We start from the raw sequence: 286,099 nt of genomic DNA, 5'->3' as shown, positions 1-286,099 counted from the left end.
TAGCTGGAACGTGTGACAGTGGACCCTGCTTGTGGCCTGGAGCCCACGCGGACAGCAGGTGGGACTGAACTCGCAGAACCTAGACCCTCGTTAGAGACAGGAGTTTACCCCCCAAGGCTGGAGGGAGCCCCGGCCCACCGAGGGGCCGCCGTGGGTGCAGGTCAGGCTGCGGGAAGGGAAGGTGCTGCTCTGAGAGCCCAGGGCGGCGCGGGCAGTGTGGAGGGCCGGCCTCCGGAGGGTGCCCTGTGTGGATGCTGCCTGCTGCAGAAACACTTTCCTAAAGTCGATCCCTCAGCACCCCGCCCAGCTGTAGAACCCCGTCAGCATTGTTCCCATGGAGGAATGAATCCGGTCAATAACTTACACCCCTAGGATTTGAGTATTCCCCTCAACATCCCGTTTGTTAAATTTTTCAATGAGAACAAAACCCCCCAAATGAGACAGTTTCCCTATTCTAATCACAAACGCACGTTCCTCTGGGCCCCCTGGTACAACAATGCGGAACATGTTATCATCCTGAAAAATCAGACGGCGAAGTCCCGGTTCTAAAGCTCAGAATTAAGCACCTAGAAAGGAAAATAACCTAGGATATTAGAAGTCGAGGGTCGTTTCCAGTGAGGAATCTTCCACAGCCCTGGCCAAGCGGCGTTGCGAGTCGGGGACATTGGCGGCCTCGGCCCCACGTGGCCAGAGCCCACGTCAGCCTTGCTTCCGCCCGTGAGACTCCAGAAGCAGTGCTCAGAAACTGCAGAGAGGTTAAGGTGCCCCGTGGAAAGTATGTGTGTAATGAGGTGCCGGAGAAGAAACAAAATAAACACCGATGGAGAACCTACTCGGTGTCAGTCATCGTAACAGATGCCCTTCTAGAGTTTCAATCCCTAAAATTGCTTGCCCGCAGCAGGTGGTGATTGGTCTGTTTCTCTCCTGAGCTCTGTCGGTTCTTGCCGCGTGCATTTCGGAGCTCTGTCGTGAGGCGCACACCTTCATAAGTGTTAAGTCTTCCTGATGTATTCGTCTTTTTATCATAAGATGTTATGTGGCCTTCGGTTGTTTTTGTTCTAAGATCTAGTTTGCGTGATGCTAATAATACCTCGCCTGCTCTCCCAGGCTTAGTGTCTGCTTTATATATAATTTATGACTGATACATATATAATTTATATGTATCAGTTATATATACACACATACATATATTTACTTTTTATTATGGTAAAATATATACAATAAAAATTTTTCCATTTTAACCGTGTTCAAGCATACAACTCTACACTGTCAATTACACTTTAAATCTCTTACAGTTCACCGCTATTTCCAAAATTTTTCATCACCCCCAACAAAAGCTCGGTACCCAGGAAGCAATAACTCACCTCGCCCTGGCCGCCGGTAACGTCTAATCTACTCTCTGACCTTAGGTATGTGTATTCACGTAAGTGAAATACTGTGTATCTACCCAAAAGAATTGAAAACGGAATCGGACAGATACTCGTACATCAGGTTCATAGAGTTCACGGCAGCTTTCTTCACAACAGCCAAAAGGTGGAAATAGCCCCGGTGTGCCCAACAGGGGCACGGTTAAACAAAGTGTGGTCTCTCCGCACAGCACAATGTGATTCAGTTACAGGAAGGAAGCCTTCATTTGCTTTTATCCTAATGTTGCCTTTGCTTTTAAAATGTGCTTTTTGCCCAGAGCATCTGGTTGGGTCTTGCTTTTATTTTTTTAATTTTTTTTTAATGTTTATTTATTTCTGAGAAAGAGAGACACAGAGCATGAGTGGGGGAGGGGCAGAGAGAGGCGGAGACACAGAATCGGAAGCAGGCTCCAGGCTCCGAGCTGTCGGCACAGAGCCCGACGCAGGGCTTGAACTCACAGACGGCGAGATCATGACCTGAGCCGAAGCCGGACTCTCAACTGACTGAGCCACCCAGATGCCCCGGGTCTTGCTTTTAAAGCTCAGCCTGCCAACCTGCCTTTGGTGAAGTGTTTATTTACACTTTGATGCCATGACTGAGACGTTAGATTGAGGTACGCCGGCTTGCCGCATGTTTGCTCATTTTCTCATCCATTTTCGTTCCTCTACTTTCTTTTTCCTGCCTGCTTTTGGATTCATGGAGTCTATTTTTGTATTTCATTTCGATTTCTCTGGTGACCTGGTGGTGAGATCATTAGGGGGCCCTACCATTCGGTGGCTGCGGTTCAGACTACAGGAAGTCTTGAATTGTCACGGTAGTTAAAATGTCCTGCTTCGCAGCCTGCAGAAACCTGGGGACAGGGTAGGCCCGCCTCCCTGCTGCTCTCCTTCCTGTTCTTTCAGGTGCATGACCCACCCCCCCCCCCCCCCCGACCCCACAGGCACCTGTTCCTGTTTTGTTTGCACTGAGTCACGTTGAGCAGAATCCCGGTATCTGGGCTCTCTCTCTGTCATGGATGGTTTTCTTTCATTCTCCTTCATCCTAAGGACTTTTCTGGCAGTCTGCTTCTGACACATGCTCTTGATTTTGACTTACCTAAAATGTCTTCATGTTACCAGTGCGTTTGAAGGGTCATTTCACTCGGTGTGGAATTCTGGTTTGGCTCGTCTTTCAGCACGCAACTGTCCATCTCGCCTTCGTTATTTCTGGCGGGAAGTCCACTCCCGTTTGTATAATTGTTCCCCTTACGTCCGACATGCTGTGTATCTTTGGATGCTTTTATGATTTTCCCCTTATCTTTGGACGTGCCTGGGGACAGTTATTGATTGAATGATTGTACGGACCCTACTTAGCATTTCTTGACCCTCATGGATGTATACATCAATGGTTTTCATTAACTTTTGGGAACATTTTGGCTACTATTTCTTCAAATATTTTTCTGCTCCATTCTCTTTCTTCTTTTTTTTAAAAAAACTTCAGTAATATATGTGTTAGTAGGCTTGATATTCTCATTCGTGCCTTTGAGATTGATATCCCATACGTATATACACGTATATGTATATATATTTATTATATGGATGTATAATATTTATTTATTTAGAGAGAGAGAGAGAGAAAGCATGAGTTGGGGAGGAGCAGAGACACGGGGAGAGAGAGAGAATCCCAAGCAAGCTCCACACTGTCAGTGCAGAGCCTGGTGCAGGGCTAGAACCCACACACTGTGAGATCATGACCTGAGCTACAGTAGGACGCTTAGCTGACTGAGACACACAGGCACCCCAAGGTTCTGTTTTAGATTTGCAATCCCTTTCTTCAGACTGGGTTATTTTTGCCAATCTGACTTTAAGTTCAGTCTTTTTCCTCTCCAATTTTATGCCTTCCTAGTAAGTTTTTCACTTAATTTCTGTACTTCTTCGGTTCTTGATTTTTCACTTTTAAAAATAGTGTCTATACCTCCTGGGGTTCTCTGTTTATACATTGTGTATATATTTTCCTTCAAGTCTTTGAACATGCCAGCGTGTTCAAAATTATTGTTTCCTAATTGCAACACAGGGGCATATCCATGTCAATTTCTTTCTTTTTTTTTTTAAGTTTATTTATTTTGAGAGAGAGAGAGGCAGCGTGTGAGCACAAGCAGAAAAGGGGCAGAGACAGAGGTAAAGAGAGAATCCCAAGCTGGCCCTGCACTGTCAGCCCAGAGCCTGATGTGGGGCTCAAATTCAGAACTATGAGATCATAACCTGAGCCCAAATCAAGAGTCAGACAGTTAAGAGACCGAGCTACCCAGGCATCCCTCCATGCCAGTCTCTACAGGCTCTTTTCTTTCTTGAGATCGAGTCACATTTTTGTGTGGCTATTATTGTGGTTAGATGCTGGGCATCAATTATGTTGTAGAGACTCGGACCTTTCTGATGTTCCCTGAAGGGTGATTTTGTTTTAGTCGACAATTAACTCACTTGGAATCAACCTACAATCTCTGTTTCCTCTGTGGTGGGAAGCAGCATAAATCTCAACTCAGTTATCCCGATTCTTAATCCTTCTTTTCTGCCAGTCCCTTCCCTCCACGTGTGTGTTTAGTTTGCTGGTGAGCCAGGGGTTTCCTAGATCTTATCCACAGGTTGGGGGGTATGTTTCACATTTTCTAGTGACTCCTTCCCTGACTGTATCTCCACACGGATTTTATGGCTGCTGTGTGAGCTCACATTCTTTCACAGTCACTGTCTCACTGGCATAAGTGGTCCTTCTGCCCACACCCCCGACCCCCAGCTGCCACTAACTATAGCCTTTCCTCAGTCCACAACCTGCTTGTGCCTCACAGCCCTCACCCACTGTGGTTCAGTGCTCCAGTCATAGACTCCCCTCCCGGTGCTGCTTTGTTGGGGTCTTTCTCCATTGCTGCAAAGAGTAAGATTCCTTAAAAGGTATTTTTAGTCCAAATGTTGTGATTATTATCTGCGAGCTAGCTAGTTTGGCTAATCTAATATTTCATTAACCTCTGGTAGATTTTTGCTAAAGACCTGATCAAGTAAGCAGATTCTGGATTCTTTAGAAAGAAGGTTTAAAACACTATATTTTGGGTTTAGGAAAAAGCTGGAAGCTCAGCGTAGTGGCGATGATAGACTTAATCACTTACCTTCACTTGTTGGCTTAAAAAATCATTCTGTGACTGAATTATGAGCTAATAAAATCAGAGCATAATTATTCTACCCACAAAATGTTGTTAAGGTTTTTGTATGGTTCCCTGGGGTTTCAATCAAACTATGTCAGAAACCATTCTATCCATTATTTTGGTGCTTGGACTCCTTGATAGATAGATGTTACCTTGTGAGCTAGTCAATTGCTCTTTGGGGTCCGGATTCTGCCTTCATGAATCACAGGGTGACCCCAAACCGTGTGTGCCTGGGAGCTCCTTCCCAGAACAGCAGAGGGTTCTGAGCAATGAGCACCCTCTGTTTATGGGACGCCTGGGGGACCCACCGCACCCCAGGGCAGGAGGGGCTGACATCCGATGTTAGCCCGGTGAGAATATGAGTTGTGTATCCAGCTGAGGGGGTGGGACTTTGTCCTGCTGGCTGGGACACCTCCACCAGTTGGTGACAAGGAGCAGTTGGTGGATGGAGACATTCGTATTTTTGCTAACTTACTTTCCATGTTGGTCCTTCCAAAGATGGAAAAGACGCTGCCGTATCTGGTGAGCAGAGTGATGTGAAAGGACCATCCAGTGATAAAGGAGCAAACATGGAGACAGGCTCTGGGAAGTGGCTAGGGCATGTGGGATCCAGAGCTTGGCTGGAGTGTGGACCCCTCCGTGGGACGAGGGCGTGGCTCCATTTCCAGGGAGGCGGGAGGTGGAAGGAGGACGCAGAGCAAGATGCTAACAGGTGGGAAGTGGGTTCCTGCTTCGTGTGTGATCGGAAGCACCTGCTCTTCCCCGTGGGTCATGGGGCAGGTGGAGGAGATCCCTCCCCTGTGTTGTTGTTCAGAGGTTAGGACAGGACCTCGAGAAAGGGCCAGAGTGAGTCCCCGTTTGGGATCTGGGGGCGTAGGGCTGCAGTGTGGTGCCCTCCCGGGTGGTTCGGGTGAAAGGTCAACGGACCTAAAAGGAAGAGCGAGTCAACCAGACCCTCCCGGAACCAGGCTTCTCTTATATTCATGGAGGAATAGAATCTGCCCTGTTAGGGCCAGGATGGCCAAGGTGGATGGTGGCGGTGGGCACATGTCCCTGACCACTGGAGGGGGGACTCAGACCCTGCTTGGTTTGGACGAGGCTCCTCATGGCCCCTCGGACCTGGCCCGGGCTCTCAGGCCAGGAGAACCGAGCTGAGATGGTGGATGCCCCATGACTCTGCTGACCCTCGTCTCATGCCCGGCTGGGATTCCCTGTCCCCCCCACGTGGGCACCCAGTGGGCACCCCCTCCAAGCAAGGCTACACAAGGCGCTGGGGACTTTTTCTCAGATGGATCTGTCATCATGACTCACTTGTAGGCCATCCCAGGCTCATTCTCTGCTGTGTGTGACAGGCCAGACTCTGTCCGCTGTCCGTGTGGGAGCCAGTCACCAGCCTCGCTGCGTCAGTCCCCCTCTCCCCTCAGATGAGAGCCTCCTGGGCTGCCAAATCCAATTCCTTCTGACCATTCAACTGTCGGGACCAGAATCTCAACATCTCTGTTCAAACCCGGCGAGCTTAATCTTTCTCTTCCTCGTTGCTTAAACATCCCCTTTCTCAAAGGCAGGCTTCATTTGCTCCCCTTTCTCAAAACAATGTTCCAAGTCATTTCCCAAATTGTTTAAAGAAACCTGTCATTATCATAGGGACACAAATAAACATCGTCTCTCTTTTTTCCTCTTCTGGAGGGAAGAAGTCTTAGAAGAGGCACGATTTGTTTTCAAGGAGACCAAGGAAGACATTGTGGAAAAGGGGCAGGGTTTGGGGCCAGGCAGGAAGTGGGGTGATGCCCGGGGGAGGGGGTGCCGGGCCGGTTCCAGAGGAGATGTCCCCTGTGCGACGCAGACCGGCCTGCAGGTGGGGACTGCAGGTGCCCAGGGGCCTGTGAATGGACACATGCTGGCCAAGGGTGGGCCGGGGTTTCCGAATGACGGCCATCGCCTCTCTCAGTGCTCGGAATTCACCCTTGGTCTGGGCGTGGTTGGGTGGGACCTTTCCTTTGAAGCGTGGATGGGACAGGACTCCCTCTTTCCGCTTTAGTCCCCTCTCCATGCCTTCTCACTGCCCGTTGGAGCAGGGCAAGTCCAGCCGTGGGCCCTGGGTCTTGGCTCCGGGTGTGGGTCTTGCTCTCCCTCCTCATGGTGACACCTCACCCTTTGTTCCAAGGCTCTGAATCCTGCCAGCCTCTGGGTCTCCAGACCCCTCTGCCTTTCCCCTTGTCAGACACAGTCCCCCTGGGTCCAAGACTTGTGTTTTCACTTCCCGCAGGCGCACCTAGGAGCTCAGACTCATATTGCACCAGTGCCCCTGCCTGGCGGGACCCCTGCTCTGTAGTTCAGAGCCACGGTCACACGCGAGGGCAGGCTGCCCTGGGCCCCGCTGTGGAAGGTGAGACGCAGGGCAGAACTGGGCGTCTGCTAAGGTGCAGCCCACCCCTCCTGGGCACAGTGCATGCCTCCGACTGTCCTGTAACTCGGTGACTTACACCCTCCGGCCCCAGACCCCTTGCCCCGTGGGAGAAGCCGTGTGTTATGTGACTTTGTACCTCTTTAAATTGTAGCACAGGGGCGCCCGGGTGGTGCAGTCGGTTGAACGTCCGACTTCGGCTCAGGTCGTGATCTCACGGTTTGTGGGTTCGAGCCCATGTCGGGGTCTGTGCTGACAGCTCGGAGCCTGGATCCTGCTTCGGATTCTGTGTCTCCCCTCTCTCTCCCCCCCCTCCACCTGCTCATGCTCTGTCTCTCAATAATAAATAAACGTGAAAAAATGCTTTTAAAGAAATAAAATACAATAAAATAATAAAATAAAATAAAATAAATTGTAGCACATCATTCATAGGTCAGTGATAATCAGAATGTTTTCCTAACTAAGCTTTGACAAGTGTCTGGGCCAGTTCAGATGCCCAGGAAATCAAGCGCTCTGGCCCCTAGTGACATAATCATCTATGCCTCGTTTTAAAAAACAGAGCTGTGGCTGCTTTTAAATTGTACGTGAGCATCAATTCTGACCGAGTAAGAAAAACGCTAACAGCTGTGACGGCCCTGTTGGAAGGCAGCTTCATGAACTGGGGACTGACAGGTCCTTTCCACCTTTCCCTGCCTCTCTCGGCCTCGTGATCCCCAAATCTGAGGGCTAAGCCAGGGAGACACTTGGGTGGGGGAGGGGGGAGTTCCATGTCTAGTGGGAGCATCTCCTGAGTTTTTCTTTCCCCCTCACGCCTGACCCTCCCCACGTCCCTGTTGACTTGGTAGGAGGTTACAGCCCCCAGAAAACAGGGGCATCGCACCCGGAGATAACGTCCCCACGGAGACAGGACAATGTGCGGTGCCGTGCTGGACGGCCTCACAACTGGCTTCCGTCGGGCTGGGTAGTCAGAGAGCGGGAGGCAGAGTGGAGGGACGTGGATTTTGCCCGGGAAGGCACGCCGGCCGGCGAGTAACTGCAGAAATGAGGGTTGCGTAGAAGCTGTGCCCGCCTCTTGCCACCCAGGGGCAACCTGAAGACCAGGTTTAATCCGTGAGCAGATGGGCAGAGAACAAAGGTGGGTGGCATCCTTCCTCTTCTCTGTCCGCCAGACTGCACCCGTGGGCCCCGAGGGACCGCGTCTGACACAGGCAGGAAACAGAAGCAGCAAGGGGTGTACGAGCACCGGTCCCCCAGGCAGGACTCCACAAAGTGACCACACCGGGGCCCTCCAGGGTTTCTGATGCTGGCTCAGGGTACAGTCTGCGGGACGTGGTCACGTTTAAGGCTCGCGGGGGACGCGACCTGTTGTGGCCCCTTCCTTGACTCCAGCTGCCGAGCTTCTACACCATTGATCCCCGGAGCCCTGTGCGCCATCAAAAGGAACCCTTAATCCTGTTGTCCCTGTGCCTTCTGGGGCAGACCTGTCTCCTCTACTTTGTGCAGAGCGGCACAAAACTCATGTATCCTAACTCGTTGTAACATGGTGTCCTCCCCTATAAACCACGCTTCCCTCCCCTGAAATTACGGAGGCTAGAAGGGCTTTGATGGCGTTGATCGAGGCTTTGAAGCCTCTGGTTTCTGGCTGCCTACAGCGAGTCCTCTGCTTGAATCTTCACGTCCTTCCCGGGGCTGCTGGCCCCAGAGGCTCAGAGCCGGCTGGAGGTGCGTGTGTGGGCGGATGTGGGGGAGGGGGGCCCTGACACCCCTCCCCAGCACTGCCCTTCTCGGCACAATGTGGCCCCAAGCGCCCCTGCACACAGAGCGTGCCCGCGGGATCCGCAGGGCACTGCACTGGGGGGAGAGGGCTCTGGCCTGGACAGTCCTGGGGTGAACCCCACGCCCGGCGAGAAGCTTTCCTCGGTGTTCAGACTATAAAGCCGTGTCCTCGCTGGCTCTGCGCGAGAAAGAAAAGAGAAATACAAGCGGTCTTGTCTTCCCTTATTGGACACAAGATAGACACCAGCAGGGAGTGAATTCTGGAGAAGCATTTGGTGGAAATCCAGATTCCGCCTGTTAAGCTATTTGAGTCCAGCAGATTTACAGTGGTGACTTCTTTCTTTCTCATGAAGGCCTCCAGAAGCTCTCGGAGGGGGCAGCCCGGCCACACCACAGCCGTTGGCGTCCTGGCTTTGCACAAAAATGTAATCAGGTCTCACAGTCAAGTTTGAAGGAAGTAACATTGAACGGAACATCTTTTTAGTCTCAGTAGCCCAGCTGCTGGTCACGTCCCTCAGGTGTCCTATGGTGACGTGATGCTGTGGGTACCGGCGGAGGCAGGGCTTGTCTCTGCCCCCTCCCCGGGGGGCAGGAAGTGTCAGGAGACACATCACAAAGCCCCTCTTTCTTGCCACAGAAGGTTGTGACTTTCAGATTATGTCCCTGGAGAAGGGGGCTAAGAGAGCTCCCCGGTGCGACCGTCGCCGTTCATAAGTGGTTCTACATCTTGTCACATCAGCTGGGCCCCCGTTTTGAGGACCAGGATCAAGACCAGAGACCTACATTCTGACGAAGCCCCTGGATTCTCTGCACTTGGGCAATCCACCATTCGTTCCAGATGCTTCTTGCCTAGCAAATTTGTGCTAAAGGATCTTTTTGTTAATATCCCTTTCCTCCTGCCGGACCCGTTCTCTGCCAGCCTAGCAGAAAATTCCATGTGTCCTGGCCATCTATCCTGAAGAAATAAGAACCCGTTCTGAGAAAGATTGTTTTCTTTGCATTAATCAATATGTTATTTAGTTATGAAGTTAAATTGCCTGTGCGCTGACCTTGAGGTGCTCAGATATGGATGGTTTATATATGCTGGAAGTGAAACACGTAACAGACTCACAAAGTAACACGTCTAAATCAGAAGTTTTGTGATAAATGAATAGACCAAAAATAATTCGATATTTATGGCTATTTAAGGGCCTGTTTTGTGCTGCCAGCCACGAGGAGGGAAATCAGGTTCATGCTCCAGAGAAAGAGCGCTGAGCCCCTGCCAAGGCCTTGAAGGCGTCACGTTCTAGTCTCACCGAATCAGGTGGGTGCTCCTGTGGGGGAGCAGTGAACAAACCACCTTTCCCGGGGCCCCAGCCCCAGAGGGCATCTGCCGCGAATTCACGGGGCGCTTGGAGTCAGGGCAAGGGGGCAATGGCGACCCCACCCGGCCGGAACTCACGCCGTGATCCAGACGTGTTCTTCCCACGCGCTGTGCGGCCGGTTAACTGCGCCCTGCAAAGTGCCCTGTCCCAGCTGATGTCACAGAAGTGTGGGTGCTGGAGGAGGGAGTCACAGCTCACGAAGAACGGTGTTGTCCATGGCCTCATCTGGTCCTCCAGCAGCAGGAAGAGCAGACGTGACACGTGCAGAGGGTAAACTGAGGCTGAGAGGTGCTCAGAGGTTTGCTCAAGGTCACAGGGTGGTGCGGCTAGACCCTGCAGCATCCTCACGGGTCCCGGATCACGCAGACTCGTCCCGAGGGTTTGTATCAAATCCTGGGACCAACGGCCTTGCTTCAATACATGGAGAGAATTTGAGCTACATTGTGATTCTGGGAGGGACCACTTCGTTCATTTTTGAATGTGAGGCTTTCACACAGGGCTTAGTGCAAATTTCACGCAATGCCCATTTTGTGCGTTGCTCAGAACCATGTGAAAAGCCCTTTTGGCTTGCATCTTTTGTGCTGCCTGCCAGAGCACCCAGACGGTCATCGGAGCGACTTTGCCCGCAGAGAGGTGCAGAGAGCATGGTCCCCGCCCCCCTTCCGCGACGGGAAAGGCTCCCTGGCTGATAAACACATGAGACGATGCTCAACACCGGGGAAACGCAGTAGCAGGTGTGGAAGGAGTTGGGTCCACAGGACTTCCCATCTAATGCTGGTGGGGTATTAATTAGTATAATTATTTTGGAAAACGGTTTGGTGTTATCTCCTAGAGTCAAACACTCATATGCTCTCCTCCACAGACATTTCCCTCCCAGACAAACACCCCTGGGGAAGTCTCGCCTGCGAACACCTGGACACACGCATTAGCATGCTCTGCGCAGCGCCACTGACAACAGCGACATCCTGGGCACGAGCCAGAGGCCCGCCGGTAGTAAAACGATGAGTAAGCTGTGGTATCGACAGACAGTGAGCCGTTTTCTAACAGTTGAGGGGAAGACACGTGATGATGCTTAATCTTAGCAAGACAATAGTAAGTGAACACTTAAGTCCCACAAAGTTACATGCAGGAAGATACCATTTTTATAAAGTTAAAAATAATGAACACAAAACATAATTTTAGGAAAAATATATACAGTGGAAAACAAAGGATCGATGAGTTTGGGGTTGATGTTTACTTCCGGGGGAAGGAGGCAAGGAGGGAATGAAGCCCCTGCTGGTCAGAAGTAGACTTTTTTTTTTTTTTGGTCAAGATATTATTTTTTGTTTTGAATAGTGGATTTACAGGTGCTTGTAATACTATAAAAGTGAATAAAAATATAACTGAAGGAAAGGGCTACATGTTCTAGTAAAAGCTAACTCTCACAGAGCCCCACCTACTACGTACAAAGGAAGTTGTTTAAGAAATAATTTATTTAATATCACAACTTTCTTATATGGTAAAAACTCTAAATTCCAAAGGAGAAACACGACACTCTCTCTGAACCCAGGCTTCTCAGAACACAGAACCTAAGACACAATGTATGTGCTCATCCATAGCTGAGGGGTGTCATCCCAGGGTGGCAAGAGGGGGGTAAACAGGAAAACAACAAAAAGCAACCAGCAGGGGGTTCACCGCCACACTGGCCTTGACAGGGGTGAGTTTTGCTTGCGGGTCCAGCTTACCTGGTCCAACCACAGAGAAAGCAGAATGGATGTGGGGAGGACCTATGGTGCATTCAATGCAGGCAGGGGAGATTAACTAACCTTCCTGAGGTCACAGGGCTAGGACTTGAACCCCGGCACTCTGGCTCAAGAGCCCACGGCCTTCCCCACTACACCATTTTGCCTCTGGGGTGAGATAAGATCTTCGTTTCCTCGGCAGTCAGTGACTCCATCGAGGGAGAGCTGATGGGGTGGCCGGCGAGGGGTAAGGACCTCTCTGAGGAAGAAGAGCGACCCTTTCCCTGATTCCTTGGCCTGAAGCTCCGGTAAAGTTCTCCTTGGCCAGTGTGATTTTTTCTTTGCTTTGTCTTCCCGGCACCCGACACGCACCCTTTTAAAAATCACAACACGGTGCTACAGTGATCTGTTGTTCTGTTTTCTCCAGTAGACTAGACTCCCTGGCTCCATTTTACATGCATGGTGATGTGTCCGTGGGTGAAGAGGAAAAGAACGTGTGCGTTTCTGGGCGAGATCAGGGACCCCACGTGTGGCACCAGTGGTGGCCGACGGCGATGGTTCTGGAGGCAAGCACGGCTCCACCAGGGAGGCTCGGCGTCCGGCTGCCCCGAGACGGACGCGCCAGGCCCCTTCTAGCTCACACTGGACCAGCACAGGCACTCACGGGCGCATCTGGGCAGAACTCTGCAGACCAGCTCAGCTCCTCCGTTCGGCACGACCGACCATGCCGGACACCCTGTGAATAAACAAACCTCCCGATGCATGTCACTGGGTTGGCAAAGAAGTGAAGAGGAGCCTCAGAGGCAGACGCTGAGGGAAGCAGGAAATCAGAGAAACAAGTCACCTTTGAGGCCACGGCTGCTGGACAACATGGGCCAGCCCCGGTGACCTTGAGCATAGGAGACGACGGACAGAAGGCAACCCACAGGACGAATCTGATAGGAGCCTCCTTCAGAAAGCCAGGAACTAAGGGGCGTCTGGGTGCCTCAGACTTCAGCTCAGGTCATGATCTCGCTGTCCGTGAGTTCGAGCCCCGCGTCGGGCTCTGTGCTGACACGTCAGAGCTGGAGTCCGCTTCGGATTCTGTGTCTCCCTCTCTCTCTCTGCCCTTCCGCCGCTCGTGCTCTCTCTCTCTCTTCCCTCAAAAAATAAATAAACATTTAAAAAATTTTTAAAAAAAGAAAGCCAGGAACTAAAATGGCTATGATTTCTGTAGAAGAATTAACTAGAAAAAAAAAAAAAAAATAAGTCACTCTTCCAGAAAAGAATATAAAAAACCCACACAGCACGTACACTACCTGCATATATGTTATGGCCTTGAACGCACGCTATTTAGAGATGGTCCAAAAACATCTTCAGTTAAAGATCTACTTAAAAGTGGTTTCAGTCTAGTGGTGATTCCAAGTGTCTGTCGGTAAACAGATGTAAACTGCCTGGGGCAACACGCCTTCGATCCAGGCCACTAAGGATTCTCGTGGTAGGGCTCTATCAAACACGAGCTTACGGTAACCAGATAAAAAGTATAAATTGCACAAACATCGCGAGTAGGAGCTCTCAAATGAAAAAGATCAGGGAAGTACATTTGCAAAGCTTGCAGATGATGGAATTATCGAAAACCAGGTGAAATCTGATGTGTTTTATTTGTTTAAAATAGTAAACATAAAGACAGGAGGCACTGAATACTTGAGCAAGAAATTGTAAAAAATTACAAATGGCGAGGCAAGTTGGAGAACTAGCTCAACAGAACATCAGGCGATTTTTAAAAATATGAGTATTTAAAACTTGGCAAATGAATCAAACGATAAAAAGGAAATGAGTAAAGAGAACATTTAGTGACCTGGAAAAGGGATCCAAGAGGTTACACGGAACGGACACGGAAGACAAAGGACCAGAAAGTGTGGAGAGAAGAGACGAGCGGGAAGTTCAGAAACAAGGGTGCTCAGAGCTCCAGAAGGCGGTGATTGACGGAATGAGGAAGGCTATCTGGGAGACAGCAGCTTATATTATCTACGACTAAAGAGGTACCAACTAACATCTTCTCCAAAGTATTATGAAGTCATGGGAACCAAGTATTTTCAAAGTAGGGTAACTGAAAAATTATATATATACATATATATATATAATATGTTATATATATACACATTATATGCATGTAATATATATGTAATGTGCATGTATGTTATATATGTATGTATATAATGTATGTATGTGATATGTATGTATGTATGTAATATATATGTAATACATATTGTAATATATATATAGGCACACAATACACATATATAATGTAATGTATATATCTCCCCATCAAGTCACAGCTGAGTGAAGCCACAGCAAATTAATTAAAGAGCAAATCTTAAAAGCAGTCAGAGAAACACCACAAAGGGAAAAAAGTAAGATTGATGGCCGTTTTCACAATTGCAAGAATGGAATCCACAAGAAAGTGGGGAATGTCTTCAAAGTGTTGAGGGGGAAAAAACAAATATTGTAGACACAGAAAATTCATTGTTTGGAAAAACCATATTGAAATAACTATTTTCAGAGGGATAAAACCAGGAAGTTCTGCCCCCTTGAGCCGTGCCGTAGGGAATCCCAAAACACGTCCTTCAAGGGGAGGAAGGACCAAATGACCTCCGAAGGATGGTCTGGAAAGCAGCAGGGAATGCTGTGCGACAAGACTGGCAAATGTCATCAGATCTAAATAAAAATGGACGGTGTGAACTTAACAGAAAAGCTCGATTTCTGGCAGCCTCACAGACCTGGACCGCTGGAGAGCAGCAGCAAATGGGGCAGTGGTCAGAGTGCAAGTGTTTTAAGGACTCCGCGTTGTTCGGGCAGAAGATAAAACCATTGACTGACTTGCGTCTTTGCTCAGTGTGTGGGGGGAGATCTCCAGGACAGCCACGGACTCCAGGACAGAGGAGTATTGGTGAGTTGGCGGACGGTGGGGTGGCCTGGGAGCCGGGAGTTGCCCTGTGGTCTGGGGCCCCCAGACCAGACTGGGAATCTGCGTCTTTTAAGCTGCTGGATGAGCAGCTCCAGTACCAGTGAGTGGAGAGCAAGGAGAACGGCCTTCCAGAAGGGTCCGCCGGTCAGGGCCGCGGGTGGGACCCGGGGGCGTCAGTGGGTCCCCTGGAGGAATCCTAAGCTCTGTGAGCAGGAAGCACACACCTCTCCAAACCAGACATCCTTTGGGCATCTCTGAAAGCGTTGTTTTTCTCACCTTAAGCGTAAGGTTGGATTCTCTTTTCTAGCAGAGCAATGGTGGTGACAGGTGATTTTGTAACACATCCCCATCCCTAAGCTGTAAGACGACGTGCTCTGAAATCGGAGACCCTGCTCCCGCCCCTAAATACACCCACTGCAGACCCCTCCATTTCACCCCTGTGTCCGTTATTAATGCCACAGGGACTGGAGTATCTTTTATATTCTAAGGCTTTGTAAACTCCAAGGACAGAGTCCTTCTGCCCTCCTTCCTCCTACAGCATTGTCAGCAGAGAGGAAGAGGAACCTGAATCAATGATATCCTCTCGCAGACCATTCTTACCAACCTTGGAAAGGGTTTTTTGTTGTTGTTTGTTTGGTTTTTATTTCCGCTTTGGGAATCGTCTTCTTCAGGGTTTTGGACCCTGAGGCGGTGCGTCGAGCCCTCAGGATGACATTGTGGGCAAAGTAAACCTCATTTGTAGTCACCCAGGAGCTAATCATCTTTAATTATTTTCAAACATAATTTTCTCCCAAGAAATATTATTTATTTCTTCGTATACCAAGCTGCCAATACAAGTGACTTGGAAACTGGAGGACGCAAGGAGTCTTAGCTTGGGGAGAAAGAAAAACAGAGTAAATGGGAAGATGGAGTGATTTGTGTGTGTGAGTCAGGGCGCTGCACCGGGACCACAAACAAAATGTGGATGAATTTCTGAGACATGTTTCCTCTGGTCAGAAATGGTGCTTTTCTCTTTGGCCGGCAAGATACTGTCTGTAAGAATTTATGTGTCTGAGGACAGACCCTTGTCCATAAGGTAAGGATCATACTGGTGATACCTCGTGATGTCGTTACTGGGATTAAATAGCTCATGTGAACGGAAAAGGTGTGGAAAGTCCAATTCTAAGTAACTGGTGATATTTAAAAATCAATTGGTTTTGAAAATTTTCAACATGATCATTTTCAACATCCAAACTCAAGCCTATGAAGTCTCTTGCGGTCCCTCCGAAGGACCAAGTCACCCCCTGATTCTGAGCAGCAGTGTTTTTGCCGTACGAACAAAATCCGTCCGGGAGACACCTGCTCCCGGGGCCACAGTGGTCAGACTCCATCTGCTGCGGTCTTCACGTTCGTGTTCCCTCAAAATCCCTGTGCTGAAACCCTGTCCCCAAAGTGGGGGTGTCCGGAGGGGGGCCCTTGGGGTGATTAAGTCGTGAGTGTGGAGCCTGCTGTTAGGGTTGGTGACTTTAGAAGAGAGGCCCCAGAGAGCTCGCTGTCTTGCCCTCCGTGTGAGGTCCCAGTAAGAAGGGGCGGGCCATGAATCAGGAAGCCCCACCCCCCGCCCTGCTGGTGCCTTCACCTTGGACTTCCAGCCCCCAGGACTGTGAACCATGTACGGGCACTGTTTATAAGCCCCGACTCTGTGGTGTTTTGCGGTAACAGGCGGAACAGACTGGGCCAGTACCCGAGCTGAACTTCCTGAGCCTCGTCACTGGTCACTGTACGGACCTGGTTCTAGTTGTCCGTCTGCCGCCCTGGCTTCTGGAAGCTGCCTCCGTCAGGCTGCACTGGCCCCGGGCTGCCAGCACCTGCCCACCTCCAAGTGCTTGGACCACCGTGCCGTCGGCTCACCGGGTGTCATCACGGGGCACCGGCTGCCTGTCAACGGCTGTCCCCAAGCTGCTCCACTCCTACATCTCAGGTTCGCTGGGGTCCAGGACAGGATGGATCTAGAGTCTCGGAGCCCACACAGTGGCCCCGTTAAGTGAGCGGCCACTGCTAAGTGGAGACATGGGGTCAGCGGCTGCCCTCAGCTAATTAGCAGGACAGTATTTCTTTTTTTTTTTATTAAAACGTTTTTAATGTTTATTTATTTTTGAGAGAGAGAGAGTACGAGTGAAAGAGGGGCAGAGAGAGAGACACACACAGAATCCGAAGCAGGGTCCAGGCTCCGAGCTGTCAGCACAGAGCCTGACGCGGGGCTCGAACCCACGAGCTGTAAGATCGTGACCTGAGCTGAAGTCGGACGCCCAACCGACTGAGCCCCCCCAGGAGTCTCCAGTGGGAGATTATTTCAATCCACTTTATTCTATAAGCAAATGATACAATTCAGTTTTCTTTTACAAAAATAATTTTATATCTTCAAACCATGTAATCACTTAAATTCTATTAATTGATTCTACAGGCAATTTTATTTTATACATGTGGTAATTACTTTATACAGACAAGTCAGGAAATATTCTAAAATTATATAAATTTAGAAATTACTTACATGGTACAAGTGAGGCTTTTTAGAGTTCATATTTTACAAATGTTAAGGCACATGGCCTATGACATGCTTTTCTTATTTTAAGGTTATTTTCTGCCCAAGATTTAACAAATGAGTATTTAAAAGGGGACTCGTTCAGCCGTGGTTTAAGATAATGCAGGTGATGGAGGGTGTTCGACAACAGGTGGGCTTTCTTCGCTTGGACGCAATGGAAGCTTCCTTTGGATAACGGAAGAAAAACTGGGATGTGTAGAATGGACTCTGGGGCTCACCGCACTGGTGATGGGTTGACCTCAGGCCTGACCGATGCCAGGAGCAGGAGCTGGAACCAGGTCCAGGTGGCAGGACCTGCTCTGGCCAAATCCTATCCCTGCCATCATGGGGGCCGTGGGTGGGAGCCTGCTTGGCCTGACCCCGGTCACCCTGGCTCTCCACAGACTGTGGTCCCTGGTCAACAGTCTCACCAAGACCTCAGAGAGTGTGAAGCTTGCTCCCCTGGGGGAAGGAGAGTCTGGACAGCAGGGGTTCTGGAACATTCCCTTGAGGGAATCAGGAAGAGCACCCGATTCTGAGCGGCCAGACCCAGGCACGCGGACCGTTTGGACAGACAATCAGTAACAGGTTAGGATATAGGAAATGAATCATTTTTCCGCAACTGCAAATATAATTAGGTATCACGCAAAAATATTTACGCTACAAAACGCGTGGTTGGCACCATGATGAGAATCGTTCGGGGGTGGCGGAATTTTCTTAGTTGTTCGGTCATTTCCTTTGTGTGGATTCTCACATTTATCCCTAAATTGTCACTTTGTGAGATTAGAAGGCAAACTGGAAAATACTCAACATGATGTTTAGGAGTTGGGAGATAAAGTTTGTGAAAACGGACCCGAAACGATTCTCTGATCACAACCCTTCTTGCACCTGACTCTCCTGCTTGTTCACGTGACAGGCATTTTCTTGGCATGTCCCCCCTGCATAAGGTTGAGGCAACGTTTAAATATATTTATATCGGGGTGCCTGGGTGGCTCAGTCGGTTAATTTTGTGGGAACAAGAGAGGTTTCTTCCTTTTGCTTATCTTTGTGTGTGGGATGTTCCTTCTTGGTTATATTTTAAACAAAGCAGATATACAAAGTGTGCTGGGGCAGAAATAGACCCACGCGTGGAGTTTTTGCAGAGTCATTTTGACCCTGGTCAATGTTCAAGTATAGCTCTCCTGGGAGCCCAGGAGCAGGGCCCACAAACATTAAAGTTGAGAATTTCCTTTATATTATCATGTATCACATCTTGGAATATTATGCAGCATTTAAAAGGTATGACCAGAATTGGGGTGCCTAGGTGGCTCAGTTGGTTCAGCATCTGACTCTTGATTTGGACTCAGGTCATGATCCCAGAGTCATGGGATCAAGCCCCACGTCTGGCCCCACACTGAGCACGGAGCCTGCTTAGGATTCTTTCTCTCTCCCTCTGCCCCTTTCCCCGCTCATGCATTCTCTCTCTCTGTCTGTCTTTCTCTCTCTCTTAAAAAGAAAGGAATGGGGCACCTGGGTGGCTCAGTCGGTTAAGCATCCGACTTCGGCTCAGGTCATGATCTCCTGGTCCGTGAGTTCGAGCCCTGCGTCGGGCTCTGTGCTGACAGCTCAGAGCCTGGAGCCTGCTTTGGATTCTGTGTCTCCCTCTCTCTCTGACCCTCCCCCATTCATGCTCTGTCTCTCTCTGTCTCAAAAATAAATAAACATTAAAAAAAATATTTATATCTATTTCTATGTCTATTTATCTCCCTACCCGCCAACTGTCAACCCCCCTGACCTCTGGCTTGACTACCTGTTGGTGCCAGACACACACCTGAAGTGTCGAGTCAGTTCCCATCCGAGGTGTGACAGGCAGGTCCCAGGGCACAGAAGAATGCAGACACCCCCGAGTTGGCCGAAAGGAGGGACTCCTCTCCTGCACGTGGGCTGGAGCAGGTGGGGAGGGCCTGGGACATAAAGAACGAGGCAGATTGGCTGCACGAAAGGGAGACGGGAAAGCACTAGGTGGGCACAGCGGGAACTGTGGCTTTGATGTGTGTAGAGGACAAACTGAGCCCGTCCGGCTGGAGTGCTGCTCGTATTTTGACTTCCAACCGCACCCAATCATTGATCTGGAGAGTCCCGACTGCCCCTGTCCCAACGGGCAGGCCCCAAGCGGCATGGAGACTCGCCCAGCTGAGTGTCTGAAAAGAGCTTTGGTTTCAGAGATTTGGGCCTAGAAGGAAAAGAACCAGGAGTTGGCGGCGGGGGGGGAGTCAAATCGAACACTGACGTGTCTGGTCTCCGTAGGTACTGAGCCCCGGAGGCACAGAAACGTGGTGACGTGAAGGCCATCTTGTTCCTCGACCTCGCCACCAGAAGGAGACACGGGGCCCGTGCTGCCTTGGGTCTGTGCACGGCCCCTGGAAGACGTTAACTCAACACCTTTGCCGAGCAAAGTGCTGAAGCAAATCGGTGCTGGCTCAGTGCCAACTGGCAGACCGTTCCTCTTATTTTCCTCCCGAAGCAATCCGCTGAACATGCACCCTCTTGCATTTTGGGTACACTGCCATTATTTGTACCTGATCACTTAAAACGAACAAACACGCGGGTGTTTGCAGCTTTTGGGGGGGAGACGCCCCCCACCCAGGGTGCAGACTTGAGCTCCAGGTCCCCTGCAGCCCCGTCTTAACTGCCATTGTGGGACCATGCACTCCCTTCGGAGCCGGCAGGGCCGGCGCGGCTGTGGGCTGTGTCCCCGACCTGATGGGCGTCCGAGCGTGTTCGCGGTACAGAGGAGGTGCTCGTTGTGGGGACAGCGCTCTCCTGTCCTTTCCCGGCCGAGAGCCGAATGCCAACACAGCCGCAGCAAACGGCCCAAAAGCCCGCTCCGCCTCCAGACAGTCCTGCCCCGTGCTTGCTGCTCAGCAAAAAGGCCCCAAGTGGTTGCTTTGTAGTTTCTCAAACCCCAGCAGCTTCTTATTTACGGTGCGAGAGCTAATACACCCCCACTGTCTCCTTTGCAGGGTGTCCCTGGGAGCCGAGAGCAGGGGCTCGGAAGGAATGTCACGTTGTCGCTTACAGCAACACTTGGCACACGCAGCCTGTCCTGGGCGTGGGCGACGAGGCCACATTCCCCCCGGGGGAAAGGGCAGCCACCCTCAGCGTGGGCCGGTGTCTGAGCCCTCTGTCCAGCCAGGGCACCATCTGCTGAGACCCCAAAGTGCCACCAGTGGCCCAGCGGCTTCAGGTGGGATGTTTGAGGATGAAGGGGCGTCTGTCCCTTTGGTGAGTGCAGTAAGCTATGGGGTAGAGGCCCTGGGCGGGGACCCGGGACACGTGGGAGAGGTCAGGTGTGTCTGTCCCCATTCCGGAGCCGGTCCTGAGCCAGGGGCAGCTCACCTGTGTGGGGCCTGGGACACATGTCCTGAGGTGGTCCCCCAAGCAAAGGCAGCTCCCTGTCCGGCCAAGACTCCTGTTTACGCGCCGTAGGACCGGCTCACTCAGGCCCATGTTTCTGACCCCAACAGGCCTGGAGGGTGTGGCTGGTCCTTGGGGAAGGAGCCCCCGAGAGCCAGGCTGGCCCCAGGGGGACGCCGGGTTTATTTGGGTTACTGGAGAGAGCACTTGGGGGTCTCAGGCCTAGCACAAAGCACTTACCGCCCTTCACGCTGTTCGCGACCTTGATTTTGACGATTCCGTGACCGTGGCTGTGGTGTCACGAAAACCACTGACATGCTGCACAGTAGCCACTGTCCTCCCACGGTAGGCTTCGGCTCCCTGTGCCTCGTCCACGGCTGGAGTCACGCTTCCCCACGCTGCACGTCCCCTGTTCTCCCGGGTCAGGGAAGCTCCTGTGCATCCGTGGTGACAGTGATTCTGGGGCCCCCGGGGCATTGCGCCCCAGTCCTTGTCCCGGTCCGGGAGCCACGGCCACACTGTCCTGACCGGGACCGGCTGCACCACTCTGTTTCCCTTCAGCCTTCTCCCGCTGGGCCTTCGCGCCCTCCTTTCTGTGCCTTTCCTCTGCCCGTCGCTGTTCGAAGGCACACGTCGAGTCCAGGACCGTCCTAGCTTGGCTGTCACATGACCCTGACATCAGCCCCCAGGAGACGTCTGGGACATTCCTGACGTGGCCCTGGAGATGTGACTACAGCAGACGTGGTGCGTCTGTGTGTGAGCTCTGGATGTCTGCGCCATGTATAAAGTGAGAAGAGTTTCCTTGTTCCCCAAGAGCATATCCCGTGGCCCCGTCGCCCCTGTTGAGAAGGCGCAGTGGGACCAAGGGCAGCTCCAGAAACGGGCTGCGCTGATGTGGGCAGGACGGGGCTGGGGGGAGGGGGCCCCGGGAGGACATCGGGGCCTGCATGGGGCAGCCTGAGGGGCATACTTTTTCCCGAGCTGTCCCATCAGCCAGAGCCTCCCCTCAGGCCATTCCTGGGCTGGAGACACTTGCTTTAGGAGGGCCCAACACAAAGGGCTCTAGTGGGAGCAGCCGGTCACCTGTCCCCTGCATTAGCTCACCTCCCCGAGGAAACCCAGCCGTGCCATAAACCCACTAGAGCCGGTACCCACCTCCCCACTTCCCTGGAAGAGAAGGAAAGTCTCCACGCGAGCACAGGGCCAGTCCGAGGGGGGGGGGGCACTCAGACCCAGGGAGGGCGTTTGCTCTGGGCTCACCAAGGGTGAAGTTGGACGGACGTTCTTAGGAGCAGAAGGGAAGTGGGTGTCATGTAAATCAGCACATGCGTTTCACACAGTGGCCCGGCTGGGAAGGACCACCGGGGACGCCACAGCACGGGTCCCGAAGGAGCCCATAGGGCAGGGTGAGCAAAGTTCATGGTTGCCCTCCCCGTCCGAGACAGGGCAGGATAAGGCAGATGTCTCAGGCAGATCACGGGAAGTGCCGGGGACCCCAGAGGAGAGCGGAATATATCCCTATGAGGGGGGAGGGTCCTCGGAGGTGGGATCCTGAGAGGAGCCTCCAAGGGAAGCTGTGGTTTCTGTTCTGCACCCCCAGTGGTTCCCAGCCCTGGAGCTGGAGAGAATTCCAGAATGAGAATGTTCTCTGGAGGGTGGTTGCCAGTAACCGGGGACCCCGAGACACCCCCCAGAGGGTCAGCCTGGCGAATGGACCCACAAAGGGGCACCGGATGGAGAAAGTGCCTACCATGGTTCTTCCCCACGGGGCTGTCCCCGCCCCCTGAGGAGGGTCTTGCCGGACGACAGGGTCCAGATGCAGGACGGTCCCTCGCCTGTGCCCAGCATCACACCCATCACCTTCTCTGGGCCCCGGCCGTGCAGCAGCCCTAACTGGCTGCCCTGGGACTCAGGATGGTGTATGTGGAGACTGTCATATCCAATAAGTCACTCTAAAAGCTCATCGGGTGACACTACTCCCCCAAATATCGTTTTTTAAACTTGGCACCAAATGCTGTGAATCTCACCCCTTGCACTCCGCCCCCGCCCACAGCCTATCATTTAGGAAGCATTTCAGGGAAAGGACAGATTCAGACACCGTTAGCTTGCATTAGTGTGATGTTAGCACATGAGGCTTAATGGCACATAATGGAATCCATCCCGCCCACAGCAGGGAAAGAGCAGGGCAGGTGCAGCCATCCGTCCCCATCCCCCAACGTGTGCCCGTCCCGGAGTGAGGGGGGGGGGGGGCGGGGCTGTCCTGCAAGGCTGGGGTTGCACCTGCGGGCCCCCCGTCAGGGTCAGGAGGGCGGCCTCGTCGCCTGGAGGTAAGGAGCCACCGTCAAGGGAGTCCGGATGGGACGTGAGACCAGGAGCAGCTTGTCCAGGACGGGGCTGTGATGCCCCTGAGGCAGGACTGGCCCCAGCTCCACGGGACGGGGAATTTCTCTAACGCTCAGCAGCTCAGAACATCCTACGGAGCCGAATGCCGTTCACGGCATGTGGGGCCGTCGACCGCTTTACGGACGCGCTGGGCAGAGGCTGGCCCTGTTGGAGCAGCCTTGGTTGGGTGGACAGAAAAATCAGACACTCCGAATGCTTTCCTCCTGGAGGGACCTGCTCCGGCCCACCCCCCGGCGTCACCCGCACCACGCACGGCCCGCGGGTTTTGCGGGCTGGCAGGATGAGAGCCAGTGTGCAGGACTGTCCTCGGCCTGGCGTGCACAGCCCTTGGGGAGTTTCCACACAGGCTAATTTACGGGAAGCTGTTTGGATTTCCTTCCCAAACTTTACAGCTACTGCGCCCTCTTACCTGTCATCTGCCTTGTTGCCAGGGGCCCCACGGGACGCTGGATTGCCCGAGCCACTCATCTGTCACTGCCACACCCGCCCAATGCCCAAACACCGGGGCCAGGGCCTGGGCTGCGGCTTTACAACAGGGTCACCCCGCGTGCTGGCTCCAGGAGGCTCCACTGTGACGCCCCGTGTGCCACCGTGAAGATCCCCAGCCCCGGTTCTCTCTCTCAAGTGCCCTGGTTTGAACAACAAAGCATAAGAGCCTCCACGGATGACACAGTTTTGCAGGTGGGTCTTTCTGGTCAGAGCTCAACAGCCCAAGGCTCCAAGGGAGGGGCTGTCCAGCCCGTCTCACCTCAGGACCCGGTTCCCGGAAGAAGCACACGAGCAGAGAGAACCCACTCTCCGCACTGGGGACTCCCGGGGGGCCGCCATCCGGGTCAGGCCACGGCACAGCCCAGGTGGCGAAGCTACTGAGAACCATTGTAAGTGAGGTTTTTTCTCGTTTCCTTGCCCAGGGCTCATGACCAGCGGGATGTAAAGCTGTGTGGAGACAGGGGTGACGGGATCGGCCTCAACTTTGACTTTCCGGACCGTATTGCTGCTGGCAGCTGAGGAGGACAGCTGCCGGGTGGGGGGAAGGGAGGGCGAGGCCAGTGCTCAGCGCATCCCGGGGTGGGGGGAGGCTGTGGGGTCTGAACATGGAGCCCATGTACCCACGGGTACCACCCAGTGACTGTGCAGGGGCGCGTGCGGGCGGGAGGCCCCTCAAGCCGGCAGGCTCGGGATGGCCCCGTGCTGGCGGCAGAACTGGGAACGTCGGGAATTGTGGGAGTGAATCCCAGAAGCCTGGAGCCCGGACTGGGAACTCGGCCCCTACAGACCCCCAGATGCCATCAGAGAACCAGCCTCTGGCTCCGGCACGGCCTCGCGTGGGCACGCAAGTCCCCCGCCGTGTGGCTGCCTGAAGAGACCTAAGTTCCAGGAAAATAGGTCCGAATCCACCTGATTGAAAAAGAAATGAGTGCTTTGGCTCTTGCCATCGGCTCAAACCATGAAATCACACGTGCGTTTTGAGGATGGGCCTCCTGAGCTGACCTCAGGACAGCTAGGAGCTGCGTGGACCTGGGGAGGCCGTCCCACGGACGAGGCGAGACTCGGCGGGCCCTTGATTTTCCGGAGACCAGAAAGGCCGTTAGAAATCCGTGCGGCCGGCGCTGAGGAGAAACCACCCCTCGGCTGTCGTAAGAAGGAAGCTGACGGAAGAGACTTCTGACCCGACTGCGCGGGCTTCTGACGTGGGGCCAGGGAGCGCCAGACCAGGAGCCCGGCCGCTCGATTTCTGGGCCCTTCTGTGGGCGGCTGCGGGGCCTGCAGCCGACACAGCCCAGGCCGTGCCGCCCGGCCTCCAGGGGCCGAGCCCACAGAGCCAGCGCTCTCCCCCAGCTTGGGCAGAGCGCCTGACTGGCACCGAATTTGCCCTCACAGGAATGTGCGTGTGGAAAAACCATTGCACAGCTGTGTTTGCAGGGGTGTCACGTTTCCTTTTTATGCGTGAGAGACAGCTGGGAGGACTCTGACACGTGGGCACACGCCCCACGCTGACCCCACAATAGACACAGCTCACACACCCCCTTGAATTAGACCACGGATCCCGGATTACCAGCCGGGATTCCCATGAGGGGTCACGCTCTGCCTGAGCATCCCTGGCTGCTTGTAATTTGCTCCAATTTTACGTACTGTCCAAAGTGACAGCGATGGGGGCGCCTGGGTGGCTCAGTCGGTTGAGAGTTCGACTTTGGCTCAGGTCATGATCTCGTGGTTTGTGGCTTTGAGCCCCGAGTCAGGGGCTGTGCTGACAGCTCAGAGCGTGGAGCCTTCTTCAGATTCTCTATCCCCCTCTCTCTGCCCCTGCCCTGCTCACACTCTGTCTCTGTCTGTCTAAAAAATAAATAAAAATTAAAAAAAAATAAAGTGACAGTGATGAAAAAGTATGAAAAACAGAACTTTTTATTTATTTATTAATTTTTAATGTATATTCATTTTTTTGAGAAACAGAGCACAAGCCAGGAAGGGATAGAGAGAGAGGGAGACACACAAACCCAAGCGGACTCCAGGCTCTGAGCTGTCAGCACAGAGCCCGACGTGGGGCTTGAACTCAGGAGCTGTGAGATCATGACCTGAGCCGAACTCAGACACTTAACCGACTGAGCCACCCAGGCGCCCCAACAGAACTTTTTAAATAAAGGTACCCAGAGCCTTGGTATAAACAGGAGTACAACTCAATCTGAGACAGAAGCTGTGATTCAGGTGTAGACGTGTGAGTGATCAGAGACGCTGCCCTCCTTCCAAGAAAGCAACAACCCTCTTTCGTTTCCGTTATAAGCCGCCCAGAATGCCGCCTTGGTTTCCATTCCCTCCCCGGATTCCCAGCCCTGCAACATCTCCGTTTCCCGAGGCTGTGGTTTACTTGCCACCCGCTCACCCACCCACCCACCCCCCTGCCAGCCAGGCGTCGGGACGGGGCAGCCCAGGTGGAGCCGGGGCACGAGGGAGGGAGGACAGCGAGGGCTCTTGTCTCTCCTTGTTCTCGGTTCCGTTCCACTCACTGGAGGGGCACAATCCACCCTCGGCCCTTTCTGGACGTGTCCCGGGTTGGCTCCTGTCCAGGGAGGGTGCTCAGCTCATGACTGTCAACATCGCGCAGGCACAGGTGGCTTTCTCTGCTCCTTCGCATTTTCAGTGCCTTCCTCACCTACGCTTCTCTTATTGATTTACAAAGTTCTAACACTGGAGTATTGACTTTCAGATTTAAAAGCTGCTCAGTGGAAACAGGTATTTGTGTAGTCAAATTTTTGTTGTTTGTGTCTCCTCTAAGTAGTAAGGATGCTCCCTGCCTGTTCCGTTCTGCTTGGGCTCTGCTCGTTGACGGCAAATTGAATCAGGAGCTGGTGTGGCTAAAAAGGCAGGGTGAGGCGCGGGGCAGAGGCCACCTGTGCGGTGCACCCGTGTCACGGCCGCTGGACGAGGACAGTTGATTCTGTGCTCATTCATCTCCGCCAGGAGCTTCCACAATCGAAAAGCAATCAGCGCCCTGACCCCTCGGCAGCAGCTTGGGCTTTAGAAGATGGCGTTCTCTCCCTTGCGTTTCTTCTTTGCCCATCAGACACTCCCACGGGTCACCGGGGAATCTCTGCTGATTCTCAGGGACATCTGCGGCCAGGCTGGGGGCACCGTGTGGCTTCTGAGGTTGGGGGGACATGGCAGTGATACACACGGGGACTCCAGGATGGCCTGCGAACACGGTCCGCCGGCACCCCGCCTGGCAGGCCACTGGCTTTTTGCCCACGGCCACGCAGGAAGAGAGCTGGTGGTTACGGAGAACAGTCTTGACTTAATGTTGCCTCACTTGTGTCTCAGGGCAGCCTTCTGGAGGCAGGTGTCCCTGTCCCCCTTTACAGAGGCACAGAGACGAGAAGTGACCTCCCAAGGACACAGAGCTGGGGTGACCCCAACCCAGACTATTCCCCTTCAAGGAACAACCTTGCAGCCTGAGTCACAGGGGGTGCCTGCACTGTTTCTGGGACAAGTCCAACAGCTGGAGCAGTGCTGACTCAGTAAGCTTCTCCGTGCCTGCCAGACAGGTGATGGGGCTGGAAGGAGGCCAGGGTGTGGACAAGCGGGGGTGACGGGGCTGGAAGGAGGCCAGGGCGTGGACAAGCGGGGGTGACGGGGCTGGAAGGAGGCCAGGGCGTGTACAAGAGGGGGTGACGGGGCTGGAAGGAGGCCAGGGCGTGGACAAGCGGGGGTGACGGGCCTGGAAGGAGGCCAGGATGTGGACAAGAGGGGGTGACGGGGCTGGAAGGAGGCCAGGGTGTGGACAAGAGGGGGTGACGGGGCTGGAAGGAAGCCAGGGTGCAGACAAGAGGAAGAGGCCCTCCAGATGGGGGCAGGGAGGGGAACAGATGGGCATGAGATGCTTCCCCCAAAGGACGGAGTGCCCCCCGGCCCCCGTGCCGCTGGGGAGGGAAGACGGTGAGGGAGGTTTGAGGGCCATCCTGGAGTCCCTGTGTGTATCACGGTCTGGCCTTAGGTACTAGAGAGTTCCAGAGTCCCACCTGACATCGGGAAACGCGAAGCTGCGTGAAATGACCTCATCTCTGTTGAGGGAATGAGGCCGTTTCAGGCAGACCCCTCTGCCAATCCAGAAGGGCAGTAACACAGGGGGCACTGAGGTGCCTGGTCCCCAGCCTTTCCCTTCCATCCACAGAGCTCTGTCTCGGGAATCCTGCAGCAGAATGTGACCCGCCCCCCCCGGCCCCTCTTTCTCGTCACATAACCCTGATGGGGTTTGGGCAGTGACACGCCTGCTTGGAGATCAAATCAGGATCCGTTCGTGTTGGTCTTGTGGTCTGCTTCGTCTACACCAGACCTGGGTCTGAGACAGCACGTGACCCGGGCAGCAGGTGAGAAGCAGAAGTCTGCTGAATGCTTCTTTGAAGTATACAGGATTAAATTTGAAATAGCTTAAGACTGACACGAAGTTGCAAAAACCATAGGGAGCTCCTGAATACCCCTCCCAGCTCACCGCAAGGGTGCGTCTTACACAATCACAGGGCATTTGTCAAAACCAGGCAGTTGGCATTGGTTTAATACAGTTGACTTAAATACAGTTCCTAATTGGATTTATCTGCTTTTACCTAGACTCTCCCTTTTTTAAACGTTTGGCACTTACGGGAGACTGGGTGGCTCAGTCGGTTGAGCATCCGACCCTTGATTTCGGCTTGGGTCACGATCCCAGGGTTGTGGGACCGAGACCCACGTTGGGCTCTGCCCTGAGTATGGAGCCTGCTTGGGATTCTCTCTCGCTCTCCCTTTGCCTCGCCCCCACTTCTAAAATAAGAGAACTTGAAAAATGTTCGGCATAGAGTCCTATGCAAACCGACCACATGCACGGATTCAAGTCGCCATCCATACAGTGAGGATACAGAGCTGTCCCGCCACGACACAGAAGCCCCCTTGAGCAGTCACATCCTCCCACATGCTGACCCCAGGCCACCACCCTGTATTCTCCATCCGGGCAGCTGGGTGACTTCTGGGATAGTACAGAAATGGAATCGTACAATGTGTAACCACTTGAGACTGACGTTTGTCACTCAACCCAAAGCCCTAGGGTCCGTCCGGGTTGCCCGCACTCCTAGCTCATCCCTCTCTGTATTGCTGAGTAACGTTCCGTCGTCCGGATCTGCCACAGTCTCTCTATCCAGTCACCGCCTCAAGGGCGTTTGGATTGTTTCAAACTCAGGGTGGCTACGAACATTAGGAGCCTCTGTGAGCAGCAATCTGTACCCACACAAGCTTTCATCTTCCTAGGGGAAAACGCAGGGCTGCGACTGCTGGGCCCCCACAGGAAACCACCACTTTGCAGAACGGAGGCGCCATTTTGCATTCCCACCAGCGACACACGGAGGCTCCGGTCTTCCACGTCCGTGTCGGCACAGCTGTCCTCGGGGTTGGCTATTTTGTCCGTCCCAGCTGGCGGTAGAGACAGTTCATCCTAGAGGTAAGTCACCCACTGCTCATGACTGGTGACGCGAAACATCTTTCCACGTGCGAATCCAACATCCAGTCCCTAAAGAAGGGGCGTCTGTGAGTCTTTGGCTAAGTGTCTGCTCAAGTCTTTTGCCAATTTTTTTGATGGGATTGCTTGATTTCTTACTATGGCACTCTGAGAATCCTTTCTATATTCTAGAGACAGTCTTGTCAAATATGTGACTTCAAAGTATTTTCTCCCAGTCTGTGGCTTCTGTTTCCATTCTCTTAATAATCTCTCACGGAAAGGGGCACCTGGGTGGCTCAGTCGGTTAAACGTCCAACTTCGGCTCAGTTCATGATCTCACAGTTTGTGAGTTCGAGCCCCGCGTCGGGCTCTGTGCCGACAGCTCGGAGCCTGGAGCCTGCTTCGGATTCTGTGTCTCCCCCTCTCTCTGCCCCTCCCCTGCTCATGCTCTGTGTCTCTCTGTCTCTCAATAATAAATAAATGTTAAAAAAAATTTTTTTTTAAATCAGAGTTGAATAATCTCTCATGGAAGCAAACATTTTTGATGAAGTTTCACGTGTCTGTTTTTGTGTGGATTATGCCTTGGGTATCATGCCTAATACATCTTTGCCCAGCACCGGGTCAAGAAGAATTTCTCTTATATTTTCTTCTAAAAGTATTATAGCTTTCCGTTCTCCGTTGAGACCCATGATCCATTTTGAGTTTTTTTTGTATAAAGTATGAGGTACGCTTTTCAGAAAGCTCTGCCTCCCTGAGTTATTCAAGAATTACCACTGGATGGGCTGTTCCCACTTCCCTTTCTTTCCCGGTTGTGGACGTTACCACAAAGATGTGACGGCAGGAGATGTCTGGGATCATGCGGCAAAATGCTTCGGGGTGAACAAAACCATGGCAAGAACGGGGGAAAAGTCACCAAACCCAGGCTGGGACCTGGGACCTCGAGGTTTCGTGTTGAGTAAATGTCCTTATAAACTTAAGACATCGTTTGGGTTTTCTTCCACTTATAGATGCCCCGACCCGGTCAGAGAGGTGCCTGGTATACGTGCATTACTCATCACCTTTCAGTCCACAAGTTTACACAACAAGCCTGAGAGAAAACGCCGGTCCTCACAGAAGCCAGCTGTGTGTGCCTGCCTGATGGGGAGTGGATGGAGAAAGGGCGTCTGAGGCCCCAGCCATCAACTGTGAACATGACAGCACCCGATGTCTCAAAGTAAGAACGGCAGATGAACCGAGGGCTGGAGGTATGGCACTGGAGGGGCACAGAGGGGCACACAGGGTCCCCTGTCAACGACAAAGCAGAAGGCTGGGGCAGTCGCCTGGGCAGGGCTCCTGGGTGCAGCTGACTTTGACTCTGCCCAGCTGGGCTCTGTAATAAAGTTTCAATTCTGGACCCCTCCCAGCCCTTCTTGGGACCGGGATGGTGGCCAATCCCGGGTCACTTTGCTGTCCCACCAGGTACCGACCCCGTGAGACAAGGCACTTTCCGGAGAGGCTGCTGCCTCAACGGATTGCCAGGATCCAATGTGAGCGCAATCTTTGAAAAGCAGGCTGCTTCTCCAGAGACGCAGATCTGAGTTCACCGCGTGGTTAATTGTGGTGAACAGAAAGTGGTGGGCATGCGCCAGTATTTATGCAAATAACGAGGCTGCTGGGGGGGGGGGGGGGGGGGGGGTTGTGCCCTGGGGACGTTAGCTCAGCGTGGCCACCTTCCAAAGAGGACATGCCCGTTTTCACGGGCAATTTAGATGTCTTTGCATTTTGGATGGAGATGCATTTTGCACATTAATGCTAATGGTGTCAAAGTTCTTAATCAGACTCCAGGGTCCTGATTTTAGACCCGCAGGGGCATCCTTGTGAGAGAACAGGTGGGGGGTGTCTACAGCCATCATCGCGGTGGGGGTTGATAGGTCGGCTGCTCACCTTTCTGGCACCGGGAGCGCTTCGCGTGGGCATCCGATCGAAGAAACGCCCTACGTACATCCCCGGGGTCTGCGAACCCTGCTGGCTGCTGCGGGCCCAGGTCTGGTTCCCCCGAAGCAGCACAGGAGACAAGATTCGGGTTCAAGTGATGGATGGCACGCGTCCCTCTTGAGACACGGGGGTGGGAGAGGGCGGGGAGGGCAGGACGGGAGCTAAGTGAACACGGTCCCTGTGACAGGCCAGCTTCATCCCAGTGAACCCGGGGCAGCCGGGGCAGGTGCACCTGCCGGTGTGGCACCAGAGGGCCGTTGGAGCCCGGGCCCTGCCCCGCCCCCTCCCCCTGCTCCTCGAGCGCACACAGTCCCCGTGTGGCTTCTCCAGGATCCTTGCCGGTTACAGTTCAGGGAGCTTATTCAGAGCAGCACCTAAATCTGCTCTTGAACTACGGCCGTCATGGCCCCTTCCCATCTCCCTCCTCCACCACGTGGATCCCTCTTTTCCTGGCCAGCACTCTTCTTGGTGGCTTGCTTGGTGAGGTCACTGGCTGTCATCCCCAAGGGGTCTGAGTCCTGGGTTGCCGGGACTTTGTCAGGCTGTGAGTGCCGTACTTCCCATGTGGAGTTTAAAGGGGGCTGAGGGGGCTCACCTGAGTGCCCGTGTTTCCCCCGTTCCCACTGCAGGCTCTGGGGAACCACAAGGACGGCGGGGGCAGGCTCCCCCTTGTCAATGCTGGTTGACACCTGCTGACCCGCCGTGCCAGGATGGTCTCCTCATCTTAGTGGACTTGCCCCAGGCAGAGGCAGGAAGGGAAACCAGCCTGCACTTTTGAGAAATGACCGCAGAGAAGAAAGACAAACGATTACGAGCCATTTCTTTAACGAAAGAATGGAAAGGGGGTTTGAGGGGCCGGACTGTTCGCTGTCCTGGGAGAGTGCTGGACCCTCCCCAGTCAGCACACCAGCACCCCAGAAGCCATTGTCCCCTCGGCACCCTGGGAGCCTCTTTCAGATCGAGAGAGATGGAGAAAACTTTCCCCCGCGTCTCCCTAGCATCCGGCCAGCCAGCGGGGACTCCACTCAGACGTGCCTGGGGTTTGCTGCCCTGCCTGGACGCCTCTGCCGTGTGTTCCTGAGGACGCCTCAGAGGGCAGCGGTCGGGACGTGCAGAGACAGAGATGGGGGCAGGGAGCAGGTGCAGGGAAGGTCAGAGTCGGAGGTACAGGGGGCAGCACGTGTTCAGGCCCCTAGGTCAGCACTGGGAGGACCCTGGCCCCTGCACGGTGACCCAGCTCCCCCGGCCCGGGAAAGCCGCACCCACGGACCACAGCACGTCCCCTGATAGAGCCAGGATGGGGTCTCCCACACAGGGTGCCGGGAAGCCGCCACCCCTCGCTGGGGTGGGCAGGTGAATCGGCAAATCTAGACCGCGAGAAGCTACGGAGGCTTGTTAATCTCAGAACAGTCTGAGATTAAGGAAGCAGAGGTAGGGAGCACCGCCAGGGAGGACTGCAGTGGGGTCCACTGGTCGGGCAGCTTCAGGAGAGGAAGAACCCGGTGGAGGGGGAGGAAGGGCGCGGCGGAGGGGTGAGGAAGGGTGCTGTGGCAGGGCCGGGGGGCTGTGGTTGTATGCCGGTGTGCGTGATGGGGGAGGCACCCCTAGGACCCCCTGTGGCCCTCCCCACAGCCAGGTGAATGGAATCAGGGACCGTGAAGCTGAGGAACCCCTCCAGAAGCAGCTGAGTCCAGTCTCCTGTGTGACTCCGCCGCTCCCTTCCGGATGCTTCTGCGCAGGAGGGAGGGTGGGTTCGTGGCGGGAGAGGAGCCTCCAGGGGATTCTCACCAGTGCCCCTGCCCCACCCGCCACGTGGCTAGTAGCCAAGGAGGAAGGGGTGCAAGGGCGCCCCGCTCTGGCTGCTGAGAAGCTCACACTGACCCCCCGAGTGGAGGAAGCGTCTCTTCTCCACTGAGAAAAGGCACGTGGCATTTAGAAGGACCGACGCCTCAGTGCTTCTCATTTTCAGAAGCTGGCACTGTAAGACTTACCAGAAGCTTCCGGTCCCCACTGCACTGTGCTGGCCTGAGAACTGGGTGGGGGGGAGTCGGGCCAGGTGGCCACGGGGGCGCCCAGTGTCTGCAGGCGGTCGCTGTGGCTCCTGGGACCGTCCCCGCCTGTTAGCCTGGTCACCGTGTCCGTTGGGTGCACCTGCCTTGAGCAGTGTTACAAAGCTGGTCGTCAAGAGCCTACAGCGCCCTTCCCCAGGACCTGGGCAGGCCTGGGGTCACGCTTCTGCAGAAAGATGGTGACACAGAAGGGACCCGGGTCCCGGGGGAGTGAGCCCAGCCTCCGCTGGGGCACAGAAGCGGCTCGTCCAGCACAGCCCGGGTGTTCTGTCAGTGCAGGTGAAGGGGTGGGCGGGTTGCTCGCCCCTCTGCCGGCCTGGCTGCCAGCCCTAGGAGGCCACAGTCCGTTCCAGGTTATGGGGACCCGTAAGGAGTAGCAGGAAACCCACATTGCCCCTGCTTTCATAGTCGCCATGGCAACGAGAACAGATGTGTTCATCTCCCTTTGCCATCCTGCTGGAGCACTTGAGTGGGTGAAGCCGAACTCCTTTTTGATGACTTACCTTTAATACGACGCTAATTATAGTCACGGAAAGGGATCACAGGGCGGGAGGAAGAAAGCCAGCACCTGCTGAGAGCCCCGGCGAGCCCCGCCCGCCGCTGGCACGGCTGACCCCTGATGGCTGGGTGTGCCCCCCCTGCGCCTGGAGGGGGGTGGGGGCTGCCTGAGCCCAGAGCAGGCCAGGGCACCCACACGGAGGTGGCAGGTGGGTCCCTGCGTCCTGTAAGGCCTGTTCCAGTCCGTGTCCTGCCATCGGACTGTGGCGGTCTCAGCCACAGGCGCCTGTAGTGTAGGGAAGGCCACCGTGTCCTTCGTTAGGCGTCTCCTTGGGACTTTGAGAGAGAGAGAGAGAAAGCAAGTGGGTTGGTGGTGACAGGGAGGAGCAGAGGAGGAGGGAGGGGAGGAGGGGGGGGAGGAGGAAGAATGGGAGCAGTTTCTTGCTTCAAGTTTCCACTTTCGGCCTTTACGAGCGTCCTGGAGGTGCAGCTTATAAATGAGAGCTAGAGAGATTCTGCGAGAACAACCACTAAGTAAGGAAAACAGTAGAAACTCACACCGGAACACGTGACTAGGAAAATGGAGCAAACATCCTATTTTATAAAAACAAGTGTGGGGGTTGTGTCCTGCTCCCCGCGGGTCATGGGCAGACTCCCTCTGGAGGCAAGGGGTTGGCAAGCAAGATAGGGCTCCACCCGCCCCTCCTCCAGCTTCGTCTGAATCCCAGCAGAGCTGAGGGACTGTAACCCTAAAATATACGCCCAACTCATTAGTCATCGGTTAAAATCACGCAAATGGCCAAAGGTGGGCTAGAACTTCAGTTTTGTGCTTATTTAATTTTTTTCCTGTTAATCACCAAGATCAGTCACAGATTAGTTCCAACTTATTATGAAACCCAAATAAATCTGTGTTTTTCCTACTTGCTTTAAGGCCCACCTCAGCGTGATCACACATCTGAAAGAAATCAATTTGACCCCAAAAGCCTCAAAGGATAGAATGAATATTCATGAGAGGCTTTCCTCTGGGGCACGAAGAGAAGTTGAATTGCTCATCACATAGCAAATCTTCCCCCACTTCTCTGTGTCATTAATCTCCGCACCGTCCCGAGCAATCTGGGCAGGTGCCCCCCACACCCTCTCACTGGATACGTCCCTCTCAATAGTATGTCCCCAGACCGCTACCCTCCTTGTCGCCCCAGCCCTCGTGGCCACCTCCACAGACACGTGGCTCAAGAGTGCGGTCCGTCATAGTCCGGGCGGCTCTGCACTGACTTCTGGGGTTCCCTGGGGACCCGAGGAGTTAGGGGCCCCACAGCACGCTTTCCCCGGGCCGTCACTGGAAGGGGAACAGTGTGGGCGAGACAGGCTTCCAGGACGTCCCCTTGACGGATGGACACCCTGTGCCTGGTGCCTCTGTCACCTGGGCCAGGGTCAGAAGGCCACACAGTGAGCGCTGTCACCATGTCCTAGACACCAGGTCTGACCTCGTGCAGGCACGGCAGGCTTGTCCACATGGAGCCACCACTCTCCTGGCTGAGCAGGAGGCTGGGGGCAGAAAGCATGAGGCAGATTGAGAGGAACCACCTGCCAGAGAAGAAGGAGAAATGGGAGAATAGGGGAAGACGGACATCCAGAAAAGCAGCTTCCAGAAGAGGAGTGTGGGAATGCTACCTGCAGGAAGCCGCTGCTTGGGCTGGGGGTGTCCACTGTCACCGTGGAAGGGCCGAGACAGAAGGAAGGAAGGAAGGGAGGAAGGAAGGAAGGAAGGAAGGAAGAGAAGGGAAGGGGGAGGGAGGGAGGAAGAAGGAAGGAAGGAAGGGAGGAAGGGAGGAAGGAGGGAGGGAAGGAGGTAGAGAAGGGAAGGGGGAGGGAGGGAGGAAGAAGGAAGGGAGGGAGGAAGGAAGGGAGGAAGGAAGGAAGGAAGGAAGGAAGGAAGGGAGGGGTGGAAGGAGGGAGAGAAGGAGGTAGAGAAGGAGGTAGAGAAGGGAAGGGGGAGGGAGGAAGAAGGAAGGAGGGAAGGAAGGAAGGAAGGAAGGAAGGAAGGGAGAGGTGGAAGGAGGGAGGAAAGGAGGTAGAGAAGGGAAGGGGGAGGGAGGGAGGAAGAAGGAAGGAAGGGAGGAAGGAAGGGAGGAAGGAAGGAAGGAAGGAAGGAAGGAAGGAAGGGAGGGGTGGAAGGAGGGAGGGAAGGAGGTAGAGAAGGGAAGGGGGAGGGAGGGAGGAAGAAGGAAGGAAGGGAGGAAGGAAGGGAGGAAGGAAGGGAGGGGTGGAAGGAGGGAGAGAAGGAGGTAGAGAAGGGAAGGGGGAGGGAGGGAGGAAGAAGGAAGGAAGGAAGGGAGGAAGGAAGGGAGGAAGGAAGGAAGGGAGGAAGGAAGGGAGGGGTGGAAGGAGGGAGGGAAGGAGGTAGAGAAGGGAAGGGGGAGGGAGGGAGGAAGAAGGAAGGAAGGAAGGGAGGAAGGAAGGGAGGAAGGAAGGAAGGAAGGGAGGGGTGGAAGGAGGGAGGGAAGGAGGTAGAGAAGGGAAGGGGGAGGAGGGAGGAAGGAAGGAAGGAAGGAAGGAAGGAAGGAAGGGAGGAAGGAAGGAAGGAAGGAAGGAAGGGAGGGGTGGAAGGAGGGAGGGAAGGAGGTAGAGAAGGGAAGGGGGAGGGAGGGAGGAAGAAGGAAGGAAGGAAGGGAGGAAGGAAGGGAGGAAGGAAGGGAGGAAGGAAGGGAGGAAGGAAGGAAGGAAGGAAGGAAGGGAGGGGTGGAAGGAGGGAGGGAAGGAGGTAGAGAAGGGAAGGGGAGGGAGGGAGGAAGAAGGAAGGAAGGAAGGGAGGAAGGAAGGGAGGAAGGAAGGAAGGGAGGAAGGAACGGAGGGAGGGAGGGAAGAAGGAGAAGAGAGGACAGTCTCCCGAAGGAAGAGTCCGGAGGGTTTAATTTTAGGCGAGGGGATACCCTCACCATACACCAGGGATCTGTGTGTGTACGCATAAGTTACTCCTTATCTACATCCCAAAATTGTTTTGAGGGGAAATACGAGAAGGGCCCCATACAGAGAAAGGCTGTAAACACGAGTGAACAAACAAAAAGAAAAGCAGTGAGGAAAAACACATTAAACACCTATGATGATATTTTGTCCCGGATCCTCAAAGTGTTCAGGGGCTTTGATCCAGCAACCCAGCTCTCGGACAATGTTTAATCGGGGGTATTTGAAGTTAATCCAAATGCTCCACGGTGAGAAAATGGGTAAGTGCCTGGTTCCACAGACCGAGCGGAAGGCCACAGTCACCGCAAATATGCGTTAGAGTTCCTAGTAATGGGAAACGTGTTTGTTGCAGTGGGCGAGAAAAGGTTTTTAAAAAACCAGGCGTGCAGCATGATTTCAAATATCTGGAAAACACAGCCAGTGGGAAGGAGGAACCACGTGAGGCTCCCCTGCGGTTGGTGGCCTTGGTGGCCTGGCTGCAGGGCGGGGGGGAGGGGCTCCTGGGAAGGAGGGGGCGGGGCTGCCTTGGGGAAGGGCACCTGTTTTGGGTTCCCCCCTGGAAGGATGACACTTGCCCAGAAGGGGGGCGGCTCTGGAGTCTGACGGGTCGGGGGGAGCAGAGGGCCCCGCGGGAGGGCCTGCACACATGCTGCCTGGACACGGATGGTCCCCAGAAGGAGCCCCGTGAGGCCACCTCAGCGCTGGGCCCCGTGCCAGCTTTTGCCATCCCTGAGCCTGGGGCAGGGGGGACCCCCACGATATGCTCACATGCCCAGGTCCCTTTTGTAGAATTCGTAAAAGTTCTGCGGCCCTCCCCTCCACGCACGATGGTGGGGGGTCAGATGCGTATTTTTCGGGTGCAACTAAGGAGGAGTTAAACTGGAAATCATGAGCTTAACGAGGGATATTTGTGGGTTTACAGCTAGCATCTGTCCTGGTGCAGGGATGGCTTTGTGGGAGCGTGCCTTCCCGGGTGACGACCGCACAGGCACGGGGACACCGAGGTGCTGGCATTCTGGACCACATGAACGTGGCTCGTGGCACCCAGCACTGGCAGCATCTGGGTAGCGGAGGAGGAAGCAGGGGTGGAAATGTAGAGACCGAAGCTGGCCGGGGACGGGGGTGTGGGTGGCAGGAATCCCCAACTGTCATCTGGGGAGAACTCCAGGAGGAGAATCTGCTTCCAGGGACCTGGAGAAAAAGGAAGTGCTCTCTGGTCAGGTTATACTCAGTGACTGGGTATGTACAAGAAGATTGTGTATATAAATGTGCCGTAGATATAGATTCTCTGTGGATAGACCGACAGGCAGGCTTTATTGACTCTGTACATATTCTGTTTCATATAATTCAGTAAAATAATTATGTGTACAGTAGGTCTACACAAACCTATGCATGTATAGAGAAGCATATATAATTAGTTTGGACTAAAATAACATGAAATCTAATTTATCAAACTTGCTATTCTATAGGCACAAATTAGCAGGACTACAGGGGCGCCTGGGTGGCTCTGTTGGTTAAACATCTGACTTCAGCTCAGGTCATGATCTCATGGTTCGTGAGTTCGAGCCCCTCATCGAGTTCTGGGCTCACGATGTGGAGCCTACTTGGGATTCTCTCTCTCTCTCTCTCTCTCTCTCTCTCTCTCTCTCTCTCTCTCCCCCTCCTACATCTCTGTCTCTAGTCTGGCGCTAACTGTCTAGGGTTAGTGTGGACACCACACTGTCCTCAGCAAGACTGTCCTCACTTCAGGGACCAGCTGCAAGTTCCGGGGTCCCCAGTCCCCCTGCACTTCCAACCAAACTGGCTACAAATCTGAGTGTTTCCTTACCTTTTCTGTTTCAGTAATTCACTAGAATGACTCAGAACTCAAGAAGGTGCCGTGCTTTTGATTCAGTCTTGTTATAAAGGACACCAATCAGGACAAGCCTCACAAAAAGAGGTCTAGCGGGGACCCTGGGTGGCTACGTCGGTTAAACGTCCGACTTCAGCTCAGGTCGTGGTCTCACGGTCTGTGAGTTTAAGCCCCACATCGGGCTCTATGCTGACAGCTCCGAGCCTGGAGCCTGCTTCGGATTCTCTCTCCCTGCCCCTCACCCACTCACACTCTGCCTCTGTCTCTCAAAAATGAATAAATATTAAAAAAAAAAAATTTAAAAATAGAGAGGTCTGGCAAGGTCCCAAACATGGAGCTCACCCCCTGGAATCAGGACAGACCAGCTTCCTGCCTGTGATGAGTTCACCAACAAAGATACTCACCTGACCCAGGTAGCCAGAGTTTTTACTGGGGTTTCATCACACGGGCATGTGTGGTTGAATCCTTGGTCATACACCTGAACCCCGTCTCCGGCGCCCCTCCTTTCCCATGCATCGGGGGGTAGCTGGTAGCCCCCCGCCCTGTAATCACAGTTGGTCTTTCCAGCATGGCCGCGAGTCACCTGACTAGCACGAGCTCAGATGTAGTCCCAGGGCCTACCATGAATAACGAAGATGTCCACGCTTACCTCTCAGGAAACCCGAAGCGTTTGAAGCTTCCTCCCCACGCTCAGAGATAAAGAGCAGACACGTTATTTATTATGGACAGTTATTCCAAATGCAGTGGACATTGATTTCTTGTTCACTGTCATTTCTAGCGAATCACGAATTATTATACCCTTGATTCTCTCTAAAACTACGAAATAAGTTTTGCATGGCACCTGCATTTTCCACGTATTAACAGTGCTAATCCCAGTCGCTGGGAGAGCACAGACCCCATAAGGCAGTAGGAGGAGAGAAAACTACACCTCTTCATGCAGATGAACATAAAGAAATTGACACATTTGAGTAAAACACAAATGCAGTGTATCCGATACAGAAAATCCTGTTTCCGAACATGTATTTTTCAGCCTAAAGATAGTAACTTCCCCCAAATTGTCTAAGTCAGCACGTGGGGACGTAGCATCACAACCACGGGGGAGTGAGATTGTGTTCTCGTGGATCAGCGGCGGGATGGCGAGTCCCGCGGCCGCTGTCGCTGTCTGCGCTCAACGTGACCACGTGACAAGAAATGCAAAGGAGGGAAGAATTTGTACGGGAAGTGTACAATTTGCCCCCAGAATTACTTCAGGGTAGAATCTGACTTTTGTTGGGACAGACAGTTGGCCCGAAGAAATCCTATAACACGGAGGCTCCTCCGGCAAGGTGGGAAATTTCAAACCCATGGGCGCCTCCGTGGCTCTGCTGGTTGAGCGTCCGACTCTTGATTTCGGTTCAGGACGTGATCCCAGGGTCGCGGGATCTGGCTCCACATCAGGCTCTGCACTGAGTGTGGAGCCTGCTTGGGATTCTCTCCCTCTCCCTCTGCCGTTCCGTAGCTCACACACATGTGCTCACTCTCTCCTCTGCCGCCCCCACTCTCTCTCTCTCTCTCTCTCTCTCAAAATAAATAAATAAACAAATAAATTGCAAACTTTATGACCCTTGACGATTATGATTTACGTGTAGAATGCCTGAAATGCTCCAGAACCTCCTTGATTTTTGTCCTAGGCTTCTCCTAGACCATCTCCAGGATGGAGCACTGGGTTTTCAGCTTCCGGGACACAGCCCCCTCCATTTACAACTTCTGCTTGTGAGAGAAAATAAATAAGTTCTTTTCCTGAAGCTCCAGTTGACGTGAGTTCTAGTTTAGAGGAAGTTTGTCCTGATGGACAAACATCATTCGAAAGAGGAAAACGGGAGCCCCTTGCCTTTATGACCAGCGGTAGGAATTAAAGAAAACGACTTTGCTGTTACTGGTGCTTCCCTCTTATGTTTCTTTGGATGTAATTGAGGAAAGCGACAAAAACAACAACAAAAACAAACCACACAAACACAACAAAATCAGAGTGTCTGTCGGATTTACTTTTGTCCCTGAGTGTGACAGGATCCGAAGGCAGGGGGCTGTTTGTCAAGGCTGTTGACAACTGAGGCAGGAAGTAGCTTGTCAGTCTGGGCACCTGCATAAATACACTGGATGGTACCGTCCTTTCAGAGGACAGTAGCTCTTTTCAAAAAGACTGTGATTTAAATAAAGTTCAAGTTGGCCCCAAGGCAAAAATCTGGCTTGGAAACACCCTGGGAGGCTGCCCAGCTCAGGCCAGGGGAAGCTGTCAGGTGAACTTGGGAACAATGGTGGACCCTGGGTCTTGGAGAGAAGGGCTCTGCAGATGGGAGCCGAAGAAGGGAAAGGCCGCGTCCCTGTGTCCAGAAGCAAGGCCATCTGGCGGGACGCACCCAGGCAGGCTGCCCCTCGTCACGTGGCCGGCGGAACCTTCTGGCGTCGTGTCAGGCAGCTAGCTGCACCTGCGGCTCGTGATGTCCGCTTCTGCCGTCACAGAATCCGTGTGCTTTTGTGCTCTGTGTCTTCTGCTTCGTTCTTAAACTTGAAAGGACGTACGTGTCTTTGAAATTGTGAAAACTTTCTTTTCAAAGAGTCACTTTGACCGGAGGAAGATCTCAGAGTTCAACACACAGAGAAGACGCCTCCTTGCATCCGGCCCCGCGTCTGGCTCTGCTGCTTTCGGTGGAAAAACTCCTCCAACCATCGTGTTTCCTCCCATTCCTGATGATACGTAAGCACAGTCAGTAATCTGGAAAGTGTCTCACGTATGACCGTGGAATTTATCAAATTCATAAGAGATTGTCTGGAATTACTGCCTTTCAAAAGATTTCTGTCAAGATACGGAAGTAGGGTATGCGATTTTTCTCATCAGAAATCCTTTGCTTCTGGGGCATCTGGGTGGCTCAGTTGGTGATGCGTCCGACTTCGGCTCAGGTCATGATCTCGCGGTCCGTGAGTTCGAGCCCCGCGTCGGGCTCTGTGCTGACAGCTCAGAGCCTGGAGCCTGCTTCCGATTCTGTGTCTCCCTCTCTCTCTGACCCTCCCCAGTTCATGCTCTGTCTCTCTCTGTCTCAAAAATAAATAAACGTTAAAAAAAATTAAAAAAAAAAAAAAAAAGAAATCCTTTGCTTCTTAGGGAATCCGTTCTTCCTCGTGCACGTGGCTCTGGGGGACAAAAGGAAGAGTCGGCTCTGAGAAGCTGTGATTCGTGGCTTGGCTCCGTCGGTGGATTTTGAGCTGTGAGATCAAAAGCCCTCCCGTCACTGTGTTGACTGCGGCTGCGAATCTTCCACGGAGGAGAGGCTCGTCCTGCTTCAGAAACTTCAGGGCTGCCTCTCACGTGTTCCTGCAGGCAGAAATCAGGTGGAAAGTTCTTTCTATGTCTCTTTAAAAAGGAATCTGAGGCCTCTTCTGGCAAGATGGAGGGGCCATACTCTTTCTCCTTATGTACCCTCTCAACGCAGCTAAACACCCAGGTGTTATTTACATGCAGACCCAACAGATCTCTGCCAGGAAAGACAGGAAGCTGGACTGGCCAGGCACCCGGGGACCTAGGAGACAACTAGCGGGTTGTCTCTGGGTTTCTCTTTGCCTCTCACACCCCACCTGGGAACTGAAGAAGCCGGCAGCCCACCCAGGACCCGAAGCCAGGTGGGGAGCCTAGACTCCCACCCTCGCCTGGCTGCAGCGAGGCTCCTGGGCTCCCTCTCCTAGGTGTGTCCCAGAAGGCCAAGTTGGGAGCCACACTTGCACCTCACGAGGCTGTCCCCAAGCCTGTCCCTCCCCATGTGGTCAGCAGAGGCACCACTCTGTGTGCTAACAAGATGTCCTTCATAGCCCCTCTTCGCTGGGGTGAGGTGGGGGTGGGGGGGACTTTGACCACCCTCCAGAGGTAACAAAGCCGCCCCCACCAGGTGCCATCAGTGGAGGTCACCTGCGGAGCAGTAACGGGGATTCCTACCACTCCTGGCCACAGAGGGACCCAGTAGGAGACAGAACCTCCGCCCTCCCCCAGCCTTCGGTAAGGTCCCCGCCTTGTGCATCGATGGAGCCCAGTGGGAAAATGGACTTCTGTCCCCGCCTATTAGTGATGTCAGCGGAAACCAGCTGAAACAGAAGAAGACTGAAATAGTTTCTAGAATCTCAAAACGTAATACTTCAAGGGCCAGATTCCAATAGAGGATCCCTCATTATACCAAGAACGTCTCAAACTGAATTAAAACAAAATCAATAGATGAGATTATGAACACTCCTCAAGCAAATGGGAAAATAGAAAGTTTTAGCAAAGAAACGGATGATTTTCAGAAGAAACAAAGGGAAGGTTTAGGACTGAAAAATACCATGACAAAATGATGCCCTCGGCAGCAGAACGGAGGGGGGCGGAGGGAAGAATCGGATTGTACCTAGAAGGTTCTGTGCCACGTGAATGCGGCACAGTGCATCATCTAAAGTGAACAATGGAGAGAAAATAGACTAGAAACAGTGCGCGGAGGCTCAGGGGCCCACAGGACAATAACGAAGCTTAAACATCCGTGTCAACAGCTTCCTGAGTTGACAATGTGGGGTGAGCTGGAAAGGTGCTCAAAGAAAACAGGGCTGAGATGTCCCAAATTGGTCAAAAGACAAAAGTATAGATTTAAAAAGCGATCTCAAATGGGATAAACTCCAAGAAATCCACACCGAGATGCATCATTGTCAGACCCTGCAAAACGAGAGACAAAGACAGTTATTTTAAAGGCAGGAAGGTGAGCGGACGTTTTACGAGTGGGGGTAACGACTGGGATGCACGGGCTTTTCCTTGGGGGTCACAGGGGTCACAGGAGGTGGGTCTTCAGTTTTCCCATCCCGACGGGAAACAGCAGCCAATCCAGAATCTGCTATTGGCAAAAATCTCCCTGGGACGTGAAGGGAATGAGGTCTTGTCCGTCCCAGGTGATGGGACACGGAGCGAAGGTGTCACCCCTACAGAATGTCTGAAGAGAGCAGTAAGAGAAGAGTGTGGGGAAAGGAGCTGGAACAGACGGGGAAAAGTACCAGCACAGACAGTAGACTGTTTGCTGGTTTCTTTATTAAAAAAAAAAAAAAAAAAAAAAGAACTAAATATGTAGCTCCCAGGTGACCCAGCAATTTTACTCGGGGACGTTTATCGCAGAGAAATGAGGACTTCGGTTCACACCAAGATCTGCACCCGCACATTCGTGGGGGTTTTGCTCATCACGGGCCCAAACTGGAGGCAGCCCGATGTGCCCAGGTGGGCAAATGAGCGGACGGCCGTGGTCCTCCCCCCTCCCGCCTGTACCACGGGGCACCGATGGCAGTGAGCAGGAGTGAGCTGCTGTGACACACAGTGAGCTGTATGAGTCTCCAGAAAATCGTGCTGAGTGGAAAAAAAAAAAAAAAAGCCAATCCTCAAAGGGCACACGCTGTCCCCTTCAAATTCTGGACGGGGGGTTTGCAGGGGCTCGGGGGGAATGGGCACGCGGGGGAGCCGGTGGTTAGGAGGGTGTCGCGTGAGCTGTGTGATGCCGGGACCGCTCTCTGTCTCAGCTCTGTCGATACTGATGTCAGTTATCATTGTCGGGAGAAACAGGCCCTCTGTGCGTGGGATCTACAACTGTCTCAAAACACAAAGTTCACCCGAGAACAGGGGGGTCTGTGGGAGCCTGGGATTCCGCCCAGCACCTCCTCTGTGCGTTTCTGAGACTTTGGTCCTCGGCCGTGCGCTGGCGAGGGAAGTGTTCTCAGCGGCAACCTCGCCCGTCGGACCCACACTGAACTCCAGGAGCGCTCTGGCTCTTCGGCAAAAACAGACTCTCCTGGAAAACCAAATTCTGGAAGCTCCACGTGTATTGCAAATGGCGGTTTCGAAAAGCAGCGTTTTCGGGACTTACTGCTGCAAGATGCAAGGCAGCAAGGACGCCAACGATGTCAGGCGTCGTGCTGTCTGCCCCCCCCCCCCCCACTGGAGCCCAGTCCGGGGCGGGGGAGGGGGGCCCATCCACGCCTCCTGCCGTGCACGGCTGACGTCACTTTCTGGTGCTACGGGCCCAGCTGAGATTTGTGTCGATTATTTGACAAGAATCGGAAGCCAAATTGTGCGCGAGCGAACGACAGCTGCAGGCTCTTTCCTGAGACACCGGGTCCCCTGTCTCTGTTTAGGGTGGCAGGGTCCGATGCAGCGAAGCACAGGGACACGCACGCGAGCTGTTCTGGGCGCCAGGCGGTACATCAGGTTTTCGCCAGGGTCTCCGAGGCCCAGGCCGCACGACGTCAGCAAAGAGCCGCTGAACTCCGGGACTGCTTCAACTTCTAGTCCCAAATTTCCAAAGGGGAATTCTCTGTGGAGCATTCATGGCAGGCCTGCCCGAGTACGACGCGCTTGAGAAGAGAAGGACAGCAAGGTGCCGCCGTCCCCGGAGAGCAGGAGCTCCGTGTCGGGCTTGAGGCACGTTCGCGCACAGAGGCCCAGGTGTCCCCATTCACGGCGTCCCTCAGGCGCTGCCCTGCGTCCCCAGCATGCGTGCTGGCCCGCGCTCGGCTCTCCAGGACACGGGCAGCAGCCTCGGTTTAAACGGCCCGGCTACCAAAAGACCAGAGGCGGAGAGCCTCCTCCCTGGGTGAGCGAGGAGGCCCTTGGCTTCCTCGGCTGCGAGAAGAGGGGGGAAGGAGCCATCGCCCCGGGCTCCAGGCGCCCAGGCGCTGAGACCACGCGTTCCTGGATGTGCGGGGAGCACCCCCTGCTCCTCAGGCGGGACCCCGTCTCGGCTGTCGGAGCAGACCAGGTGGCCGCGTGTGGATGACGGGCTCTCGAGGACGCCCCGGGCCAACGTCGGGCTCGGCTGTAGGAGATGCGCTTCCTGAGCGCCTGGACTGTAAAAAGCAGGAGAAAGCAGCTCAGCGTGTTCAGCAAGGCCACGTGTTCCGCCAAACAGCGGCAAAGGGTCGTGTTCTCGCGGGGAGAACACGGCGGGGGGGTGGGGCCCAGGACCGTACCCCGCCCCCTCCGTGTCTCCGGGATGCTTTCACCGGGAGCCCCTGGGGAGCCCTGCCCGTCTGCACCGGGAGCTGTGCCGTCAGGGACCCGCCACAGAGCTGCAGGACAGCTTGCTCTCAGGCAGGGGTTCGGGGGAGTCGGCCTCGGGCCCAGACGGAGCCAGCGAGGAGGCACAGGCTGGGCTGAAGGAAGGTGGCTGCAGGGGAGCGGAGGCCCCAGGGGCTTGACTTCAGCCACCGAGCCCCTCCTTCCCCCACCCCCACTGACCCCAGGCACTGGGAGTGCCTCTCCTCCCCCTCCCCTTTCTGAGCTCTCTGCTCCCACACATGGCACAGCCCGAAGCAGTCCATTTATGTGCCCACACTGCTTCCTCTGCCTGGAGCTCCTGCCTACTTCCTGTGCACCGGAAAACTCCTATGTGTACCTCAAGACCCAGCGCAAACATGGTCTTACTTTAAAAGTTTTTCCAGATTTCCTCGGTGCCTGCCTGTGTCTCCACCAAGTCCAGGGCACTGGGCTCACACCCTCGCTGCCACAAAGAGCATTCGTAAAGACAAATATCCGTGAGCAACCTGACCTTCGCTGGATTCAGAGGGCCTCCAGGGGAGGGCCTCCAGGGGAGGGTCTCCAGGGGAGGGCCTCCAGCAGCTGGGGTCTGGCCCCCACAAGGAAGGTCTTGGGGTGTTCTACAAGGGAAGGAGGAAGGAAGGGAGTGTGGCTGGAGGCCACTTTCGCATCCCTGGGGCCAAACACAGAGTGGCTGTAGGCAGCCCAGACGATGGCCCCAGGCCTGGGGACATGACCGATGCTTTGGCAGCTGGAGGCATCCCGTGGAGAATGCAAACCACTTCCTGCCTCTCAGAGCCATCATGTGGGTCACAGCCGGGCAAAGTCCCCACCTGTGGCTGGTCCCCTCCCTCTACTGAGGGCCCCGGGGTGGCTGAGATGGGAGGGAATGGGGAGCACAGATGGCAGTCTGTGCTGAAGGGGTCCAGAAGCAGGGGTGGAGCCCTGGGGGTCAGTGTCTGACCTTCTGGAGAGAAAGCTGGATGAGTACCCCCCACCCCTCGCTCCCCCAGGCCCCAGACTTCCTGCGGAGCCTGCTGGGCCGGCTTTAGCTACGACAAGGGTGCCCTTTCAGAGGCCAGTGCCCAGAACCTCTGTCCCAGAAGAAGGGGCCTCCAGACCCGTGGACCCACCTCCCTTGTAAGTCTGGGCGGAGCTTCGGGCATCCCTTGACCCGACGTGGGTGTTGTGCGTAGGAGTCAACGGGCAGCTTCGGTTTTGTTCCCAGAACAGGCCAGAGCGGTCTCATTTTGTTCTCCTGGAGTCACAAGCCACCCTCTGGCGCCCCACACTTCAGGGGTTGCAAAACTCCTCCCATCCGTGACCTAAGTTAATCTTCCTGTTAATTCTACCCACCGCACAGGCAGAGAGGGGGCGGAGTGGGGGGGGGCTCTCGGCCGCTACCCCAGCCTTACAATCGGCAGCCCGGATCTGGATCCGGGCAGCGCTGGTCGCTGGTCGTGGCTGGGACTACTCTCCTCGCAGAGCGTGGGGCTCTCCCTCCTCCCAACGTGCCCAGGCGCTGGCGGGGGGGGAGGGGGGGTGCTCTCTGGAAGGCACAGCGTGAACCCCAGAGCATCAGGGGTGGGAGCCCCTTGGTGGGACAGGACCCCGTCTCTCCATCCCTCCAGAACTGTCCCTTGTGAGATTCCGGGAGCTGTGACTGCCCAGTGGCTGAAAACACTTAATTTCACAGGAGAAAAATGAAAAACCCAAAATTGTGTTTCAATCATACACATAAAATAAACGGAATAACAATGAACCAAGAAAGGGGAAAAACAGCCCAGAAAATTAAGATCTATAAATGTGTAATGATGTATGATGAGTTGCTCCTTTAGTCAATAGGGAGCAGAACAGAAATATTTGGTTTGGGCGGCTGATGAAGGCCGCAGTTCTGGAGGAGCGGATTTTAGGGTGAATTTGGGGTTTCGAAAACTCCAGTGCGCTAGCTGGCTCAGCTGTGGAACCCCGTCCTGCTCTTTATGAGAGGCTTGCGTTGGCTTCCTCTGTCGTATTATTTTTGGAACGTGATATACACTCGTGAGAAAGGACAAAGACGAGGCCTCCAGGGGTAAAGCACGGTTACCTCCACTTGCGTTTTCTTCTAGTCTTATGCACATATATTTACATAATTGAGATTATACCGTGTGTGCAAGTTTATCTCCTGATTTTTTCACTTAATATTCTGCAGTAAAAAGTTTTACGAGGCGTTGACAATTTTCAAGAATTATTTTAGTGGTTATGTAATTATCTGTTGCGGGATCTAGCACACTGTAATTATTCCCCTATTGTGGGACATATGATTTTTGCATTTTTTCACTGTTGTGGATAATATTGCGATGAGCACCTTTGTGAGGAACTCTTTGATGGTCACTAAAACTGCTTCTTGAGAACAGATATTAAGGCCAGGCGTCACCAAGTCAAATTATGTAGGTCAAGGACTCAGTGCCGATGAATCCCGAGGTAACAGAAGCAAAGCGCCTGCACTCTTCCCTGAGGGGCGATCGCTATCTCATTATTTGTCAACTTTTCTCATTTAGTAAGTAACAAATATCTCACTACTGGGCTGAATTGTGTCTCCCTAATTCTCCAGCACATTTAAATCATTTTTATGTTTTTTTATCAATAACCCCCTTATAAATAATTGACACACTTCCTTCCAACACTTTTCAGTTAAGGAAAATGAAACACTTCTAATTTATTAATTGCTCGTTAGTTTTTAATTTTTTTAACGTTTTTATTCATTTTTGAGAGACAGAGAGAGACAGAGCATGAGTGGGGAAGGGGCAGAGAGAGGGAGACACAGAATCGGAAGCAGGCTCCAGGCTCCGAGCCGTCAGCCCAGAGCCCAATGCGGGACTTGAACTCACAAACCGTGAGATCGTGACCTGAGCCGAGGTCGGATGCTCCACCGACTGAGCCACCCAGATGCCCCTAATGGCTCATTAGTTTTTGACTCTCAGAAAACTGACCGTTTGTCTGGCATTTTTGTAGAAGATTCTCCTCCCTAAGTCCTGCCCCTGGGATTGCAAATCATTTCATATGCTTTTCAAGTAATGTTTCAAATATTCATCTCATCAATAATCCTCGTGTGTGTGTTTTTTTTATTGTTTACATACTTCACAACCCAACACACATCTGACAAAACCTTCCTACCCATCCAGATCTCAAATAACCTCCTAACGTTCCTTCTCTTCCCTCCTCTGGGCTGCGCTTCAACATTCAGCCCGGTGTGGCTTTTATGTGGCACAACCACGTGGTGTAAGAACCCAACCCGTCTCCCCCAACCGCCCCCTCGGCTTTTTTTTTTTTTTACAAAATAAGAACTCCCTTGACAGAGCATGTTGAGGAACACATCCCTTCCTGACGGGAGGGTGGTTCCCACTGCGTCTGAAGCCCCGGGGGCCGGTCTTACCTGTCCCACCGACCTCCCAATTCTTCCCAAAGCATCGCACCCCTCCGGGGACTACAGGGTTAGGACATCTTAAGGTCTAAATAGGCCCGGCCGTTCTCGCCTTCTGATTGTATTCTGACTCATGTTCTCTAGTAGCCAGCTCCAAGTAACTGTCCCAGGGGGAACGAGAAATGAGTGTTGCCCCTCCCCTCGCCTGGAGTGCACTCTCACAGCGACCTGACCGCACGGGAGCGGGTGCTGGGGACAGGGGGATGCCCAAGGCCTCCTTGTCCAGCTCTTAACGCACTCCCCACTTCAGGGCCGCCTGCCAGGCCCCCTCTGCCCCTGGCCCTGCAGGCACCGCACCCGTGGAAGCTCTTCCGGGGACCCGGGGCCGCTCTCCTCCCCTGGGGGTCCCCCACCCTCTGCACGTGAGCCCTTGAGTGCCACCGGGAGCATTGATAACGCCTCCCCAAGGATATCAGAGGCTCGGGAACCAGGTTTAAGAAGCACAGTTCACAGGACACGGTCCCTCCAGGCATGTGATCTCGGCCGCTGGGCGGTGCCCTCGCTTCTTGGACCTTAGTTTGCGGGTCCCCGAGGGCGCCTCCCGAGGCCCGGAGTCATACTTAGAGCACCTCTCTTCACGCGGACCGTGACTGGCGTGAGTCTGGACAGGGGGAGGGGGAGGCCCTGATGCAGGAAACAGTAAGACTGAGCAGCCACACGCAGAAGGAGCGGCTACGGAACCCTGAAGTGTGGATTTCCACCGGGAAACCCGGACACCCTTGTAGGAAATCCCGCCTTCCAGTCGCGGCACTAACACGGTGACGTCAATGCTCAGGACCAACGGTGGTTGATTTAAAAAACGGGAAAGAGACTGTGTACTCCACATGCGTCCTTAAGTCGGTTCGCAAGAGGGGACTTCGGGCTTGACCAGTGCTGATTCCATGAAGAAATGTTGTCGAGAGCTTTGCGTGCAAACATTCTGAGGACAAACGCAGGAGTCAGGGCGATTCTCTGCGCTCCCGTGTCGGCAACTCAGAGCACGACACGCGCACCGTTACTCCAGCAGGCGGACTGTGACGCCGGCTGGGCCCGTAATCTCCAGGTCTGGTGTGGGACGCGTGCTCGACGGATGCTGGGTGAAGGAACAGAAGGCAGGCGTTGTTCTAGAATTCAGATCTCCACTGTGTACGGACGAGCCTCGCGCGTCATCCGCCGGGTCCCCAGAAGCGGGGGTGGGGGTTGCTATTCCACAGACGTTCGTGATGGAGGAGCCAACCTCCGCTCCGCGAGAGCCCCCCGGGACCCCCGGGACCGCTCGGCAGCCTCTGCCCCCACCTGGAGCACCTCTGGCAGCAGATGGGCTCCGCGGGCGTCCTCACCAGGAAGAGGCGCCCTGGGTTGTGGGGAATCTCTCCCCCGATGACACCCAGCCGGTGGCTGTGTGGGGTCCCCAGCATTGAGAACCCCACCTCTGAGTCTCTATAGAGCCTCTGGGCCAAGCGTGAGGCCCCCCCACGCCGAAGTGCTGACAGGTGGCCGCCCTGTGGGTCCCGCCCCTTCTGCCCAAGCCACAGTGGCTGAGGCTGTGCTGGCACAGCGGGGACAGTGCCCTCTCTCCAGGTTTCGACGGACAGGGTGGGGGTGGTCAGCCACGGAGCTCCCCGGGAAGCTCCCAGACCCGGAACAGCAGGTGCAGGGCGAGCGGCGCCGCGGACAGTCTCTGGGCCATGTCCTGCCCCTTCCTGCCACATTCACCGCTGCAAGAACAGTGGGGTCCAAGACGGAAGGAGAGCCCTCCGTAAGACAAGCCCAGCGTGCAGCGCTCGACCTGGGAATTAACAGCACAGCTTTGTAAAGAACTGACCCTGACCCATCCGTGAATTCAGACGGCACTTAGACTCACTGGGCATAGCAGGTGTTCATCTAACACCCGTCCCCGCAGCCGATGGGCGCACGGCACGGCACACTCTCCCGGCGGAAGTTTCCACGGAAACTCAGCATCCTCGGGGACCACTTCCACCCGAGTGCGCCCACCTGCCACGGCGGGACCCAGGTGCGTGTGGGACACAGACAAGCTGCCGTCTCAATTCCTACCCCATCTTTTCCTCTTTCTGCCAGGTGGACCCAAGTCCCCCACGACCAGTTCATGATCGAAACAGCAACAACAAAAATGCTCACTTAAACAGGAATCAGTTAAACAGTAATATTCTGACAGGAGAAAGTATCCTTCAGTCCCACAGCCGAGCGCGGCCTGCGGAGAGCGCCTGGTGAGACAGGTGCGCCCCGTACCCTCACCTGCGGGGCAGCGAGTCAGACAGGAGAAGCCCGCAGAGGCCCAGGAAGGGACCCCTCCGTCTGCCATGGCGCACAGAATCCCCGCGAAGCCCAACGGAATCGAGGATGAAACTAAAGTCCCTAAAACTGAAGCTAAAACCAAAACTTAGAAAAGCAAACAGATTAAATAGTTGTGTGAAGTGTCAGGATATAAAATTAAAATAACGAATAGCCTTCACACAATGACTGAATAGAAAAGATAATGGATAAGAGAACACCATTTATGCGGCAATAAAAAGAAAAAAATACATAAAAAATAAACTTAACAGAACTGTGAACTTATGGGAGAAAAACTGAAATGTCTCCTGAACAGTAGAATTAGACTTACCTACATAGAGAGTCACCCTCGTTCCCGGGTAAGACAATTCAAAATTATAAAGATGCCGTTTCCTCTGGCAAACGTATAAATTTCTGAGATACCAATAAAAATGCTAATTAGTTTTTTTTCTGAAGCCAAACAGGTAAATTCTCAACTTCATATGGAAACGAATGCAAGATATCTTTAAAAAAAATATCAAAAGCAGGGCAATGAAGGGAGACTTATTAGATCTGAAAAGTATGATAAAGCCTCTGTGATTAAAACAGTGTAATACTGGAACATGAATCAACACACCAATAGGAGAAAATAGAAATCCATAAAGAGACCCAATTACCTGAGGAAATTGAGCATGTGTTCACGGCAACACCTCTCAAATCCTGGGGGAAACAGAGGTGTTTTCAGAGGTGCGAGAGACCCGAGAGCCACGTGGGGGCCTGGACGGGTCCTCCCAGCACTCGCCGCAGCCCCCGGACGGGCCCCACGGTAAAAGTGGGTAATTGGAGAGTGAGGAGAAGGCAGGGTGAACTGCTTTTTAACCTGGAGGTGGGAGAAGCTTTTCTACGGGGAACTCAACATTTGGAAGCAATAAAATGCAATGGCCTCCTTTTTAGTCGTGTGGTAAAATCACCACAAATGAATCCAAGATACATCGCAAACTGCGAGAAAATATCTACAACTTTGCTCACCATGAAGGATAACGCAGTAAAACCTGCACAAGGTTCGGAACGTAGGAGGCAGAGCAGACGCCCCGCACGGGGACCGCGACACCCGAGGACCCCCAGTGGCGGGGAGCTTCTCTCCGCCGACACCGGGGAGGACCCGCTTTACTTCTAAGTGAGAAAAACGAAGTGCAACAGGGTGTTCATAGTGTGCAATCACTCACTCTTTCGGAAAGAACCACAGGGAGCATCAAGTGTGGAAATAAGGTGGAGGGGTAGGAACGATGAGACTTCTCTGCTTAATCGGGTTACGGCTTTAATTTTCAACGACATAAATACCTTACACATGCAAAAAAGTTAACTGAGAAAGGATGACCGGGGGGGGGGGGCATTAGGCACCTGGGTGGCTCTGTGGGTTGAGCTTCCGGCTCTTGATTTGGGCTCAGGTCATGATCTCGAGGTTCATGGGATCAAGCCCGGAGTTGGGCTCCATGCTGACAGCACAGAGCCTGCTTGGGATTCTCTCTCTCCCTCTCTGTCTGCCCCTCTCCCTGCACATGCTCACTTGCTTGCCCTTGCACTCTCTCTCAAAATAATTAAGTAAACTGAGAAAGAAGAAAAAAGAAAAGGAGGAAGGAGAAGGAAGGAAGGAAGGAAGGAAGGAAGAAGGAGGGAGGGAGGGAAGGAAGAAAAGGAGGAAGGAAAGGAGGAAGAAGGGAGGGAGGGAAGAAAGGAAGGAAGGAAGGAAGGAAGGAAGGAAGGAAGGAAGGAAGAAGGAGGGAGGGAGGGAGGGAAGGAAGGAAGAAGGAGGAGGAGGGAAGGAAGGAAGGAAGGAAGGAAGGAAGGAAGAAGGAGGGAGGGAGGGAAGGAAGGAAGGAAGAAAGAAAAGGAGGAAGGAAAGGAGGAAGGAGGGAGGGAGGGATGGAAGGAAGGAAGGAAGGAAGGAAGGATGGAAGGAAGGAAGGAAGGAAGGAAAGGAGGAAGGAAAGGAGGGAGGGAAGGAGGGAGGGAGGGAGGGAAGGAAGGAAGGAAGGAAGGAAGGAAGGCAGGCAGAAGGAGGGAGGGAGGGAGGAGGGAAGGAAGGGGGGAAAGGCAAGCCATGAACTGAAACGGAAGTCCATGGTCCAAGTGTGTATCATCAGATTCACAACAGAAGTCACACCAGAAAGTGACAAACAGCTGTTACATAGCAAACTCTGTTCGTCCTTAGTGCCATCCAGTCTGGAGCAGTGACAGCAGAGTCTGAATTCCAGCTGACAGGTTATCGTTGACGCAATGCGATGCCAGCTCCGAGATGTGCCGCTTGGTGCATGTGGCACTTGTGGTGGCCCTGGGTGTGGGGCTGCTCGTGGGGGAGACGGGGGGGCCAAGCGCAGGTGGCGGAGCCATCAGATGAGCCCGCGATGCTGCCCTGGAAGTGAAGGCACCAGTGTGAACCACGGTTTTTAAAGATACGTGTTTAGGGGCGCCTGGGTGGCACAGTCGGTTGGGCGTCCGACTTCAGCCAGGTCACGATCTCGCGGTCCGTGGGTTCGAGCCCCGCGTCAGGCTCTGGGCTGATGGCTCAGAGCCCGGAGCCTGCTTCCGATTCTGTGTCTCCCTCTCTCTCTGCCCCTCCCCCGTTCATGCTCTGTCTCTCTCTGTCCAAAAATAAATAAATGTTGAAAAAAAAATTAATAAAAAATAAAGATACGTGTTTAAATTAAAAACCTACGTGTAGAATTCCATAATTAGCTAGTATAATCACAGGTTGTGTGTATGATCTCCTATGTCTGCACATTAAAAGGAGTCGGGGCTCCTGGGGCGCCTGGGTGGCTCAGTCGGTGAAGCATCCAGTCGGCTCAGGTCACCATCTCGTGGTTGGTGGGATCGACTCCCCGTGGGGCTCCGTGCTGACAGTGCGGAGCCTGCCTGGGATTCTCTCTCTCCCCCTCCCCCTGCCGTGCTCTCTCTCAAAAATGAATAAACATTTGGGGCGCCTGGGTGGCTCAGTCGGTTGGGCGTCCGACTTCAGCTCAGGTCATGATCTCGCAGTTCGTGGGTTCAAGCCCCGCGTCGGGCTCTGTGCTGACAGCTCGAGCCTGGAGCCTGCTTCGGATTCCGTGTCTCCCTCCCTCTGACCCTCCACCGTTCATGCTCTGTGTCAAAAATAAAATAAAACATTAAATTTTTTAAAAATAAACAAATAAATAAACATTTAACAAAAATAAAAAATAAACAAAAGGAATCAGGGTTCCTGACTCCAGCCCCGCAGAGCACTTGGTGACCCCACATGTCTCATTGCCTGCGAATGAGAAGGAGCGTGTGCACGAGGACACAGACGCCCCCCCCACCCCCGGAAAGCCTTCCCCTGGCCGGACCCGGGACACTCGAGCATCACAAGGAGTACTGGCAGCAGCGGCCGTAACACTCTGAAACATGTACTTTACAAAGACCGTGAGAGAGAAAAGGGGCGGAAAGGGACTGTTCTTTGTTCTAACGCTGGAGTGCACTCTCCAGACTTGGCCACCGGTCCCTCCGGTGAATGGGCCACAGCGATGGAGGCGGGGTGCCAGGGACAAGGTGTCTGTGCGGACTGAGCGTGTGCCCCCCGCCCCGGAGCACACAGCACCACACAGGAAGGGGGAAGGGGAGCCATTTCCAGGCGCACTGACAGCAGGACCAGCAAAGCGCAGCGGCCTCGTGGCGCTGTGCGTGTCCCCGGAGGAGGCGGTGACAGGACACGTGTGGCATCTGGGCAGAGATGGGGCAGCAGAGGCGACTCACGGAGAGGTGATCTGCCCATACCAGTGCTGGCACCGGTCCTCCACGGATCCGAGGCCAGGAGAACAGACGGGATGCTGGGAAGTCCGGATTTTATTTTCTTTAAGGTTTATTATTTATTTTTGAGAGAGACAGAGACAGAGCATGACTGGGGGAGGGGCAGAGAGAGAGGGAGACACAGAATCCGAAGCAGGCTCCGGGCTCCGAGCTGGCAGCACGGAGCCCGATGCGGGGCTCGAACCCACCAACTGCGAGATCATGACCTGAGCTGAAGTCAGACTGAGCCGACTGAGTCACCCAGGCGCCCCATGGATTTAAAAATGTTCAGAGTGACCTGGTGACCAAATCTAACGAGTAAAATTTGGTTGGATCCTGGGCGAGAAAAAGTATAAAAGATACTTTGTAAAACGAGCACAACTTGAGTGCGGACGATTAGCTGACGATTGAGTTATGTTTGGAGAATCTTGGGTAGACGGTGGTGTCTTGGCTGCGGGGACGGGACTGCTTGCTCTTTGGGGACACATGCTGTGGTACTCAGGGGTAACGTGTCTTAAATTCACCTGCAAGTACCTGAGGGAAAAAATGTGTGTGTGTTTCTGGCTGCGTGTGTACGTGTGTGTGCACGTATGTGCCTACAGAGAGAGCTCACGTATGACATTGTTGCAAAGTTACGAATCTGATAGGTGTGGCAGTGTTTCTTTAACGATTTTTAACAATTTAAGAATAGAAGTTGGGTAACAAAGAATGATTATAAACACACAAACTGTCCATTTCCTTTAGTCACGGCTGTGAGAGTCGAGTCAGAGCTGGTTCTGGTTGGGAAGCAAGGGACCCTCCGATAGCAGGTGCCTCAGGACACGACCGCATGGGCCCGGGACCGCCCCTGGGTCTTTCGCACCCAGAGGCTCTCCGGGCACATCGTGGATGGCCGCGTCCTCCGCCGGTCATGGGGACGCCTCTAGGTCCTTCCATCCCTGCCCCGGGCTCCGCGGTCAGCTCGCCCCTCTGACCCCGGCTGCGGTTTGTGTTCGGGGCCCAGTCGGAGATTCCTCAAAAACATTCACCTCCTAAGCCACATCCCTTGGAAAAATATGCTTGTAATATTGTTCCGCTCGGATCTACACGCTCATGGTCCCATTTATACAACAGCTACATGATGTTCCATGTTTATGTGCTCATTACAAAAAATTTTACAGCAAAATAAAATCGATATTTCAAAAGGACATTATACGTTTAATGATTTCCGTGCCCCAGATGATCTCACACTTGCGTTTCCCCGTGTGTGCAGGTGTGTAGAAGCGGGGCACACGGGGTCTCTTGGTGCACAAACACAAACCCGGGCCCTGCCACGCCACGGCCTTCAGTCCAACCTTGTAATCCAGTCCTGGTCACACCGCCCTCCTGCAGCACTCTCGTTCCTTCCACGCACACGCACATGCACACACGTGAGTCCTTGCCCCGGGCTGTTCTCCGTTACAGGTGCACGTTTAGCCTGTGTAGCTAGGACCCTACGGTGTGTTCCTGCAGCCTCTGTGCGTTCAGATCACGAGAGCTCAAAGCACCGTGACCCTGGTCCTTGGTTCCAGTGGGGCAGCAGTCCCTGCTGCCTGATGGCCCACACTCAGTTCTTGCTGCCTCCAGCCTGAACCCACCCCTCTGCCAGCCTGGCCCAGGTCCGCTGCTGCTCACCTGCCGTCTAGCTCACTGAAAAAAGCAGAATAAGATGGCTGGGGAGGGGAAGGCTGTCCCTGTGTGTGTCCCTGCGAGCCGAAGGGACCGCTGTGGCCCCGAGGACGGGCACCCAGGCTGTCCATACCGAGGGAGGAGAGAGCCCCGACCGGGACCGAGGATTCCACCCGGAAGCAGGCTGCTCCACGGTGGGAGCTCCCAGCTCGGTCTGGGTGGGCGGGGCAGCCCCCCAGGGCACAAGTGTCCTGCTTGGGACCCCTGACCTCTGCCTCTGGCTTTACTCCAGCCTCCAGGCACTGCTAGCTCCTTTCTACAGAATCCCATGGCCCATTCCATCCTGACGGGAGGCGTCTCTGAGCACTTCCTAACAAGAGACCCTCGTCACCGGGAAAGCGCCTGCTGGCACTATCGCAGATGCGAAGGCCCCTCGAGGCTGGGGCTGGGCACCCTCCCACGGTGCCCTCCCCCGACCTCGACAACCCGCAGACACCTCCCCGACCGCAGGGCAGGTGCTCGCGGCCCCGACGCGGCCCTGGGAGGCAGCCTCCCTCACGTCCGGGCGCGGGAGTCGCAGTGGCCGCTCCGTGGGCTCGGAAGGGCCTGGATGTTCCAGGGGCTCAGCACACCCCGACTGCAGGATAATCTGCCCCCCCCCAAGCCCCCGCCCCCGCTGCAGACGGGAGCTCTGGGTCCAGGGGCTTCGGACAACATCCTTTCCCCGCGTCCCTAACTTCAGCCTGACCGACGGAGCCCCCGATGCATTTCTGTCAGAGAACGAAAGCATCTATCAATTAATCGATGTTTTGTACCACGACTCTGCTGAGGCTATCGATAAATGTTTCTAAAGATGTGAATTTTGTCATTTCATTATTGGACTTTGCTCACAAATGTATATTTTGAGTAGCTGATTCTAAAACGAGGAACGCAGCAGGAAGGCGGCCGACCTTGAGGGGCCCAGGACCCCACCTACGTCCGCAGGGCCACACCGACGGGCCAGGTCTGCAGGCGCTGAACCCGGCCTTCCCAGGGCAGCAGACCGTTCCCACCCGGATCTCACCTCGGTGAAAGCCGTCTACACCGCACAGGACAGCACGAGGGACACAGGCAAATAAGAGCCAAGCGCAGCGAAGCAGCCAGTTCCACCTGCTCGGGGTGGGACTGCGCCGCGGGGGACGCCAGCTCGGGGGACGAGGACCGGGGGCCGGTGAGCGCGCCGCGGCCTCGCTGAGAGCCCGTCAGCACCGAGACCCTGCCGAGCAAGGGCAGAGTCTGGGCTCTGGTGCCCACGCCTGCGCCAGTTCCCAGAGGGGCGCCCGGGTCCCGCCGCTGCTCGTGGCCGGCGCGGCCGTGCGAGACAGAGGGACCCTCCTCCCTTTACGTCGGGCCCGTGGGGGCGGGCCTCTCCACTCCGAGCCCCCGGACGGGCACGAGGGCACCGGCAGCAGGACACCGATGACGCCCCAGGGCGTGACCGCGGTGCCTCGCGTGAGCTCCGGACCCTCCTCTGTTAGCACTGACCCCAGAGCCCCACGGGCGGGGGTCTGAGGTCGGGACCGCACAGGGAGGGGGGCACCCGAGGGACCCAGCTTCGGGGTCTGGCGGCTCCTGATGGAGGCGTGGGCATCTGGGGGGCGATCCTTCTCTGCCCGCTCTCCCACGTGCATGAACACCCCCCCGAAGGCCCGGCTCCACCTGGTTGAGCACCCAGAGGCCCCATCTCGGTACGTGCAGTGTTGTTCGGGGCCACAATGCACGAAGGCCGCCCCGTATCCCTCCACCCCGTCCGGCTCCTGCATGAAGCCCCCCAGAGGTGGCCCGAGCCTGTAGGAGCTGCAGGGTCTCCTCGCGGCCCCATCGGGCACAGCGCCGGCAGGCAGCGCCCCTCCCCGCCCCCATCTCTGTGTGGTGGCAGGACTTCGGGGAAGGTGGTTCATTCACGAAATTCGCACAGAGGCTTCATCAAGCCCCGGGCCTGTTGCGGGCTGGGGGCCTCATCTGCTCCCCCAGCTGTGCTGCCCAGGGCCACGGGGACACACGTGGCACAGCACGACTCCCACGAGGACACGGGATTGGCCAGCTGTGGAGCCCGGGCCACGCCCCAGTCCTGGCCGGGACGGTCACCTTGCCTCTCTGGGCCTCCGCTGCAGACCAGGGTACGGACCGAGTGACAACGAAACAAATCAGATGAAGGCCTCTCAGAGACAGGTGGGGCGGGCAGCCTCTGTGTGGGGCCGAGAGCTAAGTTGCCATCCAGGGGTCCGACCTTTAAGGTGAGGCGTGGACGAAGGTGGTGGCAGCCAGTGGGTCACCTCCGCCCGCCCCTCCTCGGCCTGGGGGGGGGGGGGGGAGGGGCTCTGGACGGTCCTCTGCTGGGGCTGGAGGGACGCGGGTTGGCAGCACAGATGGTCAGCCCTGGCTGGCTGTGGGGTCAGCCAGCCCCGAGCTTTCTGAGCAGAGGGGACAACCGTCCCACTGCTGTCCCCTGTGACACAGGGAGACCGGCCCCGGGAATGGGTGTGAGTCGGGCTCAGGCGAGGCAGCACGTCTGGAACCGGCAGGTGGGAGCATTTATCACAGGCGGTTGGCCCCACAGGTGCGGAGGCTGGGCAGCAGGGAAGGAAAGGGGTCAGCGGGACCACCGGGGCGGGGCCAGCTCCCCACCTCCGAGCCCCCATCCTGGACAACAAGTGAGCCCAGGGCAGGAGGAAGAGGAAGGCAGGGCCAGGCGAGCCGCCGAGCCCACCGGGCGAGCCAGCGGGTCAGTGGCTCCAGGGTGCGTGATCCCCAAGCTGCCAGGAGCTGTGCTGGGAGGGGACCCAGGAAGGCGGTCCGGCTCAGCTGTTGGCACAGTGCACCCCCCATCACAGGCTTTGACCTTGGCAGACCATCCTGGAATTCAGAGCAGAGGCTTAGAAATGATGGAATCTGAATCTCAGGCACAGGTGCATGGGGAGTCGGAGGCCCGTGGAGGGGGAGGCGTTGATGGCTGACCCTGCTGCTACCTGCTGCGCCCCACCCGGGAAAGGGGGTTCTGCCGGCTGGCGTGCTGGGACGGGGAGCTGGGGACAGGTTCTGCCCGCAGCCACCAGCCCCCGCGTGATCAGCGACCTCCACGGAGCCCACATTGTAGCCAGTCTGCTTTCTGTGGCCGAAAGGGACTTTTAAATCCTAAATATTTTCATGTAAATTTGTCTTTAGACTTATGCTAAAAACACAATACTGTCAGAAGGGAACACATAGCTAAGAGGCTGATTTTTTTTTTTCCTGAAGATATTTTCATTATTTGATAAGGATTTAAATGGATTTTAACTACCTCCCCAGATAGTTCTTTTTAAATGTTTTAATTTTAAGACCTTCCTGGCTTAATACATTATATGGTGCATAATCAGGTTATATATTCTCTGTCCTATCTCAGCCTGAATAATAGGAAAATGGGATTATAATAATACCTCTGCAGGGCAATTAAATGCAGCAATCACGGTGCAAAGCTGGTCTCCTCCCAGCTCGAGCTGGCTGGGGGGCGGGGGGGGGGTCTCCCTGCCTCCCACATCCCCACACTTCTGCCTCCACAGGGCCCAGCAGCGGCCATGCCTGGGGCAGCCCAGACCCAAGAGTCCTTTCCCGGTGACAAGGCCGTCATGCGGGTGGCATCAACGGAGCCCGTGGTGTGCCGGCCATCCTCACACATGGCCCCTCTCCCTTAGGGGCTCCTGCAAGACGGGAGCCGCTGTTCGGCGGAAGAAACTGAGCTTCTGAGAATTTCACCGGCCAGCCCGAGCTCACCCACTGAGCACCGACTCTGACCCCACAGACTCCAGGTTTAAACAGCTCTGCCCATTCGCCGACCCTGGAGGGAAACTGAGGTCGGGTGGGTGCTAGATCTGTGGCCCTGAGCAGGTGGCTTCTGCCTGAGGAGACGCTGAGTCTAGACGGAGCGCTTAGCTCAGAGCCTCGGGTGATGTCACCTGCCGTCCGTGCTGCTGGGGGTCCCACTGAGCAGCGTCTGGACACGGGGCCCTTGAAACAGTCTGCCTGAGCCCCTGCCCCAGGTCAAATGCTCACTGCCCTTCTGTGAGTCAGTCTGCTCATCTGTAAAATGGGGGCAATAATCTCGACTATCTGGTGGGTCCACGTAGGGATTACATGAGTTGTGCCTCGAACCGGAACGCCTGGCGAAGGTCTGCGGTGAGGACATCCGAGCGGCATTGTTGCCCGGAGTGTCATTCCAGCCCAGGGCTCGGCGTGCGGGGCCAGCAGGGTTAACTTCCCCGCTGCTGCCTGAGCTCCACGGTGAGTTCCCGGGGGCGCGGGGCCTCTGTCTGCCCCACGCCTGAGTCCCCAGAACTTACCTCAGCAGGGACGCACCTTCGCCAGCTGTGACCTGCTCGTTCTGCCGTCCGCGAGTAGAGACACGGGGCATTCGGGCAGCCCGTGACCCCACCCGCACAAGGGACTCCCAAGTCAGTAGCCCAGGGCTTGCTGTCCTGGCCTCATGGGAGAGCCCCTCGGCCAGCAGAGCTCAGGCCAGCGGAGGGGAGGGGACGGACGAGGGGGGGCTTAACGACTCTGCCCGAGGACAATTTACGGCGAGCTGCTGCACCGGAGGCTGCCAGCGGGGGCCGGAGACTTCATTCTGCTTCCCGGCACCCGGCGACGTTGATGCAGAATCGTCGGGACCTTTATGGGCCGTTTCCAGTTCTAAAATACGGCACAAGTGGCAAAGTGATCATGCGCGTGGAGAGAACTATTTATTACGTGTGGGACCGTGATAAATATTTCTTTTATATCCTAAATAAAACCCCCAAATCCTGGGTGTTCTGTGGTCCTCTTTTATATCTTCCCATTATGGCCCTGGCCCTGGGATTTAGCCAAAATTTAGTGGCAGTGGACATGAGCTATGTGGAGCCCCCCCGACCCCGGCAGGTGTCAGCACGGGGTGCCACCGGCTGACTCGGCCGCTTTTGTCCAGAAGGAAGCCCGGCTCGGAGGGAAAGCGGTCGGACACGGCACAGAGGAAGAGCTTCTCAGAACACGGGCCCCTCGGTTGGACACGCCGCTCTCCGCACCCAGAACAACGGCCCAGCACACACCCCTTTCCCGAGAGCAGCGCACGGCATGCGTCCTAAAGTCGGTGAGGACCGTGTGCAAATACATTGGATCCAGACGGCATTTCAGTTCTGTTAGTCTGAGCTACGAAAAATGGCGTAGATCCGGCTCTCGCATTCAATGCGCACGGCGAAGGTAGAGGAAGTCCCAAGGGCAGGGGAAGTGGCGCGTTCCTTGGCACACCTCGCCGGCAGGCGACTTGTCGAAGGGAGCATCTGAGACGCCCACATCTGGAGACTCCCGGATGCGATCAGAGGACTGAAACGGAGCTCCGTCTCGGAAGGACATGGCTTTGAGAGAACGTGAAAGAGATCCGTCCCTCCTGGGGACGGCATCCCGTGCTTCTCAGGTCCCTGCCTTCTGTCCGCTTGGGGTCGAGGCCACTTTCCAATGACGGTCCCACATCCGGGTAGGTGCACAGGGAGAGCCACAAATTTGGATGATCCCCAGGGTTCTGTGGAGACACTTGCCGTCCCAGAGCCTCCGAGGGAAGGACAGGGCATGGGTGAGTGGGTGACGGAAGGTAGACAGAGGGGACAGTCTGGAGGCACAGGTGCGCACACCCAGGCACACACAGACACAGGCACGCACCCCACGCACCTGTACGCAGTCCCGCAGGGCAGCGCTGGCCTCGGTGGGCGAGGAGGGAGCAGCCGTGCCCGGCAGGCTCATCGCCCTTCTGTGGAGTGTCAGTTCTGTCCCCAACTCCACCATCGGGCACCGGGCACCCAGCCGGCTACATCCAGCCCTGCCTCCAGCCCCCTCAAATGCCAAGGGGATATTTTCCCGGATAATTCGGCACAACGCCACTGAAAAGAAAACGTTTGGAATGTCTCTGCCCTGCGACCAGGCAGCTGGTCCTCGCTCGACCTCCTCCGAGACGGTCCCGGCCGGCTGCGGGGGCCCCGTATGTTCCAGGACAGAGGGACAGACTCAGCATGAAGTCCTCTGCTGGCCCGAGCTGTGCCCGGCGAGCTCCCGTCCTAAAGATAGCTACGTCCCAGGACATACAGCAGGTCAGCAGAAGCAGAGAAAACAAGAGCCCAAACTGAAAGGACCAGAGAGTCCCTTTCCAGCCGCCGCTGCACTGGCCGGCCCGTGGGAGGCGAGTAGGGACAGTCGGTGGCAAGAAGGTGCTCGTTTCTGTGGTGGGAGTAAACCTACGGGAGAAACACCCACCCCTGGGGTTCGAGCAGCAGGGCTGTGTCGTCAGGTCGGAGCCCCGGAGCTGGAAAAGCTCTGCTGTGTGTGCTGGGCACTGGGAAAGGGCAGGGCCGTCTGTTCCTTCTCCCCCAGCAGGTGGGAGCAGGGCGGGCTTTGGAGGAGACGGTGTTTGGATGGAGGCGAAAGAGATTCAGGCCCCGGAGGAGCCGGGAAGCGGGCCCTCCGACCGGCCACCCCAGACAGATGTCGCCGCCAGACAGGCCTCCAAGCTCCAGAGTGTCGGTGTCCCCGCCGGACGTCACCCGCACCCCCACACCCGGGCACCCGCTGGGGTCGCCCTGCCCTGGCAGGAGCCAGCGTGAGGCTCACCGTTTGTCAGGGAGCAGCACCTGTGGGGGGGGGGCTGGGCTGCCGTTGTTCGGGGCCACGTGGCTTCCGGGGCCAGCCGGCCTGGGAACCCCCCCGGGCTGGTAAGGGCGGCCGCGAGGTGGAGAGACGTCCCCCTGGGTTACGCCCAAGCTGCCAGTGCAGGAGCGCCCGTGTGCCCCCGAGAGCTTTCCTCAGCTCCTTGCCCACCAGCGGCAACTTGGGCATTTCCAGGAGCATGTGATTTCAGAGCAGCTCCCGCCAGGCTCCACTCACCTGCATTGCTGCTTGATCGCGGTAATGAACCTCCCGCCCATCAGTGAGCAGCTCGCGAGGCTTCCTTCCAGGGGCGCCTGGGCCAAGAGGTGACTCCCCCGTGCCCTGGGGAGTCTCGGGGCCGGGGGCCTGGGCGGGGGGGGGGGGGGGGGGGGGTGCGGCCTGGAGCACAGATTCTGGAGTCAAACGGACTTTTGGGCAAGTCCTGGCCGCAACTCTCTCCAGGAGACTTTGAGCGGATTGCTCGATGCCTCCAGACTTCGGGTTCTCTGTGAGCTGAGGACAGTTAACAAAACCCACCTCGGGGGATTGTTGGAGGCACGAAACGAGGCAAGGAACCAAGGCCCGGCGGAGAGCGAGCATTCGTCAGATCTCCCGTTAGAATGACCAGGTCTGTGATTTATAGGTCAGGTGTCACGGTCATCCCGAAGGAGGAGCTTGTTGGAGTTTCGAAGCCTGCACAGCAAGTCGCTGACACCGGCGGGCCTGCAACAAGGGCCACGTCTGGATTCGCTCGTGGGCCTGCCGGGGGGGGGGGGGGGGGGGGTGGGGCTTGGGGAGGGGGGCTGGTGTCTGCGCCCCTTGGGGTCCGCGCCGCCCCGGAAGGCCGGGAGCTCCACGCTTGGCAGCTGACGCCGCTTGTCACCAGAGACCCCAGCCAGAGACGAGGGCCGCGGCACCTTCCCCTCCCCACCCCGCCAGCCTGGGCTTCCCCGGGTCACGGTGGCTCCCAGGGGAGGCCGCCTCCGCTCTGGGGCCTGGCCCGGCAAACCCCGCGGCCCCGCCTCTGCCACGGGGCCCGCCCACACCCCGCCCCTGGCAGGCTTGCCCGCACGCGGTCCGGAGGGCATGCGCGGCGGTGCGTGCGTGTGCGATCGTGCGTGCGATCGTGTGCGTGCGTGGTCATTTTCGGGACGTTCGATCCACCACAAACTTGCACCAGACGCGTGGACGCAGCCCAGCGCTGCGGGGGGGGGCGGGGGGGGGCGGGGGAGGCCGCCAACGCCCACGGGGGGCTCGGTCCACAGGCTCCCTCACTTTCCTGCAACAAGCAGGTGTTACTTCGATGATCATTAGACATCGCAATGTTTAAAAACGTGTGATATGGTGTTTAAAGACTGTTTCTTGGCAAACAGAAAGTGGAGACAGAGAGGGTTTATACCACATGACAAACATCTCTAAAATTCCATCCAAACAACTCTCTGCCTCAAATTCCTCTCCCTCCCCCCGAGCAGGCGTCTCCACCCTGCGCTGGCTTGGGGCGCCCGCCAGCCGACCACCGTCCTCCCACGTCACCCCTCCACGTCCACCGCTCTGCCCTCCTCACGGGCTGTCCCACCGGTTGTCCCGTCCAACACGGCAGTGTTTATAGGCACTGACTCTCCAGCCATTTTCCCCCACCACTGACCCCAAGGAGGCATGACTCCATTATCTCAACCACCTTTCTTGAGTGATCAGGAAGCTTTAACCTGTTCACACTTTATTATTTTTTTTTTTAATTTTTTAATGTTTACTTATGTTGAGATTAGAAGAGAGAGAGAAAGCAAGCCAAAGGACAGAGAGAGAGAGAGAGAGAGATGGAGGGAGAGAATCCCAAGCAGGCTCCACAGCACAGAGCCCAGCCCGGGGCTTGAACTCATGAACCTCGAGATCGTGACCTGAGCCAAGACCTAGAGTCGGAGGGTCGACCAACTGAGCCACCTAGGTGCCCCTGGTTCACACTTTAAATACCTTATGGGGAAAATGTCAACCAAGCAAAGGTTAAGTATTTGGGGACAAAAGACAAATGACCGACTTTCTCCCGCTATTGCTGGGGGATTATTTGGAACAGATCATTCAGATGAAGCAACAGGAAAGTAAATAGTAGAGACAATAAACACTTCGTACAAAAATAAACCTTAAGCAAATCCAGGATAAGAAATCTGTCACTGCCGTCATCGATAAAGAAGCCAGTGAGAACGCATCCGTGTGCTGTCCTTTTTATTCATTCACCAGCTCCACAGGGATCCCTGCTGCCCAGGGCCCAGGGCACCTGCTGAGGCCCCTCCCTGCAGGGCCTGGGGGGATGGGGTGGTGAGCTCTTCGAGGGGCTTCCGCCCACAGCAAGAAGATCTATGTGGGGAGCACGCGACAGATGTGGCTTCACCGAGAAGGCAACGGAAACTGGGCAAAGAGAGGAAGACGGGGCCCCGTGGAACCAGGGGCCTGCACACCAGGACCCACGTGAGCGCGACAGTGCGTGGCAGGATAGCTGGGCGAAGGCCGTGGTCCAGTGGGCGGTGACTGGCTGGGTGACGCTTGGGGAGACAAGCAAAGGGGGTGAGAGGCGAGTGCTCTGGAGGTCGGGGTGACGGACGGGACTCAGACCCCATGGCCCTATTGGGAAGCTCTGGCCTTTGGGGCATGGAGGGTTAATCCAACGATCAATGACAGTGACCCACCACTCCTGCGTTCGTCTCTTGACTGGATGCATTTTTACCTGATCGACAGGCACTCAGTTTCCTGCTGGGTTTTAGCAGCTCAGAGGGCACGACTGAGTTGCCCCACGTTACCCGGTGGTGTTTCCAATGAAAGGAAAAGGTGCAAAAATCAAGCAAAGCTGCCATTTAAAAGAAATCTTCGTCTGTTGTCTTCTTATCATGTCTTAACTACATATCGATGGCTTAAAAATGGATTAATTCCACAGCCCTCAAAGTGGGCAAATGTTTGAAATACAGATCCCAGACACCTAGGAAGCAGCTTTTTCTCAAGCTGGTTCCCCTTCTTCTCCCTGAGGGTTTCCCTGATTACGCCAGAGTTGACCTTTCATCTCCAACCGCATGATGACTGACAGACAGACATGAGCATAAACATGGATGTCGATAGACTATCTGTCTACGACCTTCAATAATCTCATTTTCTGAGATTCAAAATCACGGTCAGAGGAACGAAAATGAAAGTTCCCAAACGTCTGGGTGAAAACCAGAAACACCTGGAACTTCCCATAGGGGCCAGGAGGTGCCTGTGTGTTTCTAGGTGCTAACGTCATGGATGTTTTCCACCTCCTTCCAGCACAAAGTCTGGGCTTGTGTGATCTCCTATGTCCTCCCACTGATACGGTTTCTGGCGTAATTCTGTGCCGTCGTGAGCCTCGGATAACTACCCTTGGAGTGTGATGATGGTGGTGATTAAGTCGTGCTGACAGCAAACAGATGGCCCGCAGCAGGAACGACTGAGCAGGGCTTAACAGAAGGGCCGTTAGGGGCGCGGGAGCAGCTATGGTCAGCACGCGCGGCCGGGTGCCCGGGACCAGCCTTCGCAGGGACTGTCCTGCTGCGGGCCTGAGGGAGCAGGACGCGGTCCTCACCCGAGCCGGGGCCCCAGGAGGCCCCCAACCGGGCCGAGCAAGTACCCCAAATCCGCTGCTGCCCACGCGGAAGCACCGAAGGCCAGAGGTGTGGAGGGGAGGCTCCGGGGCCACCGGGCGGGGGAGAGGATCTCAGGCAGCGAGTCGGCCGCCGGGCCTGCGAGGCGCTTGCTGCCGTGGGTGTAGACAACGCTGTGGCCCCAGCGTGGCAGACAGCCGACCCAGTTCCCACATGTTTGTGGGGTGAGGCGAATGAAATCAGTCACGTGTCCGAAACCCACAGCAGTCCCTGACCAGGAAACAGTAGGGGCAAAGAAGGGAGAGAAAACTTAATGGAAAAGCATGGCGCTCAGCCTCTGCTTCTGCAGACGGTCACGGAGCCCAGATGGCGATCGCACCTTCAGCCGACCCCGCGGTGCCCCTCGCCCCTCGCGGCACCTCGGACCCCAGTCTGCTCCCCACAGGCCCTCGGTGTCTGGCAGGCCCAGCTGTGTGCTGACTGGTACCCCGGGCGCCCGCTGAGCCCTCTGGCCCCGGACACTGTCCCTGTCCCACGGGATCCCGGAGACATAACTTGCCCTCGGCAACTGGGGTAACTGCCCAGCAAGCGTAGCCGCCGTCTTCTCCACCCGATGTTTCCGCGCCACGAGGCGTCAGAAGGGCCAGGGGCCCGGCTTCAGATCGCATCAAGATGGTGCGTTCTGCACTTGGGCCACGGGTTCTCCAAATCCACTAAGCCCGGGTGGCGGGGATGAAGGTTATCGGGTGGCATAATGAGAAGGGTCGCTCCCGTCTCCCCTTTTTGGGGGCCAGTGTCTTGCCCCGTGATGCCAGGGAGACGGCGACATATGCCAGCTGCTGGTTTAAGGCCAACAGGTGACCCCCGCAGGACCCTACCCGACCTCGCCCGACCTCGCCCCGGAGATGTACTGTGCCTTCAGCAGGCCGTCCCAGCACGGGACCAGCCAGCTGCTTCTGGGCCTGAGGGTTCATGGGGGTGCCCGTGGGGCCTGGGCGTGAGGGTTGGGGGGGTGGGGGTGCCCGCGGGTCCTGGGCGTGAACCTATTGTTGCGATGACTGTCCCTTAAAATGCATTTCCTGGTCAAGACCACACTGTGTGGGAAGCCGTGTGGCCCAGCGGCCATTCTGCGAGAGCGTGGGCAGTAACTAGGGGAAGGGAAGGAGCATCTGAGATTCACTTTTGTGAGGGGGAGTTTCTCCCCGGAACAATGGGGGGATTTGGGGGCGCCTGGGTGGCTCAGTGGGTTAAGCATCCGACTTCGGGTCAGGTCATGATCTCACAGTTCGTGGGTTCCAGCCCCGCGTCGGGCTCTGTGCTGACAGCTTAGAGCCTGGAGCCTGATTCGGGTTCTGTGTCTCCCTGTGTCTCCGCCCCTCCCCCACTCTCGCTCTGTCTCTGTCTCTCAAAAAATGAATAAACGTTAAAAAAACAAAAACAAAACCAAATGGGCGGATTCATGGGACCAACCCGGAACAGGGGTCTGGGTCGGTGCACACAGACCAGGAACAGTGGGGAGGGAGACACTGGCCGACGGGCCCACACACCCAGGACCGCCCACCTGGTGACCCGGTCTCAGAGCTTCGTACAAAGAGTGCGGAACGTGCGAACTCCCAGTGCTGCATCCACCGCGCTCCCCTCACCTCATCGCCCACATCCCAGTCTTGCGCCTCGTAGACCCCCAACCAGCCGGCAGTTCAGCCAGCCCCCAAATCAGTGTAGACGTGCCCCGGGCCCCCTCTCGTCTCCCAGGCAAGTTTACAGAACTGTCGTTCGGTCTAGCCTGATGCTCCCCCGTGGGGACTTCCTTCACCTGCCCTCGGGGCCACTCCTGACCCGGGGGTGGGGGCTGAGGCCAGCACAGCAGGACGTGTGACCGCCACTCTGGGCCTGCCCCTTCCTCCTCAGCTGACGGACGGCAAGGAGCTGAACAGGGGGAGGCAGCAGCCAGGGGAGCAGGGGTCCACCGAGGTCTTCCAGAACCACTCAGGCTCAGCCCTGCCGCTGGCCTCTCCATCTGAGGTTAAATGCTGCCCCGTACGTCCGGCTGCATGCCGAAGGGGTCAGGTCACACTTCACGCTGACAACGCGGGTGCAGTCACGTGGGATCTTGTGGCCAGGCAGCCGGCCTCTCTCGGGGCAAGCAGCCAGTCAGCTGGCTTTCCAGTGGACGGGACAGATGGCAGGAGGGCCGCTGGCCTGTGTGAACCTCAGGGGTTGCCGGGGGTTCCGTCTCTGTCCCGGCTCCGCGTCCCGAGGCCCGCACAGCCCGCCGTCTCTCCGGGTGCTGTTGGGCGAGGGTACGCCACCAGACCCTCCACACGAGCCACTTTCCCGGCATCTTAGAGGGGCGGGCTCCCGGCGCTCCCAGAGCCACAGCCGCGCCTTCTCCAGGGAGGTCTCCATCTCTGCACGGGTGGGGGGGCTCCTTCCGTGGGGGCTTCTCTGAGCCCTGGGGGTCACGTCTGCTCCTGTGGCTGTCGTCTGTGCGTTCTTTGGCGGTCACCCGGACTCACCAGCCTCATTACCCGAATGCCTTTATATGTGATAACTCTTTCCATTAAATTTCTCTGTTCAGTTTACAAGGTGGTTTCTACTCCAGATTGGACCCTTACCGGAGGGTCGGCCTCCTGGCCCCTGCCCCGGATGCCCAACCCCACTGGCTGCTGCCTGAACCCAAGTGATGGCCCCAGAACCCAGATCTAACCCAGAAGCTAGCCTCACAACACTGGTGCTGAGACCAGGGCTTACCCCAAAGAAGAGAGAAACCCGCCCAATTACGTCCTAATACGCGTGGCAGAGAGCGTGTTCACCGCACTGAAGAGGGACCGGGGAGGCGAGGAGGTGTCGCTGTGCCCTGGGGCAGTGGCAGCGTATCTGAAGAGAGGCCCCGTAAGCCGCGAAATAAACAGGCGACAATTTAGAGAACGCGGTTAATTAGCTGGGTTTTAGCCACCATCGCTCCCCCCAGAACGGGCAGGTTGAAAGGCAGGACTTTTGTTTGTGCTCGCTCAGCCTTTGTGTGCGTTCACAAACACTGTCAGGAGTCTTTCAAAACAGACTGTCTTCAGTTGAAACACTGCTTTGCCGCTGGAGATCGCAGTGGAAATCTTACCACCAAAACACACTGGTTTAAAATATTTATTAATTAAAAAAAATTTAAAATTCTTTTTATACAAAGATGATGAGAAAAATCTCATGCAAACTGGGCATACAATAAAAATAACTCAACTATTCGTATGATGGTTTTGTACAAAATAATCCCATTTTGAGTAGGGCCCCCGACAGACGTCGCGGCCGCCCTGTCTGGGGCCCGGCGCCCCCTCGGACTGCTGCGGGGGTCCGGGGTCCACGTGTGGAGGCGCTCGGGGTCGTCGCTATGACTGGTGATGATGATGCTATTGCTACTACTCGGGACACGGGACGGACACCCAGCACTCGGAAGGAGCCCCCGCGCCACGGGGCTCAGAACCCAGGGAACACACAAAGGTCTGGAGAAAAGTTTCGGGTACTCAGATCAACTCATGAAAACACCTCGAGAGGGATATAGATACTTCTGCTGAGCTACAAACCTGCGGTGGGTTTATGATTTGTACAGGTTACAAGTACTTTGCATAATTAAACAATTAAGGGAGCGACCTACCATGGCAATTCGAAACGCATCAGACTCGGAACGCCGTACAAAAGAGAGCTTCAATATGAAACAGTAATCCTCCGAGAAGTGCTCCGCTCCGCACCTGTCCTACTGCGCCTCTCACACGCTCATCTCATCTTCCGCAGCCGCAGTCGGTTTTCCTTGTCCCGTTTCTTAAGGATAAGTATGAATTGGTTGAAGAAATGCTCCTGGTCCTTCTTTCTTTGAACAAGACGAAACCTCTGGTCCCGGCCGTACTTCTCCGCAAACTCCTTAAACGTGGTTCTGAAAAACAGGAACTTTCCTGAGGCCTGTCTGCCCGGGAGCGGTTTCCGCACCTCCTGACCCCCGCAGGCTGGCATCACCTCCAGGGGTGGACAGCGGCTACCACCCGGTCTAGCTGTCCTCGGGCCACAGGGAGAGGACATGGGGAAGGTCGGGGACAGGGGCGGGACTTGGGGCAGGTCGGAGGAGAGGGGCGGGATCTGGGGCAGGTGAGGGGATGGGAGCGGGATCTGGGGCAGGAAATGGGCATCCCACACCTGCCCCAGCTACTCCTGTGCTGGGCGCCACTCCCCGTGGGGGCCCTTGGGATCCTGACCCCACCGAATACCCGCATGGCTACCTCTCCCCAGACTCTGGAGATCAACCCAGACTCTCCGGCTTCTTCAGCCTCCCTCACTCGGAGCTCTCAACTGCCCACCTGCGTCCACCACTGCTTTGGCCACACGGGTCCCCTCCTGTCCCCTCTTAGGATGTCCTGGCTGCCACGGGCCACTCAGGCAGCCCCTCTGCCTGGCACACCGTCCCTCACGTCTGCTCTCGTCACTGGCAGTCGGGCTCCGCGTGTCTTTTTTGAGGAAACTCACCCTACAGACGGGGTCCCTCGCAGCCCTCGTCAACAGCCCAACCGTGGTAAGCCCAACTGTGCCATCTACTCCTCCCCGCCCCCCGCTCCACTGGAGGCTCTGTGATCCGTGTTGTTTCCCGCCAAAGGTCCCGGGCGCCCGGCGGCAGTGGCCGGCGTGTGGAAGAACCTAAGGTCAACTGAACGGGCCCGGGAGTCCGACGCAGGGTCTGGGCGGCTCAAAGGGCAAGTGGGTAAGCCCCTTGCAGGGACAAATGGCACCTTCGCGAGCACCGGTCCCCACAGCCTCCCCCCTCCCGGGCCCGAGCTGGCAGCCGGGAACAGGCCCGCAGGGCTACGTGAGCTCCGTCCGGGGACCCAAGGTCCTCCCGCTTCTCCTTGTGGAGGACTTCATACTCCGCTGTGGACATTTCACTCTTGTATCAAAGGGTTATGATGTAACAGCTGTTTCACACGTAAACAGGAGGGCTGCACTGACACGGCTGTCAGGACCCCGGACACATCCCCACCTGCCACCAGCGTCCCTCTTCCTGGTCCAGCCCCACAGCCTCCTGGGTCACGCCCCGGGGTTGTGCCTGCTCACGGGCGTCTCAGAAAGAAAGCGCTTCTCTCTGCTGCCCTCCTTCCTTCTTCCCTCTTCCTCCTTCTCTGGACTGAAAGTGTACATCCCCCAGGATCCTAGGTGGACCTCCCGGCACCCCCCGGTGCTAGTGTTGGGGGGGGGGGGTCAAGGCCTTTGGGAGGTGACTAGGTCACTAAGGGCTCACCAGACCCTGAGCCAGAACGCTGATCTCGGACTTCCAGCCTCTAGAACTGTGAGGAATATCCGTCTCTCGAGGCCCCTGGTTTGTGTTCCTGGGAACAGGAGCCCAAATGGACTAAAGGACTAAGGCCCTTGTTTCATCCTTCCTTCCTTCCAAGATGAGAATCACAGGGACTTGTTAATCTCTTCCCTTGTCTGGATAGCAGCCTGCATATCTTCCATTCAGAGGCCGAGCACAGATCTTGTCTACAAGGTCCTGCTCGGGGCACTTCTGAAAAGAAGTGTCCCCGAGAAGAGAGGGAGAATTACAAATCTGCGGCCCCCCAGCCATGCCGTGGGGGCATCCTGGCTTCTGCTGGGCCTTCCAGTGGGCCGGGGGAGCCCCTGAGTCACGGGCACAGCACCCCCCTTTTCCCTCTGGCAGCTGGGGACACAGCCCACCTGCACCTAAAGGAGGGAGACAGTGTGGCCTTGGGAAGAAGCACAGAGTGCAGACCCCACAGCCTGAGCGGCAGACCGAGGGGAGGACCCCCGTGGCCCCTCGCCCCATCTCAGGATCCCCCAGAGCTGGGCAGGACTGGGAGCTGGCTCTGGCTGTCCCCGTGGCTGTGGTGGCAGGGTCAGAGCACAGTGTCACTGGCAGAGCCGCTGAACCCCGAGAGGCTGCTTCTAGGGTGCTCAGATGGCCTGTGCTTAGCTCACCTGGCCACCCGTGTGCAGCGACTTGAACTGCACGCATGCTACTAGGATGCCTATGGAACAGTGAGAGGAGAGGGTGAAGCAGTCTGTAAAGTCTTGACGATGTGGCAGAATCAGCCATTCTGACGTAAAAATGGTTTAATAACCATAAAAGTACGTATGCACGGTGCACATTTTTAACACAGCAGGCAGTTTAATCTACCTTTAAAGAAGAGTAAGTTTAACTTTCTGATTTCCATCAGTCATTTTCCTTCTGCGCGTATGTGTGTGTGTGAGAGATCTTTCTCCTAATTGTCAGACGCGTTATGAGTATGTTCTCCTTTGTCTTCATGACGGGAAGGGGAATGTGTTGACGTATTGTTAACATTTTACCAATGGACAGATTGAGAATATTTGATGATGATGGTGATGATGGTGACGGAGCTGGTGGTGGGGATGGCGATGATGGCGATGAGAGGCATCTCCGTCACCAAGCTCCTTCTACCTGCCAGGTGCTATGTTCGCTTCCACGTCTGCACCACCCGGGGAGTCTGCCGTAGCCGAACTGCCCACAGATGATGCCGGAAGCTCAGAAAGGTGCAATGCCTCACTCCACTGCAGGGCTGAGGAGGGCTGGGGGGGCTGTGCCCTGAGGCAGGGGCTCCACACCAACTCCTCTCTCCTAGGGTCACCATGTGGGGACACAGAGATGCCAGTGTTCTCATCTCTAACCACAGGAAATCACAATTTACAAACGTTTAGATGAACATTTGCTCTTCTAGATTAGCCTTTTGTGATGGGGGTAATTCATGCTACATTTTTCCCCATTCAGAAAACATCTGTCCTTCAAATACTTGCAGAGGTTTTATAAGGACCATATAACCAACATCCAATTATTGACCAGGTGAACTAAATAATTATCAATCAAAACATGGGAGCCTACGTCTTCACAGAAAGCAAACATCAATTAATGTTTTTTAAAAAAAATTAATGTTGTATTTATGCATTATTACTAAAATGTCAAAGTGCCCGCATTATTATTAAAAATAATAATGCATAAACGTCCGTTCAGATGTATCTCAACCCCAAATAAAAATAAACCGAAGTCAATTTTTTTGGCTTATAAAAGTTATAGTCCTATATTTCTAAAAGTAGTACAATGTTCATTACTTCTTAAATATTAGCCAATTTTGGGGGTGCCTGGGTGGCCAGTCAGTTAAACGTCTGACTCTTGATTTTGGCTCAGGTCATGATCTCACAGTTTATGAGTTTGCACTAACAGCATGGAGCCTGCTTGGGATTCTCTGTCTCCTCTCTCTTTGCCCCTCCCCCTGCTTGCATTCTCTCTCTCTCTCTCTCTCTCTCTCTCTCTCATAAATAAATAAACATTTTTACACAGAAGCCAATTTTAAAGAAGACTTAAGTTCATGCATTTTTCTAAGTTCTAACATCCAGTTTCCTATTGGTTTATTTCACGGGAACAGTGCCAGGTTATTTTAGGTGACTTTGGCAGCAAAATTACTTGGCTCATTTGCCCTGGTGTGTGTCCCTTCTCTCCACCCTGGCCGACTGGGAAGACGTCTGCAACCAACGGTGAGGTTTATTTTACTGCTGCTGTTCGGGCTCTGTATGCCTACTCTCCGAGTTCGTGTTCCGTGCGCTTACTTTCTGATCCCTAGATTCGAGGTTAGCCCTCATCTTGAGTGCTGACCTACTGACTAGTTATTCAGGTCATGGAGTCAGGGTGGCCACGCTGGAAAACCAGGCAGGGCAGCAAAATGGAAGGGTGTGGGGAGCAGAGAGAACCGTGGGCCGCGCAGGCAGGCAGGGCTGGTGGCTCAGTCACCCACAACTTCACCATTACGCTCGTGAGGTCTCCGCGATGGTAGGTTACACGATTTAACCAGAACAGACTTTAAAAGCCCTCTTACAGTCATCGGTAAGTCTCCCGCCCCGAAGTCACCCGGCATTTCTGTCTCCATACCTGGGTGACACCTTAGATTCCTCCAGAAGTTTTTTGAATTCTTCTTTGGCGAGCAGCAATTTGTTTTTCTTCTCCTTATATTCTTCTTTTATCCTTGTCTTGACAAACTGTTCAAATATCTTGAAACACACACATACACACACAGAAAAGTATTACAGGTTGCATATCAGAAATGAAATCTTGTGCCTCAAACACAACACAAAAGAACAGCAAGCATCTGTGGCTAAGCCTTTTCTTTTCCATAAGGTGGAAAGCACAGTCCCTCCAGGGAGGGGCTCTCCTGAACCAAGCGTCTACATAAGTAAGCCTGGATTCCCAAGAGAATCTCGGGTCAAACGCTGAATCAGCCCCGCTTGGGGGCGGGGGTGGGTCCTGTTTCTTGTTTCGGAATTCCGTGAGCAGCTTCTAGGGTCATGCGCTGTCTGGCTGACCTTCACATCGCTGCTGGTCGTCCCAGGAACACATGAGGTTTTGTCATTTGTTCTAGTCAATTCCTACAGTGACACAATTGGTATCTGAGCCTCCAGACGTGATTTTAACTTGTGAAAAGAAAGTCAACCCAGCATCTCTGATCCCCCAGCCTCTAGTCTCTAAGAAGACCACTTGTGGTCTGGTCATCAGGGCGGGGGCGTCACGCAGACACGGCAAGCCTCTCCTGGGGGTGTCACGGAGCCTCTGGGTGGTCAGACCCAAAGCGAAAACCTGACCCTCGGACACTGCGTGATCCCCAGTTGGACAAGAAGTGGGTTTTGAGCAGGAGAACCCCATCCCCTAGCCTGAAGGATACGAGTATCGTCTGGTGGGCAGGTGCATCATGGCCCCGGGACCCTCTCCCTTGTGAGCTGTCAACACAGAGACACGACACCGAGGACCCTCTCTGCAGCCGTCAGTCCGTCAATGGATGGGGGCAGCGCATCGTTGTGGTATGAGGTGCCATTTACAAACCGGAGCCTGAAGGAGGTAGGGACAGCTGCTTCATTCCTAATGCTATCCGAGCCTCAAGAGCATTAAAAAGAAAATACCAGAGATGACTTGAAAGTGTGCGCACACATGAATAAAAAGATCAATACAATTTTCACGTGTGACCCTGGAAGGCCTATAAACAGCAACTCTGTCCCAACCGGACCCAAGGCCACTGCCGACATTAGACTTTGACCCGAGCGCTCTGGGGGTCTCCTGCACTCCTGCCCCCGAGGGGGAGGCGGGGAAGACGCGGCCAATGCAGGAGGCTCTCTCGGCTTGGACGGGGATTTCACACTGCCTTTCAGTGGCCACTCGCCTTACGGGATTATAAACACCCAATGCTCCCCTGTCCTGAAGACTCTGCACGGAAAGGAAACATTCAGGAGCAGGACTTAAATGGAGAAGGTGTGCTTATATATTAAAGTAGGACTATATCGGCTTATTTCACCTTCAAGGCAAGTGGTGTGCAACCTCGCCGGCTGTCTTAGAATTTAAACTAATAAAACAGGTGAAGGAAGGGTTATTATCCACATAAAAGTGTGGGGCTCCATCATTAGAGCTTTTGCTCTACTAATTTTAAGTCTGGACAGAAACCCTGCCTGGCCGCGGGAGACCCGCTTCTCCTACCGCTGAGCCGCCCACCCATGGAACCCAAGTTCTTGCCTCTCCCTCTGCCCTGTCGCTCTAGTTACGCCGCTGTAATTTAACATAGCGGCGTTTTTCTCCCCGCTTTGACAAATTACACCAGCTTCACTCAAAGTGGGGCACGACTTTTTAAAAGAGATACCACTGGCCATTGTCTCGCTATGGCGTGTCCTCCCATAATGAAAAGGAAACACTATCTGTTACCGTGGAAACAGGTCTGATGAGCGTGGCCCGACCCCTCGTCTCTGTTTGGGCTCAGTCACTTCTCCTTTGCAGCCCCCTGTGGAGGACGGGCCATTGGCGGTTTGCCCACCATGAGCTCTAGTTTCCCCATAGAAACATGTGACAGCGGGGCCGGTACAGATTCTAGCCGGATGCTTGCCATCAACGGTGGGGGTGGGTGGGGTGGGTGGGGGTGGGGGGTCCTGTGAGGAGCACTGGGGTTTCGGGTGGCCTGGATATTGCCTCCTTCTCCGGCGCGGCTCCAGCACCAGTGCTCATAGGAGCTGCGGCTTCCCCGCGTCGTGGGTGGTTTCTGATCCCAGGGCTCTCTGATGCTGCTCTGTGTCGACCGCCAGTGAGGCCCAGTTCCCGCTCTTCCTCCCGGGGCCTCCGGGGCCACGCTGCAGACTGGTGACCCTGAAGTTTCCTCTGTCTGATGGTGTCCCCCGAACAGCGCACTCTGGTCTGATCTGATCTGGTCTGATCTGATCATATCCAGGCGTGGGGGCCCAGACATCCCAGCCCAGGTGGCCACAGCTGCACCTGCTGCCATGGGCAGGGGAGGGGGGGGCTGCCATGGGCAGGGGAGGGGGGGAATGCGCAGCCCCATGGTGCTCACACGCACGAGTCTCATGCAGGATGCCCCAGAGCAGTTCAGCAGCACACCGAGTGCTGCGTGCTCCCATCAAGTGCGGGGGGGGGGGGGGGGGGGGGGAGGGCGGGGGGTAAGCGTAAGATCCTGGCGGGGGGGGGGCGGGCTTCCTCAGCTTCCTTCAAAGGGTCTAACGGTCTCTAAAAACACCCTGAACTGGCAACAATGGTGCTGACCGCGCCATCAGCGAAAGCACGGTCCGCAGATGGCCAGCGTGCGGGTCTTAACCAAGTAAGGCATTCTTCACAACAACAAGCGGACTACGAGTGCTCACAGCCGAGTAGTCTGACCGTTTCCTCTTTAATATCGCACAGAAGAGTGAAATATTACTGATGATTAAAGTCTACAGTTTTTTTCAGCTGTGTGCACGCGTGTGTGTGTGTGTGTGTGTGCGTAATCTAACCTCCTCTGACTCTGTTGTAACTTTTTTTTTTTTGGAGCCACTGCTAACACGTTTCACGCGTTTTCAGATGTTTCCTTCTGGAAAATACAAGCCAGCTGGAATGCAACAAAAAGGTCATTAATTCTAAGTTCCTCAAAGGTCTAAGTTCCGTGTTCCAGTGTGGCCGACCCAGCACCATCCCGAGCCCCGGCGTGTGCCAGCGGGGCCCTGCCATCGGCGGGACGGGCAGGGGTCCGCAAGCCCGAGGCTCCGCCCGCTCGGTGTTTCGCTGATCGTGCCGGCGCGTGCTTGAGGAAACTTCAGGACCCACGACAGAGCTGGAAACGGGGTTGCCCTTTCTGTCCTCTGGGCCCCGGGCTCTGCTGTCTGATAGCACGCGGGCCTTGGAGACAGAGGCCACGTCTGAAACAGCTCTCCGGCCTTCTCTGTTTCCAGCGGCCGATCCGATGACCCACTTTCCATGTGCGTCATTTCACACTCAGAAGAGTGCAGACAGAAGAGGCAGGACTGGAGCAGGAACCAGAGACCCCAGAGACCTCCGGGGAACACCAGACCCCGGCCGGGCCGTGCATCAGGGCCCAGGCCCTCAGCCGGCAGTCAGCACCGCCCGTCCCTCTGTCCGTCCGCTTCGTCTTGGAAGCCATATCGGCTCCATGATCTACGCTGACAACGAGCCAGCGCAGACCGGCCAGGCTAACGTGTCCTCCAGGCGAGCTGCCTCTCGCCCACCTCTGCCCTTTCTGGGGACCTGCCCTCTGGACCTGCCACCCCTTCCCTCATACACCCTCTTACTGTTTCCGGGACCCTCCTCTCGTTCAATGTCATCGTATAAGAGCTTAACTGAGTCTTAACACAGCTATCTGGGGTGCGGCCAGTGTTCCCAGCACGTGCATTTTCATCTGTCCTGTGGGGTCACCCCCAGATGGTTTGCTAAGACACTGAGGGGATGACCGTCCCCTGCACCGGCAACCACTGCCGCGCACAAGCTCACACGCGAGACCACCGGGTCTACCCCTTCCCCTCTGACAAAATGAACGTGACAGGCGTGTGCGTGTCACGAGCGTCAGGAGGAGCGTCCCGCTCGCGCTGGGTCTCCAGGGCCCGCCAGCCCGCCACCACGTTACCTGCTTCCGCTCCTCAGAGTTTAGCAGGAGGTAACGCGGATCAAACACGATTTTGTGTAATTCTTTCTCCCAGGTAGAAAACGCTGACACCTGAAGAAAGATATTCAACAGAGTTGTTTTTAGCATCTAACACAGAGCCCGAGGTCATGCTGAAATCATCGATGGGGGCAAACAGCATCGGGGTGCCGTGGGCTCAGCGACGCAGCCTTGCACGAGAGTGTTAGGCACGCCAACGTTCCAGGAAATCAACACCTAGAGCGCCGGGAAATTAAATGCTACACTCGTGCCACTATTTCTTCCCTGGATTTCTTCCAGGGCCACGTGCCGCTGATCTGAAGCCCCCGTTCTATCTGTGCAGCTGGAACGCCATTCTGGAACGTCACATCTTGAAATCAGAAATAACGGTAAAAACTTTCAGAACCCCGCAGACCACGACAGAGGGCGATTTCTTGTAGTCTGCACTTTGCAACAATTTTAGTTGATTTTTAGTCAATATTTAAATCTTTTTAGGTACGCCATGTTTTTAAAAACGAACCATGTTACTTTACAATAGTTTTAGATTTACAGAAAAGTTAACAAGAATATTACAGAGTGACCACATATCCTACTCAGCTTCCCATACTGTGAACATCCTACGTCAGTATGGATGCCAGATCTGTCTACACGGTTGTTAACAAAAGTCCACATTTAAGACTTCTTTAGTTTTGGGGGCACCCGGGTGGCTCAGTCGGTTAGGCATCTGAGTCTGGCTCAGGTCATGATCTCGCGGTTCATGGGTTCGAGCCCCGCATCAGGCCCTGTGCGGACAGCTCGGAGCCTGGAGCCTGCTTCGGATTCTGTGTCTCCCTCTCTCTCTGCCCCTCCCCTGCTCACACACACTCTCTCTCTCTCTTAAAGATAAATAAATATTTAAAAAAATAACAAAGAAAAAAAGGCTTCCTTAGTTTTGACCCAGTTTTCTTTTTCTGCCTAGGATCCCACCCAGGACAGCACGTGACAGTGTCATGTGAGTTTCTCAGACTTCCCTTGTTATTCGGGCCTTGACGGCTTTGCTGGTCAGGAGTGTTGTAAGATGGCCTCTATTAGGATTATCTTTTAGATAATTAGATGATTAGACCAGGGTTCTGGGTTTTGGGGAAAAGCACAGAACAAGGTGCTGTCTTCATCCATCACATCACAGTACTTCCTGTCACCGTGACTGACAACACTCGGTGTGGACCCAGACCACTGGGCTGAGGCTGTGCTCAATAGCTCTGTCCTGTACACACTCACTCTTTGTCCCCTTCCCGCTGTGCTTTCTGGGGGGAAGTCACCGTGTGCAGCCCACTCTTCGGGTTATGTTCCACCTCTTGGGGGGGGTATCCCAATACGAGCTATTTGGAACTCTCAAGGGGATATTTATCGAGTCCCCCACATTTACTTATTTATCCCATCACTTACTTGTATCATTACAGGCTCATGGGTATTTCTAACCTGGGTTATAACCCAATATCATCCAGATGCTTTGTTTTTGCCCACATTCTTCCAGCTTTGGCCGTTGAGAGGTTTTCTGACCGGCTCCTGCGTGCCTTTGGCGTACCCCATCGTCGTTTTGGGGGGCCCTTCCTTATTTTCTGAACTTCAAGGTGCCCTGGCCTCATCTTGTGTCTCTCCTGCCCCAGCCCTAGAGTCAGACCATTCTCCAAGAATCGCGGTTCCTTTCGCTGGAGAACAAATCAGAACCGTGACCTGGTGCGAGTGGTTCTCTGCCGTGGGACACGGAGCTTCTAGCTTCTCCCCGCTGACAGAGCGAGGAAACGTTTACGTCATTTACACGATGACGTATCCACTTAAAAGCATGGACTAGGGATTGCCTACGCCCTAGGCCCCACGCTGCGTGCTGAGGACTCAGAGAAAGTCAAGGTCCTGACATCGGAGAGCCCGTGGCCTGGGGCAAGGCAGACAAGCGAGCTAATGATCCCCTGCGAGGCATCTGTGCCATACGAGGGACACTCCCGGACACGGAGAGGCCACGGCAAAGGGACATCCCCATCCCCAGGGATCAGTTTCCAGAACACTGACTATTCTGGAACGTGGACACTCCTCAGGCTCCCGAAGTGCCGGGGGGTCCAGGAGGGGCTGTCTGGGGTGCAAAGGCGTGCTCGTGAGCCGGGGGTATGTGACAAGTGCCAGCGGCAGAGCACGTTGGGGGGCAGGGAGGGGTCGGGGAGAGGCGGGATAGTCCCAGGCTGACGGAGGACCTACACTTGACCTGGGGAGCCACGGCGGGCAGTCACACGTGCTGCGCATTTGAGGGAGGCTACTCCGGCCCGCCGGGCGGGGAATGAACCCTGGGCCCAGAGGAGACAGCAAGCTAACGGTGGCTTTACAAAAACAAAACCCGTTCACCCTCTCACCTCTGAGCACATTGACGTGTTGCTGGTAGAGACACTATTTTACTAAACAGGTGCTTACTTGGTACACCTTAACGTGTGGGGTTTTTTAAATAGACGCTTTCTACCTTTACTAACAAAAGTCAAAACCCCTTGTTAATATTCATGAGCTCCGTTACTGGGCGGGATGACCCAGGCTCCACCGGGGGACTTCTTCCAAGGAGAACATGGTAAAGTGTGGACATGCCCCAGGGATTGGGGGCAGGGTTCCTGGGGAAGCATCCAGGCAGAGCGATCCCATCATTCTTTGGCTCCCGACCACAGCACCGTTAGGGCAGCTGTGGAGAGAAACTGTGGGCCGCCTCGGCTCAGCCCAGGCACACAGGCTCCTGTCCACCTGCTAGGGACCGGTCTCTCAGCTCGCTAGGGAGGGCAGAGGATGTCACAGAATCGGTGTCACGTAACTAACTCTACCAGGATTATGATAATTTGGGGGATTCTAGACGTATAATAAAATCATTAAAAATTAACGGTATATGGTTGCCTCCAAAGGAATTTGCAATCTGTAAGAGGAGATAAGCCGCGTCTACAATGACTGTAACTCACAGTGACAGAACAGGTGTTGTCACATTACCTGAGAGCCATGCTAACAGGTGCTGCCCAAGTTCAGAGGATGGCGGCCGTGGCTGCGAGAGGGACAACCAGGTGTGGGACCCAGGGCTGGGGATCAGAGCAGATGGGACGGATGGATGGCCATGTTGGAACATTCGCCACGTGTGGGGGCACAGCCTTGTCTGTGAGACCCAGCTGTTCCCAGAGGTCCCCGGATCATTGCCGTTGGGATCGATTACAAGCATCGCTGCAGACAGAGCCTGATCTCACCAGGCCTGCGCCTCCCACGTCCCCAAGGTCATGTCTAGGTAAGTTCATTCTACGGGGCCGGGAAGGAGGTCTCCCCGCTCTTGCTGGGTGCCAGCAGGAGCCATTCTCAGCCCCAAGGCCGCCGCGTTCCCTGCCGTGGCCCCCCACCCCATGCCAAGTGGCTGGCTTCTCCAACACCCACAGGAGAGTCTGTACGAGCCCCGGCCTTACGTTATATCATGTGACGTCCTTCCGGGTTGACCCACCACCCTATTCACGGGCCTGCCCGGTCTCAAACGAGGGGGTTACTCCGGGGGTGCCCCCGGGGGTGGGGACCTTGGGGCTGCCTCAGGGTCCTGCCCACCCGGCGGGCCCAGGACCGACTCCAGCACATGGCTCTTTCTCTCTCATGTCCAGCCCACACTTCCCGACGCTTTGGCACTTCCCCGAGATTTCGTCTTTGAACGGTGGAGTTTTTCAGCAATTTTAAACCCTTGCGCGCAGAGTCCTGCCGTCCCTCTGCAGCCGCGCGGTGTTCTGTGCCGATCCGGTCTCCCCCGCGGGGCCGTGTTCCGTGGTCCGCGATCAGCTCCCGACCATCAGCAACTGTGATCCAGGCACGTCTGAGCGCCTGGGTGTGCCGGCCACCAGGAGGCTCTGCCGCCAGCCTCTCCTGGGCCCCGCGCACGTTCTCTATTTCATCCACGCTGGGGTGTCGTCGCCGGCCAGCGTCGTGGGCACGTGCTGGACGGGTCACTGAGTGCTGGGCCACGGCCCTGCCTGCTTCCCGCACAGCCTCCTGCTCCTGGCGTTCCTCGGGCACACGCCCTCCCCGTCGTCTCTAGGTCCTGACTTGCTGTTGGTTCCCTGGCGTCTATGCTGCTGAGGACACTCCTGGCAGACGCAGCTGTAAGACAGAACTGTGGACAGGCCTTGACCTCCGGGCGGGGACCAGAGGTGCCACATGGCTGGCTGGGGGGGGGGGGGGGGTGTCCCTGTGTGGCACGTCTGCACCCACAGACGTCGCTGCTGGGAGCGGCAGGGGGAGGAGGATGAGACGCAGGGGAGACGCTGGCACCATGGCCGCAGGAGCCGGGCCCTCTTCCAGCCGCTGTCAGTGTGCTCCCCGCGAAGACAACCTCGCTGGGAAAACCCCCGAGTGTTTTGCAGGAACCAGCTGCAAATGGAGGCTGGTCACTGCAGTGCTTGGAGACGGTGGTCTGGTCCCCAAACTGCTCCCCGTCCTCCAGCGCTTTTTTCCCTGGACCCCAGCACCCACCCTCCCGAGGGCTCCGTTTCTTGAGATCTGACTGGCCAGCCATTCGTTCAGCCAGGGCCCCCGTGGCGGCTTCTTGGCCAGCCAAGCCCTGAGCTGCTCCCGTGCAGGGCCCATCTTCCCTGAGCGAGGGACCTCCTCGGCCCCCTCCACCTGCTGGGCACGGGCGAGACCCACCCTCTATCAGAAGCCCCCTGAAGGTGACCAAGGTCTTGTGCACGAGGAAGAAAAATCGCCGATGAGACTGTTTCTGACCTCAGCCCCAGCGTCACCAAAGCCTCTGAAACCGGAGGAAAATGGTCTCACGTTGCGTTCCGGCCGGAACGCCGGGTGATATGCCAGCAAGAGCCTCCCGGGAGGCCGTCACAACCAGAAAGGCCCCCGCAGGCAGGACGCCGCGAAGGAAGCAGGCAGATGCTGCTTTTATCTTCAAAGCCAAAGGCCATTTCACGAACTTGTCACTCACTGGATCACACACAAGACCAGGGACCCTGAGGACCAGAGAAAATGAAGGAAGGCTGGAAACGGATGGCTTGTGCCCGGCCCTGAACTTGAAGGGTCGGTTGGCAGGGCGGCGTGCTCCGGGGCACACTGGGGGGTGGCAGGGCCACCGGGGCTCCCCTCTCATGCCCTGTGGGCAGACGATGAGCCTGTGGACAAGTGGTGTGACTGAGTTGCCTGTCCGTCCACGGCACCGCCCCCCCCCGCACCGTCCTGTCACCTCCTGAGGGCTCTGTCGGGGTGCCCTGGCTGTTGGCTGGGCTCAGGAACACGGAGCTGGGTGGTCTCAGGGTCTCAGGGGCAATTTCCATCTCAAATACGAAATGCACTTATTTCAGAAGCCAACGGTTTTGCCCAAATTTGATTCTCAAACACGTCGTGTTTACTCTTTCCTTCCTCTGCGTTTGTAAATGTGATACGGAGCCTGGAGGGTGGACGGTCCATCCGTAGGGTGGCTTTTCCCTCTGGTTTTCACGGCCTCCACGCCCCGCAGAAGGGCATCTGTCACAAGCACCTCCCAGTTCTGTGACAAGGACACAGGCCTCTGAGACACGGGCTGCACCTGCCTGGCCAGTCGGCTCTTGTCTCAGGCTTCTTCTGCCTGCACACGGTGTCTTGGTGCAGAGAGGTGAGCGAGGCTCCTGTATGACGTCTCCTTATGTCACGTGAAAAACCAAAGAAAAGAGAAACAGGAGAGCGAGACCCCTCACAGGCGTGTGAGGGGACGGCCTATTCTCGCAGCTGCTAAGCAGTGGGCTGGGCTGGGCCCCGGGGACCCACCATGCTCCCTGGCCCCTGGCAGGGCCCCACACTCCGCCATCGCTGGTGCCCTGGGCTCAGGCAAGTTCCCCAAAATATCCATCGGGGCAGCAAAAGGTATCTGTCACCAGATGGGAGGGAGGCGGGGAGCAGGTGCAGGGGTCTCCCAGCCACCCCAAGACCACTGGGTGCAGGTGGACGTAATGTTTGCCTAGCCACACCGGAGGCCCAGTGGCCCCTGGAGAAGGGTCAAGAACCTCCCTCTGGCCTGAGCCCACTGACCTCTGCCTCCAGGACCAGAGGCTGGAGACGCGGCCCCTTGTTTAGTCTGTGTCTGCGTAGGGTGTGCCTGCCAGTCTGTCCACGCCACTCAGGAGCCCCCAGCCCCAGCTCAGCTCCCCACCCAGTCTGCCCACGGCTCCCCTCCCAGGACCGGTTCCTCCTGAGCACCGCAGTGCCCCCCCCACCCCCCGCCAGCCATCTCCCACAAACCCGGGTGGCATCAGGTCTATGCGAACGAGTTCTGGTTCCGAGAATTTGCATAGCTGCCCTCCACCCTTGTTCCCGTCCTCCCTCTTCCCTCCTCTCCCGCTGCGTCCCACAGGCTCAGGCTGATACCGAATACAGTGTTCGCTGTAATTAGCGATACCATTACCCTCTTTACCCAATTTCCTGGAACGCATGGCTGTGTCTTCTGGAGCTCCTGACAATTAAAGGCAGCGTGAGAGGCCAGAAGGACAGGCGTGCTCCCGGCTCGGCTCGTCCTTGGTGGGGAGGCACGGGCTTCCCTGTAGGCCGCCGGGATGAGGCCTGGGTGCAGGCGGTGTGTTTGGGGGGCAGCCGCAGGCATGCTGGGAGGAGAAAAGCCAAGGACGCTGCACAAATGAGCAGGTGACCACGGCGGGCCACCGGCAACCTCGGAAGACTCCCGTGGAACAGGCCCACGGCTGCCTGAGATTTGTCCCGCGTAGGATGGAGACGTGGGGGTTACCTCCTGGTTGAAAACCATCCACGGACATGTCCAATCTCTAAACCTAGACATGGGAGCGGTCCACACGAGCCCAGGTGAGCCAGATGAGCTACAGGTGGGTCCAGAGGTGAGCAAGGGGTCTGCCCACTTCCCCTGAACTCTGGGCACTTCGACTCCCGCCCTCACCTCCCAGTGCTCATGGGGCTTTAGCAACTGCAGCTTCGTTCTTCTGTTTTGACAGATGAACAGAATGTTGTGCCATCGTTGCACAACATCCTCCGCCGATGTGATTTACGTTTGCGGGTTGTTTTCACCTTAGCGACGGGCGGAATCCTGCTCCGGCAGTGAGAGGGGTGGTCCGCCTCCCTCCCCAAGGGCATCTTCATGATTAGAACAGGGTCTCATCGCTAACCACACGGTATCTGAAGATCCGGATTGCCAAAGGCCACGGCCATCAGTCCAGGAAAGAGGAACCACAGCACAGGAGCGAGGCAAGACATAAACCCCAGGCAAAGAGCTTTAGTATTCAAAAAATGGTATTTACGTTTCTTACTATTCAGTGCTGCTGGGGCTGCTGGGAAACGCCGTGTCAGGAACTCTCAGACGTGGCCACCGAACTACTCTTCCCAGAGCAATTTAGTTTATCGACCACATGTTTGTAGCCCGTAGGAAACAATTCCGCACACAAAGTACACACGTCCATATGATCATCAGAATATTATTTGAAACAGCAAATTTGGAGAATATAAGAAATGAATGAACATGCAGGATTTCTGAATTGACAACGAATTGAATATTATGACCTCATCCAAGTGTTTTCCAAAGGATTATATGAATGCTTTTTAAAAATGCTGGAAAGGGGTGCCTGGGTGGCTCAGTTGGTCAAGCATCTGACTTCGGCTCAGGTCATGATCGCACACATGGTCCGTGAGTTCGAGCCCCACGTCGGGTTCTGTGCTGACAGCTCAGGTCCTGGAAACTGCTTCGGATTCTGTGTCTCCCTCTGTCTCTCTGCCCCTCCCCGCTCATGCTCTGTCTCTCTCTGTCTCTCTCTCTATGTCAAAAATAAATAAACATTTAAAAATTTTTTAATGCTTGGGGCACCTGGGTGGCTCAGTCGGTTGAGTGTCCAACTTCGGCTCAGGTCATGATCTCACGTTTTGTGAGTTCGAGCCCCACGTCGGGCTCTGTGCTGACCGCTCAGAGCCTGGATCCTGCTTCGGATTCTGTGTCTCCCTCTCTCTCTGCCCCTTCCCTGCTCATGCTCTGTCTCTCTCTGTCTCTCAAAAATGAATAAACGTTAATTTTTTTTTTTTTAATTTTAATGCTTAAAAAGGAAAAACAGTACACAAATTTATAAGTAGGTTAAACCTCATAAAATCAACTACATTAGAATGTTTGGTTGAACCATGTTCAACTACAGTTCAATCCTGGTTATGTTCTAAGACAAAAATACTTATTATTGATATTTTTAAGTCTAGTTTTAGGAACAAAAGACTGGGAAGAAATGTATCTGAATGAAAATAATGATCTCTTAGGACAGACAGGACTTGGGGTGAATTATTAGATATTCTTTTTTGCAAATTTTCTTTCCATGCACACGTCACTGTGCGGCAGGACTGTGTGTTATTACCGGTGTGACGTGTGCCCTGCGGGGTCCGCGGACTTGCCATAGGTCCACGAGGAGCAGACACCGCAGGTGTCCAGGCTGGGACTCACACAGGTACCTGAGACGCGTCGCCTCCAGGGCCGTCTCGCCTACGTCGGCCGCTGGTCATGAGGATGACGGAGCCCTCCCGCGTGCGTCCGGAGGCAACGCCATGTGCGTGTCTGAGAGCAGGGGCGCCAGACACGGCTCACGGGGAGGGAAGCGAGGTGGCGCTTCCTGCTGCCGGGAGAAGGCCTCCCCCGCCGCCCTGTTAGCCAGAAGGCACCCAGTACTGTTACTTTACGGCAACCTTGTACGACAGCATCATGGTGGACGGCCAACCCAGTGCAGAGAGAGACCGGTATGGCCGGTGGGTGTGAATGTGTGGTCTGTGACTCGGATCCCAACTCCACGGAGCTCAGCTGCACAGTCAGCCACCATGCCAGCCAGTCTCCCCGAGGCCACTCACCGCTGGGAAGCTGGCCGAGGGTCACCCACACAGGGACCCCAGAGAGCACAGCAGGTCTGGGCCGTGGAGTCCCTAAGGTAGGATCTGGGACTCTCCAAAGGCCCTTGGAAAGCCGTACTTCTTTTTTTTTTTTTAATGTTTATTCATCAAATTCACCTGAAGCAGGCTCCAGGCTCCCAGCTGTTGACACAGAGCCCGATGCAGGGCTCGAACTCACCAGCTGTGAGATCATGACCCGAGCCGAAGTCGGATACTTAACCCCAGCGTCCTAATGGCTAGGTGCCCCAGCCGTACCCACTTCTAAGGGATACTTTGCAGGAGGAAGATGTTCTCAATAAAATGTTTCTAATACATTTGCCTGAATAGGAGGGATCACATTAATAATCTGCTATTCGACGAGACCTGCCCCTTCACAGGCTGAAGTTTTTTTTTTCTTTTTTTTTTTAAGGCTCTACTGTGGTTTATACAGTAAAGCAAAACAAAAATAAAACCTTCCTTGAGCCGTCAGATACATATTACAAACACGCAAAGCCACAGGCCCTTCCCCAATCCGTGATCCCCATGGAAAAACCCCAAACATGCCCTTGTTAAACTACGAGAAACCCACAGGACCTAGCTCCATCGTTCCGTAAGTACATGAATTTCTGGACTGAAGCATTGTACAAATGCAATAAAAAACATTATTAATCACTCAGTCCATGAAAAGAGTGACCTTTCTGTGCCTCATTTTCAAGCAACAGGAAATCTTATGGGCTTAGCTATCAAATTCTCTTGAGCACTGAGTAACTTATAAAATATGCTGGCATATTTTATAAAGTCAAAAAGCCATAAATGGTGGCATTGCTTTATGACATCAGCAGTAAATTCAGGTTAATCTTTTCTATTCATGAGCTGCGTGTGGGATCCTTGCAAAATCCTCCTAAGACAGGGGTTCAGGCTTCGCCCAGGTCTCTTCTTTCCAGGGAAAACTCAGAACTCCGGGTGGGTACTTGGCATTTCTGTGTCGTTTTGGTGATTCGCATCTACACGACCTACACGAGGTGCTCATGCAGAAGAATCTACGAATCAAAGGCCGAAAGGAATCACCCACCTCGGTGAGGCAAGAGCGTAGTGAAAATCTCATTAGTAAAGCTGCTCGACCACAGCCGTTGGGGTAAATTCAAGAAACCGCACAGCCCTGGCTTGCCGGCGGGCTTAGCAAACACAGGTAGGTGTCTCAGGCAGCCCTGGGCTCTCCCGGGGGTCGGTCTGAGGCTGTGCTGGTGAGGCCGGGCTGGTTGGCTTCCCAAACAAAGAGGGGGACGTGCAGACGAGATCAAATACGTTCCTGCCTCCATTTCTCCAAGGCTCCTAATGCCATCACGTCTCAGGGAAGAGGGGTCACGTCTCCTGCTGGCTGGGTCAACTGGAACAGACTGGCCAGGTCGATGCAGACACTGAGTTACATATATTTCTGTGCGTGACAAGGGCAGACAGCCACCCGCGTGTTGATCGACGCCTAATGAGACTGGAGACAAGCCTCAGGAGTGTCCACGCCTATGGCTTCTCCAGAGCAGAAGCAGCCCATCCTGGCGATTCTGTCGGGGGAGGAGTGTGTTTTATCACTTCTCCCGAGTGATGCCGAGACCTGTCCCGCAGACGCCTGGTGGCCACGCGAGTGGGGAGAACAGAACGGGGAATGACAGGTGCTTCGGAGACAAGCCCCTTCGTCACGGGCTCGGCGGGCGGGCTCCGGGACCGGCGGGTCAGGGGGCACGTGTGGCGACACCAGGGCCAAGTCCCCGATGGCGTCCACGTGGACACTGAGGGAATCTCGGGAGGTCGTTCAGCGCCTGCTGCACACCAGGCCCTGGGGACCCAAGGGAGCATCAGGCAGTCCCGACCCTGCAGGAGCTGAGGCCTCTCACGGCAGCTTGGACAATGTGGAAGGGACACAGGAGTCACGTGGCATCCTGTGTTAGCCAGGGGACGGGCGGCAGGGCAGGGGACCTGAGGCGAGAGTGGAAGGCGGGCAGGGCGTGGGAGAGACAGGACAGGGTGGTGGTCGGTGGTGACACTGGGCCATGAGGCCAGCCGGACCGTCACAACCCGAGCAGCCCCAGGGGTGGCGGTGACGGCATAAACACGCTGTTGGCAGCATCCGGGACCCCCCGGGAGGAAGGGGAAGCAGCCCGCAGGCCCGCGTCCCCAGCGGGCCCAGCTGAGCAGAGTGCAGGACGAGGCCGAGAGCAGAGCGAGGCCCCAGTGAGGGCCGTCCCGGCTCAGCGGGTCTCTCCCTGTCCCGTCGGAGATACGCAGCCGCCCGGGCGGGAGCAGGGGGCCCACTGCTCCCCGGGCCATTGCACACGGCAGGATTTGTTCCCCAAAGGGTCTCAACGTCTTGAAAAAATTGTTTGCGGGGGGAGGCAGGAACTGACGTCCTTTTGAAGATAAAATTTCAGCCCAACACCTGCAGGTTCGAACATCGCGTCTGTTCAAGTAACCCGTCGTCATCAGCGCACGCAGGCCGGCCCCCACGGGCCTGTGCCCCCGGCCCCCCTCCCGGCACGGCCGTGTCCCCTCGCATCCGTGCCAGTTTGGGCTTCGCACACCCCACCGCGGTTTTGACTTCATGAGGCGACTTCTCCCTCCAGGCCCTCACGGCCAAGGGCTGTATTTCATTTGTAAGTGAATGACAAGACCGATGAAGTGATGCAGACGTTAAAGCCCATGGTGCGAAGGAAGAGAGGCCCCCGCTGTGGGCCACCTCCGTCCTACCTGTAACACTTAAAGCTGACACGCCCCAGTCGCCCTGCATCGCCAGGGCCTCCTGCCAGCCTCACTCTGGGGAGCCCCGCTCGACCTCCCGCTCCGGGGGAGGTGGGGTCTCCCGACACCCGGCCTCAGGGCCCGTGGCACCTGCTGTTGGGAGGGGCCAGCCCAGGAGGCGGCCTGGGGACAGCTATCGACCAGGGAGGGAATCTGCTCCCTCTGCCAGGCCTCCCAAGGCCACCAGAGTGTCCGTGATCGTCACCACCACACAGGGCCCCTGGTACCGCGTTCAGCCTCATTTTGTGAAGAAGTCCAACTGGGCTATTAGAGCTGACTCATTTTATACCCAAGAGCCAAAGCTGGAAATAAAAGTCATTGGAAGGAGATCTGGTTCTAAAATGTTTCTCTCTTAAATTCAAAACAAGGTTCACAAGTCAACTATAATGAAGACATCCTCATTTTACTAAAAATAGTTGAACGGATCCACAGGTGTGACAGTCCCGGCTTGTCCAAGTTAGAACAGGGGACGCCCCTCTGGGGGGCACGGACCCGAGACCTGGCCGGGCTCCAGCAGGAAGCCTATCAACACAGGTGCTGTCTGTACACAACGCCAGTGCCCGTCCCCCATCCGCCTCTCCGGGGCCAGCATGAGCGGTGGGGGGAGGGGGTCGGGCGACAACCACAGCCCTCAAGACCAGAAGCAGGGGTCCCTTTTCATGTCGCTTCGGCCTCAAGTCTTTTCGCACCTGAATTTCACTCAGCCCGATTCCCTGCACTCAGTGTGGGAGGAAAAGCGTCCCTCGGGCTGCGGGGGGGATCGCTCGGCGACTGGCTTCCGAGGGGAGCCGTGATCTGCATTCGGGACCCGCCCCCTCGCTCCAGGAGCACATCTCCGAAGCGGTTCCTTACCCCTCGCTCCAGGAGCATATCTCGGAAGTGGGTCACCCTCTCCTCCAGCGGCAGCAGGATCTGGGGAGGCGGAGTCTTGGTGTCCTTGTCCGCTCCTTCTGCCTCCTCTGGCCCAGGACTCGCGTGGCCTTCTGTCCTTTAGGGCACGAGACACAGACAGTTAGCCGTGCCCTTGGAGACCCACCTGCAACCCCTAAAAGTCCCCCAGGAAACTCTTTAAGAAGCAGACGCTCTGAGAACCTTTCAAAGCCTGGTGCAGGCAGCCCAGCAAAGGTGGCGATTTTTGCTCTGGGGCGAAGACTGCTTTGTTGCGTTTGGGGCAGAGCTGAGGCTGAGACCCTGACCCCAGGGGCGCCGGCAGGGAGCGAAGGCAGCGGTGGGTGAGTGCGAGGGCCCACGAGGTGGGAGGAAGCCCAGAGTCACCGTTTCACTGCCTAGACCCGGCCGTCAGAGGAGGTGAAGAAGCCTTTCCATCTGACAAACCACGGGAGCCCACACCCGGCTCTGTTCCTGTTGTTTGGGTTTGTTTCGTTTCAGGGAAGACCTTCCTTTTGGACAAATGCAGGAAGACAATTACCGGAGACCAATCCATCGACACTCTGGGTACAGAAAATGCCGTCCCGGGGTCTAGCCCGACAGGGAGATTTCAGTGACAACAGGGGGACCTCGACCCCCACCCCAGGCAGTCTGCACAGGGATCGGTGCAGAGTGGGACCCGCAAGCCCTGGAGCTGTTCCCTCCCTCCGGTTCCCCCCGGCCCACAGCCACCACCCAGACGCAGTGGGCAGCGTCGGGAGCGGGCACAAGCCAGGGCCCGGCGGGCACCAGGGGATCCAACAAGCCACCTTTACCAGGCTGGCGGCCGACAGGAAGGAAAGAGCCCACTCTCGCGAAGCACCAACCTGGCACCTGCCTTCTGTTACATACCCGGCCGCTCGATGGTGCTCTCGGGTCCACAACTCATTCCAGCAGCATTTGGGAACCTGCTTCCCAAACACCTGGGCATTCGTTGCTGCAAGATGTTCAGGGAACCGCAGACATGGCTCTCTCGTGATGCCCCTCTCACCCCGGACCTGGCCCGCACGGGAGGAAGCCCGTCCAGCCGCCGCGCCTGCCCTGCCTCACAGCCTGGGCTCTGCCCTGAGGCATGTTCTCCCCCTGCCCCGGCCTGGCGAGCCACGCGCTCTGACCCCACGGAACCCTCTGCTGGGCCTCCTTCTGGCCCACCCTGCCCCACGCTTCCCCACAGTCAGGTCCCACGGCCAGTGACTCCCGCAAGGACGGGTGCAAATCCATTGTGTCCCGAGACCCCCTGGTTCAGAGAACCTTCACTTCTGATGCGCTTTGGTCAGGTTAGACCAGCAACTGTAAAGAGAAGTCACCTGGGAAGCGCCTGGACTCAGCACCTCCTGCGGGCCCGCCAGCACCTACATGGAGACGTCAGAGCAGAGGATGTGCCCCTCAAGAGCACAGCACGTCCCTGCTTCTTCGCAAACCCAGCCTTACCCTGGGAGTTAGTCAGCGAGAGTCACTTACGCCAGATACAGGGAGGGGCTTCCTGACACAGGTGTGGCACGGTGCCCCCCCCAGGGGGACTGCGCTCCTGGGGGACGCCCAGCGGTGCCTGGAGACATTGGTGGTTATCACCGCCGGGGAGGCGCTGCTGGCACCTGGAGATGTAGAGGCCGGACGCGCTGCTAAATGCCCCGCATCGCACAGGACAGATGCCCGTGAGGGCTTGTCCGGCAAATCTCCACCATCCACGCATTTGGGGAGGAAGGGGGCAGGCCCACTGAAGGTCATACCATCACTTAGTGGCCGGGACCAAGGTGGTCCCTGCCTCCTGACACCTGCTTTTTCCATCACTGTCTATCCAAGATACCGCGGAAATCTGTTAGTTACCGGCTTCAGGATGTGCCGAGAATATACAACGTTCTATGTCTAACACTCACCAGGGTTGCGCTACGGCTTAATCCAACCTAATACAAAATGTGCGAAGGGAAAAAAAAGAAAAAACATTGGCTCAGCCCATTAGGGAATCTTATTTATAGACCAACGATTTCAGGAGAACTTACATTCTTTGCTGCTTATGTGATTATGTGGAATTTCAAGAAAAAGAAAATTACCAGTGGGTTTGCAATTGTATCATAATCCAAAGGGTATAATTAGGAGTTCTTTGTAGTAAATTTTCATTAGTTAAAAATAGAAGTGTGGAAACAAGACATGTATTGTAACTTGGAATAAGATTAATAGGAACGTTGTAAGCCCAGCAATGATCACATTTTACTGCTCATTCAACACAATACTTTGTTCAGAGGTGCTGGGTGCCTTCCATATTGTGAAGCTATGGGTTCAATTAGAATTGGTCAAAAGTAATGCAAACTTGCTAAATATATTTTTAGTAGTCTCATGGCTGAATGAGTGTTGTACCTTTACCAAAAAGCAAATTCTAGTACTTGGGATACAACTAGCTTCAGGCCAAATCACCAGGGACGAGAGGCAGAAACCCCAAGGACACGGTAACTGGTGCCCACGGGTCGTGCTGGCCGGGTGGGTGGGAAAGGCCTCTCATCCGGAAAGAGTTTTGCCGCATGGCAGACCCCTCGCCAGGTCGACACCCTGCTTTGGGAAATCTTCCAGGTCAAGTGCATAGGTTGAGAAGGGCCTGGTCCTGCCCAGCCTTTCCCCCAGAGCAGGGGTCCCCAAGTCTGGGCCGCGGTGCTGGGGTCCCTTCACTCTGCGGGGCAGCTCCCTGGCTCCCGGCTCCCCCTGCCCTCTGACTGCTACTGAGCTTGTCCAGCTGAACCGCTAATGGCCTGCGTACGTGAGCACACGTGGCGTCCACCCGGCCGCTGAGTCTGTAGCGACAGGGTTTGCCGACCTCGCCCGTGTGCACAGGGCAGCAGGCTATTTGGTAAAACTCACCAGACGCATGCTCTGTGCAACCAGATTCTAGACGCGGCACGTCTGGTCACTGTTTCCTTTTTGTGGATGACAACCTTCAATGAGCTCATCTGAGGCTGAGGGAGCTCAGGCCGCGGGACTTTGCACATCTGCTGTGTGCCCAGAGGCCACCTCGGACTCGCAGACGCGCCTCTCTCCAGGAGAGGAGGGGAAGAGGCCCAGAGACGGCACCGTCTCCGTAGCAGGTGCGTGCTGGGGGGCATGGTGCTCAGCACGTCTGAGGCACCCGCTGTTGACCCCAGTGTCCATTCGCCAGTGTGCCATCATCCTGCCACCCCACGGGGAAGCTCACGAGGGGCTGGACGCATCAAAGGCCAAACCTCGGTTTGCACTGATGGACTGAGGTCCGCACACCTCAGGGTCCTCATGTGGGGCGATGACAGTGCTCACCTCACCGAGCTGTAAGGATTCGTGAGATAACCTGTGAACCCCACGAGCACCCGCCCCCCTCCCCTCTCCCCTCCCCTCCCCCTTCTAACACTATCACGCGAGAGGCTGTGCACAAATAGAAGGCATTCACCATAACGCTGCCCCGACGGCAGTACCGGAGCAGGAGGGAGGTGAAGGCCGATGCCTGGTTCTGGAGAAGAAGCCACACGTGGATGTGCAGAATTCAACGTGCTTCTGAGCCTCCGTGGGGACTGCTTGTTGCAAACTCTTAGGCAAGTTATGGAAGTTCTCTGGACCTTGTTTTGGTAAAACCAGGTGGTTTGGACAAGACGATCTTGACACGCCTCAAAGCACCTCCATTCTGTGATGCAAATGGGATCCTGCTCGCTTAGTCCTGGTGAAATAGTCCAGCACCTGGATTCTTCCATAGATTAGCTCTGCCTCCTGGTTTTGACTATAAATTTGGTAAGAGGCTTCCCACATCTTCATCCAGATGGTCATAAAACGTGCAGCAGGAAGTGCCCAGGGCAGTGGCCTCTGGAGGGACCCACCAGCCCCGCCCCGCGGCGACCCTGCGTTCTCCCAGGTGGGCGATGGGCAGGGGGGCGGCCACGGTGGGAGCAGTGTCCTGGCAGCACTGTGTCTGCACGTGCCACGGCCACCACTGGGGTCCCTGCATGAGACGGCCAGCCTGCGGTGCTCTCCGAGGTGCTGGTGGCCCATCTCAAGTGACCTTGGTTTCATTTAAACCACCTCTCTCTCCCTCCTTGTCCTTGGGTCCGCTTCCCAGGGGGAGGGCAGCTTGGATGGCGTTTCTGCTTTACCACCATCGTCTGCAACCGGTGACCACTTGGTGCCACACTCTGCCGAGGGCCGGCTGGCCGGGCGATGAGCTGACAGGGGTGGTTCCATCAGGTAATAAAGACTGTGTCTGGTCTTTGTCCTTGCTTTCTTTGTGAATTTCCTGAGTGACTGGGGTGTCCTTGTTAAGGAGCTCGTTTTGGCCACCCCTGAGGTTACGAGACACAGTGACTCGGGGTGTGCCTTCAGACAGGTTCAAGGGAGGGCCAGGCCCACTGGAAACACCAGCACGTGAAAAGAGGGCTGGAACCCTCAGGAAGGGAGGGGGCTGGAAGCCGAGTTCGGTCACATGGCCAGTGATTCAATCCGTCCTGCCTATATACTAACACCAGTGGGTTTGGAGGAGCCTCCTGGCTGGTGGGCCGGTGTCCCAGGAAGGAGGTGCACCCCAAATCCACAGGGACAGAGGCCCAGGACCCTTCCAGAACTCACCCTATGCATCTCCACCATTTGGCTGTTCCTGGGTTGTGCCCTTTATGATAAAACCACAACCTGAAGTACTGTGCTCTCCCGAGCTCTGTGAATCATTCTAGCAAGTCATCAAACCTGAAGGGAGGTTATGAGAACCCCCGGATTTACAGCCAAGTCAGACAGAAGTGGGGACAGGCTGGAGACCCCCCGTCTGCTGGTGTGTGGAGTGGAGGCAGTTTTGTTTGGACGTCACCTGCGGGGTCTGTGCCGACTGGGGGTAGTTACGATCAGACTCGAGTGTGGGACACCAGGTGACTCTCAGAGAATCACCCTCAGAAGGCAGGCACAGGTTTTTGGGTTTTTTTATTCTGTCAGCAGGTGTGCCTGAGGGCCGGCTGTGTCGCCCCCAGTGGCCAGGGCAGGCCGCATGGCTCCTGGGCTCCTGGGTCATTCATGGCAGACCCCCCCCCAACCATGCAGCACTCGGCCAGGATCACCGATGGGTGCCTTTCAGAGGTCGAGAGACTCTGTCCCAGTCCCTCCTGGCTTGGTGGCTCACCAGCTATACCTGGTGTCCATTCGCCCGTAGAGGCATCCACCAGGTCTCTGCCCTCGTGGTCCCATGGCGTTCCCCCATGTGCATTCATGTCCAAATGGCCCCCTTTTTTAAGGACACCAGTCATTTGATTAGGGCCCACTTTAATGACCTCATCCTAACTAATTACCTCTGCAACGACCCTATTTCCAAATAAGGCCCCATTCTGAGGTTCTGGGGCTAGGACTCCAACGTATGAATGGGGTGGGGGACACGATTAAACCCATAACCAGGTCCATCCTCACCGGGCAGGAAAGTGCCACACCCTCCAGGACGGTCCAGGTTTTGTCAACGCGAGAAGCAACGGGCTGGAAATCGGGGGCCCGAGGTCTCCCTGTGTGTGAAGTGGGGTCCCGACATGCCCCCCAACCCAGGAAGCACCACACCAACCTCACTCTCCCAGGGATGGAGACCGCCTGGGTCATGGCTTTTTTTCTAAGACGTTCACGTTGGTTTGTGCAGAGAGGTCTCAGCTTCTCCAGGACATGCCTCTGTTTGCCCACAGCCCACGCAGGTGTCCCCTGCGAGCCTCTTGGTGGCCTCACCACAGAAGAGCCACGTGCTTTCTCAGCTCCTCAGGCTGCCAATCGGTCCACCTGCCTCCTGTCTTCATGGCTGTCTCACCTCTGTGCCTTCGCCATGAGGCTTCATCTTGACACCTGCTCTTCCTGCCCCTTGTCCGCTCACAGGCCTGGCTTGGTTTCCATCTGGTCACCTGGCCTGCACGCCATACCTTACCCTGAGTGACTGAGCCGCTCTCTCCTCTGCACTTGCAGGTGTGGGGTTCCTGCAGCAGGTGGCCCGGACACACGATGCTTTCGTCGGAGCCACCTGGGGATCTGCCTCTCTGGCTGCCAGGCACGTCCCTGCATGCAGCATGAGGGCTTGTTCGTGTCTTCTTCTCCAGCCCTAGGCACGTGCTGGGTGCCCAGAAGGCAGTGGCTAAACTGTTGACTTAGATTCTGTGGTTGAGTTTGTTCCCTGCGATTTCCTAGGAGACACATTAAATGCAGGAGAGCCTCAGGTCTCACTTCCTAAAGGGGACAGGTGTTGTGGTCTTTAGACGTCTTTCTTACAGCCACAGAATGGTGCCCTTCTGAGCGTTTCCTCTCGAATTTGTCCAGATGTAATTAACACATTTTTGTAAGCCTTCTGAATGCATGGCTGTTCTCTCTGAGAAGAGTTGTCAAAGGAATTCATAAAACAAGGTTGTTTTGTAAATGTCCTGTGGTTTGGTATCGACCGCTCTGTGCCATGCAAAGTGGCTGAGAGCAACGCTTCAGGACCCAGGCAAGACTAGAACCCCTCCATGGCTCACGGTAACTGTCTTCTGGATATTCATTAGCCTCTTCAAGCTTCATAGTCCTTGTCCTCAAAAGGGGAGGAACACGGAGGAAGAGGAGGAGAAGGAGGAGGGGAAGACAACAGAGAAGAAGAAGGAGAAGGGGAAGAGGAAGAAGGAGAAGAAAAGGGGGAAGAGGAGGAAGGGGAGAGGGAGGGGAGGGGGAGGAATGGATGAGGGGAAGAGGAGACAAAAGAGAAGAAGGGGAAGGGGAAGGACAGGAAGAGAAAGAGGAGGAGGGCAGATCTACACTGTAGGGATGACACAGGAGGCAGAGCGTTTGTTGGGCAAGTAGTTTGACCTCAACAGACTTGTCTTTGAACTTGGACTTTCACCCAAACATGCTGTGTATTTTCAGACAAGCATCATCATTTTCCTTTTTTTTTTCATCTGTAAAATTGGAATTATAATAGTACTTGACTCTTAAGATCTGTCGTAAGAATTAACTGCAATAATATGAATACCTGATATTTGTTGACATTCTGTGTGTAAACCTTATCCTCCTACTTTGCCTACATCACTTCATTCAATCCCAGTGCTACAGGGTGACATGGTTATCATCCTCACTCTACAGATGGGAAAACTGAGATGTTGCCTGAAAAGTAGTTAGCACAATGGCTGCTCTATACATAGTGCTGCTGCTGCTGCTGCTGCTGCTGCTGATGGTGGTGATGATGATGGTGATGGTGGTGGTGGTGATGGTGGTGGTGATGATGATGATGGTGGTGATGATGGTGGTGATGGTGGTGATGATGGTGGTGGTGATGATGATGGTGATGGTGGTGGTGGTGATGGTGGTGGTGATGATGATGATGGTGGTGATGATGGTGGTGATGGTGGTGATGATGGTGGTGATGATGGTGGTGATGATGATGGTGATGGTGGTGGTGGTGATGGTGGTGGTGATGATGATGATGGTGGTGATGATGGTGGTGATGGTGATGATGATGATGGTGGTGATGTTGGTGGTGATGTTGGTGGTGATGATGGTGGTGGTGGTGATGGTGGTGATGATGGTGGTGGTGGTGGTGATGATGGTGGTGATGGTGATGATGATGATGGTGGTGATGTTGGTGATGATGGTGGTGATGAGGATGGTGGTGGTGGTGGTGATGATGATGATGATGATGATGATGGTGGTGGTGATGGTGGTGATGATGGTGGTGATGGTGATGATGATGATGGTGGTGATGATGATGATGATGGTGGTGATGATGGTGGTGGTGGTGGTGGTGGTGGTGATGGCTATGATGAGGATGGTGCCACGTGATAGTGGTGGTAACAGTAATGATGATTCTTCACTTTCATTGTCTCTGGCAGCCTCTGACCATGCACACCAACCCTCCGAAGACTGGGATCCAGTCCTCTATGTGGCTGGATGATGCTCATCTTTTATTTGATTTAATAGAAGGGGAGAACTTGTTCTTTCTCCTGGCAAAGAAGGCTGGGAATTCATCATCAAAATACTGCCAGCCTGTAACTCTGGTGTTAGACACAATACGAAATTCTTCAGGAATCAAAGTCTCTGTGAACCTCTGCCTTGTGGGGCCTCAAACATTATGTTGTGTGGTTGTAACAAATAGTCTTCAGATGAGGCAAACTTTGAAAGATACGTATTCTCTGGTCTTTAGCCCTGACGCCGAGCGTGGTAGCGTGCCCCTGGCCACTGTCAGAACACTGGCACATCGATCAGGGTGGGCTTCAGGTCCCTTGACGGGGTGGGAGGGTGCAGGGGTGCCGGCTCTTCCAGCAATGCCCTTCACATGCGGATGGTCGGGATCCAGCAGCGGCCTCGAGCAGGGTGCCTCTCCCGGATGAAACGCAGCCACGGGCAGGATCCTGGCTGCGGGGCCTCAGCACTGGTCCCGGGCAGGATGGAGTGAGGAGCCGTGGGAGCACAGGGATGTGGCTGTCCCTGCCTGCACACAGAGGTGAGGCTCAAGGCTGATAGGGACACAAGGTGTGCCCGGAGGAGCAGGACTCAGGCTCCAGGCCGGGCCTGGGACCTCGGATTCTCAGCGCTGCCCTGCTCTGCCTGACTGACCGCGGACCCCCTGGCAAACCTCTGTGTGTCTCCTCGCCCGGCCCCACCTTCTGGCCCTGATGACACCTTCAGGGGGGTGTGGGCTGGGGACCAGCACAGGCACCCCGGCTCTGCCGAGGCCAACCCCTCCGTGGCGGGCTGACCACTCAGCCGTCCCCTTTCTGTGCACACAGTTACGATTTGCCAGTTACCAGCCAGGACCTCCTACCACACGATGCTCTGCTGGCCACGGCCTTCGGAGGGACCGAGGGGTGCCAGTTGCAGACTTACTTGTCAGCCTAAAGGCCATCTCTGCACTCGAAGGCCGAGGTCCCCTCCGTGGAAAGCAGCGGCTGAAGGCTGTTTTCTGGCTCATGGCAGACGGCCCCATTCTGGGCTGCATAGAGCTCGGACCCCTGTCTCCAGAAATGGGTCAGTCTGGTTGTCAAAAGGGCAGGTTCTGAGTGGAGTCCCGCTTCACGACCCAGCTCCGTGAGGTGCCATGCTGTCCTGGCTTCAGTGCTTGTCTTGGAGAAATCGGAACAAATTCCCAGCAGCTGGGGGTCCTCAAACGCCTCAACGGATCCTGTGCGGTCTCATCTGGGAACGCACAAGGCCTCAGCGCCCAGGACCTGATCTCACACGATGGCAGCACAGGGGGCCCGCGGATGGGTCCTCGCTGTCCCTCGAGCAGGTGTTTCCTCCTTGCACGGGGCTGGTGGCCCCGTGCTGAATCCTGAGCACGTCCAGGCTTGCGGGGGGTGGGGGGCGTCCTCGGCTTGGGGGACGTGGGCCGGGGCCCACGGAGGCTGCCGTGTCACTTGTATTGCAACAGTCACGACAGAACTTTGGGGAAGCACCAGAAGGAACGCATCAGCCCAATCCCAGGCACCTCGGGACACAAGACTCTTGGACATTTGAAGCTTTAAACCACAGGAAAACCTCCTGACGTGAAACAAAGCAAAGGCAGAGAAGTTCTCAGTGTCCCCAAATCCTCACGCTACAGCAGGCCGTCAGGACCGCGGAAGACAGCCCGCAGACGACGTCTTCACAAGTAGGGCGGAGGCTTCCCTGGGAACTCTCACTGTGGCGGGCACAGCCAGGCCCCAGGGACCAGCGGGCCCTCGGGTATCAGTGACGGCCCCAGGAAGCAGGGAGGTGGCGGAGGCCCAGGGAGCCTGATGTGTCCCCGGGGCTGAGAGGCAGCCACGGGGCAGCGGCTGCCCAGAGGGGTGGTGCTGGACCTGGAGGGGCTCCGGCTTCAGAGAAGCCAGCATGGTGGCCGGGCTTGCGAGCTAAGGGTCCCTCAGGTTAAAACCCGGGACAAGGACCAAGAGAAACTGGCGTGAACTTATCGGAATTACACAGAGACACCAAGGAAAGGGAAAGGAGGGTGAAAGTGGGGGGCACCGTGGACAGGCTCCAAACACAGGGGCACATCCCCATGTCACGACAATGAGACGGAGTGTTCCAGAGCCCGGTGACCAGGAATGCCGCCTTGGACCATCTCCCCAGCACCCTCTCGTTTCACTCGAGCTGCAGAAAAATGTCACCATGCAACCCCACGTACAGGAGTAAGAGAACAATGATGCCCCTGCAGACAGAAGGAGCAAGGCCCGAAGTCAGCCAAGAATCTGATGAAAATAGTAACCACTTGAAAATGAGCTAACTTTTCTTTTCTTTCTTTTTTTTTTAAGTTTATTTATTTTGAGACACAGACAGCACGTGTCGGGGAGGGGCAGAGAGAGAGGAAACAGAGAATCCCAACCAGCTCCCAAACTGCCAGCGCAGAGTCCCACGAGGGGCTCGAACCACGAACCGTGAGATTGTGACCTGAGCCGAAACCAAGAGTCGGATGTTCGACCAACCGAGCCACCCAGGTGCCCCGAAAATGAGCTCACTTTTCAAAGGCTATGGTGGAGGTTATAAAATCATAGCATATATCAGAGTAGATAATTCAGGGGGAAAAGGGCATGTTGTTGCACCAAATAAAGATCTGAAAAGAGAGCTGGATGATGCGGGAAATTACAAATTAAAGGGAAACAAATTAGAAATGAAGCATAAACCAGAAGGCGCACAAACACGCCTTAAGATTAACAGATAAGAACGAGAGGGAAAAACCTAAAGAAACCAGGAAAGGTACAAAGAGGATGTGAAAGAAAGTGACATAGAAAGGCAAAGAGCTACTTGTGTACTTGGAGTGGCCAGTAAGGAGGCTCAAAGCATAAAATGGAACAAATTCTTAAAAAAAAACAAACTCAAGAAAAATCTCCTCGTATTAAAAAGACGTTCACCTACATTTTGAAAAGGTACATCTCATGCCCGGGGCAGTCAAGCAACAATCACCAAGACAGGGACAAGCGCTTCGTTGTTGTTGTTGTTAATTTTTATTTATTTTTGAGACAGAGAGAGAGAGAGACAGAGCGTGAGCAGGGGAGGGGCAGAGAGAGAGGGAGACACAGAACCCGAAGCAGGCTCCGGGTTCTGAGCTGTCAGCACAGAGCCCCACGCAGGGCTCAAACTCACAGACCGCGAGATCAGGACCTAAGCGGAAGTCGGACGCTTAACGGACTGAGCCAGCCAGATGCCCCTCTTTATTTATTTTTGAGACAGAGAGAGAGACAGACCGTGAGCAGGGGAGGGGCAGAGAAAGGAGGAGACACAGAATCCGAAGCAGGCTCCGGGCTCTGAGCTGTCAGCACAAAGCCCGACATGAGGCTCGAACTTACGAACCATGAGATCATGACCTGAGCCGAAGTCAGACGCTTAACTGACTGAGCCACCCAGGCGCCCCAACAAGCTCCTTGTTTTTTAAAGGACAGGACCTGTAACAGGTGGAAACACATGAACTGTTTAACTCTGGGAACTCATCGTGAGTTCATCACCTTTGCAGGACACTACCAAGTCAGCACAAGGCTTTGACAATGAGCTTGGAAGGGGAAGAATCCAGCTTTTATCCTGTTTTCTATCTGGGTTATAACTTAAGGGAACCAAAAAGTTTATGAGGCCATTGCTCTTTGTAAAGTGTTCAATCCAGCAGGTGCAAATAAACTGGGACGACTCACACACTGGTGTTTAACAACCCTTACGGAAATGACAGTCCTACACAAATCACCCGCTCACGTCACGAAAAGACAGGTGACCAGAGATGCTGAGGCTCCTGGCGGAGGGAGCTCAGTGCTGCCGTACGGTTTTCTTACCAAACGTGGACCAGACCGGAGCTGGGACGGCCTGTACGTGTGGCTGCACGCACAGAAGCTCAGGGGCGGTGGAGCCCATGGACGTGAGGTCACGGATGCGGGACTTGGGTCGGGGGAAATGCTGATTTCTTTCAAAGCAAATGAAGAAAACCAAACTGGGGCAGGAGAGGAGAAAACCACAGATTAAAACAGACTCAGGAAGGTGATCAGCAGGGTGTGGAAAGCAAACCTGACTCGGACGCTGGTGTGAAAACGAAAAGAGTAAGAGAAAAGAAAACCATCAAGGGAATTCGAACAATGTCCGGGCGTTGATTTGATCACATTAAGGAATTATTGTTTGCTGCTTGTTTTCAGGCGTGACTACGGATAACTTCTAAAAATCTGGTATGTTAGTCCTGCGCCCTGAAATACGTCCAAACGGAATTTATATGAGACCTGGGTTTGTTCCCAAATAGTCTGAGTGGGGGGCTCAGACCAGACATGAGCTGCACTGGCCGTGACGTTACTGAGGCCGGGAACGTGGCCCCGGAGGGCGGATGTCCTGCTCTGCTTTCTATACTGAACTTTGCCCCGTTGAAAAGTTCAAGGATGAACTCAGGGCTGGGTCCGCTGAGTTGACCTCACCCGCGTTTTCCCCGCACACAATCCTGCTCTCATCCCGGACCATCCTCTTGAGGCCGCACCTGCTCTGTGTCTGTCACCATAGAGGCAAACGCCGCCCTGCCGCCGCTCCAGCCACCTCCCCCTGCCTCCCGCCAGCTGAGCGATCTTCGCGGCAGACGCGATCGTCAGAGGGCGCAGAGCTGACCCATTACTTTTCCCAGGTCTGCAGCACGTACATTCTTGCTCATGGGACACGAGAGAAAAAACTGCCTCGGGCTGTCACACGTGTACACCTCCTGGGGTTAGGGAGGGAGCCCAAATTCTTGATAGCCAGTCTGGAGAAGAGGGAGGTGAGACGTGGGCCAGCACGTGGCGACGTCTCTCTGTGTCCCCGCCGTGACACCGCCATCACGCCGCCGTAAGGGTCAAGTCGACTGGACGGAAGGGCTGCAGGAGACAGGCTCACTGTCGCAGCAGGCGCCCGGCTCCAGGCCGCACCCCCTTCCCCTCACTGGCCGTCGGGCACGCCCGCACAACAACGTCTGCTGAGGCAGAAAACGCATTTCCCCTTTCCCCTTCGAAGGGCTGCAGTGACTTGGGACATCCTAACTGCAATCGAGGCAACGCATGCAGGTTGCTGATGCTTGGTCACTCGTTCGAGCGGCTTCTGGGGAGCAGCTGTAGCCGCGATGACCTCTCGGTAGGGACAGCCACCCTGGGTGCGCCACGGTCAGCGGGATGGAGAGGAGTCTGGGGATAGGAAACTCCCTGGATTCCGTTTAAGACGGAGAGTTTGAGAGTGGGAATTTTGAGGAAGAGGTGGAAATTGAAACTGTCTTCTCAAATCAAAGACCATCTCCAGGAGCGATCCCGTCCTAGGCTCCCTTGGGAGCGGGCGGCAGAGGGCACCGCGCAGGGGTCCCGGGGAGGCCCCCGGGGCTCATCGTGGCGGAAGGAGAGAAGGGCCAGAGTGAACCCAGACCCCACACGTCTCCTCGGGCTCCTCCGTCCTGGGTAAGCCTGTCAAAGTCCTGATTGTTTGAGACTCTGCTGACGCCTTGCCTCCCTGACCACCCGATGTCCGCGTGGCCTTGCAGGGACCCCCTGAATGCTTTCTCAGGGAAGGCAATGCAGACGGGCACAGCTCCGGTGTCGATGGCCCGTGTCACGCCCGCGCTGGGCCCTCCCTTCCTGAGCAGGGACTCAGATCAAACAACAGCTGTGGTTCTGTCATGGAGAGGCCCGAGGAGAAGCCAGATGCCCACGGAGGGACAGACCGGAATCGGTGACTGTGCCCGGCCCCGGTGCAGGGGCGGCAGGCGGTCCCCGTGCCGAGGGGAGGGGGCTGCAGCTCAGCCGTGGTTATCGTACACCCGGCAGCTTCAGCACAGAGACACAGGATGGCAAGTTCCGGGATCAAGGGCTAGAGCGGGGAGTGCCGACATGGTGGCACCAGGGACGGAGACATTTCTGCTGCAACCAACTGGCCCCGGGGTGCCCCAAGCCAAGGAGGAAATACGGTTGGTCCAGCGGTGCCGCGCTGCAGCGTCTGGGATGCTGGGTCCGTCTGGCGTGGCCTTAACACTCCTGTCTTCCTGGGCTAGAGCTGCCGGAGACGGAAAATGACACCCAAGTGTTTGTGTGTCCCTGGGCCCCACACAGCAGGTGCAGTGGGCATCTGCTCGGCGCACGCCCGAAAGACAAGGGGGAGAGCCAAGGATTGGTTATAATCTGGGAACGTGGCCACCTGTTTGTCCGTCCATCCGCTCTGTCTGTCTCTCCAGGAGCCATGGCCTTCCGTGGGAGGTCCCAGGCCTCCTATGCATGACCATTTGACAGACGTGGGCCTCATCCTGTCCCTGAAGTGTCCATCCCACCACAGAGATGGGGGCCATGGGAAGCTCCCAGACGGGACACCGGGGGCCCGGGCACACAGTGCAGCACATACAGCAGGTGCTTAGCATTTGACGGATGCATGGGCCAGAACCTAGCTTCTCTCTGCTGGCCTGCCTGTGGGCGGGTGCCACGTTGGACTTAGGAGGTCACGGCAGGCCGGGAAGGTCCCCAGGGTCTCCTGTGCACCCTGCATGTGGGTGTGCTCTCGACGGCATGAATGGACCCCGTGTGGAAGAAAATTCTCCAGCAGTCCCTCCCCCATGTGAGGGAAGACAGACTGATCACAGACATCAGTTTTATCTCAGAGTTCAGGCACCTGCTGCAGCACTAGAGGTCCCCGGAGACCCCCGGCCAGCCCTCCCGCGCAAAGGTAAGTGATGGCAAACCAGAGTCCCAGGAAGGAAAGGTAGGCTGAGAGTTCTGACGAAGAGCCAGCGAGGGAACTCTGGGGGGGGGGGGGGTGAGGGCTCTGGTCAACTCGGCCTGGCCTCCTGCAGGCCGGATTTCAGATCTCTCCATGGGAGACCCTTGCGTGACGGGTGACAGCAGAAGTCTGCCTGTTCACCCCAAGGCAAGGGGCAGCGCCCACCGCGTCTGCGTGCAGCTGGTGTGCAACACGGGTCTCCTTACCAATGCTGGTATCTGGTCACCCCTTCAAAAACACAGAGGTTTATAATTCTTTTTGAAGACAAAATAAATGGCAGGAATATGTGTGTTCCAGTTCAAAAAGACAGTGAAATCCCAGCACAACTGATCACTCCATCCCAAAGCCAGCTGTCACAAGGTAACCTGTGTGGGACGCTCTAGTGACCTGTGGCACAGGTTTCTATACAGACCCCACTGGTCAGCTGAAATCATGAATTATGTACGAAGAGTAGCAGAAGGGCAGTGGGCGTTAATCGTTTGTTTTCCATGCTCGTCAAAGACCACAGAAAGACGACGCACTGTCCTATCTTACGGAGTCGCCTGGAGAAGAACGCGAGACTCCCACCCTGACCCTGGAATGCGGATCATTCTCGTTCTATCAGGGCCAATTAAAGATACAGTTTTATAGCAAGTTTATTTTTAAGCCCACCTATTTTCTAGCATTATCTGATGGCATTTCAAAGAGGCGATGCTCTCACTTTCTCAACAGCTAACCTCCGTGGGATTCGAGAAACCCGGTACGTAGAAAGGAAAGAGCTTGGCTCCTGGTTGTCTCTGTGGCGCGATGCCCCCGCCGCTGCCCACACTTACTGATAATCGTTTGCCTGTGCGCCGGAGATCAGCGGCTTTCTGACTGCGGTAGGAGGGTTTCCTTCCACCTGCCACAGTTGGCTCTGTCTGGATACGGGCTTGACTGGGGAACAGTGTCAGGGGCAGTGTCTGCAACACCTCCACACTTTATATTAGGCTTGTCTTTTGGATGGTAATTTTTTTTCGTACTAGATGGATTGTCCCAGCCCTAGATTGCCCCCAGGTGGGGTGTAGAACTCCAGGAAGACGGATCATAACCTCGCGGCTCTGGGCGGGGCACCTCGGGATCACGTGTGGACACGGAGGATGGGGGTGCCTCCTCAGGTGACCCCAAAGATCCTTCAAGACCCAGCCTTGTCCAGAGGCCCTGCTTGGGGCGTGCCTTGGCCACGCTGGTTTGCCAAGAGAAAATATGCGGGACGTACTTGGGGCAAACAGAAAAGGGACCGGGCACTTCCTGCCGATTCAATGTTCTCTTAGGTCTCCAGCCCACGCTGCTCACGACCCCAAGAAAGCGCCCTATCGATACGACTTTTTTATGGGATGAGGCCAACTTTACCCCTTCTACCCAAAGCCATCAACTGGGCATCCCCAAACTTACAAACTACAAAATTTACAAACTTAGAAATAAGCAATACTCCAAGCCAAGAGACTTCTTTTGGTCACCCACAGGATAAAAAATCTGCGCCACAGCTGTGGGGCCAGTGGTAACTGAAGGAGCAAGGCCACCCTTTCGTGCTCCAGGAAGCCGTTAGTGAGGAGGAACCCGCAGCCCGTCAACTGGTAAAATCAGGCACCTTGTGAAAGAGCTAAAAGCCACACATATCGTTGACAATTTCCTGTCTGATGCATCTTGCGGATAATTTCATTCTGATGTTTAAACTGCATGACGCAGTCGCTGGATCCTTGAGACCGTACCGTCCAATCACCTGACATAAACCCTAAGTTCTTAAAATAGACCGCACATGTGAAAAGCATGTCTGAACTTAGAGAAGACCACACAACCAGAAACCGGCAAAACCCGTAGACACTGCACAAAACGGCAAAACGGGGAGGCACGATCACTTTCCCACTTCCCAGCCCCGGGGAAGATGCAGGGTCACATGTCACGGGCGCATCCCATTAAGTAGTAGATAACAAGGCGCTTGAAACTGCTCACCAGGTCATGTAAAATATTTTAGTAATTTGAAAGCTTGTCACTGGGACGTATTTCTCTTCCCAGGGAGTTTTGGGAAAAGTATGATCTAGACCCGAATTATTGGAACAACGGAGCTGATTCCATCTGTGGAAGAGTGTGCAAGATGTATACGAGTCGTGTCGGGGTTTGGAAGAAACGCAGGAGCAGAAAGCAACGTCCAATGTTTCCTGAACATGGCGGCTGCTGAGTCACATGCCGTGGGAGGATTTGACACGCTTCTCGATGACGAAAAATTTCATTAGTTATACAATAAAGGTAGGTCAGAAGGGACTGATTTCAGCAGGTCCTCTGAAGGCTTGTTCTCTTAATATCTATGCCAGAATCCGCCAATTAAAAATACACAAATGCAGTCAGGAGCTCGAGAAAAGCCCGCACTCACTGACAATAACCTTCCCAAAGACAGACACGGTGCACGGAGATGCCGGTGGTCTGGCAGCCCAGGGCGATTAGCTCTGAGCAAATGACACGCGGATCAGGCTGTGGGGGGAGTTTGGAAAAACCGCACAGGAGTGAGCCTTCCAAACAGAACATGCGGTTTGTGTAAATGGCTCAGAGATGAATGACCAGGACAGGTGAAATATTCTAGAAGCCCAGTCCAGATGCATTCACTACAGAGGAAGCACTTCCTGCCAGAGCTCAGCGGGAGAAAAGCGTGGCCAGGACAGGGACCCCCAGCCGGGGAAGGAGTCTGCAGGAGGAAACCGGGGCAGCAATGCCCACAGCTTCTGGGTCTGTTCCAAAGCTGGTGCTCATTTGCGGAAATCATTCAGACGGGTAAGACCAAAATTAGTGTTCTGGCGTTGCTTGAATGCCAGCTGATCAGAATTCAAGGCCAGTCCCATGGGAACATGAGTGAAATGGGGCCACGTGTAGGCAGATGTCCCAGCTACTCTGGACCCCATCCAGCGTCTCCTCCAACCCAACTCCAACATCATCAAACGGGGGCTCCATGTGCATATTTCTGGTGCCTCGGGAAGCTCATTTTGTTTTTCAGATCGTGGATACATGGATGCAAAGACCAACAGAGACCGGCTTGGCCGATCCCCATGGTCTAAACATAAAAACAAAGACATGACACTCTACTCCCTTTCCTGGAGCCGTTGGCCCCGTGAAAGGCACATGGCTACAGGGAGCCTCTGGCTGTGCGGACCGGCAGCCCTGGTCCCCTTCGTCCCAGGGAGGAGCCATCCCTGAACCCAGACAGCCCCCTGTCTTGGGGAGGACAGTGCTCACCATCCCCTGCAGTGTTTCTAGAAAGTTCTGTGCTGTCTGCTTGTGATCAGTTGAAATTACAACCTACCTGGGCCCTGGTCAGCAAAATGATTTTTTAAGGGGCGCATAATAGAGAGAGACCCAAAGGCATCGACATGAAAGGAATGGGGACCACACAGGGCTAACTCTGCCGGTCTGGGTCTCCAACCTCACTGGTCCGTCCTCAGTCCCAGAGAAGAGTCCCATCCCGACTGGGGGTCAGGTGTCAGGCGCCCGGTGCCCAGCGCTCGCTCTCCCTCCCTCCCTCCCCCTCCTTCCCTCCCCCTCTCCCACCTTCTTTTGCCAGGAAGCCACACCTAAGGGCTGAAGAGGCTGGGATGGGCACAGGCTGAGACAAGACGGCATTTTCCTTCATCACTGTAAACAGGTGTCACTGCGGGAGTCTTACTTCTAAGGCACTTTTTTTTTTTTTTGGTAGAAATAATATTGAGAGTGTATTTTTAAGACTGTACAACATAAGGCTAAAGAAGAATCAGGTGAAAGAAGGGCGCCTGGCTGACTCTCTCGGTGGAACATGTGACTTGATCTCAGGCCCCATGTTAGGTGCAGAGATCACTTATAAAAGAAAATCTTTAAAATGTTAAAAAAAAAAAAAAAAAGAATAATTGGGTGGCATGAAAATGGTGACAGATAATGGTTTTCACCAAAACACATAGATCAGTGATGTGGGGTCTATTTTCCTCAGATATATAAACGATGATTTTTCTTTGCCACTATAGTGATCACACTTTCCGTTGTGATGCTATTAAAAAACCACCAATTTTCACAAGTTGGCTTTGGAGTCTTAGCCAGCACCTTCCCCTTGTCTCCCTCGCCCTCACAGCCCCGATGGCAGGCTGGAGCCCGCCCACCCGGCCATCTGCCTCCCTTGTCCACACAACGAAGCTCTTCTTTGCACTGTTTCTGTGTCCAGAGACTCGTCTGAAACGCTTTCCTTTCAAAATGACTTCAAACGTGAGGCTCTTTTCTGCGTGAGCAGGGTGGGGGCTGGGCTCTGTCTGCAGCACCTGCCTCCTCCGTGCTCGGGTTCTAAGACACATTGTGTAAGGAGAACGTACCCACGGTGCTCACCCTCCGGGGGCACGCTGATCCCTGCCCCCGGCCGAGGCCATCCCGTGAGAGGCGGGACAAGGGGGCGGCTGGTGCGTGGCTGGGAGCACCCACTGGGCCACGATGAGGGCTGGGCTCTGGCAGGACATGGGCACCCCCTGAGCTCAGGAAGCGGCCCGTGACTCACTCTTCACGGGTGGCCTTTTATATCCCCCTCCTTCTCTGCCAGAGGCGGGTGCCGGACAACACGGCCACGCCTTCTGCCTGCTTCCTAGGGGCTTAGACACACGGACCCGGGCTTCACCCCTGACGTGCGGGTCAGAAGGGAAGGAGCCACGGAACCGGCCCAGCAGGAGGGGCTGCAGGGGTAGCAGTCAGAGGAGGGTCCCGCACCTGCGTGTGCTGCCCGCACCACAGCCACAGGGTGACAAGCACAGAGAGCTGTGTATTCGCTAGTGTGACCACAGTCACAAGCCCCCCCTCCCCAATCCTCTGTCACCTTACGCTGTCATCGGGAGCTTCCGCAATCTCGCGCAGGTGGGAAATCTGAGGTCAGGGTGGAATTACTTTGCCCAAGTCACAAAGCAAGAGGCACCCAACTCCAGCCCCAGACCTGCCTGACCCACAAAACGGTGTCCTCTCCTCCCCCCACACCTGGCACCTTCCATCCACGCCTTCAGGGCTCCGGGTGCCAGGCCAGGGCTGAGCACGTGGGCACCAGGGAGGGCCAGTGCGGGCCCGACGCTGGCCATTGCCCGAGGTGCCTGGAGCCCTCCCGGGCACCTGCCTGCCGAGGCACAGGGCACCCGGAGCAGCCACTGAGGAGGAACCTGGGACCTCCTGTTGTCTGTCTACTGGTTACACCTCTTCATTGCTCACTCGGCAGGGCCAGAATGATCCCTTTTCTTTCTACGCCCCCCAATTACCCACTGAGGAGAGACGCAGGAGCAAAAGGCATCGTCACCTACCGGTTCCTCTTGGTTCTCATGTTTCGGTCTTCCCTGCCATCCTCAGACCTCGACCCATCGCTGTGGTCGGCTGGAAGAAAACCAAGTTAACAAGATTGCCGGTCAGCGCCCATCACCCTGGCAAAGCCCGGGCAGCCCCCACTTCCAAGCGGAGTCAGCTGGAGGGTCAGGAAACATATTTCCCACAAAGACTGATATCAAATCCTGGAACCAACCTTCCCTTGGTACTCGCTCCATGTTCCAGCAGAAGAGAGATCTGATTCTCTTTCGTGCGGAGAAGGCATCTCTAGCCGCCGCCCGTGTGCAGAGGCTGCTAGATCGTCCAGAGAAGCCAGAGGCTGGGGACTGGGAAGCGGGCATCACCCCACCCCCACCCCCCCAGCCCCGGCACCTTGGGACTCAGGCCCTGGATAAGCCCTTCTGTGTCACGTGCCCCTGCAGGTTCTCACAAGTGACCCGAGAGACCTGGTCCCCCCTCTGTCCACTGCAGTGAATCACCCCACTTTCTTTTTTAATATTTTATTTATTTTTGATAGAGAGAGACAGAGCACAAGTGGGGGAGGGGCAGAGAGAGAAGGAGACACAGAATCTGAAGCAGGCTCCAGGCTCCGAGCTGTCAGCGCAGAGCTCGACGTGGGGCTCGAACTCACAAACTGCGAGATCGTGACCTGAGCCGAAGTCAGAAGCTTAACCGACTGAGCCAGCCAGGTGCCCCTCTTTATTTTTGAGATAGAGAGAGAGAGACAGAGCGTGAGCAGGGGAGGGGCAGAGAGAGAAGGAGACACAGAATCCGAAGCAGGCTCCAGGCTCCGAGCTGTCAGCCCAGAGCCCGACACGGGGCACGGACTCACAAACTGCGAGATCGTGACCTGAGCCGAAGTCAGACGCTTAACCGACTGAGCCACCCAGGCGCTCCGTGAATCACCCCACTTCTGCACACGGCATGTACCTCACTACTGGCCATGCAGCTTCTTCAAAAACCCAAACTGATTTTGAAGACAGGCCCCCTATTTCCATCCTGAGGAGGCTGGCCTTGTAAATATTTGATGAGCTTTTGGAATGAAAAAGTAAAAAGGTGCTTCAGCATTTCCTATTTGTCTCCAAAAGGGAAAGAGGAAAAATGAGTATCAGGATGCTTCCAGAGCATTATTATTTCAGTCCTGACAGATGAATGATTTCCAAACGCTCCCTGGCTTCACAACTGATTTCTGCCCTGCTTCTCATTCTGTGTCCATCGTGCACAGGAGACCACTTTCTTGCGCCCGTGTCCCGTGTGGGCAGAGGTGCAGGGGGCTGGGCTCCGTGGAGCATCCCGGGTCTCCGCGTCCCCCAGCCCACCTGGCTGCCTGAACTCCGCCCTTCCTGGGGAGGCTCTGCCATGAGAACGGGGCCACGAACGATGTGCTGTTTGGAATCCCAGCGAAGCCTCCGCCCCCCACCTTTTCATAGGCTTCTTTTTATGTTCAGTGTGGGGCTGCCTACAGGAGGAGAGTCAGGTTCTGGAAGCTCCCGGCTGCCCCAGCCCAGCCCTCGTCCTGGTTGGGGTTCCTCCCACGCACAGCCACCCACGCCAAGCTGCGTGCACTACACTACGCCATCACGGGACCAGTGGGCGCTTGCCAAGAACCTTCTGGAAGCACCTTCTGGAAGAGGCTCGCCCAGGAAGGAGATGTTACAGACACGGACATTGTCCAAATGAAGATGGGGAGCAGGGCTCCTTGTGGGACAGTGGGGAGGGGTGTTCCAGGACCTCAGCCCCGGCAGCCTCAGCGGCACCTCGGGAGCCCTCGCGCAGGGAGCCTCCTGCGCTGGTGACGCTTGGGGCTGGACGTGCTGTAGGTTGCTTAGCAGGGGGGACGGGTCCCAGGTGCGACAGCCAGAAATGTCTCTAGAAACTGCCGAACACCCCCTAGGGAACAGAAGCCCCCTCCTGGTTGAGAACCAGGTCTAGAGACGAGAGCATTTGTGACACCAGCTGATATGGGGAGGAGTCACCGTCTTCACGCTCCACACTCTCTTCCCACATGGCCCGTCCAGGGCGCCAACAGTCAGCCCTTCTAGGCCGCTGCTCCAACAGGCACACGCACCTCCCTGCCCCTACCCTGTCCTCCCCACCCGGCCTCTCTGCTTCAGTGGCCCACGGGCACCCCAGCCCTGCACACTCAACCTGTCCACCGCTGTACCCACTCTCACCTGTCCCTGCCTCCATGCCTGCCAGACCCCTGCACCTGAGATGCCAGGACTGGATCCCGGCCCCTCTGCCCCGGGGGGACAGGGGTCCCCCAGGGGCTCCGCCTCAGTGACCCCAGAGCAGCCGCGAGCCTGCCCGGCTGCATCTCAGGGTGTCTGAAGGTGCACCTCCTTCCCAGAGCGCCTGCGGGGAGGGGACGCTGCAGCCAGGTTTCGCAGAAAGAGAGGGACCGTGTTTTGCCATCTGCTGGCCTTTTAGGCAGAGAGGACGGGGGTGACGGGGAGCAGGCAAGGTGTGGCCAGAATAAGAAACCAAGGGGAGCAGAGGCAGACCACGCCCCTTGCTCCACTCCAGTACATACCTGAGGGAGGGCAAAGGGTAGACGTGAAAAATCAGAAGTTTTTTCAGGAAGAATGAGGTCATACAGTTATAAAGCTATTGATTATTTTTGAAAGATCTTTTGTTGGTTTGTTGCGGATAGTCTCGTCGTGAGGAAAGTAATCAAGACACAGAATCCAGAAGCCGTAAAGGAAAATATTCGTAGCTGCGACTGCCTTTAACGGTACACGACCAGAAGGAAGATCACGCATTCGGCAGAGCGGGGGGCGCTGGGGTCGGCAGCTCCTCCGGATGCCCACTGAGCTCTGGATTCGGACGAGACCGCGGAGCCGCCCGGATGAGCCGCCAGCCTTCAACAACCACAGAGATAATAACGGAGCAGAAACTCCAGAGGCCACACACAAGGACCACACGTTTAAGAAAATTGTTTGGAAAACTCACAAACGGATGCCTCCAGTTCTCCACAAGCAGGAACCAGAAACCCGAGGATAGGAGAATCCGTTTCCCAGGATTTCCGTGTAATAAACCCAGAAAGTCCAGTTCTCAACAAAAAATTACAACCCATACAAAGAAATAGGAAAGCGTGGCCCATTCACGAGAAACAAGAATTGGACAGAAATCATTCCCGAGGAAAATCACCTCCGGACGGATGAGAGAGATAAATGTGGGAGCTAAAACCATAAAACTCTTAGGGGAAAACACAGGGAGACATCCTGACAGCAGATTTGGTAATGGTTTCTTACCCATGACACCAAACCACAGGCGATGAAAGGAAGAAAACCCGAGAAATGGGACTTCATAAAATTAAAAACTTTTGTACATCAAAGGACACTGTGACCACACAATGGGAGCAAATGTTTGCAAATCACATATCTGCCAAGGGATTAGCACCCGGACCATGGGTAAACTCCTCCCGCTCCACAACAACACCACAAACTAAGACAAAAACAACCCAATTATAAAAAGGACAAATGACATGAAGGCACGCTTCTCTAAAGAAACCATACACGTGGCCAAGAAGCACGTGACAAGATGCTACACACTCTTAACCATCAGGGAAACGCCAGGCCAAACCAGAATGATGCGCCACTTTACATGCACTAGGGTGGTGATCACAATAGCAGTGACAATAATACTAACGATAAAAACGAGATCAGCGGGTTCTGACAGGGATAGAGAAGGATGGGAAGACCCCCGTGTTGGGAACGCAAAGCAGCGTCACTGCTGTGACAGAAGAAGTCTTGGCCGCTCCTCAAGAGGCCAAATGTAGCACTGCCCCTTGAGCCAGAAATTCAACTCCTCGGTATAGACACAGAAGAACTGAAAACAGGGACTCAAACAGATATCTGTGTGCCGATGTTTATACTAACACAATTCATGGTAGCCAAACGGCAACAGCCAAGTGCCCATCAACCGACGGATGGACAGGAAATGGGTCCATCCACACGATGGAATATTATCCGGCTGGAAACAGGAATGAACGTCCGACAGAGGCTACAGCCTCTGTGGGTAAGCCGAGAAGACACTAAGCTCGGTGAAGCCAGTCAGACACTAAGGGGGCAGGACCGCCTGGTGCCACTCGCACGAGGCCTATGAGCCGGCGAGTCCACAGCCGTGGGGGGCGGGGAAGGGAGGCTCCCGGGGCTGCGGGAAGAAAGTCACGGGGACTTGCTGATAATGGTTACGGAGTTTCTGTCTGGGGTGAAGACAGAGCTTTGGAGGATGTAGTGATGGTTGTACGACAATATTAAGGAAGTTAATGCCACCAGATCGTACACTTAAAAATGGTTACAAAGACAGACGCCAAGTTACGTATATTTTAGTACAATCAGAAGAAATTCGGGACCGATTTTTTATGGAAAAAAAATCAAAAGATGAGGAAAAAAAATACTGTAATCGTGCTGTAGCCCAAATGCTGATATCTACAACACTCCATATATTTCAATAAAAGAGACAAAGACTTAAGCATGTCACGGAATACAAAACAAAACAAATGGCCAATAAACCTGTGAAAAGGTTCAATTTCACTCAAAACTTAAAAAACGCCAGTCGAAACAAAGAATGGTTTTAAAATTCAAATGTGGATGATCTCTGGGGCTTGCAGAAGTGTGCAGAATCTATTAGTGGGTCTGGGAGCTGGGCTATTGTGGAGGAAAATTTAAAAGGCATGTACCTTTTGACCCGGCAGTTCGAATAATATGAATCTGTACAATACGAATGCTTGTAAAGATGCTCCTAAGATAAATACATGTGCACAAAGACATTCTTATCAGCAAGTCCAGCTGAGGGAGAGGGAGCGGGGGAGAGGAGGGAACCTTGCACAGAGGACCTGAGCACTCTGCGGGAGAAGACTGGGCCCCGGGAGCCAGGGTCAGGGCTGGCCAGATGTCCGAGTCCCGCCTACGGGACTGCCCCACGGGCACGCCCGGAACACGAGGCTCAGCAGGCCTGTCCTTCGGCTCGATGGGGGCCAGGCTTTGACGGGACAGCTGCACCCCTGACCTGAGTTCTCTGCCAATCGCCCTGGGACAGCTCTGTCTGCATTTCCTAAAATCCCTGAAATTTGCAACGAGTGAGTCATTCACTTGAAATCGTTGCCCCAGGGGCGCCTGGGGGGGCTCAGTCGGTTAAGCGTCCGACTTCGGCTCAGGTCATGATCACGTGGTTTCTGAGTTCGAGCCCTGCGTCGGGCTCTGCGCTGACGGCTCAGTGCTTCCGATTCTGTGTCTCCTTCTCTCTGCCCCTTCCTCGCTCGTACTCGGTCTCTCTCTCTCAAAAATAAATAAAACATTAAAAATAATAATAATAAAAAACACATAAAAGCTGCTGCCCTGTGCTCTTCAGGACTGCTGCTTGTGAGCCAACGGGAAGAACGGGCACCCCCGTTCCCTCCGAGACACAGAGGAGAAGCAGCCCCCAAGACCGTGGCTGCCCCGGGGCGAACGGAGGGGCAAGGCGGGTGCACTTTCCCGCTTGGCCGCGAGCCCCGAAACCTGTCCCCCAGGCTGGGTCAGGGCAGCTGGCAGAGGTGGGTGGGGGTGTCAGCGCCGGGGGACACGAGGGAATCCCGGGGCAGATCTAGGGCCCTGCACCGTGGCTCCATCACCTCCACCAGCCGGGGGGGCTCCTGACACCGAAATTGGTCTCTGCATTTCTTGTTTGTCTGCAGGTGGTGTTCGGTTTACGGCCTGGCCGCTGGTCTGGGACTCACTTTGCTCCTCCCCCACTGCCCCTGGGCCCCCTGCTCGCTGCCGGGGGCCGGGTGTCAGCCCCGTCCCCAAGTACACAAATGACTGGTCTGGAAAGGAACTAATGTCCTCCTCCTTCCCCTTCCTTCCCTTCCTCCTTCGTTCCTGGGTCCGCAGTCAGGGGGTGACAGCTTGAAGCATTAGGTTCTGGGGAAAACCACTTTGAAAAATGCTCTTCCCGCGTCTCGGGGTTAACAGCTGCACAGACGGGACCCAGCCCCTGCATCAGCGCTAACTCAGCAGTGTTGCTGACCCCGGTTGAGCCTCTGCCCGGCCGTCCTGGCCACCCAGCTGCAGGAAACAGGGAGGTGACTGTGACGGAGCCTCATGAAGACCCCTGCTGTGATGCCTGTCCCAGCCGCCTGGCACATTCTACTAGGAGTTCAGGCCCCCTGACCCTGCTTTCTGGAGGCATGACCTGTCCCCACTCATCTGCCCCATCTAGGGTCTGGGTCATTCATCCCGCAAAGAGGAGCCACGGGAGGGGCCCCCACGTGTTGTCAGGTGTGGGACACATGTCACATGTGAAGGGCAGCGTCCCCCCCAAATAGCCGGGAAGGCTGAACTCTGCTTGGGGCGGGGGCTCTGCAACCTGATCCCCGGGGACAGGTGATGCCCACACTGGAGTGTGGAGGACGAGTCGCTGAGCCCGGCCACCTGGTCCCCCTGTGGCTCGGAGATCCTCGTGCTGTCCCTGGGCAAACAAAGCCGGGGAAGTCACAGCTGTGTTGACTCACGGGGATGGTTCCACGTCCTACTTGGCGAAATGAACGTCATTAGCATTGTACATCTGTCTTGAATATAAATGACTAAAATGTTTACAAAGTAATTGAAGCCAAGTGACGTCCGTGCCCCCTCTGCTGCAGGTTGGGGACAAAGCGGCATTAGAGGACAAAGCCGCCTGCACCTGACTGTGGGTGTGTCGGGCACAGGGGGCGGTGCGTTCCCCTCACAGGCTCGCAGCTCACGAGAAGCCTGGTGGAGTCGGACCCACCACGGTGCAAATCCGGGCCCCCCACCCGACAGAAGCGTGACCTTGGGCCATCTCTTTTTTATCCCCTCTTCTGTCAAATGGGTATAAAGCCAGTGGGTTGCAGAATGATGACCCCAAAGATGGCCGTGCCCGGTCCCTGGAGCCTGTGACTGTATCAGGTTAGGCTGCAAAGGGAGATTTGCAAAGCATCCTTCCTTGAGATGGGAGAGCATCCCGGGTCGTCCAGGTGAGTCCAGTCTCACCAGAAGGACCCTGCCGAGCGGAGGAGGAAGGCAGAAGAGTGTCCAGAAGGATCTGAGGCGCTGTGCTGCTGCCTCTGTGGTAGAGCAAGGGGCCCGGAGCCCCGGAAACCAGGCGGCCAGAAACACGTCTGCCGACACCCTGGGACTTAAGTACCGTGACAAACTGGCGTTGTGGCAAGCTGCTAAGCGTGTGATGGTGTGTCCCAGCAGCGACGGGTAGTTCACACAGACGGCGCCCGCCCGGTGAGGCTGGGGTGGGCTGGGGCCACCGGGCGACGCACCCCTGTTTTCCGTGCGCGCGTCCCTGCCCTCCCCACCCGTGCCACCCGCAGCCCAGGTGCGAGGCCCGGACGGCCGGGAGCCCTCCACCCGGCACGAGAAAGGGGGGCTCTGGTGCCGCAGGTGAATGCGGCCCAAGAGCCGAGCGTCTGATGGGGCCGTGGACACCGAAGCCCGTGGACGAGCGCGAGCGTCCTCTGAACCGAGGCCCCGGCCAAGGCCCCCGCGCGGCCGGCGGGGTCGCAGGTGCGGGCTGAGGCTGGCGCCTCTCCGTTCACTCCGGTTCCGCAGGTGTCTACTCTCAACGAGCCGTGGACTCCGAGAGCCGAACCCAATCAGGACACGCTGCCAGACGGGCAGGAGACGGTCCCGGGCTCTGTCTGACTCTCTGAGCGATGCTACCAGAATGAAGGGGCTCTGCTGCTCGTCTGCTGACTGACGAGCGGCTCAGCACTTTCGGCAGTGCTTTGTCCTGGACCCCGAAGCCGTCTGGCACCATCAGTCCCTGCTTGTTTGCCTCACGTCCCCGGCAGGCACACACGCTTCTAGAACCATCGCAGCTAGATGTGGCAGCTCTTTCATAAAACTCGTGTATTTCATTTGCCTCTTGAAAGATAATTGGTATCCGCTGGAAGGCTTAATTGCTCCATTCCAGACCAGAAACAGGTATTCATATATTCAAATCCATAATGACTCACAGTCGAACAAAATGTGAAAAACAAAATCCTCCACCAAGAACAATCTCCCCTGGAGCCGATTCTTATAATAATTAGGGTCAGATCACTGATGAGTCATGATGGATGAACAGCCAGGGAAAAATGTCACTTGCTGAAGGCTGGAGGTCATCAACTCTGCCCACTAATCGCTAATTAATCCTCCAGAAACACCCTCTGTCCTAATTGTTTTGCCGCAAACACAACAATTTGGGCGGGTGGGTCTTAGGAAATTAGAAATTACGCACGTAAATGTCAATCCTACCCTGCGACAGGAAGTTGCATTGAGGTCATTTGCGTATCTTGAAGATTCAGGTTAAAAAAATACTGGTTTAAGAAAATCTCTTCCTCTCTTTACAAGAGGAAGCAAGGTGAAAACTTGTTTTGTAACTACACATAATCTTAGTAATCACATATCTATCTAGGTAGAGTAGTTTGGGTCATGGTAGCAGGTTAATGGATGACAAAATATCCTGATATAATAAATCTAAATTCATCAGATATTTCTGCTTGTGTTTGTCAGACTTAAGACTCAATTCTCTACCTTTTTTAAGTCTAAAATGAGATTCTTGTTAGGAGACTCAAGTGGAGCACTGATCTATGACCCACGTAACTCAGATCCCTGCCGTTAAATTAATTAAACAAGGAGGCCACCAGGCTGACGTGGCTCTGATTCCTTGGAGGTCTACTTAAGCAAACCGAAATCTAAGCCAGTAAATATCTCAGGTTGCAACACCAATCAAAACACTAAGGATGACCGGGGCGCCTGGGTGGCTCAGCCTGCGAAGTGCCCCACTTTGGCTCAGATCATGATCTCGCAGTTTGTGGGTTCGAGCCCTGAGTCGGGCTCTGTGCTGACAGCTCAGAGCCCGGAGCCTGCTTCGGACTCTGTGTCTCCCTCTCTCTACTCCTCCTCTGCTCATACTCTCTCTGTCACAAATAAATAAACAGTGAAAAAAAGTGCTAAGGATGACCAATCACAAATAGGCACCTGTGTCTGAAGCTGCCGCCAATCAAACGGTTTCCCTTCTTCGCTTCCCCACCTTGTCTGTCCCCCCTTGCCGCCCCGCCCCCGCCGGCAACCATCAGCTTCCCTGAACTGCTTCTGCTTTGGTACTCCCCAACTGGAACCGGCTTCTGCTCAAACAAATTCTTCAAATGTTTAATATCCCTCAGCTAATCCTTAACCCTGTCCTCCACCTACAATCCCCACAAGCCTTGAAATGGCAGGTGACTCAGCGGGGAGCTCTGTGCATGCCTCTGTTTCTCCTAGACCTGGCTTCATTCGACCCAAAGGACAGAAGCCACAGGGCAACCATGCGTTGACTGTTAATGAGCTCCTTCCTCATGCCTACCAATACTTCGGGTGGGGGAGGGGGGAAGAGAAAAGGGAGGGAAGGGAGGGAGACAGGGAGGGAAGAAAGGAAGAAGGAAGGAAGGGAGGGAGGGAGGGAGAAAGGGAGAGAGGGAGGGAGGGAGGGAGGGAGGGAGGGAGGGAGGGAGGGAGAGAGGGAGAGAGGGAGGAAGGAAGGAAGGGGAGGAGGGAAGGGAGGGAGGGAGGGAGAAAAGGAGGGAGGGAGGGAAGGAAGGAAGGAAGGAAGGAAGGAAGGGAGGGAAGGAGGGAGGAAGGGAGGAAAGGAGAAATAGCACCCAATTACCTAGAAGTACGTAAGCTAAGGACACTGCCTGCATTATCCATCTTCTACCAATCAAATAAAATCACGGCTACCACAACTGCACCCCGTGTTTCTAATGGGACTGGGCAGTCCTGTGAGGCCCCAAGGTGTGCAGTGTTTTGTGGTCCGTGAGTCAGGGGATGGTTTTCTAGAGGATTTGTTTGCAGACCTTCTGTCAAGAAAATATTCCCTGTAAAAATGGACACCACTCAGTCAAAGGAGGAAACAAAATCACAAACCCAATTCGTAGTGTCCCTGAATGCAGCTAAGTTTTTACAGATTCAGTTCACGATGCACCTAAAGCACTTGTCTTTTCCCAATGTGGGTTGCCCCAGGCTCTCTGGAGAAGGGAGGGCTGTCTTATGTGAAACAGGCATGTCACACCGTCACCTCTCAATCCTGAGGACCACCACCAGCTCCTGAAGGGCAATACTTTCCAGGCTCTCAGCGCTGTTAAAAATGCTAAGAAAGCTTTTATAATACCGCTTTCTAAAGTTGTACTTAACGCCTCTGCCTCTACCTTTGACTAAGAACCGTGGGCAGGTGCTGGCTTGTGTTGGCCCCATGTGATGGAATGAAAACCATCGATAAGCTCAATAAAGCACCCCATAAAAATAAAGACCCCTTTTCCAGGGGTCAAGATCCAGTTTCCTGGCCTCTCGGCCAAGCGCGTGCATCTCAGGTCGGGACAGTGCTGCTGATTTCAAGGTTCTCCAGCGTAGCCAATGCTATTTTAACCCACATGCTCAGGGAATGGGGCTTTCCCAACACCGCAGCTAATAAAAAAAATATATGGCATCTAATCAGAAAGTATCCTTGCTGAAAATGCTGAACGTTCTTCTCAGACTCTGGGGAAATGAGATTTACATGGGTTTCTTCAGACACCGTCACCTCCCTGCCAAGTACCCCGTCCCCTACAGCAGGAACGCAGGAACGTCCCCCCCATGCCCACCTCTCCCTGGAATTCAAGCACCCCTGAAACAAACGATGGATAGATTTTGTTCAAGGCTCTAAAACGAAGGTAGAAGGAAGTTTGCTCTGGTTTGTGAGCGTCTGGTCTCTCAAGTGGGGCTCACGAAACAGTTGGAATAAAAATTCAATGTTGGCTGACAACGATGCCAGAAGCTTCCAGAGGCGGACAGAAGGCCTCTCTGAGTTCACAACTTTCCATAATGCGGCAAGGAAGCCCCAGCCAGCCCCCGGGAAGGACGTGCCCTCAGCAGAAAGTGCCATAAAAATTTAATTCCTAAATTCTAGAGTAGCCAAAACAATTCTTTAAAGATAAATTTCCTGCATAACCGGGAAAACCCCACTTCCCATCACGACCATCAGGAACACGCAGTTCAAACACTAGGAAAGAGGACGCAAACGGCCCCGCTGTTAGTCACCTGTCGGGGCCTCCAGCTTGCGCTTGTGGGGCGGGTCCTCGATGATCCTGTTGAGGTCCCCACGGTTCTTCAGGTCCATGGGCTTCTCCCACACGGACAGCTGCATCGTCGGGTTGAAGAAGAAAACCCGGTCATCTCCCGTCCACACCACACACCTGTTTGAATGGAAAACTCACCTCAGTTACCCTCAGAGACATTTAGTTAAGAAATCATTGGCCTGCACCCTCACCCAATAATAAACCCTGTACAAATAATGATGACCGCGTCTGGCTTTTTAGGGGTCCTTCGCAGAGATTCTCGTACTTCCCCATTTGATTCACAGGTCGATACTATCCTAACCATCCTTTGACAGACACCGAAGTGGAGCAAAGCAAGCAGCCTGACAAGGTCCTTGGAGGTCCAGGCTCCTCCTGGCCAACAGTCTCGGCTTTGACATAGCTCGGACCCTGTGCTCTGCCCCAAGGACTGCATACTTTGCAGGGGGCTTCCCGGTAAACATTCTTAAGTACCGTACACGTGGGCAGATTCATGGGCCGTCGTGGCCCAAGGGAGTCCGCATCAGAGACATTAAAAGGGCTGCTTTGATTAGCAACTTTGGCCCTCGTTTCCTGGCTTGTTTCTAAAAGATCAAAGGGTGAAGCTTTGTGTTTTCATATGTAGGAATCTAAAACCTCCAGAAGGAATAATATGCAATTTTAGGACCCCGTATCTGGGGAAGGTTATCAGGCAGGAGAAAAGATTAAAAAGAAAAAGAAGGGAAGAAAACAAAAGAATTTATTTCACCTGTTCCGAAGGAGCGTGCGTGGGTCCGTAAGGACTTGGATCTGGGGTCCCAAAGAACGCAGCCGCTCAAGGCCACCAGCCCAGCTTCCAGCTCTGTCCCGAGACTCGTCCCGGGACGGGGCAGGGAAGCAGCGGTGTGCTAGCCTGGGCTCCCAGAAGCTTCCTCTCGGACAAGGCCTCTCCCCTCCCTGGGCCTCAGTTGCCCACAGTGGTCTCTCAGCACCCTGCAGCCCCAGGCATCTCGGACTCCCGGTGCTGGGGGCTGAGCGGGAGAGCCCACGTGAGCTGAAACCCTCTGGCTATTGATTGTCCCCTGAGGTGGGGGCCTCTGCCCAACGGGAACCCGCCTGCCAGGCACGGCCTTCGTCTCCGATAACCAGCTCCTCCCCTGCCCAGCCAGCGGCACGGAGCCGTCTGCCATCAGGATAGAGCCAGCCGTCGCCAGCCGCTCCGCTCTGCACAGAGGAAACCCCTCCGGCCCTGAATGTACAGCCCAGCTCACCCAGGAAGACGTTTCCCACGGGCCGCACAGAGGGCTCGGGCGCTGAACCCATGTTCTGGGAACTCGGAACAAATCAGTCTCCTTCCCGAAGGTGATGCTGAGATGGTCTGTTGGATTTACTACCCCAGCCAGGCCAGGTTCAAGGGTATGGTCGGCAGAATGGTGGCTCCTAAAACGTCCACATCTTAATCCTTCAAGCCTGCCAGCGGGTGACCTAACATAGCAAGGGGGGCTTTGCAGATATGATTCAGTTAATATCTTCGGATGAGGGAGGATCCTGGATTGTCCGGTAGAAGAGCGAGGCAGGAGGGTCCGAATCAGAGGGGGAGACGTCATGGAACCAGAGGTCAGCCGCGGGAACCCGAGAGACACAAAGACCTCCTGCGGCTCTCAGGCGGAGGAAGGGGCTCCGGAAGGCAAGACGCTCCAGAAGCTGGAAAAGGCAAGGAACAGACTGCCCCCTGGAGCCTCCAGAAGGAATGTGGCCCCACCCACATCTGCACTCAGTCCCGTGACACCAGGGTGGGACTTCTGACCTCCAGAATGGTGAGGTGATACATTTGTGGAGTTGAAGCACCTGGGTTTGTGGGAGACCGCTCAGCGGCTCGCCTGTGGCCCCTCTCCGTCCTGGGCACCAGCATCGGGACCCGCCTCCAGCCAGCAGTGACCCAGGCCCCAGGCACCGGGCCCACAGGCACTGGCCACCACTGGCCCAGGCATCCCAGGAGGAAGAAGACAGCAGCCTGCCCTCTGGCTGACATCTTCAGCTCGAGACCTGTCCTTAACCTTCAGGTGACCTTGAGAGCTTCCCTCACCCTGCCGGCCTCTGTTCCATCATCCGTGTAGGAGGGGGTTGGAAAGGAAGTCTGCATTATTCCAACACCCCCCCGCTACGGGGACGTGAAAGTAAGACGTCGGGGCCCCTGCCTTTGTTAGAGGCGGGAGGGCTCCCGGGCCCACAGGGGTGCTGCCCGCGCTGGAGCTGGAGGTCCAGGGGGAGGGCTGGCAACCAGGAACACAGTGTTCCCATCCCTCCCCTGCCCCAGGAAGCCTGGGCGGGCCTTGCCTAACCCCTGCAGGCCGGGAGGGGGGCGCATGGCTTTATAGCACGCAACTCGAGGCATAGAGCTTTTATGGAGCGTGAAGCCAAAGGTAATCACGCTGGCCATAAGTGATGCACAGTTCAGCCACCGCGTGAGCTCCCCAGACGGGCTTCTGGGCCAGCAGGGACCATAAACCCTGTCAGGGCCTTGAGCCTCCTTCCCCCACGGATGCGGCTCCGGGGACAGAAGGCTCCCCGCCCGTCAGGGGGCCTCGCTCCTCACCACACGCAGCCCTGGTCTGGGCACCCCCACGCCCTGGCCTGTGACCTCTGGGGACTGGAGGGGGCTCGTTTTCCTGTCATCACGGCAGCTTCACCTGGAAAAAGGCTGTGGGTCAAGCCACGTCGGAGGCCAGCTCCGTGCGGGAGGCGATGGCGGACCCCCGGCCTCTTCCTGCGCGCTGCCCTGTGTGCCTTCGGGCTCGGGGCGCACACGGCCCACACGTGGTTCGGGAGCCTCCTCGGGCTGGGCTGTGGCTGGAAAGGGAGCTGCAGGCCGCAGCGTCGTGCATGCTGTTCGACAGCACGGGGCCTGAGTGGAATGTTCTAAAGCATCCCTGGCCCCTGCGTTCGTCTGCTCACTTGACATAAAAGAGGGGCCACGTGGACCCACAGCGTCTCCCCGAGCCCTGACCTCACCTGACAGAGAATAACCTCTGTCAGCTTGGCTGTGGCTGACACACCTAATGGGTCCCTCGGCGCCCGGCAGCCGGGCGTCCCGTCCCCACCGCCCCCACCAGCCCCGGGGGGCCCCGCCCCCACGCTGACTGACCTGTTCCCTCCCCTAGAGCCATGGAGGGAGACGGCACTCAGCTGGGAGTCCAGGGGCCTGGAGACCTGCCCTCCGGGGCGGCTGTGCCTCTGCGTCTGTACCACCCGAACCTGTGGCTTCATGCCTCAGCGTCCTCATTTTTGAAAGAAGGTTGGCGGACTGGGATCTAGTCCCAGACGGTCGTGTAAGTCCCTCCAGGCTTCGATTCCAGTTTCTAGACTTCTCTCGCAATTTTCCAGGTTGGTGCCAGGACCCCAGTCACGGTCAAGCTGGTGTCCCTCCCCTCAGACCGACGTTCCGGGCAGGTGTGCCCATGCCTGGCTCCCTGAGCCTGGCAGCCTTGGGTCACGGCCGCACAGCCGAGGTAGCTCTGCTCAGCCAGTCGCAACCTCACCCGGGGCAGTCTGCAGCCCCCCACTTCAGCTAGGGTCAAGGGGCGGGTGTGGTCCGTGGTCCAGGGCCCCCAGGCTCGGCCTCAGCTGCCCTGACGCTTTCCCTCTCCCCTCTGCCTGGAAATCACTCCTTGGCAACACAGACATCCAGATCCCTGCCTGCCGCTCCTTCTGGGACATCTGATCCGGACAAAGCCCAAAGGGGAGGAAGGACTGTGTTCCAGGAAATGTCCCAACAGGTGAAACAGCAGGTGGTGCCTGTGCCGGGGACACGGTTGCCCCCCTCTGCCCTAGAAAACCTGCACTTTGGGTTTTCAGAACGAAGACCTGATCCCACCAAACACAGCACTGTCATCGTTACGGTGGCTCAAGGACTCAGGCGTGAGATGCTCATGGAGAAATGGTTAACTAGGGCCTGTGGATGTGACACGGTCCTGGGGCACATCAGTTTGTCCCACAAGTAGCTGGGCCATTTCACATGAGAACTACTGAGGAGCAGGCAGCCTCGGAAAGGCAGGTGCCCAGTGGCTTGGAGCAAAGAGGGGGTGGCATTGGCTCCAGGCCAGCCCCCCAAGGTCCATGACGGGGACCAACCTCAGATCACCCCCAGGCTCTCTCACCTGGCTCTGGGAGGCTGTCCCACTCACGGAGCGGATGGCCTCCTAGGTCGTTGACTGTAAGTCACTGGTTTCCCAAAGGCCCGGGCAGCGTGCTGGGTCCTAAGAATGTTCTGGTCAACAGCAGGGAGGAGACTTGAGAACAAGAAGCTGAAGACAGATGAGGGAAGATACCCACCACTCCTGGCTTGGGCAAGCCCACAGCTGTCATGCGGTGCCATGGGGTTTAAGAGAGATGGGGTTTCAACTCTGGGCCCTAGGCTGCCACTTGCCCATATCATGTTGTCCTGACATTAGACTGAAGGGAGGCCCGTGGGTCCAGGCAAGGGTCCAGGCAGGGGTCCAGGCAGGGGTCCGAGCAGGTGTGTCTAGCAGGTGAGTTTGGACAGTAGGTTCAGACAGGTGGCTTATGGTCAGGTGGGTCTAGGCAGACGGGCTTGGGCGCATGAGTCTGGACAGGAGGCCTGGGCGGCTGGGTCCACGGAGGGGTCTGGACAGGAGGCCTGGGCCAGCAGGGGGCTCTGGGCAGCTGTGTTCAGAGAATTAGGGACTCCGCTGAAGCCTACCCCAGATAGGCTAAATGGCGTCAGAGGGACCCCTGGGTACCCAACCTCCTCTAGTGCAGACAGCAAGGTGGGAGCTGCCCGGGTTGGACTGACCTCCAGCAGAGCCTGTGGGACCCTGCCCTGAATTCCTCCCAGTGTCTCGGTTTCCAAAGAAAACCAAATAACACTCCAGCAGGGATCAGGGCAAGCCGGGAAATCTGGTTCTCTCGAGAGCCGCTGCTGAGGGCTGACAGTCTGACGTCCGGGGTCCTCCCTCTGCTGCCTCTCCTTTCCCCGGTGAAGCCCATGTACAGAGACGCTAGAAAACATGTGCTCCAAAGAGCCACACGATGGCAGGACCCCTGATGTTCTCCGTCAGGTGGACGCGGCTCGTTTTGTCCCGAGGGGCTTGCAACCAGGCTCCAGGCACCGCTGTTACCGCCAGGAAGAGACTTCACACCCGGGGACTTAATTGGTACCATCCTCCCCAGCTCCTGGGCGTGTCCCGTTCCGGGGACACGCTGACTCCGTAAGCTCCCGGTGCCGGGTCCAGAGACACCCAGCTGGCATCCGAATCCCGGGAAGGGCCAGCACCCTGACTGCCCCAAAGTGTAGAAGCAGTCACTGCCCCCTGACTTCCATCACCGAGCGTCCAGCACAGGGAAAGACGGCGGCTAATGAGACCCTTACTAGGAGATTATTACCAGGAAGAGAGCCGAGGGACAACAATGAACATGGCACCCACTTCCCATCCAGGCTGCAAAGAACCCAGTTCCTGTGCCGTAGGGACACGTGTGGAATGGAACCAAAGAGCTGGTGGCAGGGTAAATAAACCTGAATCCCCAAGAGAAATCTGCCCATCCACTTGTCACGGTTGGTTTCAACTAGAGCCAGCTGTAACATGGAAAATTAATTTTATGTACCATTTCATGCACATTTTAAGTAATATGTATACGTTCGCCTTCTTTAATCATGCTGCATAATTTTTGGATAGCTGCCATAGTCCCTCTTCTCCTTAACTGTCCCAGTATCCCAGAGGATGTAATTGGCACACCACAGCTATTTAAGTCTGGTACAGAACATCCACACTTAGCAGCCCTAACAGACGAAGATCCGGATCCCGTCGAGTGGAATCTGGGCTTGCAGCTGTGGTGCGCTGAAGGGTTCCCACGGTCGCCTTTTGGACGGCGAACCCCCAGGGCTGCAAGCTCCAGGGGTGAGGGGTGTTTCTGCTTCTCTCTCCAAGCATGCCCGCCCTCCTCCCCACATCCAGGCAAAGACTCGCTTCGGGTCCCTGCCTGTCCCAGGAGGACTGTCCTGAGGGGACAGAGCCTGATGTCCCTTGCACCTCACCCCCAGGGCCGAGGGCTCTGGACTGAAAGGCAGGGTGTGGGTGCCCTTCACTCTTCCCTCTCTGTCCTCACCGCCCCCATCACGTCCAGGAAGGGCCCTCTGGCTGGCGCACAGGCGGCTTGGATGGGGTGACAGGTTCAGGGAGGAGTAAAACCTTCCCTCTTGTGATAGCGTGATGTGGATCAAGACGTGCACATTCGGTCTTGTTTCTGGCACAGGGTTCCTGAAACCCTAGGCGTTTCCTACGAGGTGAGAGCAGAGACAAAAGGCGAGATGGCCTTCTTGCTACTTGAATCACAAGCCCTTTGTGCTAATGAGGTGACTTTGGGGCAGCCCTCAAGGATGGGGGCAGGTGGCCAGGGAACTAACCATGTGACCAGAGGGTTGGAACTTTCAACCCCGCCCACCCCCTCCTCGAGGGAGTGGAGAGGGGCTGGGGGTTGAATCCATCACCGATGGCCGATGATTCAGTCAATCGTGCCTACGTGACGAAGCCTCCATAAAAACCCAAAAGGGGGAGGGTCGGAGATCTTCCAGATACTGGTGAACACGTGGAGCCTGGGGGAGAGTGGCCCCCGGGAAAGGGCACGGACGCTCCTCACCCTCTCCCCACACCTCGCCCCTGCATTTCTTCCACCTGGCTGCTCCCAAGTTGTATCCTTTTGTAATAAACCAATAATCCAGAAAGTAAAATGTTTCCTGACTTCCATGAGCCGCTCTAGCAAATTAATTGAGACAGAGGAGGGGGTCTTGGGACCTCTGATCTATAGCCAGAAGCACAGGGGACAGCCCGGACTTGGGATTCGGGTCTCAAGTTGAGGAGGGGCAGTCTCGGGGGACCGAGCCCTTGACCTGTGGGATCTGAGTGGCCTTCAGGTGGGCAGTGTCCCATTGAGTTAACCTGCAGGACACACAGCTGGCGTCACCGAATGCTGGGCATGGGACAGTCCACCACGGCAGGCGTCGTGCTCTGGGGTCTCGTGACCCCAGCAGACCCGGGCGCGTGCTTCTGTCTGTACCTCCTCGGCCTGCTCTCCACCCCACGGCGCTTACTCAGGGAAGAGCCCACAGGTAACCAGGTGGACACCTGCTACTCCAGACGAGGGCCCGGCCACGCCCCGCAGGACCTGTCATCGTGGGGAACCGCTGAGGACGGCTCGTGTGCGCTCAGCTCCAGGACGTGGAGGCCGGGCCATCTCTCCTGCGGAGGCCGGTCAGACCGGTGAGACCCCACTGTGACACCAGACAGGTCGTCCCGCTGCTGGGAAGGGGTGCCGCCCAAGACGCCGAGGGCACACAGTTCACCCACCGCGACGCTCGGTGCCCTTCGTCCTGCCGTGTTCCTGAGGGAGGAACGAGGCTCCTGCCCCCCACCCTGTGCGGGAGGCTGAGCGTGTGCGTGAAAAGACAGGAGCAGCGGGGGGTGGGGGGTGGGGAGGGCAGGAGTGGCCGCTCCCAGGCTCCGTCCTCTCCGCAGCCCCCACGCAGGGCGTTTTCGACGACGAGGGTCCACGGAACCGGTGCGTGCCGGCCTGTGCTCCCGACCACAGTCACTTCCACGTCTTTGCAGAACTCCTGAGAGCACCCGTCTGTCCTTCTTTGGTTACTGCACGACACCTCTCTTCCCATTTTCAGATGAGCAGCACAGAAGCACCAGGAAGTCATCGGCAGAGCTGGGCTCCTGCTCCGGGGACCCGGCCTGCTGTTTGTCCGGCCTCTCGGAGAGGAGACGAGGAGCCCCAGGAGGCTGGCTCTCAGCTGCGGAACAAGGCCCAGGACCCCCAAACTGTCTTCACACAACAAAGGCCCTGGGAACCCCCATCCTGACCATGGCCGAGGCTTCCCGACGAGTCTGCCTTCACGGAGATCCAAAGCGCCGCCTCCCTCACTGTTGCGGGCGCAGGACCTTTTCACGGCTGTGAGTGCTGGCCACTCGGTCCCCTGTCCGGCCAGAGATGCAAAGAACCGGCAGCCTGCCCCGCGCAGGTGAGGGGCCACGGCAGCTCCTGACACGACACTCCATCCCCGCCTCGGCATCAAAGCGAGGCCGCCTGAAGACTAATAAACCTAAGCCAAGAGCAGAGCAGAAGCGGCACGTCTCGCGCTCCATTCCGGGAGCCGCTACCGGGAGGCCTCTTAAGTGCAGATCTAAATGGCAGCCTCCTCGTGCGTCTCCTCCGTCTGCCTTAACGAACCACTTTGACATTTCACTGAACATTAGAATCCCCTCCCCGACAAGTAATGTCTCACCTGTCCCCTCTTCCACAAAACGAAAGGCTCGAATGTGCTAAGGGGACGGCGAGACACTTGGCGTCTCTTCAGTGGGACGTACGCGAGGCAGCGACGGTGCCCGGGCTCCGGGCTCAGCTGCCGTGACCGCGCGGGACCCGTGCGCACGCCCTGCGACGCGACCAGCCCAGCGCCCTCGGGGCTGCGTTTTCCACTACTCCCCTCTTGCCAAACATCATCCATGCATGTGGTGCTTTGGGGAACGTTCCTTTCTTTCTGGAAAAGCGCTACCAACTTCCTCCAAGAACTTGTCTTTTATATTAATTCGTTTAAAGCCAAAAGCGTCCACTACCCAGATTTAGAAAAATCTGGAGAACCTACTTTTAAAACATCACACTCAGCAAGTTAGGAGTTTTGAGTGAATGAAGAGACAGCACCGATAGGTGCTAAAATATCCAGTAAAGTCAGAATAAAAAGCGTGGCATTAACATCAAGTCGGGAGGAGCAGGGAGCGCCCCCCGGGATGCCGCACCTCCAGTCACCTGTTCCAAGGGGGGCCGCCGGAGCCTGACGCGCACAGTGGCTCCACCAAGCACGTCTCTCAGTGCCTCCGGGGCCTGTCGCTACTGCCTGACCTCTCGCTCCAGGGCAGAAGGCCACAACCAGCCAGCGGCTTCCCCGTGGCCGCACCACGGCCACGAACACGCACCTCTCGCGAGACCACCTCCGTCCTCACGGTAACCGCACGGAAGCCCGGCCGCAGTGGCACCTGCTGTCGGTGCCGGCTTCCTGACCGTGAGCATCCCCTCGTCTTTGAGCACACCGTGGTCTCGTCCCACGCCGCTGGGAAAGGACTTCCCGTTTTGCTATGACGGCATCGCGGATGGAAAACTTGTACTACGTCCACCCTGGCATTTTGGGAAATGGTACTATTTCAAAACCAATGTTCGTTTTTTTTTTTAATTGTACAAAAATAGTGAATTACTTGTAAACCCACAGTCTTCTCAAGAATTTTAAAACGTTAATCGCCGGCTTTGGCATTTATTGTCATTTAAGTGAAAACCTCATGAATTTTACACTTTGTTTGATAGTTACTCTTGACTTTTTTCCGTGTCTTCAACAATTCCAAGGAATATGTTTTAATTATTTTCCAATAAACAGAGTAATTGCTATGTGGGTCGAAAGCCAAGTTATAAAAAAGGAAGAGGAGGATGGGAAGGAGAAACAGAAATCTGGAAGACACTAAAGAAGACTGTTCTAGAATTAACACACCCGGAAGCAGGAGCAGATTGGGAAGGACAGCTCAGATGACGCCGCGTCTCTCCCTCTGGCTCCGACTCCCACTTCGAGGTGGATGGGGTGTCCCTTTTTATGAAAGTTCACACAGTCTTCATTTTCTTCTTTCTCCTTAAAATACCATGCCCCCAATTATGCCATCCTTAAAACCTCCCAAGGGCATTAAGCTAAATGAGCCTCTCAATGGCAGAGTTGGCCGAAGAAATTTTTCTGGGCTCTGAAACCACGTCCAGTGGTTAAGCGGGCACACACTCTTGTCCCCGGTGTCCACTCAGTGTCAGGGCACTGACGTGGCATTTCTGAAGGGCTTAGCATGATGCCAATATTTTTAAGAAGGCTGTACATCTGGCCGTGTCTCCTGGCAGCGCGAAGAGCAGAGAGAATCTTAGCCGGGTGAGGACAATTAAGGAGGCTGTTGGCTCGGCGCTTAACGCACACCCATGAGTCCCCCTGCCCGGGAGGAAGCAGTGCCTTCTCCGCTCTCACTTCCAGACCAGCGTTCGCACCGTCAGGGTCTTTGCTGACCCTGCTTCTTCCTCCCACACGTTGAATTTCTCAGCTCCAACTGGCTAAAAATGTGACCACAGTGAACAAGGCAACAGTAAGAATAGTTTGATTTCCATTTTACGTGTTTTGAGTAGATTCCAAAACTTTGACTTCTTTATCGTGATTCCAGCTTCCCCCTCACCCCCAGCTCTGCAACGGTCAAGAGGATCCTTTCCGAGCCCATTTGGGCTGCACCACTTACCCTGGATCCTCGAGAATCTTCTAGAAATCCTATATTTTCTCTGGAGAACGTTGGTCCGAGATTAAGGCTCAGGTTCCATAGGTGATGTATAATTCTCAGATCTGACCAGGGCTGGCAGGCTGACCCCTCACCCTTCCCTCCAGAGGAGGGTCTGCTCCCCAAGGCAGGAAGGGGGCCTTTTGACCCAGGGCACCGCCACGCAGAGGGTGTGCCTTCAGAAACGAGATTTCTCAAGACCTGAGCAGGGAGCCCTGGGCATTGGACTGTGACAAGAGACCCACTTACGAAAGCACAGAGCTTCTTGGGGGTCCCTGAAAGCACAGAGCTCCTGGGTCACCTGAAAGCACCTGCCGGACACGCCAACACCCCCCACTCACCTCCAAGGGACCCAGTCACACCCCCCCCAACCCTCCCCGGCCTCCACCTCACATTAACCCCTCCTGGAATACTCCATCTGGGTGAGGGTGTCCTTAAAGCACCAGGGGCAGGTTCAGATGTCCAGACACACAAGTGGCCGGCGAGCACGACGGGTGATAGAGCCCGAATCCCTCACCCGCCGTGGGTCCCTCTACCGCCTGACTGCCTGAGAAGCCGGCTGACCCTCGAGAAGGGCCGACCACCAGCAAACCCCAGCACGAGGCCGGCAGTGGGCGGCTCGGGTTAAGCTAGTGAAGCAGACACGGCTCCTCCGGGCGGGAGAGCATCGCTGCCGGTGACAGATGGCGGTGTCGGTAAAGAGTGCGGTTACAGAGGGTCCCACACGCGCGACGCCACGATTAGCAGACCACTCCGCTCGCAAAGCCCCCTCCCAGCTGGAGAGTGAGAGAGTGGGGGCCCTTTCACCCAGCAAGGTCGGAGGTCCGTCCCCATTTGCAGGGACGTGCAAACCCGGCCCCTAGGGTGTGGAGGGGGGTCCGTCAACACTCACATCCTTCACCCAACGGCGGCGCCACGAAGCCCAGAAGCTCCGCTGCAGGCGGAACAGGGTCGGAAGACACAGACGAGGCGGCAGATCCCGACACATCGATGCAGTAACACAGGTTCCAGCCAGCGAGTGTCATTCTGACTCAGAAAGTGCGTCCCCGAGGCGGGCGGCCCGTCCCTGCACGTGCATAGGGCGACCGCGCCTCCGTCCAGCCGGTGTCCTCAAGGCCTGTCCGCCCCATCCTGCCGGCGAGGCGGCGAGAAGACGCCGGAGCCTGGGCCCCGCTGCCGGCCGCTCGGCCGGAGGCCCGGGAAGGGCACGCGCCGACGTGTAATTTGCGGGCCGAGGACCCACCCTGCAGCGAGCGATTTCCCCGACCCCGCTTAGCACTCTGCGTCCAACACGGTATGACCTACGGGGCAGACAGACCACGGCTTCACAGTGAGAAACGCCCAGTGCTCAAGGTCACACATTCCACCTAATTATAACCCTGCAAGACAAGGGCAGCATCCCCAGCTCGGCGTGACAGGGCCGCTCCCCTGTGCTGAATTTACCCCAGCCCCCTACACACGACTTGTAAAGTGCACCTGCCTTAGACACACACCGGACAGAGTTTGCTTACAGAAGGCCCCAAAAGGCCCCGAGCAGCACGTGTGGCATAATAAGAAAGAAATGTTTGGTCTTCGTCCTTCACTGCACTCCTGGCACCGACCTCCTAAAGCCCTTGGGATTGGCTGAGTGATCGGAATACCTTTTTTTATTCGCCGGGAGCCCCTCTGACCACCGCTGGGTCCACGCAGACGAGGTGACTCCTGGGGGACGGGGCAGGTCACCAGAAAGACCAAGCAGGTGATTCGAAGGTCGGTCCTTCTGTTCCACCCCCAGCCGCCAGGGAGGGGCCGCAGATGGGAGTCCAGTCCCCCGGCCGGTGATGCCGGTGATGCAATCAGTCATGCCTTCGTAAGGAACCTCCCGGAAAGCCCCCGGAAGAGCGGGGTCCGGGGAGCTTCCTGCTCGTGGACACTCCTGCCCTGGCGGTGGCGCTCTCCGGGGCACGGATGTTCCTGGACGCCCCTCCCCACACAGCTCAGCCACCAGGTCTCTTCCGTCTGCCAGTCAGAGCTGTATCCTTCCTGATCAAACTGCAACCGTGAGTAAACCTTTTTCCTGGGCTCTGTGAGTCATGCTGACAAATTATCAGACCTGAGGGGAGGTCGTGGGAACCCCTGAATTTGCAGTCAGCCAGACCAAAGTGCGGATGGCCCGGGACCCCATTTGCATCCAGATCTGCTGTGAGGGTAGCACTGGGGGACTGAGCCCTTAGCTGTGGGGCCTGGGCAACTCTGAGTTGGAGTCAGAACTGAATTGAATTGTAGGACGCTCCCTAAGTGTTGGGACCACTGGAGAACCGGGTGTGAACCGTGTGTTAGCAGAAGGAGGCTCTTCCCCAAGAGGCGTTTTCAGGGCACACAGTGGCTGCGGCTGAAGACAGAGGGCGGGAGGCCGCCAGGTGCTGGCCGACACTGACCGCCGACCGCGCAGAGAAGGAATGGATGCCCAGTGGCTCCAGTTAAGACCGTTATTTACCACAACAAGCAGGTGATGGGGGCATCGGTGGTCACGTCAGACGGGGACGAGCAGCAGGTGGCTTTCCTACCCAGAAGGCACGTGAAGCCGACCCAGGGCGCTGTGTGTGCTGTCCGAATTAGCTGCTCCTTCCAGCTCTGTCCTACCTTCTAATCTTCAGGTTTTAAAACTAATTTTTATTATAATAACCTTTTTCTTCTGCTTCCAAATTACTCCATTATAAAAGGACATTTTAAAAAACCAAAGACAGTGGCTCCCTCGTGGAGGCTAGTTTGAGCACAGCATACTCAAAGATCAGGAATCCTCACAGGGCAGCTGGAGAGAGCCAGACACATCTTTAATTAACAGCCATTCAGTTACTAGCTTCTTGGAATAGAGGGAAAACAGCTCTTTGAAGCGTAATGCGTGCTACGTTTTCTTCAGACACCGTCTTCCACTGATAGATATGCAACAACTTATTATTCTAACACAGATTTGCAAACGCACGGGAGCAGGATAACTTATCACTTAAATGCTACTTTTCTTTCTGCGGCATTTGACAACAGTATGGTGCTGGTACCTGCCATGAGCCACAAATTAATTTTTTGAAGCACGGCATTATCTAAGGAACGTGCACTTTCTCTTTAGTGCCAACCAACCATCGCTCCCATGGCTTGAGGCATCTTACCAGGGGGATCCGGGCACCGGGGTAGAGGCCACGGGTCTGTTGCCCTTTGCTGCGCTGTCCTCTCTTGTGACTAGTATCGACGGAGGCTCCTTTTAACAGAAAGAGAAGGAGAGCACTTTTTTTTTTTAATTTAAACACTCGTCTTCAATTAGGCAACCAAGTGAAGGGTAACACGGTTCATGCAGACACCCGCTGGATAATGACCCGCTCAGTACAGCTAAGCCAATGGGACTGAGCAATTATGCCGAGAATATGGAATTTAAGGCACAACAGACCGTGCTGAGGAATTCAGACCAAGGCATCTCCCTGATCACCCCAGATTGGCTAGACTGTCTGCTTTTGTAGATACAGAGAAAGGCAGCCCCACCAAGAGATGGCCTGTGGATGCCTTAACATCTCACGGGCAAAACATCACACAGGATTCATCTCCAGAAATGGGCCGACCCAGAGGCTGGGGTCCAGTGCTTCCAAGACTGTGCGCTCTGGGAGGGAATCTAGAAGCTGCAAGGAGGCCTGGGTCCACCCGGACTTCCTCATCTGGGCCCCTGAGGACGGGGGGCGGGGGGCACGAGCCCACGTCCTTGTAGCCTCTGGTGATGTTCTCTCCTTCCCGAGCACCTAGCTGGGGGCGGAGATGGGGGGTGGTGCAAGGGATTCTGGGGCAGAGGTGGGTTTGAAAATCACTCTGTGTCTGTGGCTCTATTTAGAAAACAAAGAATGTTTGAACGTTACACCACCTAGAAGAAAATGAAGATGTATTTTCTAATATTAAAAAGGAAAAAAAAAAAAAAACTTTAGCGGTGTGGTAAGGACATGTTTTTCCTCTCCCGGCTGTCTCTACAGTTTTAATCTCAAACTTAGAATAATAACACTGTGTTCTTCTCTGAAAAAATCAGATGAGATTAAAAAACACCAGAACGTTACTCAAAGCAACAACCAGGCTCTCAGAGGAGACTGTCATTTGCAATTAAAGCTCTGGATTCATTGAGTTGAACTGAATTGAATTGAATTGAATTGAAGAAGGCCATCCTAAAATTCCGGGATCTCTATTCCCACCACTGTTCGTGCCAGGACCTTATGGGATGAGACACTGTAGGTGAGGTGATCAGCGGCCCGTGTGGGTGACGGGGCCGGGAGGTCAGCGCTGCACGTGGCAGAGCCGGCCAGCGGGGAGGGCGCGGGCACAGAAGTCCACGCGCTGATACGGGCCCTGAGGGCTGCACCCCCTGTACATCGCGTCAGCCTCCCTTCACACACAGGAGCTGGAAAGGCAAACGCTAGATCCTGGGGGCACGGGAACACGAGATCCAGACAAAAAGCCAAGAGAATCCCAGTGTCTCCAAAGGCCGGGCCGCAGTAAGTCCCACGCACAGAAATGTGGCATCTGCGTGGCTGACCCTGTTGCCATCTGCTCACCCACGAGCTGGGGACAGAATGGCCCACGTGGTCGGGGGTGAATGGCTGGCCGAGCGGAGCCGGCCAAGAGGAAGGACACAAGTCGTGGGATGAAAATGTTCCCCCGGAAGAGTCCCTGCATGGCCTCCGGGTGAGGGCAGAGGGCAAGGCACGTCTCCAACAGACCTAACGCCCAGGAGACAAGGGGTCAGGATGCCTCTTTCGCACGTATGCTTCCCTGCTGGGGGCCCCCTGCGACCCTTTGCTCACCCGCACAGAAAATTTCACTGAATACATGAGGTTTAATTTATATAATTATCCTTAAGTTGTACAGTTTAAGAATAATTTCTTTTAGACTTTTTGGGGAGTAGAAGATGCCTTTCCTTCCTGTGAGGGGGGGAAAAAAAAAGGTCAGGATAAATAATGAGGGTAACGGGAAGGACTCAGACAGTGGTGTTAAAAATATATATATATTGAGACCACAGTTTCCATTACTAATCCAATTAGAAAAACGAGGGGAGATTTTCATTATGGAGCTAATTGAACAGTAGAAACCCAATGAGAGCCTCTGAGTACTAGATTACCCCAGCTAATTACTCGCGCAGATCTGGCGCGGCGTGATTTGTGACGGGGACTAACGTTCAAATGTGGCAATGCTGGGATTCTCTACTGCTAATTACCAGGGTCTCCTTCTTGTCGCACGCGCCAGTTACAACTTCCTGTTGGTGATGAAAATGGCTACTCGTGGCATAAAACCCCCTTTCCATGCTACAGGAATGAAACTGAATTAGAGGTGTGGAGCCCAGTGATGAAGTAGTTAAGGCACTAGAAAGGGCATTTGTCTAATAAACACGTACTACTGGCACGGATGCTGATCTCTTCCAGAGAAATCCCGCATCAGGGAGCAAAAAAGATGTCATCTGCACTAACATTCGTGACCCACTTACGCCATTTAGCGCCGGCCCTAAGGATGAGAAGAGGCGCCGTGTCCGTGACGGTGCCCCCGACCGTCCCTAAGGGGGGTTACCGGCAGGACAGCCGGTGGGTACAGGAGGGTTCGCGGGGCCGGCGGGAGCAGAGACGCACCCGTGGAGGTGAAGTCAGAACGTTCACAGGACCCTGGGGCGACCACAGGCCTCCGAGATACCTGACAGCTCGGAGCGAATGAAATTTGTGATTTTCAAAGGCAGCGATAAAAGCTAGTCCCTCGGGTCTTTCGTGGGAAGGTAAATGTGCCGAGCACATCCACGGTCAATCCTTAAAATGCCACTTGGCAGAGAGGCAGAGAGAAGGGCCTGAGACTGGAAAGTGTGGAGAAAAAAAACGATGTGTGTGGGGCTTGACGCACACGAATTTTAACCATCCGGAAATAGGCTCTGGCTTTGCCCTGTGGGGTCCGTGGCCCTGCAGCCCCGTGGCGTCTGGGGCCCTCTCCCGAAAGCGGGCGCGGCACACCCGGAAGCCCAGGTCACCACACGGAGCCCCGGCCTTGCGAGGCCTGGAGCCAGGACCCGAGGGGAAGGCCTGGCGGCTTTTACCAAAGCCCGGGGCACCCACCCCTCTCGTCTGTGATCTGGAATCCACATTCTCGCTGGATTTGACTCCGCTTCACAGAGCGGACCCCAAAGCATCAGCGAACGACAGGAGGGGTGAGGGGTAGGACCCGAGGGGTGCTCTGGGCCCCGTACCCCTGACCCCAGGGTTCAGGCCTGCAGAGCACAAGCAGAGTCCAGAGACCAACCTTGTCTTCTCCGTCCCCGGCCCGGCTCTTCCTGTCCGCGTGCAGCATCAGGCCGGGAGGACAGGGCGCTCGGCCGCGCTCTCTGCTTTTATCTGTTGGACCAAAACAATTGTCATTAGCATCCCGTCTGTCACATCAATTTGGAAAAACAGGGACAAAAAGTGGCCTCGGACGTTCAAACTGGCTGCACACGGTGGACCTCCCGCAGAAAGGCCGTGCTGGCACAGGCCCTGACGGGGCCTTGTGACCAAGTCCCTCCAACGACGCTGAGGTCCCTGGCAACTACATCAGAGCCTGTGCACCGGCCACAGCACTACTGGCCACAGCTGACGGACCAGGCCCCGGGGGGTGTGGGTTGACGGCCATAACCTGACGGACTTTTCCTCCTTGACGAGGAAAAGGGTCAACATGGGGCCGAAGAACCAGGCTTTCTTAGGCTTTGGGGGCTGGTGGCCATGATGGGCCACCCTTGGCCCCCATCCTGACCAGGTGACGGGCGGGGCCCACGACGGTCACACCCCAAGTCACCACAGTACACGACCCACACAGCACTTTGAAAAGTAGTTGTTTGCGGTGAGGGAGGGGGAAAATGGCAAAAACACAGATTCTGGATACAAGAACAGAGATTAGATTTCACCTTCTTCTAAAATGTCCACTCAACCCTCAGACATTTGCAAGCGGGAAACAGGTGCAGTGAAACACAGCAAGACTAACCACTGTTTTAATACTAAGAATTTTAAAAATCCCAAGCCATCTAACCACACGCCAACCTAACAGATTCATCCTGGAAGGGGCTTGAAGGTCAGGACCCCGGGGCTGCTGTCTGTCCTGAAGTTAGGAAGGCCCTGGCTGATCGTTCCCTGGGGAAGGGAGGAAGGCGTAGAAACAGCACCACTTCACACGTGTGTGTGCGTGCACGTGTATGTGCACACACACGCACAGAGCAGGGGCAGGGAAGGTCCCTGTGCTCACAGGGCGGGGAAGGGAAGGGCGGAGCTGGGAGGCCAGGTGGGGCCACCTACCTCCACCCCACCTTCCTTACCCTGCTGCAGACTCTGGCTTCCTCTGCCGTTGATCCCAGCAAGGAGGCCACGGGAAGGGGCCACACGGGCGGGGACCCCACATGGGCCCTGCATCTGTCCGTGGCGGGCGTCTACACCTGGAACCCTTGGGGCCACAGACCCGGGTCCTGCAGGGCAATCTGTCCCAGAGCCCAGAGGCGGTCAGCGCTGAACACCGGGCCCCGGGGCAGCCAGCAGGGGACACGCGTGAGGGCCCGGCAACCCCCAATATGGGTCCACCTCCGGATCAGCCCTGGGGAGGAACCATCAAGCTTTCATTGAACTGGGAAACCGAACCTGAGTCAAGAACATTCCAAGCTCACGGGCAGTGGACACATTTTATTGTTGCTCATGGAGATAAGCAGAGCCCAGGGCCGCGCCGACATCTCCAGAACCCGTAGGGATTGCCACCCAAGGCCCGTTTCTCGTCCAGGCGTGAGGAGCAGTGGGGAGCCTGGGCACCCAGGTCTCTGCGGGCCCACGCAGGCCTGTGCCGCCACCCGCACCCCCAGCCACACGGCACGGAAGGCGGCGGGGCCTCACGTCCACGCAGAGGGAGCGGCTAAATGGGGGAAATGACAGACGCGGCAGCAAAACACAGCAGAAAGTGAGGCGCTGCCCGGGAAAGCGAAGGGGAGACAAGCAGGACTCAGTTTACCGAATGTCTCAGGAGGGTGGGTTTCTCACCCTGAAATCACAGGACCACTTCCGTCAGTGTTTTCTGTCGTACGCGGGGATGACGCGTCCTCACGTTAATGATGCCTGATTCACCAGCGTCAACGTCAAAGCTCCTTCTGTGCACACTTCCTCCCGCGGCTGCGCACTCCCCCCTCTACTCCGTGGAGACCATCTGTGCGCAAAGACTCATGATCTAAACATCCGGCTACCTCAGCCATGTTGTCTTCCTCCGCTGGAACCAGCCAAGAAGCAAGTGCGGGCGATTCAGCTAGATCACGGGCACACTTTCCGGATACCCTGTCCCCCGCACCCATCCCAGGGGCCCCTGCCTGTAACAAGACCCCAGACCCCAGGGATCCCCATCTGGGCTGCAGCCCATGGCCCCTCGATCCGGCCACCCACCAACTGTGCTCGAGACGGGAGAGGGCTCGTCCAGGAGGCCTCTGAGAAGCGGGTCTGGAGCCCCCAACTCCTCTCCCACCAGCAGCGGAGGAAACAGGGTTGGGAGAGAGCGTGCAGCCAAGTCTAGGTGTGGGCGGGGGGGATGTCTAGACGGGCCAGAGACATGAGTGGGCCTGTGTCAGGGGGACCGTGGAGGACAGGAGGACCCACGGACGGCGGGTGTCCCAAGGAGCCAGGAGACGGAAGCAGGTCGCCCACCTGCACTGCTGCTGAGCCCTCGGGGAACGGCGTTAAAGGGGCTCCCAGAGCCGCCAGGCGGGGCCCCGGACCCGTGCTCCTTGTCGCGCGAGGGAGGCCACAGAGTGAGCTGAGCCCACCCTCCTGTGTCCCCGTAGAGACCCAGCCCAAAGCAGGCCTGAGGGGCAGAAAGACTCTGACGTGGAGCAGAGTCCCGCTCTTCGGTGATGGCCCGGGACTCCACCTGTTTAGCTACGGCACCGAGCCCGGCTTTGTGGCCAGAGATGAGGGGACGGAGCCAGGCCTGAAGGGGCTGTGCAGGGAGACGAGATCGGGTCTCATTGTGCGTGACGGACTCCACGCCTCCCTGTGGTGTCTCCGCAGAAGGTCACAGCACTCGTGAACCAGGACGTGCATCGCTGACTTCTCCGCCTGAGAATAACACACACACCGTGGAAAGTGTGCTAGGAGACCTGACCACGGGCTGGGGTTCGCCCAGCTAATCTCAAATGCAAGTTGCCTTACTGAGGTTTGCTCCTTCGTTATCTCAACACAACATGAAAACAGTTGAAAATAGTTGATCTTGGTGAAAATCAGCTTCCGGAATCTGGCTTTGGAGGTAATGGATTTGCACGGCTCCCTGTGACTGGCTCTCTGAGGCCGGTGAGATCATTTCAAAGCCCCGCATCACAGCCCCAGACCCCAGACTCTGCAGGACATGTGCTCCCACAGAGTCTGCATCTTCTAACAGTCCTGGGTTTGCAGCCGCCCGCGGCACCGTGGGCTCTCACGCGTGATCGGGTCGGCGTCTGGGCCGTTCCGCCGTGGAAATGCTTGCTCTGCGGCTCCCCGTGGGCCCTTGTGGGGTCTGCTCTGACAGGTTCATGGACTCCCTGCTCTGGGCCTCTCCACAGACTCCGCTGATGTCATAAAACACTCCCCAGGGTGTCAGAGAGAACGAGTTTATGGAGGAAAATGTACCAGCCGTGATAGCAGAGGCACCGAGGCCCCCGGGCCCGGGCCGTGTTTCGCCCACGGAGGGAGGCGGGTGCTCAGAATTTCAGGGCTATCTGCCTATTAATCATTCCCAGCTCCGCGATTTGAAGTGTTCTCAAATGGCCTGCGGTTCGATTTTCCTCCCAGCCGGGCTGAGAGGCGAGTGGGCCTGGAAGGACGGACGGAGGAAAGGTGTCTGCTGAAAATCGCCACGTCCGTCCACTGACAAGTAGTTATTTGCTGCTTGTGTGGAGTCCGCACAGCCCTGGTGCTGGTGGGGGAGGTGCGGGGCAAGTGAGGTGAGCAATTATACGTCCGTCAGGGTGACCCGAGGAGACCACGGAGGAGGACTCGGAAGGCGAGCAGTGGCGGTCATTAACCCCTTGGAAAAAACCGAGGTTTCCGGCCCCAGATCAAAGGCAGCTCTCAGGGCACAGGATGGGGCAGCAGGCCTGCTGGGAGCTCTGCCCTCCATTCAGCAGATGCTACACATATTAGATAAAGCGCTAGGCTTTTTTAAAAACATTCAAAAAACTGTTTTTTTTTTTTAAATTATTAAAATGAACTGCAGACAAGTAAAAGTGCCTAACTTATCAAAAAGATATGAGAAACGGATCAGTATCTCCTCATCCACAGGAAAATCCTACATTCAGTCTAGTTCCAACTCAGTAAGTACTGACCTCTCTTGCTCTGAGTCTCTCCACCTACAAAATAAACTAACCTCCTGAGTGTCTTCCGGTCTGGGGACTCGAAGAGTCATCTCCATGCTGGGAACTCTTGGGGGTATATCTCAAGGAAAGAGAAGTGACCTTGGGGGGGATGGTGAGAACAGTTTTTGGGGTTCCTGCTGGGGAGAAGGGCCAACTCTGGAAAATGGATTAACCCCAAGGAAGAGGGCAGGAGAGATAATGAACCGTTTCTATTCTGAAAGCCAGTAATGACCTCTGATGGACGGTTCCTTTGGAACCCACCCTCTCCGATGGATTTGGAATTAAGTGGGAAGTCTCCTCGTAGGCCGAGGGACCCCTAACTCACCCACGTCTCCCCCAGGGTGCCACGAGGTTGAAGGGGACCGCGAGACATCCTGAGTCCTCTGGCCGTTGCAGACCATTGGCCGTACAGGAAGAAGATCCACATCACCGACCCACCACGCACGCCGGCCTCAGCCTGCAGCATGCTGGACGTCAGCCGTGAGACGGGTTCAACAGAGGCCCACGGCGGGGGAGCCGTGCCTACACACAGGTGTCTCCCCCCAGTGGCCTCCACTCCCGAGAAGCCTGTACATGTGGGTGTCAGGGGACACCCCTGCAGTCACGGCGGCTCCGCTGTCTTTGTTTGCCACAGTCTGGTGACCTCATTTCCGTGTTTGAATGTTCTCACCTCCGAGAACAGGTAGTTCATCACGTGCAAACAGCAGTGTCTTATGGAGAATAATGGGTGTTATTTCCACCTTGCACACGGTCTCCCCATGAGCACCATCTTGAAATTATCTCCCCGACGCTCGAGCAAAGCAGGGGCGATCATCTCGTTTTACATGTAAGGAAAACAGACCAGGTGAGCCGTTTCCCAGGTTACAAAATAACCCATCAGGGAGGGCAGACTTGGTTTGTCAATTTAAGTGGCATTGGGCTCCCCTAAATATTTGACAATAAAATAAGGAGAAAAGTGCAATTGATGGTTACAATAATAAAAATGACAGACTCCGGCCTGTCGTGCATGGTTCCAAATGAGGCTGGGAGAGCACGTTGGTTTTCAGAGTCTGCTTCCGGGGAACTAACGCCTCGAAGGGAGACCCCGCCCCTCCCCGGGAAAGTGGGGCTTCCCCTTGACTGCTGCCCCGTGGTGAGTCAGCAGGGGCTGCCGGTCCGGGGTGCCGACGGACAGACAGATGCAAGCAGGAGAGGCACGGACTCCAGAGGCTGAAAACAGGTGGGGTCCCAGCCTCGGCAGAGTGACGGGGGAGCAGCTGTGATGGCCTGGAACAGGAGGTCACTCCTTCCGTCCCTCTGCCCTTCATCGTGCCACCGGCCCCGAGGAGCCCCTCACCCCGTCCCTATGGGCCTTAACAAGGTCACCACGGAAGGACGAGCCCTGCTGTGAGGACTGTGCGTAAAGGGCAAGGCTGAGCGGCTGCCCTCGGGTTCTCAACCCCCAGCTCAGGAGCCGGAAGGAGGAGACGGAGACCCAAGTTCCTGGGCACCTCCCCGCCGTGCCGGCAAGCTGGGCAGTCAGCGTGGCCGCGCACAGAGGAGGCAAAGGTGGGCGGTCACGGGGATCCCGTTCTCCTGTCCCTTCCTCTCACCAGGGACACCCAGGCCGGGTCTCCCACCCTCTCAAGCCTCTCAGGCCACACAGAGCGGCCGCCACGGCCAGGATCGGGAGGCCACGAGTCAATGTCCCCGGACACCTGGGAGTGTGGCTGCCTGGGTGTGAAGACGAGGCTGCGAATGTCCACTCCCAGCAAGCCCACCCCCCGGCAGCAAAGGCAGAAATCCTGAGACTGCTCAGCGAGTCTCATGGGGACGGAAAGACCTGGTAGCTGCCGGGCAGCGGAGCCTCGGGGATCATGACCTGGAGCCTGCTCAGCGGGTACAGCATCGGGAGGCCGGGACAGCACGTGCAGGGAGGGCCTAGGGTGCAAAGGGTCACTCAAAGGGTCCAGGGGTGTCAGAAACCTGCCGTGTCCTGGCCCGCCTTCCGGTTCCCCCAGCAGAGGCTGCCACATGAGGTCTAAGGGCACCTTCTGGAACTCTGCTGCAACTGAAGACTATTTTCCTATAAACGGCAAATCATTTCTGAGTCCTTCTAAATTTTTCATGGACAGTGATTCCCAGAGTTGACAAGCTGCGGAGAAAACTCATTTTCTACCCGTTTGTAACATCCTGGATCTCACTTTGCAGGAACAAAGGGTTTTAAAACACTCAGTTTAGAGGCCGTGAGCTTGGCTGTGACAATGGCTTCACCCCGGTGACGGGTTTCTGTCCCCTCCGTCCCCCGCCAAGCTCCCACACCTGCACGTGCAGATTCTGCTGCTGGTCTGTGTGGGTGAACAAGGAACTGATGTCTCTCCTGTGGAGATGATGGGTCATCCTCACCAGATGATTCTAGAATCCGAGCCCCTGCAGCTCTCGGATGAAGGCAGGCTTGTGATGGGGCACGCCCACCTTACAACGGGATTACGTGGAAGAGGCCAGGCTGTGGAATGCTGGTGGGGACAGCGCGGCCCCCCTGTGTCCGGCAGGAGGCAGAGAGGAGTGGGCAGTGCCCCTCTCGCCTGGACGTGGTATTCTGGCCCAAGGGGAGGTCGGGGTCTTCCAGAGGAATGGCTCCAATGCTGTGCCACGGCCGGAGACCTACTCCAAAGTCAGCAGGGCCCCGAGCAGAGCAGGTCGGCACCCGGGAGCATCTGTGTGGGGAGGGACCGGGAGGGCCAGTGCCCGAGCCACCTCGCTGACCCCAATTAAAGTGTGTTCAGTGAGCGACCGAGTGACCTACAGGTGAGTCCCACGCAACTTCAAAACCTATGTCCGAAGCTATAATTATTATCCAAAAGTAAGGATATTAAAGGCAAGAGGGACACAGCGAAGGAGAATTTCCATGAGAAAGGAAGCTGCGAGCCCTCTGTCCACTATGCGGTGGACTTTGCCACCGACTCGGACCAGGAAGAGGACAGGAACGGAGCAGGTGGAGACAGGGGTGCGGAGGGGCCTGTGGGTGGCACAGGGGTGACGTGGAGACAGGCAGAGTGGGGGGAAGAGAGAGAGAGGGACTCCCGTCGCGCGCAAACCAGCGTTCACGTCCCCTCGGGCTCCCGTAGAACGTGCCCCAAAAGCCCAGCGTCCGAGCTTTTCCAAAAAGCGCGCCCGTTTCACAGTCCGGCTGCATCACCCTCGCAGCACCGACCGTCCGGGCCGCGCAGAGTGATGGCCTCGGAAGGCCGAGGTCACCGCCTCGCTCCCTCCACGCGCACGCGGGCCGTTCCGCCAGACTGGCCCCGCGAGGTCACGGCAGCGCTGGTCACGGCGGTTGCTCCGGGGACGTGAGCTGCTTGGGTGCCCCCTGAGACGGACGCTGCCCCCCTCCACGCAGACGTGTGCGCGGAGACGAGGCTGGTTTGGGGATGGCTTCCTAGCCGTCCCAGAGGAGACATACGCTGGCCGCGGTCCCCTGCTCAGTCAGTAACTCTCAGGCCCACACGGCCGGAAAGGAACGGAAGAAGAGTTGTCTCTGCTAGGAAAACCACGCATGCCACGCGCTGCTTCCGAAACACAGACGACATCTGTGAACGCTGCCCCAAAGCGCGTCTTTGGCGGGAGCCCCTCCTCTGACCCCGAGGGCACGCGCCACGTTCTCTTGCGCTCTTGCTTCCTCGGTGGGTCGGGGGCAGGGTGCGCGGTCCCACTCACATCCGCACGCCTTCCAAGGCCCCAGCCAACACCTGCTTCTGGGGCGCCGAGCGGGTGAGCAGGCAAGGGGCCCGGGGACGTGACCCCACAAGGCTGCGGGGCAACAGGCTTCCCCTTCCGCACCCCCGTCGAAGCCTTCGAGACCCACCCTTCTGTGTTCTTCAGTCTTTCACGAGGCCCGCACCCCAAACGGTAGCCACCCAGCCCCTCCGGCCTCTGGGGTCAAGCAGTTCCCCTTGTCTCCTCTGCTGACAGACCTCGGCCTGTGGCCACCTCTAACCTGACCAGCCTGTCCGTCTGGGACAGCCGCCCCCGGCCCTCCGCCCTGAGCCCTTCTCAGGCTTCCTGGCGGTCTCCTCGGAGCTTTCACAAACCCAGGGCCTGAGGTCGGCCCCTGGGCCGGCAGACCCTCGCCTCACCCCGGTGGAGGTTTCCCGGGCTAACGCAGGAAGGAGAAAGCTGGCGCGAGGCCCTCGAAGTGGCTTTGGAAAAGGCCGGCTCGCAGCGTGCACACCTCTTCCCGTCAGCCGAGCCGCGATCGATGTGAAAATGAGCCTCTTGTGGCTCTGGAGTGCTGCTTGAAAGGCCGGGGCTGAGTGTGCTTCCCGGGGCCTCGCCGAGAAGGCGGGGCTCCCTGACCTCGTGCACAGGACACCCTGCTCTCACAGGCTCTCGCCTGGATTCGGAAACTGGCCGTGGAGACACCGGGGCACGCGGTGCGGAAGCCCCCAGTCGGGCAGACGCGCTGCTAAGCACCCGCCTCGGCATAAATGCTCCCAGGTTGACGATCCGGTTTTCCACACTCGATGGCTCTCTTTTATCAAGTTAAAGAACAGAATCAACAGACGGGACTCTGCTGCACACTCCAAAGAGCCACAAATTAATTGTTTAATGAGAAAACAAAGCAATTCTGATAGAGCCGCGCAAAGCTCCGCATCGGACTCAGATGTGCTCGTGAACGCGTGTTTGGGTCCCGCAGGGACGTGCTCCCCTCGAGGGACAGGAGTCCAGCCCTACTGGCAGCCAGTAAGTGTCACGTGTGGGGGCTCGGGGCCCCCAGGATCACACGGCCCCTGGCTCTGCCCACGGTAGGAACAAAGCAGGTCTGTGCAGGGTGAGCCAGGCCCACCCCGCACAGCAGGCTGGCCGCCACGACCCTGCGGCCCCCTGGGCTCTGAGCCGCACCTGCGGGTGGCCCGTGGCCAGGACGCTCTGTTTCCTTCTCCGGGTTGTGGAGACAATCCGTGCCATGATTACGGGCAGGACTGGCTTAAGTTATAAACAAAGAAGCATCAAAACGTGGATCATTTCAGTCGGTTTTCAGACTTTTCTTTCAATTTGAGAATCGCTAAACAGGGGTATGAAGAATGAGTCCCTCAGAGCGCCCCGTGTCCTGGAGAGCATGGCCCCTCCCTCCCCCAAAGGCCACAGGCAGCCTGGGGTCCACCCTGGTGGTGGCATCTCCAACCTCATGACCCTGAAAGTTCAGGCAAGGCCTCGCCCACCAATGGGGCCACCACGGACAGCTGGGGTTGGGGGTTCCCAGCAAGCAACCTCTTCCAATCCCAGGTTACTGAGCAAGGACCACACGACATACTCGATTTGGGTTTTGAGGTTCATGACAACTTTGCCAGTCTATGATCTACAGCAAGGGAACAGAACCCTCAACAATACAGCACCATGAGTTGGCGACGGTTTATGGGATGGTCTCTCCGTGAGGTCACAGCCCACACACCCCTGGTGGTCCCGCCACAGAGGGGTGACCACCATTTTCACCTCAGTGCCCCCGGACAGTGGTCCTCCCCAAAGACAAAGGGTTTACTGCTGTTTCTTCCTCTCTTGCCCCGAAGCTGGCGCCCGGCACTGCCCTGCTCTAAGCACCGCATGAGGCGTGAGGGGGAGCGAGGGACAGGAAGGGCACGTCTGAGGCCAGCGTGAACTTCGGCGGTCAGCGGTGAGTGGCCAACCGACGTGTCGCCAGGGCACCTGGGGGAGGCCAGGCCAGTGGGGCGGGCAACTTGCACACACAGTGAGCACGGAGAGAGTCCCCAGGACGTTCCACGGAGACCCCAAGATGGGAAGGCGTGAGGACAAGGGGGCAGGAGCGCCACATGGAGACAAGGAAGAGCAGAGGCAAAGTCCCGGAGCCAGAGTCCCCTGTGTCAGCTCCGACCCTGGGGCGGGGCGGTTGGAGGGGCGGGGCCAGCGGGGAGCCGGCCCCCCGCCGCCCAGCGGAGCAGTCCCCTCCCCACATCTGCACGTCCACGAGCATCAAGAGATGGAAAATGTGAGGACAGTGACTGGGGCCAACGTAGACAATGCTTCCAGGATACATCACGCATAGAATGTTCCTGTTTCTGCACATAACAAAAGTGACTCAGCTGTATTTTCACACTGAAAATTATTTTTCAAGCCCCCTAATTACTGTTCCTATTACTTCCCAGATAAAAGGAACCTCGAGGGGGGCCTATGACATCCGCGGCTGCGTTCTCACAATGCGGGAACCGAGTCTCGCAGCCATACGGTTCAAATAGTGCCTTGACGCTGTGGTGATGCGGGCGCGGGTATCTGAGGCTTCAGGTGTTCAAACATCTCCAAAGCACCTTTTTGTAACCTTTAGTTACAAATGGAAGAGAAAGCGTGACTCAACATATGCATACTTTAAATTACATCATTAAGTTTTACCAAACAGGAACATTTCTGTAGAACGATGGGATCCAACATTAAAGCAATTGTAACATGATAGGGAGGTTTGCGCTCCGTATTTCTGGAACAGGAATCATGATCGCTGAGTGTGTCCGGTCACGGCCGGGCTGTGGCCGCAGGCTCAAAGTGAGTGTGGGGCTGGGTGTCTGGGTTCAAGAGCGCCTGCTGGCTGTATCTCCTGACAGGCCCTTCCGCGCTCAGGCCAGGAAGGGCATGGCGCCCCCCCAAAGTCACTGCCCCGTGAAACTGACCGGTCTGCCCCCCTACCCCCCACTGCTCCGGGTCGGCCCAGCTGGGACTCCCCAGTCCTCCAGCCCCACCACAGACGGAGCCCGGCCTGGGAGGACAGAACTGCACTGGGGCTCAGCGAGGAACCCCTCCCCCTTCACCTGGTCGAGGAGGCCCAGGAATCAGGGAGGATAGGGCAGCGGCTGACGCATCCTCAGGGACCAGACTGGACAGGGGCTCAGGACCCAGGCTGGGCCTGGGAATCAAGGCTCAGCTCAGCCACTTCCTACCCCGAAGTATGGGGACGAGGGGCGGAGGGCAGGCCACCAAGGAATGTGCCCCTTTGGCGTGTGGATTATTTCGAGCCAAAGACCATTAAGGCCCAAGGAACAAGAAAGGCCGTTGATCTCCCCCTTCACTGCCCTGGGGAGTTTAAACAGGGGTCTGTACCAGGAAGACAGCTCTTCCCAAAGGTTTTTACATAAGAAAGACTTCTCCTCACAGGGCCCTGCAAACACCTGGGATTCCCACTCCCCATGAACTGTCCTCCCTTGGAAGCTGGACCCCACCCCTTGTCCTTAGCTCAAGGGGGCACGTAAGCCTCTACTGCCTGACGCTGGAGGGGCCTCTCGCGTCCTCGTGGGGCTCCGGTCCGCACAGGATCAAATCTGTGTTTCTCCTGTTAACGTATTTTACGCCAATGTAACTGTTGGACGAGCCAAGGACACAGAAGGGAAGGTCTTCCTACTCTCCAGGGAGAATCACGTCCCTTCCCTGAGTTTCAGTGTTCCCAACAGAATGGGACAAATAATGTTCGAGCTCTCATATCAGAATACCACACGTCAAGGGGACGTTCCAGAGGCTGGGAGTTCCAGATCCAGGTGCTGGCGTTGTGGGAGCCTGGGGGAGCCTGGGCCTGGCCGGCAGGTGCCACCTCTTGGTGCGCCTTCACACGGCAGAGGAAGAGCGCTTTCTGGCGACTCTTCTTACAAGGGCACTGATGCCATCGTGAGCGCACCCCCCCCCCCAAGACCACATTTAAAGCTAATGAGCTCCCAAGGGCTCCACCTTCAAAACCATCACCCTGGAGGCTGGGGTTCAACAGGCGAGTTCGGGGAACACGGGCATCCAGTCCATACACAACCACAGGGAAGATCCCGGTGACAGGCAGTCCTCGGCCACGGCCGGCACGCACGCAATGGGATTCTAGCAATTGTGGCGGCAAAGTCATCCTAGAGCAGCTTCATCTGGGGTTGGGCGAGCACAAAGGACCCCTGTGGGTCCGCAGCAGAGGGGCTCTCTGGGCCCCGGCTCCCCCCATGGAAAACTCGGGCCCCTTGGGCCCTTTGACAAATGCAGCCTGTGTCTCCAGCGGGGTCTTTCAAAAACTTGTCGTTGCAACTGTTGTATCACAAAGAGTTTAAGGGAAACGTTGACAGTTCCTTTCAAATGTATTGGGAAAGAGCACCCAATCCTCCCAAAGCATCCTGGCTGTACTAAAATGCAGCTGGGTATCAGGACGCAGAAACCAGTGGTCCTCTGACGTAGCAGTGAGTCTAACCGTGCGCAGGTGCCAGCTTTCCCAGGCTTTGAATCAAGCCACCTGCGGAATGTCCTAGACCCTTCCTCTGGCCCCGGGGCTCCTTGTGAGCAGACATAAGAAGCAAGTCCTGAAGAATTTTCTCACGTGTCCTAAGAGCCGCGTCCGGCACTGGCATCGTATGGCAGAGATGAAACACGTAACAAGGGGACATCACAAGACCGTGGGAGGGTGCCCTCCTCACCCGGCGTCTTTCTGGTCCCCGCGCCTGCCTGGGGGTGGGGGTGGGGCGGGCACCGGCTGGACCCCATCACGTACATAAATTGAAAGGATTAGCGTTTATTTAAAAAAAACGTCTTAGCTATAAATCATGATTTGTGATACATTCGTCCCGACCGAACTCATCTGCATGGTTTCAACGAACAGGTACTTACCAGGGTGTATGCCCTGTGCACAAAAGTTGTGTTTCTCGTAACTCTGTGTGCCTGAAACAGCAGGAGACAGTAAAGGACGGTCGGGGGCCACCGCACATCCGATCGTGGTGGCCCGGCTCACGTGCCTGCCGCCCCAGCACTCGCAGTCAGCTTCTCCGAAGAGCTGATTCGGAGTCCGCTCGGACTCTGCAGTCGCATCTATGTGAAAATGCAGCCCTCACCTAGCTGATTTATGCTCACGCTTAGATGTAATAAAATTAATACTGCACTTCCCATTTCAGTTGATGAAACTAACTCAGACTTTCTAAAAAACCCAACTTCCTTCAAGTATTTTCTTTATTTTCAGAAGGGAAGTTATTCCAGTCATTTGATACAAATGGCTTTAATTAGTTTGAAGGCAAACATAACCTTTAACGAATACAGGCTGGGGATCGCTCGTCGTGTGCTGAGGGATAAAAAGCAGTGCTGCGCGCACAGTGATTTGTGATGTGAGCCTGTGTGATCTGATTCGGTGGCGTCAGAGTAAACCCCCGTCCCCCGAAAAGAATGATCCCCCCCCACCCCCGCGGAGGCCACGGGAAGCCGGCCCATCTGCTCACGCACACAAACCCAGTTTTACAACAGGGGGCGCCGGGAGCAGGACACCCAGCACGTCTGTGTTCTGCGCGCTCTGGTGGCCTGAAAATCAGACTTGCGCTGCCTTGGAGAATGGTAGATGCCTTCTAAGGAACCTGCATTTTTAATGACTTTCTTGTAAAGGTATTAAAAATTAAAAACAGTTAATCCTACCCTTGCCATGAAACACGTGGTAAAAGGAAACCTTCATCTCAGAAATACTCAAATGAAGTCTTGAGTTGACCTTCCCCCGGCTCCCCTGGGCTGGTACCACAGAGGGCAGCTCTTCGTGGACTAGAATCATCGACCAGCACATCTACTGCACGTCTGACCGTGGACCCTTTCAGTGGCACCCCCTCCTCTCAAGACAGACTCGAATCCCCTCCCTTCCCCTTCAGCATCTTGTTCTCTAGAAGCCCCCGCTGCCTGAACCCCCTCCCCAGAACAAGGGTTCCAGTGCTTTCCACACCTGCTCTGTGCAGAATGCCTTCCCCACCCCTCCCCCGCACACAGCTCAGCTCTCCTCCTCCCTGCGACTGTCCGGGACTCTCCACGGTGAGCCGACATCCTCGCTCTGCCCTCCGCTCTATTTCTCACGTCTTTACAGATTGTACTAAAATTGTTGGCTAATGAATCTCTCCTTCTTGGGAGATAAACTCCCAAGGCAGAAACCATGTCTTAGCATTTTTGTCCATCATGCACCTGCACGGGAACTGGGGGTTTCACGGGGATCCCCCAGCTCCGTTAGCCAAAGTGACTTTTCTACCTCGGTGACCATTCCTTCTCTCTGCGTCTGGCCAGGCCGAGCTGTGGGCTTTTCCATCTCACCCGCTATCTGTGCCTGTGTCTGTGTCTGTGTCTGTCCCTGTCCCTATGTCTGTTTCTGTGCCTGTGTCTGTCCCTGTCCCTGTGTCTGCATCTATCCCTGTCCCTGTGCCTGTCCCTGTGTCTGTTTCTGTGTCTGTGTCTGTCCCTGTGTCTGCATCTGTCCCGGTGTCTGTGCCTGTGTCTGTGCCTGTCCCTGTGTCTGTGTCTGTCCTGTGTCTGTTTCTGTGTCTGTCCCTGTCCCTGTGTCTCTTCCTTATCTTTGTCTGTGTCTGTCCTTGTGTCTGTTTCCGTCTCTGTGTCTGTGCCTATCCTTGTGTCTGTTCCTGTGTCTTTGTCTGTGTCTCTCCCTGTGTCTGTGTCTATCCCTGTCCCTGTGCTTGTGCCCGTGTCTGTGCCTGTGTCTGTCCCTGTATCTGTCCTGGATGTTACTGTTTCCTAGAATTTGTCTCCCTTTCTGCCTGACAGCCCTTGTCCTCTCTGCAGTAGAGAACGCCAATGCTCCTGTCCTCTGCAAAGCCTTCCCATAGATGGCTGCACAGAGTAAAGACCTTATTGTCCTTCTGTATTTTCAAATATATATATTTCTATTCTAGCATATCACATTTAAATGACTCATTTCATGTCTGTGAGCTCTCCGAAAACAGAAGCCATGTCTTTTAATCTTTAAATCTACTTTAAATCAACTGTGTGACAGATGCAAAATAGATGCTTAATGAATGCTGGATGGCTGATTACACTTATACTCAAATGAATGAACAACCACCCTCTGGAAGAGAGAAGCGGGCTTATCCATCTGCCCCCTCCCGTGTGCAGAGCAGTCAAACAAAAGAGAAACAAATCAGCAAATAAACGAGAAACTGGACATAAAATTCTGCAGAAGCCAAGGCAGCTAGTGTGGGGATTCTCCATTCCAGAGAAACACCGATCGTTCACGGGTCCCACCACCGAATGGCTACCTCCCAGCACACCCAAACTCCAGCAAGATCTGCCTCTGGACGCTCCCTGAGGAGACCGAAGTCGTAGTCAACTTTGTACCGGCTGACTCCGAAGGCCGAACGGGCAGCCCGGGGCTGCCAGACACCTGAGCACGTCTGCGGCACGAAAGAACGAGGCCACCCGTGGGACGCAGGTCGGGGGGCAGCGGACCTCACGTAACGGAGGAAAACGTGAGTGTTCTTATTAGGGTCTGCTCGTGCTTTGCATGGCGCCCTCAAAGGGGGTTAAGAAACTGCTGTATCCATGAAACAAGAACAAAATGCTGCCAAAAATAACTCTCAGAAAACATAACTAACCCTGGGAACAAATATATAAAGGCGGTAATACACGTTATATTCTATTACGTATAGATACACACACACACACACACACACACATATATATATATCTTTCCTAGTATATTTACGTAAACTTCCATTTCAGCTTCCACCTATATGTGTAGTACAGATATGACTTTATATTAATATATGTGTACATACATAAGAAAGACCATATCAACTATCTCCAAATAGAGAAGGATGTGACTGAGACTTTTAAAAAAGACAGAAATGTGACCTTGGGTTTGGCAGTGGGTTACTGGCTAGGACACCAACAGCATGAGCCACAAAAGAAAAAAACTGATAAATTGTACCTTCTCCAAAATGAAAAACTCGTATGCACCAAAGGACAGTGTCAAGGACGTGACAAGAGCCACGGGATGGCAGAAGGTATTTCCAAATCACTTCTCTGAAAAGGGTTGAGCATCAGAATATACAAAGAACTGTTACAACTTAACAAGAAGACAACCCAATTCAAACGTGATTTGCTCAGAAGGCCCCAGACCTGCCCGCCTCTCGGCACTGGGAGCCCCGCAGGCACCCTTCCCTTGCAGCCCACAGCCTCCCGGCACCCTGACACGCGCTCCGGCCCCCCCACAATCACGCACGCCCACCAGACACACACCACAGCACCACAGGTAACCGGAAGGACCGGCCAAAAGCACTTTGGATGGAGGACCCATGCCCCTTAATACAGACGACAGTGACTTCAGTGACGGCAGGGTGTGCCGGTCAAGGACGCCATCGCCCCCACCCAGCCACCTGTGCAGGAGGGTGTGACACACGGAGGGGCGAGGACGGGAGTGGCAGGTATTTGCTAGGGCTCGTCCAGGGTCGTCTGATGTCCAGGGGGCCCGGCCGTGAGCACTCGGTCTGGCGCTCTGCTCTGCTGATATTCAACCCCATGGCCTTGTTAAGGACTGGCCCTCATCCCCACCCCCGCCACCCCTGCTCAGTGCAGGGTGTTTGCTAGGAAGAGGTGTGTGTGCCCTGCGTTCTGTCCATTCCACAAGGAAAAACTAAAGGCCGAGATAATCTGCCCCTTGCGGGTCTCCTTGGTTCTCCCTTGAATTTCCCAACTTCCTTCCACCTCCCCCCCACCCATCACCCATCTGCCAGCGACAAAACAGCCCTGCGTGGGATGTCTGGGCCACGTGAGCGCCCCTGCGGGCCCATGCAGCACCTCTACGAAGCGCTGGGTCCCGCTGCCACTTTGGGGCACTTGGGGTGAGCCCGTCAAAAGAAGCCAGAGAGCCACAAGGTCCCCGGCAGAGGGCAGCGCCCTACGCGGCCCGCACAGCCACTGCCCCTTCCTGGCTGGTCTCCGGCCTGGAGGGGAATCGGTCTGGAAGTGAGTCAACGTACGCTCTCCTCCTGGGAGGCATCGTCTCCGCTCCGTCCCCAGCACACACCGTCACCGCCCACCTCTGGTGCGATTAGAGCCCTGAGCTCGCGGCTTTTGACAAGAAGGAGGACTCGGCAGTCCTGGCGGTTAATTGGCGGTGTTATTTATGGGCGTTGAATGCTCTTGAAGTTCCCTGGCCGTTTCTGATGCAATTAGCTTCACTGGTGGCAAGGTTTATGAGTTGAAATGGTGGAAATCTAAGTGCCGCCTGGTACAACAGGACACGATAAAATATGGGCACGCGCTGCCACTTTCCACGCAGAACGCCGAGAAAACGGGCTTCAGAGTTTTTACGGGAAGATAAAGAGGCCTCTGGCTCAACTACTGTATCCACACTGGAGACGCACAGACCACAGCCAGAGGGCGACGAGCCTCCGAAACACAAGGCAGATTCCGCTTGTAGCCAGCCCCGCATCTAAGTGTCACAAAAACAAATCTGAATTTCTGTATTTCGGTGACTCCTACATTCAGTAACGGGCACATGATTCACATTAATCCAGGACAATTATTGCAGAAAACTCAAAAGACGTTTCACATAAATGCTTAGATAGTTTCGACTTCGAGTGTTTTGCATGTGACAGTTACATATGTACGCGAATGCGGGACCTGATTCCCTACCTTTCTTTTTTAAATCAACTTGTTAATAGATAATTACCCAAGGCCTAACTATTCAAATTCCAAACAATACAGAAGAATATAATGGGAAATAGCTCCCTTCACTCCTCACCCCAGACACACAACTGTCTTTGGAACCAGCGGGTGTCAGCCCTGTCTTCTGTGAGCTTCCTTGGGTGTTCTGTGCATTTACACACGAATACGAGTGCACCTGCTTTCTTGTTGTTTCTGTACACAAACATACAGTCACACATACTTGCGTTGTGGCTTTTCCCTCAAATCTAATAATGTATGTATCTTTGAGATCCAGGTAAAGGAAGTCTGCGTTACCCTTGGGAACAGCTCTAAATAGTCACTGTATGGATGACTGAAGTTTGCATAGCACTCGCTCCCTCCCCATTTCTAGGCGCTCTGCATGAAAATTAGCGGAACGTGCTGATTTTTATTGTGTTCTATTGTTTTGGGCATGAAGATTTTTCCAGTCTTTTGCTATCACTGCTATTATTGCCCCCGCAGGTAAAGCCCCAGAGGCCAGTGGCGGGGTCAGAGGCCATGGTCTCTGTGATTTTGACCTTTGCCGAATTGACCATCCCATTTCTCATTTTTAAAAAATTTTAAATGCTTATGTTATTTTTGAGAGAGTGCGCGAGAGAGAGAGACAGAGTGTGAGCAGGGGAGGGGCAGAGAGAGGGAAACACAGAATCTGAAGCAGGCTCCAGGCTCTTAGCCTGTCAGCACAGAGCCCTATGTGGGGCTCGAACCCACAAACCCTGAGATCATGACCTGAGCCAAAGTCAGACGATTAACCAACGGAGCCACCCAGGCACCCCCCATCTCTCATGTTAATCAGTGACCACACCTCCCACCGAGGGGAGTGCCTGGCTGCCTGGCTTCCTGGCCACACAATGGGGCATCAGGTGCCGCCCGGGGCCAGTGGGAGACGTGATGCTTGTCTTAAGAGAGATCGCTTTACTTTGTTTCCTCCATTGAACAAATGTTTGTGGAGAACCTCCCCGAGTGCTGAGTGCCGGCCACAGTTCTGACGCTGCCGGGGAGTGCACGGGGAGCAAACCACATGAGATCCCCTGCCCCCCGGACGTCCGTTCTGATGCAGACAGACCTGGCATCATTATGACTGTGGACAGCATGGCCCCCGGACATCCATTCTGTGGGCAGCACCTTCCACAGCTGCCCTTCCTGCAGCCAGCGGCCCCGCACACACAGACACAGACACACACACGTGCGCACACACACACACACACACACACACACACGCTGTTTTAAGATCAAAGGGCAAAGAGAGCTGATGGTGGAACCTGGCAGACGACACACCCATGTTACTAAATCCGACCCCCCCCCAACATTTTTGCTGCCCCTCTTCCTGGGGTCCTGCCAGCAGCAGAGACCCCCCAAAGCCAGGGCCTCTGGTGTCCGTAGATGATGCCTACGTTCCCGCTGGCCCAGGCGAGTGTCGGGGTCAAGCAGCTGGGAAACTGCCCCAGCAAGCACGGGGACGGTGGTGAGACGGGGAGCAAGTGAGTCCTCTCGTCACATTGGCCAACCTCCCAGGAGCCTGGACCCCTGAACGGTAAGCCGGGACCACGCCTGGCCGTCCTCACGGGGCAAGCGGTGTGGCCGTCCTCCTCGCGTGAGCTGCACATCTCCGCTCAGAAACCACAGCGGGACGCCCACAGCAAGGCCGATCATCCGAAAGGCTCAGGCCCCTGTGAGTACAGCCAGAACCCGGCTTATGAAATCAAGCTCAAATTGAAAAAAGGAAATCCCCGATTTTCAAGGTTGATTAGAGTTGGGAATCCCTTCCTGAAATGGGCGCCATTTCAGGCGCGAATGCAAGCTTATTCCTAGGGATGTTCTCCCGGATGGTCTTGCAGCTCTGCTCCTCCCATGGCTTCCGTGGTAGGGGTGGGGTGGGGGCAGCACAGGACCAAGAAGGAACCCCCTGCCTGGTCCGGAGCGCCCGTCAGAGGGGCTGTGGTCCCACCCGTGCCGCCTGAAGCTGCCACACAGGCAGACACGCCTGCTGGGTGCAGTGATGCTGAGGGCTCTGCCCAACGGCACAGGCATTCTGGAAAGTTCTGCCTTGTGGTTTTGTGGGATTACCATGGGAAGTCACGGTGTGCTTGCCATGTACATGCTTCCTGATGGAGTATATTCAGACAGGCTGCTTGTTATAAATAAATCCTCACCGGGGTGCCTGGGTGGCTCAGTCAGTTAAGCATCTGACTTCAGCTCAGGTCACGATCTCAGGGTTCGTGGGTTTGAGCCCCGCGTCAGGGTCTGTGCTGACAGCTCAGAGCCTGGAGCTGCTTCAGATTCTGTGTCTCCCTCTCTCTCGGTCTTTCCCCTGTTCACTCTCTCAAAAATAATTAAACATTAAAAAAGAAAAAAAAAAGGAATGAATCCTCACCTTACCATTGTACACATCTGAGGACTGAAGGACGTTTTCACCCACCTGCTTCCCACCTGGTCCCGAGGGACTGGGCACCCACATGCTTCCCCCGTGCAGGTGAGAGCAGAGGAGGCTCCCCTGGGAGCCGTGCCCCCCTGGCATGGCTGGCCCTGCCCTGCCGGAGGCAGAAAGGTGCCTCCACCGCACCTGCCACACTAAGCGAACTCCCCATTCACTTCCCCACGCCGCATCCCGAGCGCCCAGGAGCACCCCACCCCCGCCCTGCAGAAGAAGCCGAGGAGGGGTGGTGGGGAGAGACGGCACACAGCGCCTGTATCTTTGCAGAGTTGAAGTGAGCACAGGGTCAAGTGCACACAGTGCCAGGAGCTCCCCGGGGGTCTGGGAGGAGCCTGAGGAGGGGGCCCTGGAGCTTGGGCTTCATTCAGGTCTCTGCAAACCCGTGGCTGAAGCAGCAGGACTGTTTGTCTTATCTGCTATTTTAACAGACCACGTCCATGCTTCCAAAGCCCTTCACGACACGAGCATGATTTTAATAGCTGCCTAATCTCTCAACAGAAACGTAGACTACAATTTGCTCAGTCCCTGCTGTTGGACACTTAGACTTTTATTATTTCTGATTGCCCTATTTTACACCATATTCTGTGGCTGCAGACCTGTCATCATGTTCTAAACTTTCAGCTGCCATTTCAAGCTTGAGCTGGACAGGTCACTTTGCTAAGGAGCCTGATCCCTACCTCACCCCATGTCCAGGCGAGCCCCGTGCGAGTGGTCCACTCGATCGGCTGCTTTTTAGAGGGGAGGAAAGAACGGATCGAACAAGAAGGCGTCAAGCCCCAAGGCTATGCAGGAGTAGCCGGCTCGACCAGTCCAGGGGGCTGCAGCCCTGTCCTGGATTGCTGACAACAGGGCTTCTTAGGACCGGGTCCCAGGATTGCAGCTGCTGGGCTCAATTATTTGTAACATTAAGCATCTTGATTGATATGAACCCATTTCTTTCTAGAAGCATTGTACCAAGTTACATTATCGACAGCTACATGATACTTTGCCACCTGCTTGAAGAAGCGTGTAGAAAAAACTCACCAAGGACTGTTTGTGATGGGTCCACATTAGGAACACTTTGTCCAACAACAACAACGTATGTTTACGCCCATACCACGGAATATAACAAATACGTTTATGCCCATACCACGGAATACTCCTAGAGCAGTTAAGATTGGAAGCTCTTTCTGTGTCACTGCATTTTGATCTCCAAGGTACGTGGCTAAGTAAAAAATTAGAAATACCTGCACTACAGAACCCCATGCAAGACAAGCATTCTCCACACAATCGTGAATGAAAGCGTGTGCACATAACGCATTCAAAACATTCTATCACATGAACCTTCTAACAGACGTCTCTTCTGTGAGAAGAACAGGGTTGAGAGCAGGTAGATTTCTATATGCTTCTAAATTGCTCCCCTTTCTTAAACAGAATATATTCACATCTTATACTTTAATTAGAAAGAAGCAAACATTTAACTAATCAAGTCTCTAGCCCAGGAGACCCACACCTCGTTTGAGACTGCCTGACAGAGCAGACCAATCAACCGCCACCCTAAGCGGAGGTTTGGCCTGAGAGGTTTCTCTGGTCCTCAGACGATGGGAGAGTGGCGACGGCCCCACTGGCAGGCACACGTGTGACGCAGCGCGCCGATGCCACTCAGGAATGCAAGAACCATCGCGACAACAGCCCCGGAAGAATCTGGAAGAGCTGGGGCAGGACTCGTCAAGGAGCCGCAGTGGGAGTGAGTGGTGCTCACACTACATCAAGGGCCCCCGGACCCTGTGATTCCCTGAGTGCGTCTGCGGCGAGAGGCCCCTTCAAGGCGGCCGGTGCGTCCCCGCAGAGCGCCGCACAGCACTCGACGTGGCTCATTCTGGTGAAGGACAAGGGACCGGGCGTTAAAGGAGGTTGATGGCAGAGAAGTGCCAGATTGCTCTTTTGTCATCGGCCAAACCGTTCCTGGTAGATTCTCTAAATTGGCCCCACCCACACGAACGCGTTTCTACTTTAAGGAAACGCGTGTACAGGACTCACCGGCTCTCCCTGCCGTGTGAAACCGCTCGAGTTTGGAGATGATTCATCACTATGTCAGAACCCATCAGCGTCAGCGACGACGACTCCTTCCTTTTCGGGAGCCCGCCATCCCCAGAGCCTCGGCGTGGCCGGGATCGGAAGGAAGGCAGGGGATTCGAGGTGGGGGACACACATCCCCTTCCCGGCTGCCGTGCCAGGGACCTGACGCTCATCACTTCTGCGTACGCCCCGCTGGTTGGCCTGGCCGCCCGAGCCGCCCTGGCTCTGGGTGTCCAGGGCACCGCAGTCTGGTCCCAGGAGCCACTTCCCAGCTACAACAACACAGCCAGAAGGGACAGCTGGTGTCTCCACCACAGCACGGCTGAGACGGCCGCCGGCGGGCGGCACATTAGGCCACAAACCAACACGTGGGCTGGTGTGACCACCCTACCTGCCAGGTGACCACAGGTCATCAGGCTCCCGGATCTCAGCTCCACCAGGGACCTTTGGGAATCCCTCATCAGGGTCCTGGTGGGGGTCTCCTAGAGTCCAGGACGAGGGTCCTGGGCACCGACCTGGCACCCTCTCTCCTCACACCGTTCCCTGAAGGGGGACAGAGTTTTGCTGCCATGGAAAGCTGGCTTGCCCGGGGATAAAGTGAATGCTTTCGGAGGAGAGGATTAACTATAACGTTTGCTCTTGATTACAGCCGTTGTAATCGGGTCATCTGGCCCTGGGTGTGCTGCCACCACCAAGTGTGGCCTCCGGGACATCCCAGAGATCAGTAGGATTTTGAAATCCTCTGGTGGACTTCACCAATCTTGAACACTTCTGCGCCCTCACGGGCTGCCGATGCTGCTGCCAGGCCTCAGCAATAAAAAGCCGACCCTGCAGTGGGAAGGGTCCTGGGGGGCCCTGGCTGGGAGGATCAGCCTTCCTGGATCCCAGGACAAGCCCTTCCCCTCCATGGCCTGTGCAAACCGGAAGGAAATAAAGGGGCACCTGGGGGTTCCAGGAAAGAACATGGATCTCGACTCAAACCCGCCACTGGCAGGCGCCAAAAACTAGTGACTTGTCCTCATAACCTCCATACACGTGGCCGAGCAACGGGGGGGATCACGGTTAGATTCTTCCCCTGCCCCCCCCCCCCCACCGCCAGGTGCCAGGAAGCACCTGTTGAGCTCTTTCCAAAGGGAGGAGTTTTCTCGAATGCCAGCTGACCCCCACTGCTGGCTCACCGCCCATCAGCTCCGACGCGATGCGGCTCTCAGGTAAAGCGCATGCCCGTGTCCTTCCACGGGAGCCATCTGTCCAACGTTCTTCCTCTGGTGGCTAAAACGAACCACGGAAGCCGCGATGTGATAAGGGGAAATTTGTTTTCAGAGCAGAAGGCTTCCCGTAAGGGAGAAGCCCCCTTGGTAGGGGACTTTGTCCATCAGCCTTGTGCTTCCCAGGCCCCCAGTCAGTGGGGGGCCACAGGCCAGACCTGTGACCGCCCAGCCGGTGAAGAGTCCCCGCGGGAGCAGAGAGGAAAGCCGCGGCAGGACGGTGGGGGAACCGGGGGTCAGGGAGGGGGGCAGGACGTCCTGGGCTGTGTCACGTACATCACACACTCTCCCAGTATTTCCAACAAATTTCACTTTGCTCATTGTACTAGTGTCCTGGGGCTTCCTGAATAAATTAGCACAAACTGACTTAAAACAGCAGAAATGTGTTCCCTCGTGGTTCCCGAGCCCAGAAATCTTAAATCGAGTGTCAGCAGGGCTGTGCTCCCTCGGAGGCTCCAGGGGAGGGTCCCTCCTGCCTCTTCCCGCTCCTGGGGGCTCCAGGCATCCCTAGGCTTGTGGCTGTATCGCCCCTCCCCCAATGCGGATCCCTTACTCTGGCCATGTGGCTCTGTTCCCCATTTGCGCGTCCTTCTCCTTTTCTTGAAAGGACACCAATCATTGGATTTAGGGCCAGCCTAAATCCAGCCCAGCGTCCTTGTGAAGTGGGTTTCTTTTTAGAGGATGCTACAAAGTATGGTTCCTGCTTCCAAGTTATTACAAATTGAAGCCACCAAGGGGTTTGCGCAGAAGATTCACAAATGTATAAACTGAGATACTCAAAAGCTTAAATGTCATTTAGTCCTTTATACCAAGAGAAAGTCTGGGAATAATGTCACCCACCTCCCGACTTCGCCAGTGGATGGAGGGAGAGGTCTGCAGGCAGGCTGGAGACGCTCCAGACCCCAAGCCCAGCATCACGTCCGTGGACCCAGGGCTCGGCCGGTCCACGTCCAGGGTCTGGCCCGGGGCCAGGCTCCGTCTCCACACTGGCCCCCGTGTTCTCTCTGGGGCCGCTGTGGGAAGCCAGCCGCGTCACATCAAACGGCTCATTTCGTAACCAGACCCATCCTCCCTCAATCCAGTCTCATCAGACCTGATTTCATTGCCTTTTGTGCTTGATAAGTGGCTCCCTTAAAGAGACAGAGAAAATGTTCACCTTAGCACTTGGTGCTTTCATCCCCGCAGACCTCTTTGGAGGGGCGCTGCATAATTAAACAGGGACGCAAGGCCCGGTCGTGAGGCACGAATCAGATGCGTCCTGGCGACCTGGCAGAGTCACTTACCTCTCAAATGTGAAGCTATAAAACCTAAACGGGCTTTCAATTCCTCCTGACGTCAAAAAACAATGGCAATAAAATCAAAAAGTGAGGGAAAGGAAAAGGGAGGCAGGCTCTGGGAGCGGCACCGGCCACGAAACCACATCAGACGCGAATCATTCCCACGATGATCCCGCGGAGCGGCCTCGTTCCCACGTGGCTCCCACACGGACACTCGTCAGTGGGCAGAACGTGTATTTGGAAAAAGAATAGAAACTTCCTCCTCCGCAGCTCCAGCTGCAGAGGGCACCTCTTTCCGTGGCCTCCTGTGTGGACCTAATGAGGGCCACAGCCTGGAACGGTGGACCTTTCCCCGGAGCCTCCACGACGACGCCCCCGGGGCCTGCAGGCCCAGTTTTGCACAGACCCGACTGCCTTACAAGCCGTGCTCGAGTCACCAGAGGCACAGGAGCCCGAGACGCAGAGCCGAGGACGTGGCTGCTGTCCTGGGGCCGAGGTGATGGCCCCCGCCCCACCCACCCGACCCCCAGGGGCTGCAGATCTGACCCTGCAGACATTCACGGCCCCCACCATTCCCATCTGGGCAACTGGCGGGTAGCCCTGCGTTCTAGAATAACCAGCACAGGCAAGGTCGCCAGCACACATCCAGCATCAACTGCCCTGCCCTGCCGGGTGTCCAGCCAAGGTCAGGGAGAGAACCCTCACAAGAAGGCTGAGGGGCCCCCCTCAGAAGGACCAGGTCTGGCGATGGGCGTGATGGCCCCACAGACAGCTGTCGACCTGGGGTAGACTGAAAGCAGCGGGGCGCAGCGGAGGGTCCTCTGGGTGGACAAGGAGGCGGTGTGCTCAAGCACGGGGCACGGGGGTTAGGGATGGGCTGGGGGGCTTGTCACTGCCTCCAAAGCCGCCCAACATCCAGGAAGGACAGAACTCGGGACGGGACACCAGCCCTCCTGGACAGGCACCTGGGCAGCAACCAGCCATCAGCGCGAAGGGCAGCTGCTGATCCGGGCGGCCACCAGGAGGGGCAGAGCGGTGGACCTTTGGTGCACGCGGATGCGGCCAGCACCTGGGAGGCCGATAGGGAGCCCGGGCAACGGATGAGAGTCCATGAAGACAGGGACCCCCATCGCTGGGCTTACGGCCCGCAGCAGGGGGAGGGGGTGAGGCAACCGGGCCTTGTGTCCCCATCAGTGACTGAGGGCCGGACCATCGTGGCTCTCGGAGCTGGGGGAGACAGGTGGGCACGGTGCGGGCTGGAAGGGGGCGGGACACAGCCTGGGGGGTCTGCACGTGAGGGTGAGGGAGGGGGTGCCTGGCCTCCGCATGTGGTCATGCAGTCATCGCTATGAATCAAATTCTGGGCATAATTTTAACACAGGGACCCTTGGGACCAACCCCAACCACAGAGCCGGCCCCACCTAGCCCCCCAAGGACAACAGGGCACAGGACCCGGAGGCTGGGAGAAAACAGATTGACCTTCCTAAGTGACCTCTGATCTTCTTGAAGGTCCAATCCTGCACCCTCCTCTGAGGGATCCCCCACATCCTGGACCCTTCCCTCAGGGATGCCCCAGATCCTGGACCTCCCCTGGGGGATCCCCAGACTACTTCCATTGGAAAGCTCTGAGGGCTCTGTCGTCCGGTCGCCCTGGCCGCCATGCCCGGGAGGGGCTGCTGGCCTTCCTTCCTCTGCTCCCCCTGGGCTCTAGCTCCCCGGTGCCAGCAGGGACACGACCCAGTCCAGGACCACAAGCTCCACGGGCATGTGCTCTGGCCAGGCAGGAATGGCGGCGTGAGCCCCCCGGCCACCGAGAGACCCCGGTTCACACAGGGCCTCTGTTGCCGCAGCACCGTCTCCACGGTCTGTGTTTTAGCGGACAGATTTTCACCGTAGGAGTCAAATGCACACAGTGGGGATGCACAAACCCTGTGTGATCCGTCCGCGCCCAACCACCGCCAGTGAGGAGCAAAGGCCAACGTCCACCTCCAGGAGGGCTCTCGGCCCAGCCCTCACAGCCCTGCAAAACCATGAGCCTTTTCAGTAGAAACGAGAACAAAACACAAAGTGGATACTCGCCTACCGTAATTAGGATAAAAAAAATTGGAGATTTGCTTAAAAAGCATTCGGGGATCATTATTAGAACTCTGAGGAACAGACATTTTTCTACGCACATGGCTTGACTTGTAAAATAATTCTATTATCACAAATGTGACTGTTCTAGATAAACGTCCTCATAAATATAAAAGGTACCATCCTCTCTGCCTGTGCGGGAGCCAGCCTCCTCCAGGATCGTCCCTGCCCTGCACGTCCCGGCAGCTGAAGGCCCATCTGTCTTCCCCCTAAGCTGACCAACACCCCGGAGCAGCGACCCAGGAATCATTACGTTTTATAATCATTTAAATTCTTACGACAACACATTATTAAATAAGCCATTTTATAATTATCTAAATAAATATCAGCAAATACTTTTAAGCTGCAGGAAGACTTTACGGTTTTAATATTAATTTTCAGAGGTAAATGCTTTCTCAACGTTATTGTCTAATAAATCAGAATCTCGACAAGGCAGCTCCCGCGGTAGCAAGATCCCAAATATATTCCCACCTGCAAATGCAGCTTTCATCGATCAGAGCTTATTGGGAAGCTATCGTTATTTTACCGGGCCGGCCACACCGACAAAAGTGACGATTAAAAATCTAGAGGATGTTGGGGCGCTTGGGTGGCTCAGTCGGTTAAGTGTCCCACTCTTGGTCTCGGCTCAGGTCATGATCTCCCGGTTCAGGAGATCGAGCCCTACGTCAGGCTCTGTGCTGAGAAGACCCTGCTTGAGATTCTCTCTCTCTCCCTCTCTCTCTGCCCCTCCCCTCCCTCCCTCTCTCAAAATAAATAAATAAACGTTAAAAAAAAAATCTAGAGAATGTTATCCTTTTACTAGTTTTCAAAAATGTGTTTCTGGTTAAGCGAGGAACATCAGTGAGGTAAGACCGGCCGGAGAAAACCCGGCCCGACCCGAACTGGGAGCTGCGGGAGCCCACTGCGCAGATGGGGACACGAATGCTGGAGGTACGCGGTGCCCCCAGCCTCCAGCTCTGAAGCAGGTGTCCGCTCACAGATGGACACCTCCCAGTCCCTCGCGGCCCCCCAGCCCGCCACCACCTAAGGCAGAGCTGAGAACCTGCCCAGCTCTCACCTCACCCCCTGAGGGGACCACAGCCCCGCAGAGCCCTCTCCAGCAGGGGACTCCCAAATGATGGGGACTCCATGGGCAACATCCAGGAGAAGACAGGAGAAGTATGATCGTCTCCGGGTGGGGTCGAGCTGTGCCACTCACGAGTGCCACTTTGCCCAACAGATACTAAGAAAACTAGAGCGGAGCCTTGCAGGATTCGATTGCCTGTCAGGTCTGTCCTGGGGGCACACCCTCCCTTTCCTCCGCCTACGGGGACTCCCTCCCCTCCCCCACTTCTTATTATTCTTTCTTCCAGCTATGCTAACTACCCCATCAGGCCCAGGTTGCAGACACATTTTGCTTATTAATAATAAATTATATCTGCAGTCAATAACTCATTTTCCAAAAATTAATTTAGGAGCTACAGTACACAGTTCCCCATGTAAAATCAAGCAGGCATTGCAAGCCACTGAAACCCCAAGTCATTATATCATGTCCTTCCCATTTTCTCATTTTCCTCCAGTGAAGATTTACAATTTCCACAAGGAGCTGCCATGCACTTTAATGTTTTAATCAAAATAAAATGCCTAGAGACGTTTCGTTCAATCTGCCCCTCTGACTCACACCCACCTGGGGACACTCTAAATGCCGGTTTGCAGACGTTGCCCGCCGTGTAGACACGTGTGCTCTGGGAAGGGCCGTGGAGGGTCGTGGGGTTGACGGGGAGACAGGAGGATGCCGTCTGGGTGCTGGAGCGGTCAGGGCCACAAATGCAGGGATCAGGCCAGCCTGGAGGGACAGGGGCCACCCTGGGCCTTCAAGGTTTCCACAGGTAGGACTCTACTTAGACTAGACTCCCCAAATCAGGACAGAGTCCGATGAGCCTAGAGAATCTGACTGGGCCCTTGAACATGCAGCCAGTCACAGCTCTATCTTACTGACCCCTGTGCCTGGGGTGGGGGCGGGATTCCTACTGCGATTCCCTTCCTGGCGTTGTGGACCCATGCGGTGCTGGGTCCCCGCGTCTCACTGTAACACTCCTGCTACCACTGACATGAGTCACCGTCGCCACCATCACCACCACCGTCACCTTCACCGTGGTCACCGTCCTCACCACTGCCATCACCATCATCATCACCGCCGTCCCCACCACCATCACCGTCCTCAGTACAGCTGCTAACACTCGTGGAGTCTTACTCTGTACGAGGCCCTACGTTAAGCATCCTTAGATACGGTGCTTCGCTTAATTCTTCCATATACCTCTGCCCTTCACAATCCGTACCTTCAACTGAAGAAACTGAGGCTCAGAGAAATGAAGGAGCTTCTCTAAGATTAGATAAAGCTAAATTTTGAACCCCAGATATGTGCCTTCAAGGCCATGGATTCCAAGCCCTCAACCACTTAGGGACCTATGCTGACCAGGGCCATCCTCCTCGCCTCTGGGCCACACATCTCTTCTCCGGTACCGGCCCCGATTTGGGGAGGCTGAGGCTGCCACCCCCAACCCCGCTTAGCCTACACCCTAGACCCCCATCCAGGCCCCATTCGTGCCCCCCACCCCCCAACCCTTGCTCTTGCTGGGTCCTAACCGAGCTGGAGGTGTCACGGTCCACTGGACAGCAGCTGGCTCTCCTGGAGGGAATAAATGAAATAGAGCCAGTTCTAGAAGCCCACCCCACCTCAAGTGGCTTCTCCTCCGAGCCTCCCCAAGGCTGGGCCGGGTCACGCACACTGCACCGTCACACTCACGTGCGGTCCCCTGGAGGCAACCCAGCGCCAGGGACCGAGCGTTGGAGCCACAGGGTCAGGGAGGACTCAAGATCCAGGGAAGGGAGGAGCCACAGAGAGTCAGGGAGGACTCAAGATCCAGGGAAGGGAATGTGACTGGAAGCACACACAGGCAGGGCCCCAGCCTAGGACTTAAGGGCCAAGAAGCAAGAGCCCACCCTCCGCCCTCAAGGCCCCGCAGGGGGCGGTGCTCCAGGACGCAGAGCCAAAACGCACAACACGAAGGACAGGTTCCCACGGAGTGTCCCCTGTGCTCAGCCTGCTCTCTCCCCCGCCCCCCATGTCTCTGTCTCTGTCTCTGTCTTTCTGTGTCTCTCTCCTCCCTCTCTCTGTATGTCTCTCTCTGAGTCTCTGTGTTTCTGTCTCTCCCTGTGTCTCTCCCTGTCTGTCTCTGTTCCTCTCTGTGTTTCTCTCCCTGTCTCTCTCTCTGAGTCTCTCCCTGTGTCTTTCCCCCCCACCGTATGTCTTTCTCTCTGTCTCCCTCCTTCCTCTCTCTCCTTGCACTGTGTGTCTCTGTGTGTGTATGTGTCCCTGTCCCTGCCCCTTTCTGTCTCTCCCCCCCACTGTGCGGGTCTGTGTGTGTGCGTCTCCCCATGGCACCCGCTCACCTACGGACACCGCCCGTGGTGGAGAAAAGCGGAAGGCCGGGAGGCAGTTTCCCCGCCATAACCCACCATGAACCATCAGCAAAAGGAGACATTTTCAGAATAAAATTAACTAACGTGCAAAGGGACAGAGAGCCACAGTAATTATCTGCATCTGCACAAGTTCAGATCCATCCCTGGTGACAAGCCGGCCTCCTTTGACGTCATCAGGTGTGCTGGGGGCGTCCCTGTGCCTTCCTGCTCAGTGCTCAGTAAAACCCCTCAAGCACTCTGAAGTCAGACACCGAAGAGTAGAGGCTCTCAAACGGAGGAAGCGGAGGGCCAAGGCCATGGGGCAGTGAGAAGTTCATGGACGGTCTCCCATGTCTCAGAGCTGCCACCGAAATGGAAGGGCTCAGGGCGGTGACAGTGATGCTCGGGTTCAGATCTGACCAGGGAGTGCCTGGCTCAGCCTGGGAACAGAATTAGGACGTGGATGCAATTTATTCCGCCACAAAACCTTTAAAAGAAGGATCCGTGGTGTGAGTGGTGTAGACCGATGGGGCCTTGGGTGGTAAAAGCTGGAGGGGCCAGAACTCACACCGGATCTGGCGCAAGCTCTCACGTCTGACGAATGGCACGACAGGAACACCCTGCTACGTGGTGACGTCTTCACTCGCCTCCCAGACAGTGAACGGAAGCCAGGTCCTGTGTTTCAGCCACAGGAAGACATTTGCCAGAAAGATCACGAATGGCCTCTCTCATGCATGTGATGTACGTTATTAACATGTAGGGCTTCAAACTGCACAGCCAGAGAAAGGGCATCACTAGGACGTGGCCTCAGGCCTGGCAACGGGGCACACCCCGACAAGCCAGAGAACTGGCTGCCCACCCCCAGTAGCCTCTCGAATGCACAGTGACTGGTGGCAAAGGATTGTCCGAAAAGGTTTCTGTCTCGCATCTGTCTCTCTCTCTCTCAAAAATAAGTAAACGTTAAAAAATTTTTAAACATAAATAAATAAAATAACCACTGTGCCAAGGTGGCACATTTGGGGGCAACCTGCCCTTGGGCCCCACAACGCTGAGAAGGACCTTTGAGATCTTTTCCTTAAGACCCTGCAAAATAAACCGTGTTGTGGGTCTGGGAGCACGGGGTGGGGGGGGGTGGGGGGGGAGGGGACAGCCTTCTAGCCCAGTCCCTGAGTCTGTGTCAAGATGGTGTCAGCAGGTGGAGAGAGGGGACAAGGAGGCTGAAAAGGATTGTGCGAGGATTGTAAAACAGCAAAGTAATCCAATTAGCAGAAATTTCCACAGCATTAATCCTAAGTGAAACTGTCTTTTTGCCTTTGCTGGGAAGCTACACGACCACAGTAAGTCCTTCTGGTTTCTTTCCCGGGTCAGGAAGCAACGACAGATGATAAAACACAGCAACTCTAAGGATTTTGTGCAGAGAAGCACCCAAACAGGGTCAAGGACACGAGGTCAAGCAGCGAGAGCTGCTGCCACCTGCAGAAGCATGGGGAGGGGGGCCTGCAGAGAGAAACCGCTTTGCCCCTCTGGCTGTGTGGACACGGGAGAAAGGCACGGCCTCGCCGCGCCTCAGCTCCCTCATCTGGGGAGGGAATCGTAATAACACCTCCCAGTGCCTTCTCCCTGAGCCAGCAAGGAGAACAAGATGGGTGAGTATTTAGAGCCCAGCCTGCCCTAAGGTAGGGTTAGCGATGGCTGCTACACTTGCCGTTACTCTGGGGTGGGATGGCTGAGAAGTTTAGGGGAACAGCTTTGCGCTGAGTTGGCTCAGAGCGAAGAATTCTGTTTCCAGACTAGAAGGGTACAGTTGCTCCCGCCGCTAAACTCTGCCAGCTGAATTCAATTCTCTGTGTTGTCTTGGCTCCAGGAAAACTCACAGACACAAAGCACGAAGAGCCTGCGACTCAGGTGTGCACTGCATCACATCACCCTCATTTCCAGGCTGGATAAGAGGATGTCGGTCTCACCCCTCGTGTGAGGCGCGAACCCGCGGTCAGGCCGGCTGAGTGCGTGTCTGCCTCCTTGTCCCCTCTCTCCACCTGCTGACACCATCTTGACACAGACTCAGGGACTGGGCTAGAAGGCTGTCCCCTCCCCCCCCCCCCCCCCCCCAGTGCTCCCAGACCCACAACACGGTTTATTTTGCAGGGTCTTAAGGAAAAGATCTCAAAGGTCTTTCTCAGCGTTGTGGGGCCCAAGGGCAGGTTGCCCCCAAATGTGCCACCTTGGCACAGTGGTTATTTTATTTATTTTTAAAAAAGTTTTTAATGTTTACTCATTTTTGAGAGAGAGAGAGACAGATGTGAGCAGGGGAGGGGCAGAGAGAGGGAGACACAGAATCGGAAGCAGGCTCCAGGCTCCGAGCTGTCAGCACAGAGCCCGACGCGGGGCTCGAACTCACGAACTGCGAGATCATGACCCGAGCTGATGTCAGATGCTTAACTGACAGAGCCACCCAGGCGCCCCAGCATATCGATTATTTTAAATGAAAGTTACCTAGGAGATAGGCTTGTACAAGGACACTCAGACTTCCCTCTGTCCCCTGAAAGCAGGGAATAAACGTCCCACACAGAAGGTGCCCTCCCTGTACCAGGAGGAGGAGACTTCCTCATCACCAGAGGTGGGAAACGAGGGCTCAGAGGGCGTTGTTACTTCTTACTCATTTACTACGCCAGCCACATTCGGTTCAGCACTCTTCCTGACCGAAGCTACTGGAGACAAGTGTCCTCTGTCCTGTCGATCCCCCACAGATTTATTATCTCTTTGTCTAAAAAGTATACAAACTGCCTGTCTTGGCTATTTCTCTAGGTCTCAATTTCATTATTGGGCCTCCGTGTGCACACGATAAAACTTTGGGGTTTTTTTCTCCCGTTAATCTGTCTCACGTAAATTTAATTCTTAGTCCAGCTAGAGGAATTCTGAAGGGTGAGGAAAAATGTCTCCTTCCCCACGGTGTCCACACCACATGACCCGAAGTGAAGAGCACTTCAAATGCATGATGGGGAAGTTCACTCATTCATCTTGGCATACGCAAGACCAAAATGACAAGCCCCCAGCTAATGAGCTTATCATTAAATTAACCTCCAAAGTGGAATGACAAACAGAGAGGGTGAAGTTCCAGGTGAAACATCAAATACGCATAGACAATGTGAAGGGTCTCTCAGACACCCGCCGGTTTATACACACACACGGCTGCTATGCCAAGATTCTTAATTACACCTGGAACTACCAAATTAGGCCTATTAACTGGTGGCTAATAAAACAGCTAATTAACTTGTGAATGCTGTGAGCAACCACAGATGCGTATAAAAGCTCATTTTACAATCAGGTGAAGAGAACTGAGGCACGGGTACTTCTGACAGTTGGACGGCATGTGCTGGGGCAGGTGCCGAAGGCGCCCTGTGTGGGGCCACACCCCTAGAGCACTCTCCACAGAAGGGCTCCAAACCCACTCTCCTCTCAGCCACTTGACCTTCAGCTGCAAGCTGGAGCTGAAGACTTTAATTACTAATCAGCTTGAAAATGCTCCCATCTGCCCCTGGGAGGCAGGAGGCCCAGAAAGCCATTCCTTAATCAGCCCCAATCAGCGGCTGCATGGGCAGTGAGGGGTGTCTGTGGGACTGAGGACCGGCTGCGGCCCCCGGAGTCTAGGACGGGTCCCCTCCTGGGATCAGCATGGCCCTGGCGCCCGTGACCTTGGTGGGGCTTGATATGCAGGCGGCCCACTTGTTCAGAATTTCCAGAGAAATGCAAATATTGAAAATAGATATAATTGGAACAATAGTTCATACTATAAAATTTCTTCACTGGAACTAGATATTTGTCAATGCCCATAGGTGTTTAAACATGATTCTGTTCTGCAAAGTCCTCGTGACTATCAGCCAGGGGCTCAGCCCTGGAGCCTCAGCTCTGATCCCAGCTCAGCTGGGCCACCCTCTGCCTGGCTGGCTTGGCTGTGTCCCGTCTGTGGAAGGGGGACAAGAAGCAGAGATGCCGAAGCTCCTTGCTGAGAAGGTTCAATGAGCTAATTTATGCAAAGCACTCAGAACTGCACCTGGCCCAGGTAAGCCCTGAGCAAATGCGACTGTGTATCCTGCTCTCTGCTGTGTTTGCTGAACAAAAGCCCAACTGAAATACCAATTTACACAGAAACGTGAGAAGTCAGTGGAGCCTGAGCTCGGGGCTACTGACGGGCTGCACCGGGCACAACACACGGAGAAAACAGAACCCCTGCCCCAGGCAGGTGCGGCGCGAGGACTGTGGTCCCAGGTCCCGAGAAGGGCTCACAGCGCCAGCCTGTCCTGCAGGGAGGACGGCTCCAGTGAGCGTGGGAGTGAATCGATAACACAGCAGAGGTTTCCGTTCAAGATGAGGACACACCTTTAACGTAACATCAGCAAAGCAAAACACAACAACGTCTCTCGACAGAACTGGGCACTCGCTGGTGAATTTCCAGCTCCTTGAGAAACCCGCAGGCTCCCGGTGTCCCGGCAGGGGTGGGGGGCTCACTTCCGAGCCCTAGGCCGGTGTGGCGGGCTCTGGAGACGTCCCCGCTCCTCTCACGGCCAGAGGCCCACCGGCACCCTGCCCCGCTTGGCCTCTCTGCCTCGTGGTTTGGAAGTGTCCCTCCTCCCAGAGTAAGGCCCTCCTCCTGGAAAAGCAATCTTTATATTTGCTATTTAAGAAAGGATTTACCATCCTCGACACTTTGATTTGCACTGATCAGTGAGCATCAGGAGGGAAAGGGACTGCCTCCCTCCTGGGATTGTTTGCTGCAAGGCTCATCGGGCCCTTGGCTCTTGGGAAGTGAGGAATCCACTGGGGGAGGGGGGGGGGGGGAGAAGCTTCAGTTCAGCCTAAAAGAGGATTCAGAATCCTCGAGATGGTCGGGGAGGGCGTGGGTGTCCACTCTGCCCCACACGCCTCCAGCGCCCCCCAAATGCCTCAGGAGCTGTCACGGCAGCCCTGGTGGTGGCCCCGCTCACGTACGGGCAGCTGGTGCTCTGAGCCAGGCTGAGCGGCTGGCCCAGGATGGCACAGGGCCAGTGGAGCGCGGGCTCAGCCAGGCTGGCGGCCCCCTCCGGCACCTCTCTGGATGCCTGCCTGCCGCACTCAGGTCACAAGTGGGACACATCCCCATACAGACGTGTCCCAGTCAGTGCCACTTTATTTAGTGGTCCTGACCCACTAACTGATGTGGGAAACAAAGGCAGAAGGAAACGGCAGATAGGAGAAACGTCCTTATAACCTGCAGCCCAGTGACAGATACTTGTAGAGCAGAACATCTCTCCAGAAACTCCCTATGACTTGATGCTAATACTTTGCTGGAGGGCAAACAACCTTAGCTTGATGATGGCTAGGCCTCCGGTATCCTGGGAATCTTCTTTAGCAGATGAAAGTCTCACTGGAAACGCCCCCTGGACTTTACCTCCCCCCCAACTCCACAGTATATCATTAGTCTCTCCTCCTGGCCGTGGGGCAGCTCTTCCTGCCCACAGGTCCTGTCCCCATGCTTCGATAAAATCACCTCTTTGCACCAAAGATGTGTTTGAGAATTCTTTCTTGCCCGTCGGCTCCAGGCCCCACAAGCCCCACTATCACCCCAAAAACCCCATCACTAATGATTTCTGATCCTATGGAAACTCCAGGCCGTGGGTCAGCCAGGCTTTCGTGTCACCCGCACACCAGTGACTCCCCTGCAGAAGCCACCACACCCCACGGGGAGCCAGGACGCACGCCAGTCACCTAAGACTCTTTCTAAGTCATGCTAGTGTTTCGAGTTGGGAACTCATCGCTAGACAAACATAACTGCTGAGAGAAAATTTCCCTAGATGTATATTTAAACATAAATGGAAACCGTCACTCCAATGCAGCTTGATTAAAATGGAACAAACAAAATTGGTGAAAGCAGCAGCCTTTCGGTCTGGGGAGGTCCTCGTGTGTACGTGAGACCTGGGGGGTCTGACCAGTAGGGACCCTGGCCTGAACTGGGCCGCGCTGGGTGGAGGGCCGCTGGAAGGAACATGGTGGGGGATGCGAGCTCCAGGGGTGCTGGTCCCCTCAGAGAGCTGGCTGCTGTTGGATGGAGGCAAGAACGAGGGGAGAACATGGTCGTGGGCCCGGGGTTCACGCTCATAGGTCAGAGACCCGGAAACTAGACACAGAGAAGGACAAAGCCAGTATGTCGCAAACAAACACAAAAATGTCTTCAATGGCAAAACCGCACGACCGAGAAACAGAGTGACCAACTGGAGTTCAAGGGAAGCCAGGCCTCTTGCACACAAGCAGCGACCTGAGCGAAACTCCGCCCTGTTTAAGTCAGAGAAACAGGACAAGAGTCCTGAGCAAACAGAGAGCGTGTGCAAGATCTGTGAAGTCAAAGCGGGTCAAGTGCACGCAATAGGGGGTGACACGGGGACCGCAGGTGCCTGCAGAGACGGTGGGCACGGCTTTGGGAGCGTCAAGCCCACCACAGACCCCACCGCCGTCGCTGTTTCACATCAGCGAGGCCTTCAGCTTGGACACGATTCGGCCTCTTCCTGGAGTGGTTCTGAGAATCTTGGATAAAACGGGCTTGCCCCGGCCTTGTGGACTCCAGCGGGTCTTATCATGTTATCCTGGGTTACAGAGCACGAAACGGAGTCTCCTCCCGCCAGAGTCAGGACGGGAGCCAATTTTTCCAACAGCTTTCTCTTCCACTTTACTGGGACTCTAACAAGGGCAGCAGGAAGACGAATGGGAAACGGACCTCAGGAAGCAGCCCCACACTCGGAGCAGGACGTGGGATTTCACCTGCGCCAACCAAGGTGGGTGGACAGACACTGATGGCACTTATGAAGCGACGTATGTTGTGCGGACCACGGGCCAGCCACGGGAGGCCGGCCACATGAATTTCCAGTGGTCCCCACAGCCGGGCGCCCCCGCCGGGCTGCAGGAGGAAGACGTTGCTGCTCAGGGACCGCGGCTGCAGGGAAGGGGACGGGAGGCAGGGCTGTGGTCTGCTGCAGTCTGGCTCCCAGACACCGCTGGGGCTGTGGCACCTCGCAGGGAACCCCATCTTCCCACCTGGCACTATTGTGTCGGGAGACCAGGGCGGTGGCCACACTGCAAAGCCAGGGGAAAAGTGGGAGGGCCCCGCAGGCCGAGTGTGGCTCCCGTCTGGCCCCAGGTGACAACGGGCTTCTTAACCGAAGGTTGAAAGAGTGTGAACCCTACAAGTAGGAGCGTCAGGCACAGCCGGGGTCCCTGTTGCCTGTGGGGTCAGCGGTCTGCCTCTTCCCCAAGGCCATCCCTTCTTGCAGACACCTCCCCCCCCTTCCCATGCCCCCAGGGCATCCCCAGTGCGTCCACTTTCATTGTTTTAACAGCACAGGAGTCTCGCTTATACTTCTCTGTAAAGTTCTGGGAGTGCGGTACTGGGAAGTGCCAATCATCTGACAGATACATGAAACTGCTAGAGAACCGTGTTTTGGGGTTTTTAAAATTTTTTTAATGTTTATTTCTGAGACAGAGAGAGACAGAGCACGAGTGGAGGAGAGGCAGAGAGAGAGGGAAACACAGAATCCGAAGCAGGCTCCAGGCTCCGAGCTGTCAGCGCAGAGCCCGACGTGGGGCTCGAACTCACAGACCGTGAGATCATGACCTGAGCCAAAGTCAGATGCTCAACCGACTGAGCCACCCAGGCACCCCAGAGAGCCGGTTATTAAAACACATAACAGGGGTGCCCGGAGGTTCAGTCGTTAAGCGTCCGACTTCGGCTCAGGTCATGATCTCACGGTCGGGGAGTTTGAGCCCCACGTCGGGCTCTGCGCTGACAGCTCAGAGCCTGGAGCCTGCTTCGGATTCTGTGTTTCCCTCTCTCTCTGCCCCTTCCCTCGCTTGCACTCTGTCTCTCTCTCAAAAATAAACAAACATTAAAAATAAAAATAAATCTTCAGACTTTAAAAAATAAAATGAAATAAAATAAAGCACGTAACAAGACAAAGCCCCATGGAAACACCATAGCCCTATTAGCTGTCCTCCCTCACCCCAGAGAGTGGGGAGCCCAGGGGCTCCTTGCCTGCAAAGACCCCGCACCCTTTCTGACCTGCAAGGAGCCACGGCATTGCCATTGCGCGTCAGTTACAGCTGATGCAGGAAAACTCTGAGTATGCGCAGATCTAGCAACACTTTAATTCGCCTCTGTAGTTGCTTTCCATGGAGACACCACCCCTTTCTCAACCTGCGGATTTCAGGCACCGGGTATGGAATGTCAAGGCATCAGTGGTTGACACAGGCCCATGCATCACCTAGAACCCACTTCTCATCCAGAAGCCGACCATCAAAGCACAAGGAAGGCAAGCTGCTGTCAAACAAGGAGGCAGAGGTGGGTGTGGAGAGGAGACTGCATGGGATTCTACGGGCCCTTGGTGCCGAGAGCTGCACCCACGAAGCCTCTGGAGACACGCCTGAGTCGGTGACCGGCCACGGCACCTGCCCTGGAGGGCTCCGCTAAGGAGGGTCCACGGCCAGGAAACAAGAGCCCCCTTCATAGGAAAGCTCCCCCTTCTTGAATTCTTCATAAGCACAAGATTTGGGGAGACGCACTCCCTCCCCGATCAGACAGAGCCCTATGACAATTTCTATGAATTCTGATTCCTGGGGAAACACTACCCAATTCCATCTAGTTAATCAATATTGGCCTATCTTCCATTATAGTTGATTCTGTTGGTTTTCATAGGTTTATAAATGGCAATTAATTTTCTAGGGTAGGTTCTGAGAATATTCCTCTTTTTATCATCACATACATTTCTGTGGGGTTCTCCTTTTATAAAACTTCCAAATATGAATCCTGTAAAACCCGGACCCTGGACTCCACCGTCGGGCACGTGCCCACCTGCGAAGCATGCTGCAGACACACACCGTGCGATGACGATCCTCCCAATGGCTCTCGTGGATGGACATTCTAACTGCCCCACTCATAAACGGGAGAAGGCACAGCGTCAGAAGTACGTGGACGTCCCCCTGGAATCCCAGATCAGGGGAAGGGGGGCAAAGCCAGATTCACCCAAGTCACTTTTTTTTAAGTTTATTTATTTATTTTGAGAGACAGAGAGAGAGCGAGCAATCAGGGGAGGGTCAGAGAGAGGGTGAGAGAGAATCCCAAGCAAGCTCCATGCTGTCAGCGCAGAGCCCCACGTGGGGCTCGAGCTCACGAACCTTCAGATCACGACCTGAGCTGAAATCAAGAGTTAGCCACTTAACCGACTGAGCCCCCCAGGCGGCCCCCAAATAACTTGTAAATGCGCTTGTGCTGTCCTTTGCAGGGACACCAGCATGCACACCCCCTGTGGCCCTGATGTATTCCAGCTGTATTGAAAACTGACAGAGCGACCAGATAAATGAGTCCAGTGTTAAAAAGAATCAATTGTGTAAATACAGAAAGATATTTAGGTGTGGTAAAAACAAGTTATCAGGTGTAAATTAATTAAGTTGCTTAAAGACGAAGAAGTCTGAAATCAGGAACCCACAAGCATCACCGTGTCCCGCGTGCAGGGCTGGGCGGCCCTCACACCCGGAGCCCTGTTGCAACCACGGTCCGTTCCTTGCTCCGCTGGATTTTCAGAAAAAGACCCTCAGAAAAGGGCCCTTCCATCCTGAGCTCTGGGCCTGGCCCCGCAGGCAGTCGATCGCAGCCCCCCAGCGCGGGCCCCGGGCCAGCAGGGCAGCGGGTGCCGACGGTGCCCTCTAACCCACCTACTCCCCCAGGGTGCTCCACCCTGACCAGCTGGTGTAAGTAGCTTCCCCTCAACGGAGGGAGATTCCGGTCACTAGTCTTAACTCATCAGGACACCCCCGTTCAGTGGGCTTTGTGCCCCAGACACCAGTGGGAGACTCCTGGGGGGCCCCCTGGGAAAGCTTTTCAAGGGGACTTGGGCACAAGGGGGCAATGAGGAAGGCAGCCCAGGGACCTGAGCACACACAGCCCCCACAGAGCTTAGGATCCAGGCCACAGGCTGCAGGGAGGGCCACGCATCACTCAGCTCACCAACAAATACTTGCTGAACACCTACTATGCGCCAGGCCCCTCATCGACATGGGATCACACGGGAGACGGTGAAGTGTGGACACAGTCCGACATCCACACAGCCTGCTGCTGGCCGAGGCCGGGGGGAACTCAGACGAGAAATCATGCACCAGCACAGGTGCCTGTCAGCTGGGGGGTGAGGTCAGAGCCCGGACTGAGTCAGGGCTCGGGTGGAGGGAGGCCCTGCCCTCCGGGGGTAGTCAGCACCCACTTCCTGCCCTTTGCACACCGACTGGCAAATCATTAAGGACCGTGAGACCCACGTCGGCCCAGTGGAGTTCTTCTCCTGTTTCTGGTTTGGACTTGAGATAAAGAGAGACGAGCTGGGCTTCCTGAGCCCCATCTGCGAGCCGGGGACAGGCTCCAGACAGAAGGGGGAGTGTAGAGACCCTGGGGGTTGGGGACACTGCCCTGTGCCCCTGGGACCCTTCCTCGGCTGTGGGGAAGGGGCTTGCCTGAGCTCCCACAGCAACTCCAACCTTGATAAACTGTCCATCCCCTTGGCAGTGCTTGAAGGCCAGGGTAAGGGAGGACGGTGGGTGGTGGGGGCAGGGTCCCGGGGGGCAGACCCCACACTTTGCCAACCGCTCTTCTGGACAAGTGCGTGTGTCTAACATCGTGGCTTCTGTCCTGGAGTCAGGGCCACCACCCGTCTAGGGGACATACAGTACTGCTCCATCGGGTGGTCCTGCGTCCCTCCCACCCCCGGCCAGCGTCTGCCTGTCTCCGTTTCCCTGCAGCCACAGAGCAGCTGGGAACTATGTCCCACCCGAGAACAGGTGTAGCACCCTCCTGGCCAGGGAGCCTCTGGGCAGGAAAGCTGTGGGAGTAAGAGCAGCCTGGGACCGGGAGGGCCCCAGGTGTTGGGACACACAGGTGTCCCAACCAGCGGGACCCCTTCTGAAGGACAGGACCCCTCAGCCTCCCCACCTTGCACCAGGCCCGGCCAAAACACGCTCCAGTCAGTACCCTTTGATGGCCGATCGTGCCCATGCATTAACCACAGACATTTATTAGGGGCCCAACTTCAACAACACCCTGAGTCAGGCATTAGGGACACGCTGATGAGAAAGTTGCCTGTAACACCCAAGGCAGCTGACCTGACAGCTCACATTTTCCGGGTGACAGCAGGAGGCACACTGACAGGTCCAGGAGGTGCCCTGAGTCGTGCTCCGGGGAGAAGACAGGAAACACAGGAAAGAAAGACCCCGTCCAGGTGACGGCGTTCCCCCAGAACCCACTTCCGCCGGGTAAGTAGAAGCGAACGGGCAATTTCCCAAAGACACACAGCAGGGAGGCCGCCTTTGGAAGTAATGTGCCATTTTTTACAGCTGGCCGGGTCCCCGAGCTGAGACGCGAGTCAGACACCAGAGCACGTCACACCCAGACAGGGAGTCCGTCGCCCTCGCCGTCCTGCTGTCCCGAAGGCAGAGGAGGCATCTCCACAGGCTGCTCGGCCCGGCCCGTTGCCACAGCACACGGGGCTCCATGTGGCCTCCCACCGAGAGCCATCCTGCAGCCAACGCGCGTGGCTGACTGTGGTTGGGGGTGTTCCCGTTTTTACCCAGGGCCTGTGGCACGCGGAGGACGGAGTCCCATCCCTCATTCCTCAACAACCCCAAATCCGCAAGAAAACGGCCTCACTCAGTCTGGACCGCGACCGTGCAGCCCATTACGCAGTAAATATGAAACGGCCTTACAGGTTCCAGCCCATTAAGACGGCCGTTGCTGGTGTTAGTCTGGCAAATGTGCCGATTCATCAAATGAAAGAATGACTGATGCCCACTCAGTCATCCGGGGTGTCCAAATCTGACAAATGCTTCAGAATCACCACAAATGGTGTCCTTGTTTGGGCAGCGGTGGCCGCCTTTGGACCATGACCCACTTACCATTCACGTATGAATCCGTGCTGTTCTAACGGGCCGTGAGCCTGAAAAATGTGTTGGCTTCTTCCCGCAGGATCCAGCATTCTGAGAAAGGCACGTATCTCTACCGGCAGATAGCAAACCCACTAGAATTCTCCACCTACATCAGAAGCCCCCGCCCCCCAGCGAGGGTGTGGACGCCAGTCCTGAGACTCCCTGAGGACAGAAGGCAAGTTCCAGGTTTTCAGGTGGCTCATTCAGCACAAGGGACCTTTGCAAAGGCTTCCGCACGAGTCCGAGTGGGGCTCCGTTGAAACAGCTCCGGCTGTGCGGGACTGTCCCCCTCGGGGAGCGAGACCCTCGTGCCACTGTGCCCACAGCCTGTCACCCGGCCTGCCCCCCTCCCCACGTGGATTAGAGGCTGGACCAGGTCCTTCCCGACTCAGCCTCCGGGCAGGTCCCGGGAGACGCCCTGCAGATGCTCTGCGGGGTTCACCGTTTCTCCAGGGCAGGTTGCGGGCCGCTGGCCCGGCGGGTAGGGTCCCCCAGGGGGCACTGAGGCAGAGGACAAGCTGAGCCGTGTCCAGCACAGGGGAGACCCTGGCGAGGCGTGCCAGGGCGTGGGCCATCTCACCCCGACGGCCGCCCCCCCATCAACACCACCGCGGGGCTGAGCCCGGCTCCGGGGAGGGCGGAGCCACCGCCCAGAACGACTTCCTCTAAAGTGCTTGCAAGTCCATCTTTCCTCTCTCGCCGTTGGCCCTTTTTTCGTAGAATATAAACATATCCCGTGTTTTTTACCTTAAAAACCAACAGCTACGAAAATGAAAAAACCAGAGTGTGTGTGCTCACACCCACATACACATGCACTCACACACAGACGTACACTCATGCACACACGCGCACTCACACGGACACATGCACACACTCACACACGTGGTTTTGAGCCAGGTGAAGTCTAGTTATCACTTGATTAGCTTTTTCCCAGCAAAATCTCCTGGAACATCAGACCCTGTGCTCGGCAGAGCCTGTGTCCTGCCCCCTCTGGCTCCCTCCAGAAGTCTGCTAACGGGATAAACTTTGCTCTCCCCAGGGTGATTTTTCGGACGCCTTCCCAGGCTCTCTTGGGCTCTGTCCCCGCGGCTGTCTGCACACTCGGATGCGGGGACCAGCCTGCCCTGGAAAGCGTCCTCCGGGACGACCGGCCTGCAGGTGTGGCCTGAGCTCCGGCCAGCCCCTCGCAGCCTCCAGGGTCATCTCCGAGTCCTCCGCTCCCCGGGCCCACTATTCCTGGGGACCCGCTGTAACCGGCACCCTGAGGATGCACACTCCACATGCCCACCCCAGGTCCCCCCGCGGCACCGTGCTGGCCGAGTCCTGGCCGTCCTTCCAGGCCCCCCTCTCCTTGCTCTGTCCTCTGGGCGGCGGCGAGGGCAGCCCCAGCCCACCAGGGCTCTACGGAGGACACTTGGCATCTCAGAGATCCTTCCCGCTGTCTGCGGGTCCTGCAACATTCCCAGCTCCTGGCAATGCCGCCCCAGGGCTCCCCCGAAGCTGGTCTCCAAGCCCCAGTGGAGGCCCTTCCGTCCACCCTCCCGGGCGCGGCTGAGCACCTCTGGCCCAGTTATCTGACCGCCTTCCAACTTCAGCTTTCTCTCTGGGACACGGACAGTGCCCCCCTCCAGGGACCGGCGGGAGGGTGACGGGGGACACACCTGACGGCAGCCGGTGTCTCCCCAGGGCCCGGTGGTCTCCCCGTCCCCGAGGCCCCTCCCCCAAGCCTCCAGAGGGAACACCAAAGGCAGGACAGTCTGGCAGTAACAAGGCCTCACATGCAAAGCCTGGCGGAGCGTATCTCTGCTCGGAGCAGAGCGTGTGGACTTCGGGCCCTCTGTACTCCGCAGTGAGCAGACGTGCTCGGCGGGCAGCTCGCAGGGGCAGCGAACACCATCCTGCACTTTGACTCGTTCACGTTGTCCACGTGTCACGCTGGAGAAATCTGTGTATCATCCCATCTCGCAGCCGGGCACAACGAGGCTCTGGAACCCGCAGCCCCCGCGCAGGGTGCCGCTGGCCGTGCAGAGCCCCCCGGACGCTGGAGCTCGCACTTCCTTCTACATCAGCGGGGGGCCGGCGTATGGGAGGGAGAAGGCTTTGCGGGGAGCAGGGCCGCTGCAGCCCCATGAAGCTCCCTCTGTGACGGGCCCTGCGCCCCAGACACCAACGTCCGGCAGCAAAGCCCAGAGAACAGACACCCGGCCGGGCCACGCAGGCTGGAAATGCCACACTACAAGCAGCGTCGTGGGGAGGGCCCCCCAGGATGCGCTCAGAGCGGGAGTTAAGTCTGTTCACGCCAGCACAGTGCTCTCCCCACACACAGAGAGGCGAAAATCAGAGGCGTCCCTCACGTTTTTAGTGTCATGACCTCAGGGACGCCAGCCCAGAGCATTGCTTCTGCCTTTTGAGCTGCCTTCGGGACACCCAGCTGGCTTTGATTTCCGAGCAAGGATGCACTTTAATGCTGATGGCCAAAGCAGGACACGTGAAGGGAAACCCCAAATCCCACAGCTGGAACGGAAGTGGTCAATCCAAGCACGAGGGCAAGGACTCCCTGAGGGGCAGATGGAGAAAATGCCCAGGTCAGGATGCCACATCCCTGGACGCCGACCAGCCCCTCACAGGAGCGATGCTCTGATCTCTGCACAGCAGGATGCCCGAAGTCAGCGTTGGGCCACGAAGGCAGGCAGACTCAAAGTTAGCGACTTGTTTTAAATCTCCCTATGAGATGAACTGACTTAAGGAACACGCACCCCACAGTAACCCACACTGGACCCCAGATATTAACTGTTCTTCAACCTCTACCTGGCCTGGTGCTTCCTCACTCCAAAGAACCCCACTCGGTCCCAGAAACAGGTGACTACCTTTCCAGAATAATGGGGAATCCAGAAAATGATTGGGTTTTCGACATTTCCTTTGGACCCTTTAGAGTTAGGATTACACCGTGAAAATCATCATTCAGGAGGAGCGGGCTTTCTGCTTGGCAGTCGGGGAACCGAAGTTCTTATTAAGCAGACAACCGAAGGAAGTGGGCCATCATGGCTGGGACAGCTGGTGGCAGAGGGAGAGACACATCCCACAGATTCAATTTCAAGGCACTCAAGGTAAATTAGCCGCATAGTAGATACACGTGATCAAAAATCATTATGGTTTAGAAGTTTTAAAGCCGAGGCAACAAAAACTGGGTTGACCTTGAACACAGAGGAATCCTGTCCTTCTGCCTAAGGGTAGATGGACAGACAAAATGCTCTATTTTAATGTGGGGGTGAAACCTGGGGGGGGACTCAGGTTTCCGGCTTCAAACTAAAAGCACCAAAGCCAAACAGAAGACCCAAATGTGGGGGTTCTTACACTGCTGGCCTCCGTCACTCCTGCGGCTGGCGGCCACTGCACCAGGCCAGGCAGGCTCTGGGTGGGAAGGAGGCACCCCTCCCCTCTCCCCGGTGCTCACCTCCTGCCCCAGGTGTGTCCCCTGCCTCTGGCCTCCTCACAACAGCAATGTTGAAAACTGGCTTGGCCCTTGGCCCTCACAGGCCACAGGAGAGAGCGACTCTCCATTCAGAGGCCGGCTCTCCAGAACTTTCTGTGGGTGTGGTCACGGGAAGGGGGTTTCCTTTCACGTGGAGCTGGCCACCAGGCTTGGAAATGCGATGGCTGGTCTGAGCTCAACCCAGCACGTGACCCTGTGGAGGGCCGCCCTCTCGATGCCCGTCCACGGTGGTCTTGGGAAAGACGCCCCCTCACTTCTCATTCTCCTGGGCGGGGCTCAGAACTGGCAATCAGGAGTAGCAGAATGCACTCAGCTGGGCCAGGAGGTGTGGGCAGAAGTGGACGGGTCACCCCCACACACTGGTCCTCAGTCTCCCTGCCGTCTGGGCTTGGGCAGGAGAGCACAGCCCCTCCCTGACCCCAAGCGCGCACGCGCACGCCGGAATCAAACCCGACGTGGCCAGCATCTCCACGGACCACCTGGCTCAGGCTCGGGGGAGGAAGGATGGAGAAGCTCGAACCATCTGCAGCCGCAAACCTCTGTGCTCTGCATCCAAGTGACCGCTCAGCTCAGCCACACAACCAGACCAGACCGAGAGTCTGCAGCAGTCAAGCTGGCCGTCTCGCTGGATTGGCCGTTTGGGGCTGAACGGATGAGCAGACATGAGCACACATCTAAGACACACACTGTGGTTTTTCAAAAAAGAGGACAGTCATATTCATTAAAATATTAATCACTTATAAGTGATATTCTTTATTTCACATTTTTTAAGCAGAAGGGGAACCTGTTCTCCTGGTGTCTGCGTAGCATTTATATTTCAACTTGAGCACCGCTATATTTAAAGCCAGGGCTCACCAGTGATTCAGACGGGACAGGCTGGGACCCTTCTCATTCACGGATGGTCCTGCCGGCTCCTACCATCACCCTTCTCCCCCTCCTGGTCCTCCCTGGGTTCCCGCACCCTGACTTTCATTCTCTGCTCCCTGATGAGGCTGCACCTGTCCTGCCCAGCCCTTAGCCACCTGGTGCTTCTCAGGGACATCCCAGTAGCATCACCTGGGCTGCCTCCACGTGCCTCAGAGCAGAGGGAAGGGACTCTCCACTCATTTGTGGGTCTCTATTCCTGGTCTAGCCTCTGGGTCATCATCACTACAGGGTCCAGCCAGGGCCCTGCTTCTCTAGGATGACCTCCGTTGAAGGACAGAGCCCACATGGCTAATGCTTCCTTCAGAATTCCCTTTTTTTTATTTTTAATTCCCTTCCTAATGGATGGGTTGGGGAAGTTAAATGCCTTCACATATCATACCAAGATCTTTAAGAAGGGCAAGTCGTGGTGGTCAATAACACATGTTTTATGCTTCCCACCCTCGATGCCCATCGCTAAAACGCCTACTCAAACGTTCATCCCACAGCGATAAGGCGGTCCAACCTCACTACTCACGAGTGAAGGTCAAAGTAACAGGGAAGGTTAAGAAACAGGTACAAATGCCGACTACTCATCAGCTGCTGATTCTGGGAGGTGAACGAGACCCCAGGATAACCCGAGATATACAGGGCTCTTCTACCGTGAGAAAGCTAATGACTAAGAATCACGGCCCGGTACGCGTGGCCTCCTAGCTCTCGTAGCAGCCTGGCTGCGGAAGGTCACGACTGCACTTGGCTGCACTTTCCACACTTCCTGTCGCTGCATTTTATGAGGACAGGGTAGTTCATCCCTATCCTCCCTGCACAGACCCGGTCCTGAGCCCTGAAGCATCTCTGGAGCAGAGGGAGGACTGTCCTGGGTCACCCACGAACCCCACACTCAGCTTCTCAGCACAATTCCTGGGTGAGTGTGGTATAGCAGGGAGGCTCCAGTCATCCTGGAGAGTCCTCGCCCCAACCGCAGCCAGCCGTTCCACAGCCCAGGAGAGCAGAGCGAATGGAGACACGCCCCAGGCAGCGGAGCTAACACCCTTTCACCCCGGGCCACACAGGCGCATGCTCTGTGGACTGCCGCTGGCCCCAGTCCTCACCCTCGACAAGCGCTGGCTGCTCTCAGAGCCTGGTGCTGCAGGTGGTGCCAAGGCTCACGCCTTCGATGTGTCACACAGGCCACACACCTGCTTGGTCAGAGCACGTGTTCCGGAACATACCTTTAGAGACTGTGACACAGCCTATTCAAAGCACCTGGGGTTTTGCTATTTAAAGGCACTTTTGTGAAACATTCTATAAAGAGAGTAAGACCTTGCTTACATAATTAAGTTTCTACTTTACCAGTTTATGTGTACACACAATAGTTCATTTTACGTGTCAACGCGACGGGGCCGAGAAGTACCCAGACGTTTGATCGCATGCTGCCCCGGGTGTGTCTGCCGGCACGTTTCTGGATGCGGTTAGCGTCCGTGGACTGAGTGAAGACGCTGTCCCCTCCCAGGTGTGGGTGGACACCGTCTGATCGGTTGAGGGCCCGGATTGAACAAAACGGTGGGGGAAGTATGACTTAGCTCTGCCGGACGACTGAGCCAGGAATCTATCCCCTGCACCCCGTGTTCCAGGTTCTCCAGCCTTCAGACCATACCTCTGGCTCTCCTGAGTCTTAGCTTGTAGCCCCCACAAACACGTGAGCCAGTCCCGGCTAACATATCGCATTATATCCCACTATGATTCCCAGGATGTATCTATATAGTTACGCAGATACATAGACATACGCGTCGCCCTGTTGGTTCTCTTTCCCCGGAGAACCTTAATACGCAGACGGACACGTGTGATGTGCGTGCACGGGCACATGTACGTGTGGGACATACACAAACATGTATCCGTACAACGAAATACATGTGCACCTTTAAAGTCTCACCTTCAGTTTCACAGACAGGCTCGAGATTCTACTTGTTAATATGCAAATACATGCTGAAGGAAAACCTCATCCATTTCTCATGGGGCATCTCACTGGCCCTGCTTCCTGATTTCGGCCACACGAAACCCAGGGCAAACACGGGGCTCCGTGGCTATGTATCAGGGATGCCGCACCCACACCTGCTGAATCGGAAGCTGCATTTTAACCAGGTCCCCAGGGGATTCCCAGGGGTGGAAGCGTGAGGGGCGCTGGCCTAGAGCACCTCTGAGCCGGAGAAAAGTCTGTCCCCACGGGCTCCTGCTTCAGAAGCCTGCCGTCAGCCTATACGCCCACCTCAGGGCCCCGGCCAGAGGGAGCCGCTCCCTCCCCACAGTCGCTGGCAGGGCCTGGATGCCGCTCTCCGGTGCAGCTCCGAACCCGCTCACGGGCCGTCCAGCTCCCAAGCGCCTCATTCTACCTGTGTGAGCATCACCTCGCCCGCACCTGTCCTGCCTCTGAGGCCGAGGCCACAGGACGGCTTCCCACTCGAGTCTGACGGCTCGTGCCCATGAGTCTGAACCACTGGGTGCGAGTGGCAGTGAGTTCAGCAGTGGCCATTCAGTACATACGAATGAGAAGAGTATTGGTGCTGGACGCCTGCTCAGAGACAAGAGGACAGCAAACACCGACAATTAGTACAGCATCCCAGCTGGGCTGTGTTCTCACCCCCGTTCACACCTCTGGGGTCTGAGGTGGGGTCACCCACCCGGATCCCACCGGTGGGCTGGCCGCCTGAGCTCTGTTCGGACACTGGCCTGGGATTATCCCTGAGGCAATCGGCCATCTCAAGGGCCTGCTCAAGGCTGCTCGTGGCCAGAGGACCCAGGAGCAGCGGAAGCACAGAGCTCCGCGGGCCGCAGGGAGAGGCGCGGGCGTCCACCAGGCTGGGGAAGGTGGCTCCCGAGGGGAGGAGGTGCCCCCGCCCGTGCAGGGGGCCTCTGCCAAGAGCCGGGTGCAGGGCCCGCACAGGGCACCTCCCTCCGTGTGGGGAAGCCCCCTAAAACTACACGAGATTGGGATTTGGCCTGAAAACCACATAAAAAGGTGTTGTCAGTAGACAGTCCGGCCCAGGGGACCACAGGCAGCGTGACAGTCTGAGCAGGAGGGGGACTGTGGCCTTGTCGGCCTGCCCGGCCAGGGCGAATCAGCCGACAGGTGCTCAGTAAGTGGGAAGCGAGAGGCCCTCGGCTGGGGTCACGTGTGGGTCCGGGCAGGCTCGTGGGAGGCTGGGATGTTTGCACGGTTGACGCCGGGGGCTTCTGACAGTCACGAGCCACCAGTCCGTCCAGTTGTCCTCAAGGTGGCTCCCACGTTGATATCAGCACTGGGTCTCAGACAGCAAAGAGAATTCAGTCAGTGGAGACAGCTTGGTGAACGCCTACCGTGTGACAGGCCTGCACAATGTCACATCTGGACACAAATGTCATTGGCCTTGCTCCAGTGGTAGACAGCTGGGGCTCAGAGAGCGTGCACCCCGGGACCCAGACTGCTTGGACCGCCGGCTGCAGAATGCTGGTCCCAAACCGCCACGGCCACACTGCGGAGGGGAGGCAGTCCGTCCACACCCCTGCCATCATCCCCGGCGTCCCGGCTGGCAGGCGGCCTGAGGAGGAGGAGGACGTGCGGAGCCCAGTAAATCTCCCATCCCTCCGCCTGGGACCACCCAGGTCCCACAACCACCTGCCAAGACCTTGACCTGCCAGGAGCCCAGTCAAGGTGAACCGCTACCCAGATGACTGGGGAGGACCGCCACGGGCGCCTGTTGCCTCCTGCCACCAAGGTTTTGTCCGTCACACACACACAGAACAGATCACTAATGTTCCCCACACCCCCGGCCCTTGCACGCACACGGCTGAACCCCGCAGGACCGGCCGGGGCGAAGCCTGCACACTCGACTGACTGCATGTGCTCTGGTCCACAGCCCATCTTTGTTCACAAAAAACTGAGTCACGGGAGTTGATGAATCCTGAAGTAAGTTTAAAAATAGTGTTTGTTCCTTCTCTTCAAGATTGCATTGGATAGAAAAATTTCCAGGAGTGAAGTGACTGTGTGCACAGAAAGCCCTTTGCCAGGAGCTGCTTGTAGGGGTGGGGGGCGCCTGCAAAGCCCCCTTCCCTCCGGCTCGTGGGACCGAGGCCAGGGAGCGAGCTCGCACTTCTCACCTCTGCGCCTGAAAGCGCCAGGTGTGACCAGCCTGTAGTCTTTGTAAACAGCTTTTGGAACAGGCTACACAGCAGAGTTACTTCAGAGAACGACGTATACATACGCGTTAGAACGGGATACACAGCTACGGGAGACACTGGTCGTCCGAATGTCACAAATAGCTCCTGGGGCCAATCTCCCGGCTCCTGAGACCGAATTCCCCTGAGGAAGATCGCAGGTCAGAGGCTGTCAGCATGCGCAAGAAAGACGACTCGAGGCCCCAAAATGCTGGCACAAAGACACTTTGTTCTGCTAGAAGCTGTGTCTGAGCCTGTTGCGAGGCCTCCGGGGCAGTGAGAGCTCACTGTTACAATTTGTAGTTTCTGATTATTAACAAAGTCACACTGACTCTGTATTTTCATTAACTCGTGTATTTCTACTTTCTTGATCCCTTTATGTTTCTCTGCATTATGTTTTTATAAGAGATAATGTTAATATACCTGTGTGTATAATATACGTATAGAGAGAGAGAGAGACTTAGGAAATTTAGATTATGCATTCACATTTCTGTCTTTTTATAACTTTTTTCTTCCACTGTACAGTTTACTAGTCTTTTTTTGGTCCCCATATTTTCTCTCGTTAGTGCTGGTTTTTATGTGCGACTTTATAATCCATTTTTAATGCTACATTAAAGCATAAATTTTGAAACTATGGAATACAGATTGCAGGGGAAAGAGGATCTGTCATTTTAATTTTCATTAAACATTTAGGAACGTCATTAATTCCTTAAAAACTCTTGAAGGCAGACCATCAGGTATTTTTGCTGTGATTACTTCCTGCTGCATCAACCCCAGTCCGTCGTTCCTGAGACTCAGGGCACCTTTTAGGGACGCTGTCAGGAAAATATGCCACAGTAAGACAAGCTGATTTCACAAACGTCATTTCAGGAATGGTTGCTATGACAAATAATGACAAATAACTTTTTTGTTGTGGTCGTCTATCACCAGCAGTTAGGCACACGAAAGGGTAAAATGGTGAATGGGATATGAAGGGCTAAGGAGAAAATTACTAAAGTGTTTTATGGGAAAGTTCTGAGAAAACTGGAGAGGCTCCAGGGGTCAGGAGAGCAGACTGGAGATGAGCTGAAGGGGCTGTACGTGTGCAGGATGTGCACACTCCCTCCTTCTTGCTCCGATGTTGCAAGCAGTGAGCGCCCCCTTGCAGAACGCCCCTGAGGAGCCCCTGCAGGTTCAGAGGCGCGGGGACAGCGGTGTAAGGAGGTGGCCACTTCCCACGAGTGGAGAGCCGAGAGTGGCAGGCAATCCAGCGCATTTGCCACACGAATTTCACTGATGACCCCTTGACAGGGAGACAGGCTGGTGGGGCCTTCTGGGAAGCCACTGGGCACCATTTTTTTTAATTAAAAATTAAAGAGTGCTTAACTTTTGGCCCAACAATTCCATTCCTGGGAGTCTGTTCCAAAGGAGGTGCACAAGGGGCACCTGGGGGGGGGTTTGGCTGGTTAAGAGTCAGACTCTTGATTTCGGCTCAGGTTATGATCTCACGTGAGATCAAGTTCCACCTCAGGCTCTGTGCTGACAGCTGGGAGCCTGCTTGGGATTCTCTTTCTCTCTCTCTCTCTCTCTCTCTCTCTCTCTCTCTCTGCCCATCCCCTGCACTCGCTCACTCTCTTTGATCAAAAGCTAAAAGCAATATTTATAGGCCGGTGAGTCACAGAAGCTCCCAAGTGGGGAGTGTTCACATGCACTTTCACAGAATGAGGGGATCCACGTGTGCTGATAGGGAAGCCATTCCAATAGAAATGATTATGGGAGGGGCGCCTGGGTGGCTCAGTGGGTTGAGCAGCCGACTTCAGCTCAGGTCATGATCTCATGGTCTGTGAGTTCGAGCCCCGCGTCGGGCTCTGTGCTGACAGCTCAGAGCCTGGAGCCTGTTTCAGATTCTGTGTCTCCCTCTCTCTCTGACCCTCCCCCGTTCATGCTCTGTCTCTCTCTGTCTCAAAAATAAATAAACGTTAAAAAAAAAAATTAAAAAAAAAAAAAAAAGAAATGATTATGGGAAACTATCAGTTTTCCCATAAACACTGCAGAAGAGACTACCCTTCTCCCTGTGTGTTCCCGGCACCTTGTTGCTGATCGGTTGACGGTAGCCGTGGTTTACCCCCCCTACGCTCTTCCATCCGTCTCCAGGTCTGTCCTCACACCAGAACCACACTGTTTCGATTACTATCCCTTTGTGGTGTGTTTTGAAACCAGGAGGTTGATGCCTCCAACTTGGCTCTCTCTCAAGATTTTTTGGGCCAGTCAGGGTCTTTCCGTGGCTCCATGTAAATTTTAGGGATTGCTTCTACTTCTCTAAACAACATCACTGGGATTTTGATACGTACAGCACTGAATCTGTAGACAGCTCAGATTTCAAAAATAAAAGTCTTTCAGCCTGTGGACATGGATGTCTTTCCATTCATTTGTGTCTTTAATCACTCTCATTCAACTTTTATAGTTTCCAGTGTGGTCCCTTCAACAGAGAGTTGGGAAAACTGCCCAGGCACACGTGAAAGAATGAGATCGGCTCCTCATCACACACCATACACAAAAGTCAACTGAAAATGCATGAATGAAAGATTTACATGTGAGACCTGAAACCATAAAACTAAGTGAACAGAGAAAAAGCTTCCTGGCTTTGGTTTGGCAATGATTTTTTGGGTCTGAGACTAAAAGCACAAGCAGTAAAGTGTAATGAATTGATTGAATTAATTTCAATTAATTGATTGAATTAACTGAAAAGGCAATCTACAGAACGAGAGAAAATATTTGTAAACTATACATGTCATAAGAGATTGATACTCAAAATATATAAGGAAGTCCTACAACTCAATAGCCAAACAAACAAATGAACAAATCACCGACTTAATTAAACGTGGGCAAAGGACTTGAAAAGACATTTCTCCAAAGAAGCTATACAAAGAGCCCACAGGCATCTGACACTGTGTGCAACGTCCCTGGTCATCAGGGAAGACAAAGTCGTCACACCTGTTCGGGTGGCTGTTCCCAGAAAAGCAAAAATAGTAGGTGCTGGTGAGGATGTAGAAAAATTGAAACCCTTGTGCCCTGTTGGCGGGAATGTGAAATGATGCAGTGACCAAAGGGGGGAAAGTTTATGGAGGTTTCTCAAAAAATGAAACATGGAAATTACCATAGTATCCAGCAGTCCTGCCGAAAGCGTATCTATCTACTGACATCAGGATGCGACACCAGGATCTTGCAGAGACATCTGCACCCCTACGCTCACTCAGCACAATTTACAAGAGCCAAGACACAGACACAAGCTAAACGTGCGGTCACAGATGAACGGATCAGCAGCATGTGGTACGTGCACGCAGTGGAACGTTATACGTGACAGCACGGATGAACTTGGAGGACTTTATGCTACACGACATAGGCTACGCACAGAAGACAAATACTGCACGATTCCACTTCCAGGATGCACCTAAGAGTCAAAGTCACAGCTGCAGGGAGAAGGGAGCTGTCCAGGGTTCTGGGACACAGAGTTTCAGTGATGGAGGATGAACACACTCCGAGCTCTTGAACGACACGATGCCTGTCGTTAACATCACTGCCTTGTGCATGTAAGAGCACAGTAAGTGGGTAGGCGTCATGCGAGTGTTCTAACCCACAATTTTAAAAAGAACTACTTATAGAACAACGTTTATAATGCCCTGTTCTTGCAAGCCTTCTGAACAGGCCTGTGTCTGCTTGTAGCACAGAAATAGTCTGGGAAGTTCTGCAGAGGCCACCAAAGGCAGACAGTGGGGCCAAAGTGGTGATGTCTCGCTCTGTGTACCTTTGTTCTGTATGAATCTTATAACGTGAAAATGCAGGGGCCCCTGGGTGGCTCAGTGAGTTAAGCGACTGCTTCAGCTCAGGTCATGATCTCGCGGTCCATGAGTTCAAGCCCCGCGTCAGGCTCTGTGCTGACAGTTCAGAGCCTGGAGCCTGCTTCGGATTCTGTGTCTCCCTCTCTCTCTTCCCCTCCCTAACTTGCACGTTCTCTCTCTCAAAAATGAACAAACGTTAAAAAAAGAAAAGAAAATGCATTTGTCTATTACTTTAAAATAACATGATCTCTAGGAAACAGTTTCTGAATTAAAGAAATCTACAGAAGGTATAGTAAAATGAGAATGCAAATGGTGTCTTTCCATGTGAACAAATGAGAGAGATTTCATCACATGGAGGGTCACCTAGACGCCTGTGCCAGGCAGTGAATATACCTGCAATACCTAATTAAACCCCAAATGCCACGGTGATTCTTGCCCTCTCCATCTCCCAAGATATTGTGTATTGTGTCTTGCTGACGTGCAAACCTCAGCTTTTGAACCTTGTTAGCCCTGCTGTGGTTGGTGGTCCTCAGTGTCTAAACGTATGTACAAGGTCATACACCCCAGTCTGTGATCTACAATCCAACGGATTCAACCATAAAGACCATTAAACCAAGGTTCTCAGAAAATAAGTCATTACTGTGATTTGTTCAAGCAATGTAATGAAAACAGCCATTTGGTAACGGGCCATGGAAGCCAGGCTCACAGTGAGAACGGGGCACGTGCTGTCATGGCACCAGGAGGTCACCACTGCTCAGAGAAGAGCCCTTGAAGGTGCTGTCCCACATGTGTCACAGCATCCAGCTCTTTGTCAGTAAACACGACATGTGTTCCATCACAGCCATCTCCACAGGGTGGAAGGACTGGAGGTCTTTTTATCCGCGGTCCCCCTTGGGTCACAGCTGTGGACTACCCAGGGGTGGAGACACTGAATAGAGACAACTGAGTCCATGAAAAGAGCCTTCCAGGAGCTGAGGCCCCGAGAAGAAAAGGACCAAGTCAGGGAAGCAGGAACATCTACCTGCCCCTATAGGCTGGTGCAAGTAACAGGTTCAACTGACATGTTGGTTTGATATGAATTGAGGACCCACAGTTCTTATAAATTCCATCACATGGACACCTGCTTCCCCCTTGACCCCGATGGATCCTTCTGAGCAGCAAGGGCAGTGAGTAGGGCTCTGTGTCCATGGCCACCGTGAAACAATGGGAAGAAGTCTCATCCGAGAGAGAGAGAGGCTTTCTGCAAGTTATGTGGGCTCCTATTGGGAGCTTTTCCTGGTACATTCATTATCTCTGGTTTTCCTTCCAAGATTCTGTGAAATAGAAATCACACTTGTATTTGCAACCCTGCAGCATGAGCCCCAGCAGGGCGAGTAAGGACCTCGGTTAGAAGCACACTTGGGGGAGGCCTGTGAAGACTGCTCTGAAGTCCTGGGGGCTGTGCTGGAGAGACGGGCCACCCTGTCCTCGTCGGGAAGGCGGGGTCAAGACAGGACAGGGCCCCGCTGCTGCCTCAGCTCCACACAGCTGTGCCGGAGCCCCTCTGCCTGGCAGCACTGGTCACCGGCACGTCCCCGGCACAAACCACACACCAGGCACATGTGCCTGCTGGTCCCGGAGTCTCCTTCCTGCCATATACTCGAACTCTGAGAACATGAAAACAAAAGCCCCAACTAGCCTGTGTGCTTTTTCATATGCTGTTAACCAAACAGGGAGCCTTCCCCAAAGGACACTGTATTAAGGGCTGCCAAACGCCAGGAAGCTGGGATATAACGAAACGCAGAGCTGAGCAGTCACCTCCACCCAGAAACAGAAGTCAGGTCTGCAGCTGCCTTTCGAAGGTCTAATTCTACGCCTTCGCTTGAATGCAGCCTTTATCAGACATAAAAAAGAAGTACCAGTCCAAAACCTGTTTGCTGCATGGGAACCAAAGATATGCAGATAGAAAGGACCTGCCGTAAAAGACGTTTATGTAACACCCAGATTAAAAATGAGAATTAAATGTCAGCGTACATCTTATCTCCTAAAAATAAAGGCATGTCAAACAAAGAATACATTCCCTTGTTATCTGTTTATTTATTTATTACTCCGAAAGAAAGCTTGTTGCAGATTTGACAAGTGGCCAAATAAAGGAAACAAGTTTGGTAATAATCAGACATCTCTCACCAACACCACACTCGACGATTTGTATCTGCAGGGGCTTCCGAGCCCCACGCACCCAGAGGAAAAGTAGCCAGAGGTCCGCAGGGCAGCATGAGCAGAGGGTCCTTACGGGACTGACCTTGAAGACCTCAAGGCCGGGCACATTGGGGAGAAATCGCCTTCAGCGCTGTGGAAATCTCACCGCTTGGCTTCATGCCCAGCTTCCTGCACAACGAACTGTGGTTCCTTCCCAGTCTGCAGAGACCCTGCACCAACTCGGGTCGGAGTGAGGATCCCCCTCAGGGCTCCTCGTGACCCCCTAGCATGCAAGGTCTTCAAAAAACCTCCCAGGACATGGAGTAGAGCAACCCCATCCAGACAGACACAAGTCAGGTGGTGCCAGAAAATGGGGTACTTGGGGTTGGGGAAAGGTCCCTCCCCAGAATATCCTTCCTGCCCTGCCCCTGTGAATGGACATGACTGTAGACCTTAGAATTTCTGACCCTGAGAACCCAGCAACACCACATCGACCCACCTTTAATTCTGTGCAGAGACGCACGGCCTCATTTCAGGACTGCATTCCCAGCCTGACGCAGTCCCTTGTTACACCCAGTTCTGGGCACGGGCCGTGCACAGAGCAGGCACGCGCCAGACTGCCAGCAGTGTTCCTGCAATGTGACAGACACCTGTGTCCTGCTGCTGGTAGTGGGCGCTGTCATCCACATAGGAATTAAGTTTCCTCCTACTCCTATACTTTCCCCGTCCGTTCATTTATGGAATACGTTTATGGGCTTATTTATCGTGTCTCCTGTGGCTAACCCAGAAGCTTCTGGAAAGCAGGGACCCTTGCCTCTTCTTCAAATTGACCATCTCCAGAACCTGGCACAGTTCCTGGCACAGAGTGAGTGTTCAGTACATGTCTGGTTGATGAATGGATGGATGGGTGAACGGGTGAATCGATGAATGAATGGGTGAATGGATAAGTGGGTCAATGGGTGAATGAATGGGTGAATGGATAAGTGGGTGAATGGGTGAATGAATGGATAAATGGGTGAATGAATGAGTGAATGAATGAGCGAATGGATGGGTGAATGGGTGAATGAATGGATAAATGGGTGAATAGGTGAATGGGTGAATGTGTGAACGGGGGAATGGATGGGTGAATAGGTGAACGGGTAAGCGTCTACCCAGGAAGTCAGGCCCAGGACAAGGAATAGAGATGTGACGGTGAGCACAATCCCATCTGGGTGGAGTTCAGTCCCATAGGAGGGACACTGGTCAAACCTTCTCAAAGCACAATACCCAGCTTGAGGCCTCAAAACTTCAGGGAGACACCTGTGCTTCAGGGCCTCCTGATACAGATATGGAACAGCCAGAAAGACAAGATGGGGTCAGGGTGGGCAAAGGGGGTCCCTAACAGGTGAGACATTCCCACAGGTGTTAGGAAGGAGAAGCAGACAGGAGCCGGTCCCCTGGGAGGGCACAGAGGCGGCGGGTCCCTTGGCTGGACTCCAAGACGCTCCACGCCACTGCTCCCACACAGATGGGACCCACGCCCGTCTGGAATTTCTCCTCAAATCAGGGGGAACAGCTGTGCAGACCAGGCAGAGGCGAAGAGGGAGCAGGAAAGACAGACTGAGGCGAGACGATCCAAGAGAAAGTCAGCAGGGGGACGGAACAGAGCGGCAAGTGAGACAGAGTGAGTCACACGGATGCCACGTGTGCCACAGGAAGAACAGAAAAGTGTGGGGGTGAGACACCTGCTCGGAGAAGGCAGAAACGCTCTGGAAGGTGCAAACAGGTGTTTTAAAGCTTCAGTAGATTTGGAAAACAAAGATAAGGAGGTCTTCCAGAATGTGGGGAAAAGTCAGAGAGGCAGAAAATACAAGAGAAAAGAGACAAGGAAGGATGACCGGTGACAGCTGGCAGTCCGCTGACAGGAGCCCCCAAACCAAGCATGTAGCAGCGGGGGAGGGGAGTTACAGAGAGCGCGAGGTTCCTACCACACTGTACGTAGTATGCATTTTACGTTCTAACATACATAACGTATATAATGTACTTAATACACGGTACAACATACAACACATAAAATATCACGCATCGTGTACAATACGTAATACGCAATATGATGTGCAGCGTAATATAAAAACGTAATATGCAATATATACTAAGAGTACTGTGTGAATGCATGTCTGTGTATGTATAAACAGAAGAGAATTTTCCAGAAAGCCAGAAATCTCTCTGTTGAAAATGCTCATAGAATGTTCCACTGAATTAATATTTAGAAATGTGTAGATAGCATCAGAAAATCACTGAACGTCAAAGATAAACGAGATCCTGTCACCACAGCACTTTTCCAAAAACAAAACAAAACACCAAGACAAGCCACCTACGAAGTCACACAGACTGGAATGCGGCCCTTGGTGAGTTCAGAAGGGACTCTGAAGATCTTAGAAGATGACACGGTCATTTCTTTAAAATTTTGAGGGAGGGGCGCCTGGGTGGCTTCGTTGGTTAAGCATCCAACTTCGGCTCAGGTCATGATCTCGTGGTCCGTGAGTTTGAGCCCCGCGTCGGGCTCTGTGCTGACAGCTCAGAGCCTGGAGCCTGTTTCAGATTCTGTGTCTCCCTCTCTCTGACCCTCCCCCGTTCATGCTCTGTCTCTCTCTGTCTCAAAAATAAAATAAATGTTAAAAAAATTTTTTTTAAATAAAAAAAAAAATAAATTTTGAGGGAAAATCAGTTCAAGCAACTATTAGCATCACCTGACAACCTACAAGTCAAGCGTGAGGGCACGTGAGAAAATGTGAACATCAGAGCAGGACATCGTGCTAGGATCTGCCCCGGGAGAGGGCAGGCGTGACCAGGAAGGGGACGGCGCCAGATTCAGGGGCAGAGGCTCCACACCGAGCCCACCCGCAGCTGCCCTGGGGAAGGGCAGGAAGGAGACAGAAAGGGCGGTGAGCAAGTGGAGAATGTCCCTGGTAAGAGGAGCGGGGAAACAAGGAACGGCAGGGCGCCAGGCAGGAGCCGGTGGGAAAGGCATCCCGGACACGGTGGAGAGAAGCCCCTGACGCGACAGGAGGGGCCTGTCTGACGTTGATGCCACAGCGTTTTCCCCGGGGGGTGGGGGTGGGGGGGGGGGACTGTCCATGGCTGCCATCTATTTCATCAGGATGCTGAAATCTTACGTATTTTCCTAATTAACACATGGATCCAGGTTAGAACAAAGCAGGAAACTAGGGGCGTGGCTGTGGGCAGGTGTAACCCTTCCCACCCTTGACGATGGAGACGTAGAGCTTAGGACTCAAAGTTGAGGGGGAAACGGGGAGGTGACTATCCCCATGTTATTAAGAAAAGGAACAGAGTCACCATCTTAGGGACGGAACTCACCTTTTTACGGAAGAGGAATTAGACATTTAAGTATTCGATTTACGTTGCCACTTATTTAAGACTATTTGGTTTGAACTGTCTAAAGTGCTATAAACAGCATCTCGGGGGGTGGTGTAGGGAACCACGCTCCGGCCGTGGGAGCCACGAGCCTCCAGTTTTCTCCCACCTCCGCGTCCGTGCCCTTTGGAAGTCCACCGTCCCCAGCCCCGCACTGGCCGGCGGTGCAGCCACAGACTTGACGTGGACATCTGAACATGGCTCGCGCCTCGAGGCTCACCCGCTCTTGCTGCCCCCCGAGCTCCGTGTGAAAAATGTGGTCTTGCTCAGGGGAGGCACGTGGCCAGCGCCCCTCTCTCCCTGGCTGCCCACTGGGCACATGATCAACGCCAGCCTCGGTCAGCCAACCACGGCCAGGGGCAGAGTGACAGCTGACGGCGGTCCCCGAGGGCCACAGCCAGGAGCAGAAGACCTGCCACGGAGCCCGGCCTCCGGCACTGACCACGTCACCAGTCAAATAAATACTGGCTGTTTTAAGCCGCAAGTTTTGGGGCACTTTGTTGTATCGCGGTAGAGGACGGTCACAGACACGGGTACAGAGGAAGCTACCAAAGCAAAAACCTAACAAAGGTGGTGTTTACGTAAGGACGGGTCAGAAAGCGGGCGTCACACTCTGTCATGTGGTGCGAGTGACGAGGGAGCATTAAGGCGGGCTGAGGGCAGAGCCTGAGCTCACAGCCCTGCGTCCCGAGGTGGGATCTGCGGGACTCTCCTGGGCTCCCCGGCTGCCCAAGAACAAAGCAAAGGGAAAAACCCAGGGTAACTGATAGAGGTCACAGTCCTGCAGGACAGGCGTCTCCCTCAGTGTACGTGTCTCGGTAAATTACAAGAAAAAGGCAATCTTGTCAACAGCCTAACCTCCAGACCCCTGTAGACTCAGTTTCCTGGAGCCCCAACGTCGCGCTCCCCTCCAGAGTGATGTGGGAACAAAGGCCGGAAGGAGATGGCAGGTAACATTACGTTTCCTTCTAACCTGCAGCCCTTGGGCAAATACTTGAAGCAAATACAGAACAGGGGTTTCTCCAGGGCCCCCTGCTGCCCTAATGTTCATTCCTCAGTAGAGGGAAAACAGCCTTAGCTCCACAAGGGCAAGCCCTCCCCTCAGGGATCTTAGGCTTCCTCGTTAGCACATCAAAGTCCTTCCGGAGGCCTCTCCTTTGACTTCACCTCCCCCAACTCATAACCGATCACTGCACAACTGCGGGTGCTGCTCTTTCTGCCCCCGGGTCCTGTCCCCGCACTCTAAGGAAGTAACCTTTTTGCACAGAAGAGGTCTCAAAAATTCTTTCCTGGCCATGGGCTCCAGACCCCACCATCACCCCAAAACCTCATCGTGAACACCCCTCGCCACCGCCTGTGGGATGATGTCACCCACGGTCCCGGAGGAGGATTCTGAGAAAAACACCGTGTGAGCCCGCCGTCTGCTTGGGATGAGCTCCAAGAAGGAACTAGCTGAAGAAAGGAGCGGTCTGTTTTCAAGAAGACTTGCCAGGGGCCAAGACTTGCAGGGTCGGGGAGAGCAAACTGCTTATCTCTCGCCCCCCCAGTTGGTAAGTGACTGGTAACCGCCCCCCCGATCAAAGTGCAGTGAGGCCGAAGCCGGAGACCAAATACACAGAGCTCCTGTAAAACACCGCGTAGGACTCGGGGGGTCTGGGGCCCTGTCTGGTAGCGGGACAAGAGTCTTGTGAGAAGTCTGGCAGGGATCATCCTCCAGTTGCTGCAACTGGAACGGAGACGGGCCTCAGCAACCTGTCTGTCGCTTCTGCCGCATCTCATGTATAGAAAACCCGCACATTTTTAAGAGTGTCGTACTGCCTGAACTCAGCCCAGCCCGCTGACCCAGGAGGTCACGAGACGAGTACGTGGCCACTCTCCGCACCCCGCTGCACATCGGGCACTTTGCCAGCCAGTCCGCTCTGCAGCCACTGACACCACACGGTAATCTTCATCTTCCACACGAGGCCAGAAGACGTTGTCTGAGATTGGCGGGTCAAGAAACAAAGACACCAACGGTCCAGCTACAGTGGAACATTAACCGGCAAAAATGCACGACCTAGAATAAAAGTAGCAGGCATTGAGGGACGCCCCCTCTGGGGTGGGGGTTCCAGGTGCCGGGGGCAGGAGACCCTCACCCTCACCCTTCACCTGGGTCTCTGTCCCCATGAGCACAGGCGTGTAGATAAAAATAAATGTGAATAGGTGTGAAATCACAGCTACGGGGAATGAATGCCACAGGTCAGAGGCGCTGGACGCATCCCATCCTATGACAGGCATGTGCTCCGTCTGGGGCTTCAGGACCATCAAAGAGACAGACTCCCGGCAGCCCCCAGGGAGGTAACGGTGCAAAGGGGGAGAGCAGGCTGGGGGGTACGTGAGGGAGGGTGTTCTTGCCGCCTGCAGAGATTATCTGAAGTGTGCTGGGTGGAGGGACACACAGAGCGCAGTGTCACCAAGATTCGCTAAGGGGTGTGGGGGGGGGGGAGGGCAGGGTACAATTAACTCCGGCTCCAGAGCGGCCAGCGGCCAGCTGTGTCCCCGACCAGCCAAAGCCCGGACTTCGGTCTCAGGGATGTGGGAGCACGTCCTTGGTAGGTTTGGCTCAAGAGCATCAGCTGGGCCCCTCCAGCTCATGGCCACTGGAATCACGGCGTGACTGTGCTTTGAGCACAGGGTGACTGTGCTTTCCCTGTGGACAAACTGTCAGTGTGGCTTCGACACACTACGGACTGCAGGGTCCAGGGTCCCAGTCCTGCTCGGTCACCAGGAGGAGTCTCACGGCATTTCCCCCAGGCAGGGGAGGCAGTCATGAAAGACCAGCACATCTCGCTTCTCGTGACCACAGGTGGGGTCGGGTGTCTTCCTGCCCAAGACGCCCCGGCCTTGGGGCAGCAACGCAGGGAGCAGGAGGTCCTGCAGGGCCCGAATGCGGAAGGCTCCGGCCCGGGGTGAGGAGAGGCCCCATCTGGGTCCCCAGGGCATCCCCTCACACCCTCCCGGCCAGGCCAGCGATGGGCCAGCAGGATGTGGCGAACTCCCCAAGGGTCTCACTGGCACCCATGCCCCGCGTGTGGAGCGGGCGCCTCGGCCCATGTCACGGGGAGAGCGGCTCGGAGGAACTAATTACAGAGACCGGCGAAGGGAGGCGGCAGGAGCATATTAATTACAGCATTTAATCCATTAGGCAGAGCCGCCAGCTTAACCTCTTTAGAATTCTTAGAGTTTGTCTATGATTAATTATTTTTGGAAATAACAGCCAGCATCATAGCTTGTTAATAGGCTTAAAATAATAAATTTCAAAAACACCGTGAGACGTTTGCACGGGATTTAGCTTCCAGAAGGCCGACAGTAATTTCACGAGACACACGGCCTCGTTCCCCTGACTCGCTTCCTCTGCACGAGGCCACGGCTGTCCGCACGCGGGAGCCAGAAATGCCGCCACGTCAGCAGCTCCTGGCCCTCCCCCACCGGGGACAGAGGAGTGGGGGTCCTGAGAGATGCAGGCTTGCACATTAGCAGGCCCTTCGTGGTGACAGCCCAGGCCAGAGACGGGCTTCCCAAAGCAGCCACTGTGATCCATTCTGATTACCCATTAAATATTACGTCTTCACAAGGAGCCGGTCCACGGTCCGCTTGCATGGGAGGGATGTAGCAGGTGTTGCACAGATTGGGAAATGCACCCGGGCCGTTGTCATCTTAAGAAGGGAGCTGTGTGAGGTTGCACTGGGATTCAGCAGGGGTTCGGGCTGAGGGGCTGGCTGTCAGCGTCACTGATGTCTGGACTCTGACGCTCCTGAGCCCGAGAGCCACTGCCGGGAAGAGGCTGGTGCCCCCAACAGGATCTCCATCCTGGCCACCATGCTGACGGGGCACCTCCCGGGGCTGGGCCGTGCCCGGCAGGAGGGAGGTTACACTTCAGCCGGGCCCTCTGGGGCTCCCAGTCCGGCAGGGAGCAGCCCTGCACGATTCCCCGATGGCAGGTGGGCGCAGTGCTGTCCGGGGCACGAGTAGCACGTAAGCTGAGCGCAGGGGCCAGGCTGGGGCAGGTGCACTGGGGAAGGCTTTCTGGAGGTGACACCAGCTGGAGGTTTGAGAGCAAGCAAGAGCTGGCCAGGACCACCGTGGACAGGGGAGTGGGGCTCCCGAGAGACGCGGCGAGTGCTGGGCTTGGGCAGTGATGGAGAGAGACATGCTGGTGAGGGCGCAGAGGCCGGGCCAGGAGGCACCCTTGCAGCAGGCCAGCACCTGATGCTGGAGCCCGAGGGGCTGTAGGCTGGGAGCCGCATGGTCTGGACGGCGCCCTGTGCTTTTTGTGGCCCTGGAAACAGGCAGGGAGAGCTACGGGGTGTTTCCAGAGGGGAGCCTGGGCACCACCTTCTGCCCTCAGGCGGGACCACCCCCCGGCCAGACGCCCTCACCGCTGCAGACCCTCCACGCGCTGTCCTTCTCGGGGCCCTGCGGGCAGGCGGTTGGCGGCCAGTGACGCAGCCCAGGGACGTGGTTACCAGCAGTCCGTGTTCAAACATAACCAACTAACGCCCTTTCCCGACACCGTCTCCACCCACCGCTCGCGAATCCCCAAGCCGATGGATGTCAGGGCGCAAAGTCACAGCACCTCTCAGACGAGACGCAAACGGGCAGTTCCGTGCCCCCACGGCACACGCTGCGATTGGCACGTCTCCATCACCAGCAGCAGCCGACGCGGCGGTCCTCAAACCTGCCTTGTGTCGGGCAGACGCAAAGTGTCTTGTGTGTAAATTCATTTCTATTAATTACTGTAAATTAAGTATTTATATACTTAAGTATGATTATGCATGAGCTGTAGCAAATCACATCTGTGCTCTCTTGCTCACCGTTGTCAAATTTTGCAACACGTGCACATAAATCAGCGTCATCTGACCTCATTCTCCTCCTGCCTGGGGACTCACTCCCTTAAACGACCTCAAGGGCCCACAGAACCCCCCTGGACGAGCCCCTGGGGCGCAGACCCAAGCCTGTCACCTGAGGACAGGCAGGACTAAAACGTCATGTCACAAAGGGCTGTTAGCACGGCTCATCTGTGACACCCTCTCCCCACAGCGCATCCTTGGCCCCCCCATGTCTGTCCCCTTACTGTTTTCCAGACCCTCAGATCCACTTCTCACAGCCATTTCCCCCCCGTCCCCCACCCCTACCCCATGCCCAGCATCACCAAGGCCACCCGGGCCCCTGTGTGACCCTCACACGCACGCACCCTCACACCTGCACACGCACCCTACAGCTCACACTTACTGGCACACACATCCTGGCACGTGTTTGCACACACACGTGAATCCAGGGTCCACAGCCTCAGCCGCATGCCCGCTCTGGGGTCCAGCAGCCGGATCGCTCTCCAGAAAGTGCCACAGGAAGCAGACGTCGTCCTGACCTGGCAAGCACTTTGGGGTGTCACCCGCAGCCGTGAGTGGGGAGGACCGTCCGTGGGAGGAGCCTGGGAGACAGAGCTCGCGTGTCAGTGAGGGCTGGGGGCCAGGGAACCCTCGCTCTGGGCTGAGGACCCCTGACTCGCTGGGTGGGGACCTCATTCTGGCTCGAGCTTCTCCCGACTGAGGAGTTTGCTACATGGGAGCAGCGTGAGCTGACAAGCGTCCCCGCCGGGGCCTCAGCTCCGCTCAGGCAGTGCCCGGCCCAGCAGTGAGGGCAGGACCCTACACAGAGCACAGGGCAGCTCTTCGGGCTGGAGGGACATAAACAGCCACCGTGACAAACACAGGCCCTGCTCTCAAGGCAAAGCGGGGGCTCCCGGCGCCCACTCCTTCCGGGAGACATCAAAGGGCCTCCCGGAGGTTTTCGCCGGGACGGCCCCGCTGCAAACAGAACCAGAACACCCCTCACCTTCCCGTGTCGTCGCCGCAAGAAAAAGATTTACAAAATGATACGACACACACGAGCCAAATAACGCAAATAGTTGTATACGCGCTTGGGAAATTAATGAAATCGCTTTCCAAGTCACAGATGTACCAGTTACTAAAATGTGTCTGAGGACGTGCGTGTGATCACACCGGGTACCAGATTCGCTTTCCGCGGGTCCCCCTCCACGACCATCCCGGCTTCACCTTGTACCAGGCCATGACTCGTGCCCCGAGGGCCTGGAGAGGAAGGGCCGCCCAGGATCCCCTCCCCGCGTTAACTGCACAAGAACCCACACCTCAAAACCTGGCCTCCTCACCCAGACTCAGCACCTTCTCTTCCTGACCCCAGGCTCAGGGCTGCAGGGGCGTGCGCTGCCTTTGAGTCCTCTCTCCTGCCCTCCTCCGTTCCCCATCCCCCCAGGCCCACGGGCCCTCGCCTATACCCCATCCCCCACCCCCAACCCCACGGGCCCTCGCCTGTACCCCATCCCCCATCCCAACTGCCTGATCCTGGGGAAAAGGCTGGAACTTCAAGACGACCAGGCCAATGCAGCAGGGCAGCGGAGGGACTGAGACCTGAGACCTTCCCTTGCAGGACCCGTGGACCCTGGGCCTCTGCTACAATGATGGCCACAGTCATGCAAATTTGCAAAGCTACCAGGAAAGAGCTAAAAATTACTTGGAAACATTCACATAGAAAATTACTGAAATTAGTCGCTTTGACAGAGTGCTCCTGCACTCTCCCCAGGAGGGGTGTTTAACTGCTCGGCTCTGAAGCGGTTTTCACCCCAGAGAGATCCCGGCACAGGGCCGCGCAGGGCCATGAACCGCCCCCCAGCAGAGCTGCCTGTGGGGGCTGCAGAGTAAACGGGTGCCTGCACTGTTTGTCCTCCCATAAAGGGTTCATCAAGACACGGTTCACGTACCATAAAACTCACCCACTTGAGTTGGACAAGTGGGTGGTCCTTACTAGATTCATGGAGTTGTTGAAACCACCAGTTTCAATCAGTTTCAGAACACTGTCACCCCGTACCCATTTGCAATCACTTCCCGCTTCCACACACCCTCCCCACCGTCCCTCTACCCTACAGGACCTGTAATATTCTCCTTTCTGTCACTGGATTTCATGGTGGTTTGGGTTTGTATTTCCCGATGACTTAATGGTACTGAGCATCTCCTCATGTGCTCATTGGCCATCCGTATGTCTTTTTCTTCGGAGAAACGTCTACTCAGATCCTCTGCTCATTTAGTCACTGGGTTCTTCATCTTGCGTGTATACTTTCACAAGTAAGTGAATCTTTAACAAACTTGATAATTCTACAGCGCATGGAAAGGGACAGTTACATACGCAGAATCAATGCAGACTGGATGGTTTGGGCACATGCTGTCAGACCACAGGTTTCTTAGCACAGTCTCCAGATCCCCTCCAGGAGCGAGGGCACAACCTCAACGGCCATGAAACTCTAACACAAGGACGCCGTAAGCCTCCTGCCACCTGTCCCTTCAGCCACTGCCCATAACCTATCTTCCGTGTTTTATACCATAGATACTCTTTCCATTTTCCCCCCAGATGCCGCGTTGAGAAGAATGAGTACAATAAAAATGTGAGCTTGTTTGATAACATTACAAGGACATTTGGGCCCCGTCTGGGATCGGTTGGTTCAGCGCGAGGTGGTTATTAAGTATGCAAGGGGGAACGTCACGTAGACATTTGGATGCACAAGTCGGGAAGTGGGGAATGGTCCAGCGTCCCAGGACAGAAATTTGGGGCAACAATGCAGACGTGCTAATTTAGCCCCAAAGCTGGATAATTTTATTGGAAGTTGCACCAGCACAGGTGCTTGTGTTGGAGAAGCCAAGTACGGGTCTGGAAGATAGGAAACGATGACCCAGCTGGGGGAGCTTGGCATTTAAGGGTGGTCAGTTGACAGGAGTAACACCAGGTATGGAGGAAGGGCATCCGGGAAGGTGGGATTAGCCCTGCATGTGGGACGGCCTGGGGGCACGCTGGCAGAGCCATTTCAAGGAGAAAGTGATTAACTCTGCAAATGTAGATACCAAGCCAATAGCAGTAGGACTAAGTATTCACCACACCATTGAGATTTTGGAAAATCCGGGTCTTGGTTACCTAATACAAGCAATTTCAGTGGAACCACTGTCTGCTTGGATTACGTTCAAAAGAAAATCAGAGTTGGGGCACCTGGGTGGCTCAGTCAGTTGAGCGTCCGACATCAGCTCATGATCTCATGGTCATGATCTCATGGTTCCTGAGTTCAAGCCCCGCGTCAGGCTCTGTGCTGACAGCTTGGAGCCTGGAGCCTGCTCAGGATTCTGTGTCTCCCTCTCTCTCTCTCTGTGTCTCCCTCGCTTGTGCTCTCTCTCTGTCTCTCTCTCTCAAAAGTAAATAAACATTAAAAAAAAATAAAAAATAAAATAAAATCAGAGAGAAAGAAGCTGAAACCAGCACGCATAGGCCACGTATTTGGAGGAATGTTGTTTAAGACGAGAGGGAAGCAGGCTGATGCTACAGGAATTCAGGGTCCCGGGGTCTGCCTTCCCACGTCCACGCGGCCCAGGCGCCCTGATGGATGGATGGCACTCCCACAGGCTCCTGATGCTCAGGAAGATCACCGACGCCACTCTGGACTCCGTCTCCTGCACAAGCATCCCGCCGACCAGCCTGCTGAGTGAACCCCTCAGTTGGCGCAAAGTCGGACCCCTGCCCACCCCCACCACCTGCTTGACCCAAGCCTCCAGCATCTGTTATTCATGTCATCGTCACAGCTCTCTGTTTGTCCAAAGTCACGTAAGTAACTTAATGACGACTCCACGGGACCAGTTAATTACTGCGAAGAACTGACAGGGCTGGGGCAAGAACGTTAAGTCGCGGACACACTCACAGGGGCTGCACCTGACGGCCATGGCCGTGTCCGCCCTGACCTCGGAGGCCGTCTGGCTCCTGCGTCTTGCTCCCCTGGATGCATGGACCCTGCTTTGGGGACTCGTGGCCCCTTGGAGGCAAGGAGCCCCCTCAGGGTTGCCCTTACCCTGGCGTCCCTCTTCACCACTGAGCAAAGCAATGTCAGGGAGAGGAGTGCTGTGACCAAGCTCGCAGAGCCCTTGAGACTCGGACCCCCGAGTCCCTTTTGTGCCGTTAGCCTTAGCATCACTAAGCTCTTCGGGCCAGGGGCCAAGGCTGGTTCCTGACCCGCCGTGGGCTAGTACCTAGCCCTGCTCTCTACGGTGATTATGCCCACAGGCTGCCCCATCATTCAACGGACAGTCACCAAATACCCATCATGGGCCGGATGGTTCCATGGGCTGAGCCAGCTGTGAAGTTGTAAAACCCTCCACCCTTCACCCCATTTCTCTGTGTAACCATCATCTACAAGTCCACTCTGGCCCTGTGTCGTCTGGGCCAGTGTCACTGCCCAGTCGTTCAAGAACAGTGGTCCCGAGGACAAAAGAAGCCTGGGGAGAGCCCCGAAGAATGGTCTAGAGATGGAGGGCCCCCACCAACATCTCAACTCCTCGCAAACTAAGGGGATTCCTTTTACAAAAACCACCATTTCAGGTGCCGCCCAAGCCCGGGCCCTGCCCCTGGCCAGAAAGGTCATAGTTCCAAGATGGCAGAAAGGTCTCTGGGTCTCCAGCTTGGAACCCTTACTAATTATGACCTCTAGAAACACCAGGCTTTATCCAAGCTTCATGTCACCGCCCCACCTTGTTCCCAGGGCACACACATTCCCCTGGGCCACCGGCCACACCTGCTGTGCCACCATATTCCCTAAGGGCGCAGCTCCCCCACACAGGCCGATGGCCGCTGCCTGCTCCCGCTAAGTCTCTCTCGGCCCTGGGCCTGTCAGGCTGAGGGTGGTCTCGGGCCAGGTGCAGGCCTGGAAGGAATGCCATGAAACTGGAGATGCCAGAACCGCCCTTTGACCAAACACAGGGGAGAGTCAAGGGAAGGGAGCCTAGCGCCTTGGAGCCTTGAGGGGAACGCCCTGAAGAAGATGCTGGAACTTCCGCCTGAGTCCCCAGCAAGCCTGAGCCCCCGCGGCTGAGAGGAATTATACCCCACGGAGACGCCTCTGCACCCTGATACTCTCCTCCCCCTGCGGTGCTCGCACCACACCTGCATCCAGAGTCTGCTTCCGGGAGCACCGTCTGCTCTGGGCCAGCCCTCAGCGGGACTGGCTGGTGCCGAGAGTGGCCGGGTCCCGGTCTGCGAGGCAACTCCCCTGACTTAGGGCACCTGACTTAGCGTCCTCCTGGGGGAAGACGGTCTCCTCTCTTTGCTCACAACTGCACACGTGGAGCCTAGCCTCGCGCTGGGAATACAGCAGGTGCCCAGAACTGGGGGGGGGGGGGGGGGGGGCGCGGGGGGGCTGGTGGTTCATTGAGCAGGGAACAGAGCACGGTAATTCATTCAAGAAGGTGGAGATTTCCTGTCTACACCGTGCTGCTGAGGAACCGCCTCCTCCGGCTGTCCCTGCCGACCCAGCAGGTGCCACTTCCAGCTTCTAAAGAAAACGGGGCCAACAGAGGCTCCTGCTCACATGGTGCTTGAACCTGTGAGACCCCGACAGCGGCCTCCACCTGGCTGGCTACAGTCTAGTGTCTGCGAGCTCCTGGACAAGAATCGTCCTTTCCAGGGAAGGGAAACACACACACACACACACACACACACACACACACACACACACACTGGGTCCCTTCCAGCAACAAAACATGGGTAGTCTACTGTAATTTCAGTTCTTTTTTAATTTTGATTTTAGAGACAGAAAGTGTGAGCAGGGATGGGGCAGAGGGAGAGAGAGAGAACCCCAAGCAGTCTCTGTGCTCAGTGCAGAGCCTGACATAGGGCTCGATCCCACGACCCATGGATCGTGACCTGAGCTGGACTCAAGATTCGGACGCTCGACGACGCCCCCCGGGCACCCCTCGAATTTCAGTCCTTGAAAAGCCTCAGACGGAATTTTGGTCCCCCCTGTATAAATTACCAAACCGTCTATGTCTCCACCGGAAACCGCAGAGCACTGCTTCACGCGGGCACGTTGGCCACTGTGGCCGCGGGGCTGGTGCACGCTGGGGGTGGGTTCAGAGAAGGCCGCACAGGCCGCGTCCTCCTGCCCTTCCAGGCCATCGCAGGACACCAGCTGTGTGCCCGGCACACGAGCGCCTGGGGACAGAAGGCGGTACTCCGCCCTCGTTTGCGGGATGGTTCAGACACCGGTCTTCGCCCCGTGAAGACGGCTGTGCCTGCAGAAAGCGGTGTGCACCTGCCCAAATGCCCACGTGAACGCCGCACCCAGACCTGCTCCTGGGCCGGCAGAGCCTCCGGGAGAGGACAGGGCAGAGCGGCTCTACTATGTGCTTAACCGTGAGGGCGAGCGGACCAGAGCAGGGGCCCCGCTGAGTCCACTGAGGACACATCCTGCCTCATGCCCGACGGGAAGCCGGTGGAGACCACGTGGCCCCCGAACGACCCTCTTAGAGACAGTCCAGCTAAAGCCACCGACCCGGCCGGCTGCGCGGGCTTTCCTCCAGCGGCTGCACCGAGCACGATCGTGAGGACGTGGAGGGGAGCGGCGAGTGCTGAGAAGTGGGTGCTAATCCCGCTTTGTCCCGCACTGCCTGCATGGAAAACAGATGTGTCAACGGTTCTCAGAGGCCGAGGGATTACGGGCAATTTTAATTTTCTCATTTATGCTTCTTGACTATTTTCTAAGTGTTCTAAGTGAGCATTAACCACTTTAATAATTGGGGAAATCTATGAAGGATATAATGAAAAGGACAACAACAGCCACAAAAAATGCCTCCGGTTTTCCAGCAGCTAGACCGGAGGCCACTGTCACCAGGGCCCTGTCACAGCTATAAAGGATGGACAACCTGTTCTGCCCCTGTAGGCGCATTTCTTGCTGTAACTGGAGTCAGAGGCGGGGCTGGGAGTGGCTGGGCCAAGGGAAAGGGGAGAAGGAGCTTGGCGGGGCGGGGGGAGAAGTGGAACGTGAGGGGCCCCTGCCCGGGGTGATTGGGACGTGCCCTGCACACCGCCGCCCTGGGGGCCGAGTCCCGTGCCCCTAACGCTGGGCTGTGTGCAGGAGACTCAGACGGACACGCCCTCAGAGCCCCCCTCTGACCCGGGGTTTGAGAGTCCGTGGGCCGCACGGTGACGTGCCACATACTCCTTACGGCTACTGACAGAGAGGATTCCCACAAGTTGTCGGCCCCCAGCATTAACCCCGGCCCAGTTTGCCCCCAGGAGGTGGCAGTCTTTCCGTTCCACGGCTCCTCTGGGCAGTGGGAAGTGACCGCACCCCGCACCCCACCAGGACCAGGCCTGGCGCTTAGGGACCATGGCACTGAGGCTCCTCGTGGCGTGAGCCCACAGTCACGGACTCGGCATGGACTTGGCCTGCTGGGGGGCTGGATTTCGCGCCCTGGAATCTCTTCTACTTTCCCAGGCCCTGAAGAGACCCCACTCCCCGCGCCCCGTCTCTGAGGGGCCCGGGCTCCACCCCTCTGAATGCTCACAACAGGCCTCTGGTGGCCCGTAGGTCCTTCCAACATCTGCTTGGTCCTTCCAACATCCCAGCAAGGGAGGGGGGTGCTGTTCTGCTCCCCCGGTTCCCTCCCCACCGCCACAGTCTCATGCACACAACCTGCCTCTCTCTCCTCCCCATCCTCCCACCAAATCATGTGAAGAAACTTTGGGTGGGTCTGTGTGAAGCAGGAGAGAGAGAAAGCAAAGGAGAAAGTGTCCCTGTCTTCACAGGCTCAGCCGGGGACAGCGGGTGGTGGCCACAGGCACGTCCACCCTGGAGGCAGACAGCAGACTGGCTGGGGCTCCCAGAAAGGCGAGGCTGATCATTCTACAGCAAAGCCTGTTTTATTAAAGTGAATTCTATGCAGGCACAACAGAAATTTAAAAATCATGAGAGACACAGAGAGAGAGAGCGAGCAAGAGAGGAAGGGAGAGAGGGAGAGACAGAAAGCCTGGGAATGCCTTATATCAGTAAATTTAAAAGTTTAGAAGAAATGATCAAATTCCAGGAAAGAAACATATTCCAAAACTGACTCCAGAAAACAAAGAAACCTTAGTCATGTGGTTAGAAAAAAATATCAAATTATTACTTAAAACTCTTCCAATAAAGAAAATTCAGAGGATCAAATAGATTCATAGGAGAATTCTGTCACCCTTCAAGAAACCAACCATTCCAGGGGCACCTGGGGGCTCAGTCGGTTGAGCATCCCACTTTGGCTCAGGTCATGATCTCACGGTCTGTGGGTTCGAGCCCCACTTCGGGCTCTGTGCTGATAGCTCAGAGCCTAGAGCTGCTTAGGATTCTGTGTCTCCCTCTCTTGCTCTCTGCCCCTTCCCCGCTTACACTCCGTCTCTGTGTCTCTCTCTAAAATAAAAGACATTAAAAAAAGAAAGAAAGAAACCAATTACTCCCGTTCTACATAAATTCTTCCAGAACAAAGAGAGAGAGAGAGAGAGAGAGAGAGAGAGAGCGCTTACTACTCTCCGAGGCCAGGACCAGCTGGTCTCAAAGGGTCACACGCTGACTGCAATCGCATGGAACCCATCACCACAGCTCAGAGGCCGCCCAGGGACGAGCGGGGCGGCAGTGGAAGGGGCTGATAACGAGCTCAGGGGTTTCTGGGGGTGCAGACGTTCTGGAACCAGACGGTGGTGTTGGGGACCCAGCACGCGACCCCTAAAGGACACTGAGGCGCACGCTGCAAAGTAGCTGATGGTTAATTTCACGTGTGAAAACTCAATAAAACTGCACATCAGCCTCACTCATAAAGGAAGACAGACTTTCAGAAGTTGTCTGTGGGAGATGTTTCTGAGCAAGGACCCGGAGGTCTTTAATCCAGCACGAAGGAGCAGGGCTCCCAGGCCAGGGGCCGGGACGGCAGGAGCCCCCTCCTGCCCAAGGGGACGGCGGGGCCGCCCAGGTGCAGCAGACCAGGGAGGGACCTGGCGTGTGTCCTGTGGGTGCCACCAGCTGACCTGACCGGGGAAGAGAGCAGAAAGCTCTCTGGGGCTGGGCTGCGTGGGGAGGGCTGGCTGACGGTCCGGACCCTTTGTCAGCCTCTTCTACAAGATGAGGGGCTGCTCCTCCCCGCTCCACACCCACGTCCTCCCTTCACCCCCTTGAGGGGGGAGGGCCTCCCCACCACAGGTAGCAAATGGTGACGCCGGGCAGCTTCCCGGCCGGTACAAAGGACAGTCCCCGAGAGTGGGTTACACGGTCCTTCTCAGGCTCCGTGCCTGAAACTCTTTCTTATGTTGGATGGCACAGGAGATCTGCCAATTTCTGTGCAGCACAGAGCAAACGAGATGGCTTCTGAAGACCCCTGAGTGGCTGGAGAAGGAATGAGGAGCACGTTCCCTGAGTAAAGCCGTGCGGGTGCCACGGGCTCAGGGGTCTGAGCAGACCGGAGAGGTCGATGATGCCTTTAGGGGGAAATGCAACATAATGACCGGGCTGTTTCCTTCTCGGGGCAAGACTGTATTCCCAGGACGGATAACAGGAAAGGACCACGGTCTGTGCGTGTTGTGTAAGCAGGGAAGGGGCTATTTTATGAAGTGGTATAATTTTAACAATCCCGCCTAACTTGACCAGTGGAAGTCGCTGCGTCTCCTCCGGCTGCCGAGTCTCCTGCCTGGAAAAGACACTGAGCCGCTGCCGTGAGTGTGCACATGAGCCGTCTGAGCCCGAGCGGGTGTGCAGGCAGCACCGGGGAGCCCAGGTCTGGACTTGTGAGCCATTCGCCACCAGGTAAGGGATGGGAGAGGCAGGCACAGGATAAGAGTACGGAGCCTGGAAACGGTCTGGCAGCAGACAGGGCTCAAGGCAGGTGCCGCGGACGAGGTCGGCACTCCCCTGGACTTCCAGAAATGGGCTGGGGTGTGGATGGAGGGAGAGGAAAGGCCACAGAAAAGCAGGGGGGAAGCACAGCACTTAGACGTCAGGCTGCGGTTCTAACCCTGCGTGCCTGCTCTTCTCCGAGGGCCCCCCGTTGCCACAAAGGTGGTCCTGCAGCCCGTCCCTAGATGGGGCCCACTGCACGGGGGGGGGACACGGTGTCAGGAGGGCCTGGGACCCACATGGCTGCCAGCCCTTCCCCGCCGCCAGCTGGAGTGACAGACATCAGGGAAAGGACGAGGGTCCTGCCCGTGGGCGTCCGCCTGAGGGGAGGGGTGAGCCCCCAGCAGCTAGAGTGACGGTCTCAGCAGATAGGGTCCCAGCAGAGCGCGGTGCACGGCTCAGTGTGTCAGTCTGCTCTCTTCCCCCTCTGTCTCCCCTCTGGGTTCAGGCGAGACGGGCTAAGGATTGAGCACCAAGCTGCACTTTGCTCCCCGGGGCACCCTGCCGGCCCACATGGCCTCGGGGAGAGCCACCGCCTTCTGTGTGTCAATCTCGTGACCGATGGCCCACGGGGGTCCCTGATCAACTAGTTCACTGGGTGACAATGTCGACTAGCGCGTTACTCCCTCTGGATGGGTCTGCTGCAAAGCCCGCAGCGCCCGGCCGGATGTTCGGTGCAGCGACAATCCACTGGAGTCGGGAGGGACCGCCCCGGGGGAGGAGGCCGCGGTCCGGCACTTCCTGACAGACTGTTTGTGCGGCAGGTACGTGCCCGCAAGAACCTTTAAACCGTCACGCTGGCCCCCGAGGAACGCTCAGCACACAGCGGGTGGCTGGCCGCCGTGGGCGCACCAGCGAATGGCAGGACGGCCAAGGGCCGAGTCCTGGGAACCGGGAACCAGGGAGACCACACTGGGCAGGGAACGGGGTCTTGGGTCAGTCATGACCCAGTCCGAGCACTGCTTGTCCTCCCACTGCTTTGGGAGGAGGGAGGAAATCGAAGCAGGGCTCGCTCACGATCGCTCTGTGATGGGACCCCCGCCACCCACCCCCCGCCGCCCCGAGAGGGAGACTGCAAGGCCACTGGCCGACTTCCTGGGGGTAAGTAGCTCACACTCCCCATCGCCGGCCTTTATAGAACTTCAAGTACTGTCGGGGTGTCTCAACAGCACGCGTCCTTCCTGGCTTAGCAGTTTCCCAGGAGCACACTTCTCTCAGGACCTAGGACCATGCTGAGCCTGCAGACCGCCCGCCCTATGCTGGGGGACAGCGTGAGCTGGCCCTGCACCGGGGGTCAGCGCAAGCCCGGCCCTGCTCTGGGGGTCAGCGTGAGCCCGGCCCCGCACCGGGGGTCAATGCGAGCCCGGCCCTGCATTGGGGGACAGCGTGAGCCCAGCCCTGCTCTGGGGGACAGCGTGAGGACCACATCCCAGCTACTCCTGCCGCGGAGGGTGGAGGACCGGCCAGAGTTCTCCAGTTCATTATGTCAGTGGGCTGACAGTCAGCAGGGGCAGGTCCCGGAGCCCCGCTCACCATTATCACGCATCCCTCAGGGCCGGGGATCCCAGCACAACACGGACAGCGGCTTCACCGTCACAGGGCTCTCCCAGCATCTACACAGACAGCCTGCGCCCTGGCCCCCAAGTCCAATGCCTTGGGTCAGCCTGTCCACACTGATAGCAAACCTTGACTCTTCTATCCCACCCTCCCCACACCTGCCCCTCCTGCCCCCGCCCCCCAGGATGACCTGACCCTTCCTCCCTCTGCCGCTCCCGTGACCGCAGTCCCACTCAGGCCAGCCCGGGTCTCCACCACCCCTCTGCTCTCTCCAGATCCCACCCAAGCTCTGCCAGGTCGCCTCCGAGGCCAGGAGAAGGCACGCACCTTGCGACAGCTGTTTTCCCACACTCGGAGGACTTCCTTCCTCCTTCCTTTCGCCTCAGTTTCTACTGTGTCCCAGATGGCTCAGGTTGCCAGAAATCCGGCTGCTGGAACGGCTACTATCAGGGTTTAATCAGGGGACGTGCGGATACTATGTGGTCACAAATGTGACTTACAATGAAAGTCATAAGAGTAAGAGGTTTCGTCTCATCCTCCTCAATGCTGTTCTCCTGGGACTTTCCAAATCCCTGAAATAATTACACTTGGTGCCCATACATTTTATGCAGAGTGTTTGTGTGGCCCTGATATTATTTCCTCACCAAGTGGGTCTGTTTGAGAGTCGAGACCAAAGCAGCTCAGCCCAGAGACCCTTGTGGGTGGGTCCCTGGACCGGCCGCCTCCGAGGGCACGTCAGGGCACGATGCCCCTTCCCGAGCCCTCGAGCGGGCACCGCCCCCTGCCTCGGGTGGCCACTGGCCACGGCCACAGATGCTACTTCAACGGTGCCGTTCTCCCAGATGCGATGGAAGGCCCTGGAAGGAACCCGACGCGAAGACAACACGCTGGCTTGTGGCCACAGCCACCAGGCCTCCTTGGAGGAGGTTTTCCATTAAAGCAACAGCCGACACGTGGCTGTCGTCTCACTCCTCTGGCTCAGACCAGCCCATTTTTCCCACAGTCCCTCCAGGGTCCCCTGTAAAGACAGAGCCCTTGGAAGATCACCAGGCCCACCAGAGGGTCTGTACCACGTACACCGCTGTGTGTGAGTGTGGCTTGGCCACCGTCCTCTGCCCGGGCTGGCCACAGCCTCCCGGTGAAGGCCCCCGTGCAGACGGGACCGGCCACAGGGCTGGATTCGGTTGACATCCCCACCGCCGGAGTCCTGGCCACCGACTTTTAGCATAAAATGGCTCTATGGATCGCGGGGTGTGAATGTGGCTGCCGGGAAGGAGGGACTGACGGCTCCGGGACAGGGGCTGGGAGCTTGCTGCCCTGCCCTTCCCAGCACCGGGACGTAGGTGAGGCGGCCTTCACCAGCCCCCCACGCTGCCTCCCGGCTGTAAGGATCAGGATGGGTTATATGGGGTCCAGGAGCCTTTTCAGGGTGAAAGTCTGGAGTTTCAGGAAACTCAGATCTGACAAGAATGTAGCGACTGAGGCATGGCCTCTGCTTTGAAGTCCTTCACCACTAATGCTGAGCTGATGAGCAATGTCAGGAGCACCTCTCTGGCCCAAACGGTGCTGAGAAAGCCCGAGGCGTGGAGAAGTCTCCCTGTGTCACGACCCTGCGGGTGAGGCCTGGGCCGGGCGGGGTGGGGCACGGGGTGAACCCCGTCAGAGCAGACTGTCACCTCTCCGGAACAACACGCTGTTACTGGGTGTACCGCGTGCAGCAAAGACGGAGACAGCTCCGCCCCGGGCACTGGCCTTGGTTCTAGACTCACAGTGAATAATTCACGCAAAGCCCCTGCCCTTCTGGATCCGACACTCAGGGTTGGAGGGTGGAGAGAAAACAAGCCAGGAACAGACATTACGGATAATTCTGGATGATGAGAAATGCTACAAACACTGCAGAATGGGGTACCGGGGGTCTCGGACCTGAGGCCTGAATGACAGAGGAACAACCAGCCATGTGTAGAAGACACTGAAAGCAGAGGGAGCGGCCAGTGCAAAGGCCCTGAGGCAGGGCGGGAAAATGGGAGACTGGCGCCAGTGGCAGCCAAAGCACAGGCCAGGATCACAAAGGGTGGGTTCCAGAGACTCCGGATAGCTGTCTGGAGTTTGCTCCAAGCTCCTGGAGACAACCCTCCTGGGAGTCTCAGGCAGGGGAGGCTTGATCTGGCACATATTTCTGAGAAGCCACCTGAGGCTCCCACGTGGAAACCAGCTTATACCAAAGGGCGCACCGGGAGCACAGACTGCGTGAAGCAGCCGCAGTCTGAGGGTGGCGCTGGCCCAAACGCAGAAGGCGGACTTGGGCGCGGGCTTCAGGAGGGGCAACGGCGGCTGGGCTGGACGTGAGGGGTCGGGCAAGGGGAGGAGCCAAGGGCGGCCCTCAATCGGGCAGACTGGCGGGTCCCCTGGAAGAAGCAGGCTTAACCAGAACCCAGCAGGAGGAACACATTCTCGAGTTCTGTTTTGTCTTATGAGCAGGCCCGTGGGTCGGGAGTCAATACTTCCTTCACAGGAAAATGCAGTTTGAGACTTCCATCAGAAAGTGCAGGTGCCCAGTAGGAAAGCAGATCCGTCAACACTGAGGTCGAGGGAGAAACGGGCCCTGGAGACAAGGCTGAGTGAGTTACTATCCCCGAGAGGGTCTGGGACACCAGAGAGGCCGCCTGGCACCCTGCAGAGCCCTGGGCACAGCGCCCCGCCCCCTAGGAACACCAGCAGGGGAGGAAAGTGCTTCCAGAAGGCAGGAGAAGGCCACGGTGCTTGGCATTTCGGAAAACGGCCCAGACGCCCACCAGCACCGGGACACGGGACGCATTACGCGGATTCCCACAAACGACGGAAGGCTCTACCTAAGGGACGCGATTGCGTTACGAGCACACGCATCGTGGTATGACTGAAACAAACTCACAAACAACAACAAAACCGTCATCTTGAGCAAAAAAGGCAATCACAGAAGAACGCGTGGATTATGATATTTATGTAAAATTCAAAAAGGCCTGAATTACACGACACACGTTTAGAGATAACACATGCACAGGAAGCACATTTCTAAAAACGTCAAAGCAACGACTGGCACACAGTCCAGAGTATTCGCCCCGGGGCAGTCAGGAGTCGAGGCTCCGGGGCACAGGGGTACGGAAACGTCTACGTTCTCGGGCTCAGAGGGAGGTATTTGCGGGTGCTACTGTGTCGGCGTTCTTTCCGCGTGGCATAAACACACGTGCTTTTGTGTGTGCGACAGATCTCCAATTTTTCCTTTCAAACCGAGAGTGAACCAGAGCTAACTGAGCTGAAGAGTCAGGCATTTCTCAGGGTGGGTGGCAGGAGGGGACCAGCCCCGGGGCGAAAACAGGCCAGGGGAGGACCTTCCCCAGAGCACACGCGCTCGGGAGGACGCTGTTTGAGAGTTAAGGCCAAAGCAGCTTAGCCCAGAGACCCTTGCGAGTGGGTCCCCGGACCGGCCGCCTCCCTCTCTAGGGCACCTCAGGGTTCTAGGTCCCTTCCCGAGCCCTCGAGCAGGTGCTGCCCCCCTGCCTCCGATGGCCACTGGCCACGGATGCTGCTTCAACGGTGCCATTCTCCCAGATGCAGTGGGAAGGCCCAGGAAGGAACCGACGCCAAGGCGACGTGCCCGTGCTACGGTGTGTGGCCACAGCAACCAGGTCCTCCAGACCCCAGGCCCTCCGGGCCCCCGCCGTGGGACGTCCTTTCAGGAAAATCTGCACTTTATGTGTGCAAAGCTCATGTTGCCAACTTGGCCATTTGTAGCTGGAACCCTTGACCTGAGTTCACCGTGGATAGCACACTACACACAAAGCCTTTTTGTTTGTTTAAATCCAATACCTTTTCTGCTAAAAGCATCTCGATCCCTGTATCACAAACACGTACGTCTTTCTCACAGAAGCCAATGAGTCCCAGGCACTTTGGGGGGTAAGTAATTTCGTCGTGACGGTATTTCTGTCTCTGAAAGTCTCTAAAACGTTGATAGGTGCCACGACGTTTTTGATTACAGTGAAGGAGGAAACGATGCCTGGATGAAACCAGAAAAGGCTTCCTCCCCAGTCGCCAGGTCATTGTCATGAACCTATTTTAGCATCTGCACATGCCGCTAACGAGGGGAGCCACGGCCCCATGAAGGCGGCGTGGCGGCTTTTCCTGGCTTGTCGCAGAGCTCGGGCGGAGCGTTTCTGATAGAAGAAAGAACAGTCACTTCCCAGCTGCTGTGTGGCAGGACAAAATGTGAAATTTAAACCATTAAATAGTTCTGGAAGCAAAAGAACAGGTGGTAAATGGTCTGCAAGGCAGATGGTGCTTTTTAATCGTTGTGTTCGATCGTCATCCGCTCGGCTAGCGACCGTAACTATCACTCATATTTTACCTTTCTCACTCGAATGCTTGCAAAATGGTGGCAAAGGTTTAAAAATAACTACCGTCATTCGTAAAAAAAAAAAAAAAAAAAAATCATTTCATTTATTTCCTCAAATAGGGACACCAGTGGAGCCCGGCTGCACCGTGGCCCCACGTGGCTGGAGGACAGAGGCTCCAGGCAGGTTGGGGGGGGGGGGGGGGAGGCTGGAGCCCCAGAGGCCAGGACAGCAGCCCTCCACTGGGTGCCTCATCGTCCCCAGAAACCCCAGGGTCTCCATAAATGGAACACAAGGTACATCTTTCCCCTAAGCTCTAACACATAAAGGCCAGTACGAATGGAGGGAGGCAAGCTGCATTCAGCTGCAAGCCCACAGAGAGGCGACTGAGGACGCCCGCCTCTGCTGGCCCTCCAGCTGCCACACGCCCTCATCCAGGGGCCCTGCGCTGCCAGCATCGGGGACGGGACAGTCGTGTCTCCAGGCCGCCTTCCCCGCCCCGTGAGTCACCCGTGACTTGGGAGCACCTGTGTGAGCAGCAGCCGATCGTGTGGCTGACAGAACTGTGGGTATTCAAGGTGCCCACGTGCGGTCTGCAGGATGGTCGCCCACGTCGGGAAGCCGCCAAAGGATGCGGTGCCCAGAGCCACGGGTTCGGGTTCAGCAGACGCAGGTGGGGCCCGGACAGGAGGACTTACAGGCCAGGGAGGGGGACAGACGACTGACAGACGCCAGCGCACGGCCCGGGGGATTCCCAGGAGTGCGCGGGCCCTGCGAAGAGCCACGGCCAGGACCCACTGAGCCGCGCGAGCAGGCAGCGGTCTGGAAGGAAACAGCCGTTTGCGATTGGTGAGGAACAGCGCGTGGGGCTTTTCAAATACAGTGTCTCCTTCAAAACGTTAAACCACGTAAAAGGCACATAATCAAGTGTGGCTCTTCCGGCTGATCGTCTTGGCAGCCACCAGCCTGTTTCCTTCAGGCTCCTTCAGTTCCTAGATCCCTGACTCTCCCAGGGGAGCCTAGTCACACGCTAGTGCAGGTTTTCACGCTTCGTTAAGTGCAGTTCTAGAATATAATCCAGGGTTTCTCAGCAGAAGCACTACCACCTTGGGCCAGATACTTCCGTATCATGGGGCTGCCCCGGGGGTTGTGGGGTGGGGAGTGCCCCTGGCCTCTGCCTCCAGACCCAGGAGCACCCCCCCCCAACTGATAGTGACCAAAATCTGTCAAACCCCATACCTACCTCCAGGTGAGAACAGAAAGCTAACCCCTGTAGGGCCCCTAAGGCTCTCTGGCTTTCACGACCGAGCCAAGAGCATAAGGAAAGTAGTCTAGCTCATTTACCGGATGGGAATGCTGTGAATAAAAACAAGGTTATTCATCTGCAGATGAAGGAAAATTCCCACGCTTTTATGAAATCAGCTTCAATGTGGAGCACGCTTCACACACAGGTGCGTCTGTCTTCGTCTGTGAAATCTGCTTTGCTGGGGTTGCTGCTCTGTCTCCGCCCCGCTGGCCCCACCCAGCCCTGACGGGACACCTCCTCCTCCTCCCCCTGTCCCCGTGCCCCCCACCCCGTCACCTGTGTCAGGGGTGTTGGGAATGTCCCAGCTGGCCGCCTGAGCCTGCACCAACAACGTCCTTCAACCTCACTGAACCTCACCGTACAGAGTTCCTGACTGTGGTTAAGACGAGTTCTGAGGCACGAACCGCTCAGGCGCCTCTAAGCTATGTTTCCCAGAAAGCGTTCAGGGAAATTCTGGAAAGGCTTCACCCCAGCTATGGCCAGTGTCGCTCACTGACGCCAAGGGGACACCGCCAGCTCAACACTGCTAGGCGGTGTTATCTCGCAAGCACCCTGCTTTCCGGGGCGCCCAGGGAGGCCCACGCCCACACTGGCTCCAGAGAGGCGCACAGAGCTCCGCGGTCGCCCAGCGGTGCACAGAGCTGGGCGTCATGCGTCCGGACCAGCCCCCTGACCTGTATTTCATTCCCCCTCCCCGGCCCCTCTGCGTCAGCGTGAGGTTTTGGGATCAATGCCACGGGCCGTTTGAGAAGCCACCTCTGGAGTGCCGCCCCTCCCTCCCGCTTTCCGATGGCACATGTTGGCAGTTACGTACGAGACAATGTAGCCGCTGGTCTCCTGACTGAATACGCGTTACGGCAAATTTGATTACGGGGCCTTATAAAATGCAAACACAGAAAGACACCTAATTATTATGTCACTTTATAAATCATAGGAGGCATGGAGAGTGAAGCCACCCAGGGGCACATGGATTTTGGTTCTGAGATTAATTTTCTCAGAAAATACGAAGTCATCCTTAATGAATGCCAATGGACTGATGGATTTTAACTGAAATCTTGACACAACTGTAAATTATGTTCCACACAAGAGATTATTTATGTGTTTTATTTATTTTCCCCATCACACCCTCAATGCGTGTTCACTAACGGCCTAAAATAAGATTTTGTTCTTGAGACTACAATGTCCCAGCGACCAACTAATTTATCAAGCCGGTAGGGAAATACGGGCTCCAAAGGTCTAGTAAAAAGATGACATTAGACTTATCAAAACCAATGTCAGCAAACCAAAACGGGAAAAGAACGAAACTAGGTTTTCCTGTCTCTACCATGAACTTGGATGCGCGTGTGTGTGTGTGTCTCACAATCTAGTGATGCTTCCTATTAGCAATAACCTAGCAATTGATGATATTAATGCTAAAATTAGAATTCTAGCAGAAGATTAATATTAGAACACACAGAATATTTTTTAAATTTTTTTAAAAGAGAGAGAGAGCAGAAGCAGAGGAGGGGCAGAGAGAGAGAGAGAGAGAGAGAGAGAGAGAGAGAGAGAGAGAATCCCAAGCAGGCTCCACACTGTCAGCTCAGAGCCTGACACGGGGCTCAAACCCATGAACCGTGAGATCATGACCTGAGCCGAAATCAAGAGTCAGACACTCAACCGACTGAGCCACCCACGCGCCCCACCATCTTACCCAGGTCTTATCGCATGCGAACCCAACACTGGAGTAGCAGTACCAGCTCTCAAGATTGAGTCCTTCCTAAAAGTCCTTCCGAATCAATGTTGTTCTTGCCACATTTAAGGGAAGGACCTGAGCCCGCGTCCACGGGTGGCTTGGACACACGACCCGCTGGTCACCGTTAACGGACACACCTACAGCTGTGACCACACACGGACAACGGAGCTGCAGCCAGCCCAGGACCCGGAGCCCTCCGTCTCCCTCCCGAGCCCCTCAACACGCACCTGGGTTCCGCCGGGGACAGTGGAGTGTCTACCAGCCCCACGTCCGCCTCGAAGACTTTCCGGAAGAAGCGCGCAGCCGCGGTTAAGGAACCCAAGACCCTTCACGGCCACGCACGCCTCATGGTCAGCCCTGCGCCGCGGGGACCGCCCAAGCCCCCCACCCCTGTGCTCAGAACGAGCCCAGCCGGCAGGCCCGGGGGAGGGCGCGGCGAGCACTGCGCGTCTCTGTGTGTCACGGGCTCAGACGCTTAGCTAGTTTCCGGCGTGCCGTCTTCGCTTCCTCCCAAGCCCCGTGCACCAAAACTGTAAACCTCCGGGGATCCTGACGCTGTGAGTCACTACGGTACTCCCCAGAGACCCTTGGTAAAGGGAAGCCTCGTCTGTCCAGACGGAGACTTCGAGCTAGGCTTTACGGCAGAAAAAGCCCCGCTTGGCTTAGCAAGAGCTTCTTCGAAGGAACCAGGGTCCATCTGTGCAATCTGACGACGAGCAGCACCCGTATGACCGCTACCGACTGTCCCTGCCTGGGGGGCCGCGGGCACGGGAGTCCAGGGCTCTGCGGCCGGAGGCAGGCGGCTCCCGCCCGCTCCCCACACCGTGAGCTCTGGACCGGCTCCAGGCGCCGAGCGCCCGTGCTCTGTGCTTACCGGAGAAGGGGGTGGTCCGCAGGGGTATTTTGATGGGGGCCAACGTCAGGAAGTGGCAGGGCTGCGTGCTGGGGGGGGACGGGCCCCCAAGTCCCTCGGGCTCCACAGACAGCACGGCGGCGGCGGCGATGGCAATGGCGGGGCTGCTGCCGACGGGCTTGAGGCTGTCGGGACCACCACCTGCAGAAGAGGGACAGGGAGGTCAGCCCGGGGGTGCCCGGTGGCCGCCAGAGAGAGGCACCGCCTCATCGGGCCACACTCGAGCGCCCGGAGAACACGAGCAGCCCGCACCCCGTTCTCGGAAGCCGATACCCCAGAAACACACGGGATGGTTCCCGACCTGTCACAATGTCGACTGGGCACAGAGCACACGCACGCTGCCGTGCGACGTTCAGAGGCACAAAGCCCAGTCACCAGGGGACGTGCGTGCCCTGGACAGAAGTGGCTTTGCCGCGGTGCACGCGCGTGGCACACACAACCGGGGCTGCTGGCGACAAGGTCACAGTGACTCGGAGCCGCGAGAGGGCCCGGGAGGGGCACGGAGAGGCGGGCGGCGGGCCCGGAGCGGGACGCCGCTGTGGGTCGGCGTGGGGAGGCTCAGCTGCTCCCCGAGGCTGCCACCTGCCCAGCCTCTGCGGCGGAGAAACTCGGTACCCCCGTCAGCCTGGATGGCTCCTCGTGAGGGGTCGGGCCCCAAACTCGGAATTCAGGCCATTTGTTGTCTGTCCTGACATAACTGGAAACCTGTGACAGTTTGCTTCTGTCTGTGCCTTTCCTGTAAAGTTTTATTTATCATTTATTTATTTATTTATATTTTTACATTTACATCCAAGTTAGCGTCTGGTGCAATAATGATTTCAGGAGGAGAGGCCAGTGATTCCTCCCCTGCACACAACACCCAGTGCTCATCACAGCAAGTGTCCTCCCTGATGCCCCTTCCCCCACGTAGCCCATCCCCCCACCCACCACCCCTCCAGCAACCCTGTTTGTTCTCTGTATTTCAGAGTCTCTTTGTTTTGTCCCCCTCCCTGTTTTTATGTTATTTTTACTTCCCTTCCCCTATGCTCATCTGTTTTGTTCCTGTAAAGTCTTTTGGTCCCTAAAAGAATTGTGGTTTCTAAGAAATATTCTGCAGCTACCAGCTTACATTGATGGTTCCAGTTCTGGAAAGCAGTTTGGAAACATGTTTTTAAAATGTTAATATAGATCACAACTTTTGATCTAATGTTTCCCTTCCTATAACCCGCCCACATGTCCAACGTCTTCAGATAAAGGTTTGTAGTGAGAAATTAGAAATACCAGCAAAGGGCAGGTGGTTGTATAAACAACGGTGCATCCACTCAGTGAGACACTGAACGGTCCACTCAGTGAGACATTCTCACTGTGTGAGAATCACACGAGGAGAAACACTCAGTGCCACGGGGGACGACCCACAACATGCTCCGTAAATAAAGCAAAGTACAAAATCATTTCTATTTCTACACCATTCAGTCAACAAATCTTTATTTGGTTGACTAGATGCCAAGCATATTCTAGCTCTTAGGGGCGGAGCAGTGAACCAAACAGATAGAAGACCTGCCCTCAGGGACCACACCTCCCAGGTAGGGACGATACACGGAATACGCTTTCCTTGTTCATTTGCTTTGTGTTACAGGTTGATGGGCACACTGCTGAAAAGTAAAGCAGGGAGAAAGGATTGGGAATTGGTAGGTGGGTTTCATCTTCACACGGCGTTGTCAGGAAGGTCTGCCCTGGGACGGGAACCCACAGGTGACAGCCTGCAGGAGGCAAGAGGGGACAAGCAGGCCAGGGAGAGGTGAGGATGTGCGAAGGCCCTGAGGCAGGCGCCTAGCCATTGTGTTCCAGAAGCCGCAAGGTGATCAGGCAGGTGCAGCGGAGGGGCAGAGATGAGAAAATGTGAGTGGGGGTGGGGTGTGGGGGTCGGCGCGTCAATGACGGGAGGGTATGATGCTCAGTGGGGGGCATGCTCTGACTTCCATTTTAATGCATCGTCCCGGCTGCTTCGGTGGTAACAGACAGAAGAGGGCGAGCTGGGTTCTGGCTGCCCTCTGCCAGACCCTCCTGAGTCTGTCTTCGTTTCCGCCTTTCCGTATTTTTCACATTCCCTTTGACGGGCATATACAAGTTTTACAAATTTAATTTCTATAGAGTAGTTTCCAGTTTATGGAAAACTTGAGCAGCAGGTACGGGGAGTTCACACACGTCCCACTGCACCCGGCTTCCCTATCACCCCGTCTTCTGCTAGCTGCTGCATCTGCTGCCACTGAGGAGAAAACACTGATACGCTGTTATGAAGGAAAGCCCCGGGTTTAGAGCAGGGTGCACTGTTTGTGCTGCACACGTGCGAGTCATAACGCCATGTGCTCCCCTCCACCCTGTCGCACAGAAGGGTCTCACTGCCCTAAAATCCTGTGCTCTGCCTGTTCATCCCTCCTCCCACCCCACCCCTCAAGACCACAGATCATCTGTCTGTGTCCTTTTGCCTTTTCCAGAACGTCTTATGTTTGGAACCACACGTTATGTAGCCTTTTTAGACTGGCTTTGTCCACGTATCGACGTATCTTTGACGTCTGTCTTTTCATGGCCAAGATAGCTCCTTTCCTCTTATCACTGGGCCACATTCCACTGTTTGGAAGGACCACAGGTTACTTACCCATCACCTGCTGAAGGACATCTTGGTGGCTTCCAAGCGTTCACAATTATGAATAAAACAGCTATAAACGTGTGAGAACGCGAGTTCTCTATTTGGGCAAATACCAAGGAGTGCGCCCGCTGGACCGTGCGGTACGACAACATGTAGCTCTGTAAGAAACCGCCAGACAGTCTCTCAAAGTGGCTGCACCATTTTGCATCTCCAGCAGCAGCGAACGAGAGCTCCTATCGCTGCTCATGCTCGCGGGCCTTCGCTGTCCGTGTTCTTCTGGATCTTGGCCGTTCTGACAAGGGTGTCGTGGTATGTCCTCATTGCCATGTATGGAGTTACAGAAAAAAACCAAAAAACCACTGTTCTGAATATATGATCTTACTTGATAATAAAAGCCCATTATAGAAACTTTATAAGATGGAGTGAATAAGCGTATCAAAATGTCCCCGCGGCCTTCCCAGCTGAGCACCGCTGGTCTTCTGTTTTGCAGGAAATCAGCAGCTTCCTGGCCACGTGGTCCGGCCACCGTCACAGCGCAAGCACAGCTTTGTCGCGAGCTTTACAAAATAAACACTTCCCCTACCATCAAATGGCTCACCCACGTCCAATTAGTAATCGGGGTCTTGTCTTCCAGGTGCTAGACCTGGCACTCCAATTTGCCGTATTCACTACTATCCCCCGTCCTAACAGACATTGCCTCCTGTAAATAAACATGACATAAACGACGGTTTGCCAAAAAAGTTCACTTCTGCATATATTGTTCTAGGATAGATGTTCAGGGTCAAAACAGTGTATTTTTGGGTGCATGTATCACTTCAATGAGGTAGTCGACTTTTGTGGAAGTCGACACACTGCAGAGGCCTCTGCAAATGTTTCTTATTAAGTGTGGCTTCTCTCCCTCAGGATCTATACGTTGAGATGCTCTCACCAGAGGTGTTTAACCACCTATTTGCGCTGCTCAGAGACAGACTTGCCGGTGTAACTCAGCACCAAGTTCCATGGCCCCGGGGACGTGTTGCCTGGCGAATCTGTCTAATAAACTCAACCTGTTCTTTACAATGAGGATGACCTCTTAGCAATAAATGGCAAAGCAACTGCTGATGTTCTCAGAGAAGCAGAGGCTAAACGCAAGAGCGTTTTGTAGATGAAAGTGTGGGGACGTTTATACTATCGTGTGATTTTGTTGTCAGGAATAATACGTCGCTTCCTGATTTCAAGCTATACTATGAAGCTCTACTCACAAAAACAGTATGGTACCGGCATAAAAGCAGACAAATCAGACAATGGAACAGAACCAAGAGCCCAGAAACAAACCCAAACATAAATGGTCGACTAACATTTCACAAGGGAGCCAAGAACACTCAGTGGAGAAAAGACGGCTCCTTAGTAAGCGGTGCTGGAAAAACTGGAGAAATGAACCTGGACCCCTATCTTTAAAAAATTTTTTTGATGTTTATTTATTTTTGAGAGAGAAAGACACAGACAGCGAGCAGGGAAGGGACAGAGAGAGGGAGACACAGAATCCGAAGCAGGTTCCAGGCTCTGAGCTGTCAGCACAGAGCCCCACGTGGGGCTCGAACCCACATACCACGAGATCATGACCTGAGCCAACATCAGACGCTCAACTGACTGAGCCACCCAGGCACCTCTAAATTGTTTTTAATGTCTATTTATTTTTGAGACAGAAAGAGAGAGAGACAGAGAGACAGAGTTCAATGGGGGGAGGGGCAGAGAGAGAGAGGGAGACACAGAATCTGAAGCAGCTCCAGGCTCCCAGCTGTCAGCACAGAGCCCGACGTGGGGCTTGAACCCACAAACCACGAGATCATGACCTGAACTTAACCAACTGAGCCACCCAGGCACCCCGGAACTGGACCCATATCTTACACCACTCACAGAAATTAACTCCAAGTGGATTAAAGACAGAAACATAAGGCCTGAAACCATGAACCCAGAAGAAAGCAGATATGTTTCGGAAATCGTACCTAAAGGTCAATCAATGTGAACAAAACCAGCAAGCGGGACCATGTCAAACGGCAAGACAAATCATCAACGAGGTGAAAAGACAACCTGCAGAATGGGAAAAACAGTCATTTGCAAACCGTACATCTGATAAGGGGCTTATATCCAAAATATATATTAAAAGAAATATAGCTCCTACCACTCAACGGCAAACGAATAAAAATCCCAAATGATGCAATTTTTTTTTTTAACGTTTATTTATTTTTGAGACAGAGAGAGAGCATGAACAGGGGAGGGTCAGAGAGAGGGAGACACAGAATCTGAAACAGGCTCCAGGCTCTGAGCTGTCAGCACAGAGCCCGACGCGGGGCTCGAACTCACAGACCGCGAGATCATGACCTGAGCTGAAGTCGGCCGCTTAACCGACTGAGCCACCCAGGCGCCCCCCAAATGATGCAATTTAAAAATGGCAAAGGATCCGGATGGAAATTTCTCCAAAGAAGATACATGAAAGGCCAACAGGTATGTAGTGAGGTGCCCCCACGCCACTCATCACCAGGGAAATGCGAACCTGAACCACAATGAGGCGTCGCCCGCGCCTGTTAGAAGGGCCTTCAACCCCAGATAAGATGGCAGGTGCCGGCGAGGATGTGGACAAAAGGGAGCCCCCCCCCCCCCCCCCGCCGCGCTGCTGGTGGGCATGTAAGCTGGTGCGGCCACCGAGGAAAACAGTGTGGAAGGCCCACCAAAAACTTAAACATAGAACTACCCTGAGATCCAGCAACCCCACTTCGGGGAATTATCCCCAAAGGTAGCGAAAACGCTAACTCACGGATCTACGTGCACTCATACCCCGACTCACAACAGCCAAGACACAGAGGCCACCCAAGTGTCCATCGATGGATGAATGGATGAAAAAAATCGTACATAATAGACTGTTAGTCATAAAAAATGAGGAAATGTTATCATTTGTGACAACATGGATAGACTCTGAAGGCGTTATTCTGAGATCGTTCAGAGAAAGACACGTGCCACACGATTTCACCTATATGTGGAATCTTAAAAACTACAAAAATAAAAACAAAAAACCAAACTCATAGAAAGAGATCAGTCCTGTGGCTAAAGAGGCAGGGGGTGGGGGAGGGGGAAGTGGAGGGAGGTGTCAAAATGTAAAACTTCCAGTTATACTATAAACAAGTGCTGGGGACCTCACGGACAGCGTGGTGACCGTGGCTGACACCGATGTACGATTTATAGGAATGTGGTTAAAAGAGTAAATCCTGAGTTCTCATCATACGGAAAAAAAAAGGTTTTCTTTCTTTCTTTTCTTTTTGTCTCTATATGAGCAGGTGGGTGTTAGCGGAGGCTATCGTGGTGACCATTTCACAACAGATGTAAATCACGCCAACGTGCTGTACGCCTTAAGCCTATACAGTATGTCAATTACTTCTCAATAAAACTGAAAAAAATGAGCCAATCACAAAGGAACACTGGTAAGTTAACCTGAGCTGCCTCTTCAAAACGCAAAAACAGCTTGGAAAGATACTTTTTAACCTGCTTTCAATTCACTTGGTTACCTATGAAAACGCAACCCTCTCCAGGTCACAAAATCGACTGATTAATATCAGTGAAGTCAGGACGTTAATAACCAACATCGGCAAAATGATGGTCATAATTGGTGCGTGGGATGGAAAGGAGGCCTGGTCTTCCCGCTGCAAGGGTTTGGCCAGGCTCCAGGCGGCGGAGTAACGTGCGAACTCACCGTGTGACACACGAACCAGGCGGCCGGTGTGGGAGCAGAACGCGCAGCCCGCCTCCAGCACGCCGGGAGCGCGCGTGAGCCCGGGCACGCATGCGCGTGCGTGGAGGAGCCCGCGCGGGCGGGCCGCGCATGCGCGTGTGTGAAGGAGCGTGTGTGCGCCTGCACGTGTGTGGAGGAGCCCGCGCGAGTGGGCCGCGCATGCGCCTGTGTGGAGGAGCGTGTGTGCGCCTGCACGTGTGTGGAGACGTGCGTACAGGAGCCCAGGCGGGCGGGTGCTGGAGAACGGTTACAGGTGAGCGCGCGGTAACAAAATCCCGCGAGCCCGGCTTCGGGAGGCAGTTGGCCGCTTTGTGTTTTTCCTCTCGGTTTCGTTTCCCGCACCCCTCGGCCGGGCATTTACCAAGCATCTCTACCTGCCAGACTGCGCCCAGCTTGCGGCTGGGAAGACGACCGGATGCAAACAGATAAGCGCCCGCAGGTGCCTCCTGCCCGTGGACACCGGCCGGCAGGTGCGCGGAGCCAGTGAGAGCCCCGGGACGCCGGCTGCTCCCCCGAGGAACGCCCCCTGAGCCACGTCTTGGAAGATGAGCAGGCACTGGATAAATTGTGTCGACTGATAATAATTATCATAACTTGCTTTCCCCAAAGGACTGCACAGAATCCCTTAGTTGAGTAAATAAACAGTGAGATAAGAAGTCCAGCCAAAAGAAAACTGCTAAGCCAGCTAAAAGATAAGCCAGGAATGCTATCCCATAAGGATTACTTATTAAAAAATCAACGTTTTAAGCAGAACCGTAATTAACCGTGAGCTCTGCTTGAGGACGGGCTGAGGCGAGTGCAGGCCGGCTGCTGGGGGAGCTCCCGGGGCCAGGCCCCCCGCCCCAGGCTGCTGTTTTATCACTGTTCCCACTGTCTACCTCCTTCTCTGACTCCCAACTTGCAAAAGAGCTCTGTTTGCATGTTTTATTCCCAGTAGTCCCTCTAGTACCGCATGAAGGAGAAATTCTCCTGTCTTTGTGGCCAGAGACAGCGGGGTGGGCGAGGCTGAAGGAACTTCACAAGGGCACCTGAACCCCAGAGCGGGTGTGTCTGACCCGAATACCCCTGTGGAGCTGGCGCCGGGGCCCTGCCTGGCTGGCCATGGGCAGTCGGAGACACGTGGTGGACAGCTGTGGCTGGACGCCTTCCTCCTTTGCTGGCCGGAGCCCACCGGGGGCCACACACACAGGGAGCCCTTGGTCATGGCTGACACGGCTGGCTTACTTAACCCAACACCAGCCTCAGGACCCTGGAGGGCAGGCAGGCTCTCGTCATCAGCTGTGCTCACAGGCAGACTGGCTGCGGACACCCTTCCAGAAGCTTCCTCCCAAACCGGAAGTCAGCCAGCAGCTGCGTTTTGCTTTTCTCAGGACTGGACAAGGAAACAAGAGAAAGGCTGGTGGCCGTGGGAGCCGGGACGTGGGAGCCTGACATGGTCAAGGAGTCTAGAACCAGTGCAGGTACACGTTCTAGGTACACACTCAGTTCGGACGGCGCTGTCTGTCCTGGTCCCCGGGTCTTACCTCTGCTCCAGGCGTGCTCTTGGCCCACAGGGCCTCAGCTGCATCCTGCAGACCGAAGCAGGGGCAGGCGGTGCTGGAGGGGATACACCCCTGCTCTGGGCCTCCGGCCACCCTGCGGAGGGACGCATCACAGCATCACCAAACACGAAGTTGGGGTTTGAACCGCTGGTGGGTTGCGGAGTAGATAAAGGCTAACCGATTAGCTTCTGCGTCTTCTCGGAATAGGAGGCAGGCAGTGCCTGCCACACGTCGTGTGTCTGTGAGAGCGCCCGCAGAGGCGAGGGCCCCTAGGTGTCCAGAACGCAGAGGGTGCAGAGTAAACAATGGGCGGCTGGCAAGTCCTCGGAGGAGGAAACCTCGCCTGACAAATGCCAGCTGCCGCCTTCTCTGTGCTGAGCCACACATTCCAAAAAATAAACAATCATTAGTTTATTATGTCTATTTAGCAAATGATTTCAGCTCCGGTGGAAATCCTTCAGGCGATATATCTACCAACTGGTAATTATTTCTGCAAAAACGACTGTTCGATGAGAGCGGTGACTTCAGGCTCCTGGTGCGTGTGCATGGTGCTCACGGAGGCAAGTCCGGGGACTGCGGCGGGCAGAGGGGAAGGACGCAGGGCTCGGCCTCGAGGCTCCAGCTGCCATCGCCCTTCCTGGCCCCTGAGAGCCTGGACACTCAGCTCCCGGGAGTGAGGACATCCTCTTAGCAGGATGATGACGGGCTCTGTGCGTCCACACGATAAGCCAGCTTTCTGAGGAGCTGAGTCAGAGCTGGGTGGCATTTTGTCTCCTTGTATCGACACTCGGGTGCTATGGTGAATGTGAACCTATAGAGACCCCATCGACATCTCCAATCTCCCCCCAACATTCTGCCTTGTTATCTTGGGTGAAGCTGGGCAGACTCAGGATCTCGGAGTCAAGCCCACAGCTGTGGGTGCAGAACTTGAAAATCCACGGTGGTGCTCTGAGCCCCACACCCCCTGATCGTATGATGAAAGCTGTCCATGGTTCTTGGATCCTGGCACGGAAGGGGCCACCAGCCCAGATGAATTCAGCTCCTTCTCACAGCCACGGGGACCCTCTGGGTCTCCTCCCAAGGAGCTAAAGAGCAGAAGGTGTAGCTTTGACACGTGTGTCTCTACCAGGGACACCTGACGATGGTTGTTCAGGACGTTCACTTGATCCCAGCACATCCATATGAATGAGCACCCCATCCCCCAGTGGACAGAAGCCCGAATTCCTAATCACTGAGTTAACCTCCTGGGAGCAGGAGCACGGAATTAGGTCTCCTTGCCTGGGTGCTGCAGACGGTACAAGACAAGGACAGATGAGCTATTTAATGCTAACAGGGTGGCAAATTCACTTCGCTTTGTGCATCAATTTAGAAATACTAACTTGTTTTATTTTTATGATGTCATGTAACTTGGTACACAATAACGTGAAAATTCATTTCATTAAAACCAGAGATTAATTATACTACCCCAAAGAACAAATTGCCACTAATACTGGGTAATCTAAATGTACTGATTGTGGTAATAAACTGAGTCAGGGAAGGAAAGGAGAAGAGAGATCAGGGTGGCAATTTGCTTAAGAAACAACAGACCGTCTAATGGTAGCTTCTACTGAACGCTGTGAGCCCAGGCCTCCTCCGCTCTGGGCCAGCACCTCCCATGGCAGCCGCTCTCTGGAACCCCAGTACCATCACAGGAAGGAGGTGATGATGGCCGGCCAAGCTGAACCCAAGGGCTGGCTCGGCAGAGCGCCTGGCCTGCTCTGGACTCACTTGCCATCAGAACACCCAGGACCCAGGCACCCCTACCACACACATAAATTCCTTGGGGGCGAGGCCGTACCTGTAAGACATGACCAGGTACTGTGCACGCAGTAGGTGCTTACTGGATGCATGCCAATGAAGCGGCTCCAAGACAGCATTTGTCTCCTGAAGGACTCACTCCATAAGTGGCTTAGCGGGTTTCATGGGTCCATACGGACTTGTGAGTCTACTGCTGAGAGGGGCCTGCCCTTGGGGGGCCAACGGTGCACGCTGTCCCTAAAGGCAGCGCGTTTTCCTGTGGAATGCAGTGGCTTTGGTGAAAGATTAACCTTTCGCCTAAAAATAAATGTATTTACATTCCTGACAGGAAGCCTGAGGTTTTGCTGACCTTGAAGCAGGACAAAATCTTATTTGTTTGCACGACAACAAAAGTTGTGTGAAGGGTTCTTTAATGCGTTAAGCAAAACTATGCTGTTTATCATCAGGCAGCTGTTTCAACCCACTTCACTATGCTCAGCGCACACATGATTTACACTCACCTCTTACCTGACTCATAATATCCCCTGGCAGTCATAAAGCACAGGAAATTATTCTCAGCCCGTGTCTCTCTCTTCAGAGACACATTTAGACAGCGATGCCATCAACCAGCTGACGAGTTTTAGGAACCTTCCTGCTTTGCTGCGTCTATCTTCATTATGAAATTAAGATGATTGAACGCCTCATAATGGAGACACCAAATACGCCTTTCCCCTCACCACCTGCCACGGTGGTTCTGTCCCCTGAACTTCCCCAGGTAGATGCATGCGGCTGTTCACTTGCAAGACGGCTCAGGAAGGTAGGTGGGGCGTTCACGGACCACGCCAGGGTGACCGTGGCCACGCTGACTACTTTCTTCCTCGCGACCCAAGCGCCGTCCCTAAACACAGCCTCTGACACACGGTACTTGAGAATGAACATTTTAAGACAGAAGCTGCCGCTGCTGAAAGATGCTGCACGGAATTCATGTTTCCGTTACGGCAAAATATGCCACAACCATGTCTGTCCTTGAAGAACTGATACCCCGAGTGAGACGAGAGTCTGAGTTTTCAGAATCCAGGCGCAGGTAGAAATAAGGGTAATCACAGTTCTCCTCACACCGAGACTGCAGGGAACAGGAGGATTCGCGGGGCCATTCTCAGAACTTCCGCTCCTGCAGCCCACACGCTGACCGCCAAGGACGAAAGGGACTTGAAATCAGCAGGCTCATTACAGAGATTGTGAAAGATACGGAGGAGGTTTTAGTCCACTTTTGAACCCCGGCCCCTGAATCGCGAGGACCCTCGGTGGCAGGTGTGTGCCCGCCCCAGAGCCCCAACAACAGCCCCTGTCACGGAGCCACTGCAGCTACAGGGATGGGCGGCAAGGACCTCCTGCAGGAGGTGAGGTGGTGGCTGGGCCAGATGCCAGTGACACGAGGGCCGCTCTCTGCTTCTTGCCACGAAGGTCGGTGTTCCCCGTGGCCGTGTTCGTGCACTGCCTTAGCGGACCATACTGAGTACCTCAAGGATGGCCTGCCTCATCCGGGGAGCAGTGGCTAACAGCCAAGGGCAGGGTTTATGGTGCAAAGTCAGGCGCTAGCTGGGCTGGGCAAGGACGTGAGGAAAGGACACAGAGGCCTGGGCACTCTTCCGTAAAAGGGCCGGGCAAGGAGGCTAGTCCCAGAGGTCACATCTCAGCAGATCTTAAGGAAGCAGCAGGCGGTGAGCTACAAGGATTTCTGGAGGAAAGGCGATCCAGGAGGAGGGAATAGCAGTTGCAAAGGCCATGAGGCAGGTGCTTGAAAAGTGGAGGAAGCCAAAGGGGCAGGGGCTTCCTGGGAGGTGGGGAGGAGTGACAGGGTGGGGGGGACCACCATGCGCTTTGGGTTTCATTCCCCATGTGGACGGGGGCTTTGCTCACTTGCCAAGGCTCAGGCTGAAGAAAAAGCTAGAAAGCTTCACAGACGCTCCCGGAGAGAAGCCGAGAGAACCAGGCTGCTCAGGAGGCCACGTGCAGTGGCCACTGGCTGCACCCCGTCCCACGGGGCCCCAAGGGCTTCGACTGGGGACCCTGACCCCACAACTCCAAGCCTGCGGTCTTGGGAAGGACCTGAGCTCCCAGAGCCTGCATGGGTCACCTGTCTGTAACACACACCTCCTCGGGGTCACATCTGTGCAGTGCAGGCAGGGCACCCCACCCCCACCCCCAAATTATCTCCACACCTGAGCCCCTGGGGTCTTTTCAACACTCACAGCTGACCACCCTGCTGCCTCCAGGCTGCCCCGAGAGAGGCCGTCAGGTCCCTGAAGGCTCAGGCTCTGTCCTGCCACAGGAGCTCTGCCTGGTCACCCCGATGCTTTCCCATGTCCCCCTTCATGATGACCCACCCCCTCTAGTCCCCACACACTTCCCCCCCCTCCCCCCCCCCACATACCGGACATCGTCAGCTGCGCACGCACTTATGAGTTCATCCCCTGAAAGCCTGTCTCTCTCGCAGCCTCAAAGCATAACAGCCAGGAGACCTTAGCCGGCTGGTTTAACAACGCCCTTCCAGAACCTGGTCTGGCCTCACGGCAGCCCCAAGTGTCCCCAGACACTGTGGCGTCCACAGAGCCTGTGTGAGGAGCTGGCGACCAGTTCCCCTTATAAAGCGGTATGAACTGCACACAGCTCATGCTCAAGTAAAAACGGGTCATCGTCCTTGCAAGTTTCAGGTGTTGCAAACATGTGCTGCCTTCACAACGGGTCGGAGGGAGGGAGGGGGGACAAAAGGAAGGCAGAGGCAGGCAGGTAAGCAGGAACATGAGATGCTTGGTGCACTGTATTGTCATCACCACCATTCCTACGTGTAAATCCCAGGCATCGCGGTACGCCTTGACTTCTTATGACCAGAGCACTCCCAGGAGGGGCCAAAGAAACTCAGTACCATCGCTGGCAAGAGCAAAGCTCACGAGCCCTGGAAGAAATGACGTTTGGCGAGATAGATGTGTGCCACGCATGTGACAGCACCCGAAGCAGAGAAGACCACGGTGACATCAGTCTGGAGTCCATGAAAATTCCCAACAAAGGAGATGGAAAATCAAGATGGACCCAGAAGGAACACAGGCCACCCAGTGTCCTTCAACAGACCCACCTCAACGTACTGAGTCCCCAAAATGATCCAAAGGAATGGAAGGTGGATGAGTGAGTTCAGAGCTTTAGCGGGTCCCCAGTGGCCATAACACCCAAGGCAAACTTGTCTCAGCCCACGTTCAACCTCCCCTTCTGCCTTCCAACGTAGTGGTGAAGCCACACCCTCAGGCGTGCACCCTAAGCCCACTGGAGATTCCCACCGGGAGTCCACTTGGGGGAAGCTTCTCCCCGTGTAGTGGGGCCCAGCAGAGCGAGCCTGCATCCCTCAATATTAAGCTGCGCACGGCATCTGCACCTGCACAGGAAGACACCTCTGCACACACCCCCGTCCCCTCTGGGGCTGCAGTGCGTGGACTCAGCGGCACCTTCACCCGAGGGCCGTGGAGAAGCCCTTGTGGCAAGCTCAGGGTGGGCAGCCGTGGGCCTCACCACCAGAGACTCTGCAGCCAGAGGCGGACCGTGGCAGGCTGTCCTGGGCCCTGTCTTTTCCTTCCTCCGACATAACCGTGGAATCCAAGCCAACCCTGTGACCCCGCCCTTCCTCTCCTCTCTAGACCTTTAGACTCAGTCACAACGTTTCATTCATAAAACGTGTGGTCCTCAGCAGGAACCGTTTCCCTCTTCGTCAAGTCTGCGTCAGTGTCTCTGTGCCTCTTTCTTGTGATCTCAACGGCAATCATCTACCGCCAACAGTCACTAACCTGCTTCCTTCCCTTGCAAACTGTAACACTCCATTCTCTGCATAGTCCAAACCACACTCGGTCTTCCTTTTAATGAATCAGCAGACGTTTTCTGAGTGTCCATTATGTACGAGGTCTCGCAAACACGCGCCTAAAGGACACCGTGCATCCCCCACCCTGCATAATGAAACGTTGGAGGCAGACTTGTCTCTCTTTCCTGGAGAATGAATGCAAATGGGCTAATTAGATCCGAAGAGATTCCAGGTTCATTTCCAATTAAAAAAATCCTCTGTATTGAAGATAACACTACCTGAAGTGAATACTTATTTTCCTTAAAAGAGTGACTAATGTATTGTTTATATAAGAGGCATTCATATTGATGTAAGGAGGAACAAGGAAGTTACAGGTAAAACTCGGGACCACCAGGTCATTATCCCAAGAAGCAATACAAGGGTTGGTCATTGGGAAACACTCAGATATTTATTCTTTCCAAAGGCAGATCTGACTTGACATTCGTGAGGCTTAACCTCCAGAGCGTTCATGCACACAAACTCTCCCAAGCCTCTATCCTGAATTCCTATTAGTGATTTTGTCTTCTCTTCCTTAAAAAGGAAACAAAATTTGCATAAACGTCATGGTCGGAAACACCTGGTCCTCCACTTCTTACCACCTTCCTTCAGTATCTAAAAGTAAATATTGCCCAGTACCGCTGAAAACCCATGTTTCTGCAAAGCTGCTTGGAAAGAACTGATCCCATCCCCCTCTCCTGGAACACACGTAGGAGCCAGATACTGAGGTCTTACGCTTTCAATTTTCTCAGAATTCTAACTGAAATCACATTTACATGAATTCAGCAAATTTAATTATGAAAACTCTGACCATGACTGCAGGGCATCTTAGAAATAGGCATCGCTTTTTAGGAGATCTAGTGCCATTTTCATGTCGTTTGTTTTCATTTATAGTGTTGGTAATACCTAGTAAGCAGAAGAGAACCGATTCCTCATTATAGAAACCAGCGAAAGTAGCCTTGGGTGTCGCACCAGAGAGACTGGGTGTGCCTATCTGAAAACTTTCCACCAAGAGTATTTTAATCTATTCATGAACGTGATACACTAAAATGTTAACAAAATAATAAGCTAGAATGTAAGACCTATGGAGGCAGACCTTTTAATCTTCTTTGTTTACACCTGTCCAGCATTAACAGATGCCCAATCTTATCGACCATGATGAATGGGACATTTATGAAAACGAATAATGTATCAGACCATAAAGCAAATCTCAACAAATTTCAAAAGAACTGTTGTTAAATAAGCCACCTGTCTGACCACAACTTATTTAAATTATAAATGAATAACAAAAAGAAAATTGTAAATCTTACAAATTGTAAAATTAATTAAACAGATATATCCTAAAAATCCACGAGACATAAAATTGCAATAAAAATTTATAAAACTGAATGACAAATAGACATTTACAGATTTACGGGAAGCACTGAAAATGGTATGTGGAGAGAAAGGGGTAGCTTTAAATCTTTTATTAGAAAAGAAGACATAATTATTGTGCAAATATACAACTTAAGGAGTTAAGAAAAGAAAAATCTGAGTAAATCCAAAGAAAATGGAGGAAACTAGAACGAAGGGCAGAAATAAATAAGATTGAAAAATATCTATAGAAAATATCTTTAAAGGGCAAATGGTATTTCTTTGAAGCTCTAACAAAATGGACAAATCTCTAGTGAAATTGAGCAAGTAAACTTTTTTCAAGTAAAGAGGTTTGTATGAGCGCCTGCATGTCTCAGTCCATTAAACATCCGACTCTTGATTTCGGCTCAGGTCATAATCTCACGGTTTGTGAATCTGAGCCCTGCATTGGGCTCTGTGGTGACAATAAGGAGCCTGCTTGGGATTCTCTGTCTCCCTCTGTCTCTGCCCCTCCCTCCCTCTCTCTCTCAAAAATAAATAAATAAACATTAAAAAAATTATATAAAGAGGTTTGTAAATAAGCAATATTCTATGTTTAAAAGGAGATAACTATTAATATAGTATATTAAAACAAAAAGTAAATAGCATAAATAACTGTATACCAAAACAGTTTGAAAATTTAAGTTCAAGTATGAATTCTAGAAAATATATATATAACTTGCCGGCCCTGGCAAGAATAAAAAATAGAAAGCATGAAGAGTCTTAAGACCATTAAATACATTAAATCAGGAGTTTAAAATCTTCCCACAAAGGAAAAGCCAGGACTTTATATTTTGACAGAAAAGTCCTACAAGTTGTTGTGTTGTTTTTTTTTTTTTGAAGCATCCGTTTCTAGTGTGAAACACTTCCAGAGAATTAAAAAAGAGGGTCCTCTTCTCAATTTATGCCATGCAAGCGATACAACTTCCACACTAAAACCAGGTGAGTAAGAAAAAAACGAAGGTGCAGGAGCACAGATCAACCACCCTAAACAAAAGAATACCAATAATGCAGCACTCTATGTAAAAATGGCAATTTGTAAAAAGGAGCTTGGATTTACCCAAGAATGCAAGCGATTTAACATTAGAAATCTTTTTTTAAACTTGATTGATTGACTGATTGATTGAGAGAGAAAGAGTGCAGCAGGGGAGGGGTAGAGAGAGGGGGCAAGAGAGAATCCCAAGCAGGCTCCGCACAGAGCCGGACGTCAGGATCGAAGCCACAAACTGTGAGATCATGACCTGAGCCGAAATCAAGAATCAGACGCTTAACCAACTGAGCCACCCAGGCGCCCCAGCATTATAAATCTTTTTAATAGCATGTACTACAATAACAAATTAAAAGAAGAAAAATGTGCTTATGTTAATAGAAAAAGAAAAAAATTGACAAAAATTTACTTCTAAATCATGATAACAAGCAGTTACCACCAGCAAATGAGGAACAGAAGGAACTTTCCTAAGCTCAATAAAGGGTAATTAATAAAATCTACAACATGCATCATTGTTAATGGGAAGGATTAAAAGCATCCCTTCAAAATGGGAGCTGCACAGAGCACCTACAATCACGACTAGATTAGTTATTGCACTGACAGTCCTGGACAGCAAAGGTAAAAATAAAAATTCTGAAAGTAGAATTAAAAAGCATGAGAATGGAAAGGAAGAAACAAATCCTTTTCCTAATCATCTTGCAGAGCAAGATGTGGTTCTTGCAAAGCAGTCTCGTGTCCTATAAAGCAAGGCAAAGACTGTGACAGTTTGGCTGGAGAAGTCTTTAAGAAGACTGGGGAATTAGGGAAAGTTTATGCTGAATGCCTACAAAATACATATGCACAGTGAAAATGTGAAAATAGTTTCTTGTGGTGCATTTGTGGTAAGTAAACTCTGCTTCATCAGCTGGATTTTGAAAAAAAAAATTAAAGGTAACATTTAGTAATTTACTAAATTATTCCATCACGGAGAAATACATATTAAAATATTAAGTCAGAGTCGAATGCAAAACTGTGGTTATAATATCGCATCACATCTGGCAATGCGGCCACACAGCAGCAGCATTGCTCAGAAACATTCCCTGGAGCCTTGGGTGACTTTTTTTCCTTCCTTCTACATTTTGCTAGTTTCTAAATTTTCCCATACCTAACAAATGTGGATAATTCTTAAGTGGGCAAAAATGAAATATGTTAAAATGAAAGGCAATCCATTTGTGCATATAAACACCACACACGCTTATTACCTTCTAAATATTCTAGATGTAGGATAAAATTGGTGCCTTAACTGTTTTTATAAGATCATAGACATGGAAAGGTCACATTTAAATTCAAGTTGTTTGCAGAATGGGCATTGAGTAAATTTCCTTGAAATGCTGTCTCAACACCTTATTGAGCAGGCATTCTATAAAATATCCTGACAAATAGATCTCTAAGGCCTCCACAGATACACTTGGTTATTATCTTCCTGTGCTGCCCTGTCCCACACAGGGACATTAGCCACATGAGGCAATCAAGCATCAGCTGGTCTGCACTGAGGTATGCTGTGTGTGTAAAACACACTCGACTTCAAAGACAATATAAAAAAAAAAGGAGGTAAATACATCATTAATATTTTTGTACCGATGACGTGCTGAAATGACAATGTTCTGGATATGTTGAGCTAAATAAAATTAATTGCTAAAATTAATTTCACCTCTTTCATTACGCTTTTTAAAATATGACTACCAGAAAACTAAAAATCCTATATAAGGTTCACGTTACATTTCCCAAGGGGAATAGTGCTTTTTTTAATTTATTTTTTATTTTTAAAAATTTTTTAATGTTTATTCGTTTTCGAGAGATAGAGACAGAGTGCACACAGGGGAGGGGCAGAATCTGAAGCAGCTCCAGGCCCTGAGCTGTCAGCACAGAGCCCGACGCGGGACTCGAACCCACGAACCGAGAGATCATGACCTGAGCTGAAGTAGGACGCTTAACTGACTGAGCCACCTAGGCGCCCAGGGAATAGTGCTTTAGAATAGGTACCAGCCTATTGAAACTTCCCCTGAGAAGAAACTAGGGAATAAGCATGTCTAAATTAGATCTTGAAGTCCACAGTTATCATGGAATTCTGACACTCCCCTAGTTATTTTCTGAATGGGGATCAGCACTAATACAATGACTCAGGATCAAATCTGTAACTTACAATTCTCATCTTTAGACAAACTGTTCCATTACTTTGGGGAATGTCACCCATAAATTCAAAGAGTAAATGATCCCAGGATGCAAACCCCTAGTTCTATAGAAGGAGACGAGTTTAATTATTTCATTATCTAGGCAACCTCTCAATTGTTGTTGATGTCTGAATACTTCACCACTGGTTCTAGGGACACAACAGTGTTCATACAGATGGAGCCTTGAAGTACAGTCTAGACACAGAGAAAATATAAAGTGATGACTCAGTCTCCAAGAAGGCACTGTCCCCACCCCGCCTGGAGAAGAATGTCTGCCCCAAGCAGCTGAGAGAGCGCCAGCATCCAGGATGATGGGGACATGACCACTTACATCGATTACTAATGTTACAGTAACAATGTATCTAAGTCTTGAAAGAAGCCCACTTTACAGATGAGGAACACTGAGGATCACGCAGCTAACAGGTGGCAGGTCACCCTCTGAACTCAGGCCACTTGCCATCTGTGATGCCTCGTCTCTAACGCAAACTTTCAAGCCACTTATTAGAAGATGTCTTTCAAATGTAAATATTTTTCTGACTTTCTGCCTTTGGCACAATTCACAGGGATTCCTGGCTCTCCCCCCACCCACAGTTTTCTCCGGAACCAGAGGGAAGCATGAACCTACTCGCTGGGTGCGGGGCAGACTCTAAACTGGCCACCGCAAGCCCAGAGTCCCTTGAGGGCTTCCTGTTTTCTGGAGGGTCAAACACATCTGCATCCCCTACTAAAATGCCCGCTTCTCAGTCACAGGAAGGCGGCGTGTTCCCCCCGCCCTCCAAGTAAAGTTGGGGGTCCTGGAAGATCTACGTGCCTTTCCTCTTGCCACAGAAATCGCCGGGCCCTGTTGGCACAGGGGCTGCGACGTCACGGCTGTGCTTCCCACTGAGCTAGGCTGAGTCCTGGCCGGCAGTGATTAGCTCTGTGCACATCCTACTCTACCCCCTCGCCCGACCCTGGCACCTGGACATCCAGTGCCAGGGCACGGATCAAGCCGCCCAGAGCAGGTTACACCGTGGGGATGCCACCTCCAGGGAGTGCCTGTGCTGGCCCCCGGGATCCACAGGGCTGTGTATCCAAGGAGGAAATGAAAGCCATCTCCTTGGGTTCTCCACCTGTCCAAGGCTGCGCGGCAAGACAGAGCCCTGCTCCTTCCCCGGTAGGGCAGGGGCTGAAAGAAAATGGGGCACGGCCATAGCCAGGCCCTTTCTCGGTGGCGCAGATGGGCACAGCTCCACTGTCTTCCTTCTGCGGGGCTCTGCTGAGAGGCCCTAGAAGCAACTCGTATTCTCAAGTTCAACGCCATGAAGGAGAAAGAAGCATTCTCGTGTATTTTGTGGCACTTTTCTGATTATAAAGTAATAGCTGCTCATTAAAAATGGAAAATAAAAGATACTCTATAGTTGGACGTCAAAGGTTCCCCCCCAATCCAGCATCCAGAAAGAAGTACTACCGTTTTGGAGTGTCTCCTCGTCATTTATCAGTGTGTGTGCCAGTGAGTGTGCGTGTGTGAACAGTGCTCTCAAACTGAACTATCCTGCCCATACACTTCAGAACCTGCTTTTAAACCTTTTAAACTAATTTTTTTTAGTTTCTGAACCAAGCTTTTAAACTAAACTAAACTAAAAAGCTTTTAAACTAAGCTTCTTAAATTAAAACAAACAAGAACATTCCCTTTTGTCTAAATAATCTTCCAAACAGGATTTTATTCAAGGTTAAAGACCATTTACTTTTTAATACTGATGTATCCTAACTCACTGGACCAAATGTCTAGTCATAGACATTTGCGATTTGATTTTCCTTCTTAGTGGTATAAACAATGATGCGCTGAATCGCTTTACATATATATTTGCTTTCTTGAAGAAGTAGAATCATTGGGTGCAATTATATTAACTTTTTTAAAAGATCTGAAGGTCAGACTGCATTACCCATTACATTCTAGATTTCGTAGCATTAAGAATAAGTGTACGTCCCATTGCACTATTGCAAACACGGAACAGAGCCAAGGGTCTTGAAAGTCTGCGCTAATTTAACAGGAATATTATATTTGGTGGTTTAAAGTTGCATTCCTTGAATTACTTATGAGTCATCCACAAACCGCATAATGATCATTGATTCCTCTAAGTCATCTGCTTATGTCTGTTCATTTTTTATTATGTATTAGAATGCCGTCCTAGGTAACAATTCTTTTAACACTCATTGCATTGATCTGTATGGAGGTTAGTACCACGTTTTTAAAACCTGATGCAACTTGAGAATAAGAAGTGAAATCCATCTTACAGATTCTTTTTTTTTTTTAATTTTTTTTAACGTTTATTTATTTTTGGGACAGAGAGAGACAGAGCATGAACGGGGGAGGGGCAGAGAGAGAGGGAGACACAGAATCCGAAGCAGGCTCCGGGCTCCGAGCCATCAGCCCAGAGCTTGATGCAGGGCTTGAACTCACGGACCGCAAGATCGTGACCTGGCTGAAGTCGGACGCTTCACCGACTGCGCCACCCAGGCGCCCCCATCTTACAGATTCGTAAAAATACATATTTGTCCATCTCATGTGCATATTCCATGATCAACCCTTATAAAATGATTTTCTCACATTCCAAAAAAGTAGTTTCGTTAGCATTGTGTTACATCCACAAGCTAATGTGAGAAGAACTGATCACTTGGCCACGTTCCATTTTCCCATCCAAACACATAAGGAGTCTCTCCAGCGAAAAATACCATTTTCAGTTTTCTTTGTTTAGAGTCACACACAGGTGAAGATTCTGAGTCATCTGCCCCTGTCGATGGCTCTCGATGGCTGTGTGCAGGTACTTGATGCATTTTCCACGTGCACTTGCCCACAGCAGCCTCTAAACAACTATTAATATGTAGGAAAAATATTGTCTTTTGTATGTTTGCATTTTATCCATCTGTCTTGCTGAACTGCCTTTCTAGTTCTCTGTTTTTAAGCTGAATGTTGTGAGTTTTCAAAATATTAAAGCGTATAAACTTCGAGCGGTATTTCGTATTTGTGTTTCGTTTCTTATTGCATTGGCTGGGACTTCCAGCAAATAGTCAAAAGATAAACAGGGATCGATTACCATGGGAATAACGGTGATGTTTGCCATGCGATATGGCAGTTTTTAGATAAACATCACATATCGTGTTGAGAAATTACAGTTCAGTTTTTAGTGTTCTCACTTTTTAAATGGTTGTTGAGTTCTATCAAACAATACATCTTCCTAAAATGCAGTTAAAGAATATTTTTTTCTCATTAAACCTACAGACATGACGTTGTTGCCAACGCCCTTATTACTATACAATTTCCACAACCATGAAATGTGTTCCACTGAAACCTGGCAGATGTTATTGTTACTATACTGTTACATTTTCAATAATGCTTTTAGGATTTTACAGCCACCTTTCCAACTGAGATCTGTCCAAATCATTTATTCCCTTCTCTTTTTTTTTTTTTCCTATTTTTGAAAAACATTGGTGAAATGGGTGGCCGACTTCATAATCTGTCAGCATCTCACCATTTTCTACATTCTGAAACAAACTCTGTATGAGGAGAAGACCCTGGCTGGAGTCCGGGAGACTTTACAGGTCACACCTGGAGGTGCCAGGCTGCAGAGAGAGACAGGTGCAGGGAGCCATGAGGGCGAGTGTCTGAGCACCTGTCCTGGGGGCTGTGACCCAGGCTACCCCACCCTGATCCGAGTTGAGTAGCTCATTGCATCCCAGAAAACAGTTCATCTAATTATTTAAAAACTACTGGTATTGAGCAGAAATGTTTCCACCTAATCTGTTTTTTTTCTGACCACAGGTGGGGCGTGCTTTTTAAAATCATTTTATTTGTTTTTAAAACTACAAACGTATGCCTTTATTTTTATCATTTGCTTCCTCACATTTTCCCTATTTCTGTCTCCCTTCCTGCTGCCTTGACGGAAGGCAAACTGATGCTGGGCTCTCCGAGCGGCACGGCCGTCACACCTACCGCTTCTCATGCGCACACATCGTGTGTGGTCACTGCATAAAGCGTTTATTTTTGTAGCACTGATTCCTGCTTTATTCATTTATTTTTGGGTGGTGTCTTCACTTCCCGGATGCTGGGGGTCTCCTTACAGTTCACCTTCGATTTTCAAGTTCGATGAGAGTGACAGGCGGGTGATGTGCACAATCCCTCTTGTAACTCCTTCAGGTGTGCTTCCGGGTGTTATTTTCTTGTTCTTTTTCCTTTAATTTTTACTATGAAAACTTTCAACAGTGATACAATAGAGAACAGTGTGACGAACCCCAGGGCCCCAGGGCCCCACAAGTGTCAGCTCACGGCAGGCTTTAGACCTGTCCACGCTCACACCCCAGCCACCCCAGCCCCACACCCGGATTCTGATCCGGTAAACCCGTGACTGGCTTCAGCTCCGCCCACATGGGGTAACAGGTGTCTCTCAATTAGAAGGTTCTTTTTAAAAGCATAAGCATGGAACTCTTATCACACCTACAAATTACCAAATTAACAATAATCCCCTAGGGGCGCCTGGGTGGCTCAGTCGTTAAGTGTCCCCAACTTTGGCTCCGGTCATGATCTCGCCATTCGTGAGTTCGAGCCCCGAGTCGGGCTCTGGGCTGACAGCTCGGAACCTGGAGCCTGCTTCGGATTCTGTGTCTCCCTCTCTCTCTCTCTGCCCCTCCCCTGCTCACACTCTGTCTCTCTCTCTCTCAAAAATAAAAATAAATAAAAATAAAAACATTAACGATAATTCCTTAGAATTATTAAACACTTATTGTTCAGATTTCTCCAGTTGTCTTACAATTTTTTTTTTTGGTTTATTCCAACCAAGGTCAGACAAAGTTTACATATTTTACTGGGTACGTCTCTTATGACTCTGTTTAAAAGAAAAAAAAAAGTTGGGCACCTTCAGACATAATTTACGTATAGCAGCATTCGCTCTTTCTAGGAGTAGAGCTCTCTGAATGTCCACAACTGCAGTCATGCAGCCACCCTCACAGTCTGATACCTGTCCACACCCCACAACATGCCCTCTGCCCCTTTATGGTCAATACCTTCCTGCCACCCCAATCAGTCCCTGGGAACCACTGATCTGGTTTCGGTCTTACAGCTTTGCTGTCCATGGCATGTCACAAAAACGTAATCGTATGCAACACACATTTGATTCTGGACTCTCACTTAGCATAATGTCTTTGGGATTCAGTGACATCGCTGCGCGTACCAGGGGTCCCTTCCTCGCTGTTCCCGTCAGGGCCCATTGTTTGGACGCGCCCAAGTTCGTCAGTCCATTCAACAGTCAACGGGTATTCGGATTGCCCCCAAGTTTGTCGCTCACCAAGAAAGCCAGTACAAACACTCGTGTCTAGGTTTTTGTGTGGACACGCCTCTCTGTTTTTCTTGGGTGAACACCTAGCAATGACATCATGGGGTATATGAGACCCTGCCAAACTGATTTCCCAGGTGACCCTCCTGTGTCGAACTCCCACCAGCAAGTTGGGAAAGTTTCAGCTGGTCCCCACCTTCACAGGTGCGAGGGGCCGCCAATGTATTGTCTAAATCACAGCCGTCCTGATACAAAGGGGCGCCTCGTCATGGTTTTTCATTGGTATTTCCCTAATGATAGAAGACGTTGAACACACTTTCATGTGCACAACTGTCATCCATGCATCTTTGTTGGTGATGTGGCTCGTCACATATTTTGCCTATTTTTGTTGGGTTGTTTGTTTTCTTATTGTCAACTTGCAAGAGTCCTTTGTGTATTCTGGATATCAATTCTTTATCAGATAATATGTTTTGCAAATATTTTCTCCCAGTGTGTGGCTTTTCTTTTCATTCCATTAAAAGTCCTTTCAAAGCACAACATTTGATGTCGATGAAGTACAATTTATTGATACATTTTCTTGTATGGTTCGGGCTTCTGGTGTCCTGTCTAAGCCATCTTTGCCTAATTCAAGGTTAAAACTTTTACTTTTATGTTTCCTTTCAGAAGTTCTAGGGGTTTGGCTTTTATAATCAAGTCCGTAATCTATTTTGAGTTAATTTTTGTATATGATACAAAGTATTGGTTAGGGTTTGTTTGTTTGTTTATTTCAAAGATGAATGTTCAATTGTTCCTAAACTGTTTATTGCAAGAGGCAAGTTTTCTGTACCGAATGCCTTTGCACCTTTGTCAAAAATAAATTAACCCTACCCGTGCGTGCCTGTTTGTGGAAGGTCTCTTGCTACGTTCTATCGATCTCTGTTCCTATGCTTCTTCTTCATTCCTGCAGCTTTATCGTGAACGTTCAAATCAGTTATGCACGATTCCTCCGCAATGTTTTCCAAACTGCTGTGGCCGTCCCCCTTTCTTCAGCTTTCCAGATAGACTCAGCTTGTCAATTTCAAGGACCTGGCATTTTGTCAAGATTATGTGGAGTTTATAGATCAATTTGGAGACAACTGATATCTCACCATTATTAAGTCTTCCAGCCCATTAATGCAAAACATCTCTCCACTTATTTATGTCTTTGATTTCCCCCCATCAATGTTTTGTAGTTTTCAGGGCATATATTTTAGTAGGTTAACCCGTTTTTGGTGTTTTAATGCTCCTGCTATTTTATTTTAATTTCCAATTGTTCATCAACAGTAATACAGGAACCAAGTGGATTTTCACAAACCTTGTGTCCTACAACTTGCTAACTTCACTTATGAGAACTAGTGGCATTTGGTAAACTCTTTGAGATGGTCTATATGCAATCATTTTGTCTATATATTTTTGCATTTTGACTGTATGCTTTTCTTTTTCTTTTTTTTTTTTTTTTTTTTTTGTATTATTGCATTGGTTAGGACTTCTAGTAAAATTTTGCATGGGAGTAGGGAGAGCATAAATCCTTGTCTTGAGAAAAAGCATCAGGAATTCACTAATATAATATATTATATTGTAAATATAATACTAGCTGTGACTCTTTAAAAAATGTCCTTTCTTCGTCTGAGGAAGTTCCCTTTAATTCCTAGTTGACTTCAAGGTTTGTTTGTTGTTTTTATTTTTCTTAATCTGAAGAGATGCTGAATTTGACAAATGTATTTTCTGCATCTATTGAAATGGTCATATTGCTTTTTTTTCTCTATCCTTTTGATAAAGTAAATAACATTGATTTGCTAATGTTGAACCGGCATTGATTTCCTAGAAGAAGCCCTGCTTGGTCATGATGTATCAGCAGTTTAACATATTAGCTAATATCATGTTGAGGATATTTGTATCTCTGTTTATGAAGTATACTGTTGTGTAACTGTCTCTCTTTGCACTACTTGAGTTCTGTATCAGAGGAATGCTGACCTCAAAAAGAAACATATGCATACGTACATTTAATTAATTAGCTAATTAATTAATTAAAATTGGGAAACGTTATTCCCGCTTTTATTTCCAAACAAGTTTACTTAAATTTAGTATAATTTTCTTCAAATATTGGGTAGAACTATACTGAAGCTGTCTGGGTCTGGAGTGTTCGCTGTTGGAAGGATTGACTTTACGAATTCAATATTGTTAATACAGTGCCATTCGTGTTTTTCATTTCTCGAGTGAGCACGGGTAGCTTGTGACTCACAACAAATTTGTCTCCTTGATCTAAACTGTTGAGCTTATCATCATGAAGTAGTTTATAATACTTTTCTGTTTCATTTTTATGTTAGGACTCATAGTGATGTCCCTCTTCTGATTCCTGACGTCAACAATCTGTGTTGTCTCTCTTTTTTTTCTTATTCTCTCTAGCCAGGGGGTTTTCAGTTGTATTGACCATTCTATAAACAAACACATAAATAAAGCCATTGGTTTCATTGATTTTCTTTATATTTTTCTGTTTCTGGTTTCTTTGATTTCTGCTCTTGTCAATAGTATTTCCTTCTTTCTGCTTGTTTCTGGCTAATTAGCTCTCTCTCTTTTCTGGTTTCTTAAGGTGGAAGCTTTGATCATTGATTTCAGAACTTTCTTCTGGTTTTCTTTGTTTCTCTGTTTTTGGTAAGAACATTTAAGATCTAGTCTCCTAGCAACTTCAAAGTATATAATACAGTGTTGTTGAGTATCAACGCCAAGCTGGGCCTCGGATCCCCTGAATGTATTTGTCTTCTAACTGCAGGTTCCTGCATTTTGACCAACATCTGCCCTGGTGATCCCCAGTCTCCTCTCTGTTTCCGTGAGTTTGGCTTTTTTAGATTGTGCTGGGAAGTGAAATCACGCATATTTGTCTTTCTCTGCCTGACTTATCTAGCACGACACCCTCAAGGTCCATCTGTGGTGTCACAAACAGCAGAATCTCTTTCTTCCTCATGGCTGAGTAACATTCCATTAAGTATACGTACCACATCTTTTTTATCCTTTATCAATTAATCCATAGACAGACACTGAGATCGCTTCCATACCTTGGCTGCTGTGAATAATTCTGCAATAAACATGGGAGTGCAGGTGTCTCCTCAAGATCCTGATTTCAATTCATTGAATATATACCCAGAAGTGGGATTGCTGGATCATAGGAAAGTTCCATTTTTAATTTGGGGGGGGGGTACCTCCATATTGTTTTCCACAGTGGCTGCACCAATTTACATCCCCAGCAACAGTGCAAAAGTGTTTCCTTTTCCCATACAGCCACCAATACTTATCTCTTGTCTTTCCGACAGCGGCCATTCTCACTGTGGTTTTGATTTGCATCTCCCTGATGATGAGGGATGTTGAGCATCTTCTCATGTACCTGTTGGCCATCTGGACGTCTTCTTTGGAGAAGCGTCTATTTAGTTCTTCTGCCCATTTTTTAACTGGATCGTGTGCTCTGTTGTTACTGAGTTGTAGGAGTCCTTTATATATTTTGAACATTAGCCCTTGACAGATGCGTGGTTTGCAAATACTTCCCCCCATTCCATAACTTGTTCTTTCATCTTCTCGATTGTTTCTTTGGCTGTGCAGAAGCTTTTAAGTTTGATGTCGTCCCACCTTTTCATTTTTGCTTTTGTTGCTTGTGCTTTTGGCATCATGTCCAAAACCTTGTTGCCAAGAGCAACATCAAGGAGTTTTTTCTTTGTTTTCTCCTAGGAGTCTTACAGTTTCAGGTCTTACGTTTAAGTCTTTAATTTTTGTGAGTGTGTAAGATAGGGGTCTAAATTTGCCTTTTTTATTGAAGTATAGCTGACCTACCACATTATAATAGTTTCAGGTGAATGACATAGTAATTCAACATTTATATATTATGAAATTTCATTTTTCTGCTTGTGGTCACCCAGTTCCCCAGCACCATTTACAGAAGAGACTATCCTTTCCTCATTGAATATTCTTGGTTCCCTTGTCAAATAGTAGTTTCATACATATGTAGGGGTTCACTTCTGGGCTCTCTAGTCTGTTCCATTGGTCTATGTGTCTATTTTTATGCCAATGCCATGCTGTTTTGGTCGTTGTAGCTTTGCATTATAGTTTGACATCAGGACATGTGATGCCTCTGGCTTTGTTCTTTTTTCTCAGGATTGCTTCGGCTGTTCAGGGTCTTTTGTGGTTCCATAAATATTTTGGGATTTTTTTCTATTTCTGTGAAAAATGCCATTGGAATTTTAATAGAGATTACATTGAATCTATATATATGGCTTCGGGTAGTATGGAGATTTTAACAATATGAATTATTCTGATCCATGAACACAATGTTTTTTTTTTCTTTTTGTGTGTGTGTCTTCTGCAATTTCTTTTGTCAAAGTCCTATGGTTTCCATAGCACAGATCTTTCACTTCTTTGGTTAAATTTATTTCTAGCTATTTTATGGGTTTTAATGCTATTGTGAATAGGATTGTTTTCTTTCTTTTTCAGATATTTTAGTGAAATACAAAGGCAACTGCTTTCTGTGTGTTGATTTTGTGTCTTGCAACTTGACTGAATTTGATTAGTTCCAACAGAGTTTTGGCTTACCCTTTGGGATTTTCTCCATATAAGATTATATCATCTGCATATAAAGATAATTTTACACCTTTCTTTCTGTTTTGGATGCTATTTATTTCTTTCTTGGCCTGATTGCTCTAGCTAGGACTTCCAGTACGACGTTGAATAAGAGTGGTGACAATGGACATCTTTGTCCTGTTTCTGATCTTAAAGAGAAAACTTTCAACCTTTCACTGTTGAGTACAATGACACCCGAGGGCTGGTCACATAGGCCTTTATTATGTTGAGGTATGTTCCTTCTGTACTCAGTTTGTTGAGGGTTTTGTTTTTTTTTTTATCATGAAAGGATATCGTATTTTATCAAATGCTTTTTCTGCATCTATTAAGAGGAGTATATGATTTTCATCTGTCAGTCTCTTAATGTGATGCATATTTATTGATTTGCAGGTGTTGAACCATCCCTACATCCCGGGATGGATCCCACCTGATCATGGCGTCTGCTCCTTTTAATGTGTTGAATTCAATTTGCTAATATTTTCTTGAGAATTTCTTTTTTTAATATAGGCATTTTAATGCAATAAATTTCTGTCCATACTCTGCTTTAGCTATGTCCCACAAGAATTTTTAAAATTGACTTTCATTTACATTCAATTCTAAATATTTTTAAATTTCCTCCATCACTTCCTCTTTCCTCTTTACATCTTTCCTCTTTCCTCTTTCCTCATCACTTCCTCTTTCCTCTTTACATCACCTGGCAGTTTCTCATTTAATTTCTAGATACCTGGAAATTTTCTGGACTTTTTTTTCCCCTGCTACTGATTTCTAAATTAATCATATTATGGCAAGAGAACAGATGATATACATCTTTAACTATTTAAGGTTTGTTGACTTGTTTTCTGGTCAGGAATATGATTTATATTGGTGAATCACACAAAAACCATGCACGCTGATCTTGTTAAGCAGAGTGTTCCATAAATGTCGATTTGATCTGGCGGATGGTCCTGTGTGAGGTCTCTACGTCTGTACCGGTATTTCGCCTTCTCACTCCGTGAATTCCTGAGAGATGAGTGCCGCAGTCTCCAGCTACTATTGGTCTACTTCTTTGTTCAATCCCTCCTCGTTTCATGTATGCTGATGTTCTCTCACTGGATGCAGGCGCGTTTAATATTTATTTTTCGGAGAGAGACGGACAGACAGAATGGGAGCAAGGAAGGGGCAGAGAGAGGGCGAGACACAGAACTTGAAGCAGGCTCCGGGCTGTCAGCACAGAGCCTAACGTGGGGCTTGAACCCATAAACCATGAGATCATGGCCTGAGCCAAAGTCGGAGGTTCAACCGACTGAGCCCCCCAGGCGCCCCACATGGAGACACGTTTAGAGTTGTCATGCCTTCTTGGTATGTTTTTAAGGATGTTTTATTAGTGACATAATGTCCTTTTTCATCCCTGGTAATACTTCCTGCCCTGAATTCCAATCTGCCCAATATTAATGCAGGCACGCCAGCCTTCTTCTGATTGGTGCCTGCATGCTGTGTATTTCCTATAGTCTCGCTTTTATCTACTCTATGTGTTTATTTTTAAAATGACTTCCTTATGGACATCACATACTTGAGGATGAATACTGCCTTTCAATTTGGGAGCTGATACTTCTGTATTTAAATCTAGCACATTGTAGTTACTGTTTTTTTTAACATTTGTTCCATCTGTACTTTGATCCGTTTCTTCCTATTTCTGCCTGCTTTTGTGTTATTTGTTATGATTCTAATTTTATCTCCACTATTGTTTTATTAGTGACAACCTTTTCAATAATTTGTGAGTGCTCCCTTCATGCTTTATAATATGCATTTACTTCACCAGAGTTTGCCTTCAAATAATAATATAACCCTTGATGTGTGGTGTGATAGACTTACAGCTCTACACCTCCAATTTCTCCCTTCCCTTCTTTGTGGTCGCCGACATATATTTGATTTTATATATGCCATCTACATATATTATATCACTACTGCTCATCCTTTACACAGTTAGCAACTAAGAGCAATTAAGAAGAAGGACAATATACATTACCTTACTGTATTTAATCTCTAGGATTCTTATTTCTTTTTGCACATGCTAGCTTCTCCCTGCTATCATATTACTTCTGCCTGATATGCTTCTTTATATTTCTTGAACTAACTACAGGTTTACTGACAATGAATTCTCTTCAGCTTTACTTTGTTTGGGAAAATATTTATTTCACCTTGTTTTTGAGAACTGTTTTATCTTGGTAAAAAGGTCTTGAAGGCAGATTTTTTTACATTTTATTTATTTATTTTGAGAGAGCGAGAGAGCAACAGCACAGGAAGGACAGAGAGAGAGAAGCCCAAGCAGGCTCCGTGCTGCCAGCACACAGCCCAAGTCACGGTTTGAACTCACGAACTGTGAGATCATGGCCTGGGCTGAAGCCAGGAGTTGGACACTTAGCCAACTGAGCCACCCAGGCGCCCCTTGAGAAGAGATTTTTTATCTTGGTCCTTTTCCGATGTCATTTTGTGCCTTCTGGCTTATATAGGTCCTGACAGTAAGACTACAATTTTAATCTTTGTTTCTGTGTAATGTGCCTTTTTTCTTTATTTGTCTTCAAGATTTGATTTTAATCTTTGAACCAGAAGTTTTAAAGTGATTTGTCTAGTTTTCAGTCGTGGAGTTTGCTGAGTCTCTCGGAGCCATGCTTTGACAATTTCCCTAATTTTTTAAATCATGTTTGGTCATTATTTCTTCAAATAATTTTTTTTTTTTTTTTTGCCATGGTTTCTCTCCTCCTCCTCAGAGTTCAGTGAATACATGTGTTAAACCATTTGTTATAATGTCAAACCTCTATCATTTCACTCGTTTTCTCTTTGCGTTACCATTTCAGTAATTTCCATCAATGTGTCTATACATTGGCTCATTCTTTCCTCGGACGCAATCATATCTAGTCATGAACCCACCAAAGTAGTCTTCGTTTCTTATAACATGCTTTTTTTCCCCTAGTATTTCAGGTTGATGTTGTTGTTGTTTTTATTTTCCATACCTGTGATGAAATTCTCCATCTGTTCATGTCCTCCTTTTCCATAAACGCGTGAAGATATGAATCACAGTAACTCAAAGTCCCCGTCTGAAAGCGCCAACATCTGCGGCATCCGAGGCTCTGGTTCTGTCGCTTGCTTTATCTCTTGACGATAGTCTAGCATCTCTTGCTTTGTTTGTGTGTGTTGTGACTTTTTAATTGAACGCCACACATCGTGGATAGAAAACAGAGAGTGGGGCAAATAGGATTTACTCCTAGAAGTGGGCACGCCCTCTCTTCTGAGAAGCTGCTAGTGAATGAGGCACGTCCGCGTATTCGGGGGCTGACCTGGATTTGGATTTTGTTGCCGCAGTTGCCTTCAGTGTCCCATAGGCTTCAAAGCCCTTTAACGATGCCTTTTGCTGAGGATAAGCTCTGGGGTATCTGACAGACTTTCCTAATATCTGAGCACCCGCCCCCTCAATTTTCAGCCATCCTCATATTCCTGCCCCACAGAAGGGTCCCTCTCCAGGTCTTACCCTGGTAAGTGGCAGACGGCTGTCACCCTCACTCATCTGTGCTAGGCTGGGCAGGAGCCCTGGTCCAGTCTCAGATGCAGATAACGTTATCTGGGCTTCAAGTATGAGAGTTTTCTAGTGTTTCTGCTGCTTTGAACAAAGTTGAAGGATTTTAAAAGAGTTTGTACCTTCGTACTCACATCTCTCATTTCTCGTCTCCCTAGTTACACACAACACAATCTGAGGTAGTCTATTCAAATCACTGTTATTATTGTAATTCCTTCTCTAGGAAGAATATTGCTTGGACTTTTTCACTCGTTCCTGTAACCAAATTAACAAGTATTCTGTACGATTGACAGATGGTTGATAGTTTAGATGTTTTGAAGCCTAACTAATCCCACTCTTGGTTCTTGCCTTAGATTAATTTCTCAGTTAGTAGAAGATATTAAAGAGAGACTATACATTTTTATGACAAAATTTTCCCAAACTTCTCATATTCTATAGAAGAATTCTGAAGTAGGTAGTACTGTCATGGTTTGGAAATCAGAGGAAACAGAGGATCAAGTCTGCCTTTCAAAATCTTACTGGTAATTGCTTGAGAAGAGAGGATCAGTATTGACACATTCCGAATCACCATATAAAACACACGTGAACAAAGTCAAAACACAAATAGCACAGCAAGAGAGTAAAAAGAGAGTAAAAGAAAGGAATTACAGAGAACAAACTGATGGCTACCAGAGAGGAAGAGGGTAGGAAGACGGGTGAAGTGGCTGATGGGGATTAAGGAGTGCACTTGTCCTGATGAGCACTGGGTGATGTATGGAAATGCTGGACCACTATATTGTACCCCTGAAACTAACATCAGTTAACACCGTATGTTAACTAACTAAAATTAAAATAAAAACTTAAAAAATTATTTTAAAAAAGGAATCACAAAATACCATTAGAAACAGGATACAATAATATGGCAGAAGAAATATAAAAATAGGAAATCAACTCTAAATATGCTGAGCTACATCTCTAAAAGGCAAAGGCAGAGGTTGTGCCTTTAAATGATTAACCTGAGCTTAAAACAAACGAACGAGGCAACACTGACAGGAAAGAGGAAGCCGTGCCGTGGGATAGTTGTCCAGGTAGGACAGAGGCAGGATTCACTTCCGACAAAGTCGAACTTGAGGTGAAAACTTGCTGCAACAAAGCTGATCGTGGCTTACTCGAGAACGTCTTTTCCCTGCTTACGCATATGACTTTCCCGTTGGACATACGTTTCTTCAATCACAAACTTTTTGCTCATGATTCTCTAAAGCTTCCCCAACAACCAATCCATCTAATACTGGAGGATGATGTGAAGCTGTGTCCACTCCTGTGTTAAGTGGTGCCCCTACCATGCATAAAATTTATCAGGAAATAGCGAGAAAGATATCCGGCCCGGCCACGGGTAATACTTGAGCCGCACTCCCTTTCCTATGGAGGTCAAATAAAAATAGACGTGCCGTTTGCTTTCTACTTTACACATCACTCTCTCTAGCTATTCTCATCTTTTTTGTTGTCCCAGATACATACGCTCGAGACTTTTCCTGCGTTGTCATCTGTCATTACGTGCAGAATTGGTTCTTCTCTTTATTGATTTTAACGGCCAGAGTTCAAAATTTCCCTGTATTATCTCCTCATCTCTTCAAACTATCTTCCCCACGACTTTGCACCTTGACCAGCTCCCTTTCAATCTCATCTTTCGCTGCTTTTTTCATAAAACTTTTTTTTTCCTACTGAGGTAAACCAAAAGTTGATTTACCCAACATATTTACAAGTTCCTGTGCAAGAACCTCTTCCTAGGTTTGTTTCTCTTCCTCATCTGGTGAGTAAATAAAACTTTCATGAAGCAGAGTTCCGCACTTCAGCTTCCATTTTCTCTCCCTCTCTCCCTGGTCATCTCTGACCAGGCGTTGTTGGGGGATTTTCCCAAGGGAGGGAGGCCGTGCTGGTGGCAAGCCGCCTCTCCTCCCCAGCAGTCCTGCCCTGAATCACTTTCTGATGTCTGGGAATGAGCGAGTCCTGGCTCGTTTCTCAGTGCAACCCATTCACACTTTAATTAGGGATAATTCCTTAAAAAGCCGCTAAATTATTCATCAGAGACTTAAGTTTCTAGTACAGCTGTAACTCTGCATATTTTTAAACGCTGGGATTTACTTTTCAATGAGAAAACTCTCTGTCTTCTCTGTGTCTGTTCTGCTTCACTGTGCTGAAGGGACCACGGGTCCTCAGCCAAGGAAGGATGGAAAATTCCGCAGCACTCTGTGAACAGCAGCGGCTTCCTCACAACAGAACCAGAGGGATAATGGGGCCCGTCTGCTGATCCCAGATCCAAGCCCACTTACCGCCCATCCCTTCTCCCCCTACCTGCCTCTGTGGTGTCGCCACACCCAGCTGCTTATAATGACCGGATGCAACATTTCCCGTGTGTTTGTGTCTGGGGACATTCCACTCCCTTTCTTTGGAATCCCATTCCCCTCTTCCTGCCCCGTTAAAGTTCTGCCACGTCTTGCTCTTGTGTTTCCGGTGGCGTCACCCTCCTGGGGGCCTTTCCTGACAATCCCCCTCCTAAGATCTCCTCGAAGGTCTGCAGCCAGCATACATGATCCGTGTGGTGTAACTTTATCTGCCAACTTGCCTAAGCCCCACTGGAGCATGATCTCCCTCGTGGCGCCTCGCACGGCCCTGGCTCAGGCGCCACCCCTGCGGGGGGGCGGGGGGAGGGGTGCACAGTGACAGCCTACCTGATGAAAGAAGGCGGGAATAGGATATTAACTACCCGCTTCCATGATTAAAACTGGTCAGTGGGCTTTTTTTCAGACCTGCATATGATGGCAGACCATCACTATTCTGGTCAACATGAGGGAGACTGGTATGTATCGAAATAAAGTTAAGTCCTTTATAATATTTACTAGACTTCTGAAGACTTACCCAAATCCGAAGTTGTGCTAATATTACATGAGACCCTGTTGCTGTGCAGTTCATTCTTTTTTTAAAAATTTTTTTGATGTTTATTTATTTTTGAGAGAGAGAGAGACAGAGACAGAGACAGAGACAGAGACAGAGTGCGAGTCGGGGAGGGGAAGAGAGAGGGAGACACAGAGTCCGCAGCAGGCTCCAGGCTCCCAGCTGTCAGCACAGAGCCAGATGTGGGGCTTGAACCCACGAACCGTGAGATCATGACCTGAGCTGAGACTGACTGAGCCCCCCAGGCACCCCAATTCCTAACCAACAGTACATCTGGGGGGTGCAATATTAATAGGAGTCTCAGGGATCACCTACCCACACCAACACCTCTACCTGTTTCGACCTCTAATTCAGTTCGACAAACAACACGCTTACTCAAACAGCCGCATTCTAGCGTCACATCACGTGGGCTCACGGTATGCTCTGACCGTGCCCCACACACAGCACAACGCTGCGTACAAATCATTACTTCGAAAACAATTATTATGCAGAAATTGCTATGCATCCAAGAAAGGAAAATGAGCTTCCCTCGGTAGGCCTGTTCAAAATGAGGGGGACTGACTCATTCTTCTGGTTCTTTTGGAGTTCTAACAGTGCTTCTTTGATTAATTGAAAAGAGATCAATAAAATAGATCTATGATGGAAGGCCATTTACTTATGAATATAACAATTTATAACAAGACCGATCAATTTAAAATATCAATTATGTAACATATTTATAGATGATACATTAATATACCACATATAGTTTTATATCTAAAATATGTAACTATAGGGGCGCCTGGGTGGCGCAGTCGGTTAAGCGTCCGACTTCAGCCAGGTCACGATCTCGCGGTCCGTGAGTTCGAGCCCCGCATCAGGCTCTGGGCTGATGGCTTGGAGCCTGTTTCCGATTCTGTGTCTCCCTCTCTCTCTGCCCCTCCCCCGTTCATGCTCTGTCTCTCTCTGTCCCAAAAAAAAAAAAAAATAAAAAATAAAAAAAAAAATAAATAAATAAATAAATAAATATGTAACTATATAATAACAAATTAATATAATATTTAAATGTATCAATTTATAACAAGATATAAAATTTCATAGCAATTTTAATAATCACTTTTAATTATACATCCGAAACTTGACATGGAAAATGTTTCATAAAGTTTTATTTTCTTATTAACTAGGGTGCTCCTGACACGATGCATTTTTTCAGTTGACCTGGAGCTGACCTGCCCCGCCTCGCCCAGTTACTGGCACCCCTTCCCAGTTCCTCTGTTAGGCAGTTAGTAACATATAAACAAACCCCTAAATGTGCTCTTTGGACACAAGACATTTAACACATACTTTCCAGAACAGCGATCCCTAAAAATTCTGAAATTTATCAAAACATCAAGTTTTTCACAGAGTTCAGCAACTCCCCTCTCAAAACACATGCATTTAACTGTTATAAAATTCTCTATGAAGGCAGACAAATATTCCCCCAGAAGACAGCAAAAGTGTAAGTGCTATATTATTATGGTTTATAAGTAAAAAGAAAAAAAACAGGGAAAAATGAAAGCAGAGATTTGACAGACGGGAAACCAAGTCAGAATGGTTATTCTATTATCCACCATGTTAGTAAGAAATATTACTTTCTTTTGTTCTTTAAGATAGATTAGCCAGAAGGCAAAGGTAAAACTAACACAAATATGCTGGGAAGAAAGTGTGACATGTTTCCCAAACAATAAACGATCTCCATATGAAAGAAAAGCGGCCGTCAGCTTCTTCAACTGGATATTTCACACATTCATAGTAGGGGTTTCCTAAGAGGACTAGGTCTACTGAAAAATGTCTCTCTGATATTCAAGGATAGCACTCAAGCCAGTTAAAGTCACAGAATCTTGATATACGACGTGCTATCTGATCATCTTTTATGGTCATTAAATTAAATAGGAAACAGGATCATCTCAGCGTAAAGTGTTTATAAATGTATGTATGATACTCATTCAGATTTTAATAACTCAGTAATGCATAATTACAAGGACAGAAGGGATGATTCAGTCAAGAATCATTAAAGCCTGTGAAAAACACTAATAGTTGAGTTGTTCTTCCTGATTTATTACTAAACAAGATCTATACCAAGTTAGAATACATAAGATAGGCAAAGAGAGAAGAAAATAAATACGTCTCCTAAACCAGCACTGCGTTATCCACAGGAACATGTCCTTATTACTAAATTTTAGAGACACATATTGAGAAAAGCTTGGTAGGTAGGAAATTACAGGGAGATAATGTAATTCTGAAGTCATAAAATATTCCATAATGGAAGGCGTTGCAAGATAATCTTGGCATGGACAACATTTGCCTTTATAATATGATCTACGTTAAGGTGATTTTAAAAATCAATTTAAAAATTCATAAGATGATTTTATTCCCCTGTTGCTATATAGGGTTATTATACAATCCTTCATCCAGAAATTGTTTCATGGAAGTCTGTTCCAGGACAAATGTTCTTTCAGGCCACCAGACTCCAAAGATAGAACAAAATCCATCTTCCAAACGGTATATTTTTACAGGCCAGTCCCAATATCACCCCCAACGTGCAGGCAAAATTCATAAACATCCTGCATGTGCCCCTGCCCCTAGATCAGGGAGCTTGCTACACGCACCTCAGTCTGCATGGCAACACGTGTTTAACGGGTTCGATTAGCGCTCCTATCAAGAGCTATCGGCAGAAGATTTGGTCCTATTCTAAAATTTGAGCGCCAAAAATATATGATTCTGTGCAAATCCCCTCTACCATATCTTCATCTTAAAAACAGATTCCATAGTCTAAAAATGCAGTAAATGGGATACCTAACACTCAGCTTCTTCATAAAAAGGAATCACGCTCAAGAAAAACTCTATAACTTGAAGTAACCATTTGTTTAAAACGACAAATATGGTTTTCATACCTAAAATTAACATGACTAAAGCAAACATATATATGTATATATATTTGCTGTATAAAAGTATGTATGTATGTATGTATGTATATATATATATATATACATATGTATATGTGTGTATATATATATATATATATACATACACTATATATACATATACACATACACACACACACACATATATATATGTGTGTGTGTGTGTGTGTACAGGGCACCGGGCACCAACCTGGTATCGGCTGAGGCGCCAGCACCAGTGTGGGAAGAGGCCTGGAGGCAGGAGCTGGTCTGGACAGAGACATCGCCACTTGATTCGCCAACAAGTGAGGCTTTTCGTGCCCATGGAACAACCTTGATTCCTCAGGATATATCCACGTTGAGTCCAGAGCAAAGGAATTGTTAAAAAAGATCTGTCCAAAAATAAAGCAAGCATAACATTTAAGACAAGACACACGATAAAAGCTAAACAGTACTATAAAATATTTCTCTTTCCTAACATTGATCGAATATTGGAGATTCTGTAAGTGGGCACTCTGTAAAAGCATCATTCTAAAATCTAAAGATCCACGAGGCTCTGATACCAGTCACCTTCTGGATAAAATCTCCTGGGCTGGTCTTCAACTACTGACTTCGTCACTTCACCCTGGCAGCCAGCTTACAGATTGAAGAATCAGCCCACTGAGGTCAATAGTCTGTCCTAGAGCAGCCACCGTATCAGCTGCATTCAGTTTTCCGAGTAAACAAAGTGTGGCCATTAGGTTCGGATTCAAAAGCCAAGATTGAGCATCGGAAAGATGGACACTCAAAGCAGTAACAGCAAGAAAACCCCGCTTTCAGAATTTATACTTAAATTATATAATGTTTAAGGCTAGATTTCGATCAACGGTTATAGATTCAAAAACTGAAAACTTTTAGAAGTAGATTCTGATTGGAAGTAGAAATCTCATTGTTCTATGGAATCCACATTTTTAAGTTAAAACAAAAGGAACCCCACCCCCCCACCTCTGCTGGTGCTTTCGAACAAACTGATTTTACTCTGAAAAGGTTTCTCTCTAGACCTACATATTACAATCAGAAAATGCACACTGTTTTCTGCTGTTGTGGTGAGACCCAACAAATTAATAATTAAAGGTCCCCTTATCTAATTAAACTGCTTGCATTTTACCTTACAATTAGGTATCCTTTTGTCTATCCAACTTTTCCCAACAGGAGGAGGAAGAGCGGCTGGGCAGACATGTGGGAAAATGGGCACCAGCTCCACAGTGGAAGAAGGGGTCTGTCCTATGGACGGAGAATGGCCACCAAACAGCCACTGAAAGCCAAGAGAAGAGAAGGGAGTGCTCATTAGCCTAAATAGATCAACTAGGTCGTACCACAAGATACCGGGGGAAATGCTTTTGAAAAAGAATTTAAAAATGTATGCATTTGACTAGGAGAGAAATTCCCTCCTTCAACAGTGGAGGAAAACTGTAAATGTTCACAAAATTTTAAAAATTTAAAAGTTTTCCTATTTGAATCATCACAACGCATCACCAACATTGCATTCTTCCATACCGAGAAAGAATTTCCAAGCACAAAACCGTAAGAATGTGGTAAGAAATGGGTTTCTGCCTTGAGATAATGAGAAACCACAGTGTAAAGTCGAAATGCTGGGCATTCCTCTTACAATTCTTGAATTCTTTTCATAAGCAAGCAGGGAGTTATATTTTATGATAATCTTTTCAACACAACATGTTGTATTATGCTTATCATTTAAAAAGCCAACACAACTAATATTTTCAAAATAAAATCAGCTAAGGGGTTAAGATTCAAAGTTTCCCAAGGTTCACAAATGCAAATACATTCCAAGGCAAAGAAAAGGTAAGTGAGGTTATCACATAACCGAAGATCCCAGTGCACAGAATAAAATAGCAAACACTGAAAGGGGGCAGACAATTTAGGAGACAGTCTCCCTAATCCAAATAACTGAATCTTCATCAGTGGAGAACCAGTAAGATCACTGCTCAATGGTACGGAACGTTTCGATATCTATTTGTTTTAAGATCATAAAAGCGTTTTTTATTTTCCTGTTATGGGAAAATATTCTTCTGGTTCTAAAATACTGTTATTTAACAGAAAACATGTAGCACGAAAATATTTAGAAGATAAGAGTTTTGGATTTTTCTTTTTAAATTTACACACACACACACACACACACACACACAAATGCAGTGTTCTATACAGAAGAAAAAAAAAATCGTAGTTCCTTGACATTATACACCTCTAGTGGTAGCACTCTGATATAACAACCCCTTCAAAACATGGAAAAAGCTACCAACGTTTTATTCAATAAAACCCAATATGAACTGCATCACACATCAAAATGTGATATCCAGCACCGCATATGTGATGTATCATTAAGTCTAAAGAGCAAATTAGGAGGAGTTTAATAATATCTTTTAGAAAAGGCCACAAGATAATATTGGAATTAAATTAATTAAATGATGTATTCTAACACACCACTCATTTGAATATGCTAATGAAGGCAATCTTTGGAATAAAATACATGTTATTCCCTGATTTAAATGCATCTGCATAGTTAGATAGCAAACAATGGGTCTTGCCAAAAGCAGGCTGCCTTGCTCTGTTGCACCATTCATCAAAGGCACAGTCACTTTTTCTTTTTAATTCCAGGCTTTCGACCCCAAACTCTTCTAAAGTGCATTACGGCATTAGCTAATCTGGCGGACTCAGGCTGACCAAGGTGGGAGGGGAAATCGCCCGTAATATTTCCCAATATTAAAGGCAGGATTTCCTTGCCGGCTTCCATTGGTTTGAATTCTCTCAAGCATTGTCCTGAGTCTATTTTCAAAAAAAAAAAAAAAAAAAAAAAAACCCACCCAGATCAGAATCAGAAATAGCTATTGATTCCCAGCCTGCTTTTCAAGTCTGGCAGAGACTGTAAAAGTATTAACTTCTCTGCGATAAGTCAGCCCCGGCTCGCGGCCGCCGCGGCGGAGACTTCCGCACCGCGCTCTGGACAGCGACCCCGGCCCGGGCGAAAGTTGCGGCCAGGGCGGCCCAACTTGGCCTTGGGGTGCGGGGTCCGGAGCGCTCGGCCCACACAGCCCGGCGCCACCGGCCGCGGGACCTGCCGGGAGGCAGCGCGGGCCGTCGAAGCATGAACTTTGTCGCCGAGGCATGGCTGCCAGGCTGCGCCCTGATGGCTCGGGAAGCCGAGGACCACCGGGGGCGGGGAAAGGGCGCGCGAGCCGCAGGGCCAGGGGCCGCCCCCCCCCACCCCCCCGCCGGGGCCAGGCGCGGGCCGCGCCCGGGGGGGGGGGGCGAGGTGGGGCGAGGTGGGGCGGGGGTGGGGCCCAGCCGGCGACCCCGGGGCCGGGGTCGGGGCCGGGGCCGGGGCCGGGGGCCGCGGACACGTTACCTGCCCGTGCAGCAAGGGGTAGTGGAGCGCGGCGGCGGCGGCGGCGGCGGCGGCGGCGGCGGCGTGGTCTGGCGCAGAGGGCAGCGGCAGCAGCGGCGGCAGCAGGGGCTCGCCGGGGGCCGGCCAGCCGGGCGGCCCCGGGAGCAGCGGGGCGGCGGGGGGCTGCGCCGCGGCCAGCAGCACGGGCGGGGGCGCGACCCCGGCGCCCAGCCGGAGCAGCCCGGCCGCGCCGGGCACCATCCATACCCAGGGCGGCGGCGGCGGCGGCGGCGGGTCTGCGTTCATCGGCCAGAGGAGAGGCTGCCGCCGCCGGGGCTGCTGCTGCTGCTGCTGCTGCTGCCGCCGCCGCCGCGGGAGCCTGGCGCCCACCAGCATCCTGCATCCCCGCGCGGGCGGCGGCGGCGGGGGCGGCGGGGGCGGCGGGCGCCCGAGGTGCGGGCCGGCGGCGGCGCGGGCTCCGGAGCCAACTCACTTGGTTCCGCGGCGCGGCCGCTCGCTCCGCCCCTGCCCCGCGCGGGGAGCCCCTCCTCCCGCCCGCCGCCCGCCCCCTCCGAGCGCGGCCGCCCTCGCCGCCGCCGCCGCCGCCCCCGGGGCCCCGGCCGGGCCCGTGCGCCGCCCCCCCCCAGTCCCCCGCCCCTACTCGAGGCTGCGGCCGCCCGCGCCCCTGGACCCCCAGCGGCGGCGCGGGCGGAGGCGGCGGGGCGGGGTGTGGGGGGGTGGCGCGGGCGCGCGGACCCGGGTCCCGCGGATCGCGCCCCCGGCTCCCGTGCGGCGCGGGAGGCCGCCGAGTGGCGCGGACGGTGCGCACGGAGGGGCCCCGAGCTCGGCCGGGCCCGGGAGCGGAATCCACGCGCGGCGGGCAGCGGAGGCCAAGGCGGCGGCGGTGGAGCCGGGCGGGGCTGGGGGCGCGAGCAGGCACCGCGCCAGCCGCCCTCTGCCCGGATTAAGCGGGGCCGGGGTCTCGGGTCTCAGGGCTCCCAGGGGGTGCCGGTCGCGGGCCCGACGCCCCGCAGGCATCCATCCTCACTGGGGGCGAGTAGATTTATCTCTCGGGAGAATCTTCCCAACATTTCCCTGAGTCCCCAGCAGGTCCTCTGCCCCGGCGGCCTGTGCCCCACGCCCCACTAGCTCCGTTGCGACGCAGCAGGCGGGTCGCCTCCGGGCCTTTGCACAGGTTGGCCCCGCGGTCGGACCGTGAACTGGTCCTGGATTCCCCCAGGCACAGGATTGTGCCTTCACCCACCGCAGGCGGCTTCTGCCGAGCACCCTGAGCTGCCTGGGGCTGAGGACGGATCCCTCCTCCCAGGACCCTCGCTCAGCCCGGGGCACAGCCTGAGCCCGCACAGCCGGCAGGTACAGCGCCGGTCACACGCAGTCACCGCCAGGCGGCGCGTCGCAGCCGCTCGGGCCCACCTCCTGCTGCAGACCCTGGTCCCTCGGAGCGCCATCAGCATCACCTCCGTGTGCTCCTGGCCCCAAACAGCGGCTCGGACACCTAGCCCAGCCCTGGGAGACTCGTGTGCTAATAAATCGCTTAGGTCGCTAAGCCAGCAAAGCCCACCAGCAGCGAGCAGAGCCCGGGCTTCTGTGCAGCATTTGATGAAGGGGCTTCCGGCCGCCTAAAGCGGAAAGGGGGGCGGGCTTGGGATGCACGCATCCAAGAGCTTGTCTGGAAAGCTCACCCTGACCTAGAGGGACAGCATGCGCCCACCCACCCACACCCACGGACACAGTTGAGACCCCCTCGGACCGCATTATCTCATCACCTCTGAACTGGTGGCCACATCCCCCCCAGGGAAGGTAGACCACCAGGGCGCCTTCAACTTGCTTCTGGCCTTGTGTGCTCGTCCTAATTTGCCTAATTTCCTCCTGGCCTGGCACGATTTCTGGTAGATCCGGGCATATGCTAATTTACATAGCTGGCATCCCCCTACTTCCCTCCATGCAAACCAGCTTTCAATTAGCAAGTTTAGCTTTCTCTTTGATGCGAAAGTACTGGCAAGATTTTGGGTTTTTTCTCACCTAAAATCAGAAAGCTCTGCAGATTAGAGTCTGTTACTATTCAGCTTAAGCCCTTAATTCATGTGCATATATTTGTACGTGCATACACACGTGATCTTGACGGCCACAGCCAGACTAGGCTTTTCGGGGCGGGCGTCTTTAGGCGGGCTAACGTGGACCTCTTAAGGGTCCTGCTTGAACAGGAGTTTTCGTCCCTTCTTCCTCACCGGGGGACTGGAGACCGGGGACCACTCGTGGCAATGTCCAGCTCGTTTGCTTCTGCGTGAACACAGGGCTACGCACACTGACCCCCTGCCCCTGGGAAGGCAGGGTCGAGCCACCATCCCAGGCGCTTCGGCAAGCACTTGGGGAGGACTCTCGCCCCATCCCTACACAGCACTGTCCTTGGAGCGGTTCTACTGAAGGCAGCTTTTGTCACCTGCTGATATTTATTCCCTCCCCGGGGATTCCAGTGCCCTGAGTGCAGGTGCCTTGGGCAACCACTTGGCTCTGAATGACAGCTAGAAAATCCCAAGTAACTGTTCACTCACATAAGCTCAAAGCAGTCCAAACTCTTTTGTCGTTTCCTGCCATGGGCTTAACTGTACCCGGTTATTACAACGCTTTGAATTCTTTCCTGTACCGTGCTCGATTCTGGCGACAGCGTAGATGCAGAGTGGTTTCCACTAATGCATTAACGGATATGATGGGGGACCCGGGAGACGGGCTTATCTCCCACTTCTGGCTCTTGTCCCACTCAGCCTCATCCCAGGGTCTCCCCCCTACACCCCACTCAGCCCGGGAACAACCCTAAACCCTCCGAGACAGTAGAAGCTCTCCTCACAGACACTCTAATCCCAGCGGGATTTAAAGGACTCTCTTCCAGCCGGAAGCCCTGTTCTCCTTGAGGACCAGAAATCAAGGAGCTGCCCATCCGCAGGTGGAGGCTCTGTGCCAGGTAGATACTGTACTACTGGTAAGCAGGTCTGCTTGCCCGGCAGTGCCCCTGGGGGAGGGGGGGGGCGCCCTGGGCGGGGCACATGGCTGGCACCCCACAAATTCAGGTCGGTTGTCTCAGTGAGACATTTTCTTTATAAAGACTTTTATACACAACTAGTGTCAAGGTCTCCTGACCAATAAAAACAGCCTTAAGTCCACCCGTGTTATTCAGGGAAAACCAGCAGAAATTTCTAGCTGAGACCGACAGGGAAGAGGAGATCCACACCATGAGAAAACATGTCAGTTATTGACATATGCTAACGAGTTCTGGATTGTTTCTCACCTTTCAGGAAAAAATAATGTTGAGGGTTAGGGAGAGATCAATGAAATAAGATTTTGCAGGCTCTAAAAGGTTTTTCTTTTTATTCCAAGTTATTTGGTTCTGTTTTCCTAAATAAAAAGTAATAGAATCTGAAGAATGGGAAAGAGAAAGATGCTCCCTTCCAGACCTTCAGAGTTAAAACAAGCCCCCGGAGCAGGGGAGGAAGGTGGAGCGGGAGGCGTCCCCCCCAGCAGCGCCCCGCCCACCCGCCCACACTGCCAGAACATGGTCACAGAGCAAACACAGATGCCACCTCGTCCTCCCCTGCTGAACACTCACCAACTGTGGCATGACGAGGTCCTGGACAAGAGCCAGGAAGGCCGCCACAGCAGGGGCAACAGCTGAAAACGTGGTGCCTGACTCAGTGCCGGGTCAGAAGAAGAAGCTTCCGGGTAAAGCGCTGGTGGACGTGGGAGACGGTGCAGCTGAGCATCTCTCCTGGAGGTGAGGACTTCGGGGGTGACCAGCGGCGAGGAGAAGGCGGCCCCAAGCAGGACGACTCAGAAGCCCCTGTGGGAAATCGGGGAAGATGCACCGTGTCACAACTGGAAACGCACTCGGGAGTTCGGGGGCAAAGTCGTGGATGGGGTGCGGGGCTTGGATCAGCCCGGGAGCTGAGGGTGACAGCTGTCGGCGTCCCTGGGGGCAGGGATGGGGGTGGGCTCACCCCAGCTGATGACGTGTCTTGGGTATACATCACACGGAACGCATCCTATGATATCGCATCTCACACTGAGTTGCATTTTCTAACAAAATAGTTTTGATTCACCTTGTGCTGTATATGATTTAAATCTTATTTTTCACCCAACTTCATAGCGTGAGCATTCCTCCACATTATTAAAAATTCCCAGAGGAGCCCACTTATCAATAGCGGATGATTCGGAGTTAAGGTGCCCTAATGGGAATTTGGTAGCCGACACAACTCTGCCTGTGTTTCATTTTGTAGTTACAAAACTCTGTCTATCTGTCTGTCTGTCTATCTATCTATCTAATCTGTCTATCTAGCTAATCTGTCTATCTGTCATCTATCTATCTAATCTATGTATCTGTGTATCTATCTATCTATCTATCTATCTGTCTATCTAATCTATGTGTCTATCTATCTGTCATCTATCTATCTGTCTGTCTGTCTATCTAATCTGTCTGTCATCTATCTAATCTGTCTATGTATCTATGTATCTATCTGTCTGTCTGTCTATCTATCTATCTAATCTGTCTATCTATCTAATCTGTCTATCTGTCATCTATCTATCTAATCTATGTATCTGTGTATCTATCTATCTATCTATCTATCTATCTGTCTATCTAATCTATGTGTCTATCTATCTGTCATCTATCTATCTGTCTGTCTGTCTATCTAATCCGTCTGTCATCTATCTAATCTGTCTATGTATCTATGTATCTATCTGTCTGTCTGTCTATCTATCTATCTAATCTGTCTATCTATCTAATCTGTCTATCTGTCATCTATCTATCTAATCTATGTATCTGTGTATCTATCTATCTATCTATCTGTCTATCTAATCTATGTGTCTATCTATCTGTCATCTATCTATCTGTCTGTCTGTCTATCTAATCCGTCTGTCATCTATCTAATCTGTCTATGTATCTATGTATCTATCTGTCTGTCTGTCTATCTATCTATCTAATCTGTCTATCTATCTAATCTGTCTATCTGTCATCTATCTATCTAATCTATGTATCTGTGTATCTATCTATCTATCTATCTATCTGTCTATCTAATCTATGTGTCTATCTATCTGTCATCTATCTATCTGTCTGTCTGTCTATCTAATCCGTCTGTCATCTATCTAATCTGTCTATGTATCTATGTATCTATCCGTCTGTGTGTCTATCTATCTAATCTGCCTGTCTACGTACCTACCTACCTCCCTATGTATCTAATCCACCTGTCTACCTGTCTATCCCTCCATCTGTCCATTCACCCATGACACACGTAAAGCGTTCCAAATAATGGAGGGTGTAGAGGCGTGTGGAACAGAGCGAGGCCGCTGTGAAACCAGAGCCCTAGGCGGTTTCTCCCTGGATTCTCAGGGCAACTTGGGAACCATGCTCCTCTCCCCGTGCGCCCAGCCTCCACCCTGCCCGGAGGCACGTCCCCAGGTCCACACTGATACTGGGTCATGGCACCTCTTGGCTCACCACGTGCACCTCTTGGGTCAGCTCAGCTGAAAGTCCAGGGATGGCAGAGACCAAATGTCCTTCTCTTTCCTGTCCCCCAGCACCCAGCGAACGGAAGGTCTGTGCGGGAAGCTCCACTGAGCCCCCGCCGGACCAGGAGACAGATCTGTCACCTGACCGAGTCCCAGCCAACAGACAGTGACACAGCCGGGGCTTTGCGGGTTGTTTCCAAGGAGAGGGGCTGGGACCCAGCCAGGCCATCTGCCAAGCCACATGCCAGGTGTGTCCACCCAGAGGGGCGGCTTCCTGAGATCCACAGCGGGGCAGCCTGGGCGCTGGGCTCCAGAGAATGACAGAGAGAGACGGCTGTGCCTCATGAAGTGACAGCACCAAACACTCGCGCGTAAAAAGCAGAAGGCCCTGGGCAGGGGGTACAGGAGGTCCTACGTGCTCTGAGAGCACTCATTCCTTGCTTTCTGCTCTTTAGACAAGGATGACCTGAGAAGTCAGGGAGGTCAGGGACAGGGGGACGGGGGGCACCCCCAAGACAGGCTCCGGCAGTGCTGGGTGTGGGGGGGGTCTGTCTTAATGCCCTCGCAGCTCCCGGCCCCTCCCTGTGCCTTTTACTGTCCCACCACTGCCCGGCAGCCCCAGCTGCTGGGTGGGGGGTTGGGGGTCTACAGTCTCAGAGCCTGGGTTACCCGGCCCTTACGATGAGGAGGGAGGAGACACACAGCGCAATGAATTCGCACAAGCCCGACGATTTATCTGCCTCGTTGTTGGCACACATCTGGCGGCATGATTTGTGGGTTTTGGAGACTCGAAATGGTTTGCGCTCTCACTACGAAGCCCGACCAGACAACGAGAGAGCGCCGTGATGCATGCTAAGCAGGCCCAAATTTCCCATTCCGACGCAAACGTTTACACTTAGGTGTGCTTTTATTTTGTTCTGTCAAAACACATTGACCTCATGCCAGACGAAGCCTCCGTGTTAACCCGGTTCCAATCTGCCCGGCGTGAAGTGCTCTTTCCCCAGATTTCTTAACTAGGTCGGAGAAGGGGGTGGGGACTCCCAGCATCCACGTCCCTATGGAGAGGCACATTTGACCACCACTCCGCTTAATTGCCCTGTGGCCTTGCCACATGCTGACCTGTAAGAGGGGCCACGATTCGAAAACCTGTTGGAACATTTCTGCTGATTGGAAATAACTCAGGAGGAGAAGCGGTGTGGTCTGAACCGGGAAGAACGTAGAGTGTCGAGTGTGTTTTTCACACAATCTGACTGTTTCGGGGCATAACCAGTAGCACGAGGTAACGGGAGGTCAAGGGGAAGCCTGCCACGCCACCTCCAAGCAGGTGAGAGGCTTTGGCAATAACGCACCAAAGGCGTGTCGTTCCTCTTTGCAGGCTAATCAGCTTCCTCTGTACACGGGGCGCACTTTGCAGATTCCAGCCAGGTTCAAATTATTTTTTTTACTGTGAAATTTATTGTCGAATTGGTTTCCACACAACACCCAGGGCTCATCCCGACAGGTGCCCTCCTCAAAGCCCATCACCCACTTTCCCCTCCCTCCCGCCCCCCCCATCAACCCTCAGTTTGTTCTCAGTTTTTAAGAGTCTCATATGGTTTGCCTCCCTCCCTCTCTAACTTTTTTTTTCCCTTCCCTCCCCCCCCCCCCCCCACCAATGGTCTTCTGTCAAGTTTCTCAGGATCCACATAGGAGTGAAAACATATGGTATCTGTCTTTCTCTGCCTGACTTATCCCACTTAGCGTAACACTCTCCAGTCGCATCCACGTTGCTACAAAAGGCCATATTTCATTCTTTCTCATTGCCAAGTAGTAGTCCATTGTGTATATAAACCACATCTTCTTTATCCATTCATCAGTTGATGGGCACAAACCCCCCAGCACAGGATCTGGATTCACAGCATAACCCAGAGCACATTTCTTTAGAGGCACGGGACAAGATTCCCGGGGAGCGGATGGTCTGCACCGCTCCTGGTGGCTCAGCACCTATCTGCCAACACGGGCCCGAGCTGACCGGAATTCTGAAGCCCCACAGCCCTCGCTCCCCCCAGCAGCATCCAAGCTGCCCGGATGCAGGGGCCATCATGCCGGCCATCACGCGGGCTTCTGTGTGCCCTGGCTGTGAACGTGGGGGTCCAGCCCGCGGTCAAGCTGCACGCCGAGCTCCGAGCACAAAACCTAAGGGCGGAAGTGGGTCAGGCTGAGCTGTCTGTCCGTCCTCAGCCTCTGTGCCTGATTCCACTCTTCCCTTCTCTTCGGAAGCATCTGGGCCCCGCAGCCTCTCTGCACAAATGTTTGGTTTTATCCAGCACCTCCCACTCCCGAGAAATGGCAGGTCTGAACTCAGCGACCATAATCCTCCAAATCCAAATTCTCCCTTCTCGATGATAAATCACATTTCAACCGAAAAAAAATCGAGGATACGACTAAACGTGCTCTCTGCACCATTGATTGTCTTAATATTTTTCACCTTGATAAAATATTCTTAGGGCAAGAAAAAAAAATAGAAGTTCATAGAAGATCATCTGTTTTTTCTTCCCTGAACCATTAAATTAAGTAATTCTCTGCATTCAGCAAATTCTGCCACTTAACCTTTTCTCTGACTCCTCCAACTCATTAATAAATATATCGAAATATACTTGCTTTGGGACTAATCTCTGGGGCACCCGACTTCTGACCTTCTTTCCACGTTCAGAGTTGGACAGGGCAGAAGTTTGGAGTATTTAAAGAGCTAAGTGGTAAAGTAGAGGCACAAACATGGAAGTCCCGGGCCCCGAGGGTGAAGTTTTCACAGGGCGCTGGTGGAGGGACAGCAGGGCCACCGTGCTGCTGAAAAGCTGCCCCGTGAGCTCCTGGGGCTGCCACCGTGCCAGCCTTCACGTGAGACATCCACAAGGGGCTGGGGGCAGGCGGCCCACGGCTCCCCCTTCAAGTCCCCTCAGCAGGTCATAAAGATCCTGTGGCTCCCAGTGTCCCCCTGGCCAAGGCCCTGACACAGCTGGACCTCAGGTGTCCGCGTGGGAGACGGGTTTGGATGGAGTCAGCAGTCTCCAGCAGTGTTTGTGCGTGTGTCTGCGGGGCCCTGTGACTTGGGACAAGTTCTGCCACCTGCCCAGACTCAGGTTCCCCAGACAGAAGCCAAAAGTAGGTCGCACAACTTGGCAAGGCTCCCGTGGAGGCACAGCGAGCAAATGCTCACGGGGATGTTTGCCGGGGGTTGATAAAGTCCCCGGGTTTCACTGTTGTTCCCTGTGCAACGGCACAGGCACAGCTCCTCAGCTCCTTTGGCGACACCGTGTCCCCACTGCCCGGAACGATGCCTGGACCACGGTGGCTCAGGGAGAAAACATCCACATCTTCGTCCGTCCCAGAATACCGCGGACGGAGGCTTGTGCAGGAAAACTCTCTCCTCAAGGCTGCGGGAGGCAGGTCTGGTGCCGGGACGTCCTGCTTCCTGGCTGGCAGACAGCTGTGACCTCACATGGCAGACAGCAGAAGGAAGCGAGTTCTCCTGGAACTCTTACAGGGACACCAAGCCCCTCACGGGCTCGTGACCTCAGCAAACCAAAGCCCTCCCGAATGCCTGATCCCCGAATACCACCACACTGCGGGGTAGGATTCCAGCACATGAATTTGGGAGGGGCGGGGACAGACATTCAGACCGTAACAGCACGCATACAGAAAACCCCCTAAACTCCATTCCAGAATAAACAAGACCTGCCGGGAGCCCGGGGGAGGCCGGTATTGTCAGAGGGACTCTGTCCAGAGCCTCTCTGGACTCCCAGCAGCAAAGCTGGCTGAGAGATTCACCCACCCCGAGCCCCCGGACTCGGGACGCCCCGCACCCTGGGCCAGGTGCGGGAAGGGCCTGCCCCAACACGCCTCTGGGGCCTCGGAAGGCCACGCACACTGGGCTCCCGGGCCCACCCACAGGTGCCAGAGCTCCACGAACCCCACATCCCACCAAGCCCCACGGCCGCCCCGGGGGGCACGTGAGGCCCTTCCGGCAGCCGAGCCGGGGCCAGGGTCCTGGTTCCACGGCCGTTGCTCTCTCTACCGTCAGCAAGGTGAGGACCCATGCCAGGCGGACAGACTGCTTGGGGAAGGAGAGGGCTGTGACGCATGAACGTCCCAGCCCCGCCGGAGCGGCCAGAGCCTCAGTGGGGCAGCCCCCCGGGCCCCAGGCGTTTCTTTCGAGGGGCTCCCCTCCCTCCCTCCCTCCCTCCGCCTCTGCCCCTGCTTGCTCTCTCTCTGACCAGGGCGACTGCTTGGATTTGCAGAAGTTAAGTGTCCACCCAAGTGCCAGCCCACTGCATCAGCAGCACTGGGCCGCGAGGGCCCGAGGTCAAAGGTTCCTGTCCAACCTCAGCCCTGTGCCACCCGAGCAAACGTTCCGATCTGACAGACGGGGCGGGCGAGGGCGGGGCCCACAGCACGGTGACGCCACGTTGCTTTTCCTCCTTTTCCTCATGAAATCGTGAGCCGCCTGACTGCCAACACACACCTGGTGTCCTGCTTAGCTCACCTCCTGTCCCTCGACCTCCTGCCGGGGACGTGCCGGGTCAGTGAGCCGGTCTGAACCCCTGTGTGGCCCTGCACCCCCCTAACTGTGCAAGTCCCCCGCTCCTGATTCTTTGGGACAGCGGAGAGCCTTTCCTTCCCGCCCCTCCACGCCCCACAGGCTCCAAGGACAGTCCTCCCTTCTCTGTCGGGGTTCCATTTGCCGGCCACCGAGGGGCACTTTTGCACAGCCACGCCCCCCGCCTACAGGCTCTGCCCAGGGGCCACCTGTGGCCCCTGGTCCTTCTTCCCGGAAACACCGTCCTCCTCATCACTGGCTCCCTGCTCACTGTCCGCACGGAACAGCCTGTGTGGGGCCCTCACTGTGGGGTGGGCGGGGGACAGGGCACTGTCCCTTCCTTCTGCAGCCAGAATCTCTAGACTCTCAGCTTGTACGCATCACGTTCTCGGAACCAAAGCACAGTCGGCCGGCGGGTATACGCACTTGCTGAATGAGGCTCTTACAAAGTCTACATCGTGAACAAAGTTTCTAGAATGAAACGTGGAAAGAAGGTATGAATGCAACTCTTGAAAAATCCAAGGCTGAATTGGTTAAAAACAAACAAGTAAAGGAAAAGGTCAGGGGCCAAAAATGACAAGAAAACCCAAAACGGAGCCGTGACAATCAGCGGCTGTCATCTGACCACGTGGCATTCACTGCCCACGGGGACGCCTGGGCCCCCTGTACTGTCGCTACGGAGAGCACACTGGGGATGGCAGCTACCCCACGTCGTGCTGGGAACCCAGGAGTTGTGACGGCCACCGCGTGAGCCAGGAAGAGCGTCCCGCGAGGCGCGACAGGAGCCTGCCCACTGTGCACCTGCCGCCGGCTGTCAAAGGAAACGTGTCCTCTGGAAATTCATAACCGCAGACGGTCCTCACGTGGAGTCAGAATTCACACCGCCCCCGCACAGAAAACCATTTGAAGTGGCCCGTGAAGGAAGGAGGCCCCAGGCACCTGGCAGTGAGGAGTATCAACCTCTGGGAGGAGACAGTTAGATCCAGGCCCCGGAGGTAAGCCTCAGAAGGAGATCAAAGGCACCTGTCTGGACGGGAACCCCCCGGGAAAGAAGTCGTCCTCACTCAGGTTCGAAGCGAAGAAATTAAAACGGAAGGATCGGACCCCAAGACGAAAATGTCAGAATTACTGGACCTGGAATATAGAATCTGTGTCCTTGACACATTTAAATAAAACCGAAATATTTTAGCTCACTCTGTAGAAACTATTTTTAAAATAGTTTAAAGTAATGTCTTGGGGCACCTAGGTGGCTCAGTCGGCTAAGCGTCTGACTTTGGCTCAGGTTCGTGGGTTCGAGCCCCACGTCGGGCTCTGTGCTGACAACTCGGAGCCTGGAGCCTGCTGCGGATTCTGTGTCTCCCTCTCTCTCTCTCCTCCCCTGCTCACGCTCTGTCTCTCTCTCTGTCTCTCAAAAATAAATAAACATTAAAAAAATTTTTTTAAAAAGTAATTTCCTAAAGTTGCAGCTAAAGAACGAGATTATGAAAAACAACTAGGTGAATTTGTAAAGTGATTTAATGACCCTCATAGAGAAAAGCTCAGTGTCCATGGCATGTGGATTAAAAAGCAGAGAAATGGCCTGAGAGAGGAGGAGCCTGGGGGCGTGAGCGCGGGCCGGGAGGTTCAGAGGATACGGGAAAAGGGCTCGTGTGTGTTTAGTAAGAGTTCTGGAAAGTGACCGAAGGAAGAGAAGGGGGCAGGCAATCTTTGAGAGATAATGATCACTTTCCAGAGCTTACAGGAATCACAGGTCCCTGCTTCTGGAGGTGCGAAGGATCCAGACGCATTTTCCACGTGGGTGGCCATCACCGAGGAGGCCCCAGGACGAGCCCTGATCGGGTGTGGGGCAGCAGGACCGACGGACAGCTTCCGGAGTAAGGATGCAGCTACAGTTCACGCAGCCGCACAGGTGGGAGGGAATGTGCACACGGCACCAGCCACACACTCGGAGCAGCCGCGCTCTGCGAGTCACAACAGCTCTGCCGCCCTTCTTCCCAAGTCCGGAGTTACGAGATTGGCCGGGAATGATGCTTCTGGCAATGAATAACATGCAGGGAGCACTCCTGGACCCGACCAGGAAGACATGCTGTCTCGAGATGACCAAGGATCTTCACGGGCGCCTGTCGGAGAATAAACCAACACGCGGGGCCTTCTGGTCTACCCGCTGTCGTAAATCTTCTCGGATAAACCCTAATACCTCGAATGGGTCCCACGGATTTTCTAAGACATTTTAAAATCAAGGTACTCGCATAGACAAGACCCCACGTGAAGTATTTGCCCAAGGCCCCACAATCACGAGGGGCAGTGCTGCGTACAAGCAGAAAGGAAGAAAGCTGGTGTAGGTACACTGATATCAACGAATACTTGGAGACAAGAACTATGATCAAAATGTGCAGCAAATAATGAGTAACAAGACAGAACATTTTGAAATGTGTACGTACCTAGCAACAGAAACTCAGAATACATAAAATAAGTATTAGCAGATTTTTTAAATAGACAACTTAGTAATCATCCTGGGGAAGTCTAACGCATCTCTCTTAGCAACTGGTAGAACAGCCAGGAGAGTATGGAAATCAGCAGGGTGCATAAGAAATGAACATAAGATAACGGCGTCCGCCTTTTTGATAAATACGGAACACGGGGCCCGACATCTGTGGAAGACAACGGCAGGGGCAAAATAGAGCTTTGTGTAAACCGACAAAGACTGAGAGCGTTTACTCCAATGGACCCTCGCTATCGGGAGTTACAGAGAGGCTCTGGATAGAGAAAGCAGGGTCCCAGGAGGAAGGTCAGAGATGCCGGCAAGAACAGTGAGTAGACGAAACGGTAGACACGTGCGTAAAATATGCACCTGCACCCACCTGACAATCCTTGGTGGAGGAAAAAATTAAGTTAGGAATAACATACTGGGCCAAAAAAAATAGCACATAGATCTGGAGAGAAATAAAGACGCTGAATTTTAACCTTGTTAAATTAAATATGCATGTTAGAATTTCTAGAGCGAATACTAAAAGAATAAAAATAGAGTTTGGCAAGCTTTTAAAAACCAATATATAAAGAAATTATTTGCATTTCCATAATACATGCAAGTGGAACATAAAACTTAAAATATGTAATATTTAAAATAGTAATAAAAATGATGAGGTTCCTGAGAGTAATCTACCAGAAAATGTGTAGCTTCTTTATGGATAAAATCGTGTAACATTGTTGAGGTATTGAGAAAAATCTTAAAAAGTGGCTAAAACATATATACAGATATGAAGACTCATATTTTAAAGCTGTCAGTCCTTCCCAACTTGATGTATAATTTTAATGCAATCAGGATAATCAAAAGTTGTTTCTTAATAGAACTTGAGATACGAATCCTCAAATACATCTACAAGCACAGGGTTAAGAGTAACCAGATGTGAGGCACCTGAGTGGCTCAGTCTGTTATGCATCCAACTCTTGATTTCGGCTCAGGTCATGATCTCATGGGTTGTGAGTTTGAGCCCCGCCTCCGGCTCTGTGCTGACAGTGCTGGGCCTGCTTGGGATTCTCTCTCTCCCTCTCTCCCTGCCCCTCCCCCTTCTCAAAATAAATAAACATAAAAAAAAAAAAAAAGAATAGCCAGATGTAATGAGCCATTCAATAAGGAAAACTACTCAAAGGTCTTTTCAACAAATGGCGTGGAATTCCTGGATAAAAGTATGAAACGCAACAAAACAAAATTTGAACTTTTGTTCTTCAGAAGAGACCATTAGGAGAATTAAAAAAAATTTTTTTAATGTTTATTTATTTTTGAGACAGAGAGAGACAGAGTATGAACAGGGGAGGAGCAGAGAGAGAGAGGGAGACAAAGAATCTGAAGTAGGCTCCAGGGTCCAAGCTGTCAGCACAGAGCCCGACGCGGGGCTCGAACTCACGGACTGTGAGATCATGACCTGAGCCGAAGTCAGATGCTCAACCGACTGAGCCACCCAGGTGCCCCCCCCATTAGAAGAATTTTTGAAAACAACCCACACACTGGAAGAAACAAAATTCATAGCACATATATCTGACAAAAGATCCAGAAAATATAAAGAATATCCAGCCTTCACAGAGAACTTCTGTGCATTAACAGCAGTTCAATAAGAAAAGTTGATGGGACATTTTATAAAATTCATGGCTGATGCCCATGAATGTCACCAAGCTCTGAAAAGTCACAAAACATCATTAATTACTGGGAAAATGCAAATTAAAACCCATGGGAGATGCACTGCACATACCCCCAGGATGAATAAAATTAACTAACAAACAAACAAAACTGAGCATTGCAAATATTCTGAGGCTGTGGTGTAACCAGAACTCACATACTGCAGAGAATGCCGATGGTCCCGCCAGCGTGGAATTCTCTTGGCCAGTTTCTTTCAATGTTAACCTTGGTCGTGTGACCTACAATTTCATTCTGAAATACGATAAACATGTGAGCAGGAAGACTTGCACAAAATGTCTGAGCAGATTTAGTCATGACAGCCCCAGACCGGAGACCTCCCAAATGTCCATCAACAGCGGACAACGGATTTTGGCACATTCAGACACTGAATTACTACTCGGCAATAAAGTAATGAAAGTCCCTGAAAACTGCAACATTGATCAGCATTGAAAACATTATGTTGACTGAAAGGAGCCAGACGTAAGAGAATACGTACTTAGTTCCATTTTTTTACAAAATCCAAGAACAGGCAAAAACTGATCTGCAGCGATAGAAATTACAACGCAGGTTGTGGTGCGGGTGGGGATTGACCTGAAAGGGACCCAGAGAAATTGTCTTGGAGGACGGACATGTCGTGGATCTTCCGTGAATGGGGTTACGTGGGTGCAAACATTTATCAGAATTCATCAGACGTTACCTCAAGATACGTGTGCTTTACTCTCTGTACATTTATCTCATCAAAACATAGATAAAGGACTCCTAAGCAAGAAACACTTGTTTTATGCCTTTACAAATTAAACTTTTCGTTTGAGCTCATTGCTGATTCGCAGGCAGTTGTAGGAAATCATAAAGAGACATTCTGTGAACCTTTAGCCAGTTTGGTAACATCTTGCAGAACTGGGGTACGATGTCACAACCAGGGTACGGGCATGGACACAGTCAAGAAACAGAGCACTGTCATCGTCCCCAGGACCCACACACTGCCCTTCCAGCCAAGCCCACCTCCACGCCCTTCCCGCCACCTCCTTACCTCCAGGTGGACGCTAATCTATTCTCCAGAATTACAAGTGGGTCCCTTTGGGATTGCGGTGCGAATAGAGTCACAGGGCACATAAACTCTGGGGTGGTGTTGTCATCCCGAGTAATGCTCTGAGGACTCACCCAGCTTGTCATATGCATCGACACTGCATTCCCTTTAGCTGTTTGTTCAGAGGTATTTCATGGCCGTCTGGATTGGTTTGCATTTTGGGCTGTGATGAACAAAACATCCGTAAACATTCATGCACAGGTTCTTGTAGAAACACATTTGCATGTCCCTGAGAAATGCCATTTCTGGGTCATATGACAGTTTGGCGTTCAAAGAAACTGTCAAATTGTTTCCCGGAATGGCTTTACCATTTCATGTTCCCGTACGAAAAATCAAGTTTCTCCTCATCCTCACCAGCACTTGGTGTTGTCGCTTAGAAAAACTCAGCAGCCATTCTGACAGATGTGGAGTTGGTGGGTTTAATTTGCTTTTCCCTAATTGGTGGTAACATCGAACCTCTCTTCCTGCGTTTTTGCCATCTGTATATCCTCTTTGGTCAAATCCTCTCTATACCTTGGGCCATTTTCTAGTGGGATTGTTTTTTAACATTGAGTTTTGAATATTCTTTATATATTTGAGATAATCCTTTGTTGGACTGCTGATTTGCAGACAACTTCTTGCAGTGTTTACCATTTGTCATCTCATTAGCAAGGTCTTTTGCAGAGCAAAATATTTTAATTTTTATGTCTGGGGTTTTTTTTCATTTTTTTCCGTTTTATGAGTCATAGTTTTGGTATCAAGTCTAGAAACTCTTTGGCTGGCCCTAGATATCGACGTTACCTCCTGTGTTCTTTTAGTCCTTCCTAAAAGCTCCATGGTTTGTGTTTTACATTAAGCCCATAACTCATTTTGAATTAATTTTTGAACAACGCGTGAGAATTAGGTTGTTTTGTTTTTATTTGTTTGTTTTGCCTGTAGATTCCGGTTGGAAGCACTTGCTGAGAGGCCCTCTTTCCTCTCTGGAATTGTTTTTACTTCTCTGTCAAAAGTTAGTTAGGCAGGAAAAACCAACCCGAATGCGCAGCAGCTGACGATGCGCACACGAAGTGTGGTAGATCCCTACAACGGAATGTTAGCGATCAGCAGGGAGAAATCGCGGACGTGCTACACGGGTTGGCCGTGAAACCGTGATGCCGAGTGAAAGAAGTCAGACACGAGAGATCACGCATTATATGACTCAGTTCTTATGACGTGTCCAGAATAGGCAAACACGTAGAAACAGAAAATAGATTGGTAGTTTCTTTTTTTTTAATCCTTGACTCCATATTTGTTGTATTTCTTTTTTTCTTTTTTTTTAATTTACATCCAAGTTCATTAGGATATAGAGCAATAATGATTTCAGGAGTAGAACCCAGTGATTCATCCCCTACATGTAACACCCAGTGCTCATCCCAACAAGTGCCCTTCATGACCATCACCCATCTAGCCCATCCTCCCACCCACCTCCCCTCCAGCAACCCTCAGTTTGTTCTCTGTATTTAAGAGTCTCTATGGGGCACCTGGGTGGCTCAGTCAATTAAGTGTCTGACTTCGGCTCAGGTCAAGATTTCACGGCTCATGAATTCAAGCCCTACATCAGGCTCTGTGCCAACAACTTGGAGCCTGGAGCCTGCTTTGGATTCTGTGTCTCCCTCTCTCTCTCTGCCCCTCCCCTACTTATGCTCTGACTCAATCTCTCTCTCTCTCTCTCAAAAATAAATAAACATTTAAAAAAATTAAAACAAAAAAGAGTCTCTCATGGGGGCATCTGGGTGGCTTGGTAGGTTAAGCGTCCAACTTCAGCTCAGGTCATGATCTCACTGTTCATGGGTTCAAGCCCCGCGTTGGGCTCTGTGCTGACAGCTCAGAGCCTGGAGCCTGCTTTGGATTCTGTGTCTCCCTCTCTCTCTCTCTGCCCTCCCCTTCTCATAGTCTGTCTCTCTAAAATGAATAAATGTTAAAGAAAATTAAAAAAAGAATCTCTTCTGTTTTGTCTCCCTCCCTGTTTTTATATTATTTTTGCTTCCCTTCCCTGTGTTCCTCTGTTTTGTATTTTATATTCCATATATGAGTGAAGTCATGGGATATTTGTCTAAACAGGCAGTTTCCTAAGGTTGGAGAGGAAGCAGGATAGGGAAATAAATGATAGCTAAATATTGGGGGGGGTTCTTTTTAAGGCGATGAGAATGTTCTAAAATTTACTGAAAGGATAGTTGCACTAAAAACCACGGAAGTGTGCACTCTTTGTGGGCAATGTGTCCCCAGCAACGCTGTCTGGGGCGTGAAGAAATCCTTCGGGCCGGGTCGCCCTGTGTGGTGGGGGCTGTCCTGCTGTTACCAGACCTTTGGCAGTGTCTCTAGTCCTTCGCCATGGGTTCCAGTAACAGTGTTCCGAGTCACGATGATGAAAGAATGTCTGCAAACATTGGCAAATGTCCCTTACAAGGAACCCCCTCAACATGGAGACCCAATGCCATTGAGTCAGAAAACAGCAAAAAAAAAAAAAAAAAAAAAGCAAACGTTGAAGCCACGTCAAGAGACCCACTGTCAAGACAGCCAAAGCAGAGCCACCCTGGAGTAAAGGCCGGTGGTTATTATGCACACCCACACACCCGCCCAGCACTCACGTGACTGACAGCCATGTGGACCACTTTGGGAGTCTTCTCCTTAAAAGATGGCTTCCTCACTCCTGGGGTTCTGTCTCTCTGTCCTGTGCTTGATCAGGATCCACGCAGAGGCTGGGAAACAGGGCCCTAAATCTCCCCACCGCTAGTTCAGTGAAAAGGTGGGCATGACTTTGCACAAAGACAGACGCCTGCGCTACTCCAGTGGGCGTCCCTTTTTTCGAATTCATTTTGACCAAGACGGTTCAAGCTCCCTGGTGAAGACCCCCTCCCCATGGCTGACGAAAGCATCATGCCCCGAAGGAGGGTCTGGCTTCGGTCCTCTTACACCCCCACTTTGTGCAGGAGCGACTTTAGTGGATGCCACAGAGTGTCTCCGCTCTCGGGGAACGCCAGGCTGAGTTCCTGCCACGGCATCAATGCCTCCGAAAGACACCCGGAAGGGAGAATTCCTTGTTCGTATTCCTTAAGGAGGAACACAAGCAAAGCAGCAACCAGCCACCAGAGATGCCCCTCCTGCTATTCCATTCAAACTGGACCTTCCGTAGGAAGAAGCACTAAAAAGCCGTATCTCGAGATTGATGGGTTGCACCACAAGAATAATTCCACTTTTACTATCAAGTGGCAAGATGCTTTTAAATAACATCACTCACGCTGCTGTGGATGTCCCCTGGGAGCCCGCTTCACGAAGAGCCCATGAATAAAAGACACAGAAGAAACCTCAGCAGTGGCTTGGAGGGGTGAGGGGTGAGGGGCGCACGTCTGCCGGCCCAGAGACCCTCGCTGTGCGGTGAAGCTGTGTCAGGGCCAAGTCACCCTGATGTGGATGGGGTGTGGTCCCGGGCCCCTCCTAAGACCAAGCACAGACTCCTTAGGAGGTGAAATTCCCGCTAAGGATGAGCACACCGCGCGGTCACACGTGCAAACCCGCCTTGGAAGTCACGGAGAAGAATGGGTTCTAAACAAGCAGGGTTTCACGTGGGTTTCAAACCACTTAGTTTTGTGGGGCTGGAGTTGCGTCCTCTGTTCCCTCCGAAGCCTCCTCCATGGGACAAGACTATTCACCAGCAAACACTGCCAGCCAATGGGACCGGCTGAGGAAGGACAGGGGCCACATCGAGGCCACAGAGGATGAGTCTCCCGGGGTGGGCTGGGGGGCAGGTGTCCAGCCTCAAGGGTGAGAAGGCAGTGGAGGAAAAGAAGGACAGCATTGCCCATTGCAGGGGGAGCAGGATGGGGCCTGGGCAGGGTCACCAGGGTCATGTTAGGGGCGACTTCTCCATCCAGCTGGCCTGGGCACTGGCCACTCCCAGCATGCAAGAAAGTTTGCTCTGGTTTTGGCCTTTGCTGTCCTCTCCTAGAGTGTTCTCATCCATCTATGCACATCCTACTGTCTCTCCAGTGTCTACCTCCAGGTCACTTTTGTGGGGACCTGGCACTTCCAGCCAAGGTGGTCACTGCCTTCTCCACGTTCACACAGCATTGGCACTGGTGGCCATGAAACATCCATGTGGGCCATTCCTCCCAAAACTGTAGGCCTCGGATTTATTCAGGACCCAGCGCAGTGCCTGGCATACAGCAGGCATCAGTGTGTGACACAGTAATGGATGGAGGAAAGAAAGAAAGAAAGAAAGAAAGAAAGAAAGAAAGAAAGAAAAGAAAGGAAAGAAGAGAGAGAGAAAGAAAGGAAGGAAGGAAAAAAGAAGGAAGGAAAGAAGGAAGGAAGAAGGAAGGGAGAGGAAAGGAAGGAAGGAAGGAAGGAAGGAAGGAAGGAAGGAGGGAAGGAAGGAGGGAAGGAAGGAAGAAAAGTTTATGCTGTCACACATGGCTGTAGTCCATGGCTGGTGATGCAATCAGCTTGTTAAATGCACACCCTCACCACCCCAAATATGATTGCATAAAAACAAACAAGAAGATGCAAATATGTAAAAAAAAAAATATTTTCAACAAATAAAGAAAGGGTGCTGTTGGTGTCGTCATCTGTCAGTCCCTGCGCGAAATCCTTCCCAGCAGACGGGAGCTGGCATGGGAGCAGCAATGACGGTAGAGAGAGCCCAGGCAGGCGATTCTAAGACCAAGAAGTGCCCCAGGACTGCTCCCGGTGCTGGGCGTGGCGGTTCAGGGGACGGAAGGCCCCTCACCCGGCTACCCCGCCAGCATCGAGCAAGCCTACACTCGTTCCGTTGATGGGGAGAGAACCATATTCCATGCCAAGGACAGATTTTCCTGATGCGTTAATTACCATCAACCCACACACTATTTCATCCTTTTTCACAAATTGCCAAGAAGGGGTTGCCGTGTGAAGCCTCAGCATCGGAGGACAGTTGGCGCGCGGATCGCTAGAAGTTATTTAGAATATTTTATGGGGGCGGATGGTGGGATGCAAAGACGTGGAAAAATGCTATGTGTGCCTATTTTCCATAGCAGTGTTAGTTACTTCTGTCCACTCGGTGACCCACTCCACCTTGGCAAAGCGCGTTTGGGTTCCAAAACTCCCACGGCACGTGACGTCGGTCCTCAGGTGTTCTCGGATTTGTGAATCTCTCCATGAGGAAGATGTCCGGTCCCGATGCCTCCATTTACCTAGTGTCTGTTTTCTTTTTTATTTAAATTAAAAATTTGAAAACGCTGGAAAAATACACAACACATAACAGTTCTCCAAACACTGGGAAGTACACAGTTCGGTGGCACTGCGTGACAAGTGTCGTTGTGATACAGGTGTCCCCACCATCCATCTCCAGAACGTGGTCGATCGGCCCATTAAACACTAGCCCCCCGTTGTTCCTGTCTCCCAGCCGCAGTCCCCACCATCTACTCTCTGTCTCTCGAAGGACAACTTGAGGGACGTCATACAGCATTTGCCCTTTGGTGCCTGGCTTATCTCACTGAGCGTCGTGTCCCCGGGGATCATCGGTATTGTAGCAGGTGTCAGGGTTTCTTGCCTCTTTTCAGCTGAATAACGTTCCGTTGTTTGGATAGACCACATTTTGTTCATCCGTTCATCCCTGGTGGCATTTCCATTGTTGCTGCTTTTTGGCTAATTGTGAATAATCCTGCTGTGACTATGGGTGTACAAATACCTTCAAAGACCTTTTTCGATGCTTTCGGGGACACACCCAGAAATAGAATCGTTGGACGATACAGTCATTTTATTTCTAGTTTTGTGAAGAACCACCCTGATGCTTCCCACAGAAGCTGCCCCATTTTGCATGCCCACCAATAGTGCCCAGGGTTCCAATTTTTCTTCATAAACTCTGACACTTGTTATTTTCTTTTTCTTTTTAAATAGTAGTGCATGTGGTAATGTATCTCCTTATGGTTTTAACTTGAATTTCCCTAATGATTAAGGAA

At 53.8% G+C, this 286,099-nt stretch overlaps 1 protein-coding gene and 2 long non-coding RNA genes across 5 annotated transcripts; 2 read left to right on the top strand and 1 right to left on the bottom strand.

The window, feature by feature from the left end:
* Positions 1-70,094: 70,094 nt before the first annotated feature.
* On the bottom strand, positions 70,095-265,350 carry TCERG1L (transcription elongation regulator 1 like). 2 transcript variants are annotated; one of them, XM_078434990.2, is made up of 12 exons: positions 264,813-265,340; positions 262,557-262,703; positions 261,621-261,801; positions 223,864-224,043; positions 139,147-139,238; positions 136,011-136,099; positions 122,493-122,647; positions 111,423-111,492; positions 91,414-91,549; positions 78,898-78,987; positions 74,889-75,007; positions 70,095-70,880 (listed from the first exon to the last, which is right to left on the bottom strand). In XM_078434990.2, the coding sequence occupies exons 1-12, from the start codon at positions 265,185-265,187 to the stop codon at positions 70,724-70,726; spliced, it is 1,791 nt and encodes a 596-aa protein (XP_078291116.2). In that variant the 5' UTR covers positions 265,188-265,340; the 3' UTR covers positions 70,095-70,723. The 2 variants fall into 2 exon arrangements, with proteins under 2 accessions (XP_078291116.2, XP_078291117.2); XM_078434991.2 differs by lacking the exons at positions 70,095-70,880; positions 74,889-75,007 and adding an exon at positions 77,455-77,868 and having other exon boundaries at positions 264,813-265,350.
* LOC144613215 (uncharacterized) lies at positions 78,955-81,365 on the top strand. Of its 2 annotated transcripts, none has more exons than XR_013550607.2 (3): positions 78,955-79,301; positions 79,871-79,964; positions 80,559-81,365. It is a non-coding gene; the product is annotated as an uncharacterized LOC144613215 (long non-coding RNA). The 2 variants fall into 2 exon arrangements; XR_013550606.2 differs by lacking the exon at positions 80,559-81,365 and adding an exon at positions 80,352-80,441.
* On the top strand, positions 204,214-206,768 carry LOC132684742 (uncharacterized). The gene is made up of 2 exons (XR_009612768.2): positions 204,214-204,693; positions 206,716-206,768. It is a non-coding gene; the product is annotated as an uncharacterized LOC132684742 (long non-coding RNA).
* Positions 265,351-286,099: the final 20,749 nt, after the last annotated feature.

The sequence above is a fragment of the Panthera onca genome, chromosome D2 (genome assembly GCF_046562875.1).
Source record: "Panthera onca isolate mPanOnc1 chromosome D2, mPanOnc1 haplotype 2, whole genome shotgun sequence".
Lineage (NCBI taxonomy): Eukaryota > Metazoa > Chordata > Mammalia > Carnivora > Felidae > Panthera > Panthera onca.
The sequence above is the reverse complement of the archived record's forward strand: the minus strand, read 5'-3'. Positions and strand labels throughout refer to the sequence as shown.

Bases quoted from the DNA above. Each gene is read 5' to 3' on its own strand.
- TCERG1L (XM_078434990.2), bottom strand. From the start codon at position 265,187: ATGCTGGTGGGCGCCAGGCTCCCGCGGCGGCGGCGGCAGCAGCAGCAG. The intron at 261,802-262,556 runs GTAAAATGCAAG...ATTTTTGGACAG, and splicing joins AAAGGATACCTAATTGTAAG to ATCTTTTTTAACAATTCCTT. The intron at 70,881-74,888 runs GTATGGAGACAG...CCTGTTTTTCAG, and splicing joins GAATCTAAGGTGTCACCCAG to AACCACGTTTAAGGAGTTTG.